This window comes from Ictalurus furcatus, chromosome 25 (assembly GCF_023375685.1).
Source record: "Ictalurus furcatus strain D&B chromosome 25, Billie_1.0, whole genome shotgun sequence".
Taxonomy (NCBI): Eukaryota; Metazoa; Chordata; class Actinopteri; order Siluriformes; family Ictaluridae; genus Ictalurus; species Ictalurus furcatus.
In genome coordinates, this window is record NC_071279.1 from 7775823 (window position 1) to 8055902 (window position 280080).

Below are 280080 nucleotides of genomic sequence, written 5' to 3' on the forward strand. Positions count from 1 at the left end.
CACCCGCCATCCATACGTTCCCCTGTCTTCGACATGTCTTCCAGCCTGAAACATTAGCTATAAGAGTGCAGACTCATATAGCAGCCTGAAGCTGTGAGGAGAGGAGGACGAGGAGGAGGTGGCAGGCTGGGTGTTAGTATGCATCCTGCATCCTCTCATCTCTCTGCTTCATTCAGCCCTTCTGGATGTGCTGTAGAGGAGAGATGAATGCTCTGTGCAAAAATGACATTAGCGGTCATTCAATAAGTGTATGGGTATGTGTTGTTATTATTACATGCATGTGAACAGCTGGGCAGATGTTACCCAGGATATATTTATATTTATAGTAAGAGAATTCGGTAATGAAAATAAATCGATTATGTATAAATTCCACGGACAAGCGCGGACACAACAGGAAGCTCAGTGTTACATAACTACAGTCATGGATAAAAGCACATAATGGTGCTCTGATGGTATGCTTGCAGTTTTTTAAAAAGGAATAATCAGCTAAAACATCTCCGCAAAATCCTGCTGTTTTAAAACTGCAACCCGTGCTTTCATGATAAACCGTCACCTTCTACTGTGCATGAGAAAGCTCAAATGTTGACAATAAAGCTGAATTTCATGTCATATTAGCAATGTAACTTACATTACTTCAGATTTACTGGCCCAGACTGGAGTTCTTCCCATAACAACATCTGTCACTACACTGTGACAAATGCTTTCTTTGACAAAAAGGCTTTCTCCAGTTAGTTGAACATCCATTAGTCTGAATGCCCGGCCCAAAAAACTCGATCTGTTGTGAATATCTGATGTATCACAACGCCTGGAATCTTGTTTATCCACTTAATTTATCCTTATTTCAATATTAGATGCTGTACCAGTCAATCCCATTATTGATGGATGAAATGACTGAGAGAACAGCGTGGCCATGGAAACCTTGACCATGACAACTAAAGATATAGCCACTAAAATATATCCTCTTATGGACTTCGATGGTTGGTTAAAATAAGCATAAACAAGCAAGAGCACAGAAGGACGAGGCTCATGACGTCATCTGAGCCGATGGAGAAGCAGCATCACAGGGGGAGTGGTGAGAACAGAGCAGAGGATGAAAAGTCATTCATCATCTCCAGCATGCTTACACACTATCGTTGCTTGTAAAAGCACTGCAGACAAAGACTGTAAATTAGCTTCAGAGGAGATCATTTTAGAAAGCTTTTGATGAGCTATAAGCATTCAGAATGAGCCCTGAGCTGTTTGCACGCACTGCCGAGGACTAAAACAACGAATTAACTTCTTGTCGAAAGGCTAATGAGATTCAGTGGATCGCTGAGAAACAGGAGCTAAATTGCACAACATTAGACTACGTTATTGTTTACTTCGCCGTCTCCGCTCCATCCTGTACTGTGTGTGTAACGTTCAAGCTGCACTCCCAATCTTCTGATCTGCACTCTCATGCTCTCTCATAAGAGAGAAGGTGAGAAAGGGGGCTATGGGACATTCTTACCTCATTTGAACCCACATGTGATCATTTGAATAGAAAACACAAAGCTGACCTCAGATGAGTACAAGATGAAGGCCTGACTCTAGATGTTGTCCAGTGGCATATAAAAAGGTTTCAGACACACAGTGGTCTTATTCAACTCCAGCACAAAAGCAGGCCACTCCGAAACAGGAGGCTCTGGCTCTCAGGACTCGATTGGCTCTTTATACTTGCTCAGGACGCTTTTGTGTTTTCTTCATCCATTCAAGAGCCACCTCAATGACCTGAAGAATCACTGTAGGATGATGTCATGATACCCCTCCCCCCTTCAAAACCCCCAATCCCCACCTCCGAAATAAGTTTTGAGTACTGTGCAAAAACTGATAATTCATCCGAGACACATTTCAATACAAGAAAACGTAACACGTTAAATGTAGAACACATTACTCGACTCCGTGATTATGCATGGAAGATGTTCTACGGCTGCCAAAAATTTTCTCTACTACTGGAACACCAGAAAGCATATGTCTAGCAAGATCTTCATGTACACATTTCACACAGACACACAAGCGCACACCCGGGGCTGTCTGGCAGATCAGGACGCGGCACTCAGAATGTTTTAGGAAGAATCATTAATGAGCCAGAGGCTTTGTGTTGAGGAGGCATCTCCATGACGACGAGAAGCCAGGCTGGACCAAAACACAATCAACAGCACCAGATGGGGCAACTGGAGGGGAAAGCATGTGTGGGTATGTGTGTGTGTGTGTGTGTGTGGGTTTGTGGTGAAGGTGGGGGTAAGAGTCCATTCTTATTGTACATATCCTAATTAGAATAATCAGAGAGGTCAAAGAGAGAGAGAGAGAGAGAGAACCTCTGCTGGGCTTAAAACCCAGAAACATATATAAGCAAAGATAATGTACCACATTTACAGCTACCTAGCATCAATACGAATCTTTACGATAAAACATTTTAATTCTCAGATATTTAAATCCCATGCTAAACTCATAAGCATCCACAACCTTTTTTCTGAAGGCCTTACAGAACTCTTTAGATCGTGGCATGATGACGCCACACACCTCAATAGCGAAAGGGAACACCAGACACTAGATATGAGAAAGGAATAAATAAGACCGGTTCCACCTGCACTCCCTAAGCAGGTCCTAATCACTGGCACCCAACCTTCAACACCTGATTCTAATTATATGGATTTGAAAATGATAAACTTAGGGGTGTACTTACTTTTTCCATGTCACTGATCTGTTTTTTTTTTTTTTGTTAATTTAAATTATGAAAATTTCTACAAAATGTCAATTTTATGTCATTTGATGTCCAAAAAATCATAATTTCCATGGGGTGTACTTATTTTTTCACATGACTGCATAAGACATAAACTGATCATATCATGTTGTAGCTGATCTTATGTAGCTCCAGTAAATGCATGACTAGATATTTATACAGATGATACTTTATCTATTATTAATATCTGTACTATTATACAATTTATTCAATAAATAAATAAATTAGAGACTATTAGATTCAGTGAATCCCGCCTCTGCGCTGTGTGCAGAGTTTGCTTGTTCTCCCCGTGAATCGGGGGTTTCCTCCCCCAGTCCAAAGACATGTGCTGTAGGCTGATTAGCATTTCAAAATTGACCGTAGTGTGTGAATTGGTGTGCGATTGTGCCCTGCGATGGGCTGGCGCCCTGTCCAGGGTGTCCCCCACCCTGAGTTCCCTGGGATACGCTCCAGGGACCCTGTGTAGGAAAAGCAGTATGGGAAATGGATAAATGGATCGATTTAACAGTGAAAGCAAAAAAGATGCTATAACACTTTCCCCATGATGGATTAATAAATGTTTATCTTTTCTTATCTTAACAAAAGTACATTTTTCTTCTCTGGTTGATGGATATATCTTGCTCAGTGTTATATCAGAAATCCCTCTGAGTCACTTGTCCTCCAGGCAGTGATGCAAACCAGCTGGTACATAAGACACAATCAGCTTGTGCCAGGTTTGTGAATATTGTCCACCTCTGAGACGCATGCAGTAAACACAGGCACAGGCACTAAAACTCCAACTCCAAAACAGACTTTGTGACAGATGTTCCTCTCACTCAGGGTGCAAAACTACTCATTATGTAAACAGAGCAAGATGAACTGAGCAACTACATTTGAGGAAATTCTAAGGACTTGTGCTAATCCTGCTGTGCTTTTCTGCTCTGAACACAGCCCTATCTATCTATAAATATCTATTTATATCTCTATCTATCTATCTATAAATATCTATTTATATCTCTATCTATCTATCTATATATGAGATTTATATATGAGATGACAAATGAGATTTGGATATATTAGTGTGTGTGTGTGTGTGTGTGTGTGTGTGTGTGCCTATAAGTTTGCATACCCATTGCAGAATCTGCTACATCTGAATGCTTTTAACAAAATAAGATTGATCATAAAAATCCCAAGTTGTTTTTTTATTTAGTCCTGTCCTGAATAAACTATTTCACTTAACAGATGTTTACATGTAGTCCACAAGACAAAATAAAAAATGAATTTATAAAAATTACACCGTTCAAAAATTTACACACCCTTAATTCTTAATACTGTGTGTCGTTACCTGGATGATCAACGACTGTTTATATGTTTTGTGAGAGTTGTTCATGAGTCCCTTGTTTGTCCTGAGCAGTTAAACTGCCCACTGTTCTTCAGAAAAAATCCTCCAGGTCCTACACATTCTTTACTTTTCCAGCATATTCACCCCCTTCCAACAGTGAATATATGATGCTGAGATCCATCTTTTCACACTGAGGATGACTGAGGGACTCGTACACGACTATTACAAAAGGTGCAAACATTCACTGATGCTCAAGAAGGTAACACGATACATTAAGAGCCAGGGTGATGTAAACTTTTGAACAGGATGATCGGTGTAAATTGTTATTATTTTGTTTAAAGATCTTTTTTTTCTTTCAGTACTGCCCTTCATATGCTAAATAAGGTAGTTACATGTTTCCCAGAAGACAAAATTATAACAATTTACACTGATTATCCTGTTCAAAGTCTTATTTTTTTTAACAGTATTAAGATTTAGCAGATTCTGCAATGGGTATGCAAACTTTTGGGCACAACTATATATATACACTGAACTTGGTATTAAACTCCATTAAATAATATCCAAATTCTTCTCAGAAGCCAGTATAGCTTTCATTCACTATGCTTATCAGCAGGACAATATTTGAAGTAAAGCCAATTGGTTTCTTGTTAATATGAAACCATTTTCAAACACTGCCAAATATTGTGCTAGACCACTTCCTTCCTTTCATTTTTACAACCATAGGACTTCCTGTTACTGTTGATCTGTACACAACACATTTACAGTCACAACGTCTAATGGTCAACATAAGGAGACGTTTCTAGTATTGCTCTTACTGTAAATAAACTGTTGTAATAGATCGAGTGTAGTATGACATACTGGACACTGGGCCTGCCAGGTGAAGTTAACACTCAGGTGTACTGCACACAGTACTCATTTCCTGGGATGCCGAACAGTGTCGCATGGATATCCCAATGTGCTCTGAATAAGTTACACTTTGCTGTAACTAGACTGGATTATATAACTTTGGAGTGTTTGTTTCAATGCTATTGTATAATTTCACTAATCCTCTTATAGCACCGAGATAGGTATCTTCAAATCTGTACACATCTAAGACCATCTGCAATAGAAGTGTGTGTATGTGTTGTGTGAAGGTTACAGCTGGAGCTCAGTGTAGTCCAGCTGGAGATCTCACGTGGGCCTCTCTTGTGTAAACGCCTGTTTGCATGCATCTGTACAAGTCTACTGCTAAAACACAACAGCAATCGGAAAATGTGGAGACACAGAAGACCACAGCTGGATTTGAATTACAAAACACAGGCAGCACACACACACACACAGACAAAGACACACCCTCTGCTTTTAAACCTTCTACAGAGGTGCCACTGCTCCAGTCTAGTTGGGAACTGTGCCATGCTGGGATTCTCTACCCATTAATTCAGTAATGATTTAGAATCAAAACAACAAATCCCTCTTCCCAACAGTAGACCTACTTTACAATCCATCTGTCTTTTCATTATGGCAAGGCTCTGCCTTTTGTGGTTGAATGACCTCTTCAGTAATCGCGGGATATATTACATTTTGTAAATATATACACTTGATGGTGATTAGAGCTTTTAAAAATGTCTTTTGTGAAACTCTATACTACCCTTTTGTAGTGTTTTTGATGTAAAGTCCACACGAGTGAAACTACGTTCTTCATAACATCATTATACATAATAAGTCGAATCATTTGATATATTAAAAATTAATTCTATGAGAGACAACAAACACTGGCTTCTTGCAAAAGATCCTGCAAGAGGTCCTGGTCTTGTTTGACATCATGCCATGGTTGATTTCCAATTCCTCTGGTGCAGATAATTCAGTCTCCAATTTCATTCAAGGCTTATTCAATCTGTGTCTAACTGAAATACGATAACCTGCAAATAGGATGATGTGTCATCCAAGCCAACAAGTAAGACAATCTTACCTAAACTAGAGAGTGATAAGTCTGAATGAGAGAAATACAGTGAGAGAAACTCCAACACAGAGGAAGAAAGTATTACAACTCTAATAAGAACATTGACAATATTAAAGAAGGCAATCCACGTACTTGACCTTTGTAGGAAATCACTTGAACTTTTCAACCGTTGACTGGGGAATGTTTCTAAATTATTTATGAACGGTTTATTCCAGACTTCCAGTCATATAGGTTCCAACAGTGTATCATTTCTAGTGTCACTTGGTTTGTTTTGTTTTTTGTGAGGGAAAATTAGAAGGGCAGGCAGGGTGAGCAGTGCCTGGTCAACCGCTCAGAATGTGATCGATATCAGACTGGGAAGAGTGACAATGTACCAGTCGCATTTTAGTACGGCCCATTGAGCAGGAGCTGATTGTTCGTCCTGGTGCTCAGGACACACTCAGCACGGAAGCAGCGAGCACCAGAACTACATTTAACCATTTCTATGTAGACGGAATTAGACTTAACTCAAGATAACAATAAAAAGACTCAAAGAACTAGATTTTACACCAGCTCACAGGCTAGTTAAAGATAGAACTAGACCGAACATCCTCGTCAAAACTCTGTACACACTGTGAAAAAGTACTTTTTAACACTTTAATTTAGCAGTGTAACTTGGCTTCTATGGATTGAATATAGACACAATATAAGGCTTTACTTTCAGGACCAGGGGAATCATGAAAAAAATATATCCTGAGTTCTTCTGTTTTTGTGTATATCTCATACTAAATTGTTTCAGAAATGAAAACAAAATCTAAGATAAAACAAAGGCAACCTGAGTAAACACAAAATACAGTTTTTAAATGACAATGTTATGTATTGAAGCCAAAAAGTTATCCAATACCAACTGGGCCTGTGTGAAAAAATCCCCCAAATCTATGAAACTGCATTCATAATGGTGTTCAGCCGGACTAGATGCAACCAGGCCCGATTACTGCAAACCCTGTTCAATCAAATCTACACTTACATAGAACTTTCTCAACAGCATGAAGTCGGTTAAAAGGTCTTACCCAGTAACACACTATGCCAGAATTCCAGAAATGATGAGGAGGAAGGTGATTGAAATACATCAGTTTGAGAAGACTTACAAAGCTATTTCAAAGGCTCTGGTACTCCAAAGGACCACAGTGAGAGTCATTATCTCTAAATGGAAAAACTTGGCACAGTAGTGAACCTTCCCAGAAGTGGCCGACCTTCCAAAATTCCTCCAAGAGCACAGTAACTACTCATCCAGGAAGTCACAAAAGAGCCAAGGACAACATTAGAGGAACTACAGGCCTCTACTGCATCAATAAAGGTCACTGTTCATGACTCCACTATCAGAAAGACACTGGGCAAAAATGGCATCCATGGAAGAGTGGAGAGGTGAAAACCACTGCTAACCCAGAAGAACATCAAGGTTCATCTGAATTTTAGCAAAACACACCTTGATGATCCTCAAACCTTTTGAGAGAATGTCCCATTACATCTGGCGTAAACCAAACCCAGAATTCCACAGAAAGGACATCATACCTACGGTCAAGCATGGTGGTGGCAGCGTGATGGTGTGGGGATGCTTTGCTGCTTGAGGGCCTGGACAACTTGCAGTAATTGAGGGAGACATGAATTCTCCTCTCTACCAGAAAATCCTAAAGGAAATATCCTGTCTTCAGTCCGTAAGAAACTCAAGCACAACTGGATTATGCCGAAAACAATGATCCAAAGCATAGGAGTAAGTCCTAGTCCTAGAAGTAAGTGAAAGACTGAGCTGCAGTTACTGTAAGCATTTGGTTGCAGTTATTGCTGCTAAAGATGGCACAACCAGATTTTAAGTTTAAGGGGGCAATTAGTTTTTCAAATTGGTGATAGGTGTTGGATAACTTTTTTTTTGCTTCAATAAAAAAAGCAAAAAAGAAAACTGTATTGTGTTTACTCAGGTTGCCTTTGTTTTATGTTGTATTTCGGTCGAAGATATAAACTACTTAATATGAGATATATACAAAAACAGAAGGAAAAGAAATACTTTTTCACAGCACTGTATAGAGGAATGAGGGACACATCAACAGCTCATGGTTTCTTCCTCATGTCTCTAGCTTGCTCATTAGGGATCTACAGCTACATCCGGATTTCTTTAAAGCTACGTATTGGTGAAAGTCTTATATAAATTGAATAAACGTGACAGCTCAGCCACTTAAGATCATTCTAAGAATGGTAACCCCACACTTAACCTTAGCATTTGTGCAATGCCTCTAAATTTATTGGCCTTTACAGTGGGGGAAATAAGTATTCTTCAACACATCAGCAATTTGTATTAATCATGTCTTAAACATATTTCCAATGCAGTCATTCACATAAAGTGTAGACAACACACTGCTATTAACTCAATAATAAAACTACACAGCTAAAGAAATCCATCCATTTCACGGGGAACCTGGAGTCTATCCCAGGGAACTCAGGGCACATAGCAGGGGACAGCCTGGACAGGGTGCCAACCCAATGCTGGGCACAATTGCATATCCATTCACACACTACAGACAATTTGGAAATGCTAATCAGCCTACAACGCATTGTCATTGGACTGGAGAACATGCAAACTCCGTGCACACAGGGCGGAGGTGGGATTTGAGCACCCAACCCCGGAGGTGAGAGTCAAACCTGCTAACCACAAAGCCACTGTGCCCGCTGCTAAAGAAATCATTAAATTCCAATAATAAGCAAACTAATTAATGTACAATAACATAGAATGTACTATAAGTCACTTCAGAGATAATTCAGAGAGAGAATAACAACAAGCAAGTCAAAGCGTGTGAAATGTAGACAGACGTCTGGGGGACGATCAAACAGGCCAGCAGACAGAAACATGGTTCTTTATGTCTGGAGTAGAAGCATCTGGGTGAGAGAGCCACTCAGGAGAGAGACGAGCAGCTCCGCTCTTCACTAATGGCACATAGTGTTTGGATGAACGAGCTGGCTCAGGAAATTGAGTCAAGATCTGTTCAGTGTCAGCTTTGATATATACCATCCTTTCCTTCTACTGTGCAAATAGTGAAATGATTTCCCATAGTAATGTAAAGTTAATGAACCATATTTGTTCAAAAGTAAGAGTAGTAAAATTACTACTAAAAGAGCTGGTATACATAGAAAACGTACTGCTGTAATGACACGTTCTAATGTGATGCAATATCTTTCTTTATAACCAAAGATAGGGCATGTTTTTTTTTCAAGATGCTACAGAAAGCAAGTCTTAACTTCCAAAACACAAGCAATTCCATGTCTGTATCATCTCAAAGACTTGCATCTCTATATAGGAAAAATCTAAAGTTGCATTGAAAATAAAAAACGTGGCAAGATCATTAGTAGAAAGTAAGGTGGCTTACTAGCTTGCATTAATACCTCATAACAACATGGCAATTCATCACTCTGACATGGTATTCTCAACCTCTGGTCCTTCATCACGGACTCAGATCTGTTTTACACACATTTAGACACACCTCAGTTGCTCGTTAAAGTCAAATAGAAATTTCAAATCGTTTTCGCCTATTCACACATCCGCAGGCTGTATAGCATAGCGGTGTCTCTGACTGCACTGTGTGCACTGGGGCTTGCTAAACACAATCCAGATGGGGACAGAGTCTGACACAGGGAGCTCAGCAGGGTGGACCCATGGTTGTATGTTTCATCTGCCATTATCTGTGGTCCTCCTCAGTTGCACACATCCTCCTCTCACAGCTAGGCTTCATCACGACCTCTCAGTCACCCTCGATCAGCCCCCCTCCTTGTTTCTCCATCTCCTTCTCCTCACACTCTCGTCACCATACTCTCTCACCACTGTGTTATTCCTGTTCTATGCCTGCGCAGTACTACATAATTCTTCTCACCTCTCTGGTGAAGGTCTCTGAGAATTGTGGAGATGAAGAGATGGGGGGAGAGAGTGAATGTGTGTGTGATTTGTGCGTGCATGTCTGTGATGAGATGAGTAGTCGGTGATGGTAAGAGATCTCTGAGAGACTAGTCAATGCAAGGTTGATCATCCCTTCGTATATTGGTTTGACCCATACAAGTGTGACCACATACTGGTGAAATGATTGCTTGTCATGCTTTTCAGATGGTCCTGTTTACTGTGTATAATATCATCCTCATTAGGGTGGCACAATGGGGTGCGTTGTTGCATCACAGCTCCAGGGTCCATGGTTCGGTAACTCAGTATATAACTCAGTCCCAGTGTTGTCTTGATAGGCTCCAGATCCACCTAGACCCTGATCTGGATAAAGCAGTTACTGATGATGAATGATTTTTTACATTCAAGTACACTGAGAACATTAGGTAGTTAACTAGCCTCATAATTTTCTCAACAATCAAGATCTTCATCTTCGGTAAAAAAGGCACGGTGGCTTAGTGGTCAGCACGTTTCCCTCGCACCTCCGGAGTTGGGGTTCCGGGGTTGTTTGTAGAGCTTGCATGGTCTCCCCGCGCTTTGGTGGTTTCCTCCCCCAGTCCAAAGATATGTGTTGGTATCTCTAAAATGTTCGTAGCGTGTGAATGATTGTGTGCGCGCGATTGTTACCAGCGATGGGTTGGCACCCATTGTGAGTCAACTGGGATAGGCTCCAAGCTCCCTACGACCTTGTGTAGGATAAGCAGTACTGAAAATTGATGGATGGATCTTCAGTAAATATTTTATCCTGTGCAGGGTCATGGTGAATCTGGAGCCTAAGTACATCTTGGCAAGAGAATTCACCTAGGATGAGTCCATCGCAGGGCACCATTCACACACTCATTCACACCTAGGGGCAATTTAGCATAGCGAGTCCACCTACCTACATGTTATTGGACAGTAGGAGGAAAACCTGGAGGAAACCCACATGAATGTCAGGAACATGTGAAAAAATTCAAAAGCCCCATCAATGACCACTGAAACTCTCTTTTCCATTGCCATGATGAAAAGGTAACAGTAATTAGGACTTCAAGAGATCTTCATGTAAAACTTTTCATTCGCGAACCCGTATTCCTGAGTATTCTAAAAGCACATGAAGGCAGTATTATCATTTCCAGTTTGACTCAAAGTTAAAGCAAATTAATAACACTTCCCTGACTTTGCTATTAAAATACAATCAAGGCAGACTGATGAAGGGCTTATTTGAGTTGTATTTCATATGCAGTCTGCTATTCTGCAGTAACCCTGTGTGTTATTAGTTGCTGCAAGGCAAATAAAGAGCCCTCCCACTGGCAGTCCATCTGCACACGCTGAAAACCATGCCATCTTTACATTTACACACACACAGAGCCCAAACCCAACATGGCCTCCATGCCTCCTGCCAAGGTGTGAGATTAAATCAGACAATCACTCTCAGAGAGCACAATCTGCTTGCATATGGAGCTGTGTCTTGAGTGTAGCAGTGGTGGTAGAAATGACTAGCTCACACCACTGCTAACAGCTAGCACTGCAGTGTTAATACTGTCCCCTCCAGCAAACTCCATTAGAGTACACGTAATAAGGTCCATTACTAAGCCGTTTCAATGGAGCCAGCTCAAGTCTCATTGAAGTATAGAGGTGTTAATGATTCATTATCCAGCACAGAAAGTTAGACAAACATATAAAGAGAGCATTGAGAAAGGAATACAGTAAATCATGCAAATGGGAAAATAAATGAGTTTAAAAACAGTTATCTAATACATAGGTTACCTTACTGTCTGACTCCATTGTATGTTCTCTGGTATGACTTATAAGATTTTGATACAGAAGTATGGACAGGGCTAGAAGTGGCAATTTAGCTCAGGCAGATGTGCATCGGTGTGAACATTAGATAGATAAAGCAACCTACCAACACTACAAATCAAGTCAGGTCTTGAATCTACAAACCAATCTACAAATTGTCATCACAACCATATACGTGAATTGAAGAGGGCTTTGGCTGAATGCACATTGTGATGATGCACATGATGCGTCTTGGCCCAAATCTGTGGTAACTCTGCGGTAATTTTGAAAATATTGCTTGATTTTTGCGTTAATTTGTACGATCACAAAAACCTGGAGGTACAGACTAAATACTCCTATCACCAAAACAAAACCCATTTAAATACAACAATAAGACAGTACAGTACCCATAAAAGGTCTTTAGCTGTGACTAGAATGGAAATTTAGTATAAAGTATAAAGTATCAGTGCAGTAATGTATGCGAGAGTAACCTGAGAGGAATAGCATTGAAAGGACAAGAGGTATGGATATGCCAAGCTGGGACAATTTGCAAGGCATGGGAGCTTGGTAAGGCGCAATGTCATGCAATGAGGTTAAGGACGGATGCAAGTGCAGTTAAGAGCTTTCATTTAAGAGAATATAATCCAAAGGGCAAGGCAAAATCAACAACGAAGACAGGCAGGGATCAAACGATCAGGCAAACAGACCAGAGCAGGTAAGGCAGATAATCACAGTATAAACACCACAATGGATTGGACCGGACCGGCTTGGTAACGACAACGCCTAAAGCAAGGGTGTCCAACCTTATCCGGAAAGGGCCGGTGTGGGTGCATGTTTTCATTCCAACCAAGCAGGATCCGCACCTGATTCCACCTGTTTAATCAGTTGATCTTGGTTTCAATAGACTCAGGTGTGGCTTCTGCTAGATTAGAATGAAAACCTGCACTCTTACCTGCCCTTTCTGGATAAGATTGGACACCCCTGGGCTACAGCAACTGAGCTGTTAACAGTCTCTTTTAAAGTGTGGTGTGATTGTGAGTGTGATTTGGAACAGGTGCGTGTGATTAGTCTTCTGGGCAAGGTGAACATGTCTGCGTGTAGTTTGGGAGATGTAGTCTGCGTCAGCCATGTTTGTAATCTGCGGTGCATTCTGGGAAACGGAGTCGCTGGTTTGCTGTGGTATGACATGCAATATGTGCCTATCTCTGTAGGAGAGACCACTTTGCACTGCCTTAATCAAGTTAAATGCACAGAGGGAGAAAGAGGAGAGCTAAATTCTACAATATCAATGACAGAAAATAGATCCACTCATTTTTCATCAAGAATGACTCTTTAAGGTCAATGTGAGACTGAAACCTTAACAGATTTATCTTCTATATTGTGACTTGTTTTTAAGGAGACAGAAAATAACGTATGACTGGACTTTATCCATCAGGATTGTGAAAATGGATATGGACTAAGACCCAGATGAGTGTGAGGGGAGGGAGATGCGAAACATGACGTGATATTATTCTGCATGGTGACCAAAACCCAGAGACCGAGAAATGTCATTGCATTATAATGCAGGTTATGCAAAAACAAGAATCTAGTCTTGTTAGTGACAGATACTGATGAGTTATAATATAACCAGGGACATAAAGGAGTAAGATTAAACAACAAAAAGGCTAATTTTGCATCCAGGTTGTCTTTAAGAGTGCAATGTTGTCCTCTCAGTGTGCCCAATGAGAGCTGAGATTAGTGAGGCAGACACATGCTCTCTCACTCCACCTCAGCCTTGCCAAAAGCAGATTAGGGATTACATCCACGGCTGTGTGCCGTCATGTGATCAGCAGCCTTATTTGTAAGGCAAAGTATTAGGCATCATGAAAATTACGGGATCTTGGCATTATTATATCAAACATTATATCAGATTGTATTCTATCATACATATACAACTAGGTCCGTAAATATTAAGACAAAGTTATTGTTATTTTAGCAGTCTACCACTGGTTGAAATTGAACTAGTTGAAATATTGTAGTTGAAATTGAAATGAATATGAGCTCAAAGTGCAGACTTTCAAGAGTATTTACATTCAAATTGGATGAATAGTTTAGGAGTTACAGGGAACTGCTCATGATCTGAAACATACCACCTTATCTTATAGTGTGGACAAGCATGGCTACCAATGGAACTGGTTCCCTTGATGATGTGACTGCTGACAAAATAGTAGGATGAATTCGGAAGAGTATAACGCTATATTACCTTTTCAGATGGGTGCACGATGGTTAGCATGTTGCCTCACACCTCCAGGGTTGGGGGTTCGATTCCCGCCGCTGCCCTGTGTGTGTGGAGTTTGCATGTTCTCCCTGTACTGCAGGGGTTTCCTCCGGGTATTCTGGTTTCCTCCCCCAGTCCAAAGACATGCATGGTAAGCTGATTGGCACATCCAATGTGTCCAAAGATTGGCACCCCGTCCAGGGTGTACCCTGCCTTGTGCCCCATGCCTGGGATTCCTGGGATAGGCTTCAGGTTCCCTGCGACCCTGTAGGATAAGCGGTATAGAAAATGGATGGATGGATCTTTTCAGATTCAGCCAAATGCTTTAAAACCCATTGGTCAGCACTTTACAATGCAGATGAACAATGATACTTTGAAAAGCAATCCACAACCCACAACATTTTTAAGGGAAAGAAGTGGAATGTTCTGCATTGTTCTGCAAGTCCATCATTTGACCTGTATTCAGTTGAACATGCATTTCATTTGCTGAAGGCAAAACTCCCCAAGAACAAGCAGGAACTGAAGACCTGCAAAAAAAAAAAGCTGCAGTAATAACCTGGCAGAGCATCACCAGGGAAGGAACCCAGTGTCTGGTGATGTCTATGGGTTCCACACTTCAGGGCCATTGACTGCAAAGCATTTGCAACCAAGCATTAAAATTGAAAATGTTATTTATGATTAATTGGGCAAACCAACACACTTTTGGTCTCTTGAGCTCATATTCAATATTTAATTTCAACTCCACTATACAGTACAGAATAGACAGCAGAAATAACAATAACGTTGTTAATGTCCAAATATTCATTGTCCTGACTGTATAAAATATCTGTTTATCTGGTCAAGTATTACAAAATATAATGATGATGATGATGATGATGATGATGGTGATGATTAGATTAATACAGTGTACATACTGCATAATGTCTCATGATTTTACTGTGGTGTGTTTTGGCATGGCTGATATGCAGAAAGGATTTATTTAAGCAGACAAGCTCAAGGTGAAAGGGTGCAGTGAAGTCATCTGGCCAAACAAGTGCTTTTTTTCAGAAAGCTTAATCCACTTTGCACTTTCATTACCAAGGTTGAGTGATACTTTGTGTTTGTGTGCATGCGTGTTTGTGTGCGCCTCATGTCTTATTTAGTAGTCTCATTTCAATTGTACAATTCATGCACCAGAAGTGATCTGAGAAACTGTTAATAAGGAAGGCCAGCTTTCTAATGATTCATTATATAGAGCATTTATTACAGTGGTGGAAATGACAATCCATCATTATCAAAAGTTACTATATTTATTATTGAGTACTTATAATCTTTAATCTATTTGACTGGTCATTGGAATAGAATGAGTTTAATCCCAACATCAATACCTCAAAAGCAAGTAGCCTACACATAAGGTCAATTTGGACCTAATGTATGTCAGCTATAGAAAGCACCATGGCTCTGCTAAAGAGACAATACTGTTGTACACATTTAAATAATGCTCATGAAATTAATCTGTATAGAAGTGGTTCATGGAACTTATTTTACAGTTAAAAGGATACAAAAAGTTTGAGAAGCCCTGATGTAGAGCACCTGTAAATCCAGAACAGCTTGAGAAGATTATCAATGTGAATAATCAATATTCTCTAACAGTCAGGATCATTCCCCAGCACACGAAGACATTCAGCCCACACATAGCCTGCTGCGAATCCTTCTGAAACAGGAAATCAGTCTGTCTCAGACAGGGAAGTGAAAGGAGGAAAGGTCAGAGTAGATGGTAGCAGTAACTGTGTTACAGGTCTCAGAAGTCAGAGATAGGACAGATATTTATAAACTACTGACTTACACACTTGCAAGCGCATTATTGCACAGACTGATTACGTTGTCTCCCTGGTTGGGATCAGGGATGACCTGGCTCTGTAGGTTGAAGGGTGATACTCTGTGTATCTCTAACAAACAGCTTAGATGTGAAGTGCACCAGACCAACATACACTCAAAGATAAAAGAAGATAGTCAGATAATAGACTCAAAAACAGTTGCCAGTTGTATATGTACTACATACTCTATCTCTCCTATGAATCACAGTGCCAATCATGGGCATCTGTGAGTTCATGCATGCAGAAGTGGGTGGATAGCGCTTTCTTTCGAATGTATTACGCCGCCTCCTGATGCCAGAAAAAAAAAAAATTCTTTTTTTCTTAATTTTGTACTCAATTGGGATTTTGCAGGTGTAATATGTCATTTTCATATGTAGACGAATCAATTAATTAAACATGCAAATAAAATATAGAAATTGTAAAAGCTATGTTTGTCCTAACATTTTATTTAAAATATTGGTCAGAAGGGACAGTCTGAGTAAACAAGAAATACAAACAAATAAATTACTGAAATTCAAAATGTTATCACATAGTAAAATATTTGGGGTCGACCCCACACATTAAAGTCAGTGCTGAAATTTGCACATAACAGGAGGGTTAAAACATACCCCCTATACACCATATGATACACATCATGAATGATGAAAATGCAATCTCACTTTATGATATTTTTATCATATCAGCCACACCTTCTAAATAAACGAGGGTTGTGGCAAAGCATCATATGGTACATGTGCATTTCTAGCATATTTAAATTGAAATTGCAACATAACTGTTAAACACATTGAGTATTACCATACGCCATGTTTTCCAAAAGGGTGATACTGTGCATGCTAAGGTTGGATCCTGAGCTGTGCGTTTTATGCATGTCTGTGTGGATTTCCTCCTACCTCCCAAAAAACATGCCTTATGGCATATGACAATAAATGTATATTTATACAGTGTACAATATAAATATCTAATGTAACCTTAGTGATGGAAAAGTGCATGGTGGAATTCAATCTCTTTCACATAATACAGAGTTTTTTGGTTTGTTTGCCAGATCCAACGCCATGAGTCATCAATGTGCCTAAATGACTGACTAGACAATTTTTATGAGCAAGAGGGACATCACAGATTATGTTATGTCCATTTGGGAACAGGTAATGTCAATAATATAATATGTGTCCTGTGTGTGAACAAATTGTACTAATTAATAGTGCTATATTACACGATAAACAATTTGCAGCATAATAAACTACCCATTTTCTTTTTCCCACCAATAATCACATAGCAGTTTTGAGATGAAAGTCGTCATTCAAAGGTTTCATTTTGTGACAGATAATGTTCGCCATAGGCTGCACTTCCTCTGGTCTTCCTTGTTTTTGAGTAGTAATAAATAATATGTGTTTCTTTTTCAATTCAATTCAGTTCAATTCCATTTTATTTGTATAGCGCTTTTTACAACGGTCATTGTCTCAAATCAGCTTTACAGAAATATATAAACACAGTATACAGATTTTAAATGTGTGAATTTTTCCCAATTGAGCAAGCCGGTGGCGACAGTGGTGAGGAAAAACTCCCTAAGATGATATGAGGAAGAAACCTTGAGAGGAACCAGACTCAGAAGGGAACCCGTCCTCATCTGGGTAAAAACGGATCTTTTTATCTGTTGTGCAATACATTTCTAAGCATTCATTTTGAACTTGATGTAAGCGATCTCAACCCTAATCTAATGACAACAACATTGTTCAATCCTTTTTTCAACACCGCTACATCGTTGTTTTAGTTGTGGCAGCATGACCATTACGTCCATTTATACTTCTGCTGTTTATTTTCTGTCATCTCAGCCACAGTAGATTTGCCGTGCAGTCTTTAATCAGCTGCTGCAGTAAAGGGTATGAAGGAAAAGCCTGCCCCGCTGACTGGTGCATGGCAGGAGTCAATAGCAAAGCTGGACATCAGGAGAGAACATAGTGATATTTCATCTGTCTGCTGACTGGCTGTCATGGCATGTTTGCCTCAGAATTAAATTCTATCAAGGCCTTTATCAAGGTCTCACTGTTCTGCTTGTTTGCTATAACTGCTGGGGACGGGTGGATCCAATCTAATAATGAGAATATTTATGGTGCAGGATTGAGCATACATTCTGCTCCAGGATGCAGAACATAAATAGAATAAGGCTGAGTATACAGTAAAGCCTAAAGCTGCAGGAACTGTGTAGAAGCAGTGTGAGATTTGGTTTCCGGTGCTTTTCTGAAACTATGAAAATGTTAACGGCAGTGACGGAGGTGCAGAGCTTGTTGCCGTGGTAACAGGGCAGCCGTTGCAAAAGGAGTCTGACAGCTTGTTCAGTGCAGGCATGGCCACAGGCAGCAGGTCGCCTGGCAACAAGGCTGAGAAGAGAGAGGGCCATGGCACGACCCTGAGCACACAACCCAATCAACCAGGAGACAGAAAATCAGCAGGACGAAAGAGTGTGGAAGAAAACGTCCTCCGCCAGACACAGAATTCTGAGTACTAGAGTGTCCACTAGGCAAGACCTTATGAGGACACAAGCTCTATTTATAATCAGCTATCAATATCTAACACTAAAAGGACAGTTCATGTCTGCGTCAGCTATACATTACTAGACCTTAATTGTAATTTGTACCCTATAATCAGGAAACCATGCAATGAAACTGCCCCTGTTTTTGTGATATTACTATATATATGACCTCTGGGTGATATACAGAGAACTCTACGGTCTGCAGAAATGTCTCTATTCCTTCCCTCTGAGCTCGACCCGGCCTCATAAATAAATGACCACGGGATTTATAGTCCGATTATATACAGCACCAGCTCCAAGAGACAGATATTGCTATTACCTAGTTGTATGAAGATTTTTGTTTTTCAGAATGATATAAAGACATCCACTTCTGTCCTCCTGCTCTTTCATCCCTCACTAGCGGCATTCAGTTGCACAGTGTGCTATATTTCAGTTGCCATCACGCAAGCTGTACTACACCATTGCCTTGAAAAATCCCAATACTTAAAGCTGACAGCTTAATAGTATAGAAAGGTAGAAGAGAAATGGATGATATGGAAGAGAGGATCACAGGAGAGAGAAGGAGAGGCTGTGAGGATGGAGAGTAGCTGGTGGCTGGTTGCACTGCATCTCTTGTCTTTGAGTAAGCTGTTAAATTTTAATGCCGGTAGAGGAGTGAAGGTGGTGCAGAGGTCGACAGGTAACACACACTGCACTCTGCACATACAGCAATATGTGCTTGGCTTAAATCGTACCAATCATTTGTTATTAACAACTAGTACTGGGTAAATATACCTCCTACATTTTGCTACAAATCTTAAAATTATCTTGATATTCTTTCAGGTATTCAGCATATTGATACAAGACCGGCGTTATTATTGCCTATATGGTAATGTAGTCATTATCTGGCACTACCATTGCTCCAATCTAATGAGCACTAGCAGTACAGGCCAGCCTGTGTGTGTGTGTGAGACTAGTAAAGTGTATATAGACTGGGCAGAATAGCTGGCCAGAAGAAAGAAGATGAGGACAGAGGACACAGGATGAAGGTGATTTTAAAGTGAGTGTACTGAGCATGCTCCCTGTGAGCTGTGCAAAGGTGCATTGTAGGAGACTGCAGCACTGCAGCATGACTGCAGTGGCTCCTCGATTTTCACTGACCAGCACACACACGGCCGGACTTAACCGTCTTTCTCAAATTTACGATGGAAGCAGTGAGGAATGTATAGAGCGGATGTATTCGTGTAAGTAAGTAAAGATGGTTGTTGACTGAAAAGAGTGCAGAAGCAAAGTGCCACTCACATGCACCAGGCAGTCAGGGATGGCTAAATCATTTATGAATCAGGGCTAACAGTATGAGGCTGCACCCTACTGCAGTTTGCAGTCTGTTCATACAGGATCAGGAGCCATTGCTGTGCTCTAACGCACTTCTATGACAGAATTCTGATCAGCTTATAGCATGACACAGCAGTGGAGGATCAGCCATTGCAATATGAAGCATAAAAATAGGCAGAAGGCTATGTGATGATATGACTGAAGATAAAATGGGAATAGGAGGTGTGAGCTGCAAGGGAGCATACTATATATCTCCACTCTTTTCCTCTTGCCGTTATGCAGTTTTACTGATCGATAAGATCTGACAGGTTACTCCACTGCTTCTCTCTTTCCCTCCCTACAGGATCCTGAGATGGTACAGGCCCAAGCACTACCAAAGCATGCGATTGCTCCACCAGTGAGATATTGCAAGCAGGTCCCAGAGAGGTACTTCACATCTTCATAAATACACAGGAAAGCATTAGGACATAAGCCTTTGTGTTCGCTCCTCATCAATTGGCTCTTTGAAGTGCTCAGTACTTGGCCACCATTTTGTGGCAGGCACAGGTGGCAGATAAGAGACACTTCTGATTAGATGCTTGAATGATGAACAGAAAGCCATTGAAAGGCCTCCAGACACAGTTGGCTTACATGGAGATGCTTGGAATTGGAATTCAGATTACATGAATACCACGGCACCATGTAATTGTGTGCAGCCATCTTAACCAGTGGAGCCCAAAGAAAACCCAGCAACCTGAGTAGCACAGAGGCAAATAAAAAGTATTTGTCATTCTTTAATTAATAAAACATTTAACAGTTGGCAAATTTCTGTGGTATGTATAAGGAATAAAACATTCTGTATGATGTTTTATTCCCAGAGCAACACCTTCGATTGTGTTGCATTACTTATTTAGCAGTATTTTTTACTCTATTTTATTTAATTTTAGTTGTTATGCTTAGACCAGAATTCTTCGAAGGTTACTCTATGTGCTTGGACCTGAAAAGACCCGAAGAGTCGTGCTCCACAGCGCCCAGTGCACACTCGGGATGAAGCAGCCAAGGAGCTTCTCCTATCTGCTAGCCAATGTTGCTACTTGCTTCACAGGTGCCATGCTTTGCCTTTCTCGAACACCATGACCATGTAATGCTATATACAGGGTGTCCAAAAAGTAATAGTACAGTTACCGAAACAATCGGCAGTCACAACAATTTCATTTCTGCTATTTATAATTAGCACGATTTCAAGTAGGCGCAGCACAGTGGTGCAGTGGGTAGCACTGCCATCTTACAGTTCCAGGATCGCCGGGTTGATCTTGAACTTGGGGTACTGTCCGTGTGGCGTTTCACATGTTCTTCCTGTGCCTGCTTGGGTTTTCTCCAGGGTTAATGGTTTCATCCCTGCTCCTAAAAACACACCAGTAGTAGGACTGGGTACTCTAAATTGCAACTAGGTGTGCATGGTGCCCATGATAGACTGGTGTCCCACCTCTTGTCCTTTAAGCCTGTGATGGGCTCCAGAACCACCACGACCCTGATCGGGATGAGACAGTTACTGAAGATGAATTAATGAGATAAAGTGGCTCAATATACAAGAACCAATATACACTATATGGCCAAAAGTATGTGGACATCTGACCATTATATTTGCTTGTTGAACATCCCATTCCAGATTTAACACCCTTTGCAGTTATAATAACCTCCACTCTTCTGGGAAAGCTTTCCAATAGATTTTAGAATGAAGCTGTGGGGATTTGCACATTCAGCCATAAGAGTAGTAGTGGGGTCAAACACTGATATCAGGTGAGGAGTTCCCATTCATCCCAAAGCTGTTATGTGGGGTTGAGGTCAGTGCTCTATGCAGGCCACTCTAGATCTTTCACTCAAACCTTGGCAAATCATGTCTTCATGGCGCTCGTTTTGTGTACAGGGGCATTGTCATGCTGGAACATGTTTGGGCCTCTTAGTTCCAGTGAAGGGAAATTGTCATGCTACAGCACACAAAGACATCATTTAAAGTGTCTATACAGTAATTTGTGGTAAAAGTTGGGTGAAGGCCCACATATGGGTATGATGGTTAGGTGTCCACAAACTTTTGACCATATATATTACTCAAATGTATTTTGGTTCCATGTACAGTGTGCATATGCAGAGTATTTGTATCTACTCTTTGGTAATCAGAATCTGTATATGTTGCAGGGGATAAAAAAATAGAGAGCTATTCATAATCTTGCACCTAAATATAGAATAGCTGGAATAAACAGGACCGAGAAATACAGAAAAGCCTAAGGATTGCATTATATGTAGTCCAGACATAAAACATACAGCACATGTGATAATTAAAGAAGTGTTTATAAAATCCTTAATCCCTCCAAAGCAAAAAAACAGATCCAGGTGATAATGAGTGGGCGGTGACAGGTTTTATGAGCTGAAGCACAAAATGGCCAGTCAGGACTAAGGGGAACTCTAGGGAGAGACTTTTTCCTGCTCTAGCACATTTCAGCCAGCTCAAGGCCTTGATAATTAGCTGAAGATTTGAACCAAAGGTAGTGTTTGTCTGTCTCTTGTGTGGGAAAACACAATATGTGAGACCATCAGCAGCTTTGCCAGATAGCAGATGATGCTCAGCCAAATGTGATTTAGACACATAAGGGCCAGTAATGGCAATAACAAGTGTACTGTGAGCCAAAAGAGCCCAACTGTAAGCACTCACATTTAAGGTTTTTACAAAACTGGAAACAAAAATGGCCATACTCACCCATATCCATAGCTCATATCCACCCATATCTAATGGCTGTGCAGGATCTCACTTTTAAACCAAAAGTGGTTGGCTATATAGTGGTCTATATCCTGCGTGTGCTGGTTGAGTTTATCGCCACAGTTCTATGTGGGTCAGATAAAAGTATAATTATGGGCTGGCACTTGGCCATAACTCATTATCTATCTGGGTCATTACCACGATTACTGAACAGACATAAATCTTCTCTGCATGTTCACAAATTCCAGATTTATCATTTAGATACAAGGTTCCTCAATTTGTCTCTTCAAGGCATGCGTTTTTCATGTGCTTAGTGCTTTGTTTCTAATGCAGAAGATACCACCAGTGGACTACAAGTGCCTTAATGGCAGATGTGGTAGCTCAGGGGTTCCCGCAATTTTTTGGGCAAATGACCCCCCAAATGGACATTTAAATTTTCTGCAACCCCAAGTCTTGGCATTTTGTTTTCTCCTTGTTACATACTATCATGCTTGTAAATCCATATTCTCTAAATGTTGCTACATATTTTTTTTGTGTTTTTCCACTGAATCAGAGTCACAATGTGACACAAGAGGAACTGGTAGAGGTAGATGAGCGGAGACATTTTTCCATTTTTATTGATAATGATAATGAGTCTTTATTGATCACATATACATATGCACAGTGAAATTCGTTGCATACCCCCACATGTCAAGAAGTTGGGGTCAGAGCGCAGGGTCAGCCATGATACAGCGCCCCTGGAGCAGAGAGGGTTAAGGGCCTTGGTCAAGGGCCCAACAGTGGCAGCTTGGCAGTGCTGAGGCTTGAACCCCCCGACCTTCCGATCACTAACCCAGAGCCTTAACTTGTTTTAATTGTTTCAGTAACATTTCAAAATCTATCTAGCATCATAAGTAACGTTTATTGGTTAAATTAACAAATAAAACAAAAGAGAAGATTTTGAGTTTCTCACATGACCCCATTTGTAAATCAAGCAACACCACATGGGGTCACAACCTCTAGTTTGGGAACTCCTGTGCTAGCTTCTGTGCTGGTGCTGCATTTCAAACCGAATAAATGAATGTGGGTTTCCGTTAGTCCTGGATCAGGCCAAACACACAAGGGGCATAAATTGAAAATCTCATAAAAGATGGTCTGCTAGGTTACAGGGAGTGACACACAAAACTATTTTGTCGCAAAATTGAATATAAAACGTTTGTCATTATTTCCAAACATAGATATATTTCCACCTATATAGTTGCGGTTCCCAGAAAACACATTAGCCAAGGACCCAAAAATATCCCATTAACCACCTGAGAAAACTGAAAGCAGGACAGTAACGATCCTCATAGGAGTGTATCGAGAGGGTGAGAGGCAGCCTGACAGTGCAATATTCTGGGTTTTAAAAGCTCTGAGGTAGAGCTAGTGGTCATGGCCAGAGACTGCAGAAGAATGCAGCCACAGGAGATGGGTAAGATGAAGTGAGATGAAAACAACCTGTGATTGTGTAAATCATGTCTTGTAGTGAAATTATACTGGAGTCAGCACAGGACCTACTCCTCATAGACATGGCACAAACACCATAGCTCTTCTGCAGTAACATGGGAAGTCTGTTGGTCTGAGCAGCTGACACAGAATAAGCCATTTTTTGTGTTCTAATATTACTCTGACTAAGGAAAAAATATAAGCTTCTGATCCCTTACAATACAAACCATGTGCCATTTGCAAAGTCTTTACAGTCATTTACACCAGTAATAGATAGAGCTCAGCCAAACAGACAGAGCTACTTTCTTAAAGCACAAACAATGCATAAGCAGGATACAGTACGACCAATGAGTAGAAAACCATTATTAAATTAGGAACATTTATGCACATATAAACTATAATAAAGTCCCATTTATGACAATTATAACCCTAAACTGTTTAGCTCTGGCATATCATGCTGCTCTCCTGAGGAAGTACAACCCATCTCCAGCACTTGACTCAGCTTAATCGGATCTACTGTGCAAATCCAGACAACGTTTGCTCTGCACTCTGAGGAAAAAAGGGTGAAGCTCACAATGTTAAATCTAGAGGGTTCTTCGTCTGTCCTTCTCAGAGGAACCTTTAAAGTTTGAAACTCAGGATCTCATCCTGTTAGAAAGCTAAAACCAGTAGCCATCCAAACAGCTTCCAAATAACAAGGGTTGTATAAAAATTATTATTATCGTTGGGAGTTATACCGTTCCACATAAAACATCTAATGTTGCATTTTTAGGTAAATATATTGTAATATAATGTATTTAAACTTCATATGCCGTAGCTCACTGGATATTTGTTCTTGTACCACAAACCTTGACTAAATAATGCATACCACTGAAGGTACATTATTACACTACATTCTACAGGAAGCATGGCTTTGTGTTTTCTGTGGATAAAACGTCTGTAATTGGCAACAGCAAACAAAAGTGCTCTTATCTGAATGACAAAGAGCTCCACTTATTCCCACCTGACTGTCAGCTGCTGTTTGAGTGAGCCCATATGTGTGTCTTTTTTTCCCTTCTGGCTAAACGGATCGTTGGTCATCATATTGAGGCTCTCTGTGCTATGCAGCTTTTTAAAATTTCATAAACGACAAAGCCCATAGATGCAGCAACGTTAGCAGCTAACGCTACAAGCTCAGCTAGAAATCCAGAAGTAGAGAGAGGGAGGACGGAAAAGCATGACATCATGTCTCCTTTTGTTCTCATAGCAACAACAGGACCAATGTTTCATTAACACAAGCGCTCTGGCGTTCATATGCAAATAGGTCATCTGTGAATGGAGTGGGAGGAGAGAAGCAAGAGAAAAGAGAATGGCAGAAAAACTACACAGGAGACAGGCCCAAGTGTACAAATATACGGTCTGTAGGCTGGAGTTCCATTTTCAGCCTTCAGAACAGGACTCGATTACAGCATTGCCGAAAGGAAGGGACACGCATGACAGAAAATAACTCGAAAGCTTCCTAAGGGCCATGCAGCCACAAAAGGAAGAGACAGAGAGATTAGGTCTTTGGGTCTTTGTGAAGTAGAAGCTGTAGGGAGACTCATTCTCACACTGAATTTCGGAAATGCACGGACCACTAAGCATTGCTGGATATTGAATTTTTGCGGTAGAAATGTAAACAGAGACACGTGCTGTTTGCCATAATCACAGCTGAAATACTGACAGTATACAAAAGCATGCTCTATAAATACACAGACTGTCAGGAAAGGAGTCAGAGGAAGGACTACGACGGAAGGGAACAGACACTCTGCAGATCCAGCGTCTGAAAGTGGGGGTGAGAAAGAAGAGGAGACAAAAGGAGTGTCTTGAGTCAGCATATTTGCTGATACAAACTAATATGCCTACAGCTCCTACGCTGAGCTGAAACTGGATATGAGGTTCCTCAATGCATCCTATATGCACAATGGAACAACATTAAACCAAAGATGTGTAATAGTGAGAGAAAGGGCAAGAAGAGAAAAGCAGCAAGCTCTGTAAAGGTATTATCATTGTAGCAGGTTGAACAATATTCACCTGAGTCATGGTTAGTCCTGTAATGCTTAGTGAGAGCAAGCATAGATGTGACACAGGGGTATGAAAGTGTGTGTGTAGTGTCGGTTTTCACACTGTTCACATGTGCTGTGCTCCAAATCACAATCGTGCATGGAGAATGCAACGTGACTCACCTTATTTATTGGGTTTATTTATTTATTTATTTATTATTCTGGTGCTATAATGCGTAGCAGATATTATGTGCAGCAGTGGACCTCTTCTGTGTCCCACAATGTTCCTCTGCCACTCATGGTAGATGTGTGTTGTGGAAACTAATGATGTCATTGGCAAGAACACATGCGCAGGTTCCTGAAGAAGTGCGGACCCGAGTTCAAGTTGCGTTCACGTTCACGAGAATCACGGCTCAGTTCCAGTGCAACCGAACTTAGACGAGCTCCTACAGGTAGTTTCGGGTTTGGTACCACGGTGCGCTTCCCGGTCCACGTGACAGCTTTCACATTACCGATTTTTCATGCAAACCGTGCTCTGTTTTGGACTAAACTGCCAATGTGAAAGCTCCCTAAGCTGAAAAAACCCCAAAACAAAACAGTACTGTAAGTTCACCGCAGCAACTTATTGGCTTATTGAAAAGAGGTGATTTTTCACCTGCATTGAGCACAGAGCTGCTCGGGAATGAGCTGCCGAGTGTGAAACCAAAATGTTTAATGTTGTGCAAGTCTTGAAGTTACAGTACTATAGAACATCCTGTACCATCAATCCCATCCAGAATCCTGTTACACAGAATAGCGTTTGTGTGAGACAGCAACAGAGAGAGTGAACGTGTGTGAGAGTCTTATATAACACTGTGAGTCAGCCATATCCTCTTTAAACAACTGTAGTTCAGGGTTGTGCTTACTCGGTATTAACTATGCATACACCTTAATATTTCAAACCAGCACATATCTAAACACACCTCCTTTTATAAATATGTTCATCTCAGGATACTGACTAGCTGAATAGCTTGGCATGCCTACAGGATCAATACAATAACCGCTCAGTTCATTTGAAGCAATCAACTAGAATAGCATACAGTAAAGGCACCTAAACAACTAGTGAATCACCGGAATGTGAATATAATTTAACTGTATTTTATTAAAACCAGAACACAAATATGTTTTGGCAGTTAAAAACACGAGCTCAGGTTATTCAGTCCCTCAGGATTTTGAGATTTTGCGATCACAGATATTAATGCAAAATCAAGCAAACTCCACATTATTTGGAAGAGCTTGCAATTTTTTTTTAATTACCTCAGATTTTCTACAGATTTGGGCCAAGGTGCATCACGTGACATCATCACAATGTGCAATCAGCCAAAGCCCTCTTCGATTCACATAAAAAAAAATCAAAAATCACTGCAAAAAAAAGCGTTAGTTAAAGTAGTAAACGACATACTACTAGCCTCTGATCAGGGTTGTCTCGCTGCTTGTGTTACTTGACCTTAGTGCAGTTTATGATACTATAGATCATACTATTCTCCTTGATAGATTAGAAAATGTTGTTGGCATTAAGGGAACAGTCCTATCCTGGCTCAGGTCTTATTTGACCGATCGTTATCAGTTCGTAGACGTAAATGGAGACTTCTCCACGCATATCGAGGTTAAATTTGTTTTTCCACAAGGATCTGTTTTAGGCCCACTGCTTTTTACTTTATATATGCTACCTCTAGGTCAAATTATTCGTAAACATGGAATTAGCTTCCACTGTTATGCTGATGATACACAGTTGTATGTTTCAGCGAAGCCAGAGGACAGACAGCAGCTTAATAAAGTTGAGGAATGTGTAAAGGACATTAGACGTTGGATGCTAACTAACTTCCTTTTACTTAATTCTGATAAGACAGAAATACTTGTATTAGGACCACGTTTAGCTAGAAGTAAGCTTTCTGATCACATAGTAACTCTGGATTTTCTTTCTGTTTCATCATGTACAGTAGTAAAAGACCTTGGAGTGATTATTGACTCCAGTCTATCATTTGATGCTCATGTAGATAATATTACTAGGATAGCCTTCTTTCATCTCAGAAATATTTCTAAGATGAGAAATATAATGTCACTAAATGATGCAGAAATATTAGTTCATGCTTTCGTCACCTCTAGACTAGATTACTGTAATGCCTTACTGTCTAGATGTTCCAGTAGGAGCATAAACAAACTCCAGTTAGTCCAGAATGCAGCTGCTAGAATCCTAACTAGAACCAGAAGATACGACCACATCACCCCGATCTTATCAACACTGGATTGGCTCCCAGTGAAATCTCACATTGATTATAAAATACTATTATTAACTTATAAAGCACTAAACATTCTCGCACCACAGTATCTAAGCGATCTTTTGGTTTTCTATGATCCGCCATGCCTACTTAGATCAAAAGATGCAGGCTATCTGATGGTACCTCGAATAGCGAAGGCTACAGCAGGGGGAAGAGCTTTCTCTTATAGAGCCCCACAGTTATGGAACAGTCTTCCAATTAGTGTTCGGGACTCCGACACAGTCTCAGTGTTTAAGTCTAGGCTTAAAACGTATTTGTTTACTCAAGCCTACCATGACTAGACTTTCTTTTACGCTAAGCACAGTCCTAATAATCTTTTCTCTTCCTCTCTCCTTCTGTCGAGCCACACATGATTTTATGGAGATACTAGAGATCCTGATCCTTTCTGCTCTCCGGACCTGCCTGATCCGTTTCGGATGTCCTACCTCTGGATGGAGCTCTCATCTACTCCGATTCCAGATTGCTGGGACTACGGCTGCTTCTACGGCCAAACAGACTTCATATAAAACCATAATGAACTTTTTCACACTATTTTCACTTGAATTGAATTGAACTTGAATTGAACTGAAATTCTTCCTCTCATCTTGTGACATCACACATCTTACACTGTACTGAAAGAATGAAGAATAATTGTACGGTGTAAAACTATGCTATATACTGCTTGTATGTCGGAAATAGAATCCATTGTAGACCTATTTGAAGCTGCTTAGAACCCACTGTAAAACTCTTCAGTCTGACTGAAGATTTCTTAATGGGGATCTCTAAACTACTAAAGGCACTATAACACGATAAGTGGCAGCAAGTGGGTGGCAGTTCTGCCCACCTCTCACCCTCTTAACGCCCAAAAACTGATGCCATTGCCTCATGTCCCTACCTCCAGTGTCACCAAACAGAACAACAGATGTAGTACATGGATAATGGAAGCAGAAACCTCACCCATTAAGGGATAAAAAGTAACTGGACAACTGGCTGCTGAACTGCTCAATGGCCAGGTGTGTTATTCTCTCATTATTTCACATACAAGTAAGCAGATAAAATGTCTAGAGCTGATCTCAAGTGTGGCATTTATTTCATTTATTATTATTTCATTTAAACTCCATTATACTGAGGTAGACATCTAAATTGAACAAATCTTTGTCAATGTCCAAATATTTATTGACCTGGCTGTATATTATAGACCTCCAGCAAAATGACTATGGCGTAATGCTGAGAAAGTCAAGCTGATTAAACTGAACACACTACTGTCCTGTATGGCTACTGGTTGAGTCTCCACGCACCACTGAGTCCTCTCACTCGGCTGGAGGGAAATGAGGTAGGATTTATTATTCAAGATAATTGAGTTCCTATTAAAGGCGCTGCTGACCTGAATTCATCTGACTGGTTAAAAATTAAAGGCCATCTACTGTTGCCAGCCCTACCAATTACAGTGTCCAGGAATAGTAGCCAAAGCAGTCGGTATATACTGGGTCGAACCGGTCAGACACAGTACGAAGGCAGTTTATTAGTCTGAGACTGTTCAGTAGAATGACAGTGCCTTTTATTTCATTTCAATATACTCTATGTCCCTGGCAACCTTCTAGACTGATTCACTCCTCAGGTGTTAAATTATTCTGTGTAGTAATTGTTTTTTTTTTTTTTGTCCTCTTCTACAGAACAACAATCTCCCATGCAGCTCAAATAGACAGCTAGAGACCACTCATTCTTTAATATTGCTGATGTGTTCTGATGCAGTTTCATCCTCCAGCCTGGTGTTGAGTCAGCTGACATAATGCTTTCGCGCTGCAGGATGAGACGGACCACCCCCTTTCTACAAAACACTTCTCTAATTGGCTCAAATGCAGTGTGAGCTGCCGGACTGTGTAGAGATAAAAGGGTGACTGCTAACTGACAAGAGTTTTGTGCCATTCGGAGTGCAGCTATTAAACGTAGGTTCTTTTAGGGCAGGTCAGTTGCTATAACGACCTTTAATCTACCTGCCAGAGCTTTTGTCAGCTAGAAATGAGGAGAAAATTGCCAAGCAAAGTCACCTCCTCACATAGATAAGCCTATAAATTCGCAAACATTGGATTGTAACAAGCATCAGTAGGTAATTTAGTGCTGATGATCAATCGTTAACCTAAATGAAGTTCAATTCTAAGATTAAATGCAATCAAGCAATATCATGACCATATTTCACATATGAAAAATATGTGTATGACAATATGCCAAGTTAAAACTAACTAAAAGAAATGGAAAAGTTGTCATTTTTCATGAATGCTCAACCATTACAAGTAAGAATGTCAAACCTTCAAAAAAAACTTGCTAGAATTGGATATACATACATATATATAATAGACATACTGTATTTGGCAAGTCTTTCTCATAGTAGTATAGGAGAAGTAGAACTGAACCCAGTGACATCATTCACTTCAATGAGCCATTCAGCTACACTCAGTCTACTGGCAAGCAACCCATCACTGTCTCATTACTGAATGCTGAAGGTCTGTCTGGTTGCCATGGGGAATGGCGTAATAATCATTAAGAAATCGGGGGCAATGTGATGACAGCTGGTGTGATAAAGTCCTGCCAAACACACCTGCTCCACATTCACAACAGGGTTGTCACTGACACAGAGACACAATCATGTGCATGATACCTAATAGACTATCATTTTATATAACCATCTTTAGAGCTTTATGTGCAGTGTGGTAGATAATATTGCTGTCATACAGTTCCCTGGTTGGATCTTGAGCTCGGGATACGTTTTGCACATTATCTACATAGGTTTCCTCTGGGTTTTCCAATTTCCTCCCACTTCAGAACTGGTAGATGGATTAGCTACACTAAATTGCCCCAATTGTGAATATGTGTACGTCTAGTGTTCCCAGGATGAGCAGCAGATCCACTGCCACCATGACCAAGAATACTGGTTACTGAAAATGAATGAATGAATGAACACTTACAACAAAGCCTGAGCTCATAGTTTTCCCAAACTTTTTCAGCAACTGACCAAAATGATAGCATTTCCAAAGTTGTACTCTTCTTGCTCACTTAGAACTAAAAAAAAAATTCAAGCAGAATGTTTGGAAGAAAATGGACCATTACAAAAGAGTACTACATTTGAAACAGCTTTCATTTTGGCCAGAATTTAGGTACATCCTATACAGCGTGCACATATGTTACCCCAACTAAGACAGACAGCCTTTCACTGCACAACAACCTAGCACATGGAAGCTGAGGTTATAAACATTCGCCAAAGGACCCGTAGAAAACTACGTAATGCATATTGAGTCCTTGTGATTTGCCAATTGTGGCAACACAAACATTCAATAGTACATTGTTTGAGGAATTGAAGGACAATAGCTACACCAACACTACCACAGTGTTAGCTGGGGGAAAGTAAACTACAGGGCCAGGACATTTGTTAAATCAGATACACATCATATTTGGTCACTGGAAACCAAAACTCATCCACAGTTATTCCAGTTCGCTTATCCAACTTATTTAGCCATGAGGGTCCATCTTGTCTTAGCTATCATAAACTTCCATCCACCCTGTTCCACTTTGGGTTCAGGTTCTCTTTCCCTTCTGGCTCTGTCATCTTAAATCATTTGAAAATGCTTGAGTATTGAACTTACAGTATATAGCTCTAGGACATTTATTAACCTACTCAACATCCTCATCCAACATCCTCATCCTCTACCAGTTCAAATGTAAATAAATGTAAAGACTAAATAATAGAGTAGGGTAATGTTCATGTTAGCTCTATCAACTGGAACTAACTATACATAACATTCATTAAAATGGGTTCATATAGTGATTTATTCATTTGGCATTTTTATTACTTTTATCCAAAGCAATTTACAGTTGCAAAAGCAGTTGATGGGTAAGAGTCTTGGACCCAAGAATGACAGCTTGGCATTACTGAGATTCAAACTCACAGCCCACAGGCCTAACCACTGAGCCACCACTGGATTAAACATTCATCTAATTTTAAGACTCTTTAGTTTATAGTCACTCCAAACTATTGCTGAAGCAGTTCTTTATGCTCTTTTATCAAACGTCCTGCTTGCAGTGGCGAAATTTAAACCCATGTCCTCAAAGCTGCTCAGCCATTCTACCCATGTTCTTCAGAGAGTTGAGGGTTTTACTCTGTTAGAGAAGTCCCCAGAGGGGCAACGAGGAAACGTTAAGTGTTCTAGATTTTTTTTTTCGTATAGCAACAACAAAAAAAGCACATCATGGTTTGCACGCATGAATCCCAGTGGTACAAACACAACTCACAAGTAACCTGAAGTAATCAAAATAGTATTTGTGAGGTTGCTCTCACTGGATTTAAATCTGAACGATAGTAGATCTCTAGGATGGTGCATTTTTCATGAATGCAATCTTCAGTTCTCGACACTCCACTTTCATTTTTCATGATTCTTTAGTCAGTACCATCAACACTGAGTCTGTGAAATGACTGTAGAGATGTGAGGAATAAAGATGATGACCGCTCAAGAGCAATGCAAATGAAGCAGTAACCACAGACTAGACTGTCTCACTCACAGTACTTGCTTTGCTAGCAGGGCTTGATGGACAAGATGGCTGCCTACATGAGCATGACGCAGAAGAATGCTACATCAGCTTTCTGCTAATGGCTTCAGAGACCAGATGTCCTTTTTCTGATTTATTTTTTGTGCAAAGCTAAGATCCCAAGGGACACTGAGTTTTTTTTTTTCCTTCTTCTTCTCTTGGCTTCAGTCTGCAATCTTGTTGGTAATTTCATTAGTATTCCACCACCGTGCATGCATGTACCCAGCAAAAAATAAATACATGTGAAAGATTTGTTTTACTGCTGCCTCTCAGCACTCACTTTACACTCACGTTGCACTTTTCTAGATAGTCAGAAGGAGAAACATATAGTCTGGGTTTCAAAAATAAAATGATAACACATGCATACACGCAGGGATCCTGTAATTCTGCTGTGTGCTCTCTTTTTTTTCTACATTATTTACCTCGGAACAGAAGCTACACAGAATTATAAAAGAGTATATTAAAAAAATGTGTAACTGGCAGGTGCTTTCAACAAGTATGCACAATAAAATACATCAAATGTTACAAAGGACTTATATCTATAGTCAAGAACTCATTCTGTAAAAGAAAATACTGGAGTGTTTTTCAATAGCAGTCAAAAGACTGCTTTTCTAGACACACATGCTTAAGTGGCTCACTGTCACAACACCAACTGTCCATCAAACAAAGTCTACAAGGACATCGCTGTCAGAAATAGATCCAGACTAACACTATTCTGCTGTCTGCTGTCATGGTCTCAACTTCAAAAATGACAAATCTTTAGTTTCCACTTCACTAAATGGGTTTGTGTGCTCCTTGGCTCATGAATCCTTGATCATTGCTGCTCAAGGACACCTTAAGGGGACTAAAGCAACTTATATATATATATATATATATATATATATATATTCAGTGTAGGTCTGAGGTACAATAACTGAGCTTGAGAGCTTATTCACAGCAAAGATGGCTACGGTATGAACACTTAGCTATGGTATGATCCACTGTTTTAGCAAAGTACTGGTAAAAGATCTACTGTCTAGATGTGCCAGGTTTGTTTTATTCATTCATTCATTCATTAACAGTAACCACTCTATCCTCATCTGGGTCATGGTGGGTCCAGAGCCTAATCTGGTGCAAGGCAGGAATACGGTCCACCACACACACACACACACAAACATCTAGCGGCAATCTAGAGAAGCCAGTACAGCATTTTGGGAGGCGGGATGAAACCAGTAAATAAAACCATATATACACAGAAGTCCTCTGAATACATGTATGTGTTTGTTTGTTTTTTGGAACAGTAAAATTACAAATCCACTCCTTATGGCTGGAGATGTTCTAGCGCAAATAAGAAATGGAGGAAATGTAACAAAACTCTTAAACAAAAACGATACCTTTCCTTATTGCTGGTACCCTCAATCAAGAGGATATCTTCTGTACCTTAAATATCTATCTTTCACCAGGAAGAGTGAGGCTTTAAAGGTACACCAAATGCACCTTTTAGGTAAAAGCTACAGTAAAAAGATGGGCCTCTGAGGATATCACCCCAGCAAAAATAGAAGGTACAGTTTATTACACTTAGTCTAGAGTGAATTCATCTATTTGTATTACTTTTGCAAAAAAATGCTGTTAAAATTATCCAAACATAACCTGTGTTATCCAGCTGTATACAAAAGGACAAATCACATATTTTGCTTATTTTTGAAGTGAAAAGAAATAAACATACACTTCGCAGCAAACTATTTTTAAAAATAAAATTGTCTGCGAATGTTAATGCACAGTTACGTTATATTTAGTTAAGTTTGTAAAGTCACAGAACTTAATTAACTATTTAGGACTTGTCTGATTCATTAGGACTCATTTGTTACTCGGGTCCAGAATTGCCATTAGGAATCGTCATTGACTGAGAATATACTGTATATATATATATAAGCTAATTGAAGCATACAAAGCAGAGTAAGGCTATAAGAAAAAGATCAAAGTGTTTCCAGTTCGCAATTTCCACTGACTGAAATGTCATTAAGAAATGCCAGTTAAGTGAAAATGTGGAGTCCAGGAGCACTGTCCGATAGCAAATAGCTTGTATGCTGGCCAGAAAAGCAAAGCAAAATCCCCAAATGACAGCAAGGACGTGCAGGAAGGTTTAGCTGACACAGGACTGGTGGTGCACAGTTCTGCTTTGCAGCACTGGTTGCACAAACTTAGTCTGCATGGAAGAATCATCAGAAGGAAACCTCATCTGTGACCTCATCACAAAAGTCAATGTCTGAAGCATACGAAACAACATCTAGATAATCCAGAGAACTTTAGAAAAATAAGTGCTGTAGTCTGATGAAGTAAAACCGAAACTCTTCGTTTCAAAAATGAAAATCCACAGTCACCAAAGCTATGTTTGGAGAAAAAGGAGCAGCATTTGATGAAAAGAACACCTTACCAACTATTAAGCATGCATTATAGTTGGGGTTCGGTGTTGTCTGGCAGCCAGTCGCACAGGAAACAATGAACGGGTAGTAAATCTGTGAGTAGACAAGAATATCTTCGAACTAGAAGCATTCTGCGAGCAAGAGTGTGGGGAAAAGTCATTAAATAAGAATAGAAAGACTCCTAGCTGGGTACAAAAAACAAAAACAACAACAACAACAAAAACAACACACTAACAAGCTGTGATATCTGCCAAGGGGGTGTTACCAAGTAATGCCTTAATACAGTGTCCAAACGTTTGCACACACCACAATTACTTTATTTATTTATTTATTTATTCCGTTTCATTTCATCACACAGAAAGTAAATATGGATAGTAGCTTTGCAGAACAAAAAATGTTATATAGATTGCAGCACTTTTAGAAATCAACTAAACATGTCATTTTGTGAGGGGTGCACAAACATTTGCACACAACAAGCATATATAAACGTGAATGCCGACAGCAGCACGTGCACTAAAGGTAAATCTGTCATATTTTGTGTGTATGTGTGTGTGTTCAGTAGAGGAAATGAGACCGTTTCATGTTGAAACACCACATGTTAGTACGGTTCCACTTTAAGTATGCAGAAATGATTTTAAACAGTGAATACAGACCGTCCACCGGAAGACTGGGCATGGGAATGAGAAGAAACAAACAGCTCTCATCACTTCTTCCGCGTTTATCGTGTATTACAGCTGAAGTAGCTGCTCATTGCTGCCCTCCTGAAGAGGCTGAAGCAGTGTCTCATTCCAGCAAATGCCTCTCTGCCTCCATGCCAATCATCTCCAGGGTGAGCTGTCAAGAATAATAATTAAAAAAAAAAAAAAAAAAAAAAAAAAAAAGGTCACATGATCCACGCGGGCCATCACTAGATGCTGGCGCTCGAGCTCCAATAGAGTGAATGGACTCAAATAGCAGCCAATCAGAGCAGAGCTCCAGCGCCGTATAAAACCTGGCAAAGCCGCTTATTTCTGGAGACCATAATCAGCGTCGTTGTGCTTGTTTGTGGACTAAAGGAAGAGTTTTTTTTCAACATTTCCCCCCAAAGAAAATAGACTAAAAGGTAGGATGGGTGTTTTATTTATTTGGGTTTTTTCCTCTGTGGTAATGCAGTTAACCATGATGTGAATGTAACCATTTAATGTTTATTTGATGATTGTTGGTAATATTTTGAGAAAAGACTCCTCAATCAGGCAGCTTCAGCATCTCTGCATTGTTGAATACATCTGGTGTGTGTAAATAAATAAATCAAAATATACAACATGCGTTAAATAAATTTTAAATCGGACACCATCGTGGATGAACAAATCCACTGACCAATAACGATTTCCTCGTTTCCTGGGATTGCTCTTTTGTTATTGAAGGACATGAATAAAGATCTAGTCTGTTCTCAAGAACATCAGCGACGACCTTGCGGTCCGTCTACAAGGTTTAACCTACCTACAAGTTGTCTTGTTTTTAGGACGCTGCGCAATTACGCATTTTGTGCGCAAGAAGCGTCACTTTATTTCTATCCATCCGAGTTGGCATCTGGGTGGCTGTGCAGATGCCATCACACTTACATGGCAGCTTCATGATGCGAAAACTGCAAGGGTATGTTGAACGCGGCATTGCAAGCCTGTTTTATATCGTGCAGTGTGTCTGGGTTTGAGGGCTGAATTCCTGCACCGCTGCGGGAAACGGGCGCTTTAATACCGTTACGTCAGAATTAATGCGGCTGAAGGGGGAGGGAGGCTTCGTCCTTGGATACTCTGGCACACCATTTGGTCTGTGACGCGTCTAACGAGTGGCTTTTTTCCCTTCTTCTTTCCCTTAGCTCTGAGCAGCCATGCCGTTCGGCAACACCCACAACAAGTTGAAGATGAACTATACGGCGGAGCAGGAGTACCCCGACCTCAGCCAGCACAACAACCACATGGCCAAGGTGCTTACCCCGGAGTTGTATGCAAGCCTGCGGGACAAGGAAACCTCCAGCGGCTTCACACTGGATGACGTCATCCAAACCGGGGTTGATAACCCAGGTAAAAGCTTCCCTGCTTTTTGAAGGTCACATCTTTTTATGGTTTCTAATTCTGGTCATTCAGTGGAGAGATGGCCCATGTTTTTTTTGCTCCTTCTCAGCTCTCAACATACCTGAACCATACCCGTTTGAGGTGATGGGTTCAAGTGAACGTGAAGTTTGGGTAAAGCGCATACTACTCACTACAAAGTCAGCAGAGAGAACTTGTTTGACTTGCAAGTGACCTTGTACCAAAGCACTGTTGATTGTAATTGGATAGTATTTTCAAGCTCAAATAACTCAACTTTGTGCAGGGGGAAAAAAAATGTGGGTGTGTAGATATAAGCAAATGTATGGCCATGTACAGTAAACTCAACCCTCCCCCTGAAACCAATAATACTTAAACAGAAGCTCTATGGATGTACATGGATTTAAATAGTAGTGGTTTTAGGATTTCCACCACCATTCTTATTTGTGTAGATTCTTGCGCAGTTTGAATTTATGCTCTACTGGACCCATCATCCGTGACATGACTGATCTTGCTGTAGCTTTGGCAACCAAATGGTCTGCCTCGACCTGTCAAAATAGACTTGCTATATTTTATATGCAACCCCCCGCCCCCCCCCTCCCTCCTTCTAGGCCATCCATTCATCATGACTGTGGGCTGTGTTGCTGGTGATGAGGAGACATATGAGGTGTTTAAAGATCTTCTGGACCCAGTCATCGAAGACCGCCATGGAGGCTACAAGCCCACAGACAAGCACAAGACTGACCTGAACCCAGACAACCTTCAGGTATGTGCAATTTGTGTGCCCCCCTGTGTTAAACTTGTGTTGCCACATTAGATTGGACTGTAAAAGCATCTAATCATTGTTATAGGGGGGGGATGACCTTGACCCTAACTATGTCTTGAGCTCCAGAGTAAGAACTGGCAGGAGTATCCGTGGCTTCTGCCTGCCCCCTCACTGCAGCCGTGGTGAGAGGCGTGCTATTGAAGCTCTGGCTGTTGAAGGTCTGTGTATGGTTTCCAAATATTCATATTTTCCATCTTGAGCCATTTGTGGCCTGTTTATGGAATCATACATGAAATATGTGAGACGGTACCTTAGGCAGCTCTGTTGCTTTACTATACAGCTGTAGATAGTCTTGAGGGTGAACTTAAAGGAAAATACTATGCCCTGAAGAACATGACTGAGGAGGAGCAGCAGCAGCTGATTGATGATCACTTCCTGTTTGACAAACCAGTGTCCCCACTGCTGTTGGCCTCTGGGATGGCTCGTGATTGGCCTGATGGAAGGGGGATCTGGTAAGTGAGATTTTGGTGTTTCCTTGGCATTGAACTAAATATCACTGAATTTGCAAATATTGATCCCATCTTAATTCTTGCAGTCCAATTACTTAATGACTGGCTGAATTGGGGATATGCTTGCGTCTAAACACATCGGTCATTTATTTTTACTTCCTTTTGCCATCTTTATGCTTTAAGGCACAATGATGACAAGACCTTCCTGGTCTGGGTGAATGAGGAAGACCACCTCCGTGTCATCTCCATGCAGAAGGGTGGCAACATGAAGGAAGTTTTCACTCGCTTCTGCACAGGGCTCACAAAGGTTTGTGCAACTATAAGATGGATAAACTTGGAGATGCAGTGTGGATAAACTGTAAAACATGATGTTGCATTTACCTTGTAGATTGAATCTCTCTTCAAAGAGAAGGGCCATGAATTCATGTGGAATGAGCACCTGGGCTACATACTCACCTGCCCCTCTAACCTGGGGACAGGGCTGCGTGGTGGTGTCCACGTTAAGCTTCCAAACCTGAGCAAACACGAGAAGTTTGGAGAGATCCTCAAGAAGCTGAGGCTTCAGAAACGTGGAACAGGTACAAGATACAAGTACAGTATGCAACCTGCAGCTAGGCATACATTAATTGCAAAGCAATGCTCTTGAATGTTAATAGTATCTTCTAAGTTTAAGAAGGATTTGAACACTAATCGACTGTAACTGAATTGCTAGGGACTCGCTCCACTGTGTTAATTATGAAGACTTTATTTGTCCCTTATAATAAAACAACGTATCTACCATGTGGTTCTCTGGTAACAATCCTCCATGTTCCCCTGTCTAGGTGGAGTAGACACTGCTGCAGTGGGTGGCGTCTTTGACATCTCCAATGCTGACCGTCTGGGCTTCTCTGAGGTGGAGCTGGTACAGATGGTTGTAGATGGTGTCAAGCTCCTCGTAGACATGGAGAAGTGTCTGGAAGCTGGCCAGTCAATTGATGATCTGATGCCTGAGCAGAAGTGAACACTGCTTTATGACCCAACCATAATCCCAAATTGACTCCTCCTGCCTTCAGCAGCACTCTTTTCCTCCAAACCAGTAATGTTAACCACATCAAGGAGCTCACTCTGCCCATGTTAGTGGCACTAAAGTTAGACGAGTCTTCCATCAGTCCAAAGGATTTTGTACCTCCCAGCGTCTTGAGGATGGCTCTTTAACACCTGAAATAAAGTCTCTTTGGCCCATGGAATTGGTTGTGGTGTCTTCCCTGTATGACAGTAAAACTTGGGTACCATAATAGTGCACTTATCCTCCAGATGAATCCACTGAGCCAAGCATGACCATTTAAAAATCATTACATTTCTGTAGTATCTCTAAAGGTCCCAGTGCTGTAAGAACTGCTGTCAACGTATTTTGCTGGTTGTAATACATACTGTTAATCTCGCATTTCCTTCGTAGGCTTTTCAAACCAGTGTAACATTACGATCCAGACAAAAGCCTGACTCTGTACCTCTACTTGACCATGCTTAGTGGAATTCACTCACTCGCTCACGGTCGTTGATCAACTTAACCATACCACATGGTATTAACTGGTGTTACTCATGCATTTAAATGTACATTTTGTCCTGGTGAGTTGGGATTTCTCTTGTAATTGAGTTGTCAGATAATATAATCAGGCAACATAATTCAATAGCTAAACTAATGCCCAAAATGATTTGACTGGAAACAGGCACGAAAAGCACCTCAACTACTGCCTGTGTACAAAAAGAACTGAAAGAAAGGGTAGAAATTTAGGAAAATGTAATGCTATGACACTCTTAGGGCAGTGGTTTAGCGTTATATATTTATGTAAACCACTCAATACTTTCTTCAGTAGAAAGTAATCACAGCAGGTGTTTTTTGTTGTTGTTTGCTGAGCCTATTGCGGAGTGTTAATATTGTGCTGCTCTCTAGTGGCCGCTATTGGAACTTTGGAAACTTACCCTTGTGGTAAACGGCTAAAGAAGAGACATTTTCCTCCGTGTTTTTCTCTTTTAAACGAATCCAGGATAATAACCATTATACAATCACAATCCTCTTAATAGACAATCGCTTAAATTGTGGCTTAATGGCTGTTTTTAACTCTTTGCTGAGTCATTTGCTTTTTAGAGCATGTTTTAATCCACATTTAAGATAGAAGTAATGATGAGAGGCCTGAAGACCCCAGTGTCATACCTGCATGGCATCTGATGCCTGACCTAGAAGCTGGATTTTTGTTGTAATGTCTGACTCAGACTCTAAATGATACTACGCAGTAGTTGCCAGAAGAGGATATGCTCCAGCATAATGACCTTGAGTACCCTGAGTGCATCATCATAACACTTCCTCTGATGTTTCCTTGCTGTCATTTTTGTTGGGGTTTTTTTTTTTTTGACGAAGGCCTGAAGGGGTAGTTGACCAATTAGATTGTGAGAAAGACAGGAAACAACAAAACTCCATGTCTTAATGGGATTTGTTTAATGTTTATTTGTGCACATGTAGAGAACAGAAGGTGTTTGTATTTGTATGTCATCCAGAGAACTGCACAGGCAAGTACTCAACATAGCACAAATCATTTTCGAGCTTCATCACAGTATTTACAGGTGAACTCCACGGTAAAGCTCATTCCTGCCTCAGAGGCAGGGCGTAAAGATCAACTCACAAGACTTTCAAGAGGAGTGGGAGGGAAATTGAATGGTGCAATGTATTTCAATGTTTAAAAAATAATAATAATAATAATAATAATACAGTGTAAAACAAAGTAAATATGCATCCAGTTCATACCTTTTGATTTGCTTGCGGAGAAAAACTAACATGTTTCAAAGGCTTCAAACCATCTTATTGCCTTTGGGCAAACCTTATTCTAGTGAAATCAGCGACGCGTATTGTTCATTGTGTACTGCCGGTTTAGTTACTGTTAATGGTACTGCAACACCAGTTTGGTTTCTTGCACTCATGTTATCTTTCACATGTTCATATGCTATGCTATCTCAATATGTCGACTTTAAAATAATTATCATGTGCATCCTAAAAATCTCTCAATAGCTCATCCATGCACACTTATTTCACACCCTCATCATAGTAGAGAGGCAACCGACCATTCATACAGATAACACTGTATCTAACGCGTGCAAATACCCTTGCTTAAATGTACATATTATATGAACCAGATACTTTGCAATATGTTGGCCCAGTTACTATACATTATACACCATTTGTAAAGCATTTGTTCTCTTCTCATTTAACCCATGTAAGCATTTCTGTTCTCTCTCTCTCTCTCTCTCTCTCTCTCTCTCACACACACACACACACACCTCAAGATACATTTCACTCTCACTGCTCTACACACTGAAAATTAATTCACTCAGACAGCATTTGTTGGGTCTTAACTCATACAAATGTAGTGTAAATATACACATAAACCCTTAACCCTAAAGAATTCGATCTTCAGTGTAAAGAGTCCCTTGTTCAACGAGAGCTTGGTAGGAAGCAAAAGCAGCCATGCTCTGACCGAGTCCTGTGGCAGCATACTGTTAATAAAATTAAAGCATTAAATACGCTCCAGATCGAAACACAAGCTGAAACAATGATATAAAACAAAAAGCTATAAACCCAAGTAAGGAGTGCTTTGATAGAGGTGGAGAAATGTGTAGCGACTATGATACGTGTCATAGGGTAGAAACTGAGTTTTAAAGGCTGAGGAGGGAAGTGAAGAAGAGATGCTAGATTTTGGAGTAATGGGACAGACCTTAGGACCTGAGGCTTCTTGTTTAATGTGTGTACGTGTCTCTCTATTGTGCCCCCAAATGAGAAGGCATGGTTTAGCAGCTTTAACCCTGCAGGAACTGGATCAGCAAAGATCGGGGGTGAATAATGGAAATCCTACACCCCCAGACATCAGTCCAGTCAGCCTGATGGGAAAGAGGCAGTCAGCTATGCCAGGGATCTCTGACGGGGTTTTATTCTGGGGTACAACTGCAGAGACAGACACACACACACAGATGGAACTTCACACATGGAGTTACAAACTACATCTATAGTAAACAAATGCATAAATACTCATAATACATTATGTCCATATTCACAATGAACTGCAACTAAAAATGTACCAGTCAGTAGGTTATGACATGATATTTTTATGGATTATTAAAAGAAATGAGCCAGTATACAAACGAGGTAGACCTTTTGGCAGTACATAGACGGTTACTGTGAAGAGCTAGTTTAATATACAGTCAGTGATAAGAGTGATGTTATATTTTACCCCAAGCAGGTTGCGAGGTACATAGCCCTCCTTGTCATTAAGTTTGGCCCACCACCACTCGGTCTCAGTGTCATCTTTTCTGCGCAGGATAGTGATGGCATCTCCCTCCTGGAACGACAGCTCATCCGCACTTTGAGCCTCATAGTCCCATAAAGTGTACACAACTCCTTTATTCATCACACCCAGCTTCTCCTGCACACCTGCACATAAAGAAATATCACATTAGTGGGAGCTGTACAAGAACATTTTTGATCACCTAAAACTACTAAAAGTTTGGGGCAATATAGTGTGAAGCATTAAATAAAAACACAGCTCAAAAAAAGAGTTGGATTTACTGAACAGACTTGTCCATAGAAACGCCACTTTTACCATCAAGAAAATCCCAGGAGGCGGAGAGGGGGAAGAACGGGGGGGGGGGGGGGTGTTTGGTAAACAACAACAACAACAAAAAAAAACACCCCAGGATTTGACCGCAAAAGCCCTAGCACATGTCGGTGGACAGTGTGGCTCAATACTAGAAGCATAAACAATAATAATAATAAAAAAAAAATACTGGTTGAATCTATATTTAACTGCAATCTGCATGTTTGTATTTATAAGCAACCCACTGAATGTATAAGCTTGCTTTATACCAGCGGTTCTCAACCTTCTCCAGCATAAGGGCCCCCTTGTGTAGCGGCCCCCCTTTATGGCCCCCCAGAGGTGTCAAAATTGAGGTTTCTTCCACACTAGGCTCTTCTGTATTAACTTTCTCAGATAACAGACTATGTCTTCTATCTAAAAACCTATCTATTTAGACCAGTCTAGGTTTATCAGCATGTGGCTAACAGTAACCTGTAACACAGGTAAAATTCTTTTCTTTTTTTTTTAAAATAAATAATGCTCTACAATTTCTATGCGGCTCTCCTGGCGCCATCTGGTGGACCCCAGCTTGAGAACCACTGCTTTATACATATACTGTTTATTTCAAATGAACAAAAGTACATGCCAGGTCTGAAATCCAATTCCTGATAGGTGTTGATAACCTGTTTAGAAATGGTAGTGAAAAAATATTTACTGTAGATTAACAGACTTTGTAGACTGTGATCACGGTTTGGACAGGGATGCCTTTGCCACCAACAAGTCTATTCCTTCATGTTACAAATTTTTTTATGCCTCAAATATTCTTCAGACAGGAAAAGAAGCGATTAAAGACCTGGCTGTGATCAATCCCAAAATCTAATCAGTTTACCTGCTGGATACAATGATATTTCCACCTATCCTACACACATCAATCCACTCGTTCTCCAGATGCAATAATGAGACGCACAGAAAGCCTGAAAACATTATGCCTTCACCACCTAGTGGCAGAGGTATAAAACTGGTTTTTACACTTATTACAGACATGAAAGAAAAACGTCAAACAATTCAATTAACTTGTATGCCCAAATATAAACAGAAAATAATAATAATTATAATAACAATAATAAGTAAATTAAAAAATAAGTAAAATTATAACCTACACAAGATTAAATAATGATGCACAAAAACAAAAAGCACATTCCAAGTTTTTGTGTAGTCCAATTTCAATTTGTTACTCAGATCCAACCTGCTTCAACACTGTTAGTTCAGACTGTGTTAGGCCACTGTCACACTGGATTTTCACCAGCGACTCATTTTCCCCGTTATGTGTCAACCAGCATTAAGAACACAACAGGCAAACGTTTGGTGAACTGTTCACCCTTTCACAGTCCTGTCTTCTTGTTTTTACAGCCTCACAAGACCAAGGCTCATGAACTCACAGGTCAAAGTTCACCTAGGTGAAGTATACATGAAGTAAAACTGGCCGATTAGAGATGCGTACGGCTCGTTCATGACCCCATAACCTTTTCAGTTTCAGTGAATTGGCTTTTATGCCAGGTGAATTTATTTATTTTTTTAATCAGAAATGCTGTGGCTATGGCTCACAATAACGAGGCTCATGAATTCACGTCAAATTTCGCATGAAGCAAAAGTATTGACTGGGAAGAGAGTAATGCTGTCCCCTCTTCCACAGAGAGCACAGCCAATTTTGTTCTCTTGAACTCCAGGCCATGGAGGGCTGTGGCATCTGCTGGACCACTCAGAAACTCTTTTGGTGAGTAAATTTGGAGTAGATGCAGACATCAGAATATCCGCAGTTATTCACATTGCATACGTAAATATTACAGGCCCATGAGTCCAATATTGCTGTACCTATTATAGCAATCATGGATTAATGATTCCTGGGACCTTAATGTACAGAATATAGAACAGAAATAAAAAAAAATATATACTTGATACTAAGAGAGGGGGACTGAGGAGGTGAGGACATTTACCATAGAGGAACTGTGAGCACTGAATATAACCCTCCTCCATCTCTTCACACTTGTCTGCTGCTGTTTCTACATCACTGATCGTGGTGGCAAAGATGGCGGCTCCGGACTCCACCAGCAGCTTGCAGAGGTGAACACTGTTGCAGGAGGCGGCACAGTGCAGCGGCGTCCTGGTCACACACACACACACACACACACACATATTACCTCTTTCCAGGGACAAAATTCAGATCTTCAAATGATATTAGATGATAGACCTCTGTAAGGAAACTATAATTTTAATTCAAATGGCTCAATACAGGGCAGTCACAGCTTAGTGGTTTCGGTTCTAGAGAGAAAAAAGGTGGTAAATTTGCATCATAGGCCTATCAGAGAACCACTATTATGCCCTTTAATGAGGCCCTACTAAGATATGTGCTTGGACTGGATGTAGTATGTCCAAAAAAGATGTGAACTCACCAGCCATCACTATCTGCTGCGTTGACATTAACTCCAAAGTCAAGCAGGAACTTGACAATGTGGTGATGCCCTGCACACACCGAGTTGTGTAAAGGTGTGATACCCTCATCGTTTGGTGTGCTGGGGTTCTCCACCTATCAATACATCTGAATATTAATGCTCACGACTGAGCTGTCAGAAGAGAATGAGGCTAATAATTAAGAAATGCTCGTTTATACATGTGCCAAAGATCTCAGCCATATCACAGTCAGCAAGTGTTTTAAACGTTTGATTCCAACGCGGACTGATTCCGACAGCAAGACTGTTGCCGTGTGAAAATGTACCTCATAGATGATCCTCTGCACCAGGTCAAACTCGCCCTCAAGTGAGGCATCCAGCAGCAGGGCCAGGGGATTGAACTTCACCCTGAAGCCATGGCCTGTCCTCTCAGAGTCAGGTTTCTTTAGATTAGTGCGCTTCTCCTAAAGACATTTCAAATAGACATACACTGCCGGTCAAAAGTTTGTGGACGCTCGACTGAAATGTCTCTCATGATCTTAAAAACCTTTTAATCTGAAGGTGTATGATTAAATGTTTGAAATCGTTGTTGTAGACAAAATATAATCGTGCCAACATATTCATTTCTTTCATTAGAAAACTAACATTCCATTCACAATTTTTTTTTTTTTTTAAATGGATGACGTAGAGTGAAATGTTCCAAAAAGCAGCCAATAAGTGTCCAGCGTACCTGGGAACTCCTTTAATACTGTTTAAAAAGCATCTCAGGGGGATTCCTCAAGAAATCGGCTGAGAAAATGCCAAGAATACATTTCTGGAAATTCTAAGCAAAAAGGGGGGGTCTACTTTGAAGATGATAAAATGCTAAATTATTTTTGATTTATTTTTTTTTAATAACAACATAATTCCCATAGTTCAATTTGTGTTATTACAGAGTTTTGATGACTTTATTATTATTATTCTAAAATGTGGGGGGAAAAAAAATAAAAATAAAGAATGAGTTTCTAAACTTATATGCAAAACGAAAAGGCAGAGGAATCTTTCCTTTTAAATTAATCCTCAAGAAAAAAACAAAATTTTTTCTCCACATCTCAACTTGGAACAAGGTTAGGGTTGGAGTACAACCCTAGGATTCAAACCACAACTGTGTAGACACCTGGGGACTGCACCTATAAGTTGCAGCTAAAGACTACTGTTGGACCAAGCAACCAAAGTCAAGCGTAAGTGTGGCTAAGACTGGCCTTAGCTGTGCATGGCCATGTGAAGACATGTAACAGCAACCACCGCTAAGAGGCTACTATTAATTAGGCAAAACTAGAGATTGGTATGCATGCTTCTACACAACTAATATCTAACTCCAATTAACCCTCCCGAGCAAGTGGAAATCATACCCGATTGTTTTACATGGTCAGCAGGTAGAGCTCAGTTTTGGTTTAATTTGATTGAAATGGCAATTATTCCTAATTATTCCTATTACACATTCTGCAAGAAACCCACCTAACTAATTAATGTGATAAATTATGCTGACAGACAATCACTAGACACTACACGCTAGTTACCCCACCTTCTAAATACCTAATCTAATCCCCGCTTACAACCAGGAGTGCTTGAGCATGTGCATTTTTGAGAAGCTCACCATAGCTTGAGCGCCTGGCGAGCTTCCTGCCTCCTGTGGTGAGCTGACTTCAGGGACAGGGCTAGGTAGAGTGGTCACAGGTCCTGCTGGGATGTTATTGTTGTCGTCTTCTGAAGGCTCCAGTGCTGCTGGGACTGCTGTTTCACTGGCTGGCTGCACTGGCTGGTTATCGTTGGGGTCACCCTGGGGTAGGTCTTGAGAGGGCACTTCCTCTGTGCCAGTAAGAGTCAAAGCTGGTGTTTCAGTATACGCGTTGCCATTATCTGCATCGGCCAGTGCCTCTCCCACTGTTGTTCCTATGGGCTGGTAGAAGGGAGTGACTCCACTGCCTCCTCCCACTCCCCCAATGCCTCCTTCGATTCCACCAGCCAGAGTGTTAAAGCGCTGGTAGAGGAGCTTCTGAATGTTCGGCCCACTGGGTCCCTCGGGCTCCGTGATAGAGCTGCGCTTCTTTAGTGGTCGTGGTGCGTTTGCTAGCTTCCTGCGCAGGGCCTCGAGCTCAGCATCACTCTGGAAACGCATGGGTGAGTGAACCATGGGTGTAAGCTTGGTCGGACTGAGGGGACGAGGAATGTGGTCCACGCTGGGAGCAGGGGATTCTGGAAAACCCACTATCTGGGCGTCAGTCTCCAGATCGCCGTCTACCACATCACCTACAGTCCCAGAGAGCACAGGGAAAGACCCAGAGCCTGGGAAGGGCAGGGGAGAGGTGGGAGTGGAGCTTGAGGGCAGGACCGGCTTTCCATACACTGCAGAAAAAAGGTTTACAAAACTCCACATATTTACATACCCACAGTGAACACATCAGTGCATACATAAGACCTTCAGGTCACAAATGCCAAAACCTATCAAAATAACTAACAAAAAACGGAATGTTCTACCCTACCTGCTTTGACCGCAGACTTGCCATGAGGGTAATTCTTGGGCACCCCCTGCTGTAGGTACATGTGATAAATGGAGCTTGAGTTCATAGTTGCTGGGCCTTTTCTAGGTGACTGTGGTCTGGAACCCCTGTCTGGGATAAAGGGGCGCACTGCCACAGCCAGAGGGGGGTCAGACCTCTCTCCTGGGGGGAAAAGTGGAGAGCTGGGCTGGAAGGTGGGACTGGGAGGGACCGAGATGCGCTGCTGTATCTGCTGTGAAGAGGAGCCACCACGTGGCCAGGCAGGTAGCGGTGGAGCGTTGGGGTTAGGGGGGTTGTTCAAGTGGGATGGGACAGGACACAGTGGCACATCTTTACGCCGGTCCAGCGAGCCAGTGGAGCCAGAATTGATGGACGAAAGTGGGTGGGCTCTGGTGTGAGTGCCATATGGAGGAGGCTGGGGCTTACAAGGAGGAGGTTGAGCTGGGCCCAGTTTACTCAGGTCTGGAACCTACACAACAGAAAGAGGAACGTTATATTGTCTTGATTGTCCTCTGTACACACACACACACACACACACACACACACACACACACACACACACAGAGTAGACAAAGAGAGAACAATCAAGTGTTACATTAAGAAGGGTAAAGAAATATTCCAGTGTTTTGCAGCATAATTATAACCTTATTTATTTCATTAATTCGTTCATTCATTCATTTTTAGCAATTGCTTTATCCCAGTCAGTGCTGAGATGGGTTCGGAGCCTATCATAGAGAATTCACCTGGAAAGGACGCCAGTCCATCGGAGCACACCATGCACATGTTCACACACTCATTCACACCTATGGGCAATTTAACATATTTAATCCACCTACATACATGTTTTTGAGAAACCAGAGAACCCAGAGGAAACCCGCATAAACATGGGGAGAACATGTGAAACTCCACGTGCACAGGATCGAACCGGGGACCCAAGCAGCCACCTTATTAGTTTTCCCAACCTAATAAACCTAAAGTCACTGAAAATAGAAGGTCCAAAGGGCAGTTGTTGGGGAATCACCCCATAAATGTATTTATATTTAAATATAAATATATTTTCGTCTGACTGCACAGGCATTCTTAGAAAAAATCGCTTTATACTGTAGTGCTCCAGTGTTAAAGAAATGAAACTCCATTTGAACAGATTTGAATAGACAAAAAAATGTATTGTTTTATCTTAAGAGCTACATTGCTAGATTGCAGGGGTTGCTGTTTTTGAATTAGTGCTACATGGCTATGGATCTTCATTTACTGACCTGACTGCCCTTAGCCTTCTATCACAAAAAAGAAAAAAAAAAGCTTATACAGTATCTCACAAAAGTGAGTACACCCCTCACATTTTTGTAAGTATTTGATTGATCTTTTCATGTGACAACACTGAAGAAATGACACTTTGCTACAATGTAAAGTAGTGAGTGTACAGCTTGTGTAACAGTGTAAATTTGCTGGCCCCTCAAAATAACTCAACACACAGCTATTAATGTCTAAACCGCTGGCAACAAAAGTGAGTACACCCCTAAGTGAAAATGTCCAAATTGGGCCCAAAGTGTCAATATTTTGTGTGGCCACCATTATTTTCCAGCACTGCCTTAACCCTCTTGGGCATGGAGTTCACCAGAGCTTCTCAGGTTGCCACTGGAGTCCTCTTCCACTCCTCCATGATGACATCACAGAGCTGGTGGATGTTAGAGACCATGTGCTCCTCCACCTTCCGTCTGAGGATGCCCCACAGATAATCAATAGGGTTTAGGTCTGGAGACATGCTTGGCCAGTCCATCACCTTCACCCTCAGCTTCTGTAGCAACGCAGTGGTCCTCTTGGAGGTGTATTTGGGGTAGTTATCATGCTGGAATACTGCCCTGCAGCCCAGTCTCTGCTTCAGTATGTCACAGTACACTTCTGGAACGACAGCCATGCAGACCAATTTGATGCAGTGTGCGGCGTATGGTCTGAGCACTGACAGGCTGACCCCCCACCCCTTCAACCTCTGCAGCAATGCTGGCAGCACTCATACGTCTATTTCCCAAAGACAACCTCTGGATATGACGCTGAGCACTTCTTTGGTCGACCATGGCGAGGCCTGTTCTGAGTGGAACCTGTCCTGTTAAACCGCTGTATGGTCTTGGCCACCGTGCTGCAGCTCAGTGTCAGGGTCTTGGCTATCTTCTTATAGCCTAGGTCATCTTTATGTAGAGCAACAATTCTTTTTTTCAGATCCTCAGAGGGTTCTTTGCCATGATGTGCCATGTTGAACTTCCAGTGACCAGTATGAGGGAGTGTGAGAACGATGACACCAAATTTAACACACCTGCTCCCCATTCACACCTGAGACCTTGTAACACTAACAAGTCACATGACACCAGAGCGGGAAAATGGCTAATTGGGCCCAATTTGGACATTTTCACTAAGGGGTGTACTCACTTTTGTTGCCAGCGGTTTAGACATTAATGGCTGTGTGTTGAGTTATTTTGAGGGGGCAGCAAATTTACACTGTTACACAAGCTGTACACTCACTACTTTACATTGTAGCAAAGTGTCATTTCTTCAGTGTTGCCACATGAAAAGATATAATCAAATATTTACAAAAATGTGAGGGGTGTGCTCACTTTTGTGAGATACTGTATATTTCTGTGAGAGAGACAAAAGGACTGACTCAGGAAGCCTAACCTTATCTGACGGGGTGCCAGCAGGAGACGCTGTTTTGCTGGGAATGTCTCCTACTGATTCTTTCCAGTCTGGAGGCTTCAGAGATGCGTTGTCCTTGCTGAGGGTGGGCCATCCTGCATCATTAGCTTCAAAGATAGAGAAAACCATCATAAGAATAAATGTGACATCTCACAAAATCTTACTTATAAGCGCTGCTATTATTCTATGTATTAGTCAGTACCATGTGGTGGTAAATTAGTTAAAATTGCAGGTGGAGGTGCACACAGCAAATGAACAGGAATCAATAATAGCTTTTTCATAGTAGTGTAGCTTACATGGCAGTGCATATTAGCAAAACAATCATAATTTGAGAAAATTATTTCTGTGTTAAGAAAAGACCAACCATCTTTACTGTCTGGGAAGAAATAAAAATACCACATGGATCAAAATGAATTAGAAAAATTAAGCACTGCTATACAGACTTTATTACACTTCTCAATCTGTCTCCAACGCTTAAATATACTGCTGTCCAAATGCCCTTGAAGACACTACAAAAAATTTAGACTGTATCTAATGACTTTTCTGCCATGTGTTGTTCGTTGTGTGTCATTACATGTTATGACATTACATCAAATGAAACAAAAGTTCAACGTCACAGACGACGCGATGCTAAAGCAAGTTTAGTGGTTTATTGATCAGGTGGTGTAGAGGACACTGAACCTTATCAGCGTACAGTTTCACATAAGCATGGAACACACCCACACAGTGTCATGTACAGACATTTCCAATACACACTCATGGGCACACACAGCCACCCACAATCACACACAGGATCAGCAGTGTACTTTACGGCAATCTGGGCGCTGAAGTCTGGTTTCAGTGCACAAAAAGGGGAGCATATCTTTTTTTCCATATAAAAACAACATCATCTCATGTTACTGCACTGGTAATATCCACCAAACACATCAAGCCCAAATCCAGCCACTTGATATGTTTGGCCTCTAACATTTGGTGTATGAATACGGTTTACCATGTACAAAAAGCAGAGGAAAGGAATGGGTGCTTTCCATTTTTTGGTGCCAATCAGACTGTAGTTGTACTATAGTGACAGCAATTTAAAACGTAACCATGATGAAAACCTGGTCATTAAAGTACTTTTAATTGGTCCAATTAGTGGAATAAAAATGGTGTTTTTGACCATGTTTTACAGTTTCACTGGTACAAATGAATAATGCTACTCCGGCACTGCTATGATCCTGTCCAGTACTTTGGATAAGGTTCAGAGGCCATCCCTCCAGCTCTCCATCAGCCACGTTCCCACTCACAAGAGACTCCGTCTGACCCCTCTGTGGAGCAGGAGGTGCCAGAGACCCCGGGGCCCGGGCCAGACTCCGGAGGAGACGGCGGGAACGGGTCCACTATGATGTCTAAATCAGAGACCTTCCACGGGCCAGGGGGTTTTCTCACGCCATCTGATCAAACCCCGCCCCAACCACACACACACAAAGTACAACAGCACAGTACAGACAGATAGAGCAAAGAGAGGAGAAAGAGAAACACATAGAAACATCAGGCACGAAGTGAGAGATTACACAATAAGTTACAGGAGAAGAGAAAGAAAGAAATTGAACAGAAACTAACGTGTGAAACGATACAGAGAACGGAGGCATGAGACATGTCACGGTCTAATTGAAGAGGCACTCTGGTTAACAATAACACAGTAATAAAGGTTTACTGACTTAACTATATAAATACCTCCCTCTACCGGATACATGGCTTGCTTAGGATACCTAATCTGGTTAGTTGGTGCTTGATGACCAGCAAGAGCCAAATATTATACACAACATCTGTCTCAATGGAATTATTTACATTTCAAGCTAATACAAACTTTTACACAGCCTATGAGGACAGGTCCAAAATGACAGGACAAACAGAAATCATGTGTCGTGATACAAAAGAAACATCCCCAGATAAGTGGTCTCAGTTGAAGATGGTAGAACAAGGTGAAATAATGACTGACCTGATTTCGATCGAGCATGATTGGCTGGAGTGTTCATGCCCAGCGTCTGAGGTTTAAGAGGATCTGGTGGAACCATGTAGTTGGTATCTGGGCGTGATGGCCCCGGGACCTGGATGTAGGGTCCTACTGCTGCCACACGACCTGTATTGCCTGCAGTTGGTTGGGGTGAAGGAGGTCCGTTTGCATGGTTCAGCTATAGAGAATGACAGTCAAAAATAAAAAGAGATTGAGGAAGAACAGTGGAGTGGCAATCAGTATATTAGCACATCCAAAGAAAAAAAAACAAAACAAAACACAATGGCAAAAAATGCATTTATGACGACCTTCTGTCTTTTTCATTCAGAGTTCCAGCTGTGTCCAAACTTTGCACATGTGTCAGAGGTTTACTTTTTAGAGCATGTTTATGTCTGTGAGGTGTGAGGTGAACTCCTAGCCTTACAGGCAAGTTCTCTTTTTGACGTGCCTCAGCTTTTTTCTTATAGAGGCGTTCGCGGAGCTCACTGATGCGCTTGTCCATCAGCGTCACCTCCGTGTTGCGCTTGTTCAGCAGCTCCTTCTGCTGCTGTAGCTTACTGTTCTGCTCTTGGTTCAGCTTGTTACGGATCTGACACGTACACACGAGAAAACAATACACGTTAACAACAGTACAACCGTGACTAATACCAATAGCTTGCAGAGGAAGACATTACTGACTCGATCGCAGAATGATCGTTTAATTACAACTTCGAATCAGTCACAGCACCAGTAACATTCACATTAGAGAAGGACTTGATCTGAAACGCTATCCTAATATAGATTATTTCTCATGCGTGTTGTATGTGCAGACCTGTAGCTCTTGGTAAAGCTTGCGAAGCTCCAGTGCAGCAGTGCCGGTGACATGACCGCCGAGGCCCTGCAGGCCGTTGAGTCTGCCTCTGCGCAACTCCTCCAGTTGCTGACTCAGCTGGTCTACCCTGAGCACAGCTGCTTGGAGCTCTGCCTGCTTCTCCTGGAACAGTCCGCTGATGTGCTCGATCTCTGCAGCTAACAAGATGAAACACAAAACAATATAAACACGTATACAAACAAACTAACTCTGCTCTGCACTTGATCTCAGCAGCTAATAACACGACGCACATGTAACACACTGCATACAGGCCAAGAACTGTATTTTGTACTAGTTGCTAGGTTACAAAATCCAGGGTCCAAAATTATGCAGCACAGACAAGGCAACTCAATGCTCTTCGTAAGACCTTCCTAGAGTCTGTCACATGTGATTTGCGATAGATTATTTAATGAGCCGAGTGACTGAATAAAATCGATTGAACTGATGGACACAAGTAATATACTTAGCTGAAACAGGGAGTGGGTAAAAATTATTAAGCTGCATGGAAGATTTGATTATGATATTTGCTCATCAATAATCATCAGCTAGGCAAATTGTAGTGAATCTGGGACAACGTTAAACTACAAATCCATTTTTGTGTCTTAAGATTATAAAAAGACGTGCATCTTTTACGGTCATTCCTTCTGCTCACACATTCTTCTATGCTCAGCTTTGGTCTCGGCAGTGAGGACAGCAGTGTGTGTGTGTGTGTGTGTGTGTGTGTATGGGAGAATTTCAAACCTGTGCTTTGTTAGACTTCATGGAACTACGCACTGTAAAAAGTGTAATGCACATTCTGATGGGTGACGTATTAAAGGAAAACCCGGCGGTTGTGTTATGCTGTTTGGGTCATTTTGCTGACATGTTTTGTTCCACTTATCCCTGGTTACATTTTCCTTTTTAGGCATGTTTAAGTAACTTACTAACTTTTCAGCAGCTGTACTGACATCAAGTAAGATGTCTATTACATGAATAAAAGTTTTTAAAATCCCAAAAGTGAATTTCAAATCATATCGTGTGCTTCTTTCCTGCAAAAAAAAAAAATCAAATAAAATTGAAGCTTTTGGTGCAAACAGGCCTAGATACCTTGTTTTAGATACCTGCTTCATCATCACTGAAAATACATACACAGGTTGCCATTGATGACCTTGCTGTAGTCAACTTGGCCCCTCATGGCACGAATCTTTTTGAGTTTGGCTTCCTGGCTTTCCACTCTTTCTTTCAGCCTCTGCAGCTTCTCCGTTTCAGATACAGCCTGCTGCTGCCTCCGCTCCTGCTGCTTCAGATAGCGCAAGCGTTGCTCCTACACAAACACGCACAGCGAAGGAGATTGAGACAAAACAAACAGCTATAAGTCAGTAACAGTCATTTAAACTCGCACTACATGCATGATTGTTAATTCACACGGTTCAACGCTCGAATCTGATTGGTTAGAAAGTGTGCATTATTTTTTGTATAACAGCACAGGCAGTTCCGGCTGTAATGAACGATTGATTAAATATTACTGCGCTTGTTCTAATACTTTATTGTTTCTATAGTAACAGCTCATACACAGGGGCTTATACAGCAGACACTCCGAATAATCTAAGACTAAAAATAAATTGTTAAAAAGTCAATGATGTGGTGAAGTTGGTTGAAAGTCGAAGCTGTAAGTGCTCTTCGTCTCAGGTACGCTTTCCGTTTTCATGGTGGAACAACATGTCTGTGTGTACTTGAGAGAGATAGAGAGAGGCAGGGAGAGGAAGAGAGAGAGGCAGGGAGAGAGAGAGAGAAAGAGAGAGTTTGGGAGAGGGAGAGAGAGAGGCAGGGAGAGAGAGAGGCAGGGAGAGTTTGGGAGAGGAAGAGAGAGAGGCAGGGAGAGGAAGAGAGAAAGAGGCAAGGAGAGAGAGGCAGGGAGAGGAAGAGAGAGAGGCAGGGAGAGAGAGAGGAAGAGAGAGAGAGGCAGGGAGAGGAAGAGAGAGAGTTTGGGAGAGAGTTTGGGAGAGAGAGAGGAAGAGAGAGTTTGGGAGAGGAAGAGAGAGAGGCAGGGAGAGAGAGAGAGAAAGAGGCAGGGAGAGGAAGAGAGAGAGTTTGGGAGAGAGAGAGGAAGAGAGAGTTTGGGAGAGGAAGAGAGAGAGGCAGGGAGAGAGAGAGAGAAAGAGGCAGGGAGAGGAAGAGAGAGAGTTTGGGAGAGAGAGAGGAAGAGAGAGTTTGGGAGAGAGAGGAAGAGAGAGAAAGCGTGTGGGAGAGGCAGAGAGAGAGAAAGAGTTTAGGAGAGGCAGAGAGAGAGAAAGAGTTTAGGAGAGGCAGAGAGAGAGAGGCAGAGAGAGAATTTTGGCGAGGAAGAGAGAGAGGCAGGGAGAGAGAGGCAGAGAGAGAGGCAGGGAGAGGAAGAGAGAGAGAGAGAAGCAGAGAGAGAAAAAGAGAGGAAGAGAGAGAGAGAGACTGGTGCAGAATGACTGTTTACTGCAATATAACACAGATGAGAACAGGAACTAACTTGTCTCTGGGACATTCCACAACATGAATTCTAACTATTAAACGTTAAAAAGCAGTCATTAACTAATTATATGCTGTAATCATTGTCAAATCACTGTGGTATAAGTGGAACACCACACTCTAGACTGTGTTATTTGAAAATAATGGGGGGGCGGGGGTTGTGGTTCGGTAGTGGCACTCTGTTTGCGACTTGTACCACATCACAGAGAGTGACACAGCTAAATATAGCACAGGCAGTGGTGGCCTCTCAGTGACTGCCAGCACACTGTCTTCAGAGCCTTTCTACCAACTGACTTCATTCACAGCTTTATTAGCCTTCTCTGGAAAATAGCCAATCTCAATCTGCAGCTGCTTCGACAACAGATCGGAAACAGACTCCGCTTTTATCTTCCGAGAGATTCGGCTAGTACTGAACTAATGTCGCTCTTTAAGCAGCATTGGATTCCACCCTCACCTCGCGTCTTTGTTCTGAACGAGAAAACAAGATCCTTAGAAGCTATTTGGCTCGAGCTAGTGAGAAATGCCTGCTGCAGCATATACAGGACATTACCGACCGTGTTTGCTACATTACTGGCATGGTGTGGTCTCGGATTGGTCTCGTGTGCTACTCTGCAGTTTTTGCCACTAACATCACCGCAGCAGTAAACAGAGATGAGCTCATCACCTCTGCACTCGCTGCTGTCAACAACCACTGAGGGAAAATTAAATCCTGCACATGAGCTCACACATTTAAAATACACGCCCCACACAAAAGCTTTCTTCTATTCAAGCGCCGCCTGAAGTAGACGATTACCTCCAGCTCCACTAGACAATTACCACCTTGAGTAGACACTTGATAAACTGCAAATTAAAGTGTAGAAAGCCTCCAAATATTCCCCCAACAGCATGCATTATTAGTGAAAGCTTGCCTAACAGATCGACTTCAGCCAAACTGCACAGTAAGTGACTATATTAACCTGGAACGATAACACACATCTTATTGCTACTCTTACTTATTGCCTGCAATCTTAACATACAATCCTGAAGAACAGAATTTAACTTAGCTTCAGGACATAAACATGATTCAAACAGCACTGAATCCATGGCTCAATATGCAGGATCCAGCACCGCTTAGTTGCGCCTGATCTCCAGATTGAAGCTCACTGCCCACGGCGCTCATCAAAGAAGAGAGGGTTACCTTAGCGACGAGGATCTGCTGTTGGGCCTCGATCTGCTGCTGCTGCCGCGTGGCCATCTCCTGTAACTCAGACAGCGTGAGCTCCACGCGAGGGTTTGCCACCTGCAGAATGGGAGGGACAAGGGGCAGAGACGGAGGAGGAGAGACAGATGGGGTGGTGGGACAGGAGAGGTCAGTTAGCAGGTCATTTTCAAGAAACCAAAACAAACACACTCAATTAAGTAGATGAATAGTATGTTCTATTCACAGCAGTCAGGACTGCCCCACTTCCTGACCAAAAGCAATAACAGCCAATCCTGTGATTGGAAATGCCTTGTTTAGACATACCACTAAAAAAATAGTGAAGAGAATATGGAAAATGAGGGGGGGGGGGGCTGCTGGGAAGAAAGAGGATGAATTAGACTGAATTAGGGACTAAGCGGAGTGAGAGGGAGGGAGAAACGAGAAGAGCGCTCTCAGCAGTTCTCTGTGTAGTGAGAACAGGGTGTGAAGTGGCCTGTGGTTGTGTAAACCTAGAGGGCCACAGCGTTTCTCTAACAATCCAACTCATTTAACATCCCTGTTTCAACTCATCAGTTAATTACTTCATGCTTTGGGTAAGAAAAGGGAAAGTAAACATCTCTAAGTTTGACCCTCTTGGTGTAGACACTGTTATAGGCACGGTGTTAATGCTAGTATAGACATGCTCTGTTTTGAGCTCATCTGGGACAGGAATGACCCTGTTTTCATCTGAGAGACAGTAATCTGGTCTGTGTGAGAAGACACAGAGCAGGTCTCCGTAATCGGTCACCCGGCATTCTGACTGATAAGAGCGACGCGTCCTGTTGCCATGCTGTCGTCATGGTAGCAGAGCAGAACTGTCATGCAGTAAAGATAAAAATGTTTATTTAATAAAAAAACAAACAAACCCACTAACAACATAATGCAGAAAGCACACAGTTGCCACTATGCACTATAAATTATGCAGAGGAAGCTGAGGCAGCAGTCTCTGCTTTAGACACTCAGAATTGTAGCAGAATCAACACTGAGAGCAAAAAGATATCGAAATATCAGGAAAAATTTGGAAAAAGTGATTAAGATTCATATTCTGACACTGTGCACAAGTGTCTGGACAGAGCCCTTGTATCTCCAGGAGCTTTGGTAAAACTGGAGAGACTGACCAGCTGAAGTTATAGGTGATAGCTGTTTGAATACTTGAACGCCATACAGTGAGGTTGAAGAGAAACAGAGCATTTGTACAACCCTGAATGCCACCTACATTCCTTCTGAATCACAATAAACACAATAAAGCATGCTAAAAATGGCTAAATCTGGATAAGGACGGGGTTTTTTCCCCTGTCGGACACAGCCAGTGATGCACACGCAAATGCAAAAAAACACTATCCCTTACCCTTTGTCTTCCTTCCTTTTGCCTTTTGTTTGCCATTCAACAAGCTCATCTTACAGCTACTATGATCCACTGACTGTTACAATTGCACGCTGGCCTGACATTTACAGCAATTCTTCTCAAAGCGATTTTTCCATTAGATATACTAACAGAATAATTAATTCATTTCCTAAAAAGCCACGAATCAGCTTCCTCATGGGACTGTCCTAACTGGAACTTACAAGTGAATTCAAGCATGCGGATGTCAGCAAGTCAGACAGAGTGGGAAGTCTGGCCACTTGCGTGAGAGGAGTATTGGGTTGGGTGAGCTAAACTGAGGACTGGTTAAGGAATGTGAACCAAACCAGTTCAGGTGAGGTACCAGTGTTTTAGCTATACAAATCTAAAGAGCAAGCAGGGTCAGATAATTCCACGTGACATCCAACTGAAGCTATTTTTAAATTTCAGTGGTCTTAAAAATTTCCTACTCGCCACACTGTATGAGATGATCCCAATAAATCTTGGTTGAATTCCATGTCAGACCTTGTAATAACGTGTTCTCCAGGTCCTCCAACGAAAGCTGAATGCAAGCAAAGAATATTACTAAAAGTTCTGCTTACATCATTGCCGTGAATGAGTGTTTCTGTAGCATCTGAAAAAACTTCTCAAAATACCAGGACTTTGTCGTTGGCTGTCTTTGGTCAGAGTAGCCAAAGGTGCATCTCACCCCACACACAAATTATTTTTTAATGATGTGTGATTTGTGTCTGTGACAAATACACATACATACATACATACATACATAGATCTTCTCTCTCCCTGCTGTTTTGTGTTATGTTATCGCTGTTGTGCTCTCTTTCCATCCTCCAGCACTGACTCTGAAGTTACCTGAACTAAATTTCTATCAAAAAAGTAAAAATAAATAAATAAATAAGGACATGAATCTAAAACATAACCTATGTCTAGGAAACACTGCATTTACAATGCTTCTATTTGTACAGTACAACTTTTTCCCCAGTAATGAATGCAATTACCGAAAGGGCTTAGGGCTTTCTAATTCCAGAAAAACAGAAGTGCAAGTTCCCGTTTAAAATTTCCTGACGCTTTAAGGACGTTACACCTGCTTATGTAAACACGCAGCACGATAAGCAACGACTGCACTTTAAGTCTACCCAAGTGTATTAATCCATCAGCACAGAACTCCCACACAAGCATGAGCAGTGCAGCATTGCTGGGTCACCTACAGCCAGTGGCCAAATCTATTCTTGGCAAAAAAAAAAAAAAAAAATAAACAATAATCTGATCTATTCAGTTAATTCATCTACATTAATAACAATGAATGAGCTGTGCATATTAATGACTGTATAATTTGTATGTGTTGTGCATAAATATTCTCTACCACATAGGCTACTGATGACATGTGATGTCATATTCTTCAGAAAAACTCCTAAGAGCCTTAATTTAAAGCACTGAACACAGAGCGAGTTACAGTTCAAGTAAGTCTGGGATGGGATGGCTAAACATTTGAAGTATGCACATTTGCTCCATATAAATTACTGCACATAAAAAAGGCAACAAATACAAAACCTGCTGGGAAAAAAAAAAGACAACAGAATATAAAGTATTTACTGTGAATTGTATTGTGAAAGTCACCAAATCAGTAGAACATTCACAACATCTTCCTAGGTAATGTTGATGTTAAGAACAAGTGCGTTACCTGAAAAGAGTTCCCCCACGTTATTTTACAGGAGCGCAGTTTTATTCTACCGCATTGTCCTGAGTCTGTAAATTCCTGTACCGCCTCCAAGTGTTTAAATTCCATCATCAAATCTCCTCCAAAGTCTCACAAATGCACGTTTAAACCCTGCTGGCTGAGCCAAATGCGCGCGCTCCTGCTTTCCGAGAAGAGAATCTGTGATTACATCCCAACTCCCTGAGCAACGAATAGCGGCGTACTACAGGACTTGCTGTTTAATACGGTATTACGCAGCCTTGATTTCAGGCTGTGACTCTCCATGTCTCTTTTAAAGGAGAGGACGATATCACTACCACACATCACTGACTAAACTAACTGACAAACCAGTGAGGGGAAAAAAATAGTAAGCGGATTTAGCCTGAGGGCACGAGAACAAACCGGGTCCGGATCAAATCAACAGTCATTTTAAATCAGTCTGACGGGTTGAACTTTATAAATTCAGGGCATCAATTCCTACACAGTTTTTCTTTTATAATTTTTTTTATTCTTGCAGTATTTGCCTGATGCATATGAAAGATGAATCACATGGATCAGAAAAGCAGGCAGTGCACGTGCGTATATGTGCCTCTCACCTTCATTTGATCGCAATATGACTTAATGGTGCAACACTCAAGTTTTTTTGTTGGTTTGGTTTTTATTCGTTACTTGTACAAATAACCTGCAAATCATGATCATGTAAAACATGATTTAAAAAAGTATTATGTGGCTGAGAAAACCCATTTGGAAAACTGACTTCCATTCCAGACGTGTTTGGATGGGCCTCCTGTTGGGGGAAGTGGGGGAGGGAGTAGTCTAATTGAAATCATTCAAATGTCTAACCATTAGAAAGCTTCAAAAGAAGACTAATTATACATAATGCACCTTTACAATAATTTATTTAAGCCTTATAAATAACTAAACTAATATGATCCCAGAATCACTGAAACAAGTTTAAAATAAATAAATAAAGAAAGAAAGAAAGGCACTGCGCAATAAAGAATAAATACACTATACTGTCAAAGGTTTGTGGACACCTGACCCTCACACTCTCATGTGCTTGCTGAACATCTCATTCCAGATTAAATCCTCCTTTGATGTTATAATAAGCTCCACTCTTCAGGGAAGGCTTTCCACTAGATTTTGGAGCGTGGCTGTGAGGATTTGTGATCATTCAGCTACAAGAGCATTAGTGAGGTCGGGTACTGATGATGTGTGAGGAGGTCTGGGGTGCAGTCAGTGTTCTAGTTCATCCCAAAGGTGTTTAATGGGGTTGAGGTCAGGGATCTGTGCAGGACACTCGAGTTCTTCCACTCCAAGATCGGCAAATCATGTCTTCATGGAGCTCGCTTTGTGCACAGGGGCGTTGTCATGCTGGGACATGTTTGTCCTCTTAGCTCCAGTGAAGGGAAATCTTACAAACACACAGGTCTGGGGTGCAGTCAGTGTTCTAGTTCATCCCAAAGGTGTTTAATGGGGTTGAGGTCAGGGATCTGTGCAGGACACTCAAGTTCTTCCACTCCAAGATCGGCAAATCATGTCTTCATGGAGCTCGCTTTGTGCACAGGGGCGTTGTCATACTGGGACATGTTTGTCCTCTTAGCTCCAGTGAAGGGAAATCATACAAACACATTCTATACAACTGTGTGCTTCCAACTCTGTGGCAACAGTTTGTGGAAGAACCACAGATGGGTGTGATGGTCAGGTGTCCACATACTTTTGGCCATGTAGTGTAGTTTAACACCTAGCAGTAAAAAATAACTTGATTTTTTTAGTACTTTAAAATAAAAACAACAATTCCTCTAATGAATCGGTCAATGAAAGTCTTAACATTTCTTGCACTCCTTTTGGTTTTCACCAAATTCTCATTTAAGACACACAAACTGACATGAACGGTTTCTATTATGTTGACTCTGCCATGACCTGCACACAGCCCAGGTCCTTTCACATTGTCTAGGAACAGTGTACATAATGAAGTAAAACTGGTTTAAAAATTTAGCACGGAGAGATGGAATCTAGCCATTTCATACCTCAACACACAGGTTCCCCGAGTACCCTCTGTCCCGCACATTCGAATGTTTTCCTGCTCTAACACACCAACTTAGAAAGGAATATTCATTAGGTCACCACATTTGTTATAGGAGGGAAAAGTGTAAAAGGTGCAGGACAGTGAGTACTCCAGCACGAGGGTTGGGAACCAGCTGGAAAACACCTTTCAAACGCCTTAAATTAAATAGGTTTTTGACTATTCTTGGGAAAAATGAGCATATAATGAGCATAATGGTTGTTGGGGTAGGGTAGAAACAACATTAATACACATTAACATGTCTGCAGCATAGGTTGATCATCATATACTGTGATAAAGAAAGACATTTCAAAATATTTCACATACATCTTCTACCAGGAAAACAATTTACCAGAATCATCTTGCAATTAGATCTGACAATGCTTCTGAATATTACCAGTTCAAAAGAATTTCACTTAAAACATCTAAAAGTCCTAACTCAAGGTTGTATCTGATACATACTTATCCTGCCCTCTGTATTAAATCTAAGAGTCCAGCAGTCCTAGATCCCAGAAGATGAATTACGGTGCTAAAACCTACTGAACACTAGACTGCTGATACGGTGTATTTGGTTGTGTACAGAAGTCTATATCGAGTCCACTGCTTCAGCATTGTCTGCAGTTAGAGCAGAAAGTAGAAATCAGTACACTTCTGTTTAAAATGGCATATCTTCTTAAGTTTTGACTGTACTAACAGAGACACCAAATATTTTCCACACTGGTTTTTAAAAAAAACAGTTACATTACCAAACAGAAATTCAGAAGCAGTGAATAGAAATGCAAATGTGAAGCGAAGCTGTACAGCCTTAAGCTGAGCATCAGCCAATGCCACTGGTCATGTGATATAGCTACACAGGCAATTTTTCTGCATTCTTTCCAGCAATGGCAGTCAGTCAGGGAGTGAAAATCCCTCTTTCAGCCCGATCCACTCATCGGTCCAGCAAAAACTATGTTTTATAATATACGATAAGGGCATATAGGTGTGGTATAGTGCGGCTCAGCACAGTTTACTTGAGTTCATGATCAATAATAGCACACTGCGCAGTCATGAGCAGCATGGCAAGCTTCCAAATTTCATTACCAGAGAAATGATTTGACTCGACTGGTGTGTGAAGTGATTCACGGCTTAAAGGGCAACAATGTTAGCTTGTATCTGCACAAACAGCGCTTTGCGTGTCTCGGCATTACATGGGTGCCAAAGCAAAAAGCTTCATGAAATGACCATAAAAGGTATAAGAGAAGGTTTGGAATTATCTGGATTATTGCAAAAATCGCTCCTGAAAATTCTGCAGATTACCCGTATGTCATGAGGGTGGTAATGATTTTTTTTTTTTTTTTTAAAGGAAATATCTTCCTCTGACTTGACCTGTTCTACCCTCTTGCTCTCATCCTTTAACTCTCACAAGATGCTGTTGTACATCTCCAGAGAACAGAGAAGTAGCTTATGACAGCAGGTTTTAGTGTAGAAGTGAAAGCCAAGACCCAACACTTTGACTGCTGACATATCTGTGATGTGCGGCAAAAGGTTGTTGAGCTTCACAAAATGGGAAGTGGCTATAAGAAAATAGCACATGCACTGAAAATGGCCATTTCCACCATCAGGGCAATAATTAAGAAGTTCCAGTTAACTGGAAATGCTATGAATCAACCTGGAATTGGATGTGTATCTATATCGTCTCAACACACTGAAGAGGATGGTTCGAGTGGCCAAAAAATTTCCAAGGATCACAGCTGGAGAATTACAGAAGTTAGTTGTGTCTTGGGGTCAGAAAATCTCCAAAAACTACAATCTGAAGTCACCTATATCACCACAAGTTGTTTGGAAGGATTTCAAGAAAAAAGCCTCTACTCTCATCCAAAAACAAACTCAAGCATCTTCAGTTTGCCAGACACTACTGGAACTTCAAATGGGATCGGGTTCTATGCTCAGATGAAACCAAAATAGAGCTTTTGGTAATAAACACCAGAGGTGGTTTTGGCACACAGTGAGGTAGACATATGGAAAAGTACCTCATGCCCACGGTTAAATATGGTGGTGGCTTTTTAATATTTTGGGGCTGTTTTTCTGCCAGAGGACCTGGACATTTTGTTAGGATACATGGCATCACAGACTCCATCAAATATCAACAGATATTAAATGAAAACCTGACTGCCTCTGCCAGAAAGCTTAAAATGGTCCGTGGTTGGATCTTCCAGCAGAACAATGATCCAAAACATACATCAAAATCAACACAAAAATCATTTACTGACCACAAAATCAAGGTCTTGCCATGACCATCCCAGTCCCCTGACCCCATAGAAAACCTATGGGGTGAACTGAAGAGGAGAGTCCACCTCGAAATTTGAATTATCTATTGAGATTCTGTATGGAGGAACGGTCTCGGATCCCTTGCCATGTATTCTCCAACCTCATCAGGCATTATAGGAGAAGACTCAGAGCTGTTATCTTGGCAAAGGGAAGTATTGACTAGAATGGTGCCAATATTTGTTGCACACCTATATTTAACAAAAAATTTTTTTTGATAAACCTATGTTTTGTTTGCAATTGTTTCATATCCATTAGAGCATTTTTGTGATTTTATTATTATTATTATTATTTTTTTTTTTTTACAAAAGATCAAAGGGTTAAACAATAAAGACAATTTTTCCACAGCCTTCTTTGCTCATATTTACCAAGGGTGCCAATATTAGTGGAGGGAACTATAAGGTTGAGGGACTCAGTTCTCCAATTTCTCCTTGGTAACAACTGTAGACAATGAAGTCTCAATGATGTGAGGCTTATTCAATAGATGACAAAGGAAACAGGTCAGTGTGTAGGCCCTGTTAAAAGCAGCTCCTGCTATCTCCACAGCCCAAGGCCATGTTCTCTAGAGAATGTGATGCTGGAGCATGAACTCATCAAGAGAGCCTGCGATCCCAGCAGATCTGCAGGGTGGAGAGTCGGCTTCGGTGGTTGTGCTTACTGTAGTAAGCCATTTGTTTTGCTTTTCCCCCCCAAGGGCGGAAGCAAAAAAGATGTAGCAAAAAAAAAGATGTAGCAAGAATGGCTTAATTTGCGAGCTCTATACTGAAAGACTGCAAGGACAAAGTCAAAACTATTTCACCCTACCTTTTAAGATGTACTACATTTTTATCTCGTTTAGATCGATTATGTTAGATAAAAAATAGATAGGAACAGCTTGAGAAATTATTCGAGAAATGCCAACAAGGCCATTTCACTAAAGTCCTGACTGAGCAAGGGGCTGCTGACTAGCTCACTAAATCTGCTGCAGTCTATAAAAAATTCTATACAACACACCATTTTTATGCATACCTAAATGGTAAGCAAAGCAAACCTAGGTGTAAATATTGTAGAATATCACACTTTGGTCAGCATGGAGCACATGTTAAACATGTCTCTGAATGCAGATATTTTAAATATAGCCTGCAATATATGCCTAATGTGGTGCGAAGTGGTCGTGTACAACCCCAATTCCAAAAAAAGTTGTGTAAAATGTAAATAAAAACAGAATGGAATGATTTGCAAATCTCATGAACCCATATTTTTTCTCAATAGAACATATCAAATGTTTAAACTGAGGAAATGTACCATTTTAAGGAAAAAATCAGGTAATTTTGAATTTGATGACAGTAACATGTCTCAAAAAAGTTGGGACAGGGCTATGTTTACCACTGTAGCATCCCCTCTTCTTTTAACAAACAGTCTGGGAACTGAGGAGACCAGTTGCTGGAGTTTTGGGAGAGGAATGTTGTTGAGTTCGTGTCTGATACAGGATTCTAGTTGCTCTACAATCCTGGGTCTTCTTGGTCGGATTTTTTGTTTCATGACGCGCCAAATGTTTTCAATTGGTGAAAGGTCTGGACTGCAGGCCGGCCAGAATCGGCACCCGGTCCCTTCTACTACGAGGCCATGCTGTTGTAATAGATGCAGTATGTAGTTTATCATTGTCTTGCTTAAATATGCAAGGCCTTCCCTGAAAAAGACGTTGTCTGGATGGAAGCATATGTTGCTCTGAAACCTGTACATACACCTTTCAGCATTGATGCTGCCTTTCCAGACATGCAAGCTGCCCATTCCATAGGCACTAAGGCACCCTCATACCATCAGAGATGCAGGCTTTTGAACTGAGCGCTGATAAAGCCACATGGTCCCTCTCCTCTTTAGTTTAGAAGACGCTGCGTCCATGGTTTCCAAAAAAGAATTTAAAATTTCGATTCATCTGACCACAGAACAGTTTTCCACTTTGCCTCAGTCCATTTTAAATGACCTTTGGCACAGAGAAGACGGCGGCGTTTCTGGATCACGTTCATCTATGGCTTCTTCTTTGCATGATAGAGCTTTGACCTCCATTTGTGGATGGAACGGCGAACTGTGTTCACAGACAACGAGTTCTGGAGGTGTTTCTGAGCCCATGCAGTGATTTCCATTACAGAATCATGCTTGTTTTTAATGCAGTGCCGCCTGAGGGCCCGAAGATCACGGGCATGCAATATTGATTTTCACCCTTGTCCCTTGTGCACAGAGATTTCTCCAGATTCTCGGAATCTTTGATATTACGTGCAGTAGATGATGAGATATTCATAGTCTTCACAGTTTTTCATTGAGGAACGTTATTCTGAAATTGTTCCAAAAATTGTAGATGTAGTTTTTCGCAGATCGGTGAACCTCTGCCCATCTTTACTTCTGAAAGACTCTGCCTTTCTAAGATTTTTAGACCGAATCATGTTACTGACCAGTTGCCAATTAACCTCCAGCTGTTTCTTTTTAGTAACACTTATTTTCCCAGCCCCCGTCCCAACTTTGACATGTGGTGCTGCCCCGAAATTCAAAATTACCTTATTTTTTCCTTAAAATGGTGCATTTCCTCAGTTTAAACATTTGATATGTTTTCTATGTTCTATTGTGAAGAACATATGGGTTTATGAGATTTGCAAATCATTGCATTCTGTTTTTATTGACATTTTACACAGTATCCCAACTTCTTTTGAATTGGGGTTATAAATGTCAGATTCTTAAAAGAGAGAAAAACCAAGTAAAAAAATAAATAAATAAATAAAGGCACCAGCAAACAAACTGAACTAGCTTTATTCATTACATTCCACATGTAACTCTATAAACTATGCTCACCAAGATCACTCATGGCATGGAAAAAACACCATCATCCTTTTTCCACATGGTTCAGCATAGAGCAGTAGTCTTGCCTGCTTTCTTTTTTTTCCTAAGTTGAGATCTGTGCTTGGCCGACAAAGCACAAAGGACAGCAGGACACTAAGCAGGATAACCGAACTTCATACAAAATAGAAAACTGGTATAATAGAGGAATACAGCAGTCTAGCAACGCATGTCAAAATGTAATATCTAATAACCTAAAGACAACACACCGCCTATAGCTGTTATGATTACCTGCAATGTTTGTATGCTCTGCTTGCTAACTTGGGTACAGTGAGAGATTTTTGACAGATCTTGTGAAAAATAAAGCAAAGACTAGAATATACACTCCCTGCAGGGCAAAGCCACCCACACGTACAGAAAAAAAGCTTTAACTCTGGTAAAGTTGAGCTACCCACACAGTCCAGAGTTCTGCAGCTCTACAGTTGTGCAGGTCATGTAGAGCACCGTTACACAAGACCATATCAGCAAACTACAATCCAAGTACGACTCCACAAGTGTGTGAAATTTTATTAAAGAAAAACAACAATAATGTCACCGACTAAACCGTTAAAATCTCTAAATGAATCTGCAGGACCACACCGACTTAAGAATAGCAGTTAAAAGAATATTTATCGGTAAGTGTTAAAGCAGCCTTACCTCAACCCTGCCTGTTCCTTGCAAACACAAGTCAAGTCTGCTCAGCTGAGTGTGAAAGGATGTGCAGATGAAGAGATGGCGAAGAGTGACGGGGGAAGGAAAAGAGAAAAGGAAGGGAGGGGCTGACTTATTACAAATATTTCCACTCACAGAGAACTCGCACATGCAATTTCACTCCAACGCCACTCAAACTGCACCACTGACGAGGCCCGTGGCAGGAAAGAGCGAGAAAGAGAGGAAGAAAGAAAGAGAGAGCGAGAGAGAGAGAGAGAGAGGAAGAAAGAGAGAGAGCATAAGAGTGGCAGAATGATAGGAAATGGGAGAAGAGAGACCACCCACTACAGAGACCGCTGAACATGTGTCCAGGGATTACCCTCCCTGGGCAGAGGTGTGAGGGAGCACAAGTGTGTGTGTGTGTGTGTGTGTGTGTGTGTGTGTGCGCGCGCGCCTCATCATCTCAGAAATGTCAGGTCTACATACAAGGGGATGAGAGCAGACAAAAGCCCCGCTTTAGCAAAACCAGGGGCATACCAAGGACACTGATCCTCTTAAGACCTCTTATGTCATAAAACTATTGTAATCCCCAAAATGTATAAAGGAGCAACTGAACAATAAACCCAAAATAGATTGTCTGTCTGCCTTGAGGTCAACCTGTGGAGAAACTTGCACACAAACACACACACAACATAGAATTACGGTTAAGCTGTTTTTCTCAGCTGAGGTACTGCTTAAGCCCTGCACTGGGAGGTATTATTTTAAGTACGAGGATGTTATAAGGGTTGATGTTTACTAAGCTACGCATCTAGGAGTCACGCAACAGCAAAGCATAATTAAAAAAAAACAACAAAATTTTTGTCCTACTCACAGGCTATGCTGAAAACACCTACAAAAGGGCAAACAGTAGAAAGTCTACGATGGCGTTTATGTTCAAAAAGCACAGCTATTCTTATTTATTTCAGATTTGCCTTGTTGGACTGTAGTAATATTTGCTCGTTTGGTTGTTATAGTAACAGCTCAGCTATGAAACGTGAAAGTTAAGTGATTAAAAGAAGAACGTGATTTTAAACATTTTAACAGATTTTTTTTCCACCCTTAAATAATCTAGATATGAAGAAAATAGAAATGTACTCAAATATTACATTTAAATAACGACAATGTATGTGCAAGTATTTAGTGCAGGCAACAGCAGCAAAAAAAACGAAAGGAGGGTGGCATATGCTGTAATGGCTGCCATTTCACGTTCTCTGCAGGTGCAACAGTTTGATTGTGTACATATACAGTGTACGGCCCTCCCCTGACCTACCAAATTATTGGTTTTCGTCCGAGTCGTTCTTGTCTCAAAGATCTAACGCAGAGAAGCAGCCAAGCTAAGCGACAAAACCTATGGGCACCAAACACTCCACAGCCCTCCTCAAGTCCGCACTTTGGTGACGTCATCAAAGTGTAGACCTATGATAAACGAGGGCTTGATGGTGAAAAAGCAAGCAATAAGGACAGTCCTTAAGACTTCATCACATTCCTATATTAGTTGAGCCCCATGTTGGACTTGAAGCTACATACACATGTGGGATAAATTGGATTAAAAAAATAATAATAATAAATAAAACCTTGTTAAAATGCAAAAGATCTTTCCTATTTACACTACCAGTCAAAAGTTCAGACACACTCATTCTTTATCCCCCCCCACATTTTATAATAATAATAATAATAATAATAATAATAATAATAATAATAAAGTCATCAAAACTCTGAAGTAACACAAATTGAACTATGGGAATTATGTTCTGATAAAAAAAAAAAAAAAATCCAAAATAAATCAAAATAATTTAGTATTTTATCATCTTCAAAGTAGACCCCCTTTTTACCTATTATTTCCAGAAAAGTATTCTTGGCATTTTCCTCAACCGATTTCTTGAGGAATCCCCCTGAGATGCTTATTGGCTGCTTTTCGGAATATTTAGCTCCAAGTCATCCATTAAAAAAAAAAAAATTCTTGTAAATAAAATGTTAGTTTTATAATGAAAGAAATGAATATGTTGGCACGATTATATTTTTGTCTACAACACCGATTTCAAACATTTAATCATGCACCTTCAGATCATGAGAAACATTTCTCCAAACGTTTGACTGGTAGTGTAAAACAGAAATGCAAATATAAATAAATAAAGAAAGAAAGAAAGAAAGAAAGAAAGAAAGAAAGAAAGTGTGTGTGTATATATATGTTTGAGCTACCAGTCAAAAAATAAACGACACCGATATTAAGAAGTAGTTCAGTAATCCCAACATCTAATATGTCTGAGCACATTTGGCTCAGACAATCAAGATTTCTGGCCAAAGTTGGGATTTGGTGCCTTATATGTCCTGCATTTTGCGATTTGGATATTTAAAACAAACCCACTTAATAAAACTACTTGAAATATTCATTTTTGTAGGTAATCTTTCTTAATTAAAATGTTCTGTAATTATTTTCATTCTTTTTATTCTTACTTCATCAGTCATAGTAAGACAAAGCACCGTACAGGATGTTTAAGCGCTGAGAAGCACCATTTGCTGGGTAATGAACTGTAACGTTAATTTTGTCAAACAGACAGATCAATAAAACAAAGTTGACAAAGAAGAGAAAATATCTTCTTTCATTAAATTAACCAGGGACATCCCTTGGCCACCCAAGACTTCATCTGTAAAACTCAACAACCATAACTCGTGTTATTACTCTTTTTTTTTTTTTTTTTTCTGATGCCAATGGCTGAGAAGATTCTTAATCTACAAATGACTCCCTTCTCACAAACCTGCCTGCCTGATATTCTTTTTTTGCTCAAAGCCTCTAGCTTCGGCTTTCTATTACAGATGAACAATACGGTTTTTTTTTATCATTATAAACACTGACTGCAAGCTCATTCAATCAGACATTAAATCTACCCTCTTTGAGTTGGCTTGTGCAGAAAGAAAAATGAACATTGCCCACACTGATTAGTACAAATAGTTCTGAATTATATAATGGACTACAACTGAGTATTAGGGCCTAAATATCTTGGGATGAAGATAAGTACATAACGGATCAGCTTCTCGTATGATGTGCAACAGTACTGTCGCAGTATACATTTCTGATATTAATGACTCATCCTTGCTGGAACAACCACCAATGAAAAACTGACCTGACTATTGTAAGTAGTTCCTCTGTGCCTGTCGATCATAGGATGCACTATGCGCTAATCACCACCATGGTGGGGGTCTGGACGGCAATGACAGGAGCTAGTGCAGCCTTGCTGATCAGTTCCCTGGCTAACCACCACAAGCAAATCAAGTGAAGTGTGTCCTCTGCAGTCTGTCATTCCCTCCCTCAAGACACGGAGATACCAGAGATGCAGAGGAAGAGAGTGAAAGAGATCAACAAAGTGGAAAGTATAAGGAACAACCTTAATCGCAATATGTTATATAATCGTCTGAGCGATAAGGAGGCCATTATTTCCTGGTCTGCATCCCTCCACATCCCTTAAGGTAAAATTAGTTCCACTTCCTAGAGCATAGCATTTCCTCTGCCAGAATCTGGGCCAGATGGCTAGAAAGAGAGTGAAAGCGAGCGATGCTGAAGGAAGCTCTAAGAATCAAGTGGCTCACGAGAACAAAAAGCAGAAACTGTGGAGAGCCCATGAAAGAAGGCAAATATGGCACATGTCTGTGAGAGTCGTGTACAATGTGCAGCGCAGAGAGAAAACTGCAGTGGTATCTCTTGGCATAAAGGGGAAAATGCACAGGCATTTACAAAATACTTGAAAAAGAAAAAAAAACCTAAAACATCCAAGTGCACAAGCTTAGCCAATTTGATGAGGATAGACTGGAATTCAAAATTACAGGCAACAAAATTCAGCATGAAGACTTCATTCACTGATACGTTAGCGGTTCAGGAATGATCCGAGATGTTAACCTAGCATTATTTCACAGTTTAAAACACACAACACTTGTTGAACATAAATAGATGAACATAAAAAGCAAACAGCAATTTCATATGGTTTATTATTTACTTGATGCCTTTAGTAACTGCTATCACCCAACCATGTGGAAACATTAGAGAAGATAGGTGGTGTGGCAGGGCTGACAAAATTGGCAAGTGGACACATAAGGTTAGCTAGAAACATGCCCTAGACCTTAATCATTGAGTTTATGGACTTGCTCTCAGACAGCAGAGTCTCTATTAATCATATGATGTGTAGATAATTGGATGCGTTATGTCAAGACCGCTTTACCAGCAGAACAGTAATGAGAACGCTGTGCAATCTATAAAACCGGTGCATGGACTAAAATACAAGAGAAATAATTTCTACAAAGCTGCACTGTGATTTAGGACACATGATTGAACTTGGAGGTCATGATAACTGAGGTCATATTACAGAAATATGAGACGCGCATACCCCATTTTCAGTGTGCTTATCGGAGCTACTTCCAGTCCTTCGGTTAGCCTGCTCCTGAGACTGCTGACTCCCTGTCATGAGGGAAAAAAAAAAGAAAACATGCACATTTAGAGCACTGCAACATTTGAATCTTTTCCTAATCTGACCAGGCAACGTACGTAGATTATTCTGCTTTAATCTGGGTAGTCGTGCTGATGTGATGCTTTTAAGGGCGGCCACCCAAACACAGAAATCTGATATGTGGACCTAAATACATAAAGATGAAGAGCAGAAGGAAAGCGAGACAGTGCTGTGAGCTGGGACAGCAGACAGATGGTGTGGTGTGGGGGACAAAATGTGAGAGTGGCTTTGGCTGTGCTCAGGCGGACAGGACCGAGGCTTGATGACAGAGTGATGGTTTAACACCCACAGTATTACAGCTCACTGCATATAAATTCTCAAACTGCAGCTTATTATGGTCCACACACAAACAGCGAGAGCAAGAGAGAAAGAAAGAGAGAAAGAGAGAGAGCGACAGAGCAAGAGAGAGAACTGAGAGAACCGTGGGGCAAGTAATGCCATGCCAAGTTTTAATATTTGCATTTGGTTAAGGTGCCAGCATTATAACCTAGTATTATTCAATTGTAGATTAAAACTATAGATTACATTTAAATTGAATGTGCAGATGATATGATGTGTGTTCCAATTTCCAGACTGTACATGTGGCTGGTACTCTGAATGTGTGTGTGTACCTGAAAGGACAGGACACTTAATCCAACTATACAGCAAGCTGCTTAATTATATAACCACCACTTAACCATCACTCCCTTGCCTAAAGACCCAGACTGCACTGAACCAATCTGATACATCAGGATTAAAGTGAAAACAATCCTCATGAGTGAAACTTAATACACGGCCACATTTTTTTCCCCTTAGGGGGCAACATGGACGGGTGTCCACTAGAGGAAATGGCATCTGAACATATATAAATGCATAAAATGAGATTTATTTATTTTTTCGGTTGTGGGAGAATACAAGTTTACATCTGCCCCACAACTGCCACTGAAAATAAAGTGCATGACAATGCTTCCTTTATATGAAAGTAAGGCTCACCTGGTTCACTGCTCTCTGTGGGCGAGTCCTCGTGGCGCAAGAAGAACTTCACTTCCTGTTTCCTGGGGCCCCACTTCTGCAGGTGCTCATACATCATGTGGTCAAAGGGAATTGCTCGCTCTGCAAGGAGGGAAGATCACATAGTCCGGGACAACAGAAGATGCAGCCGTGGATTTTATCAAAGGGGGGGAAAAAAAAAAAACAGACTCCATGAAAAACATCGCTAGGATGCCTAGAGATCGACAGGGAACAGACAACAAAGTGTTAAACGAGAGTACAAAGCTCAGAGTCCATCTCCATTACATTAAATGCAGACATTCTTCCCTAACCCTTGAAAATAAGGGGTTTACTAAGGGGCCCTGAGAAAGAAGTTAAGATGGGAAAGAGAGCCACACCTCACCCCGGAGAGGGAGAGAAACACACACACACACACACACACACACACACACACACACGTATCAAAGAGTCAAACATGGCTTCCTGCCAGTGGAATGCAGTGTGGCGGGAAAAAGGGAGATGCAGAGGAGAAAAGACGCTAGTCAAAACAAATCCCAGCTTCTAGGAGCAGAAGGAGAGAGAAAATTAGGGCCGTGTTAATTCTTTATGTATTTAATATAATGCATGTCGATTTTTCTCATTTCTAACAAGGCACTAATTGTAGGTCTTCATTATCTGTGATTAATTAGATTAGATTATACCCTATATAGCAAGTGAATAAGAAGCGGCTTGCAACTGAGCCTTACTTGCATGACGACAAGCTGAGGTCTGGCGAATATTACTTGAATCGTAGGTAGCGTAAAAAAAATCTAAAAGATGAGACTGAGAATAAAGTCTGGGCACAACACTGCAGTATTCACTAGAGTGTAAAGGATAGTGTCTTGCTCCTGTAGCGCACAAACAATCACTGTGGTGTGCGTGTCCCGATTCTCTATTTTGCCCTTCCCCTCTACAGCAGCATAACGGTCTTGCCTCAACTCCAATAATAATGCTCAAGCTTTAACCGAGCTCCAAAGGTTTTAACCAGAACAGACCAGCCAGCCAGATTTACTCAGAAACGTAACCAAAAGGCAACAGGAACACACCAAAAAAAAAATAATGAAAAGATAAATTAATCTAAATCTGCCCAATATTCATGCCCGTTGTAAGGGGATTGTCGGGGCACAACTCCATAACATCATTCTTGTATCAGGAGCACACCTGAAGACGCTTTTATTTCCACCACTGATATGCCGTCAACACAGGGCTAGGTTACAGTAACCACGTCTTCCTGAAGACTTGGACTGTGTTCTGTGTTTTTGATCCCACACCTGCATATTATCAGCTGCTTTTGAACTTTACACTGCTTAGAGGTGGGATCAGAGGCAGAATGGACTAACAGATTCACATAAACAGGCTATTCATCTCCTTAAGCCATACAATGGGCTATTTTGTGCATGGACACAGAACAGTCTGTTGAAGAATAAAGGTGGAATGTCTGAGGAGTGTGGTTCAGTGGTAATACACAGAAGAAAAGATGGACTGCACATTGGTCTGAACATTTTTTGTTTTTGCGCTGATACTAGGCGTAGTATCAGTAACCTGGCTGTACAGGTCACGAGTTATTTACGAAAAGAAATGGTTTACTACTGAGAGAAAGGCGCGGTGAGGTCAGCTGAGCATTTGTGCAAATCCGAGTGGCCACGTACTGTGAAAGCAGGATATTAAATGAAACCAACGGCCTGCTATGGGCAATCACCACCAATTACTCTTCAGTAATGGAGTTAGAGACAGCAGGCTGTCTACTGGCGGCTTTAGTGATGATGTCGTAATGATGGACATTTTGTAAGGCATAAAAGGACATTTTGTTGAACAAGGTCAATGACCGTACTAGATTACCTGTAGTAGTTTTTTTTTTTTAAGCCAAAATGACTATGGAAAAGAAAATAACAGGATAACATTGCTAACTAGTCTATTTTTTGGTGCATTTCTTCATTTTTTTAATTATAACGTGAGAAATTTGCGTATGAGAAAGGTGGCACACATAATACAAGCTATTATTAATTAGAAGAAGCGAAATGAAAACTGAATGAAGGGAAGAATAATGGAACATGTCTGCAGGTTTTCTGTTCACTGCTGCCACTCATGCTGTGACAGGGACTATGACAACACTGAAGCACAAAAAAAAAAAAAAAAAAAAAAAAAGAGTTTGCATAAAATTCACTGTCTTTTATTAAGTGACAGGTCTTTAGTAGAACCTAAAAAAAAAACCCCCACAACACTAGAGGGCTGTACTCTTATTCTGATTGTCAGGTAAGGACGTAAACACTACAGTAGGTCAGGTGCATACCGTTGCCTCGCCACACTTCAGCCAGGTGGCAGCCGCTCTCGCCCGGCTCCTTACAGAACTCCACCACATCACGACATGTTGTCTCTGGAGTGATGGGCACCTCCGTCAGAGCCTGCTCGCCATCACTCAAATACACAGTCAGAATCATCTGAAAGACAACGCGAGAAAGATGGAGAGAAAGTACACGACATTAAATGCATGCTAGCTTACATAACTAGGGTAATAAGGAAGTGTTGGGAGAATGTGTTCCTATATTAACCTTGCACTAAATGCAACAATTATATACAACATGTTTTCGTTTGCATAAAAACAGCAGACAGAGAATTAGCATATAGACTCTTCTTTTGGGAAGACATCTTGGTCACCGAGTCCAAAATGAAAGACTTCCAGAAAATACATTAGCGTAATTGAAAGTAATCATATTGCATATTTAAGGGAGACACAAGCACAGGAAACATCTTGACATCTCAGTGGTGCTGCATATTAATCAAAGGCTCTGTTTTATTGTTAACAGACTGTGAACAAAAAAAAAAAAAATATCTGAAAGGAGAAACCCTCTTAATGCTGTTGTATTTGAGGTCAGATAAACTGTCTTTATATTCTGATGTACACAGTCTGAGCAAAAACACAGTTTCTATGACTGTTTTAAACTAAAAAAAACTTCTCTCCTGTGTATTATGTATCCATCCTGCCTGTCAATTTTGTTGCACATGCACACATGGAACTGTTATCATATTAAACGGTTACATAATAACACTACATTAGCCAGACAAAAAATACTTACATGCCTGCCAGTATTTAGTGGTTCAGAAAAGTGCAGATTTTTTAGTGCAACACACAATGTTAATTCTGCAAATCCAAGTAGAGCACATGTATGGGCCATGTCTCTCAGAAGTTCACCACACTGATTGCAGCAGCTTTAACTCTACTCCTGATTTCATAGCTACAGGTTCCCATATACCATACACGTTTTAACATTTTCCCTGCTCCAACACGCCCAAATTCAAATATCGGCTAAGTAACAGCTGTTTCGAAGTTGAAGTGGGTGTGTTAGGACGGGCAAAGCACAAAAATGTGCAGGACAGGACCAAGGCCAGGGTTTGGAACGAACGCGTGTTGTGACATAGGAGGAGCAGCCGAAGTGTAGGGATGACTGGCAGGTAGTTGGTGCAGTTCTGACGGCATTTCTAACTTCCACTCGTCAGCCTCCCTGGGGTCCAAACATCTAAGGTCCAGGCTCCACTACTGCTGATGGTGGGTTAGTCCAACCAAACATGCCATTGCGGACCTACATTACTTCACTTGTCTGAGTCAGTCAGTGACAAAGATGCTGTTTATTCCCAGAGCACAGGTAGATTTAAATGCACGCTTAAAGCAGTGGGTGGGCTGTAAGAACACAGCTTGAGACAAGAAGACCCAAGGGAGTTCCAGGCTGTTAACAGTACTGCCCCAAAAACCAACTGAACCACAAGAAACACATTCCAAACAACCGGAATAACAAAATATAATTAACCAGATAATCTAATTTCTATATACACACACAAGGCCAGATGTTAGCAAAGCATTTCCTGACTCACCTGAGATGATGAAACGCGCCAACTGTAGGCCAGAGACAAAACCGTTCGGTTCTGAACCCAAGCCTGACTTGACAAGATCTTATCCCAGAAGAATGACTGAACAATGACCCATTGATTCTTTCCAGAATAAATGGAAAGAGCTCAACACTGCACCATTTGCTTGCTGACAGAATTGCAATGCCTGCTTTATATACCTGGCAAAACTCCAAACCCATGAAGGTGACCATTTTACCTTCGGTTTAACACACATACACTGTGTAAAAGGACATTGCGTCTGAGACCTCGGGGGATACATGCTACTCCCCACTGCACACAGGCAAGAACCCCACCTTCTAGGCAAGGAATCACAGGTGTTTGTGTGTGTGGGCAGACAAAGAGCTCTTTCAGCTTAAATACAACAGAAAAACAATCAGGTTTTTATACACAGCAAACAAGAATGTGCAGAGTAGCAAATGCCACAACATAATACAGATGTTGTATAAAACTGAATACACGTGCATGGAGCATGCAGTCTGTATCTGACTCCATGTGTGTGTGGTATTAAATGAAAGTGCACCTTGAGGACGGACAATCCTGGACGCTTTACTAATTGGCTAGCAATCCAGATAATCTGAATAAAGCCCCTGAGGAGATTTTCACAACACTAGGGTGCTAACAAACATACACGACACATTAGAGAGCTATAAGAGAGATTATACCCCACTATGAACTTACTTCATACTATAATGAAGAATTAAAATCTATTCATTTATTAGTGCTGGTGATTTATGTGACTTTTTCAGTCTGCATGTTTTGTCCAATGTCCATGAGCATGCTTCCAGCCCTAGTCACGATGTGATGAGAAGACTGACTGCCAATGCCAGGCTTTCTGTCCTGCTCAGAGCACTTTGTAAATTTTCCGCTCAGAAGGCAGGCATGCACAATAATTATATACCGGTATACAGTACATCAGGCTCAAATAACCAGAGCTGGGTATAGCAGCCAAAACATTCTCTCAAGTACTAGTAAAACTCTTTATAAAAATAATTACTGAGTAACAGTAAAAGTAATAATGTTAATAAATATAGTTGAAAGCAGCAAATATCGGGGTTCAAGCCCTTTAGGGCCCTTAAAGACGTTAAACGATATTACTTAATATTGTGCAATCCTTTTAGCACCTAAATCAAAGAAAAACCAAGATAATTTCAAGAAATATCGCCTTCATTAAGCTTGTCTAATAGCTACTGAACATTGCTCGACCAATGGGGGCCATGTTTTTCAAGATTCGAAATTGTCCTCGTATATGCTGATTGGACCTTGCACAAGGACAATTCTTGAAAGATTTATTTATCAAGTCTATTGGACCAATGGTTCCACATTTACTCCCAATTTCATATTTTGTTCTGTTATAGCGCCACCAGCTGGTCACAATCAATATTATTTTTTTTTAAGAATTGTCCTCAGATTGAACCTATACGCAAGTATCCCAAGTTTGGTGAAAATATCTCATTCTGTTCAAGAGTTACAGCCATTTAAGTAAAAGTGGCCACGCCCACTTCAAACTTTTTAATATGTGCTCTTACGAGTAAAATCAAAACCTCAACTTTTTTTTTGATAATTACTGATCTAAGTAGTCCAAAGTATTATCCTGTTATAGGATGATTACAGTCAAGCAAAAAACCTAGGACTACTACGCAAAATGAGGGTTCTGAAATAATCTCAAATATTTACCGAACGGTTTTACGGACACCAATGCTTCCATGATGTGAAGTTGTTCAGAATGAGGATATCTAATGTACGATACAAAGAATGTGTATGTATGAAACACTGAATAATATACAATCATTTACACACCATTTACACAGCTATTTTCAAGGGTTTTTTTTTTTTTTTACCATTATAGCGCCACCAAGCGGCCAAACTCCCTCATTTTTGAAACGTGCCATCAGACAAAAACCTTATACAAGTTTACCAAGTTTGGTCAAAATTTGTCATTTTGTTCAAGAGTTATAGCTATTTAAGTAAAATTGGCCACTCCCACTTCAAAACATTTGATGTGCCCTTGCCAGGGTAAATCAAAAGTTTAACTTCTTTTTGATAACTATTGATAGAACACATCCAAAGTATTGTCCTGCAATAGGTTTATTTCAGCTGAGCAAAAAAAACTATGACTAGTTCGGTTTGACAGACACCAATGCTGTCAAATGTGTTTAGAATGAGAAGGCCTATGATGTTATATATTAGTTATGTTTGTTCAAAACACTGCATTATATACACAACAGTTAAAACCGACAAAAATCGTGATAGCGCCACCTAGTGGCCGATTTCTTTAAAACTTTGCACAAACCTCTTAGACCAAGAGTCAAATAGGCCCACCAAGTTTCGTTCTGATCAGCCATTGGTAACCTTGTCAAGTAGCTACTGAAACTTGATGAACCGATGGCGGCCATGTTTTTCCACATACGTGAACATGCTAAAAGACAGTGATGGCAACTGAGAAAGACACTGTATGTAAAATGTTGAAGTCAATTGGATCAACGGTTCCATAGTTACAGCTAATTAAAAAAATTTTGGTATTATACCGCCACCATGTGGCAAAACTATGGCAACTTTTCTGGACCACCATAGATATTCCTCAAACATAAGCATGCCAAATTTGGTGAAGATTTCTCATTTCCATCAAGAGTTATAGCCATTTATGCAAAAGTGGCCATGCCTACTTCCTGTGTTTTCACATACCGTAGCTACCTCAAGTTTGGATAACGAGACTCCATAGATTCGTTTGGTCCCGATCGGACGAAAAACCTAGGACTAGTTCGCAAAAGTAAATTTTACAAAAAAAAATCCAAGATGGCGGAAAATTTTTATAGGCGAAAATGAAACCGGAGAGAGACATTTTGTTGAGTCTGGGACAAACGGTTCAAAAGTTATGGCCATTTTTCTAAACATGCTCACTATAGCGCCACCATCTGGCCGATCAGGCCGAAACTTTGAGGGAATGTACCGGAGTACTACAGCCTTGAAAAGTTTCAGCTCTCTAGGCCTTACAGTCTGGTCTGTACGATCAGTCTTAGGGCAGAATAATAATAATAATAATAATAATAATAATAATAATAATAATCAGCCCTTTGGACTTGAACCCCTAATTACTTGAGTAAGAGTAATAAAGTATCCAATGAGAATACTACAAGTTACTAGTTACACTGGATCTGATTAAAATGAAGGAAAAATCCTGAATCTCAGACTACATGGAGAACTGGAAGTCACACCTCTCTTTCAAAGTCTGTCTGTTCTGTTTATATGATATAAAACCTGGGTTCGAGATGAAGCAGCATATCCCAGTCCTGTGTTGGGTACAATAACACACAACCTGCCATTTTCAACACAAAATCTCTCACACACCGCAAAAAACAAACATTTTCCCAACAGGTTTCTGCCTTTATTTTCACAACATGTTAACACCACAAACTTGTCAGCATCTGCATTTAAACAAGACAACAGAAAACAAAAGAACAGACTACGCAACAGAACAGAAGAGAAACTGTGTGTAGACAGAGACTGCGTGGGTGTATTAGGGTGTATTAACGTGCGCGCGCTCGCTCACTTCTTCCCCCTCTTCGGCCATTATCTTCCAGGACTGAGCGGCTAAATAAATGAGCGTTTGTTGCGTCCGCATTCAGACCACAGCAGCGTATCGAGAGACTCGATGTGAATGTTCATTAACATTTAACAGTAACGGAGGAACGCCATCGAATGCAGCAAAGTAAAAGTACATTTCTGTGATTAAAAATGGACTTAAGAGTATGGCCAGTTAAACCTACTGTTCTACTAAGTTTACTCAAGTAAATGTAACGACATAAAATATAGCACATTACTACCCACCTCTGCAAATAACGATGAAGAAGCAGTGAGACCTGTCCACATGTATATACTGATATATTTGGAAATGGACTTTTAACTCCATTTCAAAATGATGTGGACAGGAAACCTTTGTATAAAGTAATATGCAAATCTACGTGTAAACAAGGTCTCAGTTAACGTTCAACGTAGAAAACACTCACATAAATGAGAGCTCAGGAAGTAAAACTCTGCATCGTTTGAAGTTTAACACATGCTCAGGTACAAACCTGATCCCTGTTGATCATTTAGTTCTGTCGTTCATCATTTATTACCATTTATACCACAAAACTACCAATAAAAGCCAAAGTCTTCCATGATTGTTTGGCGTAGCTAAATTTGTAGCTTTATTTTTTGAAAAAGTATATTTTAAGCACTTTATTTAGATTTAATGGGGTGATGTGACACGCATGAGTCTTGAACATGACTAGCAATCTATGCTGTCTCTCTTTTATTCAATCATTACAATGAATCGAGCCTTGAGCATTTACTTAAAGAGTATTCGAATATTTGGGCCAGAATATTCAGGGGGAGAAATAAAATAAATTGATAACTACAGCCTGAATAAATTCTCTTATTAAGACAGCACGAGCAGTCGAACGTTTCAGGATAAGGTTTGTGTTAGGCTGGCACACTCATGTCATTTACTGCACATTGCGTACAACTTCCCATCATTACTCTAAACCAGGGGCTCTCAAGTCCAGTCATGGGGCTCAGTACCCTCAACACACCAGACCCACATCATTGATGCCTTAATAATTCGCTGATTATTTGGATCAGGTGCATCAGCAGTAGGGAAAACTTCAAACTGTGCTGGACAGGGCTCGGCAAGACTGGAGGTAAGAACCCATACTCCAAACAAGTGTCTACCACAGCAGATCATATTCCTAGTTCTGTATTCAAATTTATTTGTCTCCAAATAGTAGCTTTTCTATGCAAAATACAAAATAAATGTCCTATCAAAAAAACCCTGTGTATCATTTTTCTGCAGAAGAGGAAGAAGGAAAAACAGAGCGTGTGTAATCCGGATGTCCGACTGGTTGAGAAACAGTGGCACTTTGATGAGATTAATCAGAACAATGGGTATGATGCGAGTACAACTGCCAGCAAAGATGAGAAAATACAGAACACACAGTCTACACCAAAACCATCCTCATCCTCAATATTAATACATCAGCCCTCATCAAATATCATAACAGTATCCAATTCTCTTGAGTGCAATTAAACGAAGTCCATTTCATAATGAAGAACAAGGGCTTAGGAGAACTTGGGAGGTTTTTCAGTGATTTGAGGAAGAAAAAAAAAACTACTGTGTGTGTCAAGAACTGAAGAATCGAATTAGGAAAAGCGCTCATTTTTTAAGTTGTCACTGGTATAAAACATTACATTTTAGTCGCTCTACAGATCAGCAGATGAATTTTAAAAAGGTTATTGTTATTTAATATGAAATTTGTAAACAGATGAGAAATATTGTTTAATAAAACCTAGTAAGATAAATGCTTTATCATATACACATTAAAAGGTGTCAAACTAACATCCGACAAGCAACAGAACATTAAAATATCTGCTAATACTGATGTTACAGCAGTGTTACTGCTAAAGTCAAGTATTACTTTTGGAATCGATGCACTGCACTACTGTAAGCATGTACTGTAACCAATCCTGTGTAAAGACTAATATAACGAATATAAACATACCTACATCAAAATGGGACGGGTATATCAGGTAGGTAAGCTGTAGATTTCTAAAATCGTCCCAATTATCAATAAATCTGCCAGTACTAGCTTTACTGGCGTTCATATAGCAGTTTTTCTCCTTAAAATGAGTCTAAAATGCACTTATACATAGACTATGCTAGATACTTTTCAATAACACCATATAAACAGTTTAATAATGGCTATCACGAGTGGAGTTGAAATCATCCACACGGTCTTGTAGGCCAGAATACAATACAAGTGACACATTGAGCTGACATCATCTGAAGTTCTGAAAAGATGCAAACTGAGACCTTAACCATGCTTGGTTTTCCTCAAAGCCCTTGCTACCACCTCTATTAACTCCACGTTATTGTAGCAGAGTACCCTCTCCTACCCTTTAGGCCAAACCGGAGCATCACCTTTCTCCACTTGGCTGTAGTCCGTGCTCTTCTGCCCGCTCTCTTCACGTGTCGAACGTTCGCCTTCCCACAGCTCTCATCCTTAGACAGGCTGACTAGACCATGAAGGACAATAGTTACAAACCTCTTCATCACGCAGGAGTCTACAAGTCAGCACAACGGCACAAACGCTACTACATACAAAACCTCTCTCCTTTGCTCTCTGCATCACATGCACACTCAGTAGTAAGCAAACAGCCTTGCAGTCTCCCTGCAGAGAGAAGCCGTTAAGAGTCATGGACTGCTGATAGAGAGAGAGAGAGAGAGAGAGAGAGAGAGAGAGAGAGAGAATGAATATCCAAGTAAGAATGAGGAGGGAGCACTTCTCATTAAGATTGCAAAGCCTCTTCCAGAACAAGACAAAGCGAGACCTAAGAGGAGGGAGTAGGACAGATGTTGGTAAGAATGCATATGTCTTACGTTCCTATACAATGAAAACTTACAAGATCATGGAGAGTATTGTGTGTGTGTGTGCATGCATCCTTTAAGCTATACACTACCACTGCACAGTGATCAATTCTGATCAAACTTCAATATACTAAAATTAGCAATAACAATAAAACTAACAGGTGGTGTGAAAAATTTTGATTATCTTGCTACAGTGGAACCTGACAAGGGGTGGGATATATTAGGTAGCAAGTGAACAGCCAGTTCTCAAAGTTGATGTGTTTGAAGCAGGAAAAATGGGCAAGCATAAGGATCTGAGCGGCTTTGACAAAAGCCAAATTGTGATGGCTGGACGACCGGGTCAGAGCATCTCCAAAACAGGTCTTGTGGAGTGTTCCTGGTATTGAGTGGTTAGTCCCTACCAAAAGAGGTCCAAGGAAGGACAACCAGTGAACCAGTGACAGGGTCATGACCGCCCAAGGCTCACTTACGCAAGGGGAGAGTGAAGGCTAGCCCATCTGGTCCAATCCCACAGAAGAGCTAAGCACAAACTGCTGAAAAACTTAATGCTGGTTATGACAGAAAGGTGTCAGTATACACAGTGCATTACAGCTTGCTGCGTATGGGGCTGGGTAACCACAGACCGGTCAGAGTGCCCATGCTGAACCCTGTCCACTACAGAAAGCACCTACAATGGGGACGTGAGCATCAGAACTGTACCATGGAGCAATGGAAGAAGGTGGCCAGGTCTGATGAATCACGTTTTCATTTAACACGTGGACGGCCCGGCGCGTCTGCGTCACTTACCCGAGGAACAGATGGCACCAGGATGCACAATGGGAAGAAGGCAAGCCAGGAGAGGCAGTGTGATGCTCTGGGCAATACTCTGCTGGGGTCCTGGAATTCCTGAGGTCCTGAAACTTTGGGTCTTGGAATTCATATAGATGTTACTTTGACACGTACCACCTACCTGAACATTGCTGCAGAACAAGTACAACCCTTCACGGCAGTGGTCTGTTTCAGCAGGATGATGCTCCCTGCAGCACTGCAAAAACTGTTCAGGAACGGTTTGAGGAACATGACAAAGAGTTCAAGGTGTTGACTTGGCCTCCAAATTCCCCAGATCTCAATCCGATCAAGCACCTGTGGGACGTGCAATCCATGAAGGCCCCACATCTCAACCTACAGGACTTAAAGAATCTGCTGTTAACGTCTTGGTGCCAGATACCACAGCACACCTTCAGAGGTCTTGTGGAGTCCATACCTCAATGGGTCAGAGCTGTTTTGGTGGCACAAGGTGGACCTACACAATATTAAGCATTAAGGTTTTAATGTTACGGCTGATTGGTGTAATCCCTCATAAATTCTATGAGGTGATCTATCTTTCTAAAATAAATATTACACACAATAATTTAAACTTTTCACTCAAAACAATACGAGAAACTATTTATCATTGTTGTAAAAAATATTGAATTTAGCTAGAATTACCTATTTAAATAATAGTATTTTCTGTCTCAAATAAATTATATATACACAAACGTTCCAAAATTATTTTTATATAAAAACATAAGCAGTTAGAAGTACCATTAAGCACAATTAGGGCCATAACAAAAGGTTTCCCATGGCTGAAACGGAAAATTGCCAGGAACTGAACCCATGAGCACACTGTCTCACCACACAGTAAGAAGGATGGTGAAGGAAGGAAAAGGAGTCTAAATAACACAGTTTTAGAAACACACGGTTTAACTGATTTTATGGTTGTTTCAAATTCAACTGTTAAACTGCCCTTTTATACTAACAAGCTGTTAGTCTGCAAGAAAGTAGTGCTTGCTGAGAGCATCTCCTGAACTTCACCAAGTGTGATTAGATTCAAGTGTGGTCATATTAGATTAGATAAGATTGGGTATCCTGTGTTGTGGTTAGATGAGACCATGCATGCTGACAAAAGGGTCCGAATATACGGAAAAGCACCTGATACCCCATTGTAAACGATGGAGGGGCTCATTGAATATTTGGAACTGGTGGTTCTGGGTCTCTTTGACGGCATAATGTATTCTGCCAAGTACCTGGATACTTCAGTCGAAAACCTGGCTGTCTCTGCCAAGAGGCTCAGGCCATAGATAGAGCTTTCAACACAGGATGATAAGCCAAACACACAAATAAACTCGGAAATGGTTCAAATATAGGCAAAAAAGCCTCCAGATTTGAACACGGTGGTCTGGATTGAAGAAGGAAGTCCACAAGCCCCACCCTAATATAAAATTAGCTTGCATGGAGAAGTGCGTTGAGATTTGTCTACAAGTGTCTCCAATACAGGAAGAGACTCAGCACTGTTGCTCTCTCCAGGGCATACATCACAAAATATTAAATGGTAAGGGTACCAGTTTTGAAATAAGCATTAGTATTTGGTAAATGGCGCACTCATATAGCGCTTTTATCCAAAGCGCTTTACACTGGTTCTCATTCACCCATTCACACACCAATGGTAGCAGAGCTCCCTTGCAAGGCGCTAACTTGCCATCGGGAGCAATTTGGGGTTCAGTGTCTTGCCCAAGGACAGTTCGGCATATGGAGTCATGTGGGCCGGAAATCGAACCACCAACCCTACGATTAGTGGACAACCCGCTCTACCACCTGAGCCACAACCGCCCAAGTATTTAATTATTTATTGTTATTAAACATTACAGATTGAATGGGTTCTTTGTTTAAATATTAATTTCAGCTCATTCTCAAAAGGGCATCAACAATTCTGGAGGGCATGGTGTTACTAGGTGTTACTAATCCTCATGCAGGTGGCAAAAGGAGGACACACAGGCGTGCACATGTGCACGCATGCACACACCTGAAAATACTGGACTTCTGACAAAAATGAACTGAATAAAAGTTTGGACAAATCGCTACTGAGCCAAGAGAGCACAGACATTTTTTACACAGCATGTCGGAATAATGCAGAGGTCCTTGCTGAGATATCACAGAAAAACCATGAAGCCAAGCTTTAAGACAGACGAGCATTAATTACGAATGCTAAAAATTCGGAATCAAAAGGCTTGTTCATGCTAAAATAAATCTACGAAGGGCTTTGCATTTCCAACAGAGCAGTGATGTGCATGCTACCCAATCTGTATCCCATGCCTGATCTGCACAGCATTGAGAGGAAACTCCAGTGCTGCCCAGTTTTGTACCATGTGCAAGTGAACATTTCATGGCATTTTAGGATTCATTGTGCACTCACATGTTCATTATTGAGACCACAGGACATCCAGGGCTGCCCACTGATCCGACACCCTTGTCTGATGGACCAAACAATCGTTCAAACTTATTTTTTTTTGCTTTACAGTAGGGGTGGATGATATGACACAAATACCATATGATTCTTCAACAATACACAAACTGTATTGCAATGTATAACTGCGCTTCCAAACAGTCAGCAATACAGTAGGGTTTGTATTTTATTTTTAAGCTGTTTTAATGATACTTAAAGTCTCATACAGTCTCATTCAGCAGGAGCTTTGCAAACCTAAACTCGACGAAATATTTTTACATACATCGCTTGCCCAAAACATTTTCCTCTTGGCTTGGAGCTCAGCTTCCTGAAGACAAGTGAAAATGATTCACAGCAGTTACACTGTGGTGCCAATAACTGGCCACACTAATGCTCTGAGTTGGCAACGAGTTCCCTCTATTTTCTGGCAAGAGTTATACCACACGCCATCACTGCTAGACTGGTAACTACTGACAAATATCCTGTGCTACGGCCTTCTTATGTTTGAGGACTACTGTTCTAATCACTATATTGGCTGATCTCAATTTGACATTACTTTACCAATGCCACAAATATAGGCTGAAGCAATGATTTGTTTTAGTGAAATATGAAACATTTTTCGTGAAAATTAATCTCATATGAAATATGCACTGGAAATAACCGTGAAAGCATAATAAACGATCAAATCTGCTGAATCTGCTAGAAAGAAATCCTCTAAAAAGCACAAGGATGATGAAAAGCTTTCTGCCTAAGCACTTCCTCTCTTTTCTTATTAAAGGTTTTTTTTTTTATAGGAGCCAGCATTCATGTTTGAGGAGCTCCTCAATTCAAGGTCGACAATTCAGACTGATGCATTAAGGAAAGTGAATGAATGTGTAATGAGGTCTGTGAAGGAAGATGAGGGCAACAAGAACTTAATGTAATTGTTAAGAACAACAGTGGCATTTTAGAGCTGGAAGCAAAAAAAATTCAAAACAGAATGATGTTAGTCCGCTTGTGTTGTGGAATCTTGTTTGGATGCACATGTTTAATTTGCGGGGTGAAATGGGAATAAAAGCCTGTTAGAACACTGTAACTTTCACAACCATTTCCTACCAGTGTTTCTAGATTTGAAGATAAAGGCCAAACAGTACGAGCGATGGCAAAAACATTCTGCCTGAAACGGCAAGTACCTTTCGGGGGGCAGTGGTGGCTTAGTGGTAAAAGCTCTGGATCAGAAGGTCGGGGGTTCAAGCCCCAGCGCTGCCAAGCTGCCACTGCTGGGCCCTTGAGCAAGGTCCTTAACCCTCTCTGCTCCAGGGACGCTGTATCATGCCTGACCCTGCACTCTGACCCCGCACTCTGACCCCAACTTCCTGGCATGTTGGGGTATGCGAAGAATTTAATTTCACTGTGCTATAATGTATGTGACCAATAAAGACTTATCATTGCTCATTCTGGGACATTTAATGGACATAACATGCAGAACACTGCACAATAAAGCAATGTCTGTCAAACCAACTTTAAAATAAACTTGTCCCAGATTAAATAGTGGAAAATGATCAGGAAGATGTTGAGCATGCCTGCTGCAAAGTACCCTAACAACAGCGTGTTAGCCAGCACACTCAATCCCCTGCTCTCTATTGGCTGGCTGAATCCCACACGAACAGAAAGAGGAACGCACTCCAGCTGACTGGCTGTGTGACACTGATTCTGCTGGGCACAAGTCACAGCAAAGCACAGTGTCAGGAACAGTTACTATTCTGACAGCCTGGTCAGGCGTCCCTAACTGCTCAGTGGCTGTTACATGCATTTCTATTAACGACACTGGTCAAGGAGAAGGGATCATCAAACTGGCTTGGCTAGGGTCTTCACACAAGCAGTGTTGTTAAACATTTCAAGGCCAAAGGTAAAACACACAATGATGGTGTCACAGACTGATAAGAACCAAAACTCACTGTAAACTCATCTTCAAAATAATTAAGCTGAGCTCCCCTCAGCTAAGCTGGACCTTACATCCAGGTATGCCTTACCAGGACCTTACATCCAGGTATGCCTTACCAGGACCTTACATCCATACCTGGACCATCTATACCTGGACCTCACACCACATTCATATGTGGTTTTTCCCGAAACTTCTTCCACAAAGCTGGAAGCACACAATTATATAGGATGTCTTTATACGGTGTAGCATTACAATTTCCTTCCACGGGAGTCCCAAGCCTGTTTCAGCACGACAACGCACCTGTGCACAAAGCGAGCTCCATGAAGACATGGTTTACCAAGGTTGGAGGGGAAGAACTCGAGTGTCCTGAACAGAGCCCTGATCTCAACCCCTGAACACTTTTGGGATGAACTCAAGCACTGACTGCACTCCCTCCTCACATGATATCAGTGCCTGACCTCACTAATGCGCTTATGCTTGAATGAATAAATCCCCTCAGCCAAACATCAAAATCTAGTGGAAACACCTTCCAAGAGGTGTGGAGGTTAATATAACAGCAATGAGGGACTAAATCTGGAATGGGATGTTCAACAAGCACATACGGGTGTGATGGTCAGGTGTCCACAAACCTCTGGCCATACACTGTATATGTGGCAAGCTAGAAAAACCCTTCAGATTTTGCTGTGCAAACAAAAATGAAGAAAAGTTTTTGAACAAAATTGTTTTGTTCCTCCCTATAACATGCTTTGATACATCTTTAAGAAAACATGCTGCAATAGAACATGCTTTTACTTAATTTGTAACCTCAGATAGATGAGGAGACTAACAAATGTGGCTGTAAAACAGTCTGCATAAAGAGGTTTTAATGGCTAGCTTGCCAATATTTTTATTTCTATATTTATTACATGTTAAATTAAATGAAAATTAAATAAGCTAAATAAATATTAGATGCTTTTCGACAATAAGTATGGGGTCTTTAAAATGCTATAACTTTACTTCTGGTTCAACAGATCTGCAAAATAGAGAGACATTTCAGTTCATGAAAATCTATAGTTATCGAGAATTTCACATAGTTTCATGAAAGCTTCTTTGCATGAAGGGTTTTCCAAAGAGCTTCAACATCATGCACTAAATAATATCTCACAATATAGTCTATACCACATAGTTGAATAATTTTTTTTTTTTTGCAAAGTGTTCAGTGATTAAACTTGGATTCAATAAAAGGTTCTACAGCATGCACACACTGGACATCACAATCAATATTAACCTCTTAACACTCCTGAAAAATTTACCTAAAACACCTATACAAGGCATACCCAAAGTCAAATGAAAGCTGTTCTTGAACCATTTGGAGTAAATGCATGGTTTTGGTCTCTTTTGAAAGGTGACACTCCACAGAAGTCAGAATCACTGTAAATGCTGCTGGTACTGAGTATTAAATGTTTAAACACACTGAAATAGAATAGGTTTTTTAACAGCAGAAGAGCCACAGATCACTACGACAGAGCAGTCACATTTCCATACTGTGACAAGCCACATTTTGATTTATTTAAATAATGTATGGTGAGGTATTCAAGGTTTTTCCCCACCTGCAAACTAATGCATTTCAAACTGGGCTACAAATTTACATCTTGGCTAGACATAGACGATGTCAAGCAGAGAAATATATATTCCTACCCTCTCCCCCTCCCTCGGAGAAAGCTTAAGCATGGAACAATGAAGTGTTTAACGCGTGTCTCAGCAAAGCAATCTCCAGAAATTATAAGGAATATGGATAATTAAACAAAACAAATCAATGTTTTCATACATCCATGACACGTCTACATAAAACGCACATGAGGTGTAAATGAATGGGAAGAATAGGACAATGTATGAGACAATACATTTGCTGATGATGCACTGCTGCGGTGCAGTAACGGACCATCCAGGCTCCCTGCAGAACAAAACACTCCCCACACACTCGTATGACCAAAACAAGCTCCACAGGTCATAACCATTTTCCACAGACACACCCTCACCTCATGCGATGTAGTTCCATCTCAACATACTATCAGGAATGAGAAATAAAGAAAGCTCATGCTGATGGGATGTGTGTATGAACATGCTGAGAAAGACACAAGGGCAGGCCTTCTATTTAATTCTGCGCTTATATAGCGCTTTATCTTAGTGGTTCCAAAGCGCTTTACACTGTGTCTCATTCACCCATTCATACTCACACTCACACACCAATGGTAGCAGAGCTGCCATCAAGGCGCTAACTTGCCATCTGGAGCAAGTTGGGGTTCAGTGTCTTGCCCAATGACACTTCGGCATGGGGTTTGGTTTAGGGTCGAACCGCCAACCCTACGATTAGTGGACAACCCGCTCTACCACCTGAGCCACAGCCGCCCAGATTTATCGGATCTACTCAATTTTCTCTTGATGCTCATTAAACCGCATGGCAGATCTGTAGAGGAAACTCACTTATAGGCAAATTCTGCCAGCCATCCGTTAATTCCTTGTTAGAGTGAACATCTCTGGCTCAGCAGATTCTCACCGTCAAAGCTCGGAGATGCCAGCAAATCATTACAACAGAAGGCAGCGATCCATTCGAAAGAAATTTTCCAACTCGGATTTCTTTACTATCCCCGTGATAAGAGAGAGTACAAGTCATGTATACAACGCTGGTGAAACTAAGATGGTGGTTAAACTGTAAAAGTCAATATTCTTTGTGTGACACTTTTCCTTACAATACCAGATATGACTACGAATACGTAAACTAACTAACATTGAGGCTGTGTGTATATAGTAGAGTAGTGATTATCAAAATTTTTGCAGCCAGGGCCCCCTTTAACTGTAAATTATTTCACGCAGTATGGATTCATCTCATGAACATTATTTACATTTTTCAAATAATATTTTTTGGACCCATACAGCAGACTATTCCTGAAATTTCCACTGAGGGAACACATTAGGCCTGAGTTGACTTTGGTGCTTGGACCCCTAAATATAAAAACTTTGATAATTCAATTACAGTGATTCACACCACTGTAACAAAATCAAAAAGAGTCACAGACCCCACTTTGAGAACCACCATGCAAGAGGACCTGCAGAACATCGAATAAAAATGGAGGTGAATTGCACTTTTGTAAACATAAATAGGAAGAGGAAGTACAGTCCAGGAACTGGATAAAAAAATAGGTTATGGTGGCTTTACTCTAGACAGCAGGTATGGTAAATGAGGTAGAAATCAGACATGTAGAATTTATTTATTATTATAATAATTATTATTTTCAGCAGCTGAACTTCCCTTTAAGACAATAAGACATGTTCAAAAAAAGCATTGCTATTGCATGTGTGTGTAAATGCCACATTTATTCTTGCACATTCCCCACTTTTTCCAGACAAATAACTAATAGGCATATCATACAGGATGTAGGTATTTCCCATCATGCACCTCTGCATTCCCAGAACAGGACAGTAATCTAGGTCATGCTGCATGTGTGCAGTGATGGAGCTACTATGGAGTTTTGATTTTTTTCTTGTTGTTGTTTTTATTATCAGAGTCTGAACTGTGCCATGCGACGCAATCAGACTTTGGATTATAATCATTTTGCTCAGTCTGACTAGGTCCCATAACCAGATTGTTAACGAACAGATAAGAATACATGACCCATTTATGAACTACACTATGAATGGTTAGCTAATAAATATGTACCAAAGTATCATCAACTCATACTTTTGACCCACAGTATGGACCTAAAGCCACCAAAACCTCATCAAACACGAAGGCCATGCATAACCTGCGGTTTACCAATCCCGCATACTTTCACACCTACTTGACAAGCACTAATACTGCGATGATGTAGTGCCCATATTGCTAATTCAAGGTCATTCTGCTATATAAAACAGTTTCAGTATACATTGTACATTCTGTACAACAATGATGATTTAAAAAAAAAAAAGGCACTGCCACAGGTACAGCACTGACAAGGTTATGGATAAAGCTCTTGGGTTATCTGGAATGGGGTGTGTGTTTATCAGTCAGATCATTTTCACAGCTGCAGACTGTAACACAATGTCCAGCATTGACCTCTGTCACACCCCAACTTCCTCCATCTCTTCAACTCTGCCTGCATTTTCTTTTAGGCTAAACAACACTGGTGCAGGGAAGAGCGCTTACCTACTGTAAATGCATTCAAACATCTGTCTATCACTTATCTTTTCAGTAAAGTAAGACAATACAAACTTTAGCTTTGCCTTTAATAGATCACAAATATGGTTGAGAGAGTCCAAGCTACGTTCCACTGTTAGGGGTCCAAGCAAGTGGCACAATCTAGGCTACATTACAGTTTGGGCTCCAAACACTGAAACAGTGCCCTAAATAACAGAACTAATAATAGAACTTTATGCCACAGCTCTGCTGACTTCTCGAATCAGATTAAATCAAAAGACTTTCATCAATTTTCTATAACAGCAGCTCTGGCATTACTGTCATTATTGTCATTCAAATCAAAAATTTATATTGAACGCACTCATTCTAATATGTAATTATTAATAGGCGGATTTTTTTTATTTTTTAAATTAAAGCTGCAAGCAGCATTTTCAGGGGCCAAGCACCCCGACTTGGTGAGCTACACATTCACACTACAATTGCTGCATAAGCAATCACAGGAAAATAGAGATATAACTACAGGCAAAGGGATTCCAGAATGATTTGTAGCATCACACATTTGCTAGTCTATTACTTGAGAATAGTTTTGAATATCAGAGATCCTTTGATGACTTAGACCAGTCTCAAGATGATGCGAGCCAAATTTGGTGAAGATTTGACAATAATGCAAAAAAATAGCAGTTAGTTGTAACTTTTGACCAGTAGGTGGTGCTGGCACATAATTTGTTGCATAGCCTCAGGTCATGGTCCTGAAGCTGCCTACCAAGTTGTGTGTCCACGCACAAAGTTGTTTCTGAGATACAGCCTTATTTCGCGTTTGGTGGCTTTGCTGTCAGATTCGTTGGCCCATTACAGGCAAAATATTTGGAGTATTCAAAATAATTTTGATAAATTTTGTGAGGCTTACTCTGAAGATGGTGTGTGCCAAATTTGGTGATGACTGAACAAAATTTGTAGGAGGAGTAACATGGACACGCGGTTCAAAAGTTATGACGGGAAACGTACTTCGAAATTAGGCCCAAATTTGACGGTGGCGCCAGAGAGTTATCAGCAATTGGCCTAAAATTGGTCAGAATGTTCCTTAGACCCTCTCAAATCAGTGTGCCAAATTTCACAACTTTGTACCAGATGGTTCTATGGGCTGCCGTAGACACTCTAGCCAAAAGAAGAAGAATTATAGATGTTGCTCTGGTGAAGCTTGTAGTAAAGATATTTTTTATGAAAGAAGACTTCAGTCAAAGTCAGCGCTTTAATGTAAAGCTATTCCATTTTTTTCGTCATTGGGAAAGTCTTTGGGACAGAAGCTGTTGCGCTTTGTGGTTTCTCAATAACAAGTCACGTTTTTTCCCCTAAATTATTCAGGAAGGTAACAGCATCAGACCTGCACGTCACTGATAATATTTAATCTAATAGAATACCAATGTATTATTCCTTACGTATAAAATACTAAAGACAGTATACTTATGGAAACTAAGAATTGCGCAGCACTGAGAGTGGCTACGTCACATCTTTGTGTTGGAACGTTTATAAGAACAGGTACAAGAACACAAAGCGCTCAAATGATCATTACAAACAAACGTTTACGAGTCTGCAAAACAATTCATTTCTAGGAAGTCAAGCACTGATTCTTCTAAAACCTAATCAAAATCCAGAGGTACTGCTGTCGCACTGTTGTATCACACTCTCTCACTCTCGATTAGGCTGGCAGGAGATAAGACACAGGGCCTGAACACCACAATATAAACATTAGATTAGATAACCTAGACAGGTCCTGAGTGTAAATCACCCACTTCATCCAGATTACCCAAGCAGGTGATAAGGATGTGTCCTAAGATCAGGATTAAAGATACAAAAATGAATTTCCTTTACAGTATTAAACCTTTGGGCCAATTATTCACCAGGGTTAATGTTTAATGGTAGCGCATTCCTGCAGAGTTAAAACAGTTTCCCAGACGGATTCTGGCACCATAAGTACTCGATAACAACCAGAGCAAATAAAATTTTTGTGGAGGATTAGATTGGAGGAAAAAAAAATTGTCTGAAAACTGTCATATTTCAAACTATTGCCTTTATCTAGAGAGGTACAACTGAACAAAGTTAATATCATCACTGCAACCGGGCTTGAAATAACATTTCTTTTACATTTATGTATACTAGGTTTATACTTTTCCAACAAAAACCCGTTCGGGCCACAGTAAATAATATCAGCTTCTTTAACTGCTGACTTGGGACTGATGAAGCCATTTATCCATTAAGACTAAGCAAAAACGCTCCACTTATGTCAGTGCCATAAAACTAATTACTGCCATTAGGGTTTGTCGAGAAGGGGGGTGGTTTTCTTTATCTTGAGGTCAAAGCGAGTCCATTTCCCTACGAGCTTCCAATCACAATTGTATTCTAGCTTCCTTTTCAGGTGAAAATGTTCTCAATGAATACAGGATCTGCTGCGGACGTACGCAAGAGGGCCTTCAACTAGGGCTGTGCCGTATCATATTGTCCATGACATACCAGTACAAATCCTCCCCATGATAAGAATTTATCATCCCGCGATAACGTTTTCACGCGCCGCAATGTGGGCTTCGAACACGTAGAACGAGAACAAGCACAGAGGAAGGCGGAGCTCCAACCCTAGACGAGGAAGAAGAATTAATCCATAAAAAAAGGAGCTCTGTTATAAGGAAGTGGTTCGGGTTTATATATACCGTTTTTGATGTTTCGCAGCATAATATAAAACGTGCCAAGTTAAACGTTATATGCACGTTTACAGAAGAAAAGAATTTTTACATCATTTCTATTTGTTGTTCCTGGGGTTAGATTATTAATCCTGCGAGTATTTGTGTTTGCATTTTCACTGGAATTTTTCATTTGTGAATAAAATTCACATTGTTATTTTAACCTACTTAATTGGTATAGTTCAGCATTTGATGATGGTTAGGATTACCGGTAAGTTTGACTTTTTTAGATCAATGTGTGAACTACCGTGGACTATCATGATAGATAGTTTTACGTCTATAATCGTAATAATAACAACAACATCCCTGCCTTCAACTGAGAGAACCATCTTCTGAGAAAAGACCTTCTTACACTTCATTACCGTCTTACCTCAAAAGAGAGGACATGACACCTTATTATAACCCATCAAGAAGGCAACCGTGTATGATTGTTATACTCTCAGAAGACACTTTTTCGAGTCAGTGGACAGTTTTTTTAGGTGTTTGTGCTCCACCAGAGGCAGGTGATTGACACAAGTGGCTCTGAAGAAGTCTATTTATAGGAAAACCAGGGCAGCTCAATCAAGAGATCATACTTACAGGCATCATTTTTGCAGATGTCAGAGAAACATCAGGCCACGGGTTGCTTCCTAATAACGTTGTCTTTTTGATTTCATATGTGCCTTATAAAATAACCTCTCTGACATGGACACTTGTTCTCAGAGAAGAGGCAAACAAGCGGCCATAGCACAGCTCACCAGGGCTGCCCTGAAAATAAGAAGAAATAAATAAATAAAAATTTTAAAAAAGCACGTAACTACCTATTTAACTGCATTAAATACAAGAAAATAAACCTGCACGGTCATGCCGTGCAGGCTGAAATGATAAACAGTAAATAAACTGAGCAGTCACAGCTAGCTGAAATAACCTAACCTCATTACAGGTATTTAAATGAGTGAACACAGTGCTAACGGGCTAGCAAACACGGCTAGCTATTACTCGTCACCCTGTTTATCTTAACTCGTCATTCGAATTAAACCTTTGATAAAATACCCCCCAAAACAAATTTAAAATAAAAATAAAACCCACCTTATTTCACACATAAACAAAACCACCGCACGGTTAATGATAAAGCTTCACCGCGGAGCTGAGTTAGCAACAGCTACGTAGCAACTGTCCTAGCGAGAAAGCTGACAACTAAACTAAACATGAACTAAAATGACTACATAAATGTCAAAAGTTTAATGTTTACTTACTCAAGTCACTCGAGGACACTTGAAACAATCCGGTTAAAGAGCAAAAAAAATAAAAAATAAACCCGTGTGGTTACTGTAGGAAAGCGAGGTATGGGGGTGATCCAGGCAGCGGAGCAGGAGGGGTTTCCTGAAGGGCAGCGGCAGCAGCACGCTAACAGCCAACTAGCCAGAGCTCTGGCAGCGTACATGCAGACTTTCTTTCTTTCTGTCTGTCTTTCTCTCTCTCTCTCTCTCACACACACACACACAGGAACAAAATACCACGCTGAGTTTGGTCTACTATAAAAATATATCTTCAGAAAAAACGACAACGAAGCGACACGAAAACACTAAAAAGAAGTTATTTCCAGCGTAAGTGTGTAGGAGACGAAGAGGTAATCACACAACACTGATTTGTTAGTGTAGTAAATAAAGGCAGGGCTCGACTGTGAGGAACGCCAGGAATGTGGAGCGGCCCACAGCAGGTAGCACACGCAGCAGACGCACACTTGAATCCATGTGTCCTGTTTGGGTGAATATTTAAAAAAAAAAAAAAAAAATACTTATAAGGTAACTATACTAAAATTCAGCTCTATGTGCTTGGGTCATTTTCTAAACACAAACACAAAGAAATGTACTTCTGGTGCATCTATACCCCACTTCACACATACAGTATACAGCACTGGTTATGTTTGGCACACAATAAAACTTTACAAAAAGTGGTGTAGTGGAATAAAACAGTGTTAAATTGCTTTTAACACAAACAAAACAAGCGGGTGTATACACTCTATTATGTTACATCATGTCTTATTTACACTCACACCTTATACACCACAGACACACACCTGCTGGTAGGAAGCTGGTAGTATCATTTCAGTGGCTGTGTCTCAATCAGCTGCCTAGAAGACATTACAGTACAGTGAAATTATCTTTATTCGCTTATCCCAGCTTGTTACAAAGTTGGGGTCAGAGCAGCCATGATACGGCACCCCTGGAGCAGAGAGGGTTAAGGGCCTTGCTCAAGGGCCCAACAGTGACAGCTGTGGCTTGAACCCCTGACGAACTTTCTGATCAGAATCTGCGTGCGTAGCACGTCCGGAGTGTTTTCATGATTACCACTTATACTGATCAGTGAGTAAATGTATCAACGACCAAGCAGTAGGTACTGAATTGAATGCAACAGGTACTGTCACAGTATGCGATTTCAGACGCAGCATAGTTTATTTGCTGTTTCCAAAATGCACCAAACCAAAGTTGTTATTAAAGGAGAAATACACCTAACTTGCAATATATATATATATATATATATATATATATATATATATATATATATATATATAATTGGTCTGATCTTCAACTGTGCAAATATTTATTTACTGATTAAATTCTGAGTTGAGTTTTTTAATTGAAACGCTTAAACATGTTGGTCATTCATACTTTCACGGTTTACATTACCCACAATGCTGTTCTACTACCTGCTGGTAATGGTGCAGTGGAAACTAAAAATGTACATTTCCTGAAGAAAATGTGAGTGGTGCTTGCCGTGGCAAAACTCGGGTAGGGCGCCAATAGACTATTTTTCATCTCTACCTAAGGAGACCGATGCAGCAGCGCTTTAGTTCTTTAGTCTGTCCAGCTCTCTAACCCTCCCATCTGTACACTCAGCTCAAACAGGTCAGGTCCCAAAGCTTTCACTTTCATGCTAATAAAGCCATCAACTCACTCGAGCGTGTCATCTCATTGATCTGAGTCGAGTGTCTTCCGTAACTCAGCACAACTGCGTTGTTTAGTTGTATTGAATTCTTGAACTTTAAGTCCAACGCTGCTGTCTCCACTATTCCTACTTTTGATTTCTCATGGGAAATGGTGCGTGAGAAAAGCACTTGCTCTTTTGTTTTCAGAGCCAACAGCAGAACCTGACCCTTATTGCTTTATGTTTGAGATTGTTGAATTAAAAAAAAAAATCCTATTACAAGCCATTTTAACTGTGCTAGCAATGTCCCGTTGTGATGTCAGTGTGGCACCTCTCACAGCAAAAACAAAAATACAGCACCGCCAAACAAATCAGCACCAGACTCTCTGAACACATCACAAATATTTAATTATAAACATATTTAATGTGTTTCAGGGACAACTTATCCTTTAATAGCTTATAGGCAACATTCAACTGGATCCAAGCACTGAAACATAAATACAAATGACAGAATATAGGCCACATCAGAGGGCTCAAGCACCATATGATGGGCAGTGTTACAGTAGTTGAAAAGAGTGTCTCGGCTTCCCTCTAGTGGCTGGATCTTTAAATCCCGCCAAAACTGGGGTTTCGGAGCCTGGGGGCGTGGCTGGCGAGTTGATCGACAGTGTGCACTTTCCATCACTGCATACACCATGGCACAGACCGCTCCTCCACTACTTTGCAGCTTTAAACGATTTTGACTTTGAGAATTCATGCACTGAAATCATGCCTTGTTCTGCAGTAAAATGTTCTGCATCACTCTGTGATGGACCCAGTTTTCCTGGAATAGGCTCCACATCACCTGTGACTCTAACCAATATAAAGTTACTAACATCCTGAACATTTTAGTATTTTCCCTGGTCTAACACACCTATTTCAGATAATCGGCTATTTCACAGCCCTTCCCCAGCTGAAGTGGCGTGTTCAGAGATCAGGCAAAACACTATCATGTTTAAGACAGGGGGTATTCCAGGACTAGGTTTGGAGACCTGTCCCTTATATACCAGGAGTGTCCATATATATATGAATATCCGTATATATCCGTATATATATGAATATACCAGGAGTGTCCAATTTTATCCGCAAAGGGCCAGTGTGGGTGCAGGTTTTCATTCCAATCAAGCAGGAGCCAGGCTATCATGGGCACAGACTCACCCAAATTGGACAGTTGAAAACTTGAAAAGACCAGGTGACTTTTTTTTCTAATCTTCAGCTGCCCAATTTTGATGACCCTGTACCCATGATAGCCTCAGATTCCTGTTCTTGGCTGACAGGAGTGGAACCCAACATGGATTAATGATATTGTAGCCAATACACCTCACGGTTTGATGTTTTGTTCATAATGAGATGCTTTTCTGCCCGCCACAGGTGTAAAGAGTGATTATATGAGTTACTATATCCTTCCTGGCAGCTCGAACCAATGTCATTTTCCTCTGAATTCTCTTATCAACAAGGTGTTTCCATCCACAAAACTGTCTGTCACTCAATGTTTTTTTGTTTTTTTGTTTTTTTTTTCACACCATTCAGTGTAAACTCTAGAAACTGTTGTGTGTGAAAGTCTGAGATTAGGAGTTTCTGAAATATTCAAACCAACCCATCTGGTACCATCAACCATGCCACGATCAAAATCCCTTATCCATCCACATGATTGGCTGATTAGATAACTGCATGAATGTGCAGGTATACAGGTGTTCCTAATAAAGTGGACAGTGAGTGTATGTAGTGCCAGGAAGACACTGTCTTTATTACTAAGTATTGAACATCAGTTCCTTGTTGAAGGTCAGGTTTGTGAGGATAGTAATAGGTAGTTATATGGCTTAATGAATTTGTAGGCTAGCCTGTGTAATGGCAGGCTTTACAAGCTCACTACAGCCCACATATACAGTGCTGTGAAAAAGTATTTCTTCTGTTTTTGTGTAGAGCTCTTAGATCGAGGTGGACACGTACAAATTCCTGGGTGTTCACCTCAACAATAAACTGGACTGGTCCATAAACACAGATGTCCTGTATAAAAAAGAGCCAAAGTCGTCTCCACCTGCTGAGGAGACTGAGGTCTTTTGGTGTGTGCAGGACCCTGCTAAAATCGTTCTATGATACTGTGGTAGCATCTGATATCTTCTATGCAGTAGTCTCCTAGGGCAGGGGTTCCCAAACTTTTCCAGGGCAAGGCCCCCCAAATGGCGTTAAAATTTGACCGAGGCCCCCCTTTTACAAGATGTCTTTAAAACACATTAAAAATACAGACTTCTGAATATATCCCTCTTTTTTTATTATTAATAATAAAATTTTTACATTACATTAGGAATTGATTGTGTGTGTGGGGGGGGGGGGGGGTGTCTGAGAGTGAGAAAGAGAAAACACATTTATTTCTTTTTCACACCAAATTGTTGAGGACCCCCGGGCGCCCCCTGGAGGCCCCCAAGGGGGCCGCGGCACCCACTTTCAAAACCACTGTCCTAGGGAGTCGGGAGCACAGAGAGGGACAGGAAACGTCTTAACAAACTGGTTAAGAAGGCTAGCTCTGTCCTGGTCTGCCCTCTGGACAGCAGAGAGGTGGTGAGAGAGAGGAGGATGATTCCTCTCACCCCCTGTATGAGACATTGGGGTCCCTGAACAGCTCCTTCAGCAGCAGACTGCAGCACCCTCAGTGTAAGGAGCGCTACCGCAGGTCCTTCATCCCAACAGCAGTTAAACTCTTTAATACAAAAAACAACATAATGTAGCACTGCTAACTGTTTTCACATCATCAGCCAACATGTTCACAATAATTCTGCAATATGAATATATATATATTCATTTATTATGATTTGTTGCTCACCCTCTATTGTGAACTGTGTAATACTCCATTTATCAATTACATGTATATAAACAAAGAGTTATTCATTTGTCCATCCATCCATCCATCCATCTTCAACCGCTTACTCCTTTTCAGGGTCACGGGGAACCTGGAGCCTATCCCAGGGAGCTTCGGGCACAAGGCGGGGTACACCCTGGACAGGGTGCCAGTGTTACTCATCTGTATATACACTGAGGTGTTCATAATGTACATATTACCATTATTATTTTTCTATTCCTATTATTATCCTAATATTTTCAATTCTCTTCCTATTTAATGTGTATTCTTTCTTATCTGTTTTTTTTTTGTGTAATTGAGCTGCTGTAACGAGGGCATTTCCCCAGTGTGGGATCAATAAAGTTTTTATCTTATCTTTATCTAATCTAAAACTGTTTCAGAAATTAAAACAAAATCTAAGATAAAACAAAGGCAACCTGAATAAACACACAATATAGTTTAAATGATAATGTTATTTATTGAGGCAAAAAAGTTATCCAATACCAACTGGGCCTGTGTGAAAATGTATTTGCCCCCATAGTTACGAACTCCCCAAATCTATAAAACTGCATTCATGATGAGGTTCAGATGGACTAGACGCAACCAGGCCTGATTACTGCAAACCCTACAAACCTATTACAAAGACTTCGGGACTCAAAAGGACCACAGTGAGAGCCGTTATCTCCAAATGGAAAAACTCGGCACATTAGTGAACCTTCCCAGAAGTGGCTGACGTTCTAAAATCCACCTCTGAATGACCCAAAAAGCTAAATTAAAAGTTTTGGAGTGGCCTACTCAAAATCCTGATTTGAACCAATCGAGATGCTGTGGCAGGACCTTAAACAGGCAGGTCATGCTCAAAAACCCTCCAATGTGGCTGAACTAAAGCAGTTCTGCAAAGAAGAGTGGGCTACATGCTGTGAAAGACTTCTCTCCAATTATCGGAAGCGTGTGGTTGCAGGTTATTGCTGCTGAAGGTGGCACAACCAGATTTTAAGTTGAAGGGGGCAATTAGTTTTTCACATTGGTGATAGGTGTTGGATTTATTTTTGCTTCAATAAAAAAAAAAAAAAAAAAAGACTGTTTTGTGCGTGTTTACTTTGTCTTTGTTTTATTTCGTTTGCAGATCTAAAACTATTTACTACGAGATATACACAAAAAACAGAAGAAATCAGGATGGGGCAAATACTTTCCTCACAGCACTGTACATAAAATCAGTTGCACTCAAGTGTATTGGCAAACATGATCTCTTAGCAGGTATAAACCATTTCAGGAAGTCACATTCCAGGTTTTATGTCATGTCATGTTAATCAAACACGAACACTTATTTAGGTATAGTCAAATGGCTTGTGCCTGTTAGTTTACCATTTCCAGACCCCAGTAACTGTAGCACATCAAACTGAGACGACCACACAGATTGTACAGGTATTCCAAACAGAGCATTTATTAATTTCACAAACAGATAAACATCCTGGCGTCAGTGAAGCTCTTCTCGGGGAGATTTACACAGTGGGAGCAGGGGATGATCACATGGTCTGGTGGTCCAGTCAATGCGAGTGGTCAGACTCTAAAGGAGTCAAAGAAAGGTTTCCATTAAAGACAAACAAACAACTTTATCAAGGAATTAAGACAAATTACAGCACGCTGAATCGGCAGAATTTACAGTCCCCTCTGAAAGTATCGGAACGGCAAGGCTTATTCTTTTGTTTTTGCTATACACTGAAGACTTGGGTTTGAAATCAAAAGATGAATACGAGATAATAGATCAGAATTTCAGCTTTCATTTCCTGATATTTAAATCTACAATGTGTTAAACAACTTACAACAGTGTTAATTAAACAACAGCTTTAAAATGGCTTGCTTTTCTCCCATAGACAGCTTTCTGGTTTTCATGTTGGTTTATCCTTTTATAACAACAAATGCAGTCTTCACATGCAAAACCCAGGGCTCAAACCAAGAGTAGACATTCAGAGCTATTAACTGTTTAAACAATCAGTCTAACAGAGCATACCTGGCTAAGAAGAGACACCGGTCAGTCACATGTTCTAATATTTCTGATCACTCGTAAAACGAGTGGGTTTAAATGATAAACAATTCAAGCATGGAAGTCGAATACATAACGGATATGAATATCAGGAAATGAAAGCTGAAATTCTCGTCGATCATCTTGATCTCAAACCCAAACAGAAGACTTGCCATGACAATACTTTCAGAAGGAACTGTATAGATCTATATATGATCTATAAATGTTGAAATGTGAATAAATATTCCAGTGGGATTCAGTAGTGAGTTAGACAAAAATTTTTCCATTGCTCAAAACTGTCCAATTAAACTGATAAAACACACACATGCCAGGTCAGTATAAGAATTTAATACCAGTATTTTTTTTGATAACATATTGGTTTGATCAGAAATACTGAGATTTCCTGTCAGACTTTGGAATAACATTTGGCCTCATTTTTGTAATGTGAATATGTACTAACGTGATCTAATATCACCGGAGTAAAGGACAGTTCAGTAAAGGATAGTTCGGTAAAGGATAGCAGTCATAATGTAATCGGTATCTGAATAGAGTTTGATGATAATATAATAACTCCCACAAAAAAAGAAGGGATACAAAAAAGATTTCAAAGCTGAGTAACATTAAAAACTATCCAATGTGGCCTGAACAACCATCACTATTATCTAAGCATGGGCTTAGAACTAATCCGCAGTAAAACAGAACAAAAAGGAAAATGAATGTGACGTCATCTAAATCAAATATTAGAATGATAAATGATAAACAATAAGGCTTCTTTCCAGATGAATGTGACAGCATGTCGATGCACACTATATACAGATGGTAAAATGATCTGTATATATGTATATACAGATACTATCTGTTAGAGGTTTAACGCAAAGCCACGATCTGTATCTGGTTTGATGCTCAAAATATCTGTATTCGGGTTTAAAGCCAAAGTGGGCGTGGCCTAAACCAGAAAGTCAGCATGGTCTGTGAACTCTGGCTCGGACAGTTCCTCAACATCAGCTACACCACTCGAGTTAACCGCTCTCAACTAGAGACGTGTGCGAGACTGGTTTTTTTTCCCCTTTTCTTTTAACCCTGCATGCACAGTCATCATGTGTGTTTGTACTTTTCTCTTACTGAGGATGAATAAATGAACACAATAAATGCAATGTCAATAAATGAAGAATTTTTTCTGGTTAGCCTACTGAGGTGTATTGTGTAATTATTTCGGTCAGGCCAAAAGAGCGGTTTAGCTGAGAGATAGTCAATCAGCTAAGACACTTTCCCTCTGTAGTTTTGCACAGGAGATATATGGATAATGTAGTTAAATAAAAGAAGCTTATATCTACTAGAGTTGTCAAAAGTACCGGTACTTCGGTACCAAGTCTGTACTAAAAAGTTGACGGTACCAGATTACCGGTTGACCCGGTACTGACGCGCTGCCTGACACGGGGTCAGTCGCGAACTTTTCATGGGTGCACCGCGCAACAAGATGACACTGGAGCCAAAGCAGCAGCAGCTCTGCCGGTCGCCATGGTTGCATCCAAAACCGCATACTTACCTACTATATAGCAGGTGAAATACGTGTATTTCTCTCAGACGCTCGTTTTTCCGCTTTCGGTGCCATTACCGCGAAGTGTGTAAAAGCCGCGCCCCTAAAATTGATGTGCGGATAGATTAACCGTGCTTTCAGGAAGAGCGGCTGCTTAACCGCAGTATTTATTCAAGCAGATGAGTTTAAAATGATGGTAGCGGTTGCATTATGAATGTTCCAGTGTATTATTACAAGAAAACATCCTCGTTTGTGCTTACTTAATGGTTAGCATTCGCGCGTTTAACGCTAATATGGTCAGGAGTCCTTATTAACAACTTTTATTGGGGTAAAATAAATGGGAGGACATGATGGGGTTTACTAATTGTACACACCAGAGGCTTTTTGATGACCGATATATCTGAAATTTATGCGTTAGAAAATAATAGATGTGTGGAACTGTTTATAATGTCTTTAATATCACTCAGTCAGAAATTTTTTTTACTCTTGGCTGGATAACTCTAGTAGCCTTAATAAAGACAAACTTGAAGTATACAGAATGGCATTTTTAAAAATACATTTGATATTTATTTAACTTTATTTAAAAAAATAGTGTGTTCGTCAATTTGCATGTTTTTATGTTTTGTTTTGGTACAGAGTACCGTGGAATTTTACTGGTATTGGTACCCGACTATTGAAATTTTAGTACCGTGACAACTAGAGATGCACCGACGTATCGGCCGATAAAGGCTAATTTTCTCGGCCGATAGTTTAAAAACATCCGACGATCAGGGCCGATTATATCCCGTCAATCAAAAGAGGGCGGGGAGAACACATTGATTTTGTGCTGTGTGTAAAGATGATGTCTCTCTCTTGTGTGGAATGACGACAAAACTGCAGTTTGTACGCTCTAATCTCTGTACTGCTAAAATTTTACACCGGAAGTGAGCAGCAGTGAAAGGGGAGTTTCGGCGTCGAGTCTAAACCTACTCGAATTGGCGAAACCGCAATTGCATGAAATTGTTTCACACAGTCTTTCGCAGTGATGTCTGTTGGTAAATGAGACGTTTTAGCTGTACTCATGTTCAACACACGTGAATGGAAGAGGGCTTTGGCTGAATGCGTGTTGTGATGACGTCACATGACATGTCTTGGCCCAAATCTGCGGTAGTTTTGAAAAACTGCAAGCTCGAATATCGCAGTGTTTGCTCGATTTTGCGTTAATTTCCGCATTTGCAAAATCCGGGAGGAACTGAATACGCAACTGATTTGAATGACCGAATATTGATTTTTATATTTAATGTTGATTGTCGACGGACTACGATGAAAGTTATCAGTGAGCCAAATGACGTGTTCCGAAACCACTTTTACTTTACATGACGCATACGACTCGTGTAAATCTCATTTTAGGACAACCCGTGTCTTTAATACTCTCATTTTACAAGGTGATCTTATTTCAAATACAAGACATTTATACTCATAAGGAACACTATGACTCTTCCAAAAACTACAGAACCGTTTCACTTTATCCAGACCGCTAACTGTAATGTATCTTACATGACAACATGAACAACTATAGTCATCTCTCAGAAAAATTTAAGAACCTTGACGACACTGAATGTTATGTTCAAAATAAATACGTTGCCTATATATGGATAATTTAGAAGATATTTAATAAAGGAGAAATACTTACTAGACTTCACTGCTTTCTTTCCTGAAAGAAAAAGACAAACACACAATCATTACAAGCCAAAAAACAAAAAGTTCACTGCATAACGCTATGAGAATGCAAGCTCTAAAGGTACATTTCATCTACAGTATATGTAGAGAGCCTACCTCCATAGGAGAGTTTGTAGTAAAAATAAGTCATGATTCCCAGGCCAACCCAGACCTCCTGGTACGCCTTGCTGTAGTACGGGCCGACTCTAGACCACCATGTTCTAAACACAGCTCCAGCCATCTAGTGATCAGGAGAGAAACACACACAACATGAATGGAAAAAAGTCTACAGCACTTTGAGGCACTAGGAGAGTGTTGTTTTATTTTTTATTTTTTAAATGCAGCCATGTGATGTCACTGGATTATCACTAAAGGTTAAATGGGTGGAGTCGAATAAGATTCGAGTACTCTTTTAAAAAATTATTTATTTATTGAGCCTGCCCATGTTTCCAACCCATGTACACAAAACTGTTTCCAAAACCTATGGTGGTTCAACTAAAGTTACCATTAACAAGGACCGTCATGACATCACTGTTACTCGCACCTTACAGTCAGCTGCTTGAAATGAATTGAAGTTACAACTCATGCAGCTTCTCCTCATACAGATTGATGAGGATGTGAAGGGGTGTTGGGGACATGATGAGGGGCGCACGATGATGATGATGGGTGGCGTTGGGGGTGTGTCTATAAAATGACTGACAAGAGGTCAATCCAAAGACCAACAAACTTTTTTTGATGTTGAAACTGGTTTTCTTCAGCTATGTAATATACTTGTTATAAGAGAATGGCGTCAACTTTTTAAAAATCGTTTCTACATAATTTTCCACAATATTTGTTCTATTAGCAAATGAAAAATAATGACTATAGCACCTTTAAGCACATGAAAGACATGCATTTAGAGTTTTTTGCCCATCCGTAATGAGCTCGCGTGCTACAATTGGTTACCAGTCCCGTCTATCAGGGCGACATTATTATTAGCCAATCACAATTGAGAACACGGGACGGTTCTGGCCAATCATAGCACAGAAGGTGGAATCTGACGGAATACGGTTGGGGGTAAAAATAAGCAACAGTCTGCAAATTATCTAAAATTAACGACTGTACTCGAATGAATTACTAATTTAATCTGTCTAAAATGACATTTTCTTAACCTCAGATTTCAAAAACCTAACTAACATTCACGCACAGGGTTCATTAGCGTTAATGTCACTCGGCTAAGGCCTGGGCTTAACAAGAAACATATTGTTTATTCCAAACAGGAGAATTTCACTACTCTCTTCTGTTTAAGACTTATTTTACCATCTTATAAACCTGTTCTAAGACAAACAGCTCTTCACTCACCTCTAAACTGTAAGTACTGCGGATCACCCAGAGAAGGTCACTGTCCAACTGAATGCTAGCTCGCGACAGGAGACGCACAGATGAGCGGAAGTGCAAATTTGGCTTCCGGTCGATTATTACAGCATCACGTTAAAATAAAAGTCTTCATTCGTACGACTACATAATTCATAAAGTCACTTTCGGCGTTGTTTCCCCTCATATTTTTCCAGTCCCATATACCAGGGGTTCCCAAACTTTTCCAGGGCAAGGCCCCCCAAATGGCATAAACATTTGACCGAGGCCCCCCTTTTACAAGATGTCTTTAAAACACATTAAAAATACAGACTTCTGAATATATCCCCCCTTTTTTATTATTAATAATTACGTTACATCTTTACATTGCATTACATTAGGAATTGATTGTGTGTGTGTGTGGTTGTCTGAGAGTGAGAAATTGAAGACATGTTAGTGGGAGGGATGGGCACACCAAATTGTTGAGGCGCCCCCTGGCGGCCCCCACTTTGAAAACCACTGCCATACACAGTTAAGATATTTATTATTTACATATTAAAACATTTGAGCAATGTGCCAGGGGAATACATTTTATTTATGTCTTTTGACAAATGTAGTCGTATTGCCTCTGAGTCACAAGATGGCAATGTTTACCGAAGGTAGACCTTAAGAGGAAACATTTATGACAAAATTAAGTGGGTAATTTTGACATTTTATTTTCTTGCCAGTGATTAAGTCAAACATATATTTTACATACAAGATATTATAAAAGTTAGAAATGATAAAACGCATAGCAACATTTGGCTGTAGGCTACAGTGACAATATTAGGTCTGTGATCCATTTATAAGCAAAGAGGGACAGTTATATAAAGGAAACCTTGAAGGAAGGGGGGAAAACAACAAAAAAACTATTTGGCTTTAGCTGGTATTTCATGAACATATTTCACTATCCTTTTACACATAGAAGGGAAAACACCACATTAGTTAATTGATGCACACACACATATACACACACACACACACACGGGTGTAGACTGTGTGATCAGTGAATACAGAGATCTACTGAACCATACAGAGAGCTGTGCTCTTCTCTTCCCCCAGGCTTTGTAATCCAAAAATATAACTGAGATAAAGGGCCGATTAGGCTGTGTAAGTCGGTTGGTGGCTGTGTGCAGCTTACTGAGCTCATATGGCTCATGATGTTGAAAGTATTTTGTATAAATTTGGTGGACGAAGCTCTTACTGACTAGTAAACAGACATGACTGACACAATATATTTGGGAATTCCCATTTAGTTTATCAGTGGAAATTGAATAAATTAAAACCAACTGACCGAGAAACTTTATAGACTCATTTTGTGCTTACAGCATCGCATATAAAAGCCTTGCCTTAGTCAAGAGCCAGCTAAGTCCAAGCACTTTCCTTGACCCATGAAACTCAGTCTCTAATATTCTAACTACTCAAACCCAGATCACACTATTGCTGTCCTGTTTGTGTCCAGGGGAAGGTTTTTGCCTATGGGAAGGACACTGTGGTCACTAGGGTGTCTCTGAGCTATTTATGGCACTGTAGGCCTCAGGCTAGTCATAGGGAAAGGAGCGGAAGTAGGGAAGACAGTCCCTTTGGACAGTATAGGAACAAGCACTATGTAAATGCCTGTCCACGTAGCTGGATATTGTTGGGATCTCCTCTCGATGCTTTTCTTGCCCTTCTAGAGAAGATGACATTGTAGTCTTTCGGTCACGGGTGTCGATGTCTGCAGGAGAAGGCGAAACAGGAAGTGGGGCTGGAGGGAAAGACCTCCTGTAGCCCACCTCTTCTTGCCTTCTCAGGAAGTCCCTCAGCACCTGTTTGAAGATGCACACGAGCTCCCAGGGAGCGACATAATTGTGAGCCAAAATCTCACGGAACCTTAAAAGAGGTAATAAACACACACACACACACACACACACACACACACACACACTTTGGTTATTAATGATCAGTAGCTACTACATGTACAAACACCTACACGTACACATACCTGAAGAGTACAGTGGCTATGTGTGATGGTGGAATTCGGGCACAGAGCCGTTCTAGCAGTCTGCATTCGGACGCTGGTATCAGGGCAAGCAAGCCGTCCTGGGTGAGAGGCCGGCGATATCCTAGAGCACCATGGGAGCAACGTTGGCGCTCTTCCTCCAGAGCCAGACACTGTCTTTGCTCGAATTGCCATAGAAGCTCCTGGAGTAACACCCGGTTGGGGCCCATGGAGGTCGCACAGTTTGGACCCTGCTCACCTTCCTGATGGGAGGAATTCATCCAGGCCAGGAATGGCATTGCAAGACTATGGTAGGGAAGCAGAGATAGGGAGATGATTTCAGAGCGGTACAGATGTATTTCCATCAGGTTGAATATTCCAGACTTATTAAGTTTAAAAAAAAAAAATTTGTTTGATTAACAAATGAAAAAACAAAAACAAAACGCACACTATATCATGATTGGATCCTAGATACATTATATTATATACTGTATTCTGGCTTTCTAATAAAGCAAATCTCAGTTTCTTAATAGACTCATAGTCACTGCTCGTTAATGTTTCTCTCTCAATTCCTTCCCATTCAGTTATATTTGTTTTTACATCCTCAGGATAGGCTTCAGATGGAATGGACCTCAAATGGAGAAAATAACTTCAGGTCTTTCACATCACCTTACATAACTCTTGAGTAGTGCAGAAACTACTCAAAGCACCTGTGGTGATTCTCTTTCCAGAAGAAGAAGAGGCTGTTTACTGTTTAGCTAAAGTGCAGGTATGGAAGGCAACGCACAGTAAGAAAGATGGCGATAGCACCATATTACCAAAAGTCTTATCTACACTGAAAAGTAGTCAAGACCTAGTGTCACATAAATTAAAATGGAAGGCACCAATTTCTCGATCTAGGCATAAAATGTGGAAAGGGTGATTATTAAGCGAGGAGTTCGGCAGCAAACTGCAGACAAAGCAAGGAGAACTGTAAATGGAATAAAACCAGTACAAGATGAGGTTAAAGAAAAAGAAAAACAACTTAAAGGTCACATAAACAGAAAACAAAGGAGAGATTAAAAGAAAAAGAAAAAGAATGATGAATGAGGATACAAGAGAGTGTATCAAAGGGCATAATATCAGAACAGGATTGACACACACTATTGTGGGGACAACATAGCGTCCAGTAAATCTTAAGAAAGACTAAGAAATAATCAAATCTCCTCACCTTGGATTGAACGGACGATACCCATGATGCCGTGACTCCATATGGTAAACCTTGAAATGATGAAAAGATTAAGATAGGATAAGACACTAAATGAATGACAGACAGACAGAGTGTTAGAGATAGCAGTGTTGATGCCAGTGTTCGGTAAAGTTAAGAGAGAGGGAGAGTGACTGCTTCCCCTGCCTACAGCAAACTGCCTTCTGTCTCTCTGCTCTGATAACCAGCCTCCGCTCGCTGACCCTGTTTCCATTCAATCCAACCACACACACACACACACACACACACACACACACAGACGTGCTGGCATACACATGCACTCTTTGCACATCCTTCAGATCAAGTTGTTAAGGTCGTGAAACAGTAATATGTTCAGTAAGTTCATAGAAGCTTCTCACATCATGATGTAAAGTAGTATGTAAAGAAACCCTATTGTGTGTTAGCCTGCGAGATTAATAGATTAGATCTGCTCAATTTATTTCCACCCATGAACCCATTACAGTGTAAATGAAGTTTCACAGACCCCCATATGATCAGAGCATTTTTGAGTATAGTCCAATTATTCCAATATTAAACACATTACGCACATATAGACCATCATCTTTATTTATGGAACGAAACAATGAAGGGGGGGGGCACCTCCGCTGTTGGGGGCTCGAATCCCATCTCCGCCCTGTATGCACAGAGTGTGCATGTTCTCCCTGTGCTTTGAGGGTTTCCTCCAGGTACTCCGGTTTCCTCCTCCAGTCCAAGGACATGCGTTGTAGACTGATCGGCATTTCCGAATTGTCTGTACTGTGTAAATGGGTGTGTGAATGTGTGTGATTGTGCCCTGCAATGGGTTGGCAACCCATCCCGGGTGTCCCCCGCCTTGTGCCCCGAGTTTCCTGGGTTAGGCTCCAGGCTCCCCACGACACTGTGTGGGAACAGAGTTATGGAAAATGGATGGGTGGATGGACAGTGCGGTATAATGCATTACAACCCCAATATTGATTATTTTCCTATAACAGCAAACCCTGTCATACTTTATTTAATTCTTCTTATATCATAGAAATGTGCCAAAACGAACAATCTTTTATTTATTAAAGAATGACAAGTTGTACTTTTTTGTCTGTATATAGTTACATTTAATGTTGCGGAACGTATGCGAAACAAGTTTGTCCCTATTATCATATATGTCCTTGCAGCTATAAGTAGTTGTCTCATCACTAGCCTCTCTCTCTCTCTGTCTCTCCCTCTCTCACTCTCTCTCTCTCTCTCTCTCTCTCTCTCTCTCTCTCTGTCTTTTCTCTCTCTTGAAGTTAATACAACAAAAAAATGCAGCTTGTTGCCCTCTGTCCCCATGACTGTCAGAAAGCTAAAAGTTACTGCTTTACCTCTGGTACCTATCCACCATAGAAGTCCCTGTGTAAGTGACGATAAGGGCATTAATATAAAGCTTGCAGGAACTAATGTCTGACCCGTGCTGTTATAGAAAATGAATCAACACCTGACTAATCAGAATTGAGCGTTCAATAACGCTGTAGTATAAATATCTACAGGTATAATGGCTAATATCTGTAGTAGTTGATACTTATTGTCTTCACACCATTTAGAAGAGAATAATCATCGCAAAACATCGCAACTTTGCGACAGCTTCACGATCCAGCCATGAGAATGATTTCAATACATTATTTTGTATTCTCGTGTTAAGGTATGGAGAGTCCTATGTATGGAGACTTTTGGGACACCCTATATTGTGTGGAGATCTTTACCCCAGTTACAGCACAACAACAAAAGAGGCTACATTATAACCACATTTGAAGACAACAGTAAAACGGTTCATTGCTCAAAATCAAAGGAAGGCAAGTATTCAGGGTCAGAAATGCCCCTCACATAGAGCAGTTGGTTGCCATATGGAGGCCTTTGGGTAGCCTTCTGGCCTGTTTCTCCTCTGAGACTCTTAATCAGTGAAGTGCAGCTGGTACTGGTTCTGTTAGAGACTGGGTCAGGCTTCACACTCTGTCTTCTCCATATGAACAAAACAGGTCCATGTGTGCACATGTAGTAATGGACTACTATCAGCATAACTGTAGCTCATTTTAGATAAATGAACTACGGAAAACAATGCCAAATAAGCCAGGCTTTAATCCATCCATCCATTTTCTGTACCGTGTATCCTTTAGGTTTGTGGGGACCCTGGAGCCTATCCCAGGGACAATGGGGCACGAGGCGGGTACACCCTGGACACAATCACACACCCATTCATACACTACGGACACTTTGGACACGCCAATCAGCCTATCATGCATGTCTTTGGACTGGAGTACCTGGAGGAAACACCTGCAACACGGGGAGAACATGCAAACTCCGCACACACAGGGCAACACACAGGTGTGAGGCGAACGTGCTAACCGCTAAGCCACCGTGCACCCACCAGGTTCTAATAGGAATTATTTTAAAAACATAATCTACATAATCTGTGTATGTATGTTTGTATATTTTTTGTCCCAGTCAGGCATTCCTCACAGTTCACAAGTGAGTCTTTTTAGTGTATAACCAACAACGATACCGACTCAGCCATGAAAATCGATCCGTTATGATTTCACTAATGCAGTGACATCAGAGAGGATCTGTCTGTGCACTTTGCATAAGGATGGATTAACCTTTCAGTCCATTATTATATTGCATTTTGTTAAACATTTCATAATTGTGATTAATGGAGCGCGGCATGGATAGTACATAAAATAAATCCGAGTGAGACAAGTCTTCAAGCTTGAACGGATAATAGATTGAAGTTTTTTTTTTTTTTCCACAGAATGCCTCTCCTGTATTCAAATACTTCTTTTACATTTACAGGTTCTGACAGTGCCATCTCTAGGAAGAGCGAATTAGGAATTCAGTGCGACTGACATGCCAGCCGTGCTCCTTCAGGGCTGCAGTGTTCTGCTGGTATTTATTAGACTTTCTCAGACTCCTCTCTCTTTATTTCACCGAAGGTGACGATATTTGTGTATGCCTCTGTATGAGTCATCATTCACTTTCGAGTGATAGGGGGATATTCTGGCATGGCTCTGTTGCTGGGTGTCATATTGTTGAGCACAGAGCGTTGTACATCATCAAGCCTAAATATCACACTGACCTTCCCTTCACACTCAGCATAGCCTGAGCTGAAATGGCATGACAGGGTGGCAGGGGATGATGCATCATTATTTGGTTTACAGCGCTGTACGTACGATCACACTGTACAAACTGTTCAGTGTGTAATAATGCAAGATTAATGGTTACGAATCGTTTAGGGGAACTGCTTGAATTAATATGTATGACTTTACTTTTAAACATTTGAGTATAGTTGGCAATGCTAGTCATGATATTGGCCTTTAAAAGCTGTGTGCATTTCTTGCAAGGGGAATATTTTGTCATGTGGACCTGGCATCTCTGTACCTGTAACAAGTTTATGAACTGAAGAGGTAGAAGTGTTTCTCTACACCTGTCTGAGTCATCATGGAGGAAACGGAGACATACATACTAATGCGTGACTGACTCAATTATATCTAACGTGTATAAAAACCATGACTGGTGTTACTCAGTGTCTAATATGTGTTGAAAAGATGGTTGACTAACAAACTATTAACAGACTACCAAATGAAAAGCATTTAAATCCATCCATCCATTTTCCATACTGCTTATCCTATACAGGGTTGTAGGGGAGCCTGGAGCCTATCCCAGGGAACTTGGGACACACGATGGATGCAGGGTTCCAACACGCACATATCGCAGGACAATCGCATACATTACGGATAATCTGGAAATGCCTACATGTCTTTGGACTGGGGGAGGAAACCAGAGTACTCAGAGGAAACCCCCGAAGCACGGGGAGAACATGCGAGCACACAGGGCAGATGTCATTTCCAGTAAGCCTTCATGACCCCCTCATCCAAATCCTGTTACTGAAATTTTGAATAAATAAAGTTTTTAAACATGTCATTGTATTGCAGCAAACAATAAATAAATAAAATAAACGGCACAAGGAGAGAAATCCGACAACTTGTGCCTGGCTAAGTCTTTTGCTCTGGCTGTAGGGTGTGTGAGACCCAGCAGCTGTCATGTGTCAGTCAGACTTTGCTTTGTTTTGCTTTGCTTTGTGTGTGTGTGCATGTATATGTGTGTGTAAGGCTCAGCTGACCTTTCTACAGGTATAGAGGCAGTCCAGAAGCTTCCCCAAGGCCGAGCAGACCCCAGTGTGTGTGTGTGTGTGTGTGTGTGTGTGTGTGTGTGTGTGTGTGCTTCATCTGACTATATGAGGATGCTGGTGAGGTTAGACCCTGCTGTGTCCTTGGTTGAATGGTTTGAGTTCAATCTTATACATATTAAATCTGTCACCAAAACAAAAAGAAAGAAAAAGAAAGTACACTAAATACTGATTGAACGACTGTCTGGGGAATTAAAAAAAAAAAAAAAAAAAAAAAAATAGAGCTCTGAGGGAATCTTTAGGATTAGACTCAGAATAGCTTTTCTTAACATTACCTTAGTAATAGAGCAATGACATGGAGCTGGGGTATGGAGAGTAAAAAGATGGTTGGAAACATACGAGCATGATTCAAATGATAAAGAAAACGTGTAATTCTGGATTTTTAAAAAAAAGAAAAAACAACTTTAGTGGGATTTTGAAATAAATAAGATAATAATAATTAGACAACTGGATGTGGTCACTGCACATGAATCTTTAAATCCCACACTATATCTTACTCACACTTTGGATGCTGTAGATTGTCCTGGTGTGATCTCCTTTGTTCCTCCATTAAGAGTATCGAAAGTGCAAAAAAACAAACAAAAAAACTCAACCACACAAATGCTGTATTAGCCACAGGATGGCGCTGCTGTGCCAAAATGTATAATAGCATGATGTCTCCCAATGCCTCGCCCTCCTTTGTCTCAGGTTATAACGTTTTAGTAAAATTAGCCTACAACAATGAATGAACAGATACAGAAGTGTGCCATGCAATAGACTGAGACTTCTCTATCAGTTAGGGGGGGAAACCCCTGTCACATTATCAAACAAGTTTTTTTTCAAGAAAGATTCTATTATTAGGCTACATACTAATAGCCTACAGATTGCCTTACCTAAGATTTTTGGTCAAAAGTATGTGTACACCTGATCATCACAGCCATATGTGGTTCTTCCCCAAAGCGTTGCTATACAGTTGTATAGAATGTGTTTGTATGTTGTAGCATTACAGTTTCCCTTCACTAGAACTAAGAGGCCCAAACATGTCCCAGCATGACAATGCCGCTGTACACAAAGCGAGATCCATGAAGACATGATTTAACAAGGTTGGAGTGGAAGAACTCGAGTGTCCTGCACAGATCCCTGACCTCAACCCCATTAAACACCTTTGGGATGAACTGGAACACTGACTGCACCTCAGACCTCCTCACACATCATCAGTACCCCCTCACTAATGCTCTTGTAGCTCAATGAACACAAATCCTCACAGCCACGCTCCAAAATCTAGTGGAAAGCCTTCCCTGAAGAGTGGAGGTTATTATAACAGCAAACGGGAAATAAATCTGGAATGGGATGTCCAACAAGCACATATGGATGTGTCCACAAATCTTTGGCCATATAATGTACTTTCCAGTCAGAGACTGATTTAAAGATGACATAGGCTGAAAGTTTTTAGAGAGTATTATTTATTTCATGTTTGGAAATGGTAATGCTAAAACATTAGCTTAATATTTATATGTTCCATTGTTAATATTTTTAACATACACTGTAATATACACTGACCGTTTTTGTTACTTTTCATACTGTGATACCTAACAAACTAAATGTCTTGATTTTGATGTCTTCTTAATTTTTATCCTAAGTAGACCTAATTGTCAGTGACAGTTCACATTGTGAGGTAGGATCACGTGTTAGCATTTGAATCTAATGCATGGCTTCACTACAATGAGGCACATGACTCTCATATTCTAAATATTTCCGTTTCATGTAAATATTTATCAGATGGCTAAATACATTGTTGCATGTTCAATAATTCTGCATGTAATATTATTTTTATGTTTTGGATTAAATTCATGAGGGGCACAGTGGCTAAGTGGCTAGCATGTATGCCTCACACCTCCAGGGTCGGGGGTTCGATTCCTGCCTCCACCCAGTCTGCATGTTCTCCCTGTGCTTCGGGGGTTCCCGCCTCCCCCAGTCCAAAGATATGCATTGTAAGCTGATTGGCATCTCTAAAGCGTCCACAGTGTGTGAATGTGTATGCGATTGTGTCCAGGGTGTCCTTTATCTTGTGTCCTGAGTTCCCTGGGATAGGTTCCCCACAACCCCTTGTAGGATAAGCGATACAGATAGTTGATAGTTGATGCAGATATTTGGAACCTAACAAAAGGGAAATCATTTTCACCAGCAGGGGGAGGAAGAAGCTCAGACATCCGATGAGTGAAGCGCTCTCAACAGAAAAACATATCTGACATCCTTCTGAGCTGCCATTGTTCTCCTGGTTGGAAAGACTGCAAGACAATAACACCCTGATCCCGATATAAGATCAGTCATTACGGTTGAGCTTGTTATTTTATAATACAAATCTGTTCTTTTATGACAGATGTGAAGGTATATTGGAGGTTCAGCTATAGTTGTCAGCTATGTGGAATATAAACCTTATCTTGAGAACGTCTGTATGGTTTTGAGAAAACTTTATTACTCATACTTTTATCTTTATGTTTCTTAGGACTCATTCTCTTAGAGAATAGGATGATCACTGGGGTATTCACTGCCATATCTCAACAGCACAGCATCCGTGTCCATGCCACCTGCTCTTGGCACAGGGATGTGTGTGTGTGTGTGTGTGTGTGTGTGTGTGTGTGTGTGTGTAAGCATGGCACTGGGAGCTGACAGACGGACACCATTCTGATATCCTGCCTCGGTGAGAGGTGAGCTTCTATCAGAAACCCAAATCAGCTTAACCACCGAGCTTCCGCTATGTAAACCTCATATCCCAGAACAAATATACAGTACTGTGCAGAAGTCTTAGGCACGCGTATTGAAATGCTCTAAAGCAACGTTGTCTTCAAATTAAATGAGACAAACAAACAAACAAAAAAAATCTATAAAGAGCAGTAAACAGTAATAAAAGAAACCAAGTCAATATTTGGTTTGAGCTCCATTTGATCTTTAAAAACACATCAGTAGCCTTTGTGCAGTTTTAGAAGGAATTATCTGTAGGTTTTTCTAAGCATGTTGGGGAATCTGCCACAGTTCTTCTGGAGACACTGACTCTCACACTTGCTTCAGGTAAAACCCAACAACCTTCATTATGCTTTGTTTTTTTTTTGTCTGATATTTTAGAAGCATATTATGTAATATGTTTCTATTATGTAATGCCTTCTTTCCTGAGGTACAACCATTTCTCAGTAACATTGAATTTTTTTTGTTGGAAACGTCATGTTTGGAAATCTACAGGCTGTCCCAAAAGTCTCCACACACACACACACACACACACACACACACACACACACACACACACACACACATATATATATATATACTAACTTTGGGACACCCTGTATTTTATTTGACCGACCCAATAATGCAGAAGTCATAAAATAAACATCTAAGACAAAATTTGTATTACATCAGTTTTACTGACAGAATTTCACTATGGTGGCTTAATGGTTAGCACGTTTGCCTCACACCTCCGGAGTTTGGGGTTTGAATCCAGCCTCCACCCTGTGTGTGCGGAGATAGCACATTCTCCCCGTGCACCGGCGTTTTCCTCCGGGTACTCCGGTTTCCTCCCCCAGTCCAAAGATATGTTGTAGGCTGATTGACATGTCCAAATTGTCTGCAGTGTGTGAATGTGTGTGTGTGATCGTGCCCTGTGATGGTTTGGCACCCTGTCCAGGGTGTCCCCTGCCTTGTCCCTGGGATAAGTTCCAGGTCCACCCCCCCCCGACCCTGTGTAGGATAAGCGGTACAGAAAATGACAGCATGGATGGATGTCACTATGGAATCACAATAATCTGTGTGCCAAAGGAGTTAAAAAAAAAACCAGAAGATTTTGGACAGCATACATTTAAGAACATTTATTTTTCGCATTCAGCAGTGAGTACATTTTAAGTGCAAATAGTTAAGAGTCCATGGCTAAGAAGAACTACACTCGACATAGTACAAAGATGGACACAATCACAAAGCTGGCATTCTCTTGCTTTAAGCTTCCTCCTCCTCCGTCTCTTTCGTTTGTTTGCATTTCACTTAAAAGAAGTTTGACAACAGTACCTAAAAACATGAATCTCTGTAGTTCCTGTAACGAATTATTTATATATATATATATATATATATATATATATATATATATATATATATATATATATACATATATATATATATTAAAAAAAAACACTACAAGTTAGTTTACCATACCTAATCAGAACACTGCTAAATATTGGCTGTTTTGCCACACAAAGAAGGTAAACCTTGGCATGTCCACGCGTCTAGCTGAGTAATATTTAAGTGTATATGTTTCCAGGTATAGTGAGAGAAGAGAAGACCCACCCAGTGCCACAGACAAAAAAAGCTGCTTTTGGACTTTTTTTTTCCCCCGAAAAAAAGAGTAATAATAGGAAGAAGAGACTATCACAGGAGAGCACTAAAGCTGAAGACATCGTTCACACACTACAGAGTAACGTCTTCAGCGCCGCTGAGAAAGCCCAGAGCACAGGAAACCAGAAGAAAAGAAGAAACGCATCAGCACTTAAGACTCTTGACTTCATGCACTTAATAAGCAACACAAAAACACAGATTTTTTTGTTGTTGTTTTTGTTACAACTCTTTCATATGTCACTGTTTTTTTTTTTTTATTTACTAGAGCTTAGTGCTTGAGTGACGGCACATTTTTCATTTTTTTCTCTCTCTCTGTGGTTATTGGGCACGGGTGGGACTTCTCTGAACGGCTCGGCTGCTGCTCTAAACAACACAGTGCGCACAAAGTAGAACTATGCTCCAGTAACTCGTACATGTGCATGTGTATCTGTACATGTATGTATGTATGTATGTGTATGTCTTTATTAGTGAGTGTGTGTGTGTGTGTGTGTGTGTGTGTGGGTGCGTGTGAGTGAGGAAACCCATGAACTAATGAGAAGCTCTCCCTATAATAAGGGAAAGCCTGGTCATGGCCTCCTTGTATTCTCCAGTGGCTCTGTGCTGTTTACTCAGCCTTTCGCTTCGCCCCTGGAATCTTCTCCTGGATCCTGTAGAGGCAAACACACATACTCTTGTCAGGTGACTGGACCTGTAGTTCTGTTCATTTCTCTTGTCTTACACTCGTCATTCTATTTGTACTTTATGTGCTCTGGTGTACGGAGCCTGTTGTAAATGTATGTCAAATATGTCACTGTTTGAATGCTTTCTTCACAAGATTACTGTATTTAAAAGAAAAAAAAAAGTCTACTTTCAAATAATTGAGATCCCATGTTCTATACATGCACATGTTAATGTGGTCAATATCACAAATTTGATTCCATTTAAATAGTGACCTAGAAATTGTGTAACATCTTGGATACTGAATAGTCAAGATGTTGATTTTCCTTAATTGTTTTAGAATTTTCAAATTCCTAAAACCAGTTTTATATGAATGAATAAATAAATAAATAAATAAATAAATATCCCAGATTTTCAAAGTGTATAAAATATTTTTTTTGGATGAACCTGTGCTGTGTTTGCAATTGTTTGATATCTATGACAGCAGAGTATTTTTGTGAATTTATTGAACAAAAGGTCAAAAGGTTCAACAATAAAGACAATTTTTCACAGCCTTCTTTGCTGACATTTACCAAGGGTGCCAATATTAGTGGAGGACACTCTGTATGCTGTTGCGTCCGTGTATACGGATTGGATGACAAAGTTAAATTGAGCTGCCTTGGCATTGATACATGAGTAATTTTGGAAAATGGCAATGAGGACCAATGATGTAAAGGGACGTTAGGACTTACTTCCCCACCACCGTGTTTACTTGAGTCCTTACGAGTCCCACATACTGGTCAATCTGTGCCTGAGACAAAAGAGAGGGACAGATGTGATGAGGATGATCTTTAGATGAGAATAATTAGAAGCGCAATAAGAACGACGTATGTGCAATACAAACCTGGTATTTCTCATACACCACAGGCATGGTAAACATGGACACCACAGCTACAGGACAGGATTGAAAGAGTCCGGTTAGATCCACTGTAACTAAATTGAAAAAAAGTAATGTTGGCTTTTGATGAAGGGAATTGTAATAAAAGGAGTTCTCACCCATGATGAGGAGAGTGAGGCCATTGAAGAGCGCTCCCACGTAGGTCAGCAGCCACATGACCACTGCGAACTGAGCAAACGTAAGATTAATGTTAGCGAGTGTTGTGGAGATGATTTCAATGAGATGTGCACATAATATCAATTCAATTCAATTCAATTTTATTTCTATAGCACTTTTTACAATGGACATTGTCTCAAAGCAGCTTTACAGAAACATTTAAACACAGGATACAGATTTAGAGTGTGTGGATTTATCCCTATTGAGCAAGCCGGTGCAATATCAGTGTGCAGGTTATGGAAAAAACTAATAAACCCACAGAGGATCATTCTGTATCATTGAATCAGAATGCAGCAGCACGTCTCGCCTTCAACCAGCCCAAAAGGACCCATGTCACACCCCTCTTCATCTCTCTCCACTGGCTTCCTCTAGCCGCCCGTATCAAATTCAAGGCCTTGATGCTCACGTACAAGACCTTGTCTGGAACACCGCCCTACCTCAACACTCTCCTGAAGGCTTACGTTCCCTCACGCAATCTGCGATCGATTAATGACCCACGCTTAGTAGTGTCTACTCAGCGTGACTCAATGTCCCTTTCCAGAACCTCCACACTAACTGTCCCTCAGTGGTGGAATGAACTTCCAACCTCAATCCGGACCACAGAATCTGTCACCATCTTCGAAAAACAGCTAAAGACCCACCTCTTCCGAGAACACTCAACCAACCCCTAAAACGCCAACCCACACAGAAAAAAAAAACCTACTCTGGCTCTTTGCTTCTCGAGAACTCAATTAATAGATCTTGTATGGTAGAACTACTTGTATTGTTCTCCGCTTGACATTTCCTCATTTGTAAGTCACTTTGGTTAAAAGCATCTGCGAAATGAATAAATGTAAATGTAAATGTATTATACCCAACATTTTAAAACTCTTTATCGCTGAAAATATTCCTCTCTCAACTCTTATTCACATTTTAAAAATGAAAAAATCTTGTACGGTTTATTTTGTACAAAAATATTGTTTATATATTAAACAATAATATAATATATAATATAATTATATATTAAACTATAATTATATATTAAATTAAATATAATTATATATTAAACAATAATATTGTTTAAATTATGTTATAATTATGTTGGTACATGTTTATAATTTGTATGCCATTATGTGTAACAGAATATGGATTATAGGAAAGGTTTCATGTGAGTTCTGGCTTGGAGAAAGACGTAGATTATACTTTGTTTATAAATCAACACACATGATTTATTATTATTAGGATTATTATTAGGATTATTATTATTATACCTTTAGTGAATCCACCAGGTCCTGCACTAGGAAGAGCCTGCGTAGCTCCTTCAGAGTGTTGTTAATGTAGTTCTGGGTGTTCTCGGCATACTTCTGCATCTGATCATTTGACAGGGACATCTCGATCTCCAGATATGACCTGCACACCAATGCATAAGCACTCAGTCTCTAAAGGAAACACACACGTTGCTGTGTGTTGCAACAAAAATAAGATATAACGGTTCCTGAGGGATGTGACAAGTAATCATCCGACGAAAGCGACATCAAATCAAATCCCACTCGTGGCTGGGAGTCCAAGAGAGCAAAACTGGCCATGCTTTCTGGGTGGGAAGGATGGTATACTCACTCTCCTCTATCAACCACAGAGCCACTATCCAACCATTGGCATCTGTGAGCTCATGTATGTGCAAGAAGGTGGATAGCGCTTTCCTCCATATGTCTTATGCTGTCCTGTGACCCAGGACAAGCAGCAGTTTGAAAAGATGTGCTTGGCTGGCTTCATGTGTCTCGGATGAACCATGTGTTAGACTTCACTCTCCACGGTTGGTAGTTATTGTATTTGCCAAGGCCAAATTAGGGAGAAAATGTTTCAGATAACCAAATAAATTAAATAAGGTAGTTTTTCCACCATCAAGTTTTGGATTTAAAAGTGTGTATAGCGTGCACAACCTTGCTCGGTTAACATTTATTGGTAACATTAGCTACATTTATTTGTGGATTGCTCCATGTGCCTTTACACATCGAGTGCCATGTGTTTGAAACACCTGTATCCGTTTGTCGATCTCTCACGCAATTGTGTTTTTTTTTTTTATTGGATATGAATCAGTCCAATTTTCGCTAATGCTAACTTTACCCTGACCAATCACAGCAGAATTGTGCTCAGCCAATGAGCTTATGCTTTACAAACACTGGAGGCCGTGTTGGCAGATCCTTGTTTTAATAATTAGGAGAGTTTTTAAATTATTGAAGCGAGGTGGTTCTCCTCAGGTCGGGTACTTTGCATTTGGAGACCTTTAGATAAACTATATTAATATTCAGCAAAAAAAAATGCAGATAATAAATGGTACCATTGTAATAATTAGTATCATTGGATCCATTGTGAAATGCACTAAACTAACAATTATGACAATACATATAGTCGTTTGAGATTGTTTAGAGTATTTTAGGACCCTAGTGATGAAATAACTATTTTGGTAAACTGTATCTTTTCAATTCTGCTCCGTTAAATATGAAATGAAAAGCTTTTTCGAATAATGCAGCTAATATACAGATACACTGAAGAAGTCTTACTTAAAGGGGTGTCCTTCGTCGGTCTTCTGCACTGCCTGGAGGACGGACTTGTAGACTCTGAAACTGATGGTGGCGGAGAGAGCGGCCAGGGCTAAGTAGGCCACCACACTGACCACACTGAACTGAGTCAGAGAGAAGAGCAGCAGCAGTACACTGCTAAACACCAGGCCAGTCTGCTTCACATCACGCCAGTACAACAGCTCCATCGCTATACAGTGAGACAGAGCGTGAGAGAATGAGAGAAATTAAACAAGTTATGATCTTGAGTAAACCGCTAATCTTTCAGACAGAACTGACCTTAACATAGCATCACAGTAAATGTATGACAAAATCAGTCAATGGCTAACATTGGTTTTTTTGGTTGCTGTTGTTGTCACCCTTCTCTAACTTTCTTCCATTTTATCCCTCCTGCTCCTGCTCACACCTCTCATCCTCCCATTTCTAGTCAAAAGGCAGCATGGTGGTCATGGCAACCGACCCGAACCAGATGCTCAGCACTGTCAGCTAACATGATCAGATATGTGATGCAATCCTGGGTTCTATGGGTCATATCTGCTTGTAGGAAAAATGCTTATTATTATCCAAGCTTTCTAAAGCACGACAGGGATGAGTAATTATTTATAAAAAAAAAAAAAAGCAAGATTGCCAACAATATGGTGGGAAAGACTCCAACCTGACTGACAGCAAAAATAAACAGACTCCCATATGTGCCCGCATTAAAATATATTAGCATATCAATGAATTGTAGCCCCACCCCCTTCCCATAGCAATCTCCTCCCCTTTCCTTTAATTCACATTTCATTATACAGCCCTATAAGATATTATTAACTAGTCAACAGTCAAAATAGCACCCTTTCAAATCTCTCTCTCTCTCTCTCTCTCTCTATATATATATAGTAATCTACCATCCATAAGCTCTCTCTCTCTCTCTCTCTCTCTCTCTCTCTCTCTCTCTCTATATATATATATATATATATATATATATATATATATATATATTCTAATCTACCACCCATAAGCTCTCTCTCTCTCTCTTTTACATATTTTATCATTTTTATATGCCGTCTCTGCTAGCAAGCTGTAAAAACTGGAGCATTATTTTGAGCCATGCTATGCTAGCAGCTGATGCTCCAGAAATCTCTACACAGGTTTTGCACATGCTCGCTGGGGTCCTTTGTGTATGTGTGTGTGTGTGTGTGTGTGTGTGTGTGTGTGTGTAGCGGCAGGGTGTGGTTAAGACCACACTACGCGATAAACAGGTGCCGGCTGCTCTCTAAACACCCAGGTAATTTATACAGAGCAGTTTATATCAGATATTAATATACAGCCTTTCAATAAAATGTATAAATCAATCTCAATTAAGCATGCACGCATAGTGAAAAGCCTGCAATCACTAAAGCATGTGGGGTTTTTTTCCCCCCATGGCACAAACAACGTTGACGCCCATAGACTCACATAAACACACACATACACGTGCATTCTCACTCCCTGACACACATCATTTCCCAGATTTTGCACGGTTTCCAATTAAAGCCTGCATGGTAAAAATGCGTCTCCTCCGAATGGTGCTCGGTCGCCACGGAAACAGAGATGGGTGCAATGGAGTGAGCACTGATGCAGTTTCCATAGTAACCATGTTCCATCATTCCCCGGCAATCCCAGCCTCCTTCTCTCTCAGTAAAACAGAGATGACAGGCCTGGCAGACAGAGTAACGAGGCACTGATGAGGTGAGAGGGGAGGGAAAGGATTAAACAGGAAAGGAAAGCACGGGCAAGAACTGGGATGATAGGGGAAAAAAAAAAAAGATTTACTAACATTGCAGAACAAGCTAACCTGCTAGTGCTACCACTAATTTAGCTGTCAATCAGACACACTTTCATCATTAGAGCTGTGTTACGCCACCGTAACAACTGTAAAAACAGTAAGAAACATGTAATGAAGCTAATCCTGAGCGATAAATATCCATGGAGCTGAAGCAAACGTGGAAACCACTGGCATGTATCCTGGTGAAGGTGCTAAAAGAAAGACCTAAAGGCAGACCATTTTCAAGGTAACAAAACATAATCACTAAAATATAGAACACATACTAAGTACACATGCCAAAAAAACCTGTATAACTGTTACTGAATAATTCACTGAGCAAACCCAGAGCAGCTTTTTAGGATGAAACCGACATGCAGCAATCTCTCTTCGTGTTTATTGCCTCTCTGCTCTAACAGCCAATAAAGAATTCTTCGAGATGCTTTATTAAATCACCACATATCAGCTTTCAAAAAAAAAAAAAACAGCTTCGGTATGTCAGATTCACATCTTAATAACAAATTAATCACACACACATTCCTGAAAAGTCAGTTAATGTGTAGTTAATGCAGAAGCGACATTTATCCACGCACACCATCTTATTTCAGAATTCAGCACTCCTCCTCTTTGAAATGATTTGAGGCAGTAACTGTCTGCCCATCCTCCCTGTCTACACTGTTCCCAGACTATGGTACCAATCAGTCTATCAACCCTATGGCTGTGTTGTTCCAATCATGTCTAGTAGACTACACTTCACACTTGTGTAGGTGTACCCAGCATCTGACAGCTCTGGATTTCCAACCTTTGCCATTAATGTCAGATTTAGCTGGATTTCATACAAATAAAGTCATTGGAAAAGGTACGACTGCTAATCACACCATTATCCCTAACCTCAACCAACTTTTCATATGAATAAAGACCCCAAATGATTAAAATACCAAGTAACGAGTGTGTGCGCTCCCAACAAAAATGCACAGTATGAGAAACTGTGCATGCTGTTAGTGGGCAATCAGAGAGATATTCAAAGTAATTGAGTAAATGAGTTCAAGTTCAAAGTAGTGGGTGGAAACACTGAGGTTTTGTTTGTGCTAAATGTTCTAGATAGCCTGGGCAAGGTCAGATCTCAACAAGACTCGGATGAGAAAACACGACCATAACACAGATTACAAGCAATGGGACGCTTTGAAAAACTGGTGAAATACATAATGAATGCAAAATGAGTGTGTTTTGTTCATAAATTATATTTACTTGCCGTTGGCATCAGAAGCATGAACTTGTGGTAAGTATCTACACCAAATATACCATGGTAATCTTTTCTGATACTGGGTCACAATATATAATATATAATATTTTCCTTTCAGCTGGCTGAAACAGGCATCACAGATGTTTTACAGGTCTTTGGTTGTACTATTTTGTACACTCAAAGGCCTTACTAGAACTGAGATTCACGCTTAGGAAATCTCACTGCTGGTGCAAAGTCAATCCATTTACATCGACACTGCCATCGGTTTTGCACTATGAGGTGGAAACACCGAACATATTATTTCTGTTTATAGAAGCCGACCAATCCAACGTGTCTCCCAGCAAAAGGGAAACACAAACCCTTTCGGCTGAGTACCAGAGACCTCACCAGATGACTAATTTAATTACACACAACAGATCTGAATGACAAAAGCCTTGGCAAGAGGATTGAGGTACTGAGAGGAAAAGTCAACCAACAACACGGCTTAGCCGACAGTCCAGAGCAACATGCCACAAGCTGTAATACCAAATCGATGGATTAACCGAGTCAAATAAGTATAATGTTTCACAGAGTAATTCAAATCCAGTTACAGTTGGGAGTATGTCAACAGGACACACCACACCTCTGATGCAGTAAGAAATTCTGTTCTGCATTCTCCTTCAGTAGTGACACAAAAGAATGCATGCAAAAAAAATCACAATGGTTTATGGATCTCTAAATTAAAGGCACTATGATTAGATTTCATGCACGTTAACTGGAAAATGGGTTTAGACTGTTCTCAACACGGAGAGATTGGAAGGGGGGGGCGCAAATTGTTTTCAAGAAAAAAACAGATAGGGCATCATTTGAGTATTCGGTGTATTTTATTGCTTTTCAGATAGAATGTGCATAAATGAAAAACCCCGCATTCCCTCTCCCTCGGTATTTTCTTTTTGCTGGGGAGAGGCGGAGTTTTGTCTGCCTTTTATCTAGCAGTCAGTGCAGACCAGTGTTGCCAACTTAGCGACTTTTCAGATCCCTTTTAGCGATTTTTTTTCCAAAAAAAAAGTGCCTAGCGACAATTCTAGCGACTTTTTGGACAAACCTTATTAACTTTCCAAATAGCACCAGTACTGTCCTGCAAGCGTGAGGTCTTACTTTCCCGCTACACTCTCACCTCTCTCTGCATCTGCGCTGTTCAGTGAGGGGCTGAGAGCCGGAGATTTAACAGTGTCATGGATAATGAGATGTGCCCTTCCGCCCCATTTACATCATTCTTATGCGAATGTTTTTAGAATGCAAGACGAATGTATGGCAACATGTTTTACATGTAAAACATCTATCTATCTATCTATCAAAAACAGATTATACATTAAGTTATATATAGATAGATAGATTTTATATAGAATAGATAATCATGATACCTGGTCTCCTCCAATATGGGGGGGGGGGGGGGGTGCCATATGATAGGGGAGGCCTGTGGGGGCTTTAGTTACAAAAGGTTGAGAACCTCTGGGTTAAGATAAAGTATGATGAAGTCATTATGTGATCACCGGTAACATGTTCTACAGAACGTGGTCATCAGATTATGTAACATTTTGCTATCTTTTAGCGTCTTGTAGGAACATATATACGCATATATCGTTTCCCACACTTTTTAAAAGGTCCTGATCCTGCAACCAAATACCTTTTTGAAGCAAGGTTGATCATTTCACCTGTAATTAAAGGCCCAGTTTAATCACTATTCCAGCCACACATGGGGTTTGAGCTTAGTGCCTTCTGTGGGACTGCATACAGAGGGCCAGATAAATTTAAGACTACTACAGCGTGCTAAAATACAAAATTCTGTCCAAAAATAATAATACTAAAATAAAAAAAAAAAATTAAAAAAAACAGTCGATCCTTCAACCAGAACCTGCAGCCAGACTGATGAGGTCACACTGCAGCCTTATAAATCAGCATGGTATTTACTGAACGTATTATGTAATAATAATATTGTGAATTATCGCACTGCATGATTGCTAGGCAACACTCTTTTTGAATTTGTACCTTGTGCCAGGATATAATCTTTGGAATGAGCCTAAGACCTTTATTAATGATTATCTTTATGATCTAATCACAAGAAACACTGATTTTGTGGCTAAACATCTGCAGTGCTAAAATAGGAACCTTCTCAAAATAGTATCATCACTGACCCATGAGCTCACTGGTGCTGAGCATAATGATGACTGTGGCGTTATGATAAGTGTTGCCGCTATAAAGGTCTTTTTCAATTGGCATTGCAGTTTGGTGTGCATGCAGACAACCAGTAGAGCTGGTGTGAGTGTTTCAGAATAAAACTACCAATCAGAGGGATCCTCTGTTTAAATTCTAGGTTACCTATTCCCGATGGAGATCTACATTTAACTAAATTGGGTGGATTTATCAAAGGCAGAGTCTGCTGCAACACACTGATATGGAGGGCCTGGTGTCACTCTGTTCATGGTGGTGGGATCTCTTGCTGTTTGTCTCATCTGATCTTCTTTTTTGGACTCATCTAACCTTAATGCTGCCTTCTTCTGATTGGAACTTCTTGCTGAAAGCTAAAAAAACCAACCAAAAAAAAAAAAAAAAAAACCATGATGCTTTTCACAGAACTCTATAGACTGATTTAGACTATATTCGGGTAGTCTATATTAGTCATTTTGTTCCATGAGTCATGAACAGACACCTCTTGTGCCAGCTATCACCAGAATGGCCTGGTTTGTGACACAGCCAAGATGGCTCCTCACACCCCAGGTTTTTCTGGAAAGCCTTCCTCAAGGCAGAAAACGCTGATCTAAGAGCCAGCACTGCTGAGGTTTGTCCTCCTGAAGCACAAAATCAATACAGAAAGGACAATGCCATCATGCCGCTACACAAGACTACGCCAGTGTATTTTAAACACATGGAAAAATTCTGCTTCTTCTACAAGATAGTATCTATTATTATTTTTTTAAGATTCCTGTTCACAGTGAATCAACAAGGTCTCACATACAAAAAAGCCCTTGTAATAGCAGGCCTGTATGTGTTCATACTGAATTACCCTACAAGTAAAAAATAATAATAAAGACAGGAGATGCAACCACAAATGGGAGAAATACAAATATGGAGGTGGCGTGTCAGAGGTGAAACACTTATGGGGTTATACATTTCACTAGTGTAAACATATACAGAGGGGGAATACTAATGACGAAGAGAAGCGACTGGCAAAAGCCATAGCATTAATCGGTATTTCCTATTAAATGATCAAATCCAGCCAAACAGGGCATTATTTAAAATCTGTGCTTTGACTATAAACGCTGACGTTTATAGATTATGAACTCATTTGATATGAGGCACATAAAACCTCACCGATCACATACATTCAGCTTTGACATTTAGGAATATGTAGATAATCTTTAAGGTACTGCAGAGGCCCACACTTCACATACACATGTTTGCCAGTGTATTGCCAATGAAGAACTAAAAGCCCACCAAGGCACAAAAACTAGCCAGTTACAGTACTTCTACCACAGGAGCTCTTCCATAGAATATTCTAGCGCACACGGACCAGCAGTTACATCCCTGCCTCAAAACAGGGAGAGTACACGTTGATACACATACACACATGCTAATAAACATGTCTGGCACAGACCACTAGCTTTCTATTGCACAAAAAAGGATGGCAAAAATGTGCTGATGGTGACCTGGAGCTGTGTGCAAATGGAGTTGGCCTGCTATAGGTAGCCACACCCCAACTTCCCACGAGCACACAGTCGGCATTGATATTAAACGTTACAGACAGCCAGACACAAAGCAGGAGGAGCACAACCCCGCACTCACATAGCAGGATCATTATGCAGGTGAAAAATTCGTTCATTCGGATAGCTTCATGTTGTGTGTGCTGAAAGGATGCACAGAAAAAGCGAGGATGAGGTGAAAGGGGGGGGGGGTGTTGAGGAAAGGCGTGTCTGACTGTCTCAGACCCCCCATCATGGCGGCTGCCTTGACGCAGACGAGACCCATAAACGAGGAGACACTACAGCCCATACCATATCCTCTAGTCTAAACCTGTCTATCTGCACAGCCTCGGCCATCAAGCCGTGCTGCGACTGCGCTCGTCTCTCCTCTTTGTTTAATCAGCCAATCAAGACGTGCGCATGCATCCTCATCCTCCGTCTCTCTCTCTAGACACCCCAAACCATCTCACATACATGCACATGCACACAAACAATACCCTGGCACTTCCAGTTGCTCCAGAATCCCTCCATCTTGGTGGAGTCTGCGGCTGCCGTGGTGCTGCTCTGCATGCTGAGGGGAAGGAGTGACGCTCGGCTACTGCTAACACGCTAACACGCTGCTGTGCCTCTGATCCTGCTCTGCTGCACCGCTCTCTCTCTCTCTCTCTCTCTCTCTCTCTTTATCTCTCTCTCTCACTTTCCCCACCCCACACCAGTGCATGAATGAGCCACAAGGGGAGGAGATACAGAGCAAAGGGAGGAGGTGTGTGTGTGTTGGAGGGGGTACACTGGTGGCTTGTGTAAACGCTGCCGACTAGTGGAGATGAGAAGGAGGATGCACAAATATAAGAGGAAGAAAACAGATAAAAAATAAGTGTTTTGTCAAAGAACATAATATAACTAAAGCCAGTCTAATATACGGCAATAATCGACGCTTAATTAGGATTAATTCGGAAGATTATGGAATAAAGAGCAGAGCTATTTAATAAGGACGAGGAAATAAATAAAATTCAACAAGTGCTAAAACAGTCTCAAGTATACATTCTATCTGATCACGGCTCTAATCTATTTTTTTTTTTAAATTGCTACCAAGAATCCAAAATATTAAAGGGATTAGTACATGTGTTTGTGTGTGTGTGTGTGTATGTGTGTGTGTGTGTGTGTGTGTGTGTGTGTGAGTGAATGTGTAAGTATAATGTGACATCGTACAGGATCTGCTGAATGACTCAGCATTCTCTGTTAGCTTCCAGCTGTTTTTAAAGAGCATAGGAGGACAAACATATAGCAGGGCTGCACAATATATATCATATATCATATAATATATGATAAATATCATATTGAGATCACATTCCTACACATTGTGATATGCCTGGCAATATCGTAAAACAAACCGCTGTGCCACAATTAAAGCTGTGCCTGCGTTCATTTGTTCATAGATTTGTTGGATTACAGCTATACCATGACAAGGTCAAAATCTAACTGGCAACGATCTCAGAGTACAAAATGTTGTGCTTCGTCATGATGCTGATGTCATGAACATGACCGTTTCATGTTATAGTTAAAGGCAATGACAGAAATGAAGTCACATCACAGCTGCTAAGCAATTTATCCTCTCAAGAAGACTGTACTGCACTTACTGAAACTAGTGTTATCTTAACCGGTTCACTTAATATACAAAATGCCTGATTTTTAAATAGTTCTACATAGAGAGTAAAGAATAACTGAAAACCTGATGCCTTTTCATATTCACATAGTGAGATGGCAGACTGTAATGGATCTCTGGCTCTCTGCCTGTACACCTGTAACTGGAAATGTTTGAGCTATCATATTTTAACACTACATTTGCTCAAGTCAGTATGATTACCAACTAATGATTTATTTCTTTTTTGCCTTTGATAAAACCAGAACCATGTAAATAACAACTGTGCATATTTAATATAGATTCATAGGATATTGCAACTAAAAGGATATATGAATAAATGAATCGATTGTGTGCTTGTGTTGTAATCATTCACAAAAACCCAATGAAACTGTTTTAAAAAGTGTGTATTGATAATAAAACTCTCAGGCCTCTAGTTCTCAGCGAGATAGAACAGGAGTAAAGCAAAGTTGGAATGATTAACATATTCAACATACAACTAACATATTCAAAATCCAGGATTTTCAAACTATTTTTTATACATCCTGATATGTAATGGATCTACAGTGACATCAATTTACACATCCAAAAAGTGTACAAGAAAAAAAAACTTGCTAACCAAGAATATTTAATTCAAATACCTTCGAAAAACAGTCCACTTTTTCATGACAAGTATGTGACTGTATTAATTCATTTTATATGCTGAAGGCAACCAAGTCTTGACAACTTGACTTTTTATTTTCAGTATTTTAAATCCACAGCTTCATTTGCGGCTTTCGCAAACACACATTAGAGAGTTGTTGTTAAGGTTTGTAATATGAAAACACATGATGAATGATTCTTCTTACGCTAAAAGTATTCCGTTAAGAAATATTAAATAATATGCTGATTTATTAGAAAGAGAAACAAAAAGGAAAGGTACAAAAACGACAGTAATTTGAAAACAGTGAGACGGTTCCTGCACAGCAGGTTTATGGCTTTAACAGTTTATGCTCTGTTTAAGATTCACTTTTTCATTTTTTTCCCAGTCAGAATAGCAACTCTTACTGTGTCCGGTATTTTGCCACTCTACTGTTCTCACATCTCTCTCTTAACACTAATATTCAGATCAATCTCTATGAGGGAACGACATCATGTTAAGGTACATTTAAAGAGGTCATATTTTGCTTTTGAAGCATTTTTAAAAGTTCATTATTTAGTTCATTGGGTGTAATAGAATAAGTTAACATGTTTTAATGTTTAAAAAACGCATTATTTGTCACATACTGTACATTATTGCAGTACCTCTATTTTCAGGCTGCCTGAAACGCTCAGTTTCAGCTCCGATTTCTGCAAAACCCCGCCTTTCGAAAAGCCCAGAGTGCTCTGATTGGCCAGCTGACCAGTTGCATTATGATTGGCCAAAAATCTCAAGCGTGTGACGGAAATGTAACGCCCCTTGGGTTAGCTTCATCCTCCAAGGCTTCTAAGCACCTAAGCAACATGTCGTCGGTTTTACCGCATCAGTTCGAGCCCGGGTTTAGTTAATGCGGATGATCAAGCGGAACCAACTTTGCAAACACGACTTGAGCAGAACGTTTCACAGTGTTTCACAACGTTTTTATTTTGTAACTCTCTTACCTTTCAGATGCGATGTAAATTCCGACGGCGGGCTGTCAAGTTGTTAAGTGCAGAACTATGCTATGTACGAAGTTTCTGTGGGTAAATGGGTACTCATGCGAGAAATCTTTGGAAAGCTAGGATCCTTGTGATTTGATTGTTATAAACCATTTCAAGATACAATCCCAACAGCAGCTACAATCAACGTCTCTGTCAGACCACCAACATACAAACAAACAGTTACAAAACCGAGGCAACTTAGCAAACTTTAGCTAGCACGTTAGCAGAGGTCTACAACTGAGCCACAACACAAAACTCCACATTTAAACAGTCAATAGCAGATGCGTCATAAAATACTCAAAAACACTTACAGTTTCTGATTCAGAAGCGCAAGATTGTCCGAGCAAACTGAGAATCGCCCTACTTTTCAGGAGTAGCCTTTGTGTGTAGCCTGCTGTGTACCCGCCTTTGGGCGGGATTATGCTAATATTTCACAAAGTGACGCAGACGTTTGCGGAAGTAATATCTGGACTTCGATCGAGGCGTTTTGGGCAGGTCTGGAGCAGTGTTCTTTGTTAGATAAAATAAATCCCTTTGGGGGAGACTATGAGCTTTTTAACTTTTTTAGCAGATCTTATACATGCACAGACATATGCACATATATTATACACTACAGGAGAAGGAAAACTAGGGATGGGCGATATCTGATCGTTTGCGATATACCGGTAGAAATTCTCCCCATAGTAACAATTAGTCTTCCCGTGATAATAAAGATAACGCCTCGTTGATGATGTATTTCTGTGTGCGACGGTTTGCGAGCCATTCGCAGCTCACGTGCAGAGCGAAAACAAGTATGGTCGAAAACAGATGTGAAGCTGAGGAGGAGTTTATCGCTAAACAAGAAGCTACCTCTACAATCTGAAACGGTGGTGCATGGTACTCTATTTATATCGTCACTGATATCGTTATCACAATAAATACCAGGAAATATCGTGATATAGTTTTAAGTCCATATCGACCATCCCTAAGGAAAATATTAAAAAGCATAATACGACTCCTTTAAATTTACGGCATTTGGCAGACACCCTTATCCAGAGTGACTTACAGAGGTGCTTTGAAATCTCAAACAATAAATACATCCTGATACTGCTTCACTAGGTCACTGACTAGCAGTCTAATAAACTCTGTTTGGGAGAAAAATAGAAAAATGTATTCGCTTGGTGTGATATCAATTACGGGCTGGAACTTTGAGATTCAGGCAAAACTGTACTGCTTAAGCACTGAGCACTCTGCTGGCTGAAACTGGGAAATACAATCATCCTCAGTGTTGTCTCGGGCTTCTAGAGACTTCTAGTGAGCAGGGCAGCATGTACAGTCCAGCTCTTGCCTGCTGCACCACACCCTGTATCTAGGACAATATACACTGATGCAAAGGATATATAACAATCAGTTACTAGATACGTCTTTCCTATGACTACAAAATGTGTCCAGAAAAGGAAGATTAGGAAAAGGAAGTGTTCTGCTATAGACCAAAGGACAAAATGAGATCATGTGTGAATGTGTTATATGTAGGTGTGACAGCTAACGCAATGGAAGCATGACTGACATTAAACCTTTTAATACTGATATTCTTCGGAATTTGAGACTTATTAGATTGAAAGGAAAATCCTAATAAAATTAGCTTCAAGCTCCTCATCCATGACTGTGCATTTTTGGAGTAAGCACTGCTATACTCTACAGCATCATTCAAAGGAAGCTGGCAAGTTAATGGAAGGCAATAAAAGGACCTGTACATGGTCACCCTTAAAGAGAAATTTCATATAAAATCAATACGATAATATGAATCCTTAGTGCAAAAACAATTTGAAGGATTTATGTCAGTCAGGCCAAAAAAAATAAAAAAAATTAATCATGGATGTGGGAGATTCCTAGCACTTTTGTGTGAAAAATGACTTTTGAAGATTACTTACGTTGATTAACAATAACAACCTTTTATTTACTCTCTATGGAAGGTAACAGTTTCTGTCTTTAGTTCACTGATCATAGCTTTATCTGCAGTTCAGCTCTCTGAATGATAGCCTGCTTCCCAGAGCCATCCAGCCAAGTCAGCTCTCTCTGTAGTCAGCACTAGCCGGATGCACTAAACACCAAAAGTTATAAATATCATTCAATTGAACACCAGGAATGGACAATTCACTAACCCTGACATCCAGGACAAGCAGATTATGCCTCCATGCTAGGGATTCACAGCTCACGTGAAGAGCGAAAACTAGTATTCCCGAAGGTGGATGTGAAGCTGAGGAGGAGTTTATCGCTAAATGAGGAGTTACCTCTACAATCTGGAACTGGTTTGGTTACAGAAAATCAGCTGTATTTTTAGATCAATGTTTGTGTTTCTGAGGCTCTCAAGATCACAGATATGACTTGTAGCTAAAAACAGTGGTGCATGGTACTATATTTATATCGTCACTGATATTGTTATCGCAATACATACCAGAAAATATCATGATATAGTTTTACGTCAATATCGCCCATCCCTACTCCATGTGATCAGTTTGTTTTAAATTTATTTATGATTATTGGCAGATGAAGAGGTTCAGTAGGCTGTGAGAGCATGAAACTACCCAATATACATTACAGTGCAGTGCAAAATAGTTATATAAACTCTATGCATAAGAACAACAATTTAAAAAACAACAACAAAAAAAAACCCCACAGGTCACAGCCAAAATGTTGCCAAAAGACTTGCAACCATTTTGTCCATGGTGCAAAAATGATATGCTATTTCAAAGACATTATTAGGAAAAGACAAGGACGATGGATAAATTTGAGCACGGCTTTACAACAAGGAGTGTTTTGTAAACATAAAGTAGTCATGTGTGATAGAGCCACAGGATATAGCTGATTTTAAAATAAAAATGTTGCCTTTCAATGAGAAAATAACCGCTTTTCATCTTTTTCAGTTGCAACGACCTTCCAGTTTGACTGGAATGAATAACTCTCTGTTTATCTGGGCAATCTGATCCACTGATGTATTGATACTGCATGTAAACAGAGGACACAGTTTGTCTCAAAGTCTGCTGCCACTGGGATGCTAATATTTTGCATAACCTGGCAACAGGAACTTCCAGAAAATTGGCTTGGCTCTCAGCACCAAATCGGTATCAGGTATTTGTGAATACTCAGTACTCTAACATCTAAAAAAGGAAAAGGTGGGATCAGTACGTCTCTATTAATAATATCTATAATAATGTCATTACTATTTCATTAATGTGGATGAAATATACATACATTGGAGTTCATTTGTCTGGTGAAAATTATTAACGTATACATTTTAATATTGTATTTCAGTTTTTTCCTCAATCTAAGCATTTCAAAGCGGTCTCTTAGCAATGACACGATAACATGTTCAATCACGACAGTATTGGCATTAACACAAAAAGTCCAATATTTAATAACTCAGTAGTGTTTGACTGTTTGTCTATTTCTCAGCTTTAAGAATAAGAAGAAACATCTCTCACCATCCCTCTTCTCTTACACTCAATGGGTAAGAAACCTGAATGATAAAATTCCCACCGCATTAGCACTAAATGTCACCATTTAGCAACCTCTCAGCTGTCTCACAGCCACAGGCACTGACAGAGATATTACACCACTCTCAGCAAGTAACCGCAAATGATCCTAGTCTAAAATTAAACTGCTATAATCAATTATCTGTCTCCTTTTGCGTAAATGTGTGCCTTTCCACTTTTGCAGCTGTAGTGAGGCTATGTAAACATGGGAGGGCAGCAGCACTCGTCGATGACACTGTAGAAATGTAGAAACCAAGTATCGCAATGAACCTGAGTCATACAGAGATGCTCTAATTGGGCCACACACTGTATATATAAACTCACGAATATAAACTATGAGTAAATATTTGCACACCAGCCTGTTAATAGGATCATATAATAACCTTTACAAAGAAGAAGTGGGATTATTGTTGTTTAACTGGGTATAGCTTCTAAGAAAAGGCCTACTATTAATGGAGAAATCACCAGAGATTCTGCGACTCTGTGTCAGCTTTGAGGAGATTTCATTAGAGCTTAGACACAAGTTCCAGCACCTGTAAATATAAAGCAGAGACATGATGGATGTTTTTTGGATGCTCCTTCATGCACTGCAGTGTCTCCAGATCCTGCTCAGCGTGGCACACACCCTACTACAGCACGAGGACAAACAGAGGTGACTGATTTGTATTCAAGATCTGAGAGCTGGGTCATTTCAGGCTTCGGTATTCAGTGGTATTTAAGGTATTAGTGATCTGTTTGTGCTATTTTACATTTACATTTACATTCATTCATTTAGCAGATGCTTTTATCCAAAGTGACTTACAAATGAGGAAATACAAGCAAATTTTTAGAGCTTTATTTTCTTAGCTTCTCCATCTTTGAGCATTCCTCTATTACATATCTTTACTTTAGCAAAATAAGAGAGTCATCACACCTTCAGGCAAAAGAGTTCAGTATTATTTTTAGCAGGAAGTCATCAAAAATGCACAGACGTTAAGATTCGTCCAGCATTCAGAAATGCTGGTTTAGAAGATTGTGTAGAAGTTTGCATAAATACTTAAGTAATGTTATGTGTGTACATAGTACAGCAAGTAATAGGTTAATGTTTTAGTTAACTATGCATTGTTTTACTGTATACACAGGCAAGGTGTTGAGCTGCTCTTACACAAGTAGCACCCATGTGTCTAAATATGTGTTTGTAAAAGTATAAGGTGGTACAGAGGTCACGTGTTACGTAAAGCACGGTGTCCTCTCTCTAGTTTTGTTTTCCCTTGCTCGTCCTACGCCTCACTGTCCTATAAACAGATGATCCAGTATCCACGATTTGCCCTTCTACTGCTACAGTACTCTGCGAATAGAGAGTAGTAGTCCGCAGTAGGGAACAGTAGTCCAGAAAGTCACTGCACAATATCTTCTCCTACATAAAGCAGCACATGAAATGACTCTGCAGTCAGAGATATAATCGATATTTTAAGTCTATATCTGCTGATATGAATAGCATTTTAGATTGGTTACATAAACATGTATCAATAAGTACATACATAAATATGTATAAAAATGCCTCAGGTTTAACTAGTGAAATTATTTCCTAAAAAGTATGCAATAGACTGGCATCCCATATAGGGTGAATTCTCCCATCTTGTGCCCAGTGTTGTAGGATTGTCCTGCAACCCTGACAAGTTCGAATTTATAAATCTTTAAATTCATGATGGTCTAATGCAATACTGGTCAGATTTCATCAAATGACGTTTTGTCATTCTGACTTTTGTCTTAAATCAGAAATATATTCTTGATATTCTTGATTCTAATTCCACACAGACATATAGATTTTTTTGTGTGTGTGTTTTGTAAATACTGAAAAACTTCAGTGAATGCTGTTAGAAAATACCTAACTCCAACCCTATGCATTTGCACAGTCAGCAGATGCTTTAGAACCAAATACTTTATCCGGAATAACTGGATTATTATTTCTCTTTCAGAAAAGCAAACCGTTATACTCTAGTAAAAGAGGTGTTGGTGAGGGTCTTCTGATTCTTCTCCTTCTGGACGGCCAGGGTGGAGTTCTCTCGCTTGCTCATTTCCTTGCCGAGTATTAATAGCAATGTGGTCATCTTGTCACCATGACCATGACCTCACATGTTCAGTCTCTCTTTCCCATTCTTATCTTGTTGATTTGTTGGGGAAGTGGATTCAAGACACTGAGTGTAAGTGCTCTAACACTTTCATTTTTACTAATGTTGTTATTGGTGCAGATTTTAACAATAACGTGAGAGAGAGAGAGAGAGAGAGAGAGAGAGATAATAAGGTGCACCATAAGTGAATGTATGGTGCAGACTCCAAATTAAAACCTTAGAAAGTCCATAAATTTACAGCTTATGTGATTTGTTGAAACTTTGTCAACCTTTCCAACCATTTTGTGTAGGGCAGGATGGTGAGGTTGTTCGGTCAAGCCCCCATGGAGATGGATGACGGACATGATCAATGTCCATCCTGTTTGGACTTGAAGATATGTGAAAGGGACTTACAGAGCCCTGCCCTAACTGCGGCATAATGCCATTAGCAATGCACAAAGTGCACCTCGTAGGCTACAAAAATACTGCAGTCTATTAATCACCTTCCTCCGGTGGTCCACACACATAACAATGAGTAAAACGAACAGCAGATATGGCTGCAGAGCCCACTAGGAAGAAAAAAGCAATCTCCTTCACTGTTGCAATGGCAGAATTTAAACAAAGTCAGAAGGCCCACTTTGGCAGAGATTGCTGGTAGCATGACACGGAAGCTCGGTGTATAAGGCAGGAGCACAGCACAGCAGTGGCACTGAATTAGCTACAGGCTGGTATTAAGGCTGCCTTGGCAAAACTGAGAGTACAAGTAGCTGGGCTATTTCACAAAATGCTAATTTCTACAATGGGCGCTTATATGCATTTAAGAGTGAACTGAAGATCTTAATAAAAGAGCAGGCATACTGACAGAAATTACAGCTATGTAATCAGTGCTTCCAGTAGTAAGACTGGCTGCCTAACTTGTATATTTGAGATATTTTCCGATTCCAAAAAAAAAAAAGCTGTCAGAAGTTCGGAGAGACTTAAATGTCTTCTTAAAACAACTACCGTTCAAGACAGAACTCCTGATCTCATATACGGAAGCTCTAGGATGGAAAGTCAATTAACAGGGCTATCTTGGTCATAGAGGTACTCAGAAAATTATGAGCAACCATAACCCAACCTTATCTAGACTTTGTACATCAGGGATGTACAACCTCCTGTCTCTTGTGTTATTTATCAGGCTGATACAGTGAGACAGAAGATGCACTGTTTTGTAGCAAGCCTATACCTAAGAATAGAGGAAAAACAGAGGCTTTGGGTCAGGATGGCATGGTGCACGACTGGCCAAATTGAGAACTGTAACCCTGCCAGTGCCATTACCGTTATGGATGACAATGCACCACATTATAACCAAACAGACCATGTTTTTGCCTATGGTTGATATTATTGATGAGCCCTGTATTCCAAATACCCAACAGACCAAGTCAGTGTGGCACAGCATACCATACATTACTTTTTATTGGCTATCACTACTGCCATACTACTTAGCAAATTGGCAATTGCATGCATTATCGATCCATACACAGTGTCTGCATTTGTGACCAGACCAAACAAAACCAGCATTCTTAACAAAGAGGTAGATGCTGCAGTATAACAAAATCCTATCAACTTTTCTGTTCAATTTCTGGTCAAAATGTACCCAGGCCAGCCCTGTAGCCAGTGAGAATTCTCAAAGTAGATGTTATTGCCAGCTGGTAGATCACTGACCAAATATTTGTGTGTCTTGGGGAACAGCCCATTTGGTAAAGAAAGTGACTGGGCATGTAGCCCAAAGGTAACCACTGGTTTAGTCCTCCCCTCAGTTGTAGAGCCACAGTTACATACCTAGCCTTTACATAACCTTACATAACCTTACATTAGCTATTCTGAGGGAAGTTATATGTGTTTGGATATGACACTCCTGGACAACATGTCTGTGGAATACAATTAGTCACCATATCTGCCTCATGTGTGTGTGAAACTAAGGCTAGGGAAATTATTTTTTAAAAATAAAAAATATAGTGAATTCAATAATTTATGTACTGATATTTCTGATAATTCCATACATACCTTTTGGTGACTATTTGACAATAACATGCCAAATATGTGTACTAAATAAAGAAAGTTTACCCTCAAGTGCGTGGAGCATTCAGATGTTCCTTCCTGGTTTTGCTGCCAAATTCACTGCTTTCCACCCATATATTTATAGCAAGGAGTGGCTATTTTGCCACAGACATTCTAGCTTACAGTATATTTTAGGTTATTACAGAACTCACTGCACTAGATAAGTGCTAAAACAGTGATTAAGACCACAGAAAAGAAAGTAATTTGGTAAATTATAATAAATATATTCTTGCAAATACACCAACAGTCTACCTAACAATTACTATGTTATTGTTTTGCTATTAATTGTGCATAAGCCAAATCATACTCACTTCTTACATTAAGAATTTTAATTTCACAGTGCCTTACCCTTTTCTCTAGTTATTCCCTGGAAGATAGCAGGAGTTGTGGGGTGTTTTTCAGCGCTAGAATGTTTCCTCTCTGCTTGCCTTTCCTCAGGAGGCTGCTCCACCTTCAGTTCAGGCAGGACTGCAGTGGGGGGTGAAGGTTTGATGCTGGGCTTTGTCTTCTCATCCTCTCCCTCACTTGCCATCTTCTCTTTAGGAGCATCGTCAGAGACTGGAGCAGCAGGTGGAGGAGCAGGGTTCACAGGGGGAGCAGCGATCACTGTAGCTGAGGGGGGTGGAGGTTCATCCGGTTGCGAGTTGACTTTGCTTACCTTGGTGGAGGAGTCCTGGGGAAATCTCTTAGGGCTCTCTTCTTCACAGGACTCCAGGGCCAACTCACTGTCCAGCTCAGCCTCCCGCTCCTCGCGTAGGATGCTGTACTGCATGGCTGCAGAGTTGGGGGCAGAAGCAAGGCCAGGGAGAGGGTTAAAGGCAGGGACAGAGACAGAAACAGGAGCTTGGGTAGTTGCAGGGGCTGGTGGAGGGGTGCTGGGGCTCTTGCTGAAGGTCATGTAGGCAGAGCTGGGAGCCTGTGGACTTGGCTCCTCAGACACAAGCTCAATCTCTGAATCACCCGAATCTCCACTGCTGGCATCTGAAACCTTGGCATACAGGGGAAGAGTGGGAGTGCTCTTAAGCTCCAAGGAAGGACTCTGAGATTTGGGTGCAGTCTGAGAGACCAGTGAGAAAGTTTCTGGAGCTTTCTCCTGGGTTTTCACTTCAGTGGTCGGAATCATGGGATCGGATGGAGAGTCAGACTCTTCTATAGTGAGAGAGGAAGAAAAGAATGGAAAGAGGTGAGTGTTTGCTGCAGGTTCAGCACCTGCTTGGCTGTGGCCATCTGCTGTGTAAAGATGTCCCACTGAGAGAGCATGTGTGGAATCAGTTACTCAGAGGGACAGTGGCTCAGCTCAGAACTGCACACACCACAGACTTCTTGCCTCACCATAAAGTATTCCCAAATGTTTGTGCTAATTTCTGCTGTTAATATTATTGTTTGTGCCAGTTTGCCAGTTTGGTTTTCGAGCTTGCGTCTCATCTCTACAACCTTACATACGGTATATGACACAGCATTGTCAACAAAAACATACATGTGAGCAAACTTCTTCTCTCTAGCATTTCTTATTAAAGTAGAGTGTTAAGTGGAGTTAAGTTATTTTTTCCATCTGTATGCCAACAAATTCAATTTTGCTGGATAGTTGTCTCTATTTTCAAAAATATGGCTCCACAACTGTCCAATTTTTAAACTGACTGAACTAGCCAATCACGGTGCAGGAAATAAAAAAAAATCACTGCATCTGAGGTGACTCCTGAATGATTCAACAATAGGGATCCAGTTAGTCAGTCAGTGAGGAAACAAGAACATTCTAGGCTGGCTTGCCCAGCAGTCTGGCAAAACGCCTGCATAGAACGTCCTGTGCTGTGTTGTGCAAATTTATGTTATTTTAATGCTCACCTGTGAGTGGTGGAGTGGAAGATCCAGGACTCTCATCCTCTGGCTCGGACAGCGTGACAGTGGGCACTCCCTGCAGTCCCAGGCTCAGGATGCTCTCTTTCTCAGACACAGCGACCGGAGAGGCTCGCTTGTTGGCCACAGGGGAGACTGACAAGGGCGGGGTCTCTGTCAAAGTGATCTTGACTGGACTGGCACTGTCCTCAGCACCTGGTGAACGGTTGGGCTGGTAGTCAGAGAGCTCATCATCGGATGGTTCTTCTACATAGGGGAAAGTGTGTGAGTCAAGCGCAGCTGCAGACGGGCCCAGTGTCTCCACTTCCACAGGTGAGGGACTCTTCTCCAAGTAATGCCCTCCCCTGAGGCTGGATAGAGGGGCAGACTCTGAAGCGGCACTTATCCCCCAATCCTCCAAGAGCTGCTGTTGGCTGTAGGGATCCTCCCTGCTCCTGATGTCCATGTAGTTGTAGGTGGAATCGGGGGTCTTGTCTGAGTCATGCAGCTTGTGGGAGCTGTAGCCAAGCTCAGCACTCGGGGTCATCTCAATACCTGAGTCTGAGCTGAACATGGCAGACTGGCAATCCAGGCCCGAGATGAGGTCATCAATTCCTGCCTGCTGCTTCTTCTCCCCTCCACTGACATCGCCCGAGAAGTAAGAGGTGTCCATCTGGGAGGAGTAACTGGACAGGAGGGACGTGTAAGGGTCACCCATATCAATGATGGACTTCTTCAGGAGATCTGCGTCTGATTTATCTGCGAGAGTGAGAAAACCGTGGGACAAGAGAAAAGGGAAAAGTGAGCAAACCTGAAAACCATGGATATTTACTCAACAATGACAACAATATCACTAAGTTCGCACAATAGCAGGCTACATTTTTCTTTAGATAAAATGTCTTTTTTTTTAAACTGTATTATTATATCTCCGTAGATTCAATATATTTCAACACAAAATCAAAACCTGCACAGAATCTGAAAATGAAACATGTTTAGACCTTACAAACTGCACGTTTAAAGCACTATATGCAACATAATGAAATAAGCCAGAGAGATAAATCTGACTACAATACAGTTTCTATATCATACAGAAACAATGTGACTTTGGGGAGGTAATCTGAATCTGCAGCATCCTATCCACAGGCTAATCTGACCTCTGCCTTTTACTATCTATCTATCATTTGAAAATGTCCTTGAGAATATTAGTGACTTTGTCTTATACGTCTATGAGAGAGAAAGACAGATTGTGTGTGTATGAGTGTATGGGCGTGTACGCGAGTCTGTTTGTCCCTCTAGGTTTAAGTGTACACCCAGAGTGCTTGTCCAGGGCGTGGCAGTGACAGATCTTGCCTGTAGTCTGCGACGGCACCATCACCCTCCTCCCTCTATCCCTCTCCCTCTACCTCCTCCTTCTCACTCTCTTTCAATCGATGTGGCTGTTTTTGGCAAATGTATATTTTCCATGCTCACGTCTGTCTATGGGTTAACCGCAACGATGTCACACGAGGAATGGGGAAGTGCTTCCTCAGAGTGCTTCATCCATACACACACACACACTCACACACACACACACACAGGGAGTCTGCAAGTCTGATTATTTACAATAAATATTTCCATTCTCTTAATTACAGTCTTAGCACATCTACTGAGACATCAGTTAATTTCTCTACACATGTCTAATATAAGAAACATGAAGATCCAAAGTGCTCATTACTGCAAGGGATTATAGAAATTAACTTCATAGTAAAGGAGTCCTTTTGAACAGACAAGCAGTCTAACTGCAATTATTTTGAGAAAGCATAAGCGTCAGTTATAGTACGGCATATTGTACATGTTTACACTGTTGTCACTGCATCTGTTTCATGTAACAAGCAAACAGTGCGTGAGTTTAAATGTAGCCTGCATAACAGTACAGGTAGCAGGTGTAGTGGAGGTTAGAGGTGTTCTAGTCAAGTGTAGGCGGCTGTCGGAAATATCCCTGCTTTCTGTGCTACAGAAAACGAGTTGTGTTGCTCAGACTTACTGTAGATCTGTCGAAGCTCAGAAACATGTGAGTATTTACAACCGCATTTAATCTGCCTGTCGGCCCAGCTGTTAGGAAGCATCACCGGTGGTGCTTTTTTTTTGTTGTTTTTGTTTTTTTTGTCAACTGTGCTACTAACCCTTACTCTACTCCAGCAGAAAGTCTGCTCATCCAACTCTACACTGTCCTACATACATGAGGTTAAGGAGCACCACTGGGATGCTATTTTTAGCCCACAGTATCTGAAAAGTACGAGGATCCACGTGAAGAGAAGTCAAGAAGGCCACTGGTAACAACACCTGTGCTGTTATTGGGCCTCCACTGCTTGGAGGAGATGACGTTACAGAGGAAGAACATCTCCAACAGTGATGTCATGGACAATACATGCCAGTGAGTGGCAGGATTGCATTGCTTTCCACCAATGCACTATTTCAACACTAGATATACAGTCATGTGAAAAAATAAGTACACCCCATGGAAAATGTTTTTTTTTTTTTTTACATATTTGGACAAGCAACCATTTGATCCTCTTTGAAACAGGTTGAACACATTTGAAACTTCAAAGCATAAGAATAAGTCCTAGTCCTAGAAGCACGTGAAAGACTGAGCTACAGTTATCGGAAGCGTTTGGTTGCAGTTATTGCTGCTAAAGGTGGCACAACCAGGTTTAAGTTTAAGGGGGCAATTACTTTTTCACATTGGTGATAGGCGTTGGATAACTTAAACGGTACCGTGTTTACTCAGGTTGCCTTTGTTTTATGTTGTATTTCGTTTGAAGATTTAAAACTACTGGGTATGAGATATACACAAAACCAGAAGAAATCAAATACTTTTTCACAGCACTGTAATTGCACATAGGTGAACTCCTGTCAATTAATTATGTGACTTCTGATGACAACTGGTTACCTGGTCTCACTAAATTAAGCCATATAATCCCAATCAAGTCCATTTCAGTTCCAGGCTATAGCACAACAAAATCTGAAACGTTCAAGGAGGGTGAATACTTATGCAAGATACTGTATTTAAGGTACTTTTCAGAATTCTGAAAGCTATTGAATTCAGATGAGAGTTTCAGTGAGATACGTTTACCAGATAAAGAAAAAGATGAAACACAAGAATGTGACACGGGAGGCTACCCGTTCCGGTTGAGAGCATTAGTGTGTGTGAATGCTATAATACGCATCACCACACACTCTCAAGCCCACATACCACCTTCAACATCAGGCATGCTGTGGAGGAACTCATGACTCATCCACATCATTAAGAGTAGAGACAGAAAGAGTAGGTGAGACAGCGGTGACACGTAATGATCTCAATGTTAGAGAAGACAATCGAGGCAAATATATCTACATGTACATCAGGGATGAAGGTCTAATGTCTGGCTGTAACATCCACCGTGAAACTCTGTCCGATCCTGAGCTCAGGTTAGTGTGCGTGCAGAGATTCACATGTTCTCCCCGTCTTCATGTGGGTTTCCACTAGGTTCTCTGGTTTCCTCCCACTGCAGGTAGGTTACGTTAAATTGCCCCTAGGTGTGAATGAGTGTGTGAACGTGTGGGTGAATAGCGTCTTGCCGATGGCTTCCCATCCCCTGAGAATTCTCCCGCCTTGTGCCCAGTGTACCGGAATTGGATGCGGATCCACCGCAACACTGACAATGATAAAACCGTGACTGAAGAAGAATAAATGAATAATGATTTGAAACAAAACAGATCACAATGCTATCCTCTATGATGTTATGTGTGATGTTAAAATTCCGATAACGAAAGACAAAATTCTGAGTGAAGAGACACAAATGCTTTGCATAACTTTGATGTGTAAATCAAATCATTTCTTTAGAAGGATTTTCACATCAAAGGATTAAATGAAGGTGTTCAGAAGTAAACTATATGGAAAATGAAATGGAAGTGGAGAAAACTCAATTTCCTCCCCAGTCTCTGCCTTTCCAGACACCAAGACGTCTACAGTAATGTAAATTTGATATCTCATTAGTTGCTTATGTTGTACTTTGTAAATTTAATTTATTTTTAAAAATATACACTCGTTTCAAATCTGATGACTGCAACACACTCCAAAAAAGTTGGGACAGTCGACTGTTTACCCCTGTGTAACATCCCCTTTTCTTTTAATAACACTTATTAAGCGTTTGGGACTGAAGACACCCCAATACCATGACGGATGCTGGCTTTTGGACCTGATGCTGATAACAGCTTGGATGGTCCTTTTCCTCTTTGGCCCGGAGAACACGATGGATGTTTGTCCAAAAACTATTTGAAATGTTGACTCGTCGGTTCACAAAACACGATTCTACTGTGCTACTGTCTATCTTAGATCAGACCGAGTCCAGAGAAGAACTTCTGGACAGTGTTGATGTATGGCTTCTGCTTTGCATAGTAAAGCCTTAACTTGCATCTGTGGATGCAGCGGCGAATGGTGTTGAGAGACAAAGGTTTGCCAAAGTATTCCCGAGCCCATGTCAGGATATCCATTACAGACTCATGATGGTTTTTAAGACAGTGACGTCTAAGGGATCGGAGATCATGTGCATTGAGAAGTGGTTTTCAGCCTTGCCCTTTACTCATAGAGATTTGACCGGATTCCTTGAATCTTTTAATTATATTGTGCACTGTAGAAGATGAAATGCCCAAAATCCTACTGATCTGTCTTTGGGGAATATTGGATTATTCGCTGATGCATCTGTTGACAGATTGGTGAGCCTCGACCCATCCTTGCTCTTGAAGGACTAGGCCTTTTTTGGAGGCTCCTTATATACTATGATTAGACGATTGCCTCACCTGTTTCACATCATCTTCTTATTTCAACTTACTTGTCTCATCGCTATTAGTCCTAAATTGCCCCTGTCCCAACTTTTTTGGATTGTGTTGCCTGCATCAATTTCAGAATAAAGATTTATCTTCAAAAAACTATGCAGTTGATTAGGTAAAACACCAAATACCTTGTCTTTATACATTTTTTGTTTAAATACAAGTCAAAGTACATTTACAAATCACTCCTCTTTGTTTTTATTAGCACTGTCCATACCGTCCCAACATTTTCGGAATTGGGGTTGTATAAGAATGTAACGAACATGTATTTGAAACTCACTCCCAAATGAGGGCGATAAATAGATTGCATTGGCACAGCATGACCTGGTTGTAGTGTTATAAATAGTTGAAAATGGCTAGATCCAAACAATGAGTGCATTGTGATGTGTCCGTGGTTGCATTGTCATGACCCGGTGTTAATGACAGGTCAGGTGTCAGACCCGCATGGTGTGTATTGTGGTCAGACCTTCAGACATACAACTGCAGGACACACACACATATCAATACTACAAAGTCACACAGAATAAAGTCTACAGTATGTGCACAATAGCCAATGTAATCCGAAGTAAAAATAACAAGAATTTTAAAAAAAAGGAACAGTTTTTTTCTCTCCTGTTATTTTTTGGTAGTTATTAAACCATGTGACGCTGCAGAAATATTGACAAAATGGAAAATATGTATCTTAAAATACATAGTGACAAAAATCTTTCCGTACCGCTTATCCTACCTTGTGTAGCCTGGAGCCTATCCCAGGGGACTCGGGGCACAAGGTGGGGAACACCCTGGGTGGGGGGCCAACGCGTCACACGGCACAATCACACACACATTCACACAATACGGACAATTTAGAGATGGCACTCAGCCTACAACGCATGTCTTAAAACTGAGGGAGGAAACAGGAATACCCAGAGGAAACCCCTGAAGTATGGGCAGAACATGCAAACTCCACACATGCAGCGTAGAGGCAGGATTCGAACCCCCAACCCTGCAGATGTGACGCAAACGTGCTAATCACTAAGTCACTTCGTAGTCCCTCCTTCCTTATTAAATAATACATTTTTAAATATTATTAAATGTTCTTGCTCTGGTTTGCAACAGGTTACAACATTTTTGATCTGCTTTCACTGACACTGGGGGTCTACTTTATGAAGTTGTGGGTTGGAGATGAAGGAAAGGCACAACTATATACAAAAAACATAAAAATATATAGCCATTTTTTTTTTCTCGAGAGTACATCTGACTTAATATGTGTTTAATGGACACCGTGGAATAATACAAAAATGTCTGAAAACAATAAGATCATTTCAACATTGATTAATGGATTTTAACAAGTGACCTCAGGCTTCCTTTCTAAATGTTTCTTCTCAGTAGAGGAAAACACATCATTACACAAACTTCTTAAAGGTATACTCCAGCGTGAAAAATGCTAGAGTATACCTTTAAGGAAGGCTGCCGGAACTACCGCAGCTTCAGGCTTTAGCCACAGTGCTAACACTAATGCGCTTTACGCCAGCTAATCACTCCTCCCCTAAAGAACCTAGAGAGGAATTATACTAAGAGGATCTACAAATTACATGAATGAAAATGCAAGATGTACAGCCTGAAAAAAATAAATAAATAAAAAAACAGCATCACCAGCAGGGCTTCACCATCTGTTCTGATGCCTCGGTTTATTCTGTAGGTGGGCATCAGGAAGTGGGAACAGACACAACTTTGAGTTGAGGTGAAAGTGATGTAGGGAGAGCAAAAAGAGATTTCTGTGTGTAATTGCATATAAGAATAAAAGCAGACAGGAGAATTGAATTGTTTTGGAAGGAGCAGTGATTCAGGTAAAGGTGCTACTAGCTAAAGGATAAGTAAATGCATTGAGGGAAAGCGAGAAACAGGTAATAAAGATTATCCACAACGGAGTTACTGGTTATAAACAGGGCAGGCAGGAGGAAAGATAATACGCTATCACAAGGAGCCAAAGGAATATAGCTGATGTCGCCTCTCGGTGTAGCGTTCCCATCAGGGTTAAGTGACTAATGCTCCTGAAGAGCTTTGCTATTGTGGGCCTCATAGCCATTCAGCACTGGAGCTATCCTGATTAGATTAGCTTCATACACTACCATATACCAAGGCTTGTCCATACAGCAGCATGTTTATTGTGCTGTGCATTTAAGGCGGACCAATCAACCTGGGACATTGTGGAGAACACAACAGGAAAGGACCAGCCAGAGGCTTTAGGAGCATTCTGTCTTTTACAATTTACACCAACATTATAAAGAATACAATGTAAGGTCAGCTGTCTGATTGCATTGCGCTACTAACATATCAAGACGGTGGTTTAAAATCCCACTCCTGTAGACCCTTGATGGTTATCTGCTGAGCTAAATGAACGGCTCTTGAGCTGAAATTGTGAATCACTGAATTATGGACATGCTGTTTACAGTGGGCTAGGGTTTAAGCGCTGCTGTTGTCTGGGCATGATAACCTCAATATGCTGTTAGACGTTAGAAATCACTAACAATTTGGTCATACCTTTCCATTTATCAGTTTATTCATCCATCCATCTTCAGTAACTATTTTACAGTATGCTGGAGAGTCACTTAATGTGAGGCAGGAATACATTCTTGATCAAATGCCAGTCCATCACCTGTGCCTTTTCAACGTCATCTGAAATCATGTTCTACTCACATCTTTTCTTATATTAAGCAGAAGTGTCTGGACCAAAGCCCTGGCTGTGTAAATGGACCACGGAGCAGGTATAGGCTTACATGTAGAGATGGCGTGATACCGCTCTTTCCTTTTCCAAGACTGATACTGATACTGAAACCTTGAGCATCAGTTGATATCGAAACCTATCCAATGGTTTTTACTTTAAAAACAACTAAGCTGTTAAATGAATTTGAATTGAAGCACTTTAAAAAATACATGAAATATTACACAACTTAAAACACGGATTATAGAAAACCACAGCTTTTTTTATGCAGTTAAACTCACACAAAAAGCACTTACATTGTAAATATAATAAATATAATTAATTATAAAGCATAAATATAAGAAAAATCAACGATAACAACAACAAAAATACATATAAATAAAAACACTTCCAGTTATTTTTTAAATTTTTATTCCAAATCCAATTCCAGTCTTTTCCATTTATGGAAGCCTGTTAAAAAATAAAAAAGGAACAGCAATTGCGACTTTATTTCTCTTAATTCTGGCTTTTTTCCATCCATCCATCCATCTGTCACGTAATGGAGGCTGAGACGGAAGCAAGTGCAGGTATGGCAGTTTAATCAAACCAAACGAAGTACAAAGGATCAGGCAGAAAACAAAGTCCAAGGCAGGCTGGGGTCAAGGGATCAGACAAACAGGCTAAACTAGGCAGAACAGAGAATCGAGGTCAACAGGGTAAACAAAGTCCATGATAAGAAAAGCAAACATGATAAGGCTTAGAAATATGACTAGAGACTAAGCAACTGAGCGTAATAGTCATAGTGTAAGTCATAGTGTTCGAAAAGTCTCTTATATAGCGTGGTTGTGAGTGCTGTGAACTGGATGCAGGTGGGCATGATTAGAATGAGTGTGTGTGTGTGTGTGTGTGTGTGTGTGTTCTGGGAATTAGATTTCATGGCAGCCATGTTTGTAGGCCGCAGTGCAGTATGGGAAATGTAGTCACTGGTTTGCTGTGATATGACTCCATCCATCCATCCATCCATCCATCCATCCATTTTCTGTACCGCTTATCCTTACTGGGTCTCACAGAACCTGGAGCCTATCCCAGGGAGCATGGGGCACAAGGCGGAGGACACCCTGGACGGGGTCTGACTTTTATTCTCATAATGAATTTATATCTCACAATTCTGACTTTATTTCTTGCAATTTAGACGTCCACTTGACACTTAGTGAGTTACAAAGAATGCACCAACAATGCATCAATCATTCTCTATAAATAGGCTGTATAAGAACAACACTCATCAGTTGGTCAAGTCAAGGAAAACCAGATGCTAGCGTGCGCTTGTTACCTGAAGTTAGTCACATTTCAGATACTGTGTCAAGTGTATGTCTAAATTGCGAATAAAATCAAGTCGGAATTGTGAGATATAAAGTCGCAGTCACCTTTAAAATTTTTTTCTCCGTGGCAGTAATATGGCTTCCACATCGATGTGTTACAGGATCAAATGAAATTCATTCTTGGTTCCCCTCCCATATCTGATCCACCATTTTTTGCGGGTATCGGCCCCAGAACGATCCTGGGTGTCGGATCAGTGCCATCTCTACTTACATTTCCATAAAACTTTTTGTTAATATTCCTTCCCACCGGTGCAACATACTATAAGGGCTCCTCTCCTCCGTGGTATGTTATTGTTGACAAGTATTCTGTTGGTTTTTTTCCACAGGAACACAGAAAGACTGCATTACTAATAATACGAATTAACGAATAAACATATAAGAAGGGAGATATACTATGAGAAGCCAGAGAGCGGAAAAATAAAGATGGATGGAGCTTCAGAGAATCATAACTCCGTGACAGATAGCTCTATAATTTCCGTTGGGAAGCCTCTGGTCTTTAGGTCCCTATTAGCCATGTCTTTCATTAGTGTGTATGTGTGTATGGCTACAGCCAGCAGCAATGTGGAACAGACCGGGTGGGCCTGCATGACCCTGACGCCGAAGTCCAGTGGAGATGACACTGAGCTTTATCCATACTGAAAGCATGCTATGGGCCTTTCCTCATCTTCACAAGGATAAGGATTTTTCACGTGTGGTTTGTACGCAGATGTAGGCAGAATGCAGACTTTACAAAATACAAAACACATACTGTGTATCATTTGGATTTTGCATGAGTTTTGTATACCGATGTTGTATGCCGGCTCAGATACGTCAAATGTCAGTGCTTTTTACACATTGGACAAGCAGCCAATCAGAGAAATGAGACAACAAGAGAGTCCAATATATGACAATAATAAAAGGAAAAAGGATTGATAAAAACATTCGCTTTTTTTTTTCTTGCTGAAAAGGTAAAGCAATTATTTGTTCTATAATTTGTTGGGAAGATGCAGTGACTAACAGACAAATTATTCTCATAAAGAGATCCAGTTAAATATCCAGCTATGAGTCAGATAGGATTAACAATACATAGATGCTTGCAAAATAACACAGATTGGATATTTAAAAAAAAATTTAAAAAAACATCTCAGAAGCGACTAGACTTTGTTTTTTTTTTTTGTTCTCCACACTTTATTTGAGGTAAATAGTGATAAATGGCAAACTAGCTCGCTACCATCAGCCTCGGAAATGCAGTAAGCACTACTGGGAGTGATTCATGTCACCCTGAGGCCCTGCACAAACAATGTACTGTGATATTGTTGAGCAACCAGAGCTTTAACTACAGCCTGCTAACCTCAGGAAACTGCCTCATTTTGTAGACCCACAATCCTGTTTTTTTTTTGATCTTGCAGATTGTGCACAGTTACACTGTGGCGCTGATGATCAGTTCACAAAGCGCGAACAGACTGATGCAGGATCACACAGTGCCACACTGTCAGCTAACTGCTAATGCTGTCTAAAAGACGAGCTTGTGCTGAGCTTGTGTGGGAGGTTCTGATCTCTCACCTGCCACTCAGTAAACGTGACAGTCACACTGATGTGTACAATAATGTTTTAAATCTCATTTCCGTAATACGGATGAAAAAAACAATAACGGCAGCAGCAGGTAATAATATTCTCAGAGTTACAAATACTAGGACTGCATCCCAAACCACATACTAGCTTACTAGTATTAGTACAGTAGGAGTACTGACATACCTTTTCAGTACAAAGTACGTTGGGGTCTTTTCTATTTTGGCACACTATGTGTGCAAAGTGTGCATTATGCAGTTTGAATTCTCTCTGAATGCATACTGACTCGAATTATCTCTCACCGTGGAGAAGGGCAGAGCCAAGCCCACGTTACATAACTCACGAGTCACCTAAAATATCAGTTTTCTACAGGAGAGGTGAAATTTCTAAATCTTACACACAACAGCTATAATTAAGGGATATTTAGTGTCTGTTGACAAATGAAGGTTGTCTGGGAAAATCAGTTGTGAGGCAGAAAAACAATTTATTACACTAAAAAAAAATTATAAAGTGCAGTAACCAGCAATAAAATGAAGCAAAGTCAATATCTGATGTGATGACCCTTTGCCTTAAGAAAATAATGAGCTGTAAGTTTTATTGAGGATCTTACAGAACCAGTCACAGTTCTTCTGGAGACTTTGACTGTTGCACTTGCTTCTTATTTTTGCAGCAAAACCCAGCAGCCTTCATTATGTTTTTTGTCTGAAAAGTGGTCGTTTATGTAATATGCAGCTTTCTTTACTGACATACAAACATTTTTCTGTAACATTTAATTTTGTACTAGAAAACTAACATTTAGAAATGCTTTTGTACTGACTCGATAATGTAGAAGTTATAAAATAAATAATAGGGTGCTAAGACTTTTGCACAGCACTATATGTACAGCCATAATTTTCCCTTTAATCACTTGAGACTATTCCCCAGCTGTTAATGTCATTCAACTCATAGCATAGCCAATAAGAAAAGACCTTGTAGTCAAATTATGTTCAGACAGGGTTGAGCTAGGTGTCCAAGTCAAGTGTCTACTAATCCACTAATCTGTCTGCTTTATACTTGGACAACAGTTCAAACAGAAACTAGAAGCCAGTCTGATCCAACTCATCCAACTGAACTCTTTCCTTTCATCAATATACACAGGTTAGTCCAGACCTTTTATAAAGCCTTTCCTAAATGAAAGTGTGTGGAAACTATGACACAAATACAACAACTAAGAACAAGGGTGGAAATTACCTGAGTAATTGTACTTCATTACTACACTATAAGTATTATATTGGAGTATTTATACTTTACGTGAGTGTTACTGAAATTGAATACTTGTACTCTTACCTAGTTATATTTCCAAGAATAAAAAAAAAACTCCTTACATTCCTTTTATTTAGACCTTAAAAGCAGCTGTTACAGATCTCAAGGGTCTCGTCTTCTCTTATCAAGCCTGTAAGTGTATGCCATACATTAATAAAACAGGCGTCTGTGCATTTAAAGCATCCAAAATCGATCAAGAATCATGCCAAATCATCATCTTCTGTGACCTTCTCATGCCATTCAGTGTAGTTAATGCTACAGTTATCCGTATGCCTTTAAATATGGATAAGCCATCATACTACAGTGTTGACCTTGAGGATGAGTGCCTCAATAACAGTAACATGCTGGAGTATCTGTGCATTTACGAGTTGGGAAGTCTTAATTACGACGTCATGTGCGTTCAACTTTGGTTAGAGCAAGACGGCGGTGTACCTACTCTAATTAACTACAAAAAAATTTTAAAATACAGTAAGGTTTCTTAACTCTACTTCTAGAAAATGAAGAACAAAGAATGTGCATCAGGTGTGTTTCTGCTTTTTAAAAAGAAATGTTTTTAATCAATTAATGAAACCACTGTAAACTATATTGTTACATATTATACCGTAATTGTACAATGCTATAGTATTTTGTGCAGGCAGTTATGTTTCACCAAATTTACCGTCAACTACAGACATTGCACCCATTTATTCCGCCATGTTTTCTTACTGACACGCCCCCCGACTCGGAAATTCAAACAAAATCCAATTCGTTTCCTACTTGTAATTACGACTTTTGTTGTGGCGTTTATGTGCAACTCTTAAATATGATCTTTCTGACGTGACTTGAAAGCACCATTAGCAAAGATGTATAAAATGAGGCGTCTCCTTTGCCTTGCTAGAAGGCAAGAACGCCATTAAAATTGTCAAATTTTGTAAATAAAATTGTTAAAAAATGGTACTTTACATGAGGTTTTGCTAATTTGCTAGCATTAACTTGCTATATTCAAATGAGGGCCTGTAATAATTTGGCTAAGCAGCAAGTCAAATTCTAGCTAATGGTAAATACTGGTTATTTACATGATATTTCACTTCTGATTGATTCATAATCAAACTATCTAGCGTTAGTCATGCATATTGTGCCTGACCAGCTCACAGGAAGGACAGCAAATTGTGTATATACCACTAGTGTAGTTGCTTTAAAATGAAAACAACAGTTTTAGACAAGTAATAAAAGTTACCATTTACTTGAAAACATGAGATTACTTAATTTGATACTTCTACTTTTAAACGAGTAAGATCATGGCACATTATTCCCTGCTGAAATAAAACAAGAGAAACCATAACAGAAATTCTAATGGTTTCCACTACAAATCCCATTACAAAGCATCAGCTAATCATTAAAACTATTACCATTACCATTATTGGTCCTTAATGGTATCCACTCGACATAACATGCCACCAATAGAAGGCAACAGATTACCAGTAGTGACCCACAGGGACCATTACAGTTTCCATTAAAACCAATACAATTCCCATTATAACCATTAAAAACCATTACAAATTCTATGAGGGTTACTTTCAGCTGTGTGTGTACTTTCACTTATGTATTATTTCTCAGCACTTTTTCCACCTCTGTCAGTGAAGCATATAAATGTGTCAAAAATGAGGCATGATAAATGTCAACAGGGCTTGTCTTTTTGAAACAGAGCTAATCACGCACTGCAGCTGAAATTGGTGAGATGGCTGTTTATTAGCGAAAGCACTGTACCGCTGGGCTAATAGCGATGTTCGGTAATGAGGCTGCACAACGGGTTTTTCTCTGAAAGGCTTTAATTTGTTATCCTATGTATAATCTGTGATGCGAGTTCTTTCCAGTACAGTCAGTCGTTTTTGTCCCTCTGAGACTGTTCTGTTCTCCATGTCTCTGTGATTTTTTTTAAAGGAGAAATGAAGCACGACTAACAAGACTAGCCTTAAACTTTATAGGTTTTATTATGCAGGTTATTGCAATAGGATTAGTCTTCTCTGTCTTACAGCTAAGAGAAATGCCTCAGAGTATTTTGAGGCCTGCTAGCTTTTAATGTATTCTGCTGAAATAATGTGTTTAATGCCTTCGCTGCTGAAATGTGAGACCACTTTGTGCTTTGTGTAGTCCCTCGTGTTTCCCGTGTATGTGCATCTGAATAAGTCAGTCGGTCATGTAGCTTCCAGAAGACTCGCTCGTCCAAATATTTCAGCGTTATTTCACTTTTAAAGGAGACAAGACATTAGAAGTTAAATGACATATATAACCAGGTCAAAATACTGGAATTCAAAAGTCCCCATGAAATCAAAATGGAAGTTTTGTGGCTTTTAGTACGAATATGTTAGCCTTAAGGTTGTCTATAAGCTAGAGTGCTCAAAAAACAATGGCAGAATTCGCATTTTGAAGAGTTGTATGCATTCAAAATTTACAATCTCTCTCTACCACCAATACAGATCAACAATTTTGATGACATCATTCTGCACTTCAGCTTCTCATTAGATTTTCTGTCCAATGAAATGCTCTCTAGAATCTGAAGTGGCCCGCCCCCAACATGATAAAAATCACCTTGCCGAAGTTATAATATATATAACAGCTAAATGCTATTGGCTATTTTAAAAAAGCGTGGAGCCACTCGATATGTCCCGCCCTGACTTCCTGTTTCAGTGGAAATTACGTCAACACATGGAATGATGATGTGCATTTCAAGGCACTTCATGGGGACTTTAAAATACTGTCAGGGATGTGTAGAGGTGGCGGATCCAAGTGTTGATTTATATTGTATTGTATTATATTTAAGTGCAAACAAACAACAAAAAACTGAAAAAAGAGATGCAAGAATATGAGCGAGACTATGGTACAAATGGCAATCCATGAACACGACAACAACGAAAGCTTGACAACGAGGTGCTTACAAACTAGAACCTATATACAGGTGCTAATCAGGGTGAAACAAGACACAGGTGATAGTGGTTAGGACACGTGACGTGCTGGGGATGATGGGAAATGTAGCTCAGCATCTCTTTGGTGCTACCATGACATATTTCTTTACAGACTAAATCTGTTGTCTATATTATTGCGCTTAATTATCTACAAAAAGAGTGAAATAATAACCAAGTGAAATGGACAGTGAAGCAAGAAAAGGCTGCTCTCATCAGCTAAGCATCCAAGCATATACATCCAAGAATGACAACCATACATGTTTCAGCCAGTCGGGCTGCAACAAATATTCAATAAACTCTAAAAATCCAATAAATACATTTATTCAAAAATGGAAAAATAGTTAGTTACATTTATATAGTGCTTTTCTAGACACTGAAAGCACTTTACATAGTATGTGGTGGGGGGAAATCTCCTCAACCACCACTAGTGTGTAACATCCACCTGGATTGCACCAGAACACCCACCACACACCAGCTATTGGCGGAGAGGAGAGGAGCGAGTGATGTAGCCAATTCAGAGATGATGATTATTAGGCGGCCATGATGGAGAAGGGCCAATGGGGGAATTTCGCCAGGACACCGGGGTTATACCCCTACTCTTTTACGATAAGTGTCGTGGGATTTTTAATGACCACAGAGAGTCAGGACCTCGGTTTAACGCCTCACCCAAAAGACAGTGCTGTTTTTAAAGTATAGTGTAAAATAGTGTAAAATAGACCAATATCATTCGGTATAGTCTCCGTAACCATAAATTAGCCTACATCAACAGCACAATTTGCATGATTGAAGAGGCAACATGTCAATGCGAGTCCCTGTGTGATCTCCGAAATCCGACTTCACTAGAATGAGGCATTTGTAAAACAAAGTTTAACCATATTGTATGAGCAAAAAAATCCTTATGTCCCTATAAAATAAGCATGCATTTCTATTTACGAGCTATGTTTTAGACGGCCAATTTAACAGTCTTATCCACCAGATATAATCTGAATAAGTTTAATATGCTGCTCTGGTCCGATAGTCAGCATTGCTGAAGTGATCAGTTTGAATGCAAGTAAATTTCGCCAATTCAAGTAGATTTTCACTGAAAAGCACAAAAAAGCTCCACAAGTTTCATTGCAAAATCGAACATTTTTGGCCGCAACAATCACAAAACGACGCAGTGAAATCCTGTACGAATTGAAATGAGAGTGTAGTAGCTCACTCGAAACAAACAAAAATAAAACTATCATTCATACTACAAAACTACGCAAGCTGTAAACTGTTTATTTAGATTTAATGAGAGCCTTTAATATGATTTGTATTCTACTGCTGGTATTCTGATATTAAATATTTTAAATGAATTAAGCTGGGTTCAGTGACACTGACTTTGTTACGTATTACATGTGTATTTGTTATGGTTTATGTCATGTCTCCACCCATGTTACGTTATTGGATGTCTCCCTCACGTGTTCTCATTAATCCCAGCTGTTTTGTGTTTCACCCTGGATTACGTTTGCGATTAAAACCCCTCATGTGTCCTCGTTTAATTGCGAAGTATTAAGTGTTTACTCAACACCAAGCCTTTGTTCTGTGTTCTCGGTTCCGGTATTTGACCTTATTCCTAGTTTCTCGTTTGTGCTGTGCTGTGCCTTGCCTTCTTTATGCCCGTTTGCCATTCGCCTGACCCCTTGCCTGTTTTTGACCATGCCTGTGTTTCTCGTTTCAGATTCGTTTGCCTATTTCCTTTTAATAAAACCCTTAACTGCACGTGCATCCGCCCTAAGACTCAGTTCGTTGCACTTATTCTTAGAGAGTATTCAAATATTTTGCCCATTAGTCAGTAGAACAAAACCAAAATATTCAAAGCCCTACGAGTCAATCAATAAAACATGAAGCCTGTTGTATATGCTGTTGATCATCACAGTGCACATGTTGTTTCCATGGTCCTGGACGTCAGCCAAAGTGAACCTATTCCCAAAGCTTTAAAAGCTTCTGAAAAGCCAGGTCAGTAGCTCTTAGTCAGAGCTAATGGCTGTTTTGGAGGCACTTCAGATATCACAGTGGGAATTAAAACTGCTCTGCACTTGATTTTGTTCTCCCACTATTTTTATGCATCATGATGTTTCATGCAGCGAGTAACAACAGTGCAGTACGCAGGTGACAACACACATGCTTGGAAGACTATGTGACAGTGTATTCCTCATGTTGTATTTTACTACAGCCTGAATTTGTATTGCAGCCTCTGGAATGAATGAAGCAATGAATTTCAAAATTGTGTACATTACAATTCAAAGCTGGACTGACAGCAAAAGCCCTATTAATGGCTATTCTGGAGAGTTAGACAAATGACTGGGATATTATCTGTGGGTTTTATAAGCATTAGCTAAGAAAGTATACTATTTCTTTTTAAGCAGTCCAGAAAATGGATGGATGGGTGGATGGATGTTAGAAATGTTAGAAATTTAGAAAGGATTATCCTAAGAATTCTCCTGAATGACTTTGCACTTTTGAAGTTTTTTTTCTGGTAATATTCAGTATAAACTTGCAAACGCCTTTATGAGGCAACATAGGTGAGTGTAGAATAACAGTCTATAATAAGTAACTAAAAAACAAAGGTTTCATCTTTGACCCTTCTCCCACTGGAAAAACAACTTTACAAAAATAAACTAAAATAATGTTATTTGTAATTTGTACAAAAGTACAAAATAGGGCAAAACCTGTATGGGTTAGGGGGTTTGTTTACAATTGAACGCAAGAGAAGAAATAAGAGGGACAGGAAACACAGATGCAGGGTGAGAAAATCATAAATCCATCAGCTATCCCACCAGTCAAGTGAAAGCTCTAATGTTCTTGCCCAGTCCAAACATTTGGTCACGCAGAAACCTAACAGTCTTTTGGCTGAAAATGGTAACATAATGTAATCAAGCTACTTAGCTAGTCACATGCATTAAAACAGACACATATGAGTATATGGGGTACTGTAGGGGTACCCTATATGCTAAGGGGTACCACATAGGGATACCGGTAATAGACATGATCCTTTTCTAACCTATGACCCAAGGTGTCTACGCTTCACATCACACAAAATAAATACTATTTGAGTCTGTTTAGCTGAGAGTAACATTATGAGACAGTGTGACTCTGGAATTTATTTGGGGAGCTAATTAAAGCTAGGTGATATGTGTAGTGCAGAAGAAGATGGGATTCAGAAAAAATAGCATGCATAGTTAGCTATAGTTGTTTCACATCAGCATGGTGTGTATTTTTTTAAAATTTAAACATACATAGTAAAATACGTCAATAACAAGTAGGGATTTTTATGATTAGTAAACTATAACGAGTAGTCTCCAGTTGTTGAACAAAAGAAAATACGCTAGTGATTGCTAGCCCACGGAGTCTACCTGCCCGGGCAACAATGAATAACAAACGAATAGCCTGGATACGTAATCTTCTTATCCCAGGTGCCCAGCATGTGATTTTTCTATTCCTGCAGGTGGTTTCAAAATCTGATGACACATCTAATGAACAAAGGCAGATGCTAGAGGAAAGGTCAAGACTAAAAAAAAAAAAAAACACACCTTTTTTTGTTTTCAAAACCTTTCGAAACGATTTTCTCTTTAATGTACATTTTAATGTACACCCTCAGAGGAACACTGTGTCCAGGAGTAAGATTACTTCCTCCCTTCTGTTCCAGTTCATTTGTCTGACACTGATGCTCTTATGCTTCTCACCATCCACTCCATTATTCATGTACAAATGGAGGAGCTCAATAACAGATGGGTCAACCTAACCTCACAGCTGTCAATCACAGGTATGAAAGCTCATGTTAAGCCGGGTGCACACTGTGCGATTTTTAATAGTTGTTTGCGACTGTTGCTTGTCAGACTGTATGAACATGATCCCCGCTGTAAGCCATGTCACACTGTAGGGTCTCGGTTGTCATTAATGTCGGACTGTACGACAGTCAAGACGTGAAAAACGGACGCACGCAAGAAGACTCGTACGGAGTAGGAGGAGCCACACTTCAGGACTGTGCCTCAAATCTTCTGACACTCCCAGAATTTAATCAGAGGAAGTATTTTTATCGCAACGGCCGTTAATCGGCTGTCGGGGAACACATCAAACTAGCGATCAAAGGCTACAGATTTTGGCCTAGGATTATAGGAATCTTTTAGGATTCTCAAAATTTGTCTTAGACGACCAAATCGTGGCCAAAATCCTACAGTGTGAACCCGGCTTTAAGTGTAAGATGAATTTTAACATGAATATGAAACATTCTGGTACAACTGAGACTAAACACAGCATTTTATTAAGTATATAATATTTGTCGAGTTGATGTGGTGCCTATTGCAGTACTTTCATTCAGCCTCTGGTGCTTTAAAAATTATTTTTTGTTACAACCTTTGTTAACTGTTAGTTAAACTAACTGTAAGTAACTAATTAGCTAACTAGCTTATTTCACTATTTAGTCAGCAAGTCAATGTTAGCTGACAAAATTCTGTCTAGCAACAAATGACACTTAAAGATCTTACCTTCAAATCAGTAAACTGTTTTCGAGGAAAATGCTGTAGATTTTATCTTACTTCTGATTGGTCCAGGGAAGTAAAATAACATCTATGGATTGCCCGAGTAATGAACGAGAACACACCACTACCCCATTAAAACTCCATTCAATGATATTTAACATATTATTTAACATTCTTAATGGCAAAATTCACCAAAAGGCAATGAGAACTGTGAATAAAATTCCCAAACCTAGTCAGAGACACAGCTCATTATAGTAAACACGAGATGTTGAAGACGTTCTCTAAAGCCAAATTAGGTGACGTCAGGTAAAATGTGTAGCTTAGATGCTATGTGTAGCATCTGTGTGTCTATACAGAACACTAAGCCTCACATCTCCAAATCAATATGCCTGTCTTATCCCTCAATTAGTTGTATATAGGAAGTGAGAGAAGTCAGAAGAGAAAAGAATTTCTCTCTGAGATATTTCTGCTTTATCCACTTTTGTGTGACAGTAAACCAGGAACAGGATAATTCAATTCAATCAGGTCACTGTCATTCATTCAGCAGCTTGTGTGATTTGTGATAAGGTGAGCTGCTAGGAACTGGCATGGATTCTGACATTACACTGCTCTGTGTGAAACCATAATCCATACTAAATTTCGACTTAGGAGAAACACTTTAAAAAAGGTTCTACTTCTCATTAAGCACCGCTAAATCTGATCAAACGTCTATCAACTGATACACCTGCAGCAATTTTAAAACTGAACTACGTGTAACCTCAAACCTTAAATCAATCTCTTCGCACACAAGAAATGAACTAAAATATGAACTGAAAATCAGCACAATCTTGACCAGGATAAACTGGCTACTGAAGATGGCTGAATGAAAATGCATCCCATAATACAAGAGGAAAAAAAACAAAAAAACATTGCCTATAGTATTCCTATAATACAAGGGAAATTCATTAAACACATTATCATTGTAGAAGTGGATCCAGAGCTTATCCTGGGAACACTAGGGATGAGGACGCCTGAATAGGAGGCCATGCAGGGCACCATAAACACACATTCACACATAGGGGCAATTTAGCATAGTCTTTCCACAGCATGTGCAGTTTGTTCCCAATAACCACAGTGTGTTCGGAGAAAAGTCAAACTGAAAACTGTACCTCAAATTTTAAAGTTAGACTTGAGACGTGTCGAAAAATCATATACCTGTTTAAAAGGCAATGTAAACTTAAAAGAAAAGCATGAAGACGTGTATGTTGTTACTGAAGTAAATGTGAATGAAGTCTTTTTTTAAAGGCTCTGTTTAAATGCTGTTGGGATGAGAGGTGTTAATGTGCAGTGCATTAATGCAGAAAAGATATGTACACGTTTTGGAGCAACATATGCTGCCATCCAGAGCAGGACAACGCCAAACCACATTCTGCCCGGATTACAAGCGCATGGTTGCGTAAGCAGAGAGTGCGGGTGCTAGCATGGCCTGCCTGCGGTCCTGACCTGTCTCCGATTGAGAATGTGTGACGCATTATGAAGTGCAAAATAAGGCAACGAAGACCCCGTACAGTTGCGCAGCTGAAGAAATACATAATGGATGAATGGGGGAAAATTCCTCTTGCTAAACTTAACCAACTGGTGTCTTCAGTCAGCGTCCAAACGCTTAACAAGTGTTATTAAAAGAAAAGGTGATGTTACACAGTGGTAAACAATCGACTGTCCCAACTTCTTTGGAGTGTGTTGCAGTCATCAGATTTGAAATGAGTGTATGTTTTGAAAAATAAACTAAATTCACAAATTAAAACATCACATAAAGTGTTAATAACGTTTTTCAATATAATACAGGGTGAATTGAATTTTCAAGACTCTTCTTTGCGTTTTCCATACGGTCCCAACTTTTTCGGAATTGGGGTTGTATTTTCTGTTTTGGTGAACGTAAGTCCTTGAAATGTCACTGAGGTTTATAGGACAAACCAGAACTCTCTTTAGCTTAGCTTTTTAGCCAAACAGGACAAGTATGCTCTCTTACAGGTAGTGTCCTCTAGACAGCTACACTAATCATAAAATACTATTTCAGTGATTATAACTGATCTGGATGAAAACGTGGTGAATTTCAATCAGCACTGAAATCTGATGATTAATCCAAGGTTAATTATCACCTAATCAGTGAGAAAAACAAATTAAAGAGACCATGTGGAGAGAAGCAATTTCTTACATTAAGCCAGGAAAGGACATCAATCCCCCAGCACAAGGTCATATTAAACAGAGCCATGCAGGCAGGACCATGATGTAAGCATAAAGTGATACCCTTAAACATTAACTAGAGTAACTAGAGCTCCAGACAAAAGGCAGATGATAGTGATTTCCTTAACTGAACTTGCTCCTGTTTTCCACAATTCCAGGAGTTATCTGTGCGCTTTGGCACTAAGGAAAGTGCACGCATAGCAACAAAGTCTTTATAAACAGACATCAACATTTCTGTCTGGAGGTTCAGTTGCAAAGTCTGATGTTGTTTTAGGCAGCAATATTACTTCTCTTAAAAACAGCACTAACACCGTTAGTGTGACAGTATTAAGACTGGCAAAATGATCTAAAGTCATGATTGGACATGATTACCCTTTAGGCAATGTGGAAAAACTAGCACCGGTTAGTCAGCGCCAGCATGGGATTTTAGAAGCACTCCCTATGATGTCTTACCATTTTTTATGTAGCTCATAATCTGAGTTCATTTTTTTGCTGCAGTATTTTAAAGGGGTCATAACATGGTTTTTCATGTTTTTCTTCTGTGGGTGTGTAATGTATCTGTTTGTGCATGTATAACGTCTGCAAAGTCCCAACAATCACATTTCCCCCAAAAGGATTTATTCTATATAATAGAGAACACTGCTCCAGACCTGCCCGAAACGCATCGTTTCAAGTCCAGATTTACTTCCGTGATTTGTCTACGTCACAGAGTGCACTATCAGCATAATCCCGCCCAAAGGCAGCCATGAAGAAAGAAGGCAAGCCTTCCGAAAATGGACAAAATCAGTGGTTACTGTTTATTTATAACGCTGTTCCTGAGCAGTACAACCCAAACGTTTACTTGTGCGCAGCGCATTTTACGGAGAACAGCTTCCTGAACCTGGGCGAGTACACAGCAGCTACACACAAAGGCTGCTCCTGAAAATTGGGGGGATTCTCACTTTGCTCGGACAATCTTTCGCTTCTGAATCAGAACCTGTAAGTGTTTTTGATTATTTTATGAAGCATCTGATATTGACTGTTTAAATGTGGAGTTTTATGTTGTGGCTCAGTTGTAGACCTCTGCTAACGTGCTAGCTAAAGTTTGCTAAGTTGCCTCAGTTTTGTAAGTGTTTGTTTGTATGTTGGTGGTCTTACAGAGGCGTTGATTGTAGCTGCTGTTGATATTGTATCTTGAAACGGTTTATATCGATCTAATCACAAGAATAAAGCCTAGATTTACAAAGATATATCTCATGAGTACCCAGGTATAGCAACTGTGTACAGCAATGTTCTCAACTGATACGGTAAAACTGACTACATGTTTGATTCAGCTCGAGCAGCTGGAGGCTAACACTAAGGGGCGTTACTTTTCAACACATGCAAGGCTTTTGGTCAATCACAACACAACGGCTCAGCTGGCCAATCAGAGCACTCTGGGCTTTTCGGAAGGAGGGGCTTTGGAGAAATGGAGCGTTTTAGGCAGCCTGGGAATAGAGGTACTTCAATAATGTACATTATTTGAAAAATAATGCATTTTTTTATATCAAAGTATGATAAAATATTTTCTAACAGCCAATAAACAACATAACTAACGTTTAAAATGTTTAAAAATCATGATCTGACCCCTTTAAAACAGTTCATAAGCCCATACCAGCCACAAACAGTCGCCAAAATGGAGAGCGCACCTAACCGAAAGCTGAAAACATTCACAATTAGAAAGTAACCTGAATCAGGTGTGCAACATAACCTGTAACAGTTTACATTAGTTCAGTAATTCACTAATTAAAAACTATCTTTTGAATATAAAAAAAATACCCGAAGGGCCCTCAGGTATCATAATCATATCCTAGGACAGGATCACTCATCATTATTGCTCACTTATCATACTCATTATTTATTACTTCCTGAGTCTGGGAGCGAAAAGAAACAAGACATTATATTTCCATTAGCCTCTTTGAACAACAAAAAAACCCCTCAATCAGCAAAACCTCACAACACAGAACAACAGAGAAGCAGGGGGTGTTTTTGCTGGATAATATGAATGGACAATACAGACATTCTTAAGAACTAACATAATAATTTCCACTGAACAACCCAAGATATGGAAATTGTTAGCGTCCACAACAACCCCAACATTAAAACTAATTGCAACCTAAGTTTCCTGCAACTCTGGAATCTGATCTTGTTCCAAGTATCCATATCGAGCTATTACTGGCCTAAAACACTACACCGATATTTGATTGAATATTATCTGAACCAAACCACAGTGACACAGATCTTCCAAGTAATCACAGTACTTATTATCTCACAGCATGCTGCCATTATCCCGGTAATGTTTTGTATATGTTGCTAACAGAAGCTTGCATACAGTCGGCTCCATTACTAAGAAGACACTGGTACCGGTTCAGTATGGGATGTCATCTGAGACCGCCAGGTCAAATATTGGTATTGTTTTAAAAAAGGGAACAAGTGGGATCCCTACACAAATCTGATACTTTAATTATCAACCATTTGCTTATTATATGAATGAATTTTTTTTTCCCATAAATGTAGTGACAACTACATCTATGTGGTACAGTGTCATCTGAAATAAAGAGCAACAGAGATACTAGCTGACGAACTGTTCTTTGTTGGTGGAAAATTTTATATTTGAAAGTATTTGATAGTCTTTTGATTTGCTCTCTCTATCTCTTTCTCTCTCTATCTCTCTCTTTCACACACACACACACACACACACACACACACTGTCCCTATCGCTCTTAATTCTCAAAATCACAAACATTTAAGCTTGAATAAAATGTATAATATGAATAATATGTATGTAAAATAATATGTATAGTATGAATATAAATAATATGTATCGTACAGTATATAAAAGGTAGGCCCGTTCCTATTTAAGAGAACAGTGCAGCTATTCCCTTAGAGGCTAAGAACGAATAAAGACTATATTCGATTTTAGGTCCAAACCAATGCTTTTGTTTAAAATGAATAGTTTCATAGTTTCAGCACCTAGATTAAATGTTTCTTCAGAATTATAGAAAGAACAGTTGAACAGAAAACAAATGAATGTACTGATGCTGCATCTTCTGATGAACTATTTACATTCTACACTATTTATGGACACCTGATCATCGCACCTATATGTGCTTGTTGAACATCCCATTCCAGACTTAGCCCCCTTTGCTGTTATAATAATAATAATAATAATAATAATAATAATAATAATAATAATCTCTTCTGGGAAGGTTTTCCACTAGATTTTGGAGCGTGGCTGTGAGGATTTGTGTTCATTCAGCTACAAGAGCATTAGCGAGGTCAGGTACTGATGATGTGTGAGGAGGTCTGGGTTGCAGTCAGTGTTCCAGTTCATCCCAAAGTTGTTTAATGGGGTTGAGGTCAGGGATCTGTGCAGGACACTCGAGTTCTTCCACTCCAACCTTGTTAAATCATGTCTTCATGGAGCTCGCTTTCTGCACAGGGGCTGCGACATTTTTGGGCCTCTTAGTTCCCGTGAACGGTAATTGTAACACTACAGCATACAGTACAAAGACATCCTAGACAATTGCGTGCTTCCAGCTTTGTGGCAACAGTTTGGGGAAGAACCACATATAGGTGTGATGGTCCGGTGTCCACATACTTGTGGCCATGTAGTGTAACTTAATGCTAATGAATCAGTGGAGACTACAATGTGACCATGTGCAGACTACAATATTAAAGCAATGTTAGCTAAATATGTTTTCTAACATAGCCACTAAAACACACTATAACACTTCCTTAACACGTCCCACGTGTCAAAACACGCCACAAATCCACCCCTAGACCTTCCCACATCACTTCTGGTTAAATGAGATTGAACCAGAGCAGGTTCACTGCCTTGCTTAAAACATCCTGTGCAAGGCCTCAGGACAGGGACAAAGTTAGTAGGTGAAGCAGCTGTTATTCTCGAGCCATTGATGAGCTCTTCTACAAAAACAAGCTCTTAGGTTTCAAGCACTAGGTCGAAAGCGTGAAGTTTAGTAAAACTGCACTCTCTAAACGAATTAACGTTACCTGTAGATGCAGTTTCCATGGTAACGGGGTGAGGCGGATGGTGGGAGTGCTGCTTCTGCTCGTCCTCGCGCTCCGAGTCCTCGAAGCGGGCCGAGCTGCTCTTCTTCCCGAACAGCTCCATGTTCTCCAGATCTGCTCCGTACCACCCGCCCTCTGATCCTGCCTCGTCACTCGGCTTCACGGACATGCCTCCGCGATGCGCCTCAGACAGACCGATTCTTTTTTCTTTTCTTTTCTTTTTCTTGTTTAAATAACAGATACGAGCAGACGGGAAGCACACAGAGGACAAAATGACAAAGCAGCGCGCGAGTGTTGTCAGGCTGAGCTCTTCCTCACGCGCCTGCGAAAATGGCTCGTTCGATTCAGCGGTTGGACGATGACGTCACTGTGTCTGAGGCTTAGGACGGGCGCGGACTGAGGATGAAAACACTGTGTGTGTGTGTTTTAACTGTTTACAGTCAGGACACTGGCGCTACAACTTTCTCTTCATTTTAGTCTAATTAAACTACATTACTGCCTTATTCCTTATTGAGATTCTCTTTACAGAGGCTGTAGGGCAGATTATCCATATTTAAATACAATAAAAAAATTTAAATGAAAAAAGTTTAGAAAAAAGCTTATTAAAAACATATAATAACTTTTATATATTATTTATAAGTTAATAATAAAAAAAAGAGGGATCATAAATTTTTTTGAATTTTTTTATTTTTTATTTATTTAGTACTGCCCTGAATAAGCGATAGCACACATAACAGATGTTTACATAGCTATAGTCCACAAGACTATAACTGAATTTACACGAATGAACCAGTTCAAAAGTTTACATACGCTTGATTATTAACACTGTGTGTCGTTACCTGGATGATCAACGACTGTGTTTATGTTTTGTGAGAGTTGTTCATGAGTCCTTTGTTTGTCCTGAGCAGTTAAACTGCCCACTGTTCTTCAGAAAAATCCTCCAGGTCCTACACATCCTATACAGGTCAAGAGCGTCGGTTAAATAAGTTAAGCACTCTTTACAACCATAGTGAGCAGAAAAGCATCTCATTACGCACAATACACCAAACCTTGAAGTGGATGCACTACAACAGCAGAAGACCACATTGGGTTCCTCTCCTGTAAGCGAAGAACAGGAATCTGAGGCTATCATGGGCACAGGGTCACCAAAACTCTATGCACTGTATACACAGTATATTAGCTATAACTTTTAACTTACTGTTAGTCGCTGAGCAGGACATTTCACAATGAATCCTACATTCTGTTAATTTATTATACTAACTGAACCAATGACATAGCTATTGCCTAGTACTTAAAATAACATAATAAAAAGAAAGGCTACTAGGCTTTCATGAACACAGAGATGTTATAACCGAAATTAGGGGTAGTAAATTAGTTAGACTCTGATTACTCATCATGAGTAATCAGCTGCCCTTTGTATAACGTTACAATCTGAACTCAATCTTTACAATAAGGATCAATGTATGTGCGTGCTCTGTCGCCATCTTGTGTTTACTCACAAATGAACGCATTGCCAGGGGACTTTTGAAATGACATGAGGGTATATCCTTCACCAGGAAAGCATAAACAGTTTGAAAAGATCCAACAGAAAGGAATAGAAGGCAATGTTTTTTCATGATTCTCTCAGTCTCCAGCCTTGTTTTAATGAATGCAGTGAGGGAGTTAGAAATGAGATGTCAGAAAGAATGGGACGGATCCAAATAGGACCCAAAATCTGTTCAGTGGATATTAAAAAAAATAAAAAAAATAAATAAATAAAAAATGTGGAGGTGGCTATAAGGTTATAAATGCAAAGTTATCAATTTATTAATTGATTTCATAGGTCTGTTTTGTCCAAATTAGCCATGTAACATGTTCACAGTTTACAGTGACAAATAATCTTTTCCTAGCATATCAGTATATTTATACCTTTGTGCCTGAATATTTAGCATCAAAATTAAAATGGGTTCAGAATGATGATGAAATTCAAAATGCTTCAAAGTGTTTGCTACTAGTTTCTTTCTTTCTTTCTTTCTTTCTTTTAAATTATGGTCACTTGAGTGACTCATCATTGATTAATTCTTAAGAAATGAGGTCAGCTCTTAAGCTGAGGCCAGCCACCACTTATCTCTCTCTGTAAATAAGGACCATTCCTGTGTAAATGTGTATAACAGCAGTTAAGTTTAATGAAATCCAGTCAATACAATTGAAAAGGAAAAAAATAGAAACTGGCTTAAAGGACATTCTGAGCAGTAAGCAAACAATTACATGGGATAAGTGGACTGTGTCTTTGTACTTGACATGCTGATTACTCATTCGAAGAGGAGATGAACATCTCATTTGATGCAATCATTTAACATTCAGAGTGGTAAAACTTAGCAGAGCATTTTTATTTTCAGAATAAGTTATACTATATTAATTTTCTATTAATCACATCATTGCCTAAAGGGAACGTTGAATATTCCATTGTATATTCTTCAAACCATTTTTCTTAATGCTAAATTTGTCTTAATTCCCATCCCTAATGATGATTCAATTCAGATTAACTTACGCTATCTGTTCATTAACAACCCCCGCCCCCCCCCCCCCCCCCCCCCCAGGTCTGGAAACATTTTACACCATGAAATAATAATATTTTGACTAAATTAGACATTATACAAGTCCATTTTGTGACAGTTTAAAATAAAGTGTAATTTCTCGAATACAATTATAGTGCTGTGGAAAAAATTTGATTTCTCCAGTTTTTTGTGTATATCTCATACTAAATAGTTTTAGATCTTCAGACGAAATACAACATAAAACAAAGGCAACCTGAATAAATACACAATACAGTTTTTTATTTTTAAATTTATTATTATTGAAGAAAACACCTATCACCAATGTGAAAAACTAATTCTCTTTTCTTAGAATTTAGTATGAGATATACACAAAAACAGAAGAAATCAAGATGGGGCAAATACTTTTTCACAGCACTGTACATGACATGATACTGCAGATCGGGAATACAGAGATTCTTATCTTACATTTTAAACAGCCAAAACAGGAAAGACTTCCTTTTAGGTACTAAAAATGTTCCAGGCTAAACTGAAGCTATAAATAGCCCTTAAGCCTCTTGAGTTTTAATGAACAAGTGAGTAATTAACAAATCATTCTTGAAGGTTTTTATTTTATTTTTATGAATTTAAGTACAAAGAATCACAGAGTATGAGCAATCAATTTAATGTTTCCTGATGCCTTAGACATTTTCTAGTGTGTAACAGCTCATTGTCTTGTCATTCAGTACTACAGTACTATATAAAGTAGTAATGAAGTCTGATTCTGTGACAATTTGCAACAAAGTAGATAGCTTTTATCTTTAATCCTGTTCCAACATGTCATGTTTTTTACCCTCACGGTCATACCCTATACCGTGTGTATTTTTCATCTATATTGTAGTGCTATTTTAGTGAGATCACCATGAAGCGGTCACTTTAGGAGTGGGCATGTTACAGACAGAAGTCTGCCACAGGCTTCAGAAATTCCCAAAGGTCAAAGTCTCGCTTCTGCTCCAGTTCCTGCCAAGGAAACTATCCATCAACCCAACTATTATTCTGACCAAGAAAGGGCTTCAGGATTTACTGTTAAACAACACAAAACATAATAAATAAATAAAAAGGAAGCGGATGACAGTCTGTTGTTCTTGCAAGCCTCATATATGAAATATTTACATTTCATTAAAAAGACTTCTTAATAAATGACTTTTGTAGTATTTTATAAAGAAAACGTAAAGCTACATTTAAAGACTGTTTATTCTGCATATTTACAATCCTGTCAGTTTCAAAGATGTTCCCTGCTCTCCTCACCATGGACCATGTTAATCGGTGAAATAAAAGAAAAATAACTGCTTTTGATGATGTTATATAATGTATGTAACTCCTAGTGGTATTCTAAACTGAATCAACATAGCTAAGCACAAATAAATAGTTCATTTGAATGGCTTCTTGTCAAATCTGGCCACAGATGTTGGTCACTTCTGTCAGATAAAGTGGCCAACCAATGATTAAATAATCCAGCTTTAGCTCACCTCTTGGGACGAGTGGAAATCTGTCCACACTCATACGAGAACATAAACTGGAAAGAGCTCCAAATGGACTGGCAGCAACATTACGTTCTCTGCTCAGGTCAACTCTTTTGCTGCAGCATCAACAATCATATCAGGAAGATAAACATGAAAGTAATCAACTATATAAAGCTTCTATTCTTGCTGTCATAAGACTATATAATAATTGCTATTATTCTTGCAATTACAACATTGCTGTTGAATTTTCAGTTCTAATTGGTCCGAATTTCGGACTGTGAGGCAAAACACAGGTTTATATTAATGCTCCTGTTCTATTATATTACCAGCTAATTCAAAGGGATTTGTATGGCGAACACTCCACAAGTCTTATAATAAACAAATTGCTGATATTTAACAAATAAAAACGTATAATCCATAATGATATGGCAAAGCTTTCTGTAAGGAGACATTTAATATTTATGGAAGGAGTCTCAAGTGTTAGCAGTAACAGAAGTAACATTGTTCGTTTACGATTTCAACTGAAAGGCTTTACAATATAGGATTCATTTCACAGTGTCCCAGTAACATAACTCTATGTTTTGTTTATCTTAAAAGAAGGCACAATTGTTTATAACTGCTGCAATGTAAGTGATAACAGGAACTAACTTGGATTGCTGATGTTCTAATGGATAAAACATTTGGCCTGTCTTTCAGTAATAAATTAAAAATATAATAAATGGCAAAATGCTGTGTTATAAGAAGAATAACCCACTTTGACATGTTCTTATTTCTTTGAGAATGCTGTTTTCTTATAACCGCATTCTGTGTTGTATTTAATTCGTTATATATAACACAAACCATAAGTTTGTTATCTTGATTTTTAGATATTTGATCTGATATCAAATTCATGTTCTTTTCACTTTTACATATAAAAATAAATGAAGGAGCTTTAGCTGTTATTATGGTAAAAAAGCATGCCTAAAACGGATGTTAAAGCATCAGAGCACACTGGCATCATGCATGTATGCTGAATGTGCCCTGTGAAACCACTAGGTGGGCCTCATTCCTCATCTTGAAGGGTGTGAATAAATCCTGAATCACAGATTAAAAGATCTGGCAGAGTGGATATTCTCTGACATTTCATAATCTTTAAAGTATGTAAGGATGTAAAAAAAAAAACAACAACAACAAAAAAAAACTCTGCACTCTCTTATTTAAAACAAATACAATATTTTCATGCATCAACATACCAGATGCTTTTTTTATTGATCAAAAACTGGTGATGAACTGAACTAAAAAGTATTTAATGCACAGAGGAGGCATATATACATACACTATAATATATACACTCTCCATGTAACCTGATTTGCATCTAACCCCTTTGCAGTAACCACAATAATGGCTGTGTTTGCATATCTTGTTCTGTATTAATACAAAGAAAAAAAATCCCAGCCTGCAGTGGTGAGTCCCTGATTTTCCCAAAGTGCTGATTATGCAGACGCAAAGGGGCAACGGGCGAAGTTAATGGCCAATGAAATGAGAGAGCCCTGAATTAATTCATCTAGGCATTCCTGCACATAATGCAATCCCATGCTGAGAGTGCAAGAGCTACAGTTTCTCCGTAATTTAAATGTCATTTGCATCAAGAGCATAAATCATTGATTGGAAGCATCACTATTCTTATCCCTCCCTGTCTCACCCCTCCTACTTGCACTGTGATGAAGACACGAATCATCGTGACCTGGTTAATGGTATGGAATGTGACAGGCCATATTTACAGCTGCATGACAGTAGAGGCCATAATAAGAGGTACGTAGAGAAAACAGAATAAAAAGAAAGAAATACAAAAGGGGAAACAATCCTCATCCATGAATTACAGCTTTGAAAATGTATTGATTCTCATATACAATTCTTCTTATGTATTTACAGAACAATAAGGAATAAATCCTAATAATTTCTACAATGCCTAAACTGACACCCACGCAAATTATTCTATTGTTTGTTTGTGTTTTATAACAGAAGACCATGTTAAATAAAGAGAGATTTTTTCTTTGAGAGTTAAAGATGTCTAAGATGAGGTTTTAAGTGGATTTGGTAACTTTTAAGTCACTTTGGTGAATAATTACAGATATAATACAGAAAATACATTATGACAGTGCATATGCACCACTTTCCTGCGATGGCACCAGGATGCACTATGGCAAGAAGGAAAGGCAGTGTTATGCTCTGGGCAAAGTTCTGCTGGGAAACCTTAGGTCCTGGCATTCATGTAGATGATACATTGACACGTACCACCTACCTAAACACTGTTCAAAACAAGTACAACCCTTCATGGCAGTGATATTCCCTAATAACAGTGTTCAAAATCTGTTCAGGAACGGTTTGAGGATCATGACAAAGAGTTCAAGGTGTTGACTTGGCCTCCAAATTCCCAAGATCTCAGGTATCAAGCATCTGTGGGATGTGCTGGATAGATAAGTCCGATCCATGGAGGCTCCACCTCGCACCTTACGGGACTTAAAGGATCTGCTGCTAACATCTTTGTGCAAGATACCACAGCACACCTTCAGAGGTCTTGTGGAGTCCATGCCTCAATGGGTCAGAGCTGTTTTGGTGGCACAAGGTAGACCTACACAATATTAGGCAGGTGGTTTTAATGTTATGGCTGATCTGTGTATGTGTCTTTGTTATTATCGGAAACCACTGGCAGCTCTGACATGTTTTACAGATATTCCATGCAGACAGTGATGTTTGTTTCATTGTTCTCTAATCTTAAGAATGGCAATATTAACAGAATACTTGAATACTTGAAGTAAATGTTATTCTGCTGCCACTGCAGAAATCACAAAACGGACCACAACATTTCCAGAAATCATTATGAGAAGTTGTTTTAAATTACATGCTAGCACCAGTTCTAAAATCAAATTCATAAACTGTTCCCCAAGAATCCAGTACACACAATCTTTTTTGGTAGCACTGACCTATTTGAGAACTGGACAACAAATGCGCAACAGAAAGACATGCCATTAATAATTCAATAGCAGCTGAATTGCTTGGCATTGCTTACCAACCACAACAAGCAGTTGTTAGCCTTGGTCTTTGTGAGAGGTAATACATGAAGCAGTCTTGTATTTCAGTCCCCCCCCCCCCCCCAAAAAAAAAAACCACACACATTACAATATTCTGGTAAGAGGTTTAAAATGCCACACTATGATGGCAAATTCATTCATTCATTCATTCATTCATTCATTAGATCTGGAAGCCACATACAGACAGTAACCTGAGCGCAGGATCATACAAGTGTCCCTGGAGTGCAAATTCATATGGGGTATAAAAAACATTTCTTAAAATCCACTGTGTTCTGTAACGGTACATTTGAATAACCCACATGTTCGCTTTAAGCTTTAAAGAATTAGATGACATACCAGTCTAACTTCTACATTATAAATTCTGAGAACTATTTTTGTCCACTGTTGAACTCTCAATTCTGACTGGCCAGAAAGGTTTTTTCTACAATCACATCTTTATACTGATTTGCTAATGCTAATACATTGTTTCTATAACAACTTACACAGAGACACATACAGTATGATGGATTACTGAGTCCATAATGCTCTGACCTGGATCAGAGAGAACACACGAAGCTACAGCTATTCTTATAAAATAGAACCGTACTATATCTATCTATCTATCTATCTATCTATCTATCTATCTATCTATCTATCTATCTATCTATCTATTTGCTTTAAACATATGGACAGGACATCAGTGGTGGGAGAGAAGTCAAAAACCATACTCAAATGATAATCTTACACTAAGAATAGTCTGTTGGAGTTTGGCCTTTTTGTCTTTTTTCCATTTTAGAACTGTGTTGCTGTGGCTCAGGAGTAAAACCTGATCATATCTGAAAGGTAGAGAGTGGGAGAGCTAGAGGTAGATAATGTATGTTTCATATAATAGTGGAAATGCAGCCTCGTTTTTGTTTGCCTTGAGCATAATACATGTAGTGTTTAAAGCAACAAGGTACTTAGCCTAAGTGCAAACTACATTATGAGACATAATGTGGTCAGCTAGTAGATGCTTTTCATTTGGACCTCCAGGCCAGGATGAATTATTTACTCCTGTAATTAATGTAAAATTGCAGAAGTGTAACTACAGGGCACAAAAGAAGACCCCTCTTAACTGTACTATATAAACACACTCACTGTCCACTTGATTAGGAACACGTGGACACATGCTCATTCAGGCAATTATCCAGTCAGCCAATCATGTGGCAGCAGCACAATACATAACATCTTGCAAATACAAGTCAAGAGCTTTAATTAATGTTCACAACAAACATCAGAATGGGAGGGGAAAAATAGAAACGCAGTAATTTTGAGTGTGACATGACGGGCTGGTTTGAGTATTTTAGAAACTGCCAATTGTTGTGAAGAAAATAACATCTGGTGAGCAGCAGTTCTGTGGCCTGAAACAGCTTGTTGATGAGAAATGTCAGAGGAGAATGGCCATACTTGTTCGAGCAAAAAGGAAGCTATGATAACTCAAATAACCACTCTTTACAACCATGCTGTGCAGAAAACCATCTCAGAATGGTTGGTTTGCTGCGTATAACAGCAAACCTCAAGGTGGATGGGTTGCAACTGCTGAAGAATGTGTCACTTTTCATTTGTGTCAGCCAATAACAGGAATCTGAAGCTACGGTAAGCACAGAGCCGATCAAAACTGGACAGTTGAAGATTGGAAAAAGAGCAGACGAAGTTCCAAACTTCAGCTGTCCAGTAGTTTTGGTCAACCTGGGCCCACTGAAGATTCAGATTCCTGTTCTAGTTTTTTATATTTTATTCCATATTTTATAACAATATACACAAACAAGTGACAAGCACAAGTTTATCCTATATATAATTAAGTGGTGCCATCCTATAGTATGACACCACCTAATTATATACAGGATACAATGGCATTTGCAGAGCATTCTATTTTTAAAATAAATCCCCACAAGTTATTTGGTCAAAATACCCAAAGCGCTACGGTGTTGATTTAAATCAACATGACGTGTCATATAGTTTGCATGAATTTAGTATGTGCAATAGACTTCTTTGAAGTCTGATTTAAGAATAGAGGTAGCAAACCTTATGCCAATGGTGGAGGTCTGTAGCACCCATGTGGTTACGCCACTGAACTGTAGCACCATACATTTGCATAGAAAGAAAAAGATACATGAACTAAATTAGGATGTTTTATAGTCTACATATTTTGGATTGATAAAGACTTGATACCTGAAGGCTTTTTCTCACATATGTGGATGCAACTACCATATAATAATTGTACAATTATATATGTTAATATCAAGGCCATCTGGTATAAACTGACTAACAGTGCTAAGCTCTCCCTCTCATTGAAGGAAAATATACATTTAAAAAATAATGCTCAATTTTTGCATCCACATTGTCTTGCTGTTAGCAAATGGCCTAAAGTGGATTACTTTGGATTTGTTTGACAACAGCACCACCAATGCTGTAAATAAAACGACAGAGAATGGTATTAAGTAGATGCTGGGGCTGCTTTCTTTCTAGCCCAAAATGTTCAGTTGTGCTAAAAATTCGACATACCCCTTGCAGAATCTGCAAAATTTTAATAATTTAATAAAAAGAGGAATCATTAAAATTGCATTTTCAAGTCGTTCGTTCATCACGTCACAGCCCCACTGCATTCAGCCTATGGTGCGGTTATGGGATGAACGAACAACTCGAACCCGAAGACTCGAGAGGTGAACTAATCTCTTTTTGAACTAATTTCTGTTTCCGGGGAACAGACGTGACAAAAGAAAGAACGACTCGGATTGGGAGGTGAACTAACAGACTGCATAGCCTAAACACCCAGCTAAGATATTAATGAATCATTTCTGTTTCTCATAATTCGGCCTCCTCTGCATTCGCCTATCGTTTTTTTTTTTTTTTATTCCAAATGTGATCAACGTTTGAGTAAGTACTAGATGTGTTGGGGAATTTAACCTGTAACATTTTAATTATATTCTGCTGAAATGAACGAAATGACTCGCAAAAAAGATTCGTTCATTTTTTTCTGAACGAGATTCGAAGATCCGAGTCAGTTAAATGATCCGAACTTCCCATCACTAACCCAAACTCCCTGTTGCATTTCAGATTTTCTTCATTCATTATTCCTTAAAAAAAAAAAAAAAAAAAAAAACAACTTTGGTTAGTTTTTAACATTTAAGTTCTTACAGTTAAATACTGAAGACGCATCACAGATATTAGACTCTTTTTTTTTTTGCATGTTGAATTCAGCGAAGCAAACCGTCACACAACTCCTCCTACCTCGTGCAAAGAGTTGTGGGCAATATTCGCTGGAAAAAGTACTCAAATGAACGAAATGACTCGAAAAAAAAGATTCGTTCATTTTGCTGAACGAGATTCGAAGATCCGAGTCAGTAAAACGATCCGAGTCAGTAAAATGATCCGAACTTCCCATCACCAGTGTGAAAGCGCCTTAAAAACAGTCTGAGGTTCACCCCCCGATGACGTCACTCTGGAAGCAGAAGCAGCCTACTGGCATGGGCGACTTACATCCGGGGATCTGAGCGTCGCTGCAGAGATGTGCTGATGTGAAGTGGGAGTGAGCGGACAGGATTCCTCCCTCTGCGAGAAAAAAAGACCAAACTGCAGCGAAATAAAATACAGGTGTTGAACTGGACCTTACTGTAGACCACCATATTAGTCTACAGTAATGCACTTCTCTCTTGCTGGGATACAAAGGGATCTCTCTCTCTCTCTCTCTCTCCCTCTCTCTCCCTCTCTCACTCTCTCTCCCTCTCTCCCAGTTCCGTTCTTCCACCTATCCAATCTCGCCAGCTAGTGAGAGAGAGAGTCCGCTAACACGCTAGCCAGCTGATTAGCTAATACCTGTCTCACCGTTCACTTCTGGAGCTAGCGACTAGTGACGGGTAGTTAAGCTGCTGGTTAGTCTGACAGCTGGTCTGTGTGGTGCTGACGGAGATAATCTCTGCAGTGTTTGTATTTCGGCTTGACGTTCAGCAAAGCCCTTTCAGGAGATTGGTAAGTAACGTTAATATGTCACTCTTAATGGATTCAAATAAGTCACTCGGGTTAGCTAGCTAGCTAGCTTCAGTTCTTTATTAGCATGCTGGATATATACGTTCATTTAGAAGCAGAAAACAAGTTAACCACTTGTGGTACTCTAGGACAGTTATTTGGATGTATGAGATTGACGTCTGTGTCTTGTTTTAGTCTCTCACTTGCTGTAAAAACAAAAAAGTTAGCTAACTCTGTTATCTAACCCGTAACGCAGATGTGGGCGTGGCTTTTTGACAGGTGTTTACTGTGCATATTTCTTTAAAAAAAATAATATTTTTCATTTTTACTTTCTAAAGTGCCTTTTTTTGCGTATTTGACATACATGCTTAATAACACTGTGTAGGATTATTTTCATTTCATTGTTGTTTGTACATCTATGGGAAAGTTAATAGTAAATAGGGGGAGAGAAGAAGAAAAAACGCACCTAATAAGTATTTCTGGTTGCAATGCTCCTTTGTGTTTGGTTAAAACAGACAAAAATGGGTGCTTTCTTGGACAAGCCAAAGATGGAGAAGTTTAATTCACATGGGGAGGGAAACGGCGTGCGCTATGGCCTGAGCAGCATGCAGGGATGGCGGGTGGAGATGGAGGACGCACACACGGCGGTCATCGGCCTTCCTCATGGCCTGAACACCTGGGCGTTTTTTGCCGTGTATGATGGCCACGCTGGCTCTCAGGTGGCGCGCTACTGCTGTGAACACCTGCTGGAGCACATCACCAGCAACCCGGATTTCAGAGGCGGAGGCCCAGGTGGAGGCAATGAAGTTTCTCATCCCGAGCCCTCGGTGGAGAGCGTGAAGAATGGCATTCGCACAGGCTTCCTGCAGATTGACGAGCACATGCGGGCTATTTCAGAGCGCAAGCATGGCTCTGACCGCAGTGGCTCCACGGCCGTGGGAATCATGATCTCTCCGAGCCATTTGTATTTCATCAACTGCGGTGACTCACGGGCTCTGCTGAGCCGTGGTGGCCGCGTCCACTTCTTCACTCAAGACCACAAGCCCAGCAACCCTTTAGAAAAGGAGAGGATTCAGAATGCGGGCGGCGCCGTTATGATTCAGCGAGTCAACGGCTCTCTGGCTGTCTCTCGTGCTCTTGGAGATTTTGACTACAAGTGTGTGCATGGGAAAGGCCCTACAGAGCAACTGGTATCTCCAGAGCCTGAGGTGTATGAGATCGAAAGGTCAGATGCAGAGGATGAGTTTGTGGTACTGGCCTGTGATGGAATCTGGGACGTCATGACCAACGAGGAACTATGTGACTATGTGCGCTCGCGGCTAGAGGTGACCGAGGACCTGGAGATGGTGTGTAATGAAATAGTGGACACCTGTTTGTACAAGGTACGGCCTGACAGATCAAGTTGCTCAATAGTTTCAGGTCGGATAGACGTAATATAACAACCAGCATGTTATTAAGATCAGTAAACAATGAGTCAGTGTGTAGTTGGCATTGTGTGACTGTTTCATTTTCCTTCTCTTCTCTCTCTGTTTACGAACAGGGTAGCCGTGACAACATGAGCGTGGTACTGGTATGTTTTCCAGGTGCACCCAAGATCAGTCCAGAAGCCGTGAAGAGAGAAGCAGAGCTGGATAAGTACTTGCAGAACAAAGTAGAAGGTGGAGCATCTAAAAAGGCTAATAAATAACTTATGTTACATCAGTGAACATTAAAACTTGTCTAGGAGTTTGAGCAGTTTTAGGAAAATAGCACCCTTAATGCCAATCAGTTGATGCCGTTAAAGACCCAGATGTATTTTATTATGTAATATGCCATGACATGGTATCCCCCCCCCCCCCCCCAAAAAAAAAAAAAAGAAAAGGGCCACAAAGATCATTGTAAGATGATCTCCATGTTATGAAACTTTTCAGAAGCCCAACTCTACCAAGGCTCAATTTGTCAGGATCAATAAAAACATTACAGCGAGAATACAGACTTTGTGCCAAAGGCATTCCTGCAGAATTTGTAATCCTAACAAATGTTTGTGTGTAGTGCATTGAGATGTTGATTGGCTTACTCCAGGGTTCACCGCGACTCCTCGTTGAGGCAGTCCAGTCATATAACAGGGCTTCAGAACCCCGACTCGACTTCTCGCTCCATAGTTTCTTATGAAAGCTGCTATATTTAGAGGTGTCTAATATAGAAAACAAACCAAATTTTGAACCACATTTTTTTTTTCGTGTGGTAGCTATCTGTTTAAGAAAAGACAAAACGTTTAGTGTAGTGATGCGTTCTGTTCGTGTTCGCGTACTCCGATGGCCTTACAGTGTCATATTCAGATTCTCTTGTGTAAGCATGTGTTTGAGTTTGGCACCATGTTTATTCGCACTTTCCTGAGTTGATGTGCTAGATGAATGAATCAAAAAGTCCGAGATTTATTGCTGTAGCATTACTAAATTATTACAAGACACAAGTCAGGTCCAAGGGTGCATTTTGTGCATCTGTAGCAGTGACTGCTTTTGGTTGCCTTGATACTCGTTTTCTGCATGATTCTGGTTTCCGCCTGTAACAAGGAATGCTGTTGCCTTATCGCTAGTTGTCAGAACTAACTAGCTGGCTCAAGAGTAAAGCTGTTTCGAAATAGTCCACGGGCATGTACAATACCAGTAGCATGATGATTTTAAATGCATTCCTGCATGCAACGCAGAGACGTTTCCCTAACAACACTACGAAGGGGACTGCTCTCGATCAGACCCGAGTTGTGCTGAATTAGTCTGAAGAACTTTCTGAAACATGTACTATTAATTCCTGTATTCATTTTTCTTCGAATTTCTTAGACCAGAGCTGAACACAGTATTTAAAAGAATGAACATGTGCTATTCGAATCATTTGTTTAATAACAAATCCACTGATGCTAATATTTTGTCCTAAATCTTCCTAACTATACAACATAAAAAAAATAATAAAAAAAAAAGTTATCTCTGGAAATTCATAATTAAAGCATTTCCATATAGGTGGCAAAACCATTTAATGCAGCATTTCAGATGACCATATTATAACTTTACCCCCCCAAATGTGGTACGTTCTCCTTGTTTCTCAAAGAACATACAAAGAAATCTTTGTATGATGTGTAATATTTCCATGTTATGTTTGGTAGCACCTGCAGAAAGTATAGAATTTGCAGGTAGATTTAAAACTACAGCTTTATTATTATTGTTATTAGTAGTACTATTAATGTTAATAATAATAATAATGATAATAATAGTATTAACGACATCAGTAAGAATAATGATCTTTGTGCATTCCTCTGTTTGTTAATTGAACTGAATGGAATGTGAATGAAGTGAAGAACAGAAGTGTGCCATCTCTCAGTGTTTCACAGCGTTGCTCAGACTGGCTTGTGCCTCTTATTGTGTTTTCCAGGTCTGAACAACTGTTTTATTCCGTTTAATCAGATTGAGTTTGTTTGTTTGTTTGTTTGTTTTTTCAGTTCTTTATTGCAAGACCATGTGTTTAGTGGTGAACATCAGACATGATTTCTTCATGCTTCCAGCTTGATTGATCATGTGTTGTGTGGAGTTGTGTGTGTGCAGCTGTATCTGGAATGAAATTCTATAAGTCTGTAGCATATAGCAAAATAGTGCACTAACACGTACGTGAAGAAACAAGGATTTCACATTCATTTACACACACACACACTCGCACACGTACACAAATATAGGTACTAGTTAATACAATACAACAGTTAGTAGTAGCTTGACTAAAACGAATGGTGATATTCACCTCCCATGATTTCCACTATAGGGCAGTTGTTCCTTTTGTGGAAATAATATGCTGAATAGGAGACAAGCATTACCTGACATGTTCCAGATAGTGGGTCTCATAAATAACTGGAAGCGCAGTCAGAAACTCATATTTGTTGAGTGTGTGTACAATCAGATTTGATTATGATTTCAGTTGCATTCTTTGGCGTAAGAGACAAATGAGTGCTCAGCTCATCTGTATCTTATCCCAAAGCACAAGTGTATGATGAGATTTACTTCATCTGGAAAGGATTTTCTTTCGATATGAAGAGATGGTTTCGCAGTTTTGTAATTTATAAACGGCCGCAGCGTGAGATTAGGCTATGATTAGAATGCACAACAGGTTGAGGTATTATTAATGATGTGTCGGCGTGAGGTTTTGTAGACCAATCCTCAGTTCAACTTCAAATGCAGATATGTATACGAACTACGTAGTGACTTGACCCATGGTGTACAAATGTGTAATGAAAATATAATTTGTGCTTATTGAGTGCGGTTGTTCTAACCAATCATCTGAAACCTATATTTCAGTAGACCTACAGTTGGTTTATGTGGCTGTTGAATGTGGAGTTAAATTGAGACTGTGGAGTTGTGCACTGAGAATGCACCCGTTACTAAAACTCAGGTCACACCATTGAAAGGTCAGTACGTATCCACTGACTTACCAAAATACAACGCCGTAGCAGTTTCTGTATCGCTGTGACCCTTTTTTTTGACTTTCCAAAGCCTGAAGCAGTTTTTCTTTCCTCTCGCCATTGTGCAGAACTATCCACAGCCGAGCTTTTAAATAAAAGCTAGTAAATGGATTCATGTGTCTAGTAATTGAGCATTATGTACATGCCCGTTCCACTTAGGCTCAGGTGAAATTGATCAAATTTATCAGCAGATGAGTCCATTTTTGCACAAATCAGAGATTTATATGCCTTTGATAAATTGTATTTGAGATTTTTTCGTACCCTTTTGATAGAGATTGATAAACGAGGCCCAGTGTATTACAGTTTTTTCTAAACTTTGAGTTATTTTCCAACAGTTACAGTGATTATTGTAGTGGACACCATCTTGGATTTGTTTGGTGTGACTGGTTTTAAGAAATTTTCACCTTGGAAAAGGTGTTTTCTGGCTGGACTTGTTGGACAGGTTTTGAACTGTGAGGCTGTGGTTAGGTAACATAATCTACAAAAACAAACCAAGCGTATTAGCTTTAAACATATCAACTTAGGGAACTTTTCTAAGGTGATAGAGACATTGTTTTCCCATTTAGTGGAGTGGTCGTCCCTATGTTTCCTTTGTTTGTCTCTCAAGATTATAACTGACGAGCAACCGAAGACACTTATTTATTTGAATGATTTTTTTTTTCTAACAACGTTATTTACCTCTTCTGAACCAAACCACCCAGGCATTCCAATTTATTCAGCCAAAAAGCACTACTAATTTTATGAACGAAGCTATAATTCCTCCCTGTATTTATTGTAATTATCTGTAAGTTGTGTACCAGTGTCATGAAGCTTGTTTATTTAATTGTAATCTGAAGGTTTTGTGAGTTGATCAGACATTTCTGAGTGTCTTGAGTCCATCTCCAGAGAACAATTTCGCACACTACATTTATTTCCAATGACATCTCAGTATTTTATTTGATCAGATTCATTCAAGCTTGGTGACAAGTGTTACAGTCTTTGAACCTTTCTTAGCCTCAGCATTCTGTGTGTGTTTGCATTCGTTTATTACCACTCAGTGGGTAACTATCATATAGTTTGTGATATTATTTGAAATTATTTGACCTTTTCATAGAAGGGAAATTCAATAGAAAAGCTTTTCATTAAGGGGGATGAGCACTCTATGCTTTATTTGTTTGATTTCTATTTTTGTATGTTAGCACTCAAACACTGGCTATGTAGAGACGAATTGTGATGTTATTCTTAGATGTTAATGATGATTCAAATAAAAGTTACTTATTGAACCCTTGAGATTGTCAGCTTTCTTATTTAGACAAAAATGCCTTGTTTTTTGTGTTTGTTTCATCAGACTCTCTTGCTATTATTAAATATTGAAATGTTTACATTATTTCATGCATTAGCACCTTGAAGTAGGCTATAATTTTTAAAGGGTTCATATCTAGCTCATATCTTACCTGCTATAGGATATGTAGATACGTATGAGGGGGACTGTGTGTCTGATTAGAAATGTATCGGGGGACTGATTGTTAAATTCAGGTGTTCGTTCTATGAAAACAGCTAAGTAAAGTATGGAAGGATACATGTTCTTGGAAAGCATTTATTTATACTTCTATTAGGGACAGGTTGGGGGTAGCATGAGTCATAGAAGACAACCTTTGACAGGCTGCCTGCAGCGATGACTCACCCACTAAGCTCGGTTATCGTGCAGTCTCACATTATTTCATTATGATATCTAGACACAAATTAATTCCTTTTTTTAAGTTTGGATTTTGTATAGACATATAACATGCTTTCCCTGGACTAACCTGACTTACCCCAAAAGTCCTTGTGATTCCTCAGAACTCATTAAGAAGCAGGGCGTGGACAGCATTCCAGACTTAGCCCATGTGATGTGTGTGTTAGCGACGGAGAGCATCCCTAACCTTCCACCTGGGGGAGAGCTGGCTAGCAAGTGAGTGCTTTTTACAAACATCAAGCCAAAAAAAAAAAAAAGCGCTCAAACAACATTATGAAGGTTGAGTTTAAGGTCCAGCTGCAGGCAAATGCTAAGCTATTATCAACAAATTAGTGGAGAATTATAATGCTCATTTTATGTTTTTTTTTTGTTTGTTTTTTTTTATGATTCTTTGAGGAAAAACCTGACAAATAATCTTGTAGGTCATTTCTTTTCCCCTTCCACTCTCCTTATCTTCTCTCCTCATTACTTTCCCAGCTAAATTATTCATGTCAAGCTGATGCATTTTTAAATCCTGTCCAGATGAAGAGTCATTTAGATTTATGGTTTGGCATAATAAACAAATGACTGCCCAGCTCAGAGAATTCTCATCACACTTCCCAGAACTCCCTATAATAAATAAGCTCTGTAACTGTCACCGACTTTATGCTTTTATATATATATATATATATATATATATATATATATATATATATATATATATATATATATATATATATATATATATATATAGCACCCCAATCTCTTTAACAAGCATAAAGTCAGTGACAGTTAGAGAGGGGGAGAGAGAGAGAGAGAGAGAGAGAGGGAGGGTGGGTGGGAGGGATTTGTCTGAATCATCTCTTTGGCCCAGAATCTCTTCAGGCCCAATAGTTCACAGTTGGTCATTTCTGAGTTTGGATAGGCTGATGAAATAAAGTAGGTCAAGAGACACACTGCAACAGTATACACTTTACACAGTTTATGAAATGTTGTCATGAGAATGGCAGTGTCACCTTACTGCTGACTCACAGCAAAATGGGGTGCTCTCACAAGTAAAAGAGACAAAAACATGGTATAGTTACTTTTAAAATATATACAATATATGGGGATGGATATATATATATATATATATATATATATATATATATATATATATGCGCACACACACACTGAGTAACTCATGCTATTTCCTGTTTTGTCCCCATAGACGCAGCGTTGTGGAGGAAATGTACAATAGACTCAACCCAAACCAAAGTGACAGCACAGTGAGTATCCTCAAGGCCAGCATTATTTTTGGTACTGATAACATTGTGTTCTATACTCCTTTTTTGCCTGTTGGGTCTTTCTTCAATCATATCTTTCTACAAGGAATAAGTAAACAGATACATATGAATGTGTTACATGTTACAAGTAAGTGGCCTATAAATGATGTGGATACTTTTTTATTTGAGACGTAATCACCCTGTGCCATTCTAATCATTTTAATTTGACAGCAGTTCTTTTCCGTGAAGCTGCCCTGATAATTACATTCACCATGTAATAGTATGCATAATCTGCAGTTATACCTAGTAATAAGACTTGAATATACCGTGAGAAACAAATTACCCCTGCATTAAGCCTGTATTAAACATGCTCTTTCAGTGTGGAGCCACCAACTGGGGCAATGTATGCGGATCCTCCAGGCTGTAAACAGGATCCTTTCTTTTCCACATATACTTTTTACACACTGTTTGAAGAAAAAGATGCTGATATCATGATACGACAACACGAGGGGCTTCCAGTTTTAAGACTACTGTAAGAAGACCTACTGCTACCTCTAATTACACACTTTGTATACTGCCTTAAATGCTGTCACAGAAAGACAGATACAGGAATAATAATGAGGACAACTGAAGTCTGGGAACATGAATATATGTAGCATGTGCTGAAAGCAATTCCTATTCAATAATAAATTACATATTATGTATGGGCATTCATATAAGCTTCTTGGTAAATATGATGAAATCACTTACTGGTGTATGTTGCAGTTGCTCCTGCTCTTTCTTTGCATGTTAGATTCGAAATGAGTCTATATAAAGTGAGATGTCTTGGTGAATCAGTGGGAAATTTATATTCTTTATTTGTGAATGTTCTTTTTTCTGTTCAACATATTGCAGTTAAGTACATCTATGGGTCATCATTCAAACGCTGAAAAATCAATGCAATTCCAGAATACGTGAGGTGGCTTGGCAAAATCTGTCATATGACGGTGTGGCTGAATTGAAGTGAAGAAAAAAAACAAACAACAACCACCGTGGCAAATAATTTAAAAAAATATATATTTTCAGCAAAATGTTAATACACTGTTCCTTAAAAAAAATAGAATCAAAATAATTGTGGCCTGTGCAAAATTTTGAACACCCTTCCAGTTGTAATTACGTGTTAGGCCATAATTGACTCATTAGGACTCGTTTGGAAGGTCAAGAATTGTCATTAGGAATAACAGTTTCAGAGCTTGATGAATTCTCTGAAACTTATTGATGCTTACAGAGCAGAGGAAGGCATATAAGAAGATATCGCTTCCAGCTCACAGTTTCCACTGTCTGCAATGTCATTAAGAAAAATAAGGGGAACTGTGTAAGTCAAGGCAAGCTCTAGAAGGCCTAGAACACTAAGATTTTAATTAAGAATTGTCCGTATGCTGGGCAGAAAGGCAAATCAGCATTCACAAATGACAGCAAGGACTTGCAGGAAGGTGTAACTGACACAGGATTGGTTGTGCACAGTTCTACTGTGTAGTGTTGGTTGTAGAAATTTAATCTGCATGGAAGAGTCATCAGAAGGAAACCTTTTCTGATGTATGCAAAACAACATCTAGGTAAGTCAGAGGCTGTGGACTGATGAAGTATACCTGTAACTCTTTGGCTACAATAACCAAAAGAGCAGTGTTTGATGACAAGAACACTGCCAAATGTTGACATAGACATAGCTCTATTATGCTTTGGGGTTATGTGGCAGTCCGTGGCACAGATAGAAGAATGGATTCCAGTAAATATCAGCAAACGTAATTCAGTCAATCAAGAACCTGAAGCTGAAAAGAAATTGGCCTCTTCAACAAGAGGATGATCAAAAAAGAGGTTGCCGGTATACCTCGAAATCCACAATAAACCACTTCAAGAAATGCAAGCTGAAACCTTTCGAATGGCCCTCACAGTCCCCTGATATAAACATCATTGAAAATTTGCAGGTAAATCTCAGAATTTCTCACAGCTAGAAGAGTGGGTGAAAATGTATTAAACAAGAATGAAAGTGTATGCAGGCTGTCATATCTGTCAGACTAGGTGTTATGAAGTTACTGACTTCGTAGGGTGTCCAAACTTTTGCACATGCCGTAATTACTCATTTTAAATGCTAGTCACAACAGTTTTTTGTTTTTTTTTCACTTTTCACTTCAAAAATCAACAAAATGTAATTTGTATTTTGGCCAGGGGTGCTCAAACTTTTGCATCCAACTGTATATGCATAATAAATGGCACAGTTTTCACTATGCCATCCATATGGTGCTATCAAGTCAGGAAATTTGCCATTTTAGTTAACCTTTACTTTATATCATTACTCAGCCATCTACTATTGCAAAGTCTCTACCTCTTAACCGACTTACCTCTTTTTGTGAGCGCTGTTGGTTTACTATGGTACGATTGCTCAGATTTTAAATTAACAATAATAATCTCTCAGCAGTAAACATCAAATATCAGTGATTTCTCGGTGACTGTATTTGTGTAATATCAGTGCAATTGTTTGTGCTTTGTTTCGGTCATTGGTCTGCCACTCTCAAAATGTTGTAGATGAGTATTGGTCAGTGATCATATTGAGTCTGTTTGCTTACCCTTTGCTTTGAACATCAAAGGAAGAGACTTTGACTCTCTGTGACTAAAATAAGCTCCACTTCCCTTTGAGTGTGTCCGGTATATGCACACTCATGATTGAAATGACAATTAGGGGTGTGCTTTCTCACAATGCCTAATAATGCAATGCAAATTGAATAGAAAAAAAAGAGATTGCTTTCTTGTTAACATAAATAAACCCAGGTCAAGACAAGGTTGTCTAGTATTTGGTTACACTTGTTTAGCATTCAAAACAGTTGTGGCTTGTCCATAGGGGAAGGGGGGCAGAACCACACTCTATATCTCAGCTGCTCAACAAATCTTAATCTTCATAAAGTCTTCACTCTCAACTCCATATATTTAAATATCCATTGAAATACTAATTGAGTGACTAACCCAGTGCTCCATTGATTTGCCTGGCTTTTCAGATGTTGTGTAGTTGCAGGGCAGCAAGCTCACTACCCCTTTTAGCAGCATAGAGTTACTATTGCACGTAGTGGTCAAAAATGCGAACTGCAACAAACACTAGGTCCATTGCGGCAGGCATCGTTCTGCCACATGCTCGCTCTACTATACGAATATGTTCAGCGGAAGAGGAGCAACGGTCAGGAGAGTTAACGACAGGGTTGCCACGGGGATCATTTAAAAATGCTCTGCGGCCGCCAAGATCTTGTTTTATAGCAAGTAATCCGAATTGAATCTAATTAATTTCTGCAAAACAAAGGCAAACTGTTAGTGCAGGCAGTGTGTCTATGACGTACAGAAACATTTCTGTTGTAAGATATATTGCAAGGATTTGGAGAGGGAAAGGAGGATTATGGAGTGGTGTTGAACACAGTTGAACAAATTGAGCTGTTAGACTGGATAACTGTATGCTGTCGACTGCATATTACAGGGTTACTCTAAAAAGTCACTAGATATTAGCCTATAGCATAAGTCATGTGTGACAACCTCTTGACTTAATTTTGTTTGAGGTTATGCTTTTATTAATTCGGTCCTGCCCCACCAAATCTATGGTCACAAGCCATTGCTTATTGAAAGTGAGATGTTCTCTAGTGTTTTAGTGGATGGGGTAGTTGTCATAAACTTCTCTGTGTATTCTTTATGTAATATTTTTAAAGCACTACATGTTCCTTAGTACTTCTGTGTATTTAAATAAGTATTTTTATGTGCATCGTTGTTCCCACTGATGATGCCAGCTTGAACTATATACACTATAAGGCTAAAACTATGTGGACACCTGACCATCATACCCATATGTGTTTGTTGAACATCCCATTCCAAAGTTGGTACCCCCTTTACTGCTATAACAGCCTCCAATCTTCTGTGAAGGCTTTCAACTAGATTTTATAACGTAGCTGTGGGGATTTGCCAATTTAGGCATGAGAACGTTAATGAGGTCAGTCACTGATGTTGTGTGAGCAGGGCTGTAAGTCTTTGCTCCAGTTCATCCCAAAGGTGTTGGGATTGGACAGGATTGGACCACTTAATTACACTGAAGGGAAATCTTAAAGCTACAGCATTCAAAGACATTGTATTCAATTGTGTATCGACTTTGTGGCAACAGTTTCAGGAAGGCCCATATATGGGTGTGATGGTCAGGTGTCCACATACTTTGGCTATATATTGACCATATCAGTAGATATACTATTAATTTAACATTTTGTGGAATCTCTCTGTAGGTGTGTTTGAATAATGAATGTTCACTATGAAGTTCAGTATGACCAAGAGTAAGATATTTATTCAAATATATAACTCTTTTTCTCCCATTGTGTTCAGCTCTTTTGTAGTTGCTAGTAAATGCAGCAATTTGTCAAGCGTGTGTCACGCAAAGTCCATGGTATGACACACAATTTTGTACTTTTTCGCCAAAATAACTCATGTACAGTAGAAGCTAGAAGTGAATTTGTAATGACTTTGGATAAATGACTAACATTTATTCTTTTTGTGTTTCTGGATTATTATTATATATATATTTTTTTTGCCTCTTTCTTTTTCCATTTAGTTCCTTATCCGAAAGAATACCATCCCTGATTCACTGTGGTCTCATTTTGTTCATCATTAATAAACATTAATCATGTCTTCATTGATGTTGTCATGGTTGGTACATATTAACTGTCACATTTGCTGTGGAGTGGTCTTTTAAAACCTTAATTCAGAATATACAACCTAGAAGCTTTTTCACAGTAAAAATACTAAATTTACAGCACTGTGTTCATGGAATGAAGAATTAGGTGTGCTTGCCATGATCAAAGTTTATTGTGGAATATTTATCCATTTTTTGCCCAAGTTAGTGCATTAACTGGGAACAACTAACAGTAAATGAAAATTAGAATATGATTTAATGACTGAAAATTGATGTATACTATACTATCCATATTGAACATAATTTTTTTTATATGCTCAGTGATGTTTTTTGGGAGACAACTAAGCAAGTTTTTTTCTGGCTTTTTGCTTAAGCACAAGCATAATACTCAGCATTACCTAAATACTTATTTCCAATGAGAGTGTAGCCAAAAGGATGATCCAATTTCCAAATGTGCTGTTTTTACTTTGAATAGTTTGAAACCAAATTTTCTTGGTTATTGATGCTTTTCATTTTCTTGTATTTGTTCATTTGTCTGTCCGCCTTACAATAGAATTATTGATTTACAAATCTTACCTTTTGTTCTCTGATTAAGATATGACTAGTCAAGGTCATATCAGTTTTTTTTTCTTTCTTCAAAAGACCACTCTTTATTGATTGACAGATGATGTGCTTTAAAATGTATTAAATGGGTCATTTATGTTTAGTTTTTATGTAAAGCATGTTCAGGTATTATACATAACCAAAACATCCCAAATACCATGTATGGAATCTAGCATATATTGTAATTTATTATCCTAGCAGAAATTCAAAATGAATTAAAAAAAATATATAACCATTACTAAACTACAAACTAAAGGTTTGACATTCATTTCTATTAGAAGTGATCTTCCAGTATTCCTAATTGTTGAGAATATATTGAGAGTATGTAAATGAGCCTTACATGCTTATGCACACATTGTGCTATGATGTGAGGCCTCCATTGTTTTGGGGATGACAAATGAGGCTGCAGGATCACTGGGAGGCTGAACTCAGCAGGTCAGCTGACCTGGCCTTGTCTGTCTAATTACAGCATTAGTGGCCTCGCTGATCACCCATGCATGATGCTCAGCTCTATCTGGAGCACTGAGCCGCTGTTAAAGCCATATGGTGGCTTAGTGCTGGGCTGTTATAGTAGCTCAACGTGTTCTTGCCCTGGAGCAGCAGGCATGGGGGTAAGAGCAATAGAGAAAGAGGGATGCTAGTGCTACTGTTGTGTCAGGGTTGTTCCCTTGCACACATAATACAAACAAAACGTGCACACATCTGGTGATATGAGATTGGCTTATTTGATTTATTATATCATCTGATGGATTTGAGGTGCACATTGGACGACTGAGCAGAGCATTCTCAAGCCATAAATGCTCACATGGCTGTATGACTCCTTAATAGCAGATTAAATTTAATTTGGTCGCTGAATTACTCTCTCCCCAGTGACAGTGCTTTCACACATAATGCATCAGCCTCTGGAGATTAACAGCGATTTAATAGTGTTTCAGTGTTTTGGCTCCTGTTCCTGAGGGAGGAAATCTATCTTTGTGTTTTCTTTCCAGCTGTACCTCAGGCTGACAGTAGCACAGCTAAATGCCATTGCTAGAGGGAGCCAGAGATTTTCTCATCCTGCTTCACTGTTTATCAGGCACATTTTTTCTGTGGTCCATCAGATAGGCTATGGATTACGGCTCACTTCAGCACTATTTTATTTATGTGCATTTATATGTATATACATACACAGGAGTTCGTCCGTCGATTTCGACGAAGACCCAAGTTTTCCATTTAAGAGAAGTCTGAAGTGGAACAGCGTTTCTATATACGCTCAAATACCCAACATTTTATATATATATATATATATATATATATATATATATATATATATATATATATATATATATAATATATAATATATACAGTAGTTACACATAAACAAGGAGAATAAATAGTGTACAGTATCATATAATAATAGGTATCCTATATATTTTTGCAAACTGTTGGATTGACACCCAAAGGCACTTTAGTCCCATGTTTAATTGGGTAGTGCTGAGAGGGAGAGAGAGAGAGATGCTATTTTAGTGTAATAATAATAATGTTTACTCACTTGCTGAGGCTGTTGCTACTAAGTGTTTGCAGACAAGCTACCGCGGACAATTCTTTGTTGTATACTGGTTTCATTAGCTCACAATCCTAAGCATATCTTCTATACCACACTCCTATATCATGCTTACCGCACTCCAGGCATAAATACACACAGTAATGGTCACCTGCTGTTTGACATTATTTTTCCGAGGCTACACCATCAAGACAGCTTAAAGTGTGAATATAATGGTCAGTTTAACTGACTTTCTTTTTTAAGAGACTTTGTTAATTATAACAATTTTCTTTGTCCCATTGGATATTAATGCACAGTCATAGAACTCGTAGTTACATTACAGGTCAGTATTAATCAGGAGAAGCTTAGGATAAAATCCTCTGCTAAATGAAATGAATAAAAAAAGAACCTACAAGGAAGTCAGAATCATCTATTACTGAACATTGACCTGTATGAGGAATATTATAAATTTGTTTTTCATCTTTGGTTATAGCTAAATGAAATCAATTTCTGACAATTTTTTTTCTGAGATTCTAAAAAATGACACACTGTCTTTTTTTTTTCTTTTTTTTTGTAGCTCCAGTGAATAGTTCACTCAATGTTCCGAAATCTCTCATTTGGTTTTAATAACTTTGTATTTAATGCATTGCAAATACTGTACACCCCCCCCCCCCCCCCCATTACTTTCCAATATATATATATTTTTAAACTGATTACTAGCATAAACAACTGAACTACAGCCACAGTTTTACCCAGAAGTATGAGCTGAGTTTAGCTGTGATGTAATATTCTCCAGCTTGTATTTTAAAACCAGCAGGACTCAGGCCTAGCTGTGGCTGCCTACGCTATCTAGCCCATGTCCTCATGCTCTGTTTGGCTTGTTGAGATGCTGAGATCATTACGTGTGACTAACAAGACTGGCAAGTCTGCACAGCAGTTTGCCTGCTCTTCCCTGGGATCTGATGTCAGCCCCCTCTCCTCCAGTTAACTTCCATTCTTAGGATATCTTTATTTAATGAAGGCCAGCGAATCTCTCCACATCTCTATATATCTCCTTATGCTTTTCCCCTCTCTCTTTCTATCCATAGAGTTTGCATACCACATTCTATTGATTGTCTGTAGGCCATCTCCCTGCTTCAGAGGCAAATGCTTGCAAGGCCGAAGCAAACAATTAAATGCCAGCACTATATGTACAGTAAGGTGCTAAAAGGTTGACTTACATTACACTAGAGAGAGAGAGAGATATTCTCCAAGCTTGTGTACTTATTTCACTTGGTGAATTGAGTTGTATTTCACTTTGACTCAGTGAAGAGAAGTGTATTCATTAAAACTCCAAATCAAATGAGGTTGTTGACCTCATTCTGGCTCAGTCGACACATAGATTTACTCTTCCATTCACTCTGCCTCTTTTAAATTAAATATTTGACTCTAGGTTAGCAGCAGCTTTTCTTCTTGATGATGGTTCCCCTTGGTCTGATTGCATGAAGTTGACCACCAAACTCTCATTTTCCTACTCGCACTCATTTACTCACCACAGACATGAATATATCAGCTATTCCAGAGATCCAAGACTCTCCCTTACAGCCACCTGTCTGTCTGTCGTTTTCTGACAGTGGCTTTGTTTCTATAGAAGGTCTTGCTGGGTCAGGATGTTACCTTCTTTGCTCTGCACCACACTTGTAATAAAAGCATGTGAGGTAGAGAAAGTGAGTGAGCATTTCAACAAATCATTGAATTTAGGGTCACAGCCTCCCTGCTTGAAGTCCTTTCTTCTTGCATGTTAACAGCATGTCTCTTATCTGTGAGACATCCTTAAGCAACTTTTTGTGCATTGTGCTGATTGTGGATTGTGCACTCTGCAATACTGACCCCTGTCAGTCACAACCATTGCAGTAAAATTGCCATTTTTTCCCCGTATCGAAATTAGACTCAGATAGAATAAACAAACTGAAGATCTTAGCCTGTTGCAATGTTCACATTAGAGTTGCATAAAAGTCTTTTTTTTTCCCTTTTTTTTTTTTTTTTTTTTTTTTTTGGCCCAGGAAGACAAATAAGAAGCTTTCAAGACACATAGGGCCATGTTCATTAACACAGACGTGTACTGGGTGGTCATGCGATGACAAGTTTACAGCATTCATTTATTCATACTTAGTAACTGCTTTATCATGGTTAGAATTGCTGTGGTTTATATCACTAAATTGTTTATATTTTGGAAAATAGAAACCAATAGGTTCATTGGAAAATATTGCAAGCAGTTACTAACAAATAGCTGGAAGAGCTGGTGTGATTTGTTAAGCATTCTACAAAAATGGGGAAGGGTGGTCCGAATTTATTCACATGGATGTGGATTCAGTGGATGATGGGGTATTTATGCCTAATCCTTTATTATACATTTTTTTTTACCAAGTGTTTAAGTAGATGATTAGTTCATTTACTAAAATAGAAAAATATAATGTATATAAATCATTGTAAATAAATAATTGAAAATCTTACATAATATGTAAAAACTACAGAAAATCATATTCTGTAAAGTAAAAAACGGCAAGCACATTGGTTTGCTTACCTTGGTTTGCATTGATTTCCTGCAATAATTTTTTTCCAAAAAACTGAATAATATTTAATAATACTTTTAAAAAAAAATTGTACTTATAAATTACATCCAATATGTAGCTTTTTATTGCAAAATTAAAAAGCTTATTACTTATATACATATATACAGAATTATAGTACTGCAGTCAGCCTCAGTATTAATATATGCATTGCTTTGTAAATACAATAAATCTATATCACAAAATAGATATTAAAAATACAGCATAAGTTTTATTATGCTTAAAAAAAATCACATTAATAAGATTAATACGCTATCATCTATTTTTTTTTTCATGTATGATTTTTCCCCCAGTAACATAATTATTCGCATTTTGTCATGAACAAGCACTTTTATTTTATTTTATTTTATTTTTTACTGTTTATCTATTTTGTTTCTGTGCCTTGTCCTTGCCCTTTTGGTTGTATTAATAGAGAAGCTGGTGAGGTCTTTGTTTGAGGAGCATAGTACAAATTCATGTCTAATGGCACTACCTGCTTTTGCCTGTCAGCAATCACACATCAACAATGATGTATAATAGCCTTATTTTGTCAAGCCTCGCTCTGAACCATTCTATATGTGTATCTCAAAAGGTCTTGTATTTGTATAAGAAACCAGAAGTTCATAGGTATTTGGTTCAAGCTTATTTTTAATCACAGAATATGCACATAAACATAATCTACACTCGAATATAAATATTCAATGAGGCTAAATAGTGTTGCATGCACAATTTTCTGAAGACATTACACCCTCAGTTAGACAGAAGTTTTTGTACACAGCTTTTCCATTTATATAGTAGATAAACATATAATAAATGCATGCAGATATTTAAAGGAAATACATCTTATCTCAGCTGTTCAAAGGGAAAATATTAACAGTGATGGGAACCGATTGTTCACTCCCTGTGTGTGTGGGGTGGGGGTTCAGGGGGATTGGGGGATACTTACTGTAGTCCATCTGTTGCTATACACAATTAGTCAGACATTCACAATTCAATGGAAAGGGACTGCTACAGGACCAATGCTCTATAAATATTATTTGGTTGTAGAATTATTCTCAGCACAGCAGTGACACGGACATTGACAATAGAGTCTTAGTGGGTTTGCTGCTTGTACCAGTGTATCAGGTACAGCACTGTTGCCTTGGTGTTATTTATTTATTTATTTTATTTTAATGCTGTACACTTCTGGAAACTAGATTGCACACACATCACTTGTTGGTCCACCTTGTAGGTGTAGAGTTACAGATTATATGGCTCTTCCTTTGAGTTCAGTACTTCTGAAGTGTTTCAAAAGAACAGTAATGCCTGTGATTACATGCCACTAGTGTGGTTGAGTGGTTTTCCATCACCATACCATACCACACGCTGTTTCTTGTGGACTCTGCTAAGTTATCTGGTTCCCCCGGCATCTACCTGATCTACCGTAAGACCTACATTTGAATTTTGTGTGACATACAACTCTTTGGCTGGAATTCATTTTCACTTCAACAAAGCCCTCATAAAATGTTTACCGAACCATGCGGAAAGACTTGTGCTTATGTAGCCATTGACTGAACCGGTATACCAGCAGTATGCTCACTGCCTTGGCATTGATCAATCTAAGTTTCTAGGTGAATTAACGACCTGGTGGCAGACATGGCTCAGCAGAAATTGATGATTCAGGAGTTGTGACTGTGCAACTCGGAGGTGCATGTCCTTCATCTCAGATGCGTGAGCATACTATATTTACAGCTATGTTATGTTTCCAGTCTGATAATGATAATGCCATGTTTCATTTTGGTCTCATCATCCAAAAATGGGTTGGCCTCTGCCATGGCAGTCACTCCAAAGGATGGTAGCCTGCGTAGAATCGATAGTGCTACACAACACACAGTGCCAAATGTGCTCTTTCACACAGCACACAATGCAAACATTTAGTTGAGAGCTTTAAAGTAACATTTGGACAGTGTGCCCAACCAAGCTCCATGGTAAACATTTTAGCTAATATGATGGATCACAAGTAGATTGGGCTGGGTCACGGTGCAGCCCTTGATGCCTTTATTGAATCCTGAATTGAATGAAGCCCATGCACTGAATGCAGATGCAAGTGAGAACTTACAATATTGGATAGTGTGGCATGCACTACAATACAATAGCCATTTACTGCTTGCATTGGAACAGTCACTCCAATTTACAGAAGTTGAAACTTCTGTTTGGGAGCTGGTCAAGACCTCCCTCTGAACAGTGGGAAACCTAGACCAGGACAGGCAGTGGTTCTCCAGCAACCTGGTTTAAGTACAACAGCAAGTGTGTTTCATACAGTGTGTGTATCAACAGTACATACAGTTTCATACAGTCTGTTTTAAATGAACACTGTGAACCTTCCATGTGTCGCTCTTTAGGCCTGCTGCTAAAGAGTGATTCTTCTTCTTCTTCTTCTTCTTCTTTTTCTTCTCTTATTATTATTATTATTATTATTATTATTATTATTATTATTATCTCTTTACTCTCTTACTGTACTAACCTCTTCCTAATAGGGCCCCTGACCTATTGAACTAGTATGCAGAAATGTTTCTGATAGAGACTACAAAGCACTTCTGTAAGTCGGTCTGGATAACAGTGTATGCTAAAAGTATTAAATCTGAAAATATATGTATTAAATTACTAATTAGTAAAAGTTTATTTTAACAGTCCAATAATTGCATTCATAAAATAAGTCAATTTACCCTGTGTCTTGCTCAATGTGTTTTATTTTTTTCTTTTTTCTTTTTCTTTTTCTTTTTAAGTAATAGTGCACCTGCCTCTTGGATGCCTATTGAGCTGCTGGACATTGTGGAGTATCCGGAGATTCAGCATAAAGACACTTCCCTTCAGGCGGATTTGACTTGTTGCTATCAGCAGCTGGCCAGTCGCTCTTAAACAGAGACCAGGAAGTTCCTTTTTATTTCCTGACCTAAAGTAACAAAGGAGTGATCTGTGTGAGCATAGACATATTGGAGGTGCCAAAACTACATCTGTGTCTGTCATCCTGAATTACAAACTTCTGTAAAATGGATCAGATTTATTTGTGCTTTCCCGTTTTGTACCACACATGACAGTGATGTGGTTTGAAGTCAAATTAATACTTTAGCTTTAAAAATATATATAACAGTAAATATATTCCTTTACCCTTCTTACACTACCTTATAACAGTTTTGAAGCAAACATTAATTTACAGGAAAGGGCAAAATGTTTTTTAAAAAAAATCAAATTAAAACTACAAACACAGACCTTGACTTTGCAACAAATGAAATTACAGAGTAGGAGTAGGAAAAATGGACTGGGTCGAAAAATCAGCAACTACTCCAAAGAGCGTTGTTTAGCGTGTGTTAATCCGTCCCTCTTAAGAATTGTGAGTCATTTCCAGAAGATGATCAGCATTTATCATCATACGCTGATCAGCCCTGAGTGCCTGAATTCTCTGCCGATTTCTTTTGCTCATTATTATGAGATACTGTATGCTACAAACATACTGGAGCATATTTGTATTCTATTGTGTTGAGAAAATCCACTTCTAGAGCGTTTGTTCATCCTTGTTTCTGACTCTAATATTTGGTCAGTGCTGACAAAAATTTTAATTACATGTGAAAATCTATATTTCCATTTCAGTTAGAGGAAAATTACACACAAAAATTTAATAGCAAAAGTTCTTTTTCAAACTATGCATCAATTACTGTAATTATTTTTAATTTCTCTTGAAAGCTACAATCACAGATCTTTAAATGCACAAGAAACATCAATATTCCATTTTGGTTCAAGAAAAACTACTTACATCTAGTGTATAGTAATCAATGGTGCACAAAATAAAAACAGTAAAACAACACTTATATATATATATGTATATGTGTGTGTGTGTGTGTGTGTGTGTGTGTGTGTATATATATATATATATATAATATACATATGGTGCCAAATGTGTGTGTTTATGTGTGTGTGTGAGAGAGAGAATGATTGAAGAGTTTAAGAGAAAAATCAGTGGCGAGAGAAAAATTGAGAAAGAAACATTTTCTATGGTTTTCATATTGGTGATGTTCAACAAAGGATACCATATAAATCATTTCTTGTTTTTCTATGATCAAAATTGCATTTCAAACCATAAAGCAATTTTCTGTGAGGAAAAAAAAAACCTTGATGTGTTTAGAAGACTATACATACTAGACTTACAGTATATTGTGTGCAGATGAATGATGTCTGTTCAACATTAATGCAAAAGCCCAAAATACCCATTTTTTTTTGTTTCATATGATTGAAAAGAAAGTGTACCTCAGTGAAATGCTGCTCAGAGCAGATATACATGTTTTTTTTTCTCCAGTCTCTGGGGCTATAGACACGATCAACGGTCTTTTCTTTGTGCAGGTGAAAAGATTCTTATAAAAGGACAGAAGTGTACAGGAAGTCATGCACTTTCTACCTGGTTTCTGATCACCTTGTTGGATATGCTAACTGGCAAGAGGAGGGGGACCGGAGCTCATTTTAATCTAAGATCTAATCTCTTTAATTGGCATCAGCTGAGAATATGTGCAGAGACATATGTGAAGAGCTGTGAGAAGAAAAACAGGTTTTCACAACTCGACTCGCCTGCTGCCCAGACACATTACTGTAGATGCGAGGGCTTGTCATGACAGGAGCTCACCTAACCTGGCCATGACCCTAACACCCAACTCTGATCATTATGTACTCTTGATCTTTAAGAACTCATTTGAAATTTATTTTAATTTTATTACTAAATAAGGCAATATTAAATGTGTTCTCGCTTTCATCGCAACATGAAACATCTATTCATCCTATAATGTTCAGTTTTTTTTCCCCCATGTGATTATCAAGGTAAAGTAAAAGTGTTTAAAATACAACTTTTGTTTGGAAACACGGAAGAAATTATTCTATTTGAATACTTTTTGATAATTTCCTGCCATTTAAAGTTTAAAATTGTACTGTGAAAAAAAGTTGGCAGCATCAGTGGGCTGAACATGTTAATGCAGATCACTTCAAAAGCACAAAGCCACCACAGATAGCAGTTAGTAATCAGATATGGCATTAAATAAATCCAGCTGTTCAGATTAATTAATAACACTTATTTACTCAAATGACTTCTCTTTGAGTAAATCCGCCAAACTGATCTGATATATGAATGTTTTGTTTTTTTTTAACAAAAAACTTATTAGCTCTAATCTGCTAATAATTAACAACTAGTAATGACAGTATAAAATATCATGCAGTTGTTCCTTCTGTATGTGATACATTCAGATTAAACAAGCAAACAAAAAATGTAGCATTCAAAATGGTGCAAAACAAATGTATCTATATATGATTATATTTATTTTTATTTTTATATATATTTATATATTTTTTGTGTATATATAGATTTTAAAAATCCATGCAGCAAACATTTTTATTTATTTATTTCCGAACCCTATTTGTGGCATTGGTTCACCTAATGAAAACCAGCTAACACTGTAAAGCAGATATTCATGGATAGTACCAAAACATGTTAAAGATAATCTTTTCAATATTCATTTAAATACGTGGATATAGAAATAATTTATGCCCCCTCCCCCCCTCCCCCAAATGTGTTCATTGACCTCATAAAAGTTTTTCTGTGTGTTCACTGTTTCATTCCAAGTGATCATAGGCATGTTGTAGATTCAAGGACAACTGAATTTATTTGAAAAAAGTCCTTGGTCTTTTCACCTGCACTGGTTCCTCTTCTTGGGATGTCTGGTAATTTTTTCTGACCCATTAAAAGGTTAGGTTTTTGCAAAGCTTTACATTTAATTTTTTTCTATTAAGCGGCTTTCTCATAAAAGCTGGCTACCAGTGAATCTGCTTGCAAGAAAGGAATTGAACACATGGCTCAATACATGCCCATGTGGCACCCTGTGCAGATGATTTTTATTCATCCCTTATGTATTTGCCACACTCCTACAAGCCTGCTTTTTAATACACTGTATTGCCTTTTGCAAACCTGTCACATCCAATATATTGGCCTACTACAAAAAGATCATTTGTGGTCTTCTCACAACAGAGGTAAATGTGAAGGTTACTGCTCAGTGATCTATCATGCAAACTCACATTGCACAGCAATGTGTTTTATAGGCAGAATTATAGGCAGATGCCATCAATACGCTTACTCTCCTACATTTTATCAGTGAACACCACCAGATCTTAAGATAAACTTTTCACCAGAACACTAACTGATCAAATGCTACAATGCAAACAACATAGAACAAGTTTTTCCAATAACTACATGGTCCACTAGGTAATGCTGTGGTTTTGGGTGTGTCATGAGTCTGTGTTTTGTTCATTGTAAAGCTATTGCAAATGGAGTTCGCCTATTACAAAAATGATTAATAGCTCTTATTATTAATAGCCTGTGCTAAAATATATATATATTTTTAAACTGAACTGATATGGACATCTGCCTCTCTCTGATTAAAACCATTGACATCATGTTTTTTTTTTTACATTTATTTTTATGTATGATCATTTCCCTGATCTCTTTTTCCATTCTTGTGCACCGAATTTCATACAAGATGCCATTGCCATGCTTGACCGTACTGTACACATTCCTGTACTGTTACAGTTCTTAAACCAGCGGTGAAAATCTTCATTAACATGTTGGCCGGGGTTTTTTTTTTTTTTTTTTTTTTTTGGCTCATCACTAAATAAAGACAGAAAAACAAACCATGCATAAAGAAAAATCATATAATTTACCCAGACTTTCTGCATGTTTGGCAGTAACTTCATTCTCTGTCCTTCTGGTCTACGGCCAGGGACCATGTACCCTGCTGACACCCAATGTCGACAGCCGTGGTCCTCAGTGTACCCACGGAGGTCTGGGACAAAGGGCAGAAACAGTTTAGACAGCCCACTGACAGAAGAGAATGGTCGCCAAGGTAATCCTGAAATTGGAAAGCAGCGGAAAACAAGTTGACCTTGAAGGGGGGTTAGCATGAATGTTCCCTATGAGCCCCCCGGGGTGGGAGTTTGATGGCAACTGCCTCCAATTGGTTGTTCTGAAAGTCTCAATCGAAGCATCTATGGAGGCATAAACTGTCTGGTGTGTTAGTGTGTAGCCAATTTCTTGTACAAACACAAACTTGCACATCCCTTTAGCAGTTATAACAGTTTTATCCCATATACATGCTCAAGCCTCAAAACCTGTCAATATATTGTCAGTGCAGAACATATTTGCAAGGTGCAAGTGTGACTTTATTAGCATTTATTAAATGTGTAGAACCAGATCTGTAAAGAAAGGTTCCCAGATACCCAATTTGTACAATATGTGTGAGTTTGACTATATCTCCCCCTCTCCGCCTGTATGCCTTTCAGTTTTCCTGCCTATTTTCATTTGTTTCCTCACAACCGCCTACTTATTGCTGAGGGTAAGTGTGAGATGGGTGAGATCTCCCTGCATTTTTGTCCTCTTTGTGAAAACACTTGAAGAGGCGCTCTGAGTTGTTCCTGGAGCGATCTCAATATTTGCCCCTCTTCTCAGCAGGAACGCTTTCTCCTCATTACAAGGTGACAAAGTGCAGGCTTTAACAAGGGTCCCTCTGCCCCTCCCCAGCATTTAGAGCCCCCCATGAAAAAAAGAACATCATTTTAATTATGCAGTCAATCACAATTACAAGCAAATGTTTTCCCTGTTTGGTCTGCCCCTCTTTTCATTGCTTTGTCCCCAAGCCCACTGTATGCTGGGAGAAAGGCCTCGGCGGTCAATGGGACGGCTGAGTGGATGTGTGTAAGGTGGAAGCCTATGTCCTACAGCCCACCTCACAGTGTGCTTTGTCAGGGGCAAGGGATGTAGGGGGAGAGAGGAGGAGGTGCGCACATCCGTAGCACATTTACTGAATTAAGGAACACAGTGGGGAGACTTTGGAAGAGAGGCTGCAGGAGCAGGAGGGTGGGGGTGGGGGGGTTGATGGAGGACTTGTTGCTAGGTGACTAACAACTGCTGCATGTCATTTTTTTTTTCTTGCCCATTTTTACTCTTCAATCCTTCTTTTTGCTTGGATTGCTCCCCCTTCCTTTCCTGCCCACCCTCACATACCACTTATTCTGAAATAAAGAGGTACAGAGGGGTAAGAAATTGTTCTTAACGTTCCCTTCTCTACTGTGTCCAAACGAAGGGAGCCAACACTAATATTCTGAACTGTAGCACTTTTTACATACAGAGCCAGCAGAGCAAACATTCAGTCACAATTACACTTGTGTGAAATTTGAACACGACACTGAGTTTTTGATATATGATATTTGATTTAAATGGCAGAGATTTTATTATTATAATTTTTTTAGAATATTATTGTATTAGGATTTGGGCCACTAGCAACTTTTGTGTAAAAAATTTAAAATTTCGAAAATATCGCATAAAGAGCTCATTAATGAATGATGGTTTATGGTTTATTTCATAAGGTGGTATAATACCATCACAGTACATGCGTTCCAATAAGACTATGCATTTTTTCAGCCTAGAAAAGGCACTACTGTTGGTCACATGACATCAGAATTGTGGCGCTATCGCCGAGCTTTTGGCATGATCTCACATTCTTAAGGCTGACATTGTCTCTCTGCCCAACCCACTCATGACCGTTCTCATTTACAGAGTGCAGCATAATCTGTCACTCACTGCAGAAATCATGAACGGACCTCAAGACACTGGATGTACACTGGGGAGCAGGAAGATGAGATGGCCAATGGACAGTGTTCAAACCATGAAAGAGGACAGCATAAATTTCTGACCCATTTTGACCCTACAATTATAGCATGGTTTGGGTGGAAAAGGTACTGAGAATCTTCAGTGTTACTTCAGTGAAAGTATACATTCCCCTCTGAAAGTATTGGAATGGCAAGGCCAGATTTATTGTCTCTGTTTTCACGTAAGACATTTGAATTTCAGCTTTCATTTCCTTATATTTAAATTTAGATGTGGTAAACAACTCATAACACATTATAACATGGCTTTGGTGGCACACCACCCAATTTTTAGGTGCGCAAAAATATAGGAACAGATCATCTTAAAGTAAATTAAACTATACAGTATAGCACGTAATAGTTGGTTGCATAACCCTTGATTGCAACAACAGCATAAAGTCGGCAATCCACTAACATCACCAAACTGTTGCATTGTTCTTTTGTAATGCTTTTCCGGGCTTGTACTGAAGCTTTTTCAGTTGTTATTTGTTTTGGGGGATTTCTCCCTTCATTCTCCTCTTCAGGAGGTGAAGTACATGCTCAATTGGTTGGAGGACTGGGTTAAGTCCTTCCAGTGACACTACCTCCACCATGCTTCACCAGTTAACTTGTATGTTTCTTTCTCCACACTTTGGCAATCCATCACTTTGGTAGACATTAATCTTGGTTCCAGGGCTTGTCACTCATCTGTATTTCTTTGTGAATTCCAATCTGGCCTCCCAATTTTTACTGCTGTTGAGTGGTTTGCATTTTGTGGTATTGCCTCTAGATTTCTGTCTCCAAGTCTTCTTCGACTTAGAACTTTCTTCAGTGTATAGCAGAAGCAGAAGAACTAGTCTTACTCAGTTGAAAGTATCAAGCCAAATGTACTGTGTTTAATTACATTGTGTAGCAGGAAACTGTCACAGCAGATGACAAATTATCACCTGGATTCCTGTTTTTATATATATATATATATATATATATATATATATATATATATATATATATATATATATATATATATATATATATATGAATTTGATTGGATGCTAAACTGAACCTATTCAACTGATGTGTACTGTACAGTCATTGGCTAGATGAGAGAAGATTTATAATGAATACTTTGAAAGCCTAAATAAAAATTTTAAGGTGTAAAAAGTAAGCTTTTTCTTGGAAAAAAAATTAAGACTACAAATATTCAAATTCAATAAAACGCAAGTAAAGTACACATGCACCAAAATCATACTTAAGTACAATTGTACGAAGTACAAAGTACTAAAATATTTTCCACCCCTGATACTGAGCATCCTTTAAACACACTTAGCAGTTTTCCCACATTATAATATACAGTTGTACAAGAGTAATGATTTATAATCCTGCTATTCTGTCACCCAGAAGAGGATGGATTCTCTTTTGTCTCTGGTTCCTCTCAAGCTTTCTTGCCACCTCAGAGATTTTTTACTTGCCATCGTCACCTCTGGCTTGTCCATTAGAGATCTAAATCTATCATTCAAAAAGTTTAATCTGTTATGTGGCAATATTTATTATTAAAAGTACTATGTACAAATTTAATTGAATATAATTGAATATGCCTGGTTAAAATGAACTGCTAACTTTGGAGCAAATTCCTTTTATATTTACTGACCTGATATAGTAATATGGTCTGGCAATTTAAAATCTGAAATAATTTACAGTAAGTAGTATGTTAAAGTTACAACCATTTAAGAATAGAGGAAAGGACATTGGTGATGGGCATAGTGTCTTTTATGACATTTTGCATGATACTGGGATGTTTATGCGTCAATCCAAGTGCAGGTCAGTGTCCACATGTATCAGATTGTTTTCCTGTACAACAGCACTTGTCTGGGAGTGAACGCCTAGCACTCCCATGATGCACGTGAAGCTGCTGTATCCGTTCAAACAGGTCACTCAGCATTGCTGAGCACCTTGGAAAACATTGGGAAGCAAACATGACACACTTGAGTCCATCATATAATCATTGTTTAGCTGTTAAACGCTTTAGAATCTTGGATGTCTCAGATAAGTAAGGAAGACTGGGAGCCTACTTTCATTTTCCCCACAGTGCACTATGCAGTGCTCTCAGTCACTCAATTCCAACCCAGGGGGCTATAAAGAGAGGTCATAATTTGTTCTCACTGCACTGTTTGTAAGATGGCTTCATGATAAAGAGGCTGCTCAATGCATTTTGACAAAGAGCTCTGCCAGGCTTCTATGAACTTCCAAAACATGACAGCACTGTGTAGTTTTACTTCAATCCGGTTTCAAGGTTGTGGAAAATTTTGTGTTGCGCATGGTAAATGGTAAAAAGCATTTGGGTGCATGGGTTAAGGATAAAGAGAACATTGACAGCTACGTGAGTGATTGCCCTCAGCAGCTCCAGCCAAAATATGGACCTGTATTATTATTTAACAGAAAAGGGCCTTTTCAGCCGTAATCTGGAATAGCGTAAACATTTTTCACTTATTAAAATGTTTCTTAAAGCTGTTTTTAAACTTGTTGACCCAAAAGGACAACACACACAAACAATGCAGAGTGTAACCCTCCCCAACATACTGTATCTGCCAGTGCTGGTTAGTCACTCTCCATTAAGGTAGCCTAGAGCACATGCCACCATTCCCTGGGCTACCGTTTTGTGTCTTAGGCAAAGAACACCAAATCACTTAGGACTCTGTGCATTACTCCAGGAAACCAGATCTGAAAAAGCCTTGTATCATTACCATTTGGCTATACTGACCCTCCCTCCTGCCATGAACAAAGGAATTATTAGGGAATAATGTCTGGTTTATGAGCTTATCCTCCAAGCCACTCATAATTCTGCTTAAGATCCACTGATCATATTAACATGTACCCAGGTCCTTTCTCTTCAAATGCTTGAATAAGCTTTGTCACTTGTGCCTAATGGGATGATCTCCAAACCCGTGATACAACTATTCCAAAGTCAAACTGGAACGTAACACGTCCTCATGTTTTTGGCATGTGAGTCCTTTGTGTAATTGATAGACTCTGTTTATTGCTTGCCTGAAGTAAATTTAACTCGGATTCAGAAAGCCTAGTATTCCAGTTTCTGGCTCCTTAGGGGTGTAACCAAAAGGGCAAATATTTGAGACTAGAGGTGTTTATAACAACTGGAATCTAATGGGATACAACAAAAAATAAATGCAAGTGAGAGTTCAGATTTGAAGCTCATGCAGATTGTTTTGAAAATATCTCATAAAATTAAAAAAAATTTTAAGCATTAAAAAACAGTCCCATTTACAATTATGAACTGGGGTGATGTAGCTGAACTTTCAGAGTGAGAGTACACACACCACATGTTTTTCTGGGGGCATGGTGATTGGTTTCTGGTTTAGGCCACACCCCCTTTGGGTTCAAGTATACACACACACACACACACACACACACACACACACACAGTCCCCTCCAAAACTATTGTAACGGCAAGGCCAATGAATTTCTTTGTGCTATACACCAAATACATCTGGGTTTCAGATCAACAGATGGATATGAGACAAGAGTTTAGAATTTCAACTTTTATTTCCTGGTATTTACATCTAGATGTGTTAAAACATAAAACATAGAACCTTTTGAATCAGACCACTCAATTTTTAGGCAAGCAAAATTATAAGAACAGTAAATAACACTTAATATTTGGTTACACATCCCTTGCTTGCAGTAACTGCATCAGGCCTGCATCTCATTGACAGCACCACAGTGTTGGTTTCTTCATTTGTGTTGTTTTTACCGCAGTCTCTTTCAGTTGTTGTTTGTTTTGAAGGTTTCGCCCTTCAGTCTCCTCTTCAGGAGGTGAATTGCTGCTCAATTGGGTTAAGGTCTTGTGATTACCAGAAGTAAAGTCCTTTGTTGTTTTGGCAGTATATTTTGGATCATTGTCTTGCTGCATGATGAAGTTCCTCCTTATTAATTTGGATGCATTTTTCTGTAAATTGGCAAACAAAATGTTCCTGTAAACTGCTGAATTAATTCTGCTGCTACTGCGATTATGATTTACTTCATCAATAAAGATTAGTGAGCCTGTTTCAGAAGCAGCCATGCAAGCCCAAGCCATGACACTACCTCCACCATGTTTCACAGATGAGCTTGTATGTTTTGGATCATGAGCAGATCCTTTCTTTCCTCCATGCTTTGGCCTTTCCATCACTTTGGTAGAGGTTAATCTGGGTTCCAGAACTTTTGGGGCTCATCTATGTATTTCTTTGGGAATTCCAAACTGACCTTCTGATTCTTTTTGTTGATTTCTTGGCCAGCCTGTTCACCTGGGCAGCAACAAACACCTGTCAGTCACATGTTCCAATATTTTTAATCATTGGGAAAATGGGTGGGTTCAAACAAAAGCTGCCATGTTCTATGTTGTTTAGAACATCTTGATGTAAATATCAGGAAATGAAAGCTGAAATTCTGATCTATCGTCTCATTCATCTTTTGATCTCAAACCCAAATGTCTTAATAGAAAAAAACAAAAGAATTCACCTTGCAGTTCCAATTCTTTTGGAGGGGACTGTATATGTCTATTTGGAGCACTAAAATATATAAAGTACTGATACTCAACATAACCACAAACACCTGTTTGAATGGTCAAAAAGACAATATATGGCCAAAAGTATGTGGACACCTGACCAAAACACCCATATATGGGTCTTACCCAAACTATTACCTTAAAGTTAGAAACACACAATTGTCTGGAATGTCTTAGTATGCTGTAGCTTTAAGCTGTAAGCTTTACTTTCACTGGAACTAAGAGACCCAAACCTGTTCAGTCATGACAATGTTCCTGTGCACAAAGAGGTCCATGAAAACAAGGTTTACCAAGGTTGTTGTGGAAGACCTCAAGTGGCCTGCACAAAACCCTGGACTCAACCTCACTGAACACCTTTGTGATAAATTCGAACACTAAATTCGTGCCAGTCCATCAGGCCAGACATCAGTGCCCAATCTCTTGTGCTCTTGTGGATAAATGGGCAAATGTGTATCATCCATATCATATAGTGTATGTGTGTGGGGGCATGTTTCTGTATCTTGGTTGAAAAGTAGGAAGGATAGGAATATTGTACAGTTTCGATGTGGGACATTTGGCTGATCCAAACAAACAAAAAAACAAAATGAAAGCTTTTATTTAAAAAAACCAACAAAACAAAACAGAATGGCAGAAGATTTCCCTTTGTTTAATAAGGTTAAGGTTAGGGTTTAGGTACATGTACAGGCATAGCATTAATTAGCTGCAATTATGTCAATTGAAGGACCTCACCAGGATAGTACAGTAATTGTGTGTGTGTGTGTGTGTGTGTGTGTGTGTGTGACTCATACTTGTGTGGGTTATCTTGTTTGCCTGTGAACATCATCTCCCCTTTGGCCTGAACTTCTGAGTGGTACAGTACATATAACTCAAGAGGCTCAACTACACTACTGTCCCACACTGCAGGTCACCAGGGCATGTGTCACTCAGAGGACAGCAACCAGCAGTCCTGAACGACAGATTACACACTTCCCTAAAGTGCTGCTTTTCTTCACTCAGACACTAACCTACCTGAATCAGGCAACAGAGTTGAAAGGCCAAAGTTTATTAAATAGCTTCACATATGCTAATACTAACAGAGACCTTCTTTTAGGGAATAAGAGTAATGAGCTCTTTGTTTCATTGTGTTATGGAATCCAGACTTTATCTGCAAAATTTGAATGGTGTTAATCTGACTGGATAAACTGAAGTTGCATTCTTTGTGTCTTTACTATTTAAGGTGCTGTGAATCTAGAAATCTTCTTTCATTAAATATTTGTGCATGTTTGAATGAAGGATGGTGTGGTAGGGGTTTGTTCATTTTTAAAAGTAAAGAGAAACAAGAAAAGGTACAATAGCTAACACTGTCTCTAAACTTACCTTTAATGCAACAACAACATAATGTAGAACTGCTAGCTGTTTTTTTGCATCATCAACCAATAACCAACAAACCAAAACAAATAATTATGATTATTTGTTGCTTACCCCTCTATTGTTAACTGCGCAATAATCCATTTATCCATTAATGTATATAAAAAAGGTGTTACTCATCTGTATATATTCAAATTTGTATTCATCTTTACATACACTGAGGTGTCCATAGTGTACATATTACCATTATTATTATTATTATTTTACTACTTTAATTCTTATTTTTCTATTCCTATTGTGTATATATATATATATATATATATATATATATATATATATATATATATATATATATATATATATATATATATATATATATATATATATATTTAGACTTTGCACAGATTTGGCTACCTGATTGTGTGAATTTGGTGAACTAAAATACTGCAGAAGCACTAAAACTTAATTTTTGTTTTCAGCTGCGTCTAATTGAAACTATTTGTAATTTTACATCTTCATGCTTGGCCTCTTCTGGATATAGATGGCCAGGTCAAGCTATTTTCTCATTTCAGTGAAACTAATCATGGTCCTTAGAACAGCCTTACTAAATGATATGGCTCAGACCCAGTTTATGTGGTTGCCACTGCAGCCTTTAACCCTCATGTATTGTCATGGAGGAAAAAAATTATATAAAAATCCCCAATTCTGAAAAAGTTGGGAAAGTATGGAAAATGCAAAAATACAAACAAAAAGATCCATTTGAAAATACAACCCTGTACTATATTGAAAACACATTATTAACACAGTACTAGATGTTTTACTTTGTGAATTGAATTAATTTCTGAAAATATACACTCATTTCAAATCTGATGACTGCAACACACCAAAAAAGGTGGGACAGTCGACTGTTTACCACTGTGTAACATCTCCTTTTCTTTTAACACTTATTAAGGGTTTGGGAACTGAAGACACCAGTTCTATGACACTGTGGTTGCATCTGCCATCTTATATGCAGTAGTTTCCTGTGGAGTTGGGAGCACAGAGAGGGACAGGAAACATCTCAACAAACTGGTTAAGAGGGCTAGCTCTGTCCTGGTCTACCCTCTGGACAGCAGAGAGGTGGTGGGGGAGAGGAGGATGTTAGCTAAGATGGCGTCTATCATGAGCAATTCCTCTCACCCCCTGTATGAGATACTTGGGTCCCTGAGCAGCTCTTTCAGCAGCAGACTGTTTAATGCAACAACAACATAATGTAGAACTGCTAGCTGTTTTTTTGCATCATCAACCAATAACCAACAAACCAAAACAAATAATTATTATTATTTGTTGCTTACCCCTCTATTGTTAACTGCGCAATAATCCATTTATCCATTAATGTATATAAAAAAGGTGTTACTCATCTGTATATATTCAAATTTGTATTCATCTTTACATACACTGAGGTGTCCATAGTGTACATATTACCATTATTATTATTATTATTTTACTACTTTAATTCTTATTTTTCTATTCCTATTGTGTGTGTGTATATATATATATATATATATATATATATATATATATATATATATATGTACACACACACACACAATAGGAATAGAAAAATAAGAATATATATATATATATTTAGATACTTTATTTCAATTCTATTACTATTTAATAGGTATTCTTTCCTGTCTGTTTTTTGTGTAATTGAGCTACTGTGATGAGGGAATTTCCCCAGTGTGGGATCAATAAAGGTTATCTTATCTTATCTTGGCTAAGTTTAGCAAGTGAAATTTCCCTCCATTCATCCATTTTGCATTTCTTCAGCTGCGCAACTCTTGCCTTATTTTGCGCTTCATAATGTGTCACACATTCTCAATGGGAGACAGGTCAGGACTGCAGGCAGGCCATGCTAGAACCCGCACTCTCTGCTTACGCAACCATGTGCTTGTAATCCCGGCAGAATGTGGTTTGGTATTGTCCTGTTGGGAAATGAAAAACATCCCTGGAAAAGACAAAGTCTGGATGGCAGCATATTTTGCTCCAAAATGTGTACATATCTTTCTGCATTAATGGTGCCTTCACAGATGTGCAAGTTACCCATGTCATGACAGACGCTGGCTTTTGGACCTGATGCTGATAACAGCTTGGATGGTCCTTTTCCTCTTTGACCCGGAGAACATGACGGGTGTTTTGTCCAAAAACTATTTGAAATGTTGACTACAGACTACAAAACATGATTACACTGTGCTACTGTCCATCTCAGATGAGAACGAGCCCAGAGAAGTGGATGGAGCTTCTGGACAGTGTTGATGTCTGGCTTCTGCTTTGCATAGTAAAGCCTTAACTTGCATCTGTGGATGCAGTGGCGAATGGTGTTGACTAACAAAGGTTTACCAAAGTATTCCCGAGCCCATGTCAGGATATCCATTACAGACTCATGATGGTTTTTAAGACAGTGAGATCACGCGCATTCAGAAGTGATTTTCTGCCTTCCCGAGATTTGACCGGTTTCCTTGAATCTTTTAATTATATTGTGCACTGTAGAAGGTGAAATGTCCAAAATCCTACCAATTTATCTTTGGGGAATGTTGTTCTCAAAGTGTTGGATTATTCGCTGACACATCTGTTGACAGATTGGTGAGCCTCGACTCATCCTTGCTCTTGAAGGACTAGGCCTTTTTTAGAGGCTCCTTATGTACTATGATTAGACGATTGCCTCACCTGTTTCACATCACCTTTTTATTTCAACCTGTCACGTCGCTATTAGTCCTAAATTGCCCCTGCCCCAACTTTTTTGCAATGTGTTGCTTGCATCAATTTCAAAATAAACGTTTATCTTCAAAAAACCGTGCAGTTGATTAGGTAAAACACCAAATACCTTGTCTTTATATGTTTTTTTTTTTTTGTTTAAATACAAGTCAAAGTACATTTACAAATCACCCCTCTTTGTATTTATTAGCATTTTCCATACTGTCCCAACTTTTTCTGAATTGGGGTTGTATATATAAGTCTCCCTAAGCACAGACAGAGAGCAGGCACTATTAAACATGCATGGGAGCCACTGCCTCCTCCATTATTCAGCAGCTCTATATCCACACATGCCACCTTGGTGACAGTACTTTCTAATTTATGTTAAACATACATACCATGCATGAGAAAAGGATACTGTAAAAGGACAACCATGTTCTTATGGAAAGTCTGTATTGTGTTTTTTTCCTTTAGACTAAAATATTTTTTGCACATTTCTTTCTCTGTAAACTTGCACAAACAAGTCTTCAATCATTGTGCTGGAAATGGACTCTTGTGAATGTCTAAAGTATCTACAGGGCACAACTAATACATCTCACAGCTGCTTGTTAGCTTATCCCTGAATTGAGAATTCTTTAAAAATTCACCCTGTATTCTAGGAAAGGCTATTCTTCATAAAATATTCTATTATAGGTTGACCTTGGCCACCGACACAAGGGACACTTGGTATGTGTGTGTCTATTTTGCTACTTTTCAATTTTTACTTTCAGCTCTACACATTGCAAAAGCTGGGGTAAAAATAACCCAATGTGGGTTAGATTGGAAACCCTCTGCTAGGTACAATATGGACCAACTCAGCATGGGCTGTTTTAATCCAGTGAGCTTTGGGTTACAACGCTAACCCAGCATGCTTAGCCCATCAACTCTGAAACCTGCAATGCTTGGTCCTAATAATTTTAGAAATAGATAGGCAAGAAAACAGGTTAACTGTCGCCAAAGCATTTATGTAAATGAGTCTTTATGTAAGACCAGTTGTCAAATCAGGAAGCAATGCTCTCTTCTTCTACTTGAAATTGTTGATACAGTGGCCTGAAATTGCATGGCAACTAATTTGTCTCACACACAGGCTCAGGTTACGCTATGATCTTTCAAATCAGTGTTTTAATTGTGTAGTCTCTCAGCAACACTGCACCGTATGTGTGGAGTTAAGATGTAGGGAATGTCGCCAGGCCTCAGGGTCAAGTTACCCCAACAGCTCTTGTCCTATTGCCTCATTACATACATAGCCTCAAATGTCACACATCCATACATATCAATCCTGGCATTTTACTATAATGTATAATCACAAATTTCCTCTGAGTAATAGTATATGCTATATGTTGTATTTTAAACCCTGTATACAATCAGCTGATATCACTGATCACTGACAAAGACAGAGAGAAAAGGTCAGATTGGATGCATTTCTCTGTAAATTGGTAAACTTCTGAATTCATTCTGCTACTACTATCATGAGATACATCATCAATAAAGATTTGTGAGCCCATTCCAGAAGCAACTACCTCCACCATGCTTTACTGATGAGCTCATATGTTTTGGAACTTGAGCAGATCCTTTCTTTCTCCACACTGCTGCTACCATCATGAGTTCCATCATCATTAAAGATTAGTGAGCCTGTACCAGAAGCAACTACCACCACCATGTTTCACAGATGAGCTTGTATGTTTTGGATCATGAGCAGATCCTTTCTTTCTTCCACGCTTTGGCCTTTCCATCACTTTGGTAGAGGTTAATCTTGGTTACAGAACTTTTCTGGCTTGTCTCAGTATTTCTTTGCGAATTCCAATCTGGCTTTCTGATACGTACTGCTGATGAATGGTTTGCATCTTGTGGTATGACCTCTATATTTCTGCTCTCAAAGTCTTCTTTGAACACTGGATTGGGATACCTTCACTCCTGCCCTGTGTAGGTTGTTGGTGATGTAAGTGACTGTTGTTTTGGGGTCACAGCTTTCACAGTGTTTCTGTCATCAACTGCTGCTGTTTTCCTTGGATGACCTGTTCCATGTCTGGCTGTTAGTACACCAGTGGTTTATATCTTTTTCAGCACATTCCAAATTGTTGTATTTTCTATACCCAATGCTTGTCTAATGACTCTGATCAATTTTCCCTCTTTTGAGACAGATCTTTGGACTTCATGGTGGTTTATCCCTTTCAACAACAAATGCAGTCTTTACAGTTGAAACCCAGGGCTCAAACCAAGAGTAGACATTGAGAGCTATTCATTTATTAATTTATTAGCTAATAATATTCATTTAAACAATCAATCTAACAAGGGAAAACCATAAGCTGAAAACCATAGTCAAGTGTGTATAGATAGCAACAGGGTAAACAAAAAAACAATAACAAAAAACAAGCATTCAAAATCAGTTGGGTCAAAAGCATTAAAAATTATAATAAAGAAATTTAATAACTAGGACACCACAGCTCAGACCTCAATACTCTATAAATGGCTAGGAAAACCAAGAAGGTGTAAAGACACAGATTCACAAGGGATAACAAGCAACAGATGACACTAATTACTTGACCTAGCAATGTGGTGACAAGTGAAGGAGTAGGACCACAGAAGATAGGTAACGTGAGTGAAAAGAGACTAAAAAAGGACAGTGTATAGTCAATATGCAGCTTCCAACACGCACACACCAAAAAAGGTGCATCTGTGCTTGCAGGTGGCATGTGGAGTAATACTGCATGTCCCAGGCCTACAACAAAGAGCGAGACAGGAACAAGATACATGGGAGCAGGACTCAAGAGAAGGATTCAGTGAGGGACAAAAACAATGGGTGGAACTGTAATATTGAGGTTTGAGAAGTGATGTTCATTGGGATTGGAATACTGTTGGACCCAACACCAACTTCTAGAAACAAACAAATAACCTCAAGTGACATAAAAAAAACACATCCAATTTCAATATTCAGAAACCAGGTGGTGAAAAAAATAAGTACACCCTTCCTAATTCCACAGTCATTAAGAGAGCAATTAGCAGCTATATCTTACTAAAGAAATGCACTTGATTAGTTAATCATCAAGAAGTGTGACCTCTATAAAAGCAGAACTTTTGCCAGTTTGGTGTTCTAGAGCACTCAGATGTGCGTCTACATTATGCCAAGAAGAAAGAACATCAGCCATGACCTCACAGAAACAATTATTGCTGCTCATCAATCTGGGAAGGGTTATAAGGCCATCTGCAAACAATGTGAAATTTACCATTCTACAGTCAGGAGGATTGTTTACAGATGGAGAGCCTTCAAGACAGGTTTCAATCTTCCCAGGAGTGGGCGTCCCAGCAAATTCACTCCAAGGTCAAACCAGTTAATGCTCAGAGATATAAAGAAAAACCCAAGAGGTACATTATGTGACCTACAGGCCTCTGAAAGCACATTACATGTTTATGTTCATGACAGCCCAATCAGAAAAAACTGAACAAGTCTGGCTTTCACAAAAGGGTGACTAGGAAAAAGCTCCTTCTCTCCAAAAAGAATATGGCAGCACAACTTAGGTTTGCAAAATTGCATCTGAACAAAACACAAAAGTTCTAGAACAATATCCTTTGGACTGATGAGGCCAATGTGGAGATGCTTGGTCATCACGCACAGTGCCATATTTGGTCAAAAAACAAAACAAAACACAGCATATCACCACAAACACCTTGTACTAACTGCCAAGCATAGTGGTGGATGGGTGATGATTTGGACTTGAGTTACAGCTACAGGACCTGGGAATTTGCAATCACTGGGACAACAATGAACTCCACTTTATACCAGAATAGTCTTGAGACAAAATTGGGTCATGCAAATCAACATCTGATATTTTTTATGTAGTTTTCTTAAAATTACACAATGTAAGAGTTTGTAATTTCACCCAGTCTGGTAGAGGAATGCTATTGCTACTTGTATAAGAGCATTTGGTAAATTTTGAGGCTCTGCACATTTCGGAGATGAAAGACACCACTAACTCACATCATCTTGTTAGCCAGCTAAAAAAAAAGTTTTATTTATTTATAAAATTTAGTTTTTAAAAATTTATTTATTTATTTATTTTCTTACAAAACTATAATGCCTGGTCATTCCCATTTTAACTACATCTGTGTTCTCTGTGTATTTTGTCATGGTCTGTGTATTTTGGTCCTCAGCTCATCAAAAACACTTCACCCAGATTGTGTAAGCACATTAGCTAAACCCACATCAGAGGACTTGAAATGCTCACCTGATGTAACTGAGTTTGATATACAAAAATACAGAGAGAGACACAAACACCTCCCACTATTCACTAGCCATATATCATGAGTTCTCAAGCTCAACAAGTTCTCAGCTGAGTTCTGATACAAACTTCATAATGAATCGGCTGACTTCTCATTAACTAGCTTCACACCAAAATAGAGGGAAAAATGCCAAAATAAAAAGCTAAAACTCCATCATGTCTAAATCCTTTTTCCTCATAATCTTAATATATTATGCTTTACTCTCTCTCTCTCTCTGGCTGCTGGCTCTATCTGTCACAGTATAGTCAGACATCTTTCATGCCACCATGTATGGGGACTCACAGCAGCTCAATCATTTTAATATCCATCATATTATAGCATGCTATTTTTATCCCTCTGACTCCATACTGTATTATCATAATTTTTTAACAACATCAAAATTCCAACATATTTTTAGGTATCTGCAAAGCTGCTTTCAAAATAATCAGCTGATATTTTAATTTCATACATATATAAAACATTTTTAGCTGTATTACATAACAATGTTGGAGAAGACTTATAAAGTAATTTTAGATCACTCCTTCATGCAGAACGCGCTTCAATAGGGTTTTTATATGATGATTGAGATGGCCATTGTTTGGTTATCCTCTAATCACTTATGTGCAGATTTGGATGTGTGTTTGGGGTCATTATCGTGTTGAATGATCCATTTATATGCAAGGTTGAACCTCCTTGCAACCACTGGTTAAGAGACCAGGTAATTGGTGATGCTTTCAGTCTTTACAAGAGTTCCTGTACCACTAGTGAAAAAACGGCCCCAAATCATCAGCCATTCACCTTCATATTATACTCTGGGTATTAAATATGAATGTAGTCCACATTTTTTTCCACACAAACACTGATAGTGTGCTTAGTCAAATATCCAACTTTTGTCACATCTGACCACCATGCCAATGACCCTTTCCGAAGTTTAAGCTATGCAATTTATGGTACACATTCAGAAAGGGTTTCTTTTGTGCAAACCCTTAAAACAGTTTGTTATAATGGAAGTGGTGTCCAACAGATATAATGCCAAAACATCTATTAAACTGTGCAATTCTGAAAACTGGTTCTTCTTTGCTTTCTTCTCATTGTGCATGGAAAGGATTTGCAAGGGTGGTTATGTGTTTATTTCCTGGTAAAATTTCAAATGCTGCAGACTTTTGAAACTTTATTACTGCTCTGATTGCTCTTAATGGTAATTTTTAAAAATTGTTTATACACTTCTTATATCCATTACATGTGTAATGCTTGTTCATGACCACCTGTCTCTATTTACATGTGTGAACAACTTGGTAAATAGCAAAAACTGTGTCAAGAGAGTTTGTGAAGACACTATTTTCTTTTTATGTGATTTCAAAAATGATTTGCTTGCATGTATTTAAATAGTCATTAGAAGTGTTAATACCTTTGCCAGCTGTGGGTTTCAGAGAAAATAGTATTCATCATTTTTGGTGATTAGAAAGATATGTAGTTACTCATTTTATTTGGATGGAAGTTTTTTTATTTAATTTGTTTATTGTTTATTTTATGCTTTTTTTTTTCTTTTGAAGGGTATTGCTTCAGACTATGTATGCTACTATATAAGAATGTGATGGTCATCTATAAAAACTAACAGCTCTGCTGGTTAACGCTTAGATATGCATGTGTTCAGGAAAATGATGCTTTTTTTTTCTAAATTTAAATTAAATAATAACCAAACCTTTGACCTGACACAATCGTCATTATTTTACTTTAGTGGGCCAACGATGAAGCTGATTCTACATTCGAAAGCTGCTTGTATGTTCTTACTGTGTTGGGAACAAATAATAAGCGTGGACATTTGTGGTCTTTGTATAATATGGCCTAGGCATATCTTTAACACTTATCATAAGAACCACAATAAATTGAATTAGAAAATAGCCCCATTTTGTGAATAATAATAATAATAATAATAATAATAGTCTTATTTCACATGTAAGCACTGACATTCATTCATTCATTCATTAATCTTTAGTAAACACTTTAGACACCTGTCCAAGTTTCACAATAAATATTTAAAACAGCTTTTTATGCACACATTTTCTTCTGACATAACCAATGTCATCATATGAACTGATTAAAACAACGTTACTATTTTCAGTAGTCAAATGGTAAACCAATGGGATCCCTTGGTGGGCCGTTCTTGAACAGGAATTGTGGGATTCCTCAACAAAAATAGTTTTTGCATTAAATGGAGCAGAATGCAAAATCATCCCAAGTCATTATAAACATATGATATATGAAATTATTCCTTTTATCTCTGTAACACTTAGCCTACTAGATAATTTGTTTAGTTTTAAATTATTATTTTTTAAAAATGTTGTGGTAAACATGAATGAGGAAGCTTACTGAACTGTCTTCGAGCTGGGACTTTATGTCGTCAATATATTTACTATATCTTTAAAAAAAAAAAAAAAAAAAAAAAAAAAAAAAAAAAAAAGCTTACCTTGAGACCAGGAAGTGATGTGGAAAACGGGGAATAAATGGGGGAAAAATCTTTCAAATGATCCTCTAATGCTGAGAAACCCACTAACATGCTTGTGTTTGGAGAAGAATCATGCCACTTTGTAGACCTATAGAGAAGATCCGAGTAACATTTACGATTTTGGAGAGTCGGTTATGTATTATTATTTACGGTAGCTTACTTCCTCTAGCACCTGATTCATCATAGAACCTAGGGGAAAACTAAATGAGAAAGGGACTCCATTCATTCATTTATTCATTCAGTAGGTATTTTATCATGACCAGGATAAAACGCTTACTGAAAGAAAGAAAGAAAGAAAGAAAGAAAGAAAGAATGAATAATATTAACTTACTCCTTGCTTATTTTCTGGCCTTTAAGTCTCTAGATTGTAGCCTACATTGCAGCTATTTAAAACATGTAAGGATTTCAATTCATTTGTATCAAGCAGTAATTTTTAATGAACTGGATGCGAGCCCTACTTTATTTTATTTTTTTTATACCTTATTGATTTTATTCGCAGCCTACACTGCATTTAGGATAAATGTAAAAGTTCAGTTTTAAAGGCTGTTGTGTTAAGGTGAAGTATTTCCAAAGCATATTCATACATTAGTTCTACCCAAATGAGTGACCTTGGGCTTTTCGTTGTTGTTCCCCCGAGAGCACAAGGCTTATGGCAATGACAAAATAATCGGTCTCGAGACATCGTCAATTATTCTAAGGCTAGAATTATTTAATTCGCGTTTGTGTATTTGGCTATGATTAACGGATGAGCACTTTGTTCGCCCTGGGCGATTAAAAAGCCCCATGACCGGGAAAAAAAAATCTGTGCAAAATAGTAGGCCTATTTGATTAGCTGAAATTATGGTGGAGGGATGGGCCACAATAGCCTAATCATTCTATTGCAAGGTTGCTGCGCTTTTATTCTGCTATCCTTTGGGATGACACAATGGCTGTTTCAAATATACAAGACACCACATGAAATATTACGGCGTCTTTAAATGTTTGAAAGCTAAAGCATGTTAGGCACTTCATACAACGTCTCAATTAACGTTTTATTCGGTCCTACAGTCTAGGTTTACTTTGTAGACTGGGGGTGCACTTCAGATAAATCTGTTATTTATCAAGGCATTAGCCCAGTTTCATTTCGATTGCACTTCGTCTTGGTGGACTGTCGATATTCCTGAAACAGAACCATAATCATGTCCCGTGTTGAAGACAATCAATGTAAATAAAATATCAAATTTTCCTGATAAACAAATAAATTATTGTACGTGGGATTTATCTATTCTCATATTGTATCCAACTATAATAGTTTTGAACTCCTTTTCCCCTCCTTTTCTTCTTCTTCATCCTCCTTCTCCTCCTCCTCATCCTCCTTCTCCTCCTCCTTCTTCTTCTTCTTCCTCTTCATATTATTATTATTAGCTTGGCGCTAAACCTATTGACCCTTGGGGAATTGAGGCATATCTTGCAGGCTGCACTATTTATTTATTTATTTATTTATTTATATTTAATGTCTTATTATTATTATTATTATTATTATTATTATTATTGTTGTTGTTGTTGTTGTTGTTGTTGTTGTTGTTATAATAATTATAATAATGTTTTTTTATTATTGTTGTTGTTGTTGTTGTTGTAATAATTATAATAATGTTTATTATTGTTGTTGTTGTTGTTGTTGTTATTACTATTATTGATATTAAGAATAAGAACAAGAATAAGAATAAACATATTAACAACAACAACAACAACAACAACAACAATAAAAATAGTATTAGTAAGTTAATGTTGTTGTTGTTGTGTCTATATAATATGTAAACATTTATTTGCACAAACTGTCATTAATATAACCCTAGGAATGATCATGAATTTGCTCATTATTCCGGTACAGTCTGTGGTTCCACTTCCGGAGCTGCAGCTCATTCATCATGCAGAAAGGGCCCGGGGGTTTTCTTCAGCTGAACTCTGTGGATCTGCGAACACGGTATCAGGGGCTTTCCGTTAGAATGAACTTTCTACTGTAGCCAGCCGTGAAATAATCTGACCCGACACTTCAAACCATCTGCGCTATCTATCCGCCGTCTTCCTTACCGTCTCATCTCGGCCACAAAGCGAACTGTGGCTGACACTAAACTGCGGCTGTCCACCCATTTTACGGCATTCTCCTACGACGAGCTGGACCTGACATGATTTTCTCATTATGTATCGTTCTATCATCTAACAGAACCGCTACACCATTCTGCACACGCGTCTGCACAGTATGAACTATGCCTATGGGATTTGGATACTCTTATTTATTTCCCTAACAATCTAAACCAAAACCAAATCAATCTAAATGCAGATCTGCTGAACTTAATTGCCAGTAGTGTATGTTCTGGTGTAGCTATTAGATGTTCTAGGTGAGCAGATTATGTCTGGTATAAATGATAAGTAGATACCAGGCTGTGAATGAATCACAGATAGCATCACACACTGTACTTCACTCTGTACACTGTGTGCTTTAAATCTCACTGACCAATGAGTTTTGCGCTTGACTGTCGACCTTCTCTGCTGTGCCCTTTTGTTTGATATATAATTGAGTGAACCATAATTTGTCCACTACATCCTCCATGTGACGTCATTCCAGTTAATGTATGACCGCTGCTTGCACGGTTCACAAACCAGAAAGATGAACTGGTTTATTCTCCTCTGTCATTTTAATCTCACGGCGTCTCCCTTGTAGAAGAGTTCTGGACGTGGTTTCTACCCACGTTTCAGATGTGAACTGCAAAAGGACAGTCTTTCTGTCGTCTCACATGTGTATTGGGCCGCGTTATGAAAAAGACCGTGTGTGACAGCTGAGATCTGCTTCTGACAGACAGGCTGTTCTGTGGATTAAACTAGATTTATACCGAAGACACAATATTCTGTCCAGAAGCTATTGGATAAACATTTTAGAGTCTACACCAAAACACAACACAATGAAATGAAGAAATGTATACACAAAAATAAAGATGGAATGCACTGGGAGGTGCTGAAAGGTGCTGAGATCTATTTGCACCCCATTCCACGTGATTGGCACAGCTTGACAGTGATTGACAGGAATTCATGGCAACTACGCAACCAATCTGCCAGGTCCAATAGAAAATCAGACAAGGCGAGGGCGTCTTTTCCCCCTCCTCAAAAATATCGCCGTTCCTGCGCTATATTCTCGCTCACTCCAGCTCTCCATATCGCCTTCCGAGGCTGAGACAGTCGGCCAAGTGTGGCACCATCCATTTCTCCTGAGCATCATCTAACGGCTCGTCTCCCTTCTCCGCCATTGCTTGTCTGCCTGTCTGCATTTCGAGAGGGAGTGAGACGAAGACGCACCATAACGCGACACGAGTGTGCGCGAGCACGAAAGACGGAGCACCTCGAGGCGGGGAAAACGTGCAGTCTTCATGTTTCAGTTGCCAATGCTGAATTTCAGCCCCCAGCAGGTAGCGGGGGTGTGTGAGACTCTGGAGGAAAGCGGCGACATCGAGCGCCTCGGTCGGTTCCTGTGGTCGCTGCCTGTAGCGCCCGCCGCCTGCGAGGTACTAAACCGGAACGAGTCGGTGCTGCGAGCGCGCGCCATCGTGGCCTTCCACACCGGCAACTTCCGCGAGCTTTACCACATCCTGGAGAACCACAAATTCACCAAAGACTCTCATTCTAAACTGCAAGCGCTGTGGCTCGAGTCGCACTACCGGGAGGCGGAAAAGCTCCGGGGCCGCCCGCTCGGGCCGGTAGACAAATACAGGGTGCGGAAGAAGTTTCCACTGCCCAAAACTATTTGGGACGGAGAACAAAAGACGCACTGCTTCAAAGAAAGGACCAGACATTTGCTGCGGGAATGGTATCTACAGGACCCTTACCCGAACCCGAGCAAAAAGAGGGAGCTTGCACAAGCCACGGGACTTACTCCTACTCAAGTGGGCAACTGGTTTAAAAACCGAAGACAAAGGGACAGAGCAGCAGCCGCGAAGAACAGGTGTGTTCTTCAACTAATAAATAAGCACATGCCTCTTGTGCAGATATATTAGGCAATAAAATAGTTTTTAAGCTCATCCATGCAGGCTACACATTTGAGACGATTGCCTATTTTATTATTATTATTATTATTATTATTATTATTATTATTATTATTATTGAAACTCTCGTATTTTAACATATTAAAAATTTGTCATATCGGCTATACCGATATACGGATATACGGACGCTGTTGTCATAAACTAAAGACATAGCCTACTTTATGCTATTTTAAATAAAATACACATTATTTAATAACCTGATAGTATAAGTGATAGCATGAAAAGGTTTAATATTCTAATATTTAATCTAATGCACATTGGCCTATTTCAATTTTTTTAGAGACTCTCGTTTCTGTGTTATGAAAATTGAAAAGGCCGCAAGAGATATAAATAGATGGCATATAGCTTATGCGCTAGCCAATCAAAAACATCAACGTCCAGTTTTTATTTTATTACTGCCTATAGCTGTAGTCTGGTTATTTTTGTCACCATTACGACCATTAAATAGATATTAAATATTACTCTTACTGAGGTGCTACGCGGTTGTTTTGTTTGCATTATGATTTCTTTGTTCCAAATCGGTGCAGTTGCCGAATCTTTTGTTGCTTAATGCAGGCGGTAATGCATATAGGAATGCAATAGCTCTGATACACTGAGCTCTTCCGGGGCATCCTGCTCGTGCATGACGTTTTACTTTGTCTTACATCATTCTGCATCAGCGTGTCTTCATACAAACATGCTTAGCGCTAAACCTATTGACCCTTGGGGAATTGAGGCATATCTTGCAGGCTGCACTATTTATTTATTTATTTATATTTTATGTCTTATTATTATTATTATTATTATTATTATTATTATTATTATTATTATTATTATTATTTACCAAAAGAGTTATCCGCGCGTATTGGCACAAATCTAAACCTTTATTATTCCTCCGAAAAGGTTACAACAGCAGGTGCTGACTAACGGCTCGGTTACGGCTGAGGACGGCGCCGCGGATCGGCTCGGTAACGCGTCCAGCCCGGAAGCCGGCCTGTCAAGTCAAGCTGCTGCTTCCGCCATCTCCATCACGTCGAGTGACAGCGAATGTGACATCTAACGCCGCGGCACGAGCCTCCCCGCGGGAGCACCACGCAAAAATTAACACATTAACGAAGGAATTGGAGACAGACAATCATCAAGACAAACAAGCACATCGGTGCCTGCCTTAACGTATTAAAGGCTATGTTTTTGTTGTTATTGGATGGCTGTCAAAACAGCCAAAGATAAACGGAATGCTCTATCTTTTAAAAAAAAAATGTAGGCCTATTTATCTTTTTTTTTTTTTCTTTCCATAACCAAGTGTGAAATACACGAAGAGATTCGGGGGAATAGATAGACAGAGAGGCAGAAAGAAAGATGAGATCCTCCTGTCAAATTACATAAATCGAAATCGGATACATCGGAGAAATATGAACAACGCAAAACGACAACCTTTTTGTTTGCTTTCAGAAGGACTTCATGTTGAGTCGACATTTTTTCTAAGATGTTTACGTATTAAAAGTCGTGGCTCTAATAGAAACGTTGATTTGCTTGCTTATTTCAAGTCCGGTCGTTTTTGGTGTAAATCGTTGGGCTTTTAGAGTGCGATGAATAGTGGACATATGTTTGAATTAATTAAGGACGTTAAGTTAATAAAATGTTTTATGATCAAAGACGTATTGTCATTAATACTTCAGATTATTATTATTATTATTATTATTATTATTATTATTATTATTATTATTGATGGTGCTTGCCACTCTTAAAATATGAAAGCAAGACAGTTATTTAGCCTTACGTGTTTTTTTGTTTGTTTGTTTGTTTATTTATTTATTTATTATTACTTGCACTCGTGTGTAATCACCCAAATTAATTACCTTGTCTTTGTCAAACATTGTAAAGACTTGAATTTACTCTATTTTATGGAAACCGACCGTGTCATTTCTCTTGCCTTAATTATTTGCCTGGTATTTCAAACTAGGCAACACATACATAGTTCAATTAATGTGACTTAAACGCCTCATGATACGGGTTTCGTTAAACTCTTTATTAGTCAAAACGATTACAGTGCATGCTCAGATCTGTTCCGTGAATGCTATAAATCCGACTCTTTGTTTAGACGGGTAGATTAGTGGAACCATTGCCTCGGCGTTGTTGGTGTCCATGTTTAAATGGTGTGTGGTTCATGCACGGGCGTTAATGGATAAATGTGGGCCGTAGTGGTGATACCTTACTGCGTGTCTGCTCGTGTTAACTGCAGCGTTGTTGGCGTTGCGCTTCCTAATTCTCTCTGACAGTAGAAGGTCAGCCAAAGGGCGCAGCGCCTCGGTTTCAAAACGAGAAGACTGAATACACATCACTAATAGAAATTCCATAAGCCTCACGCACAAATTGTAGGCTCTGTCATTCTTGGGATATTCTTTTCATGTTTTGCTATTTTGTTAGAAGCAGATCGTTAATGCTTTCTTTCTTGGATCCTCTTCTCTTTATTCGAAACAATTCAGGTTACAACGTACGGATTCTTTTCTATAAAATGATTTTTTTTCTTTCTTTTTTTTTCTTTCTTTTTTCTTTTCTTTTTTTTTTTTTTTATAAATTGTTGGTGTATAAGAAAGAAATAACATGTGATACCAGTATTTTACATCATGAGTATTTGGAAAGGTATAGAAAAGCATTTGAAAAGCAAAGAAAAAAAATCTCCATTGTTAAAACCGTAATGTAGCCTACATTTGAGAAGGGTGAAACTACACTGTTTTCAAATGAACACTGGGATTTATTAAACACTGGTGACTAACACGCTACACTGTTACTCAGACCTAATTAATATGAGGTTTATATTACTAATGGATTCAATTACCAGATGTTAATGCACAGGAATATTTTTTTATCTAACATAATTTTTAGTATAGCTCACCATATTTACTCTGGCAGTTCACCCTAGTTGTGCTAATTCGTTTAGTACTTCAACAATTCTGAGCAACTCGTCCACAAAAGCAACTCTTTCGTTTGTGTAACGGCATCTAAAGACCTGCAGAAATCTAGAAAAGTTCACAGTTTACCACTATCCAACGTATAGGCTTGTAAAACATCGACTGGTCATATAACCTTGGTTCAGAGAATAAGCAATGTCGCGACAAAAGTTCGTATTATCATCCCTTATTCTTCCTATGCTGAAGTTCAGGTTCAATTATGCGTGTGGTTTATTTCTCACTGACATAGGCCTAAGTCATAACACACAGCAAGAGCTTCTTTTATGTCCCTTTTGTTACTGGAATGGGTAGCAAGCTGTGGCAAACTAATTGTCACTGCGACATAAATGGAGGAACAGTCGAAGTAGGAGAACGAAGAGAGAAGCTCATTGAATTTGTGCAGGGACAAAAGCGGAGAGGTTAGCTGAAAAGAGTGTTCCTGGCAGTCAATAAGGCTGTCAAACTGTTCAGCGCTAATCAGCGGTAATGATGGCCTCTCAAGCCCAACGGGAACAAAAAGCCTTAAAAAGTTCTGGGACGGGATGAGAAGGAGGGGGGTGTAACAAAAAAAAAAAAAAAAAAAAAAAAAAAAAAAAAAAACTTAACTTAAACCAATCATAATATATAATTTCTTAATGTTAAATATTAAACAATTTATGAATGTAGGCTATACCTTTTCCTGTATTAGTACAATAAGAACCGAAACACGCATTATTGTTATTATTATTATTATTATTATTATTATTATTATTATTATTATTGTTATTATTATTATTATTATTATTATTATTATTATTATTATTACTGCTAATGATAAGGATACGCATTATCCTCATTATCATAATTGGATTTTCGTCTGCAAAACTCAACCAGTCTTCCCTTTGCCGTGTCGGTTTTTTTTTTTTTCTTTTTTCTTTCTGTTCCTCTTCACAATAGGAACTCATTTACCAGGTACTGTAATGGACTGCACAAATGGGGTCCGAAAATTAGCCTGCAGGTTATCACTGGAATGATGCTTCACTGTTGTTTACAGTATGCGGTTTCAGTTCAATAATATTCCTAAACAGCTTTAAGGAAATTCTTGTGTCCAGCTTTGTTCAAAACGCCACAAACGGACAAAATGCGTTCTCTGGCGTTGTACTATACGCACTCATGATATTCACATCAAATGTCGCTTCTTATCATTTAGATTATTCTTATTCTTATTCTACTATTATAATAATATTTTAACATTTGAGAAAATCCGTCTCGGTTATATGTATTTCTCGATTCTTTTTTAGCCTCATTTGAAATCAAACACAAGCACATAATGACAAGTTGTCCAATTCCATTAGGATCTGGGATTAGGATGTGTTGGACATTTTTCTTTGGTCTGACGCAATGTGTAACATCCTGTTTGAGATGCTGTATTGTAATAATCACTATGAATCTTAAACTGGTCCCTTTTGTTTTTTTGTTGTTTTTTTTTTTTTTTTTTTTTTTTTACTGTGAACCTGTCGTGGTCAGCTTCACTTTTGTTTTTATCTTTTATAATCTGCTCTACCATTTCTATCCTCCAACAGGAACTGTTCGACCCGAATTTCTTTCCGTTATTGTCATTAATTAAATTAGGCTACTTCGTGAAAAAACAACAAGTACTGTTAGGAATATACACGTTACATGCTTTAATAAGAGTAAACCTCACCTATTTATGTTTATTTACTCGATGCATCTTCGAACTAATTCGGCTTATTACCAATTAAACTGATCATTTCATGAAGAATCTTACAATATTAATCCAGGCACTTCTTTGTAAGGCATGAGTAGCGTTTTATTTTAGGGCCCATCTTGCCACTGCCACACCACTCACACATGAACATGATGACCCTGGAGTCCCTTTTTCACTGAATGTGTTCTATACCCTACCCCAAGGGCAAAACAAATTGCACTTATAGGTCGTTCTGTCACAGTTCAGTTAGCCTTAGGCCATACAGATAAACACTACACCTAACTATTCTGGCCCCTTATGAATAGTTGGTGCTTCCCAATTGCAGACTGATCAGTTGTAGCATTGAAGATATTATGATAAGTCAAGTGAGCCAGCTTTCATATTGAACCAACCGCTTTCTATAGCTCTTAGATGGGTTCTGTATGACGAGTTTACAAAAAGTCACTTCAACTTCAGCTGTAACGCATAACATTGAACTGATTATAAGGTCTTATTGTTTGGAAGCCATGGAAATCGTCTGCTGGTAATGTAATGCTTGAAAGAATGTTCTGAGAGTACTCCAGTAAAGGTGTTGAAGCACTTGTGGCAGGTTTAAAGTTTGGAAGCACGTGCCTACCAGTTTTAGGCGCCAGTCTACTTTGGTTTTGCATTCAGAGGCGAATGAAGTGCAATTCATTTAATTTGTTTTATTACTCTGCTTAAGCCTACAGCTTTGGTGCACATTTGCCTAACTACCTAACTGGTCCAGCTGGTTAGATAATTTATTCATTCAAAGAAACTTCAGTGCAATGCAGGTGGTTATGCCATGTTTTGATTTCATAAATAGTGAGAGGTAAGTCAGGAAATGCCAATGCAATGCAAGAGCTACAAGATTAGTCAAAATAGTCAAATTCAAAGCAATGATTAAGTCATTTGATTAGGCGAAGTTTGCGTAACGTAAAACGAGTGCAGAACGCATGGTTTTTACCCCCAACGTTAATGTCCCAGATAATACTGAGGGTTTTTTTCCCCCAGACAAACTCCCAAATGCTGACCAAATTGGCGCTCGCGGCAATGATCACTGATGCTTTAGCGCGAGTGACTCTGAGATGGTCAATTTGTCCGCCGTGCGTAATACCTACGTCACACAAGTGGTCACTTATAGGGCAGGAGAGTATACACTTGACCGAGCAACTAAGCATTGTTTAGATGAAATGATTCCAAATTTGCACATCCAGTTTCCTTCAACATGCGTTATATCAACTTACTCTAGCTACCAGTTGTGTCTTCCCTCATGAAGGAGCTATGATGTCATATTTTGAAAAATGAAGTGTTTTGCTGCTCGCACTTACAAACAGCACTGACTATCATGTTTCGTTGTTTTGAAGATTGCAATTCCGGGTGGGTTTCCAGATATATTCACTCCTCATCTAATTTCACTTCAACTTCTAAAATAATCTAACGACTTTTAAAAGAATGTACAAAGGAATTCTTACTTCTCGTGTGTTTTTTGAAGGCATAAGTGAAAAGTTCTGTGATTTGTCTGTGCTTGATAGTCAGTGTGAACCATTATGGCAATAAATAGACTTAATTGTTTTGGAGTCTGAAGTTCAACGTGAGAACACCCAAACGTCTTCATCAGCAGCCAAGTGGGAAAGTACGACAACGTCCAGCCAACACGGATAATATTGACTTGCTCGTTTCTTCATTCTAAAAACATGACTCAAGCATTTTGCCTGAAAATATAATTAATTCAAAGCATAATTTATTCATTCATTCTGTTAGCAATACTTACCTCAAAGTGCCTTTTCAAATTAGATGGAGTGCATACCTTCCACAGAAGCAGATACTTCATTTTATATGAATTTTTGCTTAGTGAAACATTTTGCTGAGGTAGGGCCAGGGTGCCCATCCTCAAGTTCCACACTGCAGTTGGTGATTTATCCATATTCAAACGCACACCGAAAGCGACACTGCAAACTACATTGTGCATGAGCAGCTCAATACTGGTGACCCATTGACACGATTTCTGATCGTTTTTCTACACTGATTGGATGCTAAACTCAACCAATTGATGTATACCATACACTCACAGGCTAGATGAGAGAACAACAGACTCCCAAGATTTTTAAAGTGTACTTTGGAGGTCTGAATAAAATGCTTTACTTGAGTATTATTGAAACTGAATATTTGAAAGCACATTTATTCAGTTTCAATAATACTCAAGTAAAGTAGTAATATAATAATAGTAATAGTAGTAAAAGCAAAAAGAATACTTAAGTATTGTAACGAAGTACAACTACCCAAGTGGGGAGGTAAAGTAAATCTTATCACTTGGTGGGCCTCGAGGTTAATAGGTTCCTGTGAAATTAATCAAAGTTGATGGACAACGTCCCTGAAGTAGTCTTCCCATGTTGTAAAGTTCATTTCCATTGGCGCACGTTCAAAGAGAAATCTTGGCCCCTTTGATTAGAAAATTAGTGGGAGTGCTCATGCGGAGTGGATGCCTTAGGCTTTTTGGAGTAGCGCGCTCTCTGCTGGTGAAACCATGCTGGAAAGAAAATAAAAAAGAAAGAAAGAAAGAAAAACATCTGCCAGCTGACAAAATACAGACTGAGTCGGTCAAGCTGGTGACCATCGACCATCCTTATTACTTGACTAAATTAGTCAATAAATGGTAGAGATTTTCTAATTGCCTCAATGTTGTGTTATTGTCTTAGGAATACTTTATCTACAATGTAGCATCAGTAGCTGGTCAGACCAAGCTAGCTTTTTCAGCAGGGAACTCAACATCTAACAGCATGCCGCTCTGTTTCAGCACCATGGCCAGAGACACGTCAATGTTTTACTGACGTTTCTTTATTTACCGCCTTTAGAAACTCATTCTGTCACGAACATCCATAAACTGCATGAAAATATAACTTTATATTGCTAGCAAAGTCCTTACTGTTCTCTGAAGAGGGAGTGGTATCGGGTGCATAAAAATACATGTATAGTTTTATAAGTGGGTTTAATATATGTCAATAAATGAAAGTGAATTCTGGTGTACTGGGGCACCAGATAAACTGGGATGCTCAAACTTAGCAGCATTTATGTTCTTGGCTGGTAAATGAAAGTCAAAGTTTATTAAGCTAAGTTACTAAGCCATAGCAGTGGAACTGCTTGATTTAAAACAAACAAACAAACAAACAAACAAAAGCCCTTTATTCCTGTGACATCACATAAAACGTTGTGGTCAGCATCAAACAGGAAGGTGACCTCAAGAATATTCATGATGTTCCACATTACCAAACATGACTCAGGTAAATTAAACTACAATAAGTGGAGAGGGGGAAAGTGAAGGGATGTAACAGTTGCATAAATGGATGCATTTTCTTATCATGAATTAAATCATGATTTTAAGAAGCATGTTAATTAATCGGGGAACAAATTAGACTGGGATATTTAGAATGCTACTTAGCCTTACTACTGAGTATGCAAAGAGTTTTATTTAGTGTACTGTGTTCAGATAATTGTATAAATTTTGTTGATATTTATTTATTGTTATTCCAGCATTGTGCTGCTACTGCAAAAAAAAATATATATTATAAAATTTTACTTACCATTTAGTGATATTTATTACTGAGGTTTGTAATTAACCTTTTCATGCATCAATTTTAGTTTTTTTAGTATTGTGTATGAATTTAGAAAATGTTGGAAAATGTTGTAATCAAATGTAATTGGATGTTGTTAATGGAGGGACAGTGAGTTGCAGCTGTTTTGTGCATATACTGCTGCAGTTTTCTTGCATATTCATAAGATCTGTTAATCCTGTTACAAAATTGTTGGGGAAAATGTTTTTGCAGTTCTGGGTGACACATTTTATATACTGCACACACACACACACACACACACACACACACACACACACACACACACATAGTGCTCCAAATATCTGTATCTGTATTCAGATTTAAACTTAAAGTGTTTTTTTTTTCCAAATAGATAAATAGAAGTCCTATCACTATGCCCCTGGAAACACTCGAAAACACTCGAAAAGTCCAGAGGTATAAACGTCAGCACTTTTCACATCATGAATTCTGGCTCTGACAATTCCTCAACCTCTGCTACATCACTTGAGTTCATAATTAACTAGAGATGTGATTTAAAAAAAACAAAAAAAAAACAAAAAAAACCCACTCTCCCAATTATAATTTTTGTTTGTACCTCAATTCAATTCAATTGAATTTGATTTGTATAGCACTTTTAACAATGCACATTGTCACAAATCAGCTTTACAGAAATATATGAATTTCAATTTTGCATTGATAAATTTATCCCTAATGAGCAACAGTGTCAAGGAAGAACTCCCTGAGAAGACATGAGGAAAAAACCTTGAGAGGAACCAGAACGCATCCTCACCTGGGTGACACAAGATTATAAATCATTTTCCTATTGTTAGAAAATGCACTTGTGTAAACAGGACCTTATGAGCTTATGAGCAACCTTGAATATGAGTATCAAAGTAATTTCTGAATCATTGTAGGTTTAATTTAAAGTCTATTATGTTGATGTTATCAACTGTTCATTACTGGAGAACTGAGTGCAAAACTGTTCTTAGCTACTGCAGTCCTAAAGCTATCCAAGGAAGAACATCCACAGCATTTGTACCTGCCTGCAATATTTTCTAATAAATTTTGTTCTGTTTCTTTCACAAAAACAAGTTGCCTACTTTAAACCCCTGTGTGCATGCCCAGGCAGTTCACTAAAGAGTGACTGAAAAATGTTGTACATTCATTGTAATGAACATGGTCTTTGTTTGTCCTGCTTCATATCTGACCTCTGCCCCACATGTAAGTAAAAAATCCTCCTGCTAATTAGGCTCCTGCTAACGTTAGGCTTTCACATGATATTATTTAAATTCTTCAGGCAACAATTTGATATTTGATGATACCACTGACTGTGCTGTGCTGCAATACAATACTATACAATTAGAATTAGTAGCCTCTAATCAATATATGACCAACTTTGTTCAGAGTCTGGGGCAAGCCTACAGTTAATTCATGTTTAAAATACATTATGTGTTCATTCCGATGAATGTATTTTCATTCAGTGGAATGTATAGTGTGTGTGTGTGTGTGTGTGTGTGTGTGTGTGTGTCATTGGAATGTATTATGTGTATTGTGTGTGTGTGTGTGTGTGTGTGTGTGTGTGTGTCACACAAAAGAATACATTTATTTAACAAAAGCCTGACTAAACAAGGTTTTTGATGTAGACTTAAAGACTGATTCTGAATCTGAGTCATGAATAGTAATTGGAAAGCCAGGGGAAAACTCATTTTGCTCTACTTTGTACATCATCCCAGATACAGAATATGTTGTGTAAGTTGTCTCCTCTCTTTGCAAGACAGTGATTTTCTTTACAGATTACAAAAGCAGAGGCAAACTATTGGTGGCACGTGTTCTACAGCACCACAAGGCCTCAGAAAATGTGCAGGTCTCAATACGTGGCCTTTATTCTGACCTCTGTTCAGCTGTTTGATGAAAATATGATGGAGAAATTGAATTACACAGACTTTACATGTGCGATCAACAGATAGAACATACATGAGCTATCTACTTAACAGCAGATAGTGTTGAAATCGACACTAGTGGCATAAACAGTTTACTTTGTAGTGTTTTCAGGCTCCAGTACAATGGAAAGTAAACAGTTGTTATTAAGTTCTTGCTTCACAAAGTTCAAACTGAAGGTAAGGGGTAAGAAGTTGCACTTTTTTCACGCACTCTGAAAAACAGTTGCTCTTCAGTTTTTTTTCTCAAAATATCACGCTAATGTATGAGCGTTACCCTCATTGAATGTCTGCTTTTGACCACTATTTCCAGTTCTATTTGGTGTTGTCTTTCCAATAGAACACTAACCACTTGACCATTTTTGTGACTGAAGCTCCTGCCATTCAAACTGCTGTAATGAAACCTGCTCATTTAGATCTAATTTCTTGCCATTTCCAAAACTAAGGTCAACTGGGCTTACACAGCTTTTTCTTTTCTTTTTTTTTCCTTCTTTTTCTTACTGTAGAGCAGTAGGATATTACTTTCTTAATTACTAGGATGTTATTTGCTAGGATGTTAATGCTGCCTGAAAGCATCTGCACTCAGTATGCCCCCCACTTCTCTCTCTCTCTCTCTCTCTCTCTCTCTCTCTCTCTCTCTCTCTCCCTATATATATATATATATATATATATATATATATATATATATATATATATATATATATATATATATATATATATATACACACACACACAGTACTGTGCAAATGTCTTTGGCACCCTGTTTTTTTAGTACAAATTTTGTTATAGATTTTTATTTTATTAATTTTTTTATCTACATTATCGAGTCAGTATAAAAACATTTTATATTTCATTAATTTTCAAAAACATTAAAACATTAATTTTCCAGCACAAAACTAAATGTTACAGAAAAATGTTTGTATGTCAGTAAAGAAACCAGCATATTAAGTGATGAGACACTTTTCAGACAAAAAAACATAATGATGGCTGCTGGATTTTGCTGCAAAAATAAGAAGTAAGAGCGACAGTCACCAGAAGAATCGTGGCTAATTCTGCAAGATGCTCAATAAAACTTACAGCTCATTTCCTTATAAAAGTGCACTAATTCTACCTGAGACTCCTTTTTTTTTTTTTTTTTTTTTAAAGCAAAAGGTCGTCACAGCAAATACTGCCTTTTGTTTCATTTATTACTGTTTACTGCTCTTTATAGTATTTTTTAAAATGGAGAAACATACATTGCCACCTCAACTCTGACCTCATATCACATCTCTCAGACCTATCATCATATACCTACAATATAACGCTACAGTGTATTTGGAATGATAGAGCCCATTTATTGTGCACCAAGAAGAAGCATCAGTGTGCACTTGTCATTTAGTATCAACAAATCAAAAAAAAGTCTACTCTATATACTCATACTGTTCTTACACATGAACGCAGTACATTTCTACTGCTTGTCAAAATGAAGTGTATTTTTATGCTCTTTCTCTGCCTGAGAGCTCCCCCTTGAGGTGAGTTATTCCCTAACATCCCCTCTTTGCTGTAGTCACATGTTTCCAAAATATACAAAAGAACATTGTCTAATCTAAATCAAAGGCCAGGGACTACCTTTTGACTGTTATGAATGGGGTTATTCAGCTCTTTTTCTTTTCCTGACAGCAGGTCAACTGTTTATCTAGCTGTTTTCCATAACTCCTGTGAGTTGTTTTTTTTTGCTTCACAAGTCCAGCCTTTGTGGAGAATGGGAAAATCTCCTGGACCTGGTTACAACCTCCCTATGGTCGGGCTGAACAGGTATTGGAAAAGCCATATGATGGGGCCAATTCCTTCTTAAAATACCTTGTTCAGGCAGCATCTGTTGTCCTGATCCATACTTTTTGTCCTTGGTAGACCTTTTGCTCTGTGTCTTGTTTGTTGTTTCTCCTTTAAGCTTCTGTCTTTTTTTGGAGGCACGCAGACCTGGCCACTCAGTGTCTGAATTTGTACTGTTACTGCTGAATATTAATCTTTGCCCCATCAAGAGTTCAGCAAGTGACAGTCACTGAGCCAGTGAGGTAGATCTGTAAGCCAATGAGCAAACAAACATTCTGAGGATATTGATTTTTGCTTCTCCATTGCTCTTGGCGCACCAGGGGCCGCTGGTGATATGATTAAAATAATAATGTCAAGGAAATGTTGCAAATTCCATTGATGCAAACAAGGAGCAGTTATCAGCAAATTAGAGTTTCAGCAATCCAAAATCTGGCAACGTCTCTCTACCGTAGTTGCCGGTGGCAGAAGGGGGCATGGGTTAACAGTCTTTTGTGAATGTAGGGGTAGTATTGGAGAAAGGAGTGGGTGACACCAGTGTGTAATTTCTGTGTTCGCTTTCTGTTGTAGAGTATGTGCTTAACAAAGCAAAAACAGAGCAAAGTAGAGCAAAATTATTTCCCCTGACAGTGTTCTGCTGAGATTGTGTTCACAAGTGCGGAAGACTTGTTATATTTCCGTTGTCAGTGTTGTTATCTAGAGTAATAGTCTACTACAACAATATAGTGGCTATTCCAAGATCTTCCTGGTAACAGGATCATCAGCAAGGGTTCAGTTCTCTTCTGTGAGAACTGACTGCAGATTTTCCACTTCTCCACCATATTTCTTGTCAGTCCAGGCCACCACATTGACTGCTGTGCCTGGTCAAAACACATGGTTATTCCCTGTTGGAGTTTCTCTAGCTTTTCTTGATGCATGGTTCCTGAAATCAGGATTCTTTCTCCTTTTAGTAGGATCCATCCCATCAACTGCCTTAATCAAATCATTCTGATCAGTATGGCAGAAGGTAATATGGAATTGATCTCTGATGAACAGGCCAACCTTTACCTGTATACCATGTTCTTAATTGTTTGCATATCCAATCTATATTCTGAATCTGTTCCAACTTCGTTTTTGTTGCACGCTCTCTCTCTCTCTCTCTCTCTCTCTCTCTCTCTCTCTCTCACTCTCTTTTTCTCTCCCCACTGAGGAGAGGATATTCCTTTACGTCTACTACTTCTTTAGAATATGATGTAAGCATTTCCCTTCATATGTTAATATTCAGCACCTAGAGGATTTCAGAATCTGATGGGGAATTTGTTTTAATAATGGCAATATAGCTTTGACAAGGTGAATAATGAAAAAGTGTCCCAGTATATCTGAATTTGACCTACTTTTGTATGCTTTTGCTTGAACATATACTTTAACATTCTAGAAAACATCCACCTTCCCTTTTAAATTAGACTAATGTTACTGAAATACTTTTAGCATCTGCACTTATTGTCTACTTGTCCACAATAGAACGTGACTTAGTTGCCACAGCACCAAATAGCGAAAGGGTCAGGTTACTTGTTTAATTACAAACCAGTTTACTTACTAGGCATCAGTAAGGTTTTCAGGCTGTTTCTTTTAGTTAAACATTTCTTCCTTGTTTACACTATTAGTGAATCAAACTAGAAATTTACAGGAAAACACAAAATGTTTTTGTCATTATAAAAGAATTAGAAGGTAAGAGAGAGAAAACTGTGCTGTTATGCTCAATTATGTACAAATGAAGCCCACTGGATGCCCCTCAGTGCAGTACCCTGATGGAATAATTGGTGTATAACCAAACTAGGCACTAGTGGGCAGACATACATAAATAGAATTGTTTGCAAATTCATTGTAATACAGCTTATAACCAGCAGATGGAAGCGTATTCATGATATTTTCAGGTGCCTTGTTGCTCACAAGGACCGTCAATGTGGTTGGCTCTTTTAGCATATGAGCATATGGTTTCACCATCTCCTTGAAAATATGCAAATCATTTTTTGTATTTCTTAGACCCTTATATGTGCATGTGAACAGAGCTATGTGTATAGGCCTACCATATGAAACATATAATTTGGCTAGCACTATGCGCAAAGTCTATAGTTTATATGACCAGCTAATTTTTGTCAGTGGATGGGCTACCTGTTCATGCCACATGTAAATTTATTTTAACCTGTCTGATTAATAATGGTAAGGTGATCCAGGAATTATAGACTGAAGACCTAGAACACATGGTGACATGAATAGATAACATCTTGGATCTGGTAGTCCCTGTGCCCTCTGGCTGTGTGCCACCTGGTTCTTATGGCAGCACATGAATGATACAATGAGCAAAGACAGGGTTGACCTCATTACCTCATATGCCTGTGGTCCATCACTTTTTATCATATGGCTATGTCAGGTGCCTATCAAATTCCAATCATCATTTTAAGCTAGGATAAATGGTAACCGAGTGAAAACCTGCATAAACTCTATGAATCAGTAAATAGTTATTAGTGATTTTGTACTGATTCTTAAAAGAAAAAAGAAGAATGCACTTGTGAGCTCAGGCCCAGAGGACCTGAGTTAAACTGTGGTAAATGACAGAGGAATTGTTTCCTTGGTGAAAGAAAACTCCCTTCACAGCAGTTGGTCAGATCAAGAACATCATCTGGGAGGTGGGTGTATCTGTGTCAAAGTCAACACTCAAGAGAAGACTTCACCAGTGAATACAGAGTGTTTACCACAAGTAAACCATTGATAAGCCCCAAAAGACCAGATTAGAATTTGCCAAAAACATCTTCTAAAAAAATCCATATGGTTCTGGAAAAAAAATCCTATGGACAGATGAGACAAAGATCAACTTGTACCAGAGTGATGGGAAGAAAAGAGTATAGAGAAGGGAAGGAACTGCTCATAATCTGAAGCATACCACATCATGTTATGGCGTGTGCATATACGGCTGCCAATGGAACTGGTTAGCTTGTATTTACTGATGATGTGACTGCTGACAAAAGCAACAGAATGAATTCTGAAGTATATAGGGCTATATTAGCTGCTCAGATTCAACCAAATGCTTCAGAAATCATTGAACAGTGCTTCACAGTGCAGATGGACAATGGCCCAATGTATACATTTGAAACCCAAGGCAATGAAGGTTCAAGATTCAATGTTTATTGTCATTGTCAAGGACACCGACGTTGTAGTTGCATCTCCAAGGAATTGATATGTGCATAAACAAACATTACTTACAGTACATCCAGCCCTCCCCATATACCCTCCCATTCACTCACATTGTAACATTTAACACAGTACACATAATGTATAACAAAAGGCAAACACCATATTCATTATTTAATTTCAATTCCAATATTCTGTGGTAGACAGCTAAAATAAAAAATAACTCTGTCATTGCCCAAATATTTATAGATCTAACTATAATATAATGAGCCTAACTTAAAAAAAAGTGCTAGGGACAAGAATGATAACAGGACAACAAAACAACAAAAAAACAAAAAAACTACATTTTAACTAGCATTTACAGATGGACAGGAGCCACAGCCAATCAGGACTGAAAGAGCATGAATAAGTAAAAATGTGAGTACACTGTATGAGGACTGATGCAGTTTTGACATTTGTTTTTGTTGTCTAATTTGGTGGGAAGCTAATTACTGATGGTAGTCAGCCGATTTATCCTCGTTGTGAGGTTTGTATTTGTAACTCAGATACGACGTTATTGAGCTAGATCACTCCTGAGCTCCTCCTGTAAGTTGTCTAACAGGCCAACAGGAGTTGTCGGTGAGTTTCACCATATTTTTGTATTTTAGACACATTGGATGAGAATGGTTATATCAGATGAGAATGAATAATTGGAGCTCTCTGCTTGCCTGATCTGTATCATTTTAACCTGTGGTGTGGGTTTACTTAGTCTGCTCACAGTATTTGCTTCATGCCAAACCTTTATGCTAGGCTGGAGAACAAAATACTCAGATTAGATTGTTCTTGTTGTTGTTCAAGAAGGAGAAAAAAGAGAGGCTGGTGAGGAGATTAGTAGGCTATTTATTGCTGCTATAAGGTAAGTGATGGCAGGAACCTTTTTCATGAATTTACGTGACATAAATGTAACTATAAATTGAAAAATTTTGTGTTCTTTAATCGATAAAAAAAACTCAAATAAAACAATTCAAGATGTGTGGTTAACTATATGTGTGTGTGTGTGTGTGTGTGTGTGTAGACATTTTATTCCAGATAGCACCCTGATAAACTAACCAGGCTAAACTAAAATATTTGGATCAGTTTCTGCAATGATCGAATGATTTTTCAGTGGACTCCTATTTTACAATTACAATACACCAAATACTTTGTTCTACTGGCAGGTCATTTTGCTCATTTTAAGCATTTGCATTATTTATAGAAAGACGCAACATTATCTGAAACTTTCCAGCTTGTATTCAGTAAAAATGTCTAGAAAAAGGTTTAATAATCTTAATAATCTTTATTAAAATAAACCCTGAATCTAGTATATTATTGGAAGTGCTAGATCCTGTAAATATAACTATATTCTTGATGTTTATTTACTAAAATAGAACTTTTTTCAGTGTGCAGAGTGCGCACCGAAATGCTATTATAATGACCCAATTTGACCAGAATTTGTGCTATGTATTTAGCTCTTTTTGTAAAGGAAAAAAATTTGAGCTGTGTTGTCCAGTAAATAGAAGAGTTGTATTTTTCACTACTGTGCTATGTTTCGCTGGTTTTTGTCATGTCACATGTTTTGCACTTGCCTTCTGTTGACACACCTTGTTCTCTTCGCTGTGCAAATAATCATAATGAATATCACTTTGCACACCCAATCAGATTCTGAGTAGTGTATGTACTGTGCGTCACTGAAAGAGTTAATTTCAGAGGAACTGCTCAGCATCCTGGTAGCATCACACTCATTAAGGCTATTGTTTTGCTTTCATTTTGCCTTTTAACTTCATTCTACCTTCTGTGCAAGTTTTGCTTTTGTCCCCCGTCAGTGTTTCTTCTTCAAAATACCTTCAACAAGCTACCTGCAACTCGGGGTTACATAAGCAGATTCTATGGGACACATGAAACCACTTACCTGAGAAAAACAGATCTACATACTGAGACTTTGGTTGTGCTAGTAAATGAGCATGCACATCTGAGAAAGCATACTGCCTTAAAGTCTACCAGAGGTCTTATAAATAACCCCAGTCTCTGGTTACTGCAGCTGTTACTGTGGATGATTCCTGCTTCTTGCACTGTGAGAGAGCTTGGTAAAAACCCAACAAGGCTTGGTGAACTTTTAGCAGTCGAGACATTCATTCCAGGCCAGATGATAACGTACCATGTTTCTAAAAATGGAAACAAAGCATGTGCACCACTATGGCCTAAGGATCATATTCATATAAAACAACTTAAAATTAAAACTATGGTAACAGGGGTGGATTTATAAATTCATTAGCTAGCCCCCTGAGCAAGTGGAAGTTCTCAGCATGTTGTGCGGTCCTATGTTTTGGTTCCTCAGAAACCTAATGGACTAAAAAGTGGTAGCTAACATTATTGAATAACACATGTTGAGCTAGTTAGCTAGTTAAGTGCATTAATACTGACTAAGGGGGAAAAAATTTAATTCCCAGGGATAGGACAACTCTGTGTATTCATATCATTATTGTATATTGTGTTTGCCCTAGCCCACAACAAAAAAAAACATCAAGTAGTTAGATTACATTTCTGTTAAATAATTGTGGTGTTCTCTTCTTGCATTGCAAAAATAAAAGATCGTTCAAGTCCAGCTCGATATGTCTGAATGCAAGGTGACTGATGGGTTATGTGACGGCTTTGCTCTGCACTTTATTTTTCACATACCTGCAGGTTCCTTATTCTGAAAACGAATGAATCTGCCTGTTAAAAATCATTCTACCTTTAAACTTATTGCTCCTCAGTTGATATGTTTAGTGCAGTCCTAGTGGGATAATGGGATTCAGTTAGTAATTTGTCTACCCCTGGGTATGCATATGCCATGTATATTTCACATCTATGCCAGGTATTGTGCCCCAGGAAAGGTTTTGCCTTATGTGGATTCTTTGATACGTCTTCGCATCTCAATCATTTCTCAAATCATGTTTAAATTGAGGCTTGTCTTGCAGTGTGACCTGGTTCATGGTCAAGGTGTTTTAAACCCCTGTGTGGCCTGGTAATTGAAGTGGAAGTTTGGCAGATGCAGGCTGAGCCACTGAATCTCTTGCCTGGTACCCATGATCCTCTTATTGTCAGCGGAGCCCTGCTGGATCTCTAGAGGAGCAGCAGGTGCTAATGAGTCTAAAGCACTAAAGCAGGCCCTTGATCTGAATGTAGTGTACTGTCAGTAGCGCAAAGATATTTTCCCTATCTCCTGAAATCCCACAGGAAGAGCTTCCATAAGGACAACTGCTGCTGATTCAATTAACATGAAAGAGCACATGAAATCTAGCTGCCTATGATTAACATGCTATGCAATGAAGTACTAACAGGCAAGGGAAGTGATCATTTGTTTCCCAAAGGTGCCTGCATTTGTTACAACTTTGAAAATGCAAAAGACTTCAAAGGCATTTTAAGCTCATCCTGTGAGTTTGTCCTGCCACTCATCCAGTCTCTCCCTCACTTTAGCCAGATGTGCTTCAATGGAGCATGAGCGGTGGTGTCAAGCCCTGAGTGACTATACCACACAACAAAGCAGGGAGAAGACGGCAGGTGTGTGTGTGTGTGTGTGTGTGTGTGTGTGTGTGTGTGTGTGTGTGTGTGTGTGTGTGTGTGTGCGTTGATAGATCTGGATCTATATATTGACTTTGTTTTAGTTCTGCTTTTGTATTTACTTACAGTCTCCATGCTCATCAATAAAGATTTCATATTTTGGAGAGGGTGTATGCTTTATTTCTTATGTTTTTAGTTTTTCTTTTTACCCCATCACTCCTTCCTCCATCATTTGTAGGGTAAAATGCTTGCTGGCTTGTGAGCAGCTTTTGTTTCAGCGTAGGTGTGGGGGTGGGGGGCCGGGATGGAGGGTTGTTGGCTCAGCGGGATCGTGTTTCAAACTTTCATTTCCTGAAATGTTTGAGGGAACATCCAGGGTTTTATCAGTGCCCATTACACTGAAATGGAGGGAGGGAGAGGCAGGACTCAAGTTACCTGGCCTGTCACTCAGCTATCAATGGACAAACAGTATTCTCATTGCTAAGACCTGAAAGCTCGTGTACACTTCCAACCATTCACATACTTTTTTTCCAAAACACATAATGTTCACATGATGAATAACTATATCCACATCACATTCCAAAATACTCAGGCTGTAGTTACAGTTGTGTAAAGGTGAAGATCATCTCATTTTAAAGTCTTTTGAACAAAATTATATCTGCATTATTTTTCATGCATTATATCTCGAGCACAGAGACTGTACAATGCTTACCGGTTTGGCTCCTTCCACAGTGCTCATATTCATTTGGTTTAATCATGCATGTCTTCAGCTCTGGTTTCTACAGGATTTGCTGTCACTGTACACCAAGAAGATCAAGAGATTCTTTTTTAATTCTTATGTGAAAATGAACAGTTTACAGTTTCAGTATCGTATAATTGATCATTTTTATGAATTATTGTTATTGTACTTGTTGTTGTTGTTGTTATTGTTGTTGTTATTATTAGTCCATAGCAGTGCACCAATGACGCACACATTCAAACAATTTAACAGTAACCCAAGCTCAGGATCAAATCCAGGAACCTGGAGCTGTGAGGCGGCAATGCTACCCGCTGTGCCACTGTGCCACTTCATATAATAATAATAATAATAATAATAATAATAATAATAATAATAATAATATAAAAGCTTGGTCATTACAGGGTAGTGTAATAAATAAAACCTTGCCAATTTACAGCATGAAGTAGCAGCATATCACACAGTAAATGAAAATACAGTATATACAATAACACAATGTTATTAAATTATATCATGTATTCATCAGCGTCATTAAAAAAAATTATATTCATTGGTTAACCATTTATATTTATTTCCTTATATATAATTCTATATTTTTATTTATCTTTATTCATTACATATATTTTTTATTTATTATGTTTATTTATATTTAGTCGTTTATTTATTTTCTATATATTCAGGTTAGTGCTTTAATTCAAAACAATATTCAACTCTATCCAATCATATGTAGTAGTTAAGCAGTTGAAACGTTTAGGACCTTGCTCAAGGCCAGAGTTGCGGCTCTCTGTTTGCAATGTTGGGACTGAAACTCACAACCTTCTGGTTACTAATACAGAATCTTAAGGTAGCAGTCATTTTTTTCAACTGTCTCTCTATCTACCAATATTGTAGAAATATTGAGAAAGAAACATAAAAACTTGTTCGGTCAAAATTCACTCAGGTCTGAGAACGGAATATAGTACACAATTTAGCAGATGGCACAACATAAGCTGCAATACCCACTAGTAGTACAATGGCTTTTGTTTATGGATTATGATTTCTCAATTGTTACTTTTACATTTGATGTAATTGCATTTCCTTAATGTGCAATATAAATTCATATTCTATTCATAGGTAGGTAAGTAAGAAGAGCATTAGAATAGCTTATTATTGAGTAGAATACTTGAGTTTGGGTGTGTGTGTGTGTATGTGTGTGTGTGTGTGTGTGTGTGTGTGTGCGCGCGTGCAGCTGTGTGCACTGTGTGTGTCACTCAATTGTAAGTTGCTCTGCGGTCATCACCCACACATACCTGCTGTGTGAACCCAGCAAGGGGCTGACGCCAGGCAGGGTGAGAGCAGGAGCAGAACCCTGCAATATCACCTTAAACCCTGCTGATGGAGAGCTCCCGGCCTGTGAGACAACTGCCTCCGCTCGTCTATCAGCCTGCCTGGACTTTGAAACCTGAGCCTCTGTGACCGCCTCGCTGTAATCCGTTATCCAGCACTGCACCAATCGGCCATGACCAGAGAGGCTATGGTGAAGAGCGTGTGACCCTCCACTCCAGACCATTTCAGGCATGAAGGGAGGCCAAAACGATAGGGCAATGCATGCTGTTTTTCTGAAGCATCTCTAGGTGACATGCAGAAGACCAGCTACTAAAATCAGCCGTCATTGTACTAGCAAGAGAGAGTGTAGATAGAGCAGCAGGTGTGCAGCTGAGGCCAGTCTACTTGCTTTTTATGCATGGGCCTTTGTGTCATCTGTTTGTTTGGGTGCTTCTGTCTGTCTGGTTGTGTTTTTGTTTGTCCATGAATGATGTTCAATTAATCAACAAAGTACTAAACTAAATATCAATTTGTAGTGTGGCTATTTTCTTAAGTCACACTTTCCCAGCTATTACCTATTAGTGTAAGTATTAACATATTTTCAGTGAAGGCCTACAAAAGATGTTGTTTTGTTATGGACAGAGTTGGTCTTCCGAAGTGATAAACTCATGGTGATGACAGCATCAGTCATTACACTTGTAAGCTGATATGATATGCTACATTGTTCCCACTCAGCTGCCTTGATTTCTTGTCAAGGGCATTTCAGGATAAATCTACTTAAATCAAAATTGGTAAGAACTTCAATTTGTAGAAATATTCTCTTGATTTATAAGCGAATTTTAAAATACCCACATGATTGCTATATTTTCGGTCATTAGCACCAGTCATGGTCCTTAACGTAGCTCAGAACATGAACATACGATATTAGTCCTTTGGGTTCGTAAAATCCATATAGTCAGTCTGGCATTTCAAATGTCTCCAAAAGGTCAAACCCCTTGATGCACTTCCATATGGAAAACTACTTTAACATACCTTTTTAAAATGCCTACCATATTCCCAGTACTCCAATAACTTATAATCAGCTGCTGAACAAAACAGTTAACAATTGTTATGGTACTATATCATCAGTAATCTAAAAGTCTTAATTACTGTATGCAAATCTCGAAATGTGTTAGTATTCATGCTGTTTAAGCTAAATTTTTATTTAGTATTATGTATTTTCTCACCTTAGACAATGCTTTTTTTTTTTAAATTATACAGTACTTTCCATATAACTTACAGTCCTGCAGGGATTTAAGTTAACCTATCAGTTAGGCTGATACTCTTGGTTATTATTGTATTGTTTGTCTCAATATTAGTCATGGTTTATAATCCCCTGATGCCTCACTCAGTCAGAAATCGAGGTCAGACATTAATGGACAGTAAGCGATCAGGAGACAGAAGGTAAGGGTGTAGGTGGGGGAAGGGGAGGGTATGAAGCCCACCTGTTGTATTTCTGCACTTTTCTCCCCCCACATTATGAGTGAAGAGAATGGGACTCACTTGTACACCCAACCTCGCCCCCACAGGGACTGCTCACATTACAGCCGAACCCTTTTCTTCCCACAGAAGAAACTCCCTATATATCTTATTCACATCCAGCACAGACTGACGCTTTGTGTGCTCACCTTGATTTAGTGGTGCAGCAGAGAGTTGGCTCTGAGCGGCAGCAAGGAAAGAGAAACTTGACCCATCTTAAAAGCTACCTTGGCCAACCACCAAACTTTGGTACCAAGCCCACTGGCTTTCCGGGCAATAACTAAATAATGGTTCAGCTGAGAAAGTGCAAGAGTCAAAAAGCTAATTCTGAAAGTTCATCCATGGTTTAACATCAATAACAAGTAATAATTTAACCTTTACAATTTGATGATACTGTTTACAGGTCCATAAGTTTTACATATAGTGTCTGATTAAAACTAAGTAATTTCTCACTGTTTTTATGTATTTATTTATTTATTTATTTATATACTCATTCATTTGATAATTGTCTTTATATTGCTTTTGATGTGGTGCTGTTGATTATTGTGTGAAAGATGTTTATTTAAAAATATTTTTAAATGCTTTAAAATGTTAATATTAGTAAATATTATTTCTGTTAGGTGATGTGCCTACTGCAAAATCAGCAGTACACAGCAAGTAGGTTGGATCAGAGTCCACTGTATTACATATTTTTAAAGCAACAATCAAACATTTGCAAATAAATAAATAAATAAATAAATAAATAAAAAATCCCCTCGATGGTTTAAATGACTGAAAGAAAAACCACTCCAAATGAAAAATCCAGCTTACTCTGACCAGATACTAGCTGCCAAAACACAAGCTGAATTGGTTAAGTTTATCCAGCTGGTAAGTTATTTTCCAGCCTCCTTATTCGACTACAGCCACTTCTTATTGCCTTACTGTGGTGTTATTCTCTTGAAACAACTCATAAACCCGTTTCCATCTAGCTAGCAAAGTTAGTCTAGGCTACAAGTTCAACTCTGTTTTGGCAGCTGGTAGTCTGTCGGACCAAACTGGATTTTTGCAAGGATTTGGCACTATAGTCTGTTTAATGCTTTTCCAGCTGAATCTAAAACGAATAATATATTTACTGTCGAATAGGACGACTGTCATTACGACTGAAATGTCATTAGAAAAGTTGAAAAGTTTTAGAACTACTGTGAATATCTTCAGTACAGTGTCCTTAAGATAATTTCACACGGGTTCTGAGCAGAAAGGAATGTAACAGGGTTTGTGTCTATGGCCAACACTGGCTCCCTAGCACTGCTCAGTACTGCTACAGCGCCTGGTTCTGATTAGCGACCGGAAATCCGCGGTGCTCTCAGCTCAAAACTGAGTGTGACATGCGCGCGTCGGGCTGGGTGGGAGGCCGCGGGGTACCAAAACTTTCAAGCAAACAAAGGAAAACAGAGGTCTGCACTCTAACTATTAAACACAGTTTGTCCAGTGTTCTCCCCGAATATTTGTGGCTTTCTAAATCCGCCAACAATACTAAATACTATGTAGCCTACTTTTGACATTAGGCTATTTATTAGCGTTTTTAAGTCTTGGCACTAAAATGGATGGATGCTACTGAGGTGGGGGCAGTCATATCTGCCTCAAGGAATTGACGCCCAAGGTCAAAAGGTCCAAATCGTTGCTACTCAGCTGAAAATGTTCTGCATATTCCCTTGTTCACAGGACAGACGTATCAGTCAGGCTAGGACGCCATACCAGCATATAGCACTGCACAAAAAAATACAAATAAAGATTTTAACCAAAAGTCATAACTGAATTGTAATAAACTTGTGTATTAGATTTGCTAGCTCATTTGATATAGTCATTCATCTGTTTGACATAACCTACATAAACGCATGCATACGGAAATTTGATGACAAAATATCTGACTGATCATATCAAATCAATATTTTTTGTAATAATTTCAATGTAAAAAAAAATGAAGAAAGCATTAAGCCGAAACACAAAGTTATCAAGCAAGCCAAAATCAGCTTTACATTATATATGTTTGCATTGTGCTTATTGTTTTGTCTTTTTGTTTTTTTGTTTTTTATATAAAAACTTATGAATGAAGTCGCGTGAGTGCACTTAGGGCAGCTAGTGTCTTCTCTTTGGCCCTGAACCGCCAGAGCAAACAGTGAGAGAGCGCAAAGCAAACAGCAGCCAAAGAAACGGAACGAGGCGCTGCGAGCGGATAAGCAGCACGCGCCTCCCGGGGCTCAGGAAAAGTCAACAAGCCTCCCATGTGTCTGGCCATGCACACTTTTAGAAAGACATCTTTTGTATAACTAACCACAGATCAACATCATCATCATCATCGTTATTATTATTATTATTATTGTTGTTGTTGTTGTTGTTGTTGTTGTTGTTGTTATTTCTATTATTATTATTATTATTATTATTATTATTATTATTATCATCGTATTTTTTATAGTTGTTGTTGTTATCGTTGCTGTCGCTGTTGTTAGTTTTCATCACACATTTACTGGTATCATATTTTGTTGTTGCTTTGTTTTTGCTTTATTTTAATAAATCTTTTATTATTAATAACGTATTCAAATGAATTGTGATCTCAGGGTTTTAACCTGAAGTAGGATCTGGTTAAAAACATTCCAGTGGGGAAAGCGACCATACGATCGCACGGATTTTGTATGCATCACATAAAATAAAGTGAAATAACATAAAATAAATAATGTTATTAAGGAATTTTCATTTGTTAAAAATAATTACATGTGACTACTCTGAGGTTTTTTTTTTATGAGGATCTGCTCATCTTACAGTCGCATTACGATCAACACCAATTTTAAAAAAAAAAAACGTAAATTGCTTCATATTTGCAACTGTGTCGTGTTTGTAACTGTTTCATGTTTGTATTTGAAGATTAATGGCTGTAAGACAGTCGCTGCAAAATCAGACAGTGGAAAAGGCGTAGTGAGAGTGATGAAGACTGGTTTTATTTACTGATTTTGGTTTTGTCCTCTGTCCAGTTTAACGACTTGGCAAATGTCAGTCCATGCGGCTATCAGCCTGCTACTGCGGTATAAACCTACTGTGAAACTTTACCAGGAAAAAAAACTCTACAGACTCTGGTGTTCACATTATACCGTTCGAGGTTTATATCTACAGTAAAGTGGCAGAATAGCTCGCTCTATTGATCCGTACAAAATAAAACAACAACAAAAAAAATAAATAGAATTGCAGTCTTAATGGCTTAAGAGCCCAGGTCCACCAGGCTGGAGGTCAGAGGTCCCAGTATGGAGTCGTGGAGCTGGTGCTGGTGCGGGTGGCTCTGCATGGCCAGGCCGCTCATGCTGTAGGAGGAGGCGGGGTGGTTCATGTTAGCCTGCAGCAGGAGAGCGGAGTTCTGCTCGGGACTCTGCGGAGGAGAGAATTCATCCTCTTCTGAACTGGACATTAGCGACTTGCCGCCGTCCAACGGAGACAGCTGGTTCTGTTTGTTCGCTCCTGCGTTGCTGTTCTCGCTGTTCTCTCTGCCAAAGTTTGGGAGAAACACAAAGTAAAAAATTGTTTAGGCTTTTTTTTTTTTTTTTTTTAGCATTATATAGGGATATTAGAGTTTCTGGTCATAACCATGATTACACTATTCAAATAAGCAGCTATGCTAGGATTTATTAAAGACTTTATTATAATTTAGATGTCCTACATTAGATGTTTTACATTATTTAGATGTCCTAGTGTCTCGATGGGGAGACAGATTTAAACCCATCCAATTTTATGTCAGGGATGGAAAATGTTTATTCAGTGAATCAGGATGTAATCAGTCTAATTTCAGTTGAGACTGAGTATATATATATATAATAACTTTACAGTTTTCTTTTTTTATCCACCCAGTTTCAACCATAACTTGGACCGGTTTATTCAGTGAATAACATGCTTTGTTCAAGGGTTCATTAATCCCCAGTTAAATAAACTAGAAATGTGGTGTTATGCATTAAAAATATTATTTCCAAAAAGATTTCTCTCGTTGAGAGAAAATGCAATTTTAAAAATATATATATATTTTTTTAAATCACAGTTTTAACTTGGGGAGAATCTGTATTGCATGGTGTTTTGAACAATTTTGTATTGACCTAAGAAATTTATATCGAAAACTATCCAAAAAAAACAACCTCGAGAAAAAAAAACCCTAATAGTTAATAGAAAAAAAAAATATTTAAAATATTATTCAGGATATTTAAATAATAATAATAATAATAATAATAATAATAATAATAATAATAATAATAATAATTTCAGTTGTCAGTGACGTAGGAAGATGTCACAGTGATGATGATGATGAGGATGATGATGGTGGCTTTGAAAATATGTAAATGTCAGCTGGAAGCTGATAAGGGTTATTCTTATTCTCTACTGCAAATAAAATTGTTTGTTTATATGTTAGTTAGAACTACAAAACCCTGCACTTATTTATTAAGGACATTTAGTCATTTATGCCTCCGTGTTTGATATTTAATGTGTAATTGATACAGCACGTGATAGTGACCCAGCATACTTCCTGAAATATGTTAAAACAGCTATTTTTGCGGGTGATATTTGCCGCACACTGCAAATATACCAGAAATAAATCAACCCGTCTGGTTTTCAGTCGAGCACAAGAAATGTCAATTAAACCGTGCGCCAATTAATTCAGTAAATGTTAATTCAACACTGGTGCATTACTCTGGTCTACTTTTATGGTTGTGTATAAACAACCACAACTGCATTACTTTAACGTCGCATATATTTAAATGGGTTAATATATATATATATATATATATATATATATATATATATATATATATATATATATATATATATATATATAAATATATAGACGAATATAATAAAAACAAATCAGTAAGCTGGGATTGAATTAAACATTTTGTTTGTCATGGCATCATACATTAAGGAGTGTTGTTCTTGTTGACTTGCTAATTATGTTTCAGTGATCTGAAGGTTTTAAGACTAGATGTGGGACTATAGTTCAAAATGAGATTTTTAATTCTGTGATTTGCAGTTTACCTTTCTTTGGCCTCAGCGGCTCGATCCCTCTGTCTCCTGTTTTTAAACCAATTGCTCACTTGTGTGGTTGTGAGCCCTGTGGCTTCAGCCAGCTCTCTTTTTTCTCGTGGAGAGGGATATGGGTTGTGCGTGTACCACTCCCTCAGCACGCCGCGGCTCTTCTCTTTGAAACAGTAGCTGGTCTCCTCACCGTCCCATATGGTGCGCGGTAAAGGAAACTTCCTCCGTACTCGGTATTTACCCACAGCGCCCAGCGGCCGCCCCCTCAGCTTCTCGGCCTCGATGTAGTGGGCTTTCAGCCACAGCTGCTGCAGTTTGGGGTGGTTGTGCGGCGAAAACTGGTGGCTCTCCAGGATTTTGTACAGCTCCCTAAAGTTGCCACGGTGGAACGCCACTACAGCTTTAGCCTTGAGCACACTCTCATTCTTGTGGAGGTGGTCGCAGGCCGGCAGGGACCACAAAAAGCGGCCCAGTCGCTCGAGGTTTCCGCCCTGCTGTAGCACCTCGCACACGCAAGCGACCTGCTCCTGCGTGAAGCCGAACGAGGGCAACATGGACATGACGGACGGTGGGCGCGTTACTCCTGTCGGCCAAACCGCTCTGTTTTTGGACTGCAGAAAAGAGCGGAATAGGGTCTGAATCCGAATGCGATAGTGCTGATGCTAATAAAATGGTTTCGAAAAGGTCCTACAAAATGCCTTGGTAGGAGATGTCCGTGTCAACAAGCTCCTAAGTTTTGGTCGTTGGTTGGAGACGGTGTGCTGCCCGTCCAGTGGTGTCGCGCTAAAAGAGCGCAGCGCGCGCGCTGATTGGCTCTCCATGCGCCCTATCCGAACAGCTAAAGCAAGAGCTCTGCTGCCATTTCCTCCCTCGGGAACTCGGTGGTCTGAAACTAGATCTCCCGTCTCCAGTTTTACCTGAGGGAGTGGAGCACCTCGATACTAATCAATTACAGTGGGTCTCCGAAGGCTACGCTCACTCCAATCCCCACCTCAAGCCCACTTTGCCCATTTACCGATCTTACATTTAACTTAAACAACTTTAAAGCCGTTAAATTATTAATGAATTAACGAGCAACTGCATGCAGTGCAATGTGTGAATTGGAAGGGGATGGGGGTTAACTAGATTTTTAAGAAACTTTTCTCCAGTTTGAGCATGCAGCCTATCCGAAACATATCCTAGACTGACCTAGACATTTTATGAAATAAAATCCCGCACATAGATCAGTAATGCAAAAAAAAAAGGGGGCTAGATCATTTTGGGTTGCCAATTTACTGTATTTATGCACGTAATCGCCACACTATATTCTTTGCTTTTTTTTTTTTTGCTTGCCAAGTGTTTATTGGGAAGGTGCGTGAGGTCCCAGCGCGCACACTGCGGTGATTAGATACTTAGTGTCCCATTAAAAAACAATCAAGCTCTAGAGGTGGAGAGATAACACAGAGCTGCTAAGAGATAAGCCCTAAACCTAGGCGTGCTGAAACCCCCACTTCAAAGCTTCCGACTCTTTATCCGAAATTGGACAAACCCAAGTTCAGTCTATGTATATATATATATATATATATATATATATATATATATATATATATATATATTTATATATATTTATATATATATATATATATACACACACACACACACACATATATGTATATGTATACAATTTTAATATATATATATATATATATATATATATATATATATATATATGCACAATATATGCACAGTTTAAGCGCGTGAGCAGATTCCTCGGTTGAGTAATTTGTTTTCCTTTAACATTGTGCAAGTCTTTCCCCCTACCATCTCCCCCTGGCTTCTCTTTCCCCCCATCTTCTGTACAGTGAAACCGAAAACCACTGCATTAGTAAATGAGTTCTGTGTTCGTCCAGCTCTTTGCTACCCAGTCGCTGTTTTAAGGAATAGATCGCATTTCTTTATCTGCGCTGAAATCTGCAATATGACACCAGGGCGACGCGGAGCTCACGATCACTCACCCGGAATGGAGCACCTCTTTATAATTTAATTGGAGACGGAGCGTCCATTTTCAAGAAGACCACAGAGTCCACTCTGTGGCCCACGCACTCCTTATCCTACCCTCCTGCACTGATGTCTGGATTGTCCTATGAATTTAGCCCTGGGTCACTAAGATAAAGTAAGGACTTAATTAGGTTTAGAGGGCAATTCAGGCACCTGTGAAAACATTTTTTGCCCACTGTCTCTAGAGGTTCGGCGAGATGAGGAGTCTTGTAAAGATGGTCCCTCCATCTGTTCGGAAAAAAATCTTCATACGTAATATATAATATTTCATGTATTTCATTTTCTTTTTGAACACGTTTGAACAAAGACCTCCACACGAAGTGATAATAATCTGACCTATATTTTAATATGTTATTACAATAAATGCTGCTTACTTCGTATCTATTTAAATAATTTCTTTTAGACCCACATTTAAAAGACAGATCTTTTATGCAAATGCTTAATGACTTCAAATGTTTGTAATAGTGTCTTTTAAGTATATGTTCTTTACCATACAAGAATCAGAGACTTGGAATTTCCTTAAACTTTACGACTTGTAGTCTTTTATTAGCTGGTACATAGACCTTTTTCATCTCTCAGGTCAGTGATGGACGGCTCTGCTTGTCCTTGTGTCTCCTCTATACTGAGACGCCCGTCTTAAAGCTGAAGCTGAAAGGCTCTGGTCGCTCTCAGACCCTGATCATTTCAAGATGTGCTCTTTTACAGCCTGAAGGCGAGGGGCTGGAGACCGCAACGCTGAAAAGCAACACACACACACACAGAGAGAGCGAGAGAGAGAGCGAGCGAGAGAGAGAGCGAGCGAGCGAGCGAGCGAGAGGGAGAGAGATGGAGAGAGAGAGAGATGGAGAGAGAGAGAGAGAGAGAGAGAGAGAGAGAGAGGAAAAAAAACGTACTACCGCATTTCTTTTAATCCCAAAATAAATAGGGATTTACATAGGGAAGCACAAGACCTATAGTCTAAAAGACAGAACCCTATGCAAACGACATCAACAAGAAAACAAGATATATATATATATATATATATATATATATATATATATATATATATATATATATATATATATATATATATAAATTTATTAGCTTGTAAAGGTAAATAATAATTTTTAAATTATTTGTGAATTATAATTAGAGATCATGGAGTTTAAGCGTCATGTTATTTCAATGATTAAAATTTGCAACGAGTTTATGTTGTATGAATATTAAGATATGTTTTAGGCTATATTACGAATAGATTATTATCTTTTATACCAAAATCATATCTTTTTAAAAAATAGTTTATTTATAAACCTCAACCGGTAGTCTAGCTATTCGCGACATCCTTCTAAATCCCAGTTTGGACCTAGAATAGTCATGAGTCCTGTCAGACCTGTCAGGAAAGCTTCGTTGAATGTGTTTTTGGCAGATGTATATTTTTATAGGCCTATTTTGTAAACTTTTCTTTCTTGCATAATACTGCGTTGTAGCTTGATTATGAAAATTAATATAAAATAATAAATAATAATTAGCCTACTAAAAGTCTATTGTTTTGGTTAGGAAAGTTAGTAGTGTCATGACTGAAGGCTAGTCATTTATCATTTATATGTAATACCTCTGTAATATTAGATGTATATATCCACCATACATATCACACCAGCAATTTGTTTAATTGCTAATTTCATTAATTGCCCAATTCAGTGTTTCATCTTTGTCAAGATGTTCATATATATATATATATATATATATATATATATATATATATATATATATATATATATATATATACACACACACACACGCACATATATATATATATATATATATATATATATATATATATATATATATATATATATATATATATATATATATATATGTGTGCGTGTGTGTGTATATATATATATATAAAGAAATCCAAAGTCCACTGGTCCAACCAATGCACAACAGTCTTGGATTAAGTTCAACAAATAATTCATAGTTAAACTTTATACAAGTGATCTAACCATAATGTTTATTTAATTTTTATTTCTTGTAGATCACTTCATTAATTATTTTGTGGAAATGAATGGTATTTGGAAGCTTTCTTTAGAGTCCAATTTTCATCTAGTTTTGCTGCATGCAGCCTGAGCTATCTGTCTAGAAAATAGCCAGCAATAAATATATTCACAATACTTTCAGACGTTTATGAATCTCCCCTACATCATTTATATGGGACACAGATAAACCACAGTGACCTCTGTTGCCCTGGAGAAAATTTGTCTTGCTCTTGGCTGGCTTTCGACTCTTACTTTGGGCAAATATTCTGTTTCTGCTTCAGACGTTTTCATCATGCATAAGAAGACTGTAGTCTTGTCATGGCAATGTCTTACAGATGAAGCATATCTTTTGAGTGTAACAGAGAATGTATCTGTGGGAGTCTTCCTCTTATCAATTACCTATCCATCTTTCTTAATGACAGTATTTTTCGTTGATTTACTCACAGGGATTTTCACAGGCAGATAGTTATTTATTCAAATTAGCCCAAAGCAGCTCTCTTCTCCAGATTCATGTGATCTAGCTCTGTTCATAACAATTATACACATTTACAACGTTCTATCACACACAATTACACTGAACATGTGCCTCATCATCTCTATGCTTCCCTGTTTGCTTGCTTGTGTGTCTGTATGTGTGTGAAGTGGTGGGTCTGTGAATCATACAGACCCAGTTGGCCTCTGACCTCACATTAGCACAGTGTGTAGGGTTGGGGCGCTCAGGGCTCCAGCTCAGGTTACCCGCGCCTCACAGGCTACGGCAGCGCACTAAATGTCATGCTTTGAAATTGCATGCAAAAGTCAGGGGTCAGCTTCTTTAATAAGCCCACTTCTACAGGGTTCCCTCTTTTCTTTTTTTTCTCCTTTTTTTTTTTTTTTTTACAGCCTGCTACAGCCAGCATTTATGCGCTTGTGCCAGATTTGAAAATGTACACAAGGACAAACAGAAAATGGTGGGGTTGGGTCCCTTGAACAATCTGAACACTAAAGATATGTTTGAATACTAAGATAATGGGCAGTATCTTGATATCAAATTTCCATATACCATTATTTCTCCCTGACATCATACTTATTGTGAAATCTGAGATTGGATGGACTTGAAGGTTCACTTTGTTTTTGTGTACTGTACTTATGTCCTAGGGGATGATAAGCTCACAAAAGGTTTCACAAAAAGCCTTCCCATTCACTGCCCATGGAGACGCTGTGACGTCCATATCTGAACAATACAGCAAGGCAACAAGATACCCCACGTTACACACACTGGCTGACACGCAGGCAGCCCAAGGGAAATGGGGGACACGAAACACACATGTCCGTTTGCCATGGCCATTGGTTCTTAGCTCAAAAAGCCCCAAACAAAAGTGCTTTCTTACTCTTCAATATTCCAGGAGGTGCCATTTGATACCTAGCAATCAGCTAATCTGCTGCCCTAGGCGACAGGGTCACCTTTGCACAGGTAACAATAGATTCTTTACCTGGGCATTTTTCCCCTTTGTGTGTGTGAACCAGTCCTACCTTGGTACCATTCAATTAGCTTGGACTCACATGCCCTGGTGTCACAAGAAGGAAACGTTCCCACGATACAGTAAAGACCTTCATGAAGTCCATTCCACCCTTATTTGAGCCTACAGTTGATAAACATTTTCATGCATCTTTAAAAATCAACATCTGACGAAACGACGAAATGTTCTATTGCATGCGCTTACATGCGGATGCACATGCAGAACAAACTGTCATCTTGCACAGGCTGTTAAAGTGTTCCTACAAGACAAGATTTTATCTTGTGCTTAACAAATGATAACTCAAGCTAGACAGAAGCCTGTTCCTGTTTGGTCATGTGCAGAAATCTCTGAGAAATCCAACTAGAATATGCAGCTTTTCCACATCCACTCTTCTTTTCGGATGGCACTTTAAAAATGGCCTGGCACATGCAGCTGCCAGGCACTGGCAAATGATCACAGAGGACACCCATAAGGAGAATTTGAGCTTATGAGAATATGATCTCCATTATGCTGCATATGCATACATTCATGCATTAGTAATGTCTGAGCATCATGGCCAGCTGTCCTAGAGGCCCAAGTCATAGCCTAATCTTGTTAAATGGAGAGTCTTGTATTTCTTTGCCGCTGACGTCACACAATTGGGTAAAACACAGAGCCAACTTACCTACTGCTTCCAATAATGTATGATTCATTCCAGGTGATGTCATTTTCTTCAGTTATCCAAATGTCAACCCAGGACTCCAGTGTGAAATACTGGTGTCAGTGACACATAAAATCCATTCACCATTCATTATGCATGTATAAATATAAAGATTTAATAGAGGTGAATGGTTTATAAAAATAAGTTGGTTCCATTTCTGAGTGCAGGGCCGAACTTGTAAGTCTCAGAATCATTTACAGCATGTGATTGCTAACGGTGTCTGTAACTCATACATTAAGGTTTATATTCTGCAGAATCATTTAATGAACTGTAGTGGTTGGGTTTTTTTTTTTATACAGTAAAGCAAAAACACAAAAATGGCCTACAACCAGTTTTTCTTACAACTGAAATCATTTACTACTGTAAGGATTTCATTTCTTTAAGGAAGGTACATGAGACCAGACGCTGAATGCCCAATAATACAATTTTTTCATATCAAGGACAAAGATTTCTCACCTGTGGTTAAGTCCGTGTTGAACTTAAATTGCTTAAAAAGCTAAACATAACAAAACGTTGTTCACATTGCTATTTCAAGCTTCAAAAAATTAAATACAAAAACCAAACGTCAACAAAAAAAAATTAAACATCTGTGCTTTGATAAAAATTTGGAGAGTAAAATAAAGAATCAGTATGAAGCTGCAGTGATAGTGCAGAAACATTTGCAAGACTCACCAAACACATCTGCTATTTTATACTGTACTCTCTCTCTCTCTCTCTCTCTCTCTCTCTCTCTCTCTCACTCTCTCGCTCTCTCTCCCTCTCTCCCTCTCTCAGTCCACCATGTGCTATCACTCTCCATCTCTCTCTGAATGAAAATCTCCATTACTGCAAATAGGAGAGAAAAAGACAGTGCTGAGACATCTTGTTCAGGGTCAGTGCATCAACAAGTACATTCTGCAGCCATCTGAGTGCAAGTCAGGACATGTGAGGCTACGCTTATTTAGTGATACAAAGGCACTGTTCATGTGTTCCACCTATTTGCACACATCTTGCATACATTATCGTAAAAGCGAGAAAGTATAAAAAGACTGATGTGTGCTTAGGAGACCTTTATAGTTATGCTGCAGTGCAAGAAAATCAACAGCTAATGAAATACAGCTCTTCAGATGTCGTGATTACAGGGGTCAGAGGTCATTGCTGTCCTCGTCCATCTGAACAGTCTGCAGCTTGGCCAGCTCTTTTCCCTCCATGTCCAGATCACCACACACTCCAGGAGGGCCCTCACCAGTACCTGCAGGGGTCTCAAGATTGTCGGACAGGGGCAGCTGTGCTTCCTGTGCTCTGTAGTCTGAGGGCAGAGCTCCCCCATTTTCCTGGAGGCCGCGGGTGGTGTGAGTCAGACCGGAGTGACCCTCTGTACCAGACAGCACCGAGGTGATAGCAGCTGTGGCTGCAGGAGCCAGGGGGCCTACACTGTTGGGTGAGTGGCTGAGGTTGGTGGAGAGAAAGAGGGATGCTGTGTAGCCCAAGTTGCCACTTTGGTCTAGGGGCACACTGGACGGATATGTGTAGGCCACCCCAATGTCCAAAGGCTCCTGCTTGACGGCCTGGTTGAGTGTGTAGAGCAGGGGTTGGCCTGAGTGCTGGGGTGAGTTGCTGACCACCCCGTCCAGTGGGGCTGAGCCTGCTGGGGGCGACAAATAGAATAAGACAATGTTGTTAAGTGAGCCACCACGCCCTGTCTGACTAGGCTGACCACAGGTTAATCCCCCAGTACACACCTTGGCCTAAATCCTGATTTGCCCACTCTGATCTTTATTTCCTGTTAATTCTACTGTGCTATTTTAGCAGATGGCAGAACCAGCATTTCTCACAGCTAATAACTAATGGCCTCTGAGTAAAAAAAATAATAAAAAAAAATCAGAGAGGTGGAATGAAGGGGGAATGCATGCATAACAGTTCTCTAGATTGCATGATTATGTGTTTCTATATATCTTAGGTGCATCATTCATCTCTCTCTCTCTCCCTCTCTCTCTGTCTCTTCCTCCATTTCTACTCCTTTATGTCACACCACCATTTTTCCAAGTACTATTTTATGTGAAAATGAAACACCTTTTTCATTTTCTGTTTGCGGTTACATTCTCTGTGATTTCCTTGTAACTCTAGAATGTAGCTCTTGGCACATAACTCCCAGAGAGATAGACTACTGGCATTTGGCCAGGACATTTTCTTCCATTAGGCTTGCTGAATTGATAAATAATCACACAGCGCCAGCCACCCCTCTTACAATCTCAAACTCATTTACTACAGGAAGAACCACATTTTTTTTCCCAATAAGTTTCTTGCTGCCAAAATGTGAAAGAATCAAAATATAAACCAATACCTATATGATTGTTTCCAATGCATGCATATGTTTATGTAATAGATTATATATATTACTACATATACAAATATTATATATGTACGTTTATTTTGTTAATAAACTCTGTCATTCATATACAAGTCTTTATGTCACAGACTAAAGCATTGTTAAATGGAAAAGGCAATTGAAACAGCTGCTTCATATGTTTTGCAGCACTGGACATCAAAACCAGTGTTTTATTGATTCATATTTTATTGGATTGCCTTAAAATTATGGGCTGAAGAAAAGAGGGTTTTTTGGCTAAACAATTTTAATATTGTCTTTTTTTAGTGGATCATTTAGTCTCAACCGTTTTCCTCCTAAATCAAAAGTTCAGCCAAGGGTGGGTTTGTTTTTATGTGGCTCGTAAACTGCATATTAAAGGATAAAAAAATGAGGGTTGTTCTGAGAGGGCAGCAGCACACAGTCAGCCTTGCTGTTATTGATGTGGCTATAAAATATTCATGGAAAGAACCATTAGCGTGTGGTTAGGGCCACGGAGAGGAGGTGGGGATAATGTCATTGAGGCCTGTTATTTGTTGCAATCCTGAAGTCATCGCAAACGTGACCTGACCCCCACCCCACTCCAGCTTTATTTTATTCACAATACACTGCTCCTATTTCTGATTCACAGTCCTCTTTTACAAATCCCTGCACCACTGATCTCTGTATAGAACAAAGCATTGTGTCTGATGTTAGAACAATGAAGACCAGATAATATTCTGTCGTGATATACTCCAAAGTAGTGATGCAATTAGCTTGGGTTTGGTGTGAAGTCTGTGCCAACTGTTGTTGAGACTCAGGGGAGAGAAGAAACAAAGAAGCTTAATGCCTGAATTGATCTTTTGTACATAAGCTTCCACTGTTGAATAGATGTGGTATATCATGGGGCCCAGCCCTACTCTTGAACTTCCAGTCCTACACACCAGTTCACCTACACACAGTAGGTGTGTAGGTTTAAAGTGATTTAAACAAAAAAAAAAAATCTAAATAAACTCTACAAAGCAAACACAATTCTAAGCATAATAACCATAATTATATATTATATTATATAATATTATATATAATGATATCATCATATTGAGTTATACTCAAATCCTTATGTGTAGGTAGTCTGGAAAGTGATAACAGAATCAGGCATTTTTAAAAGTGGCTAAAAAATGTCCAGAGTATTTACTATATTTGTGCAGTATACGACATATCTGTGCAGTGATTAAAGATCGAAAACACTTTTCTCCTACCGTGAGAGGGTGCTGTAGAAGATGGCGGTAGCAGTAAAGGAGGAAGACCCAGGTTGTTCTCAACTCCAGGAAGGTTGACCATGCTGTAGTTGCTGAGATGAGGAGCTCCAGACGGAGAGGAGGAAGAGGACGTGGTAGTGGCAAAGGTCACGACTGAGGGCACTGCTCCATGTTCTGAATGTGACACCAGAGGCTGCATACCATCTAGTTTTCCAACTGTGGTTTCTGGAGCCCCCATTGAATAAGAGGCATAAGACACAGAGGAGCCACCCAGTAGCCTCTCTTGGCCATGGGAGATCCTCTGGGGATCGAAGGTCAAGAAATGACCACTTGTGGATCCAAGTCCATTCAGGAGATTGTTGCTGCCATGTGACTGAACATATGCTCCACCATTAAGATAGTGAGAGTTGGCGTTTGTCAGGTCGCCATTGAAACCCATTCCTGCAGCCAGTGGAGACATTTTGGCATCCCCGATCTGCTGGATGACAGTGGTGGCACCATCGGAGTATGCCACAGCAGGGCTAGTGCCAAGGGCAATGGAACCAGCAGAGCCACTAGAGAGAGGACGAGGAGAAAGCTCTTCCTGCCCCTTACTTGACTCATCCTCTGTGCTATGATTGCCATCTGATTCACTGCAAGACACAGGAGAGTTTTTTGAATGCAGCCTACTTTAAACATGAACTTTATTACATAGAGTAGCTTAATGGGTGTCTTTTAAGCAAGGTTGAGAGGCTGACATGTTTGATTAGTCCTGGAAAATGTTCAGTGACAGTGCAGTACAGATTCATGCATATAATTTTCACATTAAACAGGTACAGTGCATTCAAAAGAGTTGATTAGTTTATACTGCTGCTTTGGGGTTTTATTCACCATGGTATATGCAAATTTTGCACAAATTCATATTTATTCCATTTCCATTACAGCTTTGTGCTTCCATTAAGGTTGCCACTTATTCATTCTAAAATGCAGGTAAATGATCCATCACAACTGGTTAAAAAGGGGATATGTTTTAACTTTGAATCTCAAAGTGTAATATTTTGAGCATAATTTATATGTACACAATTAAAACCGAATTGCAAAAGACACCATACGCAAGATGAAACCTTACAGAACTGAAAAGCATTTTTGGGGGTGCCTTAACAGGCCTGTTCTCTTCTGATAGAGGCTTATATTCCCCTCAATAATTGATGTTCATCCATCCCTCCTAATCATCTCTTTCTAAAATACTATGCATCTTTCCTAACACATGGAAATCCCATGAGAAATTTTAGAATACAGCAATGAATATTCTTGAAAATGAGTTTGTTCTCATCAATTTAAATTAAAGCTCGTTTATTTTTATGTTAAGAATAACACTGTTTTGCCAAGAAAATCTGGAAGAAGAAACATTTGGAACCTCTAAAAGTGACTTTTTGTCCTTGGGCCTGCAAACAAATGAAAAGCTGTGAGCATTTGGCAGCCTTGGAGTCTCCTTACTGACTCTGACAGCTGTGGCTACACTAAGTACCACCAACAAACTATCCAATTATCTTCAACTTAGAGTACATGGCAGACTAGGATAGGTTTGTTCCAGTATATTTTAAAATATATACTTGCATATACAGCAAAATTCACAGTAGATGTAGGAGGATGATTTACAGAGTTCACCTAGACACAAATGAATTCTTAGAGAATTTAAATGAGCCCTGCAGATTTTGCTGTGTATATGGTTTATTCAGTGCGGAACACCTTCGTGTCTTCTCACCGCTGACGCGCACGGAAAAAGTCTGACCTCCCTTATTTACGAGACTACACTATGTACTATAAATGATAAAAACAACCTAAGACATGGGCGTGGGTGGAGTGAGAAATTAGTTATTTTTGTTGTGAGCCTGAATCGCATGAGTGTCAGTATGTCACAGAACCAGGTGCACACAGGGACTTGCATGTGTAGTTAGTTTACACACACGCACGTACGCACACACACACACACACACCCACACAATCACAGCGGACACAGCACCCACAGCAGGAGATAAAGGCCTAATGGGTAGATCTCCTCGAGTGATTACCAGGGACGAGAAGACAATGGGCTTAAAATCCACTAACAAACATACATGATGAGTATGTTAAAGTAATGACTATCCAAAAGTGCCACTTTTTCATCACAGGCAAGCAAACATTCAAAGGTCCCTAAAAAATAATACTGCTCTGGCTGATCTAACATCAATGATAACATCATCACTTATGCCTTAATAGAATTTCATCGATTTCTGAATATTTTCCCGCGGGATTTTCTGTTTCTTTTCCCTTGAGCACATCGCGCGCTCTGCCGTTCTTAAAAACGACCCCTCACTTGAACGGCCAAAGCTTCGTATTTCAAAACAACGTGATTGTGTGTCCATTCAGCAGGACCACTGCTGGGAAAATATGCCTATGCATCCCAATGCATTCCTACTAAAACCAAAAGAAGATGTTTTAAAGTAAAAATCTGAATAATCACTGTCAGATACATCATCCTAGTGTGGATGCGAGTTCTACGCAATGAGAAGAAAGTTGAAGAATTGTTCTTAATGTACTTTAAAAGTGCTTCGTACCTTTTGGACTGCGCTTCTGATGGATTCCGGTCCCGCTGTCTCCTGTTTTTGAACCAGTTGCTGACCTGCGTCAAAGAAAGTCCAGTGATTTTGGCGAGGTTCCGCTTCTCCGCCGGGGACGGGTAACGGTTGCGCTTGTACATGTCCTTGAGCGCGTTCCTCGACCTCTCCTTGAAGCAGTACACGGTCTCTTCGCCGTCCCAGATGGTGCGCGGCAGCGGATACTTCCTGCGCAGTCGGTATTTGTCCACGGCGCCAAGCGGCCTACCGCGTGCCTTTTCCGCCTCAGTGTAGCGCGCCTTGTACCACATGTCCTGCAGGGACGAGTGGTTGCACGGGCTGAAGTTGTGGTTCTCTAAGATGCAGTAGAGCTCCTGGTAGCGCGCCTGATGGAACGCGACTATGGCCTGCGCCTTAAGGATGCTCTCGTTGCCGCGCAGCAGCTCACTCTGTGGTAGCGACCATAAGAAGCGGGCAAGACGCTCCACATTGCCGCCCTGCAGCAGTGCCTCGCACACGCACGCTACTTGTTCCGGTGAGAACGCGAGAGAAGCCGGTGCGCATTCAACTGCCACCGCCGCCGAGCCAGAGTTCTCCATGGGCAACCCGGCCGGATCGAGCGCGGCCAGCTTGACACTCCCCCGAGTCTCCAGTGCCCTCGAGCTCTCCCTCTTGATATCATCGACGCCAATCACCTCACTCGAGGAAGAAGACATGTTTTTTTTTTTCACGTGTCCTTAGTGGTGAGTCACTCCTCCGGGTTTCGTGGGCAGCAGTACATTCGGAAGATCGGGTTTCACCCCTCCATCCGAGCGCGATCAGGTGTCCGGTCGCCGCGCAGAGAGAATAAAGATCTTAGTTTCAGAGCTCGGGCGCGAGTTTAACTCTGCAGTCTGTATGGGAAAGGGGGTCCGAACAGTCGCACGCCCGCCGATTGGCCGCCTCGAGCTCCGCGGGGAGGAGCGTGTGAGATCCAGAGACAAATGTTTGCGCTCGCAGAAGTAAGCGTGATGTATCGACTCAGTGACTACCTGCGTTAAGGTGATCACTGAGGTGGCACGCTTCTATACACACAAACTTGTTCATACAGAGAACACATCATTTGGAGGCTTGTATTCTCACTCAAACAGCTTAATTTAATCATTCATTTAACTCTCATTTAACCTAACATTTATTTACACAGCCTAGTTTATAAGAACCAATATATATATTTTGTCTCTCTGTGTATTTGTTCAAAGACTTTTTAGTTTGACTCTGTCGTGCTGTTTACTGGAAACTGAAGGGGTGTAGAGGAGCCAGCAACCGCAACAGCTGACGGAGCCCCTAGAAGCCTCTAGCAAAAAAGCGAAGGACAGTTTGACACGACTGCCTCCTAAAATTAAACCTAGCAATGCAGCAAATACCTGGCATCAGCTTTGTACACTGAGAGCCATTCACATGCTTTTTGATATGGGGGTGGGGATGGTGGTGGCCACCAGTCCATATACCCTAAGGTATCTCCACTTAGGGAGTGAAGCAACTATCCAACTATTTCTAAACAATTAGTCACTGTCATAAGAGCATCCTGAGTGACAAGTACAGACATAACACATTTATGGAATCAATCACTCCCTGGAGCAACTATTTGGTATTTCAGCTATTCATTGTTCTACTGAAAGACCCTTAAAGCCTTTCAAAAAAAGCATAGAAAAATCATATTGTGTTGAGTAATGGCAGTGCATGGTTTGAGGTAAGTAATATTGCTGTTGAGGATTGTGAGATTTAAGAGTCTTTATCTGGTGTTTGAAAGTGTGTGTGTGAAATAGGGCTGGTGTTGAGTTGTGTATGCTATAGGCATTGAGAGCTCTTGCCAATTCAGCTCCCCTCTGTGCCCAGTGCTGTCCTGAGGATCAGGAGATGAGCCAAAACACATGTTATAAATTTGTCAAAATGAGCCAGTTCTATGGCGCAAGAGAGAGACACACACAGAGAGAGAAACAAGAATTCAGACAGACCTGCTTTGAAGCAGATTAAGAAATGTATCCTATCCAGACAGATTCTGAACATAACTGAAAAAGAGTCTTAGCTTTTTTCATAAAGTCATATTTTCCTGTTTTTCTATGTATTATCCATTGACGATAGTCCTTCACTGTTATTGCTTGCAGTTGTTTTTTGTACAGGAGTTTTATGTGCCTGCATGTGGTCTTCACAGCTGTTGCCAAGTCATTCACATGTACATTCATGCTGGACAGTGATTTTTTTTTCTCTTCTTCTGCAACGTTAGTGTCTGTTTTATTGCCACTGGCATATCCACATGTCCAACACTACATCCATGAATGGGCTCTTTGTGGTCCGGCCAACACAGAGCCACGACCGTCCCCAACCCCAGTGCAACCTTCACCCTTTTCTCCATATGTTCCTCATCCCATCTGAACCTGTGCCTGAGGGCTACAACTAAACACCTGCCCCTGTTCACCCACAACAAAGACCCTTCTTCACAAAGCATAGATGAGCCAACATGGATGATGACTGGTGGGCTTGTGAATGAGGCAGAAAAGCAACAGAAGTTTGTTAGTAAACACCCTGAGAAACCCATAGCTCAGCTCTTTCAATGTGACGGTGTGTGTCATGGTGTGTTTGAGTGTGTGTGTGTGTGTTGTTCTTTGCCAGTTTCCCCTATGTCTGGTTTGACCAGTCTTTGCCCGTTTTTTTTTTTTTTTTTTTTTTTTTCCTTTTTCTGTTTCTCATGTAGTGTCAGAATGTTATCTAAGCAATCAATGTGAAAAATGCCGTTGATTCAAATGTGATGCTGAGTTTTAGCTGGAATGTAAGCAAAACAGCCAAGGTAATTTCTTTCTACTAACCAATCCAATGTTCTTAAAGTTACAGCTATGGATACATTGCAATAACTATTTAGAAATTAACTGACAATATAAAATGTCTGCACTCATTGTCTTTTCTGAAAATGTTAAGAAAGGCAGATGGCTCATTCTCTATCCAACCAATTGTGGGGTTTTTTTAGTTGTCATGGTCATGAGGGCTAGTCTGTTAAGAATTGGACTGTTGTGTCTTCTGTTGACTATTAACACGTTGTCCATACCATTTGCTTAATCATAAAATATGACATGATAGCAGGCCTACAGCTTGAAATACTTGCAACAGGACCCCCCCAGACACGTAATTCCTATCAGCTTAATACTATGACTTTAGATTCAGAGTCTGTAGAGTAAGCATGTGTTTAATCTAGCTGTCACTTACTGCTCTCTCTCTCTTCTCTCTCTCTCTCTCTCTTTCTCTCTCTCTCTGTCTCTCTCTCTCTTCTCTTCTTTCTCTTCTCTCTCTCTGTCTCTCTCTTCTCTCTCTCTCTCTCTCTGTCTCTCTCTTCTCTCTCTCTCTTTTCTCTCTCTCTCTCTTCTCTTTCTCTCTCTCTCTCTCTCTCTCTCTCTCTCTCTCTCTCTCTCTCTCGCCCTCGTCATATGACAAGTGTGAATGGTTGTGTTACCTGGAAGAAAGAGCTTTTGTTCTCATTTTGCTTTCTAAGGTATCTGTCAAGCAACACCTCCCCTTTTGAAATTTGATTTTCTACTTTAAAAGCTACCTCAGCAGTCAATAAATTTGTCCTTTAGTGTAAATTGCACACATTAATACATGCAAAAAATAATAATAATATTAACATCATAATCATTTATATTATATACCTGTGTTGTTTGGCTATAGTTAATTAGATTCATAATTGTACAGTATGTTAGTTTATATTATATTAGCTATTAGCTAGTAAAATACACATATAGACCACATTCATTCAGGCCTACAATGTAAATCATTGTTCTGATAAAATCAAGCTAGAACATCTTAATTCTACACCCCTCCCTCTTGGTAGGTCACCTTTGGTTTGATGACAATGCTGTGTTTTGTAGTGCCAACAAACCTTCCATTCCCAGGCCCCTCAGTGCAGGGTGTGTCTTTACCCTGTGTACTGTCAACAACATGCACTCTCACAGTATAGCTTCATCACATCACGTCACATCACATCGCTGATAGACTAACACTGTATTAAATCATCTATTTTATTTGAATCCATAAAATAAACCAAAGCAATATAAATACTCTCCCATAGGCTCCGGACCCACCGTGACCCTGACCAGGATTAGCAGTTACTGACGATAAATAAATTAATAGAAATACTTTTTAAATGACAGCATTTTATGATTTATAAACAACAATTTATATATAAAATGAATAATGCATGCAGTGAATGGTATTGTGAACTTATTCACACAGGGACGTTACATTGTTGTAACTTTGAAAAGTTAAGTACTGCAATTTTCTCTGGTCTTAAGATGAATATTTATTAAAGCGTCCCCTTGAGAGAATCACAGTATTGAGATTCTTCCTGTAATATCTAACAAAATGGACCATATTCTCATCTATTTCAAGATAGTTTATATTCTTATGTTTGTGTATATTGCATCCTCAATTCAGACCACAGTATTTCAGTGAGATGGTCATTGCAAAACATTTACATTTACATTTACATTTATTCATTTAGCAGACGCTTTTATCCAAAGCGACTTACAAATGAGAAAATACAAGCAAAAACATTCATTTTGTGTCCCCTTAACCATTTCTGTTCTCATTTAGATCTCATCATCTTGTTGAAAGCTTTATCTATGGTCAAATCTTAACCTCCTGGCAGAGTCAACCAGGTTTTATCCTACTTAGTGATAATTTATGATGTCATCAGTCTTCGGAAGAGCTCCTAGGTCGTGTGTTTATGCATTTCTTACTGTCAGACCTTCTATTCCAGACTTTATTTTAAAATATGGCTGTGGTAGTGTTTAATGATACCTTTAACTGTTGACTAATTTTTTCCTATCAATTACCTGACAAGTGAAGGTCAACGACCATCTGTCTCATTTATGTTTAAAGCTGCTAAAATTTATGTTTAAAGCCCCTGGAGCTATGAATGACAAGAGACATATTCTGGGGAATGAGAGCAATTTTAAACAAATAAGCTTCATAAGAACTTAATTTTCGTTAAAAGAGAGCTAAGAAGTTTCTCCCAATATTTGACACAAGGTATGTATTATTTACAGTACTGTGGACAAACAGCATAACATCTGTTTATATTTTATGTGTAATACTAAACTTTAATAATGTCACTGTAATAATAAGTAGCGCATAGCTGTTTGATGGAAAATGGAAATTAATGTGCTGTATCTTTTCCCATCATTGTTGTTCACCACCAAATAATTAAAATAGAGTTTGAATGGCCACTTGATTTGGACTTGATTTGGGGTTATACAATCATTTTCACCCATTCTCTTGAACTTCACAAATAATTTCAGAGTTGGATGTTCTACTTTAATATTTTCCTTTGTAATAAAATAACCTTTCTTTGTATGGTGTTATTATTTTACCCAAGGAATTTGGAGTACTGATTGGTTACAACAATAGCACTATACAAATAAAATATATTTTACAAAAGTTTTTGCTTCTTATTTCAATCATGCGCCTTCTCTGACGTTATAGAAAATGCAAATTGCATTAGAATGACATATTAAACACTATATTGCTACTGTTGACTATTTTTAATCAACATTAAATATTTAGTTTAAACTAAAGTAGGGTATAAATCCACAATCTATAATATACATATGAGGCAATGTCATGTAGATCATGTATTATTTGAGTGTAACATATTACTGTGTGTTACACTCAAGCGAACAAACAAACAAACACACACACACACACACACACACACACACACACACACATACTGTGGATAAAGAGCTCTTTGTGGTTCTTGTTGTCTCTTGTAATTACTTTCAAACAAGCCTCAGTCTTGCTCAGTGAGGGGTCTTTACTATGAGCCAAGAGCTCTGACTTGTGCTGTGTTTGCAAGTCTAATGCTTTACTGACAGCCAAGCTTAAAAAGATAAATGGATGATGGAAAGATAGAGAGATGGATCACAGACAGACAAAGGGGCAGAGCTGCAGATCTTACATCAACACCTAACCCTCATTTGTCTTTTTTTTTTTTTTTTTTTTTTTTTTTTTTTTTTTTTTTTTACAGAGATCTCCCTCCTCACACAAGCTGACTGGAAGTAGCATATACAGAATTTAATGAAGTGCATACAGTAAGTTTTCCTTCAGCCTCTCTGAATGTGGGAACCCTAATCTTATCTTATTTTATCAAGGTGCGTGTGTGTGTGTGTGTGTGTGTGTGGATAGGGGCTGCTGCTGAGGCTTCAGTGCTGATAAGTTTGCACTGTCAGGTTTTTTTTGCTCTTACTGCTACAGTGAATCTCCTGCCCTAGTGAGCTCCACACCTGGTGATGGGCCAACTTCTTTCACAGATGTTTACTTTTCATTGTTCACACCATTTGCTTCATAGTGAGATTATATCTATACACCAGAAAATAAAGTGCTTTGAAAACCCTCATACCAGAAGATATGGTGAGTAAAAATATCAATATCAAACCCATGATTTGAGAATCTGAAAATGTCTGGAGCTCGCAGGTGTTCGGGGAGAATTTCAGGTCACGTTAATTAAAAAGCGGGTGCACGGTGGTGCAGTGATTAGCACGTCGCCTCACACCTCCAGGGTCGGGGTTCGATTCCCACCGTGTGTGTGCGGAGTTTGCATGTTCTCCCTGTGCTGCGGGGGTTTCCTCCGGGTACTCCGGTTTCCTCCCCCGGTCCAAAGACATGCATGGTAGGCTGATTGGCATGTCCAAAACGTCCGTAGTGTATGAATGGGTGTGCGAATGTGAATGTGTATATGATTGTGTGCCCTGTGATGGATTGGGACCCTGTCCAGGGTGTACCCCGCCTTGTGCCTGATGCTCCCTGGGATGGGTGCCAGGTTTCCCCATGACCCTGAAAAAGAATAAAGCGATAGATGGATGGATTCATTTAAAAGCTGGCTGCCTGATCCTTAGTAATGTATATAATGGCATATAATACACATGCATCAAATATGAAAAAGAAATGTCCACATCTCCACACCTACAGTGCATCCGGAAAATATTCACAGCGCTTCACTTTTTCCACATTATGTTATGTTACAGCCTTATTCCAAAATGGATTAAATTCATTATTTTCCTCAAAATTCTACAAACAATACCCCATAATGACAACATGAAAGAAGTTTGTTTGAAACCTTTGCAAATTTATTAAAAATAAAAAAACAAAAAAAGCACATGTACATATGTATTCACAGCCTTTGCTCAATACTTTGTTGAAGCACCTTTGGCACCAATTACAGCCTCAAGTCTTTTTGAGTATGATGCTACAAGCTTGGCACACCTATTTTTGGGCAGTTTCTCTCATTCTTCTTTGCAAGACCTCTCAAGCTCAATCAGGTTGGATAGGGAGCGTCGGTGCACAGCCATTTTCAGATCTCTCCAGAGATGTTCAATCGGGTTCAAGTCTGGGCTCTGGCTGGGCCACTCAAGGACATTCACAGAGTTGTCCTGTAGCCACTCCTTTGTTATCTTGGCTGTGTGCATAGGGTCATTGTCCTGTTGGAAGATGAACCTTCGCGCCAGTCTGAGGTCCAGAGCCCTCTGGAGCAGGTTTTCAACAAGGATGTCTCTGAACATTGCTGCATTCATCTTTTCCTCGATCCTGACTAGTCTCCCAGTTCCTGCTGCTGAAAAACATCCCCACAGCATGATGCTGCCACCACCATGCTTCACTGTAGGGATGGTATTGGCCAGGTGATGAGTGGTGCCTGGTTTCCTCCAGACGTGACGATTGCCATTCAGGCCAAAGAGTTCAATCTTTGTTCAATCTTTGGTCTGAGAGTCCTTCAGGTGCCTTTTGGCAAACTCCAGGCGGGCGGTCATGTGCCTTTTACTGAGGAGTGGCTTCCGTCTGGCCACTCTACCATTCAGCCCTGATTGATGGAGTTCTGCAGAGGTGGTTGTTCTTCTGGAAGGTTCTCCTCTCTCCACAGAGACACGCTGGAGCTCTGTCAGAGTGACCATCGGGTTATTGGTCACCTCCCTGACTAGGGCCCTTTTCCCCTGATTGCTCAGTTTGGCCGGGCGGCCAGCTCTAGGAAGAGTCCTGCTGGTTCCAGACTTCTTCCATTTACGGCTGATGGAGGCCACTGTGCTCATTGGGCCCTTCGATGGTGCAGAAATGTTTCTGTACCCTTCCCCAGAACTGTGCCTTGATACAATCCTGTCTACAGACAGTTCCTTGGACTTCATGGCTTGGTTTGTGCTCTGACATGCATTGTTAACTGTGGGACCTTATATAGACAGGTGTGTGCCTTTCCAAATCATGTCCAATCAACTGAATTTACCACAGATGGACTCCAATCAAGTTGTAGAAACATCTCAAGGATGATCAGTGGAAACAGGATGCACCTGAGCTCAATTTTGAGTGTCATGGCAAAGGCTGTTTATACTTATATACATGTGCTTTTTTGTTTTTTATTTTTAATAAATTTGAAAAGATTTAAAACAAACTTCTTTCATGTTGTCATTATGGGGTATTGTTTGTAGAATTTTGAGGAAAAGAATGAATTTAATCCATTTTGGAATAAGGCTGTAACATAACAAAATGTGGAAAAAGTGAAGCGCTGTGAATACTTTCCGGATGCATTGTATGTATCAAGCTCTTCTCTCTTTTTCACTCTGTCCATCACTTTTACCTTCCTCAGCTGCCCAACTCCAGACAGAGCAACGCTCCCATTATTAACCATTATCGTACTGTTTACGGTTAATAAATGTTGGTGTCTTTATAACAAAATTGGGCAGCAAATATTCCACCATAAACACATTGCATATGATCTTTATATATGCATATGCATATATTATATATGCATATGCATATGAACTGAACACGTGATCCTCAGTGGCATCTAAGAATTATTTAGTAATTTTTAGATTTATTATTTTTTTTAAAGATAATTTATTTCATGGCCACGTTGGACTATATTCATTGTGGCTAATGGTTTCCTATATTACCCACAATGCCATTCTACTACTTTCTGACAGAGGAGCCAGTGAAAATTCGTCTCTAACTAAAGAGCCTGCTGCAGCAGCACTTTAATCCTTTATTTGTCCAGGTTTCTCACCTACTCTTCTGTACACTCTTCTTAAACAGATCAGGTTCCAAAGCTTCAATTTTCACTCTAATGCCATCATGCATATCTCATAGGTAGCTAACTAACTGAACAGTGTCTCTGATCTAACTGCATAATTTAACCACATTCAGGAACTTTGAGTCCAGCGATTTCTGCCTCCACTACTTCTACATTTGTATGTCTCATTAATGACATTGAACATCCCTGGTAAATGGAGAAAAAAGAAGCTCTTGCTCTTTTGTTTTTTTTTTGGAACTGTCAGCAAAATCTGACTTTTTTCCCCTCTGTTTGAGTTTTTTTTTTTTTTCATCTATTAAATAACCACTGACATCCACTAACTTCACACAGTAACACATAACAATTATTTCAATATAAACATATTCAATGTGTAGTTTTCCTGTAAGTTCTTTGGTCTTATCCTGGGTCAAGAACTTGCTTATTCATTTCACTGCGAAAAAAAAAAAATAGTATCTTAGCAAGTCAAAATATCTTGACTATAGTTAAATTTGGCAGCATGGTGGCTCAGTGACTAGCACATTTGCCTCGCACCTCTGGGGTTGGGGGTTTAAATTCCACCTCCGGCCTGTGTGTGGAGCTTGAATGTTCTCCCCGTGCTTTGGGGGTTTCCTCACCCAGTCCAAACGTGCACTGGCATTTCCAAATTGTCCGTAGTGTGTGAATAGTTGTGTGAATGTGTGTGTGATTGTGCCCTGCAAGTATATATGAGGATATATATATACTCAGCAAATAAAAAGAAACGTCCTCTCACATTCAACTGCTTTTATTTCCAGCAAATTTCTTAACATGTGTTAACAACTGAGACATAAACTGAACAAGTTTCACAGACATTTGACAAACAGAAATGGAATAATGAGTCTATGAATGGGGGGGGGGGGGGGGGGGGCGTTCGATATCAAAAGTAACAGTCAGTATCTGGTCTGGCTTTAAGTACTACAGTGCATCTCATCCTCATGTTCTGCACCAGATTTGTCAGTTCTTGCTGTGAGATGTTCCTCCACTCTTCCACCAAGGCATTTACAAGTTTTCGATCACGTCTGCGGGGACACACAGTTACATCTAATTTTCCACTACAAAAACGATCAGCTGTCCTTCCTGTCTCTCTGTAGCACTGTCTTAGGAAGTCAGTACAAAGGTCTCCTTAGTGTCCTAAGTTATTGTAACTGTGACCTTAATTGCCTACTGCCTGTAAACTGTCAGTGTCTTAAGGACTGTTCCACAGGTGCACGTGCAATAATTGTTTATGGTTCATTGAATAAGCATGAAAAACATCGTTTAAACCCTCTCTAATAAAGATCTGTAAAAACTCATTTGGATTTTACAAAATTACGTATATATATAATTATATATATATATATATATATATATATATATATATATATATATATATATATATATATATATATACACACACACACACACACACACACACACACACACACACACACACATATATATATATATATATATATATATATATATATATATATACACACACACACACACAAAACATTCGTATAAACATTTTTTAAATTTAAGATGGATTTTTGTTCTTTTGGCAGATTTCAAATTGTAAGCATTTTATTTATTTATTTATTTAAATAAAGAAGCAAAACTATGCCAACAGAATTTATTTTTAAACATTTTATTTATAATAATCTTATAAGTTTATACAATTTATACAATGTTAAAATCACAGACTTGTCAGATAGAAGCTTATCATTTCAAATTTCCATTATATACAGTATTACACTGCAAATGTAAACTCATTCACACAAAGACACATGGATACACACGAGATCCTGAGGAAATTTGGTTTCTCAATTGCTATCTCCCTCAGCATAAATATACTTTAATAGGAATCTGTCTTCCCAAGTAGAAATATTTACAGCTTTGTTAGATAAATATTATTTAACTATAGAGTAGAAATAATCATCATTGTATTTGTGCTTTTTATTTTATTAGCTATTGGCCATGCCCCTAACTTGTAGTAGCTACTCTGTTTTCCTCATGCAGGACATGATGGATAGGGAGCGTTCCTTACTGCTGATTCTGTCATCTCAGAGGCATGAGAAACTGGAGGGGTTTTTTTCTGTTACACTTTTTATAAGACAGCTGTGGGGGCCTCACATGGGCCTCCACACACTAAATCACACTCTACTATATTACTTTTTCGAAAATGGAACTTGAACTTGAGATCAGTATTAGCTCTCTGGTGTATATATATATATGACATCTCTGTGAGCAATGCAGGGTCAGAACTAAAGGAACATTTCAAATGGTGAAATGGTCAAGGTTAAGGATTCCAGTTTCCTCTATGAAATCATTATGAAAATGTTTTTGTAATATAGTAAAGCCAGCAGTAAATCACATTAATGCTGTGATTGGAATTTTACTTCGCCTTGGCATGTTGGTGGTTTGCCAGATTTCATCTAAGAGCTTCGTAAAACTGGCAATACAGATAAATACCTAGATAATTCCAGAAACTGTTTATGCCTAAATAGATAGGCAGGAGGGAGTGTTCTGCAGACTCATAGAAGAGACTTGGGTTAGTGAAGATCAGGAAGTCTCCCAGACAGATCAATATACTGTGAGTCATTAATATTTGTGGATGTGTTGGACTGGGAATTTGCCATGATGCATCTACACTTACAGAGTTATAGCCGTATGCACTTCTAGTCATAACTGACAGATGAGGTTGTGTGTGTGTGTGTCTGTGTGTGTGTGGGTGTGTGTGTGCGCACTCGCTTGTGTGTGTTTTGGCAGAATGTAGTCTTATCACAAGGAAGAATAACTGTGGAAGGGGCAGGAGTTCATGCTGTAGTTATTCAAACGACGAAAAAAATCAAGTGCTGACAAAAAGAAAGACAGATCAAGAAAAACAAAAGGTTTTTCTGGCACAGTCCACAGAAATGATTTAATCCTGTAGAGACAGAGTGCTCCGAGCATTAACTGTCAATCTGGAAAATAATCTATACACTCATTCATTCAGACTTATCGCTTAATTGGTGGTAGAAATAAAGCAATTTTTTTTATCGTTTATCCAACTTGCAGTCATCTCTCATTATAAAGGTGAAGCAGAAAAGCAGTGAGCGGTGTTTAGCGTGCTTGCCTCCCTAACTCCCACTACTGCCCCGATAACACAACATTGGGATGGAAGCTCTAAAGATCATAATAAATAAATAAAAAGATATTTATTTTGATCTTTATTAGTTTAGTAAATGCCCTCACATCTCTAACAGGAAGCTGTATCTCAGCTTTTCCTGTGAGTTCAGTCTTCAATGTTATTATGCACAGGATGCTGTGCATGTCTATTATCTAATTAAATATCCTTCCTTCAGGACCCAATACAGGACCTTAGTAGACAGAATTACATAAGTGCAAATAATTTTGTGTGTGTGTGTGTGTGTGTGTGTGTATATATATATATATATATATATATATATATATATATATATATATATATACACACACACACACACACACACACACACACACACACAAAATTATTTGCACTTATGTAATTCTGTCTACTAAGGTCCTGTATAAAACCTTAGATATATATAAGGTATATCTAAGATATAAAACCTGTATAAAACCTTATATATATATATATATATATATATATATATATATATATATACACACACACACACACACACACACACACACACACACACACATATATATATATATATATATATATATATATATATATATATATATATATATATATATGCACATCGGTATGTGAATCTGTGTCTTTGTTTATGTCTTTGACCAGCAGGAGCTTGCTCCATCACTCTTGTCCTGGAGGCATTGCCATCGCAATGGAAGTGATCATGTAAACACTGGATCAGGAGCATGTGCCAGGGGACTGTTTGCAGGTGGGGGAGGAGAGGGGAGAATGCAGGAAGGCAGGGGGGAGTGGGGGTTACCATTCCAAACTGGTCTGAGTTTATTTCAATCCAAGGTCAGAGGCATTTGGCACCATGTTGTGTTAGAATCTGTGGGGATGACAAAATATATACACAACAGTGAGTGGAATGTTTTTCAGATTATATGTGGTATATTATAGTATTGTATTTTTGACTTCATTTTTTCCAGTATACTGTTGCGTTGTTATTTATGCAATCGTTATGTCACCAGTTCTATAACAGTGCTTAGTTTTCTTAGTTTATACTTTTCCTTTTCTTGAATTTGCACTGGCATTTTTCACTTATACTCTTGTCACACTTTTGCCCCAGTGTCCCTCCTGTACTCCCACAACATCACCTTCCCCCACTACTCAAAATCTACTGCAGCTGGAAGCAGCCAGATCGAGTTTCCATCCAGGTCTGTAGAGGGGCAAGAGCTGCTGTTTCTCATTACAAATGCCTCAGGAGATGTGGTCACTTACCAACTGAAGGAGCAGTTAGGTCACCAGGTAGCTCGTTTACTCCAAATAACTTCTCCTAAGACTCAGAATACCAACTGTCAGTCAACTAGGCAGGCAGCATGTGTACAACCTTCATCATTCCTCTGTTGTCTTTATATAATATTTGTATATGTTCTCTACATTCAACCTTGGGTTTTTAAACATTTATACATTTCTTTATACATAAATCTTGTAAACCTAAAATCACATATGTAATGGATATATAATAATCCAATCATACAAGGAATATATGATAATATTTATATAACAAGTAAAAGATTATGGTGGATTAAACATTCTAGTAAACTGCAAGACACTGGAGGCATCATTTTGTGTTATCAATTTAAATCATACCGATCTCACCAAAATTGGGCAGTTAAAGATTAGCAGGAGATGCACCAGAACACCAGGAGATGCTTTAGCAATCTTCTACAATTCAAGTCTGGTGAACCTTTTCCCACGTTTCCTCCTGTAGATTCCTGTTCTGACATGAGTGAGACCTGATGGGGTCTTCTGCTGTTGTAGCCCATCCACCTGAAGGTTTGACGTGTTGTGCACTTGAGATGTTTTTTCTGCTCACCACAGTTGTAAAGAGTGGTTGCTTGAGTTACCATAGCCTTCCTGTCACCTGAAACCGTTCTGACCATTTTACTCTGATTCTCATCAACAAGGTGATTGCATGCAGAAATGCCGCTCATTGGAGTTGTTTGTTTTTCACACAATTCTGTGTAAACTCTAGAGACCGTTATGTGTGAAAATCCCACGAGATCTGCAGTTTCTTAAATACTAAAGCCAGCTCATCTGGCACCAACAACCATGCCATGGTCAAAATCACTGAGGTCAGATTTTTTCACATTCTGATGTTTGATGTGAACATTAACCAAAGATCTTGATCTGGATCTGCATGATTTTAAGCATTGTGTTGTTGCTACATACCACATGGCTGGTGTACAGGTGTTCCTGTTAAAGTGACCTACGAGTAATAACATATAAATTAGACCTATGTCTTTTAA

At 39.4% G+C, this 280080-nt stretch overlaps 9 protein-coding genes across 16 annotated transcripts; 3 read left to right on the forward strand and 6 right to left on the reverse strand.

Moving 5' to 3' along the window:
• The first annotated feature begins 36197 nt into the window (after positions 1-36197).
• ckbb (creatine kinase, brain b) lies at positions 36198-40046 on the forward strand. The gene is made up of 8 exons (XM_053613631.1): positions 36198-36286; positions 37040-37244; positions 37862-38016; positions 38102-38234; positions 38357-38528; positions 38709-38832; positions 38914-39103; positions 39347-40046. The coding sequence occupies exons 2-8, from the start codon at positions 37052-37054 to the stop codon at positions 39523-39525; spliced, it is 1146 nt and encodes a 381-aa protein (XP_053469606.1). The 5' UTR covers positions 36198-36286; positions 37040-37051; the 3' UTR covers positions 39526-40046.
• Positions 40047-40741: 695 nt separating this feature from the next.
• On the reverse strand, positions 40742-98477 carry ppp1r13bb (protein phosphatase 1, regulatory subunit 13Bb). 6 transcript variants are annotated; one of them, XM_053613625.1, is made up of 19 exons: positions 97396-98477; positions 96740-96907; positions 76095-76242; positions 73769-73888; positions 72677-72747; positions 57297-57398; positions 54770-54944; positions 53603-53799; positions 53240-53380; positions 52777-52969; positions 52082-52228; positions 50778-50902; positions 48093-48579; positions 47207-47955; positions 45897-46034; positions 45574-45707; positions 45118-45284; positions 42782-42981; positions 40742-42495 (listed from the first exon to the last, which is right to left on the reverse strand). In XM_053613625.1, exons 2-19 carry the CDS (start codon positions 96746-96748, stop codon positions 42454-42456), a joined length of 3345 nt encoding a protein of 1114 aa, XP_053469600.1. In that variant the 5' UTR covers positions 96749-96907; positions 97396-98477; the 3' UTR covers positions 40742-42453. The 6 variants fall into 6 exon arrangements, with proteins under 6 accessions (XP_053469600.1, XP_053469599.1, XP_053469603.1 ...); XM_053613624.1 differs by having other exon boundaries at positions 53216-53380; XM_053613627.1 differs by lacking the exon at positions 52082-52228 and having other exon boundaries at positions 40743-42495; positions 97396-98475.
• Positions 98478-103359: 4882 nt separating this feature from the next.
• On the reverse strand, positions 103360-108679 carry atp5mj (ATP synthase membrane subunit j). Its single transcript, XM_053614688.1, has 4 exons — positions 108542-108679; positions 107318-107441; positions 107175-107195; positions 103360-103509 (listed from the first exon to the last, which is right to left on the reverse strand). Exons 2-4 carry the CDS (start codon positions 107439-107441, stop codon positions 103490-103492), a joined length of 165 nt encoding a protein of 54 aa, XP_053470663.1. The 5' UTR covers positions 108542-108679; the 3' UTR covers positions 103360-103489.
• Positions 108680-110098: 1419 nt separating this feature from the next.
• On the reverse strand, positions 110099-112107 carry rd3l (RD3 like). Its single transcript, XM_053614360.1, has 2 exons — positions 110556-112107; positions 110099-110443 (listed from the first exon to the last, which is right to left on the reverse strand). Exons 1-2 carry the CDS (start codon positions 110915-110917, stop codon positions 110113-110115), a joined length of 693 nt encoding a protein of 230 aa, XP_053470335.1. The 5' UTR covers positions 110918-112107; the 3' UTR covers positions 110099-110112.
• Positions 112108-119814: 7707 nt separating this feature from the next.
• Positions 119815-170148, reverse strand: rtn1b (reticulon 1b). Of its 2 annotated transcripts, XM_053613913.1 has the most exons (9): positions 169695-170148; positions 144242-144991; positions 142748-143548; positions 124637-124844; positions 123347-123485; positions 122039-122108; positions 121887-121933; positions 121735-121793; positions 119815-120993 (listed from the first exon to the last, which is right to left on the reverse strand). In XM_053613913.1, the coding sequence occupies exons 1-9, from the start codon at positions 169879-169881 to the stop codon at positions 120951-120953; spliced, it is 2304 nt and encodes a 767-aa protein (XP_053469888.1). In that variant the 5' UTR covers positions 169882-170148; the 3' UTR covers positions 119815-120950. The 2 variants fall into 2 exon arrangements, with proteins under 2 accessions (XP_053469888.1, XP_053469889.1); XM_053613914.1 differs by lacking the exons at positions 142748-143548; positions 144242-144991; positions 169695-170148 and adding an exon at positions 131897-132271.
• A 10348-nt stretch (positions 170149-180496) lies between these two features.
• On the forward strand, positions 180497-192925 carry ppm1ab (protein phosphatase, Mg2+/Mn2+ dependent, 1Ab). Its single transcript, XM_053614265.1, has 6 exons — positions 180497-180806; positions 181319-182185; positions 182344-182461; positions 187099-187210; positions 188184-188241; positions 188618-192925. The coding sequence occupies exons 2-6, from the start codon at positions 181325-181327 to the stop codon at positions 188663-188665; spliced, it is 1197 nt and encodes a 398-aa protein (XP_053470240.1). The 5' UTR covers positions 180497-180806; positions 181319-181324; the 3' UTR covers positions 188666-192925.
• A 32245-nt stretch (positions 192926-225170) lies between these two features.
• six6b (SIX homeobox 6b) lies at positions 225171-229319 on the forward strand. The gene is made up of 2 exons (XM_053614676.1): positions 225171-225742; positions 226725-229319. The coding sequence occupies exons 1-2, from the start codon at positions 225171-225173 to the stop codon at positions 226879-226881; spliced, it is 729 nt and encodes a 242-aa protein (XP_053470651.1). The 3' UTR covers positions 226882-229319.
• Positions 229320-251051: 21732 nt separating this feature from the next.
• Positions 251052-253888, reverse strand: six1b (SIX homeobox 1b). Its single transcript, XM_053614797.1, has 2 exons — positions 253142-253888; positions 251052-251610 (listed from the first exon to the last, which is right to left on the reverse strand). Exons 1-2 carry the CDS (start codon positions 253699-253701, stop codon positions 251331-251333), a joined length of 840 nt encoding a protein of 279 aa, XP_053470772.1. The 5' UTR covers positions 253702-253888; the 3' UTR covers positions 251052-251330.
• Positions 253889-259637: 5749 nt separating this feature from the next.
• On the reverse strand, positions 259638-266355 carry six4b (SIX homeobox 4b). 2 transcript variants are annotated; one of them, XM_053614635.1, is made up of 3 exons: positions 265551-266355; positions 262975-263606; positions 259638-261016 (listed from the first exon to the last, which is right to left on the reverse strand). In XM_053614635.1, the coding sequence occupies exons 1-3, from the start codon at positions 266264-266266 to the stop codon at positions 260517-260519; spliced, it is 1848 nt and encodes a 615-aa protein (XP_053470610.1). In that variant the 5' UTR covers positions 266267-266355; the 3' UTR covers positions 259638-260516. The 2 variants fall into 2 exon arrangements, with proteins under 2 accessions (XP_053470610.1, XP_053470609.1); XM_053614634.1 differs by having other exon boundaries at positions 259638-261019.
• Positions 266356-280080: the final 13725 nt, after the last annotated feature.

Coding starts and splice junctions, on each gene's coding strand:
- six4b (XM_053614634.1), bottom strand. CDS start 266,266: ATGTCTTCTTCCTCGAGTGAGGTGATTGGCGTCGATGATATCAAGAGG. Junction 263,607..265,550: donor TCAGAAGCGCAGTCCAAAAG/GTACGAAGCACT, acceptor TGTGTCTTGCAG/TGAATCAGATGGCAATCATA. Junction 261,020..262,974: donor TTCTACAGCACCCTCTCACG/GTAGGAGAAAAG, acceptor TGTCGCCCCCAG/CAGGCTCAGCCCCACTGGAC.
- ckbb (XM_053613631.1), top strand. CDS start 37,052: ATGCCGTTCGGCAACACCCACAACAAGTTGAAGATGAACTATACGGCG. Junction 38,529..38,708: donor CCTGATGGAAGGGGGATCTG/GTAAGTGAGATT, acceptor TTATGCTTTAAG/GCACAATGATGACAAGACCT. Junction 38,833..38,913: donor TCTGCACAGGGCTCACAAAG/GTTTGTGCAACT, acceptor TTTACCTTGTAG/ATTGAATCTCTCTTCAAAGA.
- rtn1b (XM_053613913.1), bottom strand. CDS start 169,881: ATGTCCGTGAAGCCGAGTGACGAGGCAGGATCAGAGGGCGGGTGGTAC. Junction 143,549..144,241: donor TTCCACTCCACCACTCACAG/GTGAGCATTAAA, acceptor CTCTCACTATAG/AAGAGTCTGACTCTCCATCC. Junction 121,794..121,886: donor TGGTGTATGAGAAATACCAG/GTTTGTATTGCA, acceptor CTTTTGTCTCAG/GCACAGATTGACCAGTATGT.
- ppp1r13bb (XM_053613624.1), bottom strand. Junction 46,035..47,206: donor CGCCAGGCGCTCAAGCTATG/GTGAGCTTCTCA, acceptor AAATGTCTTTAG/GAGAAGCGCACTAATCTAAA. Junction 42,982..45,117: donor GTGCTCACAGTTCCTCTATG/GTAAATGTCCTC, acceptor CTTTATGTGCAG/GTGTGCAGGAGAAGCTGGGT.
- atp5mj (XM_053614688.1), bottom strand. CDS start 107,441: ATGGCTGGAGCTGTGTTTAGAACATGGTGGTCTAGAGTCGGCCCGTAC. Junction 107,196..107,317: donor CTACAAACTCTCCTATGGAG/GTAGGCTCTCTA, acceptor TTTTTCTTTCAG/GAAAGAAAGCAGTGAAGTCT. Junction 103,510..107,174: donor AAAGAAAGCAGTGAAGTCTA/GTAAGTATTTCT, acceptor TGACTCCTTTAG/AGTCTGACCACTCGCATTGA.
- six1b (XM_053614797.1), bottom strand. CDS start 253,701: ATGTCCATGTTGCCCTCGTTCGGCTTCACGCAGGAGCAGGTCGCTTGC. Junction 251,611..253,141: donor GCCGCTGAGGCCAAAGAAAG/GTAAACTGCAAA, acceptor AAACTTTGGCAG/AGAGAACAGCGAGAACAGCA.
- rd3l (XM_053614360.1), bottom strand. CDS start 110,917: ATGGAAATACATCTGTACCGCTCTGAAATCATCTCCCTATCTCTGCTT. Junction 110,444..110,555: donor ATAGCCACTGTACTCTTCAG/GTATGTGTACGT, acceptor ACCTCTTTTAAG/GTTCCGTGAGATTTTGGCTC.
- six6b (XM_053614676.1), top strand. CDS start 225,171: ATGTTTCAGTTGCCAATGCTGAATTTCAGCCCCCAGCAGGTAGCGGGG. Junction 225,743..226,724: donor GCAGCAGCCGCGAAGAACAG/GTGTGTTCTTCA, acceptor TCCTCCGAAAAG/GTTACAACAGCAGGTGCTGA.
- ppm1ab (XM_053614265.1), top strand. CDS start 181,325: ATGGGTGCTTTCTTGGACAAGCCAAAGATGGAGAAGTTTAATTCACAT. Junction 182,186..182,343: donor TGGACACCTGTTTGTACAAG/GTACGGCCTGAC, acceptor GTTTACGAACAG/GGTAGCCGTGACAACATGAG. Junction 188,242..188,617: donor CAAACCAAAGTGACAGCACA/GTGAGTATCCTC, acceptor ATGCTCTTTCAG/TGTGGAGCCACCAACTGGGG.